This window comes from Drosophila arizonae, chromosome 4 (assembly GCF_054131065.1).
Source record: "Drosophila arizonae isolate 15081-1271.41 chromosome 4, UAZ_ARI_1.0, whole genome shotgun sequence".
NCBI lineage: Eukaryota > Metazoa > Arthropoda > Insecta > Diptera > Drosophilidae > Drosophila > Drosophila arizonae.
In genome coordinates, this window is record NC_142924.1 from 26,458,903 (window position 1) to 26,747,260 (window position 288,358).

At 36.6% G+C, this 288,358-nt stretch overlaps 19 protein-coding genes and 2 long non-coding RNA genes across 57 annotated transcripts; 7 read left to right on the forward strand and 14 right to left on the reverse strand.

Moving 5' to 3' along the window:
- Positions 1 to 10,577: 10,577 nt before the first annotated feature.
- Positions 10,578 to 72,972, reverse strand: TfAP-2 (transcription factor AP-2). Of its 7 annotated transcripts, XM_089468686.1 has the most exons (9): positions 56,456 to 56,998; positions 56,340 to 56,387; positions 17,750 to 17,977; positions 17,508 to 17,690; positions 16,291 to 16,501; positions 15,208 to 15,397; positions 14,876 to 15,140; positions 11,757 to 11,924; positions 10,578 to 10,749 (listed from the first exon to the last, which is right to left on the reverse strand). In XM_089468686.1, exons 2-9 carry the CDS (start codon positions 56,376 to 56,378, stop codon positions 10,639 to 10,641), a joined length of 1,395 nt encoding a protein of 464 aa, XP_089324812.1. In that variant the 5' UTR covers positions 56,379 to 56,387; positions 56,456 to 56,998; the 3' UTR covers positions 10,578 to 10,638. The 7 variants fall into 7 exon arrangements, with proteins under 7 accessions (XP_089324812.1, XP_089324815.1, XP_089324808.1 ...); XM_089468689.1 differs by lacking the exons at positions 56,340 to 56,387; positions 56,456 to 56,998 and adding an exon at positions 71,240 to 72,972; XM_089468682.1 differs by lacking the exons at positions 56,340 to 56,387; positions 56,456 to 56,998 and adding an exon at positions 36,181 to 36,833.
- Positions 72,973 to 73,557: 585 nt separating this feature from the next.
- On the reverse strand, positions 73,558 to 76,302 carry alphaSnap (Alpha-soluble NSF attachment protein). Its single transcript, XM_018005948.2, has 4 exons — positions 76,070 to 76,302; positions 75,229 to 75,544; positions 74,827 to 75,147; positions 73,558 to 74,771 (listed from the first exon to the last, which is right to left on the reverse strand). The coding sequence occupies exons 1-4, from the start codon at positions 76,282 to 76,284 to the stop codon at positions 74,622 to 74,624; spliced, it is 1,002 nt and encodes a 333-aa protein (XP_017861437.2). The 5' UTR covers positions 76,285 to 76,302; the 3' UTR covers positions 73,558 to 74,621.
- Positions 76,303 to 76,541: 239 nt separating this feature from the next.
- On the reverse strand, positions 76,542 to 79,427 carry polo (Serine/threonine-protein kinase polo). The gene is made up of 5 exons (XM_018005935.2): positions 79,037 to 79,427; positions 78,479 to 78,703; positions 77,623 to 78,402; positions 77,129 to 77,557; positions 76,542 to 77,056 (listed from the first exon to the last, which is right to left on the reverse strand). The coding sequence occupies exons 1-5, from the start codon at positions 79,133 to 79,135 to the stop codon at positions 76,862 to 76,864; spliced, it is 1,728 nt and encodes a 575-aa protein (XP_017861424.2). The 5' UTR covers positions 79,136 to 79,427; the 3' UTR covers positions 76,542 to 76,861.
- Positions 79,428 to 80,229: 802 nt separating this feature from the next.
- Positions 80,230 to 88,656, reverse strand: SCCRO4 (DCN1-like protein SCCRO4). 3 transcript variants are annotated; one of them, XM_018005951.2, is made up of 7 exons: positions 88,506 to 88,656; positions 87,797 to 87,863; positions 87,513 to 87,727; positions 81,278 to 81,369; positions 80,963 to 81,216; positions 80,687 to 80,894; positions 80,230 to 80,626 (listed from the first exon to the last, which is right to left on the reverse strand). In XM_018005951.2, exons 3-7 carry the CDS (start codon positions 87,617 to 87,619, stop codon positions 80,547 to 80,549), a joined length of 741 nt encoding a protein of 246 aa, XP_017861440.1. In that variant the 5' UTR covers positions 87,620 to 87,727; positions 87,797 to 87,863; positions 88,506 to 88,656; the 3' UTR covers positions 80,230 to 80,546. The 3 variants fall into 3 exon arrangements, with proteins under 3 accessions (XP_017861440.1, XP_089324822.1, XP_089324823.1); XM_089468696.1 differs by lacking the exon at positions 88,506 to 88,656 and adding an exon at positions 87,981 to 88,324; XM_089468697.1 differs by lacking the exons at positions 87,513 to 87,727; positions 87,797 to 87,863; positions 88,506 to 88,656 and adding an exon at positions 81,443 to 81,765.
- Positions 84,581 to 86,612, forward strand: LOC108612891 (lysosome-associated membrane glycoprotein 5). The gene is made up of 5 exons (XM_018005949.2): positions 84,581 to 84,786; positions 84,932 to 85,014; positions 85,075 to 85,323; positions 85,408 to 85,817; positions 85,963 to 86,612. Exons 1-5 carry the CDS (start codon positions 84,696 to 84,698, stop codon positions 86,003 to 86,005), a joined length of 876 nt encoding a protein of 291 aa, XP_017861438.1. The 5' UTR covers positions 84,581 to 84,695; the 3' UTR covers positions 86,006 to 86,612.
- A 3,750-nt stretch (positions 88,657 to 92,406) lies between the features above and the next one.
- Positions 92,407 to 93,555, reverse strand: Dysb (dystrobrevin binding protein dysbindin). The gene is made up of 2 exons (XM_018005950.2): positions 92,673 to 93,555; positions 92,407 to 92,597 (listed from the first exon to the last, which is right to left on the reverse strand). The coding sequence occupies exons 1-2, from the start codon at positions 93,424 to 93,426 to the stop codon at positions 92,497 to 92,499; spliced, it is 855 nt and encodes a 284-aa protein (XP_017861439.1). The 5' UTR covers positions 93,427 to 93,555; the 3' UTR covers positions 92,407 to 92,496.
- A 696-nt stretch (positions 93,556 to 94,251) lies between these two features.
- Positions 94,252 to 95,753, reverse strand: LOC108612888 (uncharacterized). 6 transcript variants are annotated; one of them, XM_089468693.1, is made up of 2 exons: positions 95,736 to 95,753; positions 94,252 to 95,233 (listed from the first exon to the last, which is right to left on the reverse strand). In XM_089468693.1, exon 2 carries the CDS (start codon positions 95,212 to 95,214, stop codon positions 94,312 to 94,314), a length of 903 nt encoding a protein of 300 aa, XP_089324819.1. In that variant the 5' UTR covers positions 95,215 to 95,233; positions 95,736 to 95,753; the 3' UTR covers positions 94,252 to 94,311. The 6 variants fall into 6 exon arrangements, with proteins under 6 accessions (XP_089324819.1, XP_089324817.1, XP_089324816.1 ...); XM_089468691.1 differs by lacking the exon at positions 95,736 to 95,753 and adding an exon at positions 95,474 to 95,610; XM_089468690.1 differs by lacking the exon at positions 95,736 to 95,753 and adding an exon at positions 95,311 to 95,467.
- Positions 95,754 to 95,763: 10 nt separating this feature from the next.
- Positions 95,764 to 97,578, reverse strand: LOC108612889 (trypsin-7). Of its 4 annotated transcripts, none has more exons than XM_089468694.1 (5): positions 97,155 to 97,357; positions 96,961 to 97,074; positions 96,442 to 96,780; positions 96,083 to 96,378; positions 95,764 to 96,023 (listed from the first exon to the last, which is right to left on the reverse strand). In XM_089468694.1, exons 1-5 carry the CDS (start codon positions 97,183 to 97,185, stop codon positions 95,868 to 95,870), a joined length of 936 nt encoding a protein of 311 aa, XP_089324820.1. In that variant the 5' UTR covers positions 97,186 to 97,357; the 3' UTR covers positions 95,764 to 95,867. The 4 variants fall into 4 exon arrangements, with proteins under 4 accessions (XP_089324820.1, XP_017861434.1, XP_089324821.1 ...); XM_018005945.2 differs by having other exon boundaries at positions 96,961 to 97,100; XM_089468695.1 differs by lacking the exons at positions 96,961 to 97,074; positions 97,155 to 97,357 and adding an exon at positions 97,364 to 97,578.
- Positions 97,579 to 98,421: 843 nt separating this feature from the next.
- On the reverse strand, positions 98,422 to 108,469 carry LOC149269504 (uncharacterized). 4 transcript variants are annotated; one of them, XR_016270050.1, is made up of 4 exons: positions 100,493 to 108,469; positions 99,576 to 100,366; positions 99,374 to 99,497; positions 98,422 to 98,845 (listed from the first exon to the last, which is right to left on the reverse strand). It is a non-coding gene; the product is annotated as an uncharacterized LOC149269504 (long non-coding RNA). The 4 variants fall into 4 exon arrangements; XR_016270049.1 differs by lacking the exon at positions 98,422 to 98,845 and adding an exon at positions 99,136 to 99,287; XR_016270048.1 differs by having other exon boundaries at positions 99,374 to 100,366.
- Positions 108,470 to 115,595: 7,126 nt separating this feature from the next.
- Positions 115,596 to 141,212, forward strand: Indy (tricarboxylate transporter protein I'm not dead yet). Of its 4 annotated transcripts, XM_089468925.1 has the most exons (11): positions 129,893 to 130,049; positions 130,829 to 130,883; positions 137,792 to 137,817; positions 137,885 to 138,011; positions 138,074 to 138,190; positions 138,257 to 138,405; positions 138,469 to 138,583; positions 138,654 to 138,730; positions 138,787 to 139,245; positions 140,105 to 140,480; positions 140,544 to 141,212. In XM_089468925.1, the coding sequence occupies exons 3-11, from the start codon at positions 137,810 to 137,812 to the stop codon at positions 141,045 to 141,047; spliced, it is 1,932 nt and encodes a 643-aa protein (XP_089325051.1). In that variant the 5' UTR covers positions 129,893 to 130,049; positions 130,829 to 130,883; positions 137,792 to 137,809; the 3' UTR covers positions 141,048 to 141,212. The 4 variants fall into 4 exon arrangements, with proteins under 4 accessions (XP_089325052.1, XP_089325049.1, XP_089325050.1 ...); XM_089468926.1 differs by lacking the exons at positions 129,893 to 130,049; positions 130,829 to 130,883 and adding an exon at positions 115,596 to 116,232; XM_089468923.1 differs by lacking the exons at positions 129,893 to 130,049; positions 130,829 to 130,883 and adding an exon at positions 119,087 to 119,365.
- A 1,434-nt stretch (positions 141,213 to 142,646) lies between these two features.
- Cat (Catalase) lies at positions 142,647 to 147,826 on the reverse strand. 2 transcript variants are annotated; one of them, XM_018005936.2, is made up of 2 exons: positions 147,598 to 147,826; positions 142,647 to 144,329 (listed from the first exon to the last, which is right to left on the reverse strand). In XM_018005936.2, exons 1-2 carry the CDS (start codon positions 147,652 to 147,654, stop codon positions 142,866 to 142,868), a joined length of 1,521 nt encoding a protein of 506 aa, XP_017861425.1. In that variant the 5' UTR covers positions 147,655 to 147,826; the 3' UTR covers positions 142,647 to 142,865. The 2 variants fall into 2 exon arrangements, with proteins under 2 accessions (XP_017861425.1, XP_089325054.1); XM_089468928.1 differs by lacking the exon at positions 147,598 to 147,826 and adding an exon at positions 144,654 to 144,698.
- A 360-nt stretch (positions 147,827 to 148,186) lies between these two features.
- Positions 148,187 to 169,366, forward strand: LOC108612869 (uncharacterized). Of its 6 annotated transcripts, none has more exons than XM_089468916.1 (8): positions 148,187 to 148,251; positions 150,021 to 150,211; positions 155,381 to 155,443; positions 160,287 to 160,454; positions 160,531 to 166,056; positions 166,490 to 166,618; positions 166,689 to 167,410; positions 167,479 to 169,366. In XM_089468916.1, exons 5-8 carry the CDS (start codon positions 160,536 to 160,538, stop codon positions 167,689 to 167,691), a joined length of 6,585 nt encoding a protein of 2,194 aa, XP_089325042.1. In that variant the 5' UTR covers positions 148,187 to 148,251; positions 150,021 to 150,211; positions 155,381 to 155,443; positions 160,287 to 160,454; positions 160,531 to 160,535; the 3' UTR covers positions 167,692 to 169,366. The 6 variants fall into 6 exon arrangements, with proteins under 6 accessions (XP_089325042.1, XP_089325038.1, XP_089325039.1 ...); XM_089468912.1 differs by having other exon boundaries at positions 148,190 to 148,646; XM_089468913.1 differs by having other exon boundaries at positions 148,190 to 148,642.
- A 142-nt stretch (positions 169,367 to 169,508) lies between these two features.
- On the forward strand, positions 169,509 to 222,276 carry ftz-f1 (ftz transcription factor 1). 4 transcript variants are annotated; one of them, XM_089468917.1, is made up of 10 exons: positions 169,509 to 170,571; positions 172,562 to 173,876; positions 212,731 to 213,243; positions 218,786 to 219,003; positions 219,066 to 219,418; positions 220,453 to 220,509; positions 220,584 to 220,782; positions 221,522 to 221,780; positions 221,830 to 221,945; positions 222,065 to 222,276. In XM_089468917.1, exons 2-10 carry the CDS (start codon positions 172,676 to 172,678, stop codon positions 222,212 to 222,214), a joined length of 3,066 nt encoding a protein of 1,021 aa, XP_089325043.1. In that variant the 5' UTR covers positions 169,509 to 170,571; positions 172,562 to 172,675; the 3' UTR covers positions 222,215 to 222,276. The 4 variants fall into 4 exon arrangements, with proteins under 4 accessions (XP_089325043.1, XP_017861420.2, XP_089325044.1 ...); XM_018005931.2 differs by having other exon boundaries at positions 221,845 to 221,945; XM_089468918.1 differs by lacking the exon at positions 212,731 to 213,243.
- Positions 222,277 to 224,626: 2,350 nt separating this feature from the next.
- Positions 224,627 to 226,178, reverse strand: Atg3 (Autophagy-related protein 3). Its single transcript, XM_018005942.2, has 4 exons — positions 225,935 to 226,178; positions 225,639 to 225,774; positions 225,387 to 225,577; positions 224,627 to 225,334 (listed from the first exon to the last, which is right to left on the reverse strand). Exons 1-4 carry the CDS (start codon positions 226,004 to 226,006, stop codon positions 224,729 to 224,731), a joined length of 1,005 nt encoding a protein of 334 aa, XP_017861431.1. The 5' UTR covers positions 226,007 to 226,178; the 3' UTR covers positions 224,627 to 224,728.
- A 4,032-nt stretch (positions 226,179 to 230,210) lies between these two features.
- Nufip (nuclear FMR1 interacting protein 1) lies at positions 230,211 to 231,798 on the forward strand. Of its 2 annotated transcripts, none has more exons than XM_089468931.1 (3): positions 230,211 to 230,472; positions 230,547 to 230,818; positions 230,870 to 231,798. In XM_089468931.1, exons 1-3 carry the CDS (start codon positions 230,299 to 230,301, stop codon positions 231,732 to 231,734), a joined length of 1,311 nt encoding a protein of 436 aa, XP_089325057.1. In that variant the 5' UTR covers positions 230,211 to 230,298; the 3' UTR covers positions 231,735 to 231,798. The 2 variants fall into 2 exon arrangements, with proteins under 2 accessions (XP_089325057.1, XP_017872830.1); XM_018017341.2 differs by having other exon boundaries at positions 230,213 to 230,487.
- Positions 231,775 to 232,601, reverse strand: MED11 (mediator complex subunit 11). Its single transcript, XM_018017340.2, has 2 exons — positions 232,387 to 232,601; positions 231,775 to 232,330 (listed from the first exon to the last, which is right to left on the reverse strand). The coding sequence occupies exons 1-2, from the start codon at positions 232,457 to 232,459 to the stop codon at positions 231,855 to 231,857; spliced, it is 549 nt and encodes a 182-aa protein (XP_017872829.1). The 5' UTR covers positions 232,460 to 232,601; the 3' UTR covers positions 231,775 to 231,854.
- Positions 232,602 to 232,745: 144 nt separating this feature from the next.
- LOC108620598 (protein terminus) lies at positions 232,746 to 238,298 on the reverse strand. The gene is given in 2 exon segments (XM_089467104.1): positions 232,746 to 233,015; positions 235,097 to 238,298. Coding segments are annotated over 2 exon segments (1,167 nt in total). The 5' UTR covers positions 235,994 to 238,298.
- A 15,356-nt stretch (positions 238,299 to 253,654) lies between these two features.
- Positions 253,655 to 254,810, reverse strand: Dic4 (Dicarboxylate carrier 4). 2 transcript variants are annotated; one of them, XM_089468932.1, is made up of 5 exons: positions 254,676 to 254,810; positions 254,362 to 254,608; positions 254,155 to 254,287; positions 253,789 to 254,083; positions 253,655 to 253,721 (listed from the first exon to the last, which is right to left on the reverse strand). In XM_089468932.1, the coding sequence occupies exons 1-5, from the start codon at positions 254,737 to 254,739 to the stop codon at positions 253,690 to 253,692; spliced, it is 771 nt and encodes a 256-aa protein (XP_089325058.1). In that variant the 5' UTR covers positions 254,740 to 254,810; the 3' UTR covers positions 253,655 to 253,689. The 2 variants fall into 2 exon arrangements, with proteins under 2 accessions (XP_089325058.1, XP_017861123.1); XM_018005634.2 differs by having other exon boundaries at positions 253,655 to 254,083.
- A 1,134-nt stretch (positions 254,811 to 255,944) lies between these two features.
- On the forward strand, positions 255,945 to 259,288 carry LOC108614594 (mitochondrial dicarboxylate carrier). Its single transcript, XM_018008780.2, has 4 exons — positions 255,945 to 256,086; positions 256,154 to 256,302; positions 256,958 to 257,328; positions 257,380 to 259,288. Exons 1-4 carry the CDS (start codon positions 256,019 to 256,021, stop codon positions 257,689 to 257,691), a joined length of 900 nt encoding a protein of 299 aa, XP_017864269.1. The 5' UTR covers positions 255,945 to 256,018; the 3' UTR covers positions 257,692 to 259,288.
- Positions 259,289 to 261,823: 2,535 nt separating this feature from the next.
- LOC149269505 (uncharacterized) lies at positions 261,824 to 276,016 on the forward strand. Its single transcript, XR_016270090.1, has 4 exons — positions 261,824 to 262,395; positions 262,459 to 274,682; positions 274,769 to 275,298; positions 275,423 to 276,016. It is a non-coding gene; the product is annotated as an uncharacterized LOC149269505 (long non-coding RNA).
- Positions 266,609 to 286,906, reverse strand: ssp2 (short spindle 2). Of its 4 annotated transcripts, XR_016270089.1 has the most exons (8): positions 286,780 to 286,888; positions 286,472 to 286,578; positions 286,283 to 286,389; positions 285,306 to 285,382; positions 271,411 to 273,777; positions 271,171 to 271,335; positions 268,460 to 271,103; positions 266,609 to 268,295 (listed from the first exon to the last, which is right to left on the reverse strand). XR_016270089.1 is itself a non-coding variant. In XM_089468921.1 (7 exons), the coding sequence occupies exons 2-7, from the start codon at positions 286,516 to 286,518 to the stop codon at positions 270,900 to 270,902; spliced, it is 2,967 nt and encodes a 988-aa protein (XP_089325047.1). In that variant the 5' UTR covers positions 286,519 to 286,578; positions 286,817 to 286,906; the 3' UTR covers positions 266,609 to 270,899. The 4 variants fall into 4 exon arrangements, 3 of the variants coding, with proteins under 3 accessions (XP_089325047.1, XP_089325046.1, XP_089325048.1); XM_089468921.1 differs by having other exon boundaries at positions 266,609 to 271,103; positions 286,817 to 286,906; XM_089468920.1 differs by having other exon boundaries at positions 266,609 to 271,103.
- Between the last annotated feature and the right edge of the window lie 1,452 nt (positions 286,907 to 288,358).

The following is a 288,358-nucleotide window of genomic DNA, read 5'->3' on the forward strand; positions in this document are numbered from 1 at the left end:
GCTTTGTCATTGTTTTGAGCGTGATTGTTTAAAGAAAATGAATATTGTAATCATGGAAAGTAAAAGCACAGGTATTTAAAATTAATGTTCAGTGTTAGTTTGTTAAGATTGTGAATGTTTAGCTGTGTATGTGCAATTGTTGTTGGTGTCTTTTTACAGGTGAAATTTAACAAATAGAGCCGTGTTTCGTGGTGTATTACTTGTTTTGAGCGCGCTTGAGCGCGCAACTAAAAACGACATGTTCAAGATTAATGTTTATATATTTGGAATTAATAAGTTTCCTTTGCCCCTTTTTATTCCTTTTTGAATAAATTGACATGTTGCAGCCAAATATGAGTTTCGGCGCTTAACGTTGCTGGAAGTTTGGGACAACAACAAGCGCGATGATGGTGCACTTATCATATGGGTATTGGAAAAAGTAAACAAATCTGATCTCAGTGCTGCTCAGGTGGATATATTTACTGAAAAAATCAGGATTTTTCTGAATCACGTCAAAAAATATTTTCCGCAGTGCAATCGAATGTTGCACAGATTTAAGGCTCGACACGCAAGGTGGCTTCGCAGTCAATTAATTTGACGTTAGATGAAAATGTGACGGATCTGGCATCTTCATCTGCAATGGGTAGACCGAAGCTAAACTATTCAGATGCTGGAGAGCGCCTAAAAAGAAAAGAAAAAAAAAAGTTTGGATGTTTAAATCGCCCCCTTAAAGGATTATTTATATAAAAAGGGGGACAAAGAAGTTGTCATTAAATATGCTACGCAAATGACACTTATTGATGGCAAGGTGCTTAAAACCTTAACTGGAACGATATCCACTCAGTGCTGCCCAATATGTGGTGTAAAACCAACAGAGCTTCTGGAAACCACAGATTTTTATTCAGGAAACTTTGCACCAAGACCTGAAAGTCTTCAATACGGCGCGAGTCCATTGCATGCCTTGATTCGTTTTGTTGAATTCGTCCTAATTGTGTCATATAGGCTCGAAATTCGAAAGTGGCATATTAAGCAGGCTGACAAAATGGAAGTAATGTCTCGAAAAAAGAATATTCAAGACATGATGTGGAAACAAATGGGTCTCCATATAAACATGCCCAAGCAAAACGGTAGTGGCAATTGTAATGACAGAAACACAGCCAGAAGAGCCTTCTCTAATACCCGTTTGTTTTCATCAGTAACAATTTTTGATCAAGCCCTTCTACACAATTTCTTCGTGATTTTGATTAACATTTCGTCTTACTATTCTGCAGATGTTGACAAATTTAAGGAATTTTGTAAGAGCACATTTTCAATGTACTTTAGTATATATCCTTGGTACCCAATGTCTCCGACTGTCCACAAAATATTAGTTCACGGCTGGCAAATTATGAACTCATCCTTAGTTCCGGTTGGATGTTTAGGCGAAAATGCTTGAGAAGCTCGGAACAAATATTACAAAAGTGACAGAAAATCACATGCAAGAAAAAATAGCCGACTAAACACCATGGCTGATGTGTTTTATAGTGCAATGGATTCATCAGATCCGCTTATATAAAGCATATGTCTGAATAAAAGACAAAATCAAATCAAAAAGAAAAATCTTCCACAAGATGTCATATATCTTCTAAAGGCAGTATCTCCGCCGACCCAGAAGTCTATTAATTCCGATCCGGAAAATTCAGATTCGAATTCTGATTTAGATCACGAATCTGACTGTGAAGAGCAATCTAACATTATTTTAGACAACAAGGAAGAATTAAAAAATGTATTAAAAAAAAAAATATTTTAATAAAATTTTTTAATGTGCTAGGGCAGGTGGGTGAAGACATGGGCCGATTAAAAAAAAAAAAAAAACAAAATCCGAAATTCTATAAAAATTTAGCAAAAATATGTACCAAATTTCAAGGCTCTTACTTTAAAATTGGACTTTATGCCAAAAAATCCGACTTTCTGACCATAGTGCATTGCCATGGATTTTCCAACAATATAATGCTCCGATCCGATCCGATGGTGTTGTGAAGTCATTTATTACGAGTGAAAATGTTCAGGTCCCCAGATCTTAACATAATTGAAAATGTTTGGGGATGGCTTTCAAGGAAAGTATTTGAAGTGGGAAAACAATACGAAAACAAAGAAACACTAACCGCTGCAATTAAATTCGCTTGGAGCGAGATTTCACTGAGCTACATAAACTCGTTGTATCACTCTATGAAAGACCGGATCTATGAAGTTATTTCGAACAAAGGAGCCAGCACTCATTATTGAATTTATTTTTGTATACTTACTCAATATTTAAATATTTATAAAAACTGAAATTGATACTTCAAATGAAGTTGTTTTCTTAAAAAAAAATAAAATGAATTTGTTTAAGTGCATCTATTTCAGTGACCAAGTTTTAACAGTTTTCATAAAATGAATAAAAAACTGCTATTTTGTACAATTAAAATTATTTTTTATATACTTGAAGAGTCATCGAATATCGAACATTTTTCTATATCCACTTTTTATACCCTGAACCCATTTTCAATGGGAAATCAGGGTATAATGGGTTTGTTAAATGTATGTAACAGGCAGAAGGAGGCGTGGCAGACCCCATAAAGTATATATATTGTTGATCAGGACGACGAGCTGAGTCAATATAGCCCTGTCCGTCCGTCCGTCTGTCCGTCCGTATGAGCAAAAGGATCTCAGAAGATATAAGAGCTAGAGAGCTGAAATTTGGCAAGCATACTCGTGTATACCATAGGCAGTACGAGTTTGCTTTATTTTTTTGATAACTCATCCGATAAGTTTTTTATCGAGAATAATCGAAAAATCGACTCGGTTTTTTCAGCCTAGTTTGAACACTTTTAAACCTTGAGACTTCAAATTTGCGTTGTATATAAAGTTAATCGATAAAAAGATTTTGTAATTTACAGATTTTGGATGCCACGCCCCCTTCTCCCACAATTTGTAAAAAATTGGTATTTTCCCGATGTCTACGCCCATCAGGGGCGTGGCAAATTAAACCTGATAATATTGTGATTTTTTAAATTCTGCTATATTTTGGATACTATTGATGCTAGAGACCTTAAATGTTGTATAAATACTCGAGCTGACCACCCAGGACCAAGGAGCTAAGGCGGATATATGTCCACCCACAGGGGGCGTGAAATTTGGAACACATACTCGTGTATATCTCCGATTTATAGTACTAAAATTTTCCCGATCCGCCCACTAGGGGCGTGGCAAATCGGAAAATGCATTTTCCGATATACCAGAGCTAGAAAGCTGAAATTTGGTATGTAGGTCCGCGTCGACCACTTAAGATCACGAGCTATGGCGGATATATCTCCGCCCATTGGGGGCGTGGCAAACCGCAAAAGTTTATATCTCCTACAGTTTAAGAGCCAGAAGCTTCAAATTTGGATAGTTTAGTTACTGATAGTCTCCTCTATCGATGCCCCAAAAATATTGTTTACGCCTCTTTAGGGGCGTGGCATAACGAAAAATAACCTGTAATTTTCACATTTTTTGCGCGTAAGAATTCAAATTTTGCATTTAGGTTACCGGTTGTTCGTTCAAAGAACTGGCCAAAAATGAGGAGTCTGCGGCCACTAGGGGCGTGGCAATCGGCATTTACAGTGCCCATATTGCGGCATTTATATGCCTCAGCTATCTATTTATGTATTTGTATACATAAATAGGCTTAATAGGCATTGATAGCACGGAAGGATACATTTTTATAAAATTAATAAAATATAAAATAGCTTAAATAACAAAAAAATTTGCAATTTACGAAAACGAGTTTTCCGCGGGATTTGAACTTGCACCCAAGCCGAATAGCATGTTCATGTCAAAATATCTAAAACAAGTAAGAAAACTCCAGTCGAGAGTGCTCGACCAACAAATAAAAATGCCCATTTTGTATGGCTGAAATTTCAATTTCGATGTATTTAAAAATATAAATAAAATACCAAACTCATTTAATAAAATATAAAAATATTTTGAAACAATTAAAAAAGTTAACATCAGTTGCACCGATCGGGATTCGAACCACAACTTCTCGATCGAGCGTCATGCAGCTAACACACTAGACCACCCCAATCCTACTAGTGGCGCTGGCAAAACTCAAATAGATTCACTGCTGCAGCGCCATCTACCAAAACTAAACGAAACTAACTGCTGATGTGATTCAACGAATGTTTCTAGAAGAAGTTTGAATGTATGTGTGCACACGCACACGATGCTGTTGTAGCTGCTGCACGTGCGTTTGTTAATTGGCCAAATATTTGATTATTTTTTATTAATTTTTGACTGAACGGAATTTAATGAAACTTTCAGCATATGATCTACATATTATATTGAATATTTGAGAAATTAAAAAAAAAAAAAAGAAAAATCATTCACAATTAGCTATAGTGGCATCTGATTTGAACTTGAATGTTTTTACTCGATAAAAACATAACGGGATGATTTATCTAATTTTAAAAGCAAACTCGACGTCCGCGCTGTATATACGGGCATTAAAAAAAAAAAAATTCAAGTCTCTAGCTCTTATATCTTCGGAAATCGACGCGTTCAAACATACGGAAAGACGGACGGACGGACAGACGGACGGACGGACAGACAGACAGACGGACAGGGCCAAATCGACTCAGCTTGTCGCCCTGATCAAGAATATATATACTTTGTGGGGTCTGCCACGCCTCCTTCTGCCTGTTACATACATTTCAACAAAACCATTATACCCTGATTTCCCATTGAAAATGGGTTCAGGGTATAATAAAGTCGCCGGCGCTTTAGCCTACAGCACCACCGCTTCGTTTCGATCAACAGCAATTAAAACAAAATCACATTATTTTTATGACGCCACATAGCAAAGAAAAGCCAGTGTAGCGGCTGGAAATAAAAACAATGCAAAGACAAATCAATCGCAACGGGATTCTTAGAATATCATATAGTACGCATTTATGTGTGCATACATACACACATACAAATGAGCGCGTGTATAAGGCTGGAAAGCTTAATGCTTTGCGTGCAGACTTACATATATACATATGTATGTATTTGCGTATACATATGTATGTAAGTATTTGAGGGCTATTTAAGAAGAAACAAATTTAAACTTATAAAATTATTCGACTAAGGAAAAGAAGAGTATTAAGTGCCATTCATTCAAGCTCGCACCTTCCCAATAAAATATATTTGTATTTTATAAAAATCGAAATACATATGTATAAAAAAAAAAAAAAAATATCACCGGAGAGGTTGAACCTTCTACTCTAACATTACTTGCGTCGACTTTAGCACCAGTGTTGCCGAATCAGCTATTTTGTAGCTAGATCTGGCTACTTTTTAAGGCCGATTGCTACACAAATTTTCAAACAGCTATTAGCTACAAATCTGGCTATTTTCAAACATTACATTTAGCTAAAATACAAGCGAACTTATAACAAAATTGGATTCGATACTTTTTAAATGTAAATGATTTAAATGTACTAAGTTTTGTGTAGAATTAATACTACAACTGAAGAATAGGTAGACTTTCTAATATGTTATGCAAAATTCATTTCTTATCAATTAATCAGAAAATGGGAAATCAGGGTATAATTTTGGATACCACACCCTCTTCGCCGCCATTTTGTAAAAAACGCATTTCAAGTACTAGAGACTTGTGCTTTGGAATGTACACACATTTTAACTATATGATCACGTTTTGAAAGTTTCATTAAGATTGTATGTCTACAAAAGATATGGATTACGCCGACATGGCAAATGTTGCTATGAGTATAGCGCTCCACTCAACTACCTTAAAAAGGCAAATTATAAAAGCGACAATGGTGAAAATTACCAGTTGGTGGTCATAGATGAGATATTATCGGAATTAAATTAATAAAGTTGACTTTTTATGAAAAAAACAGCACTGTTTTCTTATTTGCTACTTTTTCAGCTATTTTAGAAGAAAGTTGGCTACTTCTAGCTACTTTCAGCCCTTGGTTTTGCTACTTTTACTGAAAAAGTTTCGGCAACACTGTTTAGCACCCGCACCACTGCCTTGCTTGATCAGACAGGCTTCTGTCTGTACGCATAGAATAGACGATGAGTGTGTGCACATGTATAGGAAAATCGCGCTGATCTGCTGCTAACTTGAAGCCGGTATCCAATATATAGATATATGTAAATATATATTATTAAAAGTCATAATTGTATAAATTATATATGTATGTAATTTGAATGCAATGATGCAATGATCATAGCAATAGCTATCGATGATTTTCCAATTTTTGGGATCATGCCTTTTTTTTTTGTTGCGCACTAGATTTGCACTATATACTCTGGTTGACAGCGCTTGGGCTGTGAATGAGTTTTCTGCAATCGGTATCGCCCGACTGCAACGTTCTTACTTGTTTTTTTTTTTTTACTTTTATTTTAAATGAAAACAATAAAATTTTTTAAAAATTTGGAACAGCAGAAAATTTTTCGTGTCAATTTGTATACCTAAAAGCTTCAACAGATCAGCTGACTTTAAGGCGTTCCCACAAAGAACGAATTGACCCCCGGTACAAAAACAAATTTTTTTCATCTAATTGGAGTGTTAACAACTAAGGAATAAAAAAAAATTCAACATAAATTTTTAGACTTTATGCCATCTATCACGGAAAATCGTCCATAGTGCAGTTCTTAAAATGAGCTATCGGTAACCTAACTGCAAAATTTGGATGCCTACGCTCCAAAAATGTGAAAATTACAGGGTATTTTTTGATATGCCACTCCCCTAAAAAGGTGTAACACATATTAATGGCTCATCGATAGAAGAGGTTACTAATAACTAAACTATCCGAATTTGAGAATCCAGCTCTTATAGTTTAGGAGATATGAACGTTTGCGGTTTGTCACGCCCCCTGTTGGTGGAAATATGTCCGCCTTTGCTTATTGGTCCTGGGTGGTCAGCACAAGTATATATATCATATTTCAGGTCTCTAGCATCAATACTGCCGAAAGTATAGCAGAATTTGACAAATCATTTCATCTTCAGGTCTGATTTGCCACACCCCTGGTGGGCGTAGACATAGCTCACTCGTTAGCTCACGTGCAATATTTTAACGTTTTAGCTTTAAAACTCTGAGATCGACGCGTTCATACATACGGACGGACGGATGGACAGACAGACGGACAGGGCCAAATCAACTCAGCTCGTCGCCCTGATCAAGAATATATATACTTTGTGGGGTCTGCCACGCCTCCTTCTGCCTGTTACATACATTTCAACAAAACCATTATACCCTGATTTCCCATTGAAAATGGGTTCAGGGTATAAAAACGAATGCCAAAACATTTTTATACCCTGAACCCATTTTCAATGGGAAATCAGGGTATATTGGTTTTGTTGAAAAGTATGTAACAGGCAGAAGGAGCCGTGACAGACCCCACAAAGTATATATATTCTTGATCAGAGTGACGAGCTGAGTCGATTTGACCCTGTCCGTCTGTCTGTCCGTCCGTCCGTCCGTATGTATGAACGCGTCGATCTCAGAAGATATGAGAGAGAGATAGAGACTTTAAATTTTTTTCCTAGGTCCGTGTATATCACGCGCATATCAAGTTTTTCTTTTTATATCGATAACTACTTTCGATATTTTATTATTTTATTATGTCTACAAATTAAATTATTCAACAAATAAATTCTTATAATGCTGCCCACACTATAGTGCAGCCCAAGGGCAGTCGCTGCTTACTGCGCAGTTAGCAGAGCGCGTTCTAATACGTGCGTGTGTATGTATGTGTGTCGAAAAGAAGTGCAGACTGATTAGAATATCAGATTAGAGTTCATCAGGGCTTTGAGCTGAGTTGATTTGGCTCTGTCCGTCTGTCTGTCCGTCCGTCTGTCCGTATGTTTGAACGCGTCGATTTCCGAAGATATAAGAGCTAGAGACTTCAAATTTTTTTTTAATGTTCGTAAATACAGCGCGGATATCGAGTTTATCATTAAAAATCGATAACTCATCCACTTAAACAATTGAGTTCTCATAGTCAGCGCACACTGCCGCCCATGCGTGTGTATGCTTGTGTGTGTATGTGTGTGTAAATGTTTATATGTGTGTGTGTGTGAATGTATGTATGCCTGTGTGTGCGTGCGTGTGTGCGTGTGTGTGTTTTGTGTAAGCAGAAAGACGCGAAAAATGATTGAAACAGCTTTACTCGAAGGGCTCAGGGGATCTCGTAGTCGGACACACTCGACTAGAGCTTTCTTACTTCTTTTTAATTTTAGTAATTTTACATGAATAAAGGTATTAGAAATGATTTTCAATATATTCAATTTATTAATTATAGTAAAATAGAGAAAATTCGAAGTATCATATTTCATTGCATAGTGTCTCAATAATAAGCACAAAATGTGCAATAAAAATGCTCAAAACAGAACTTTTGCACTTATTCGGCTTTGTGTCTCAATATTTCGAGATGTAATATGATAAAATGTATAATTGGTTTATATTAGTTAAATTTGATGGATTATTTATAAAAAATATTTTAGCAGAACATGTTATCATTGACTTTGAATGTTTTGGCTTCGGTTGACCTTTCTGGAGAAATGCTCATATACTTTTCATCAAAAATTGTAGTGCCATTTGGGGTTAGATTGAGCTATACATACATATACAATCGTAAAGGTGAATCTATAGTTGCGTAAAATATAAATAAAATACAAAACTCATTTAATAACATATAAAAATATTTTGAAAAAATTAAAAAAGTTAAAATCAGTTGTACCGATCGGGACTCGAACCGCGACTTCTCGATCGAGCACCATGCAGCTAACACAGTACGCCACCTCACTTCTGCTAGTGGTGCTGGCAAAACTCAAATAGATTCACTGCTGCAGCAAAACTAAACTACCAAAACTAAACGAAACTAACTGCTGATATGATTCTAAGAATCTGCTAGAATAGCCAAACTATTAAAAACGCACATAAAGTATGGTTAAAATTTCAATTTCGGTGTATTTAAAAATATAAATTAAATAGAAACATCATTTATCAAAATATAAAAATATTTCGAAATTAAAAAAACTAACATCAGTTGCACCGATCGGGGATCGGGATTCGAACCGTCTCTAGCTCTTATATCTTCGGAAATCGACGCGTTCAAACATACGGACAGACGGACGGACAGACAGACGGACACGGCCAAATCGACTCAGCTCGTCGCCCTGATCAAGAATATATATACTTTGTGGGGTCTGCCACGCCTCCATCTGCCTGTTCCATACAGTTCAACAAAACCATTATACCCTGATTTCCCATTGAAAATGGGTTCAGGGTATAAAAATATAAATGCGAAAATCTATATTAGTTTAACAAAAGTATGTTAAAAATTTGGAGATTCGATCTTTCAAATTAGACGATGTCCAAGAAATCTGACTCGCCATAGTGCAATCATTATAATCTTCGGAACAGAAGCGTTTACCCTATTAATAAAAAACTTGAAGTTTTAGAATGTAAAATATCTACTCGATTACAATTCTTATATCTTATATCAAAAATATTTTCTGGTTGGTCGCTTCAGACTCAAGTTTATTACTGACTTGTATTATATATGATATAATATTTTTTTTAGTAATTACTTTGAAGATATTTCCAAATTTGCATAGTCTAGGTCAACCCGAATTGAAGTGAACAAGTAAGAGTGATCTTCCCGAGACTGCTCTAGGAGATACTCTAAATCTTCCAAGCTGATATTCTAACCATCACCTATAAGCACGCGCTCTGCTAACTGAGCAGTAAGCGGTGGCTTGGGCTGCGGTGCAAGTTTGTTGAATAATTTCTCATGTATTAGGATTATCTTCATGAAACTTTCTGAACGTAATCATAAGGTTGAAATGTGTGTACATTTCTTTAATACTAAAAATACGTTTAGTTTTTAAACAATTTGGCGGCGAAGGGGGCGTAGGGAGGTATTCAAAATCTCTAACTTATAAAATCTTCGTATACAGTAAATTTGAAGTCTCCAAGTCTAATAGTATTCAAATTATGCTGAAAAATTGCAATTAATTTTTCGATTATTCTCGATAAAAAGAAATCGAATAAGTTATCTAAAAAATATGAGAAACTTGTACGGCTACACGAGTATGCATGCCATTTTCTCTATCTCTTATATCTTCTGAGATATCGGCGTTTATACGGACGGACGGATAGACGGACAGGTCTATATCGACTCAGCTCGTCGTCCTGAATCAGAATCTATATATATATGTACGTTACCCCGAATTCCCAATATTCAATGGGTTCAGGGTACAAAAAAAAAACATTTAGATTGTTTTAAAAACATATTTTTATTTCTTTGTATAGCTTTAAAATATTTAAAAAGTAGATTACTTAAAAGTATAGCCCGAATAATTAAATTGTTGTAAAACCCTTTGTGTCTTTTGACGGAAATACGTTGACTTTCCTTTTCTTTTCATTTCAAATTTTAAAGAAATTATAATACCATAATGCGTGTGTGTGCACATATCCATTTAATACGTACTTTAAAATTACTGTTTTACAAATTTTCAATAATTTACACTAAACTAAATACATTTACAATAATTTAGTACTTATTAAAATAGATATTGTACCTAATTTTGTATTAAAGGTCTTTATTTAAATACGAGTAGCGTTTTTGTTACAGTATAGTCTATCATTTTTTATCGTTGTCAAGTTTACTTTTATCCAGAGATGAAGATACCATTCCGCCTCCGTTTGAAGGATATAGTTTTTCCAAATAATTAAGAGATTCATTAAGAAACGTCTGCAAATAAAATTATTTATTTATTAACTTATTGAATATTTTTACTAAAGGAATATGCCAATAGACTCTAAACTTTCAGATAACTAGTAATTAGATTAAAATTTAAATAAAACAAGAACGTTGCGGTCGGGCGTTACCGACTGCGGAATACTCATTCACATCATATCAGCAATTTAGTTTAGCTACTATTGCAGAAAATTAAGTTTTTCCCGATTTTCCATGCCCCTACTGGGTGTAGACACCTCATTTTTAGCCAGTTCTTAGAACAATCTAACGGTACCCCAGCTGCAAAATTTTAATGCTTACGCGCAAAAAATGTGAAAATTACAGGGTATTTTTCGGTATGCCATGCCCATTAAAAGGTGTAAACATTAGGTCAACGATAGAGGAAGTTACTAGTAACTTAACTATCTAAATTTGAAGAGATACAAACTTTTGCGGTTTGCCTTACCTCCTGTGGGCGGACATATATCCATCCAAGCTTTTTGGTAGTCAGCCCGAGTATATATACAACATTTAAGGTCTCTATCATCAATAGTATCCAAAATATAGCAGAATTTAAAAAATCACAATATTATCAGGTCTAATTTGCCACGCCTCTGATGGGCTTAGACATAAAATTATCTTTTTAGATTCATAACATTAGCTTACGTGCACAATTTCAGCGTTCTAGTTGTAAAACTCTTGGAGATACAATTGTATCCGATTTGCCCCAATGGGCGTAGATACATCCGCCATAGCTGTTAATCTTGGGTGGTTGAGGCGGACCTACATTCCAAATTTCTGCATTCTAGCTATTTAACTAATATGATTTCTGGCGTATCGGAAAATGCAATAGCGCCGAAATAAACTGCGTTCATACCGACAGACGGACGGACAGCAAGACGGACATTGCACAAAACAAATATTTTAATTCATTTTCGTGAAGGAGTATAATTATAACTATTAAATCGGAACGCAAGAACTCGGAATAGCTAGAATCTTTAATATATTGATAGTTAATTTACCTGAAAAGCATGTAGCACAGCAATAATTGCAGGGGAACCGAATCCATGCGTTATTAGGGAAAAGTGTGTTAAATGCCGTTGCATTGAAGGCTCCAACAAATGCTGTGATCTTGTCCCAAAATGAGTGGTTCGATCCTGACTCAATATTTGCATCAATTCTTTTGTAATCTGGAATATTATAAAGATAGCATATTCAATTTGTGTATATTTCGATTAAAATATCATATATAAGTAAGAAAAAGTTCTCTAGGCCCAGCTTGAAAATACTTGTTACAGTAATTTCATTTGTACATACACATGGTATATATATATATATATATATATATATATATATATATAATTTGGTCGTTCAATTCTAACTTTAAGTCTATCTTTTAAATTGCTTTAGTATATTCGACATATCTTTTTATACCCTGAACCCATTTTCAATGGGAAATCAGGGTATAATGGTTTTGTTGAAATGTATGTAACAGGGAGAAGGAGGCGTGGCAGACCCCACAAAGTATATATATTCTTGATCAGGGTGACGAGCTGAGTTGATTTGGCCCTGTCCGTCTGTCTGTCCGTCTGTCCGTATGTCCGTATGTATGAACGCGTCGATTTCAGAAGATATAAGAGCTAGAGACTTCAAATTTTTTTTAGAATGTCCGTAATTACAGCGCGCATATCAAGTTTATCATTAAAAATCGATAACTCATCCCGATCTTTTTTTATCGATAAAAAACCTTATCGAAAACCAGTTATAAAATTATATCTTCTACACCTTTATTGCTAGAGTCTCCAAATTTTTAATGTATGCTTGCATGCAATTTATACAATTTCGGTTTTTGTTAAAATTTACCCCCCACCTCTAAATTCACCCCCTCACCCTCACTTTTGTAAAAAGCGTATTTCAAATACTAGAGACTTGTGCTTTAGCAATCACATGCATATCCATGTTATAATCATAATCTGAAAGTTTCATGAAGATCGTACGTCCATAAAAAAAGTTATTAAACAATTAAGTTCTCATACTAAGCGCACACTGCAGCCCATTCGTGTTTATGCGTGGGTGCTTGTGTGTGTATGTGTTTGTGTGTGTATGTGTGTGTGTATGTGTGTGTGTATGCGTTCGTGTGTGTATGCGTGTGTGTGTGTGTATGTGTGTCTGTATGCGTGTGTGTGTATGTGTGCCTGTGTGTGCGTTTGTGTGTGTATGCATGTGTGAGTGTATGTGTGTCGCAGTTCGCAGTTCGTGTCGTGTTTCCTATGTAAGCTGAAAGACGCGAAAAATTATTGAAATATCTATTGCTCCAAGGGTTCAGGGGATCTCGTAGTCGAGCAGTCTCGACTAGAGCTTTCTTACTTGTTGATGTTCTGTTGCCAATGCAAGTATATATTCAAAATTTCAAGTCCCAATAGCATCTAATTTTTTGGCAATGCTCTATAACTCTATTTACATTTTTATACCCTGAACCCATTGGAAATGGGAAATCAGGGTATATTGGTTTTGTGAAAAAGTATGTAACGGGCAGAAGGAGGCGTGGCAGACCCCACAAAGTATATATATTCTTGATCAGCGCCATGAGCTGAGTCGAAAGTAAATGGAAATGGATACTTCTTCGACACACATACATACACACGCACGTATTAGAACGCGCTCTGCTAACTGAGCAGTAAGCAGCGACTGCGCTTGGGCTGCGCTGCAGTGTGGGCAACATTATAATAATTTATTTGTCGAATAATTTAATTTCTAGACTTACAATCTTAATGAAAATTTCAGGGCGTAATTATATGGTGAAAAGGTATGTACATTCCAAAGCACACGTCTCTAGTATTTGAAATACGCCTTTTACAAAGGTGAGGGTGAGGGGTGGATATAGGGGTGGGGGGTGAATTACAACAAAAATCGAAATTATATTAAATACATATAAGTCTACATTTAAAATTTGGAAGCTCTAGCTCAAAAGGTGTAGGAGATATAATTAAATAACTAGCTTTCGATAAGGTTTTTAATCGATAATAAAATATCGGGAGTAGTTATCGATATATAAAGAAAAACTTGATATGCGCGTGATATACACGGACCTAGGAAAAATAATATTAAGTCTCTAGCTCTTATATCTTCTGAGATCGACGCGTTCATACATACGGACGGACGGACGGACAGACAGACGGACACGGCCAAATCGACTCAGCTCGTCGCCCTGATCAAGAATATATATACTTTGTGGGGTCTGCCACGCCTCCTTCTGCCTGTTACATACATTTAACAAAACCATTATACCCTGATTTCCCATTTTCAAGGGGTTCAGGGTATAAAAACTCAGACATAAACTGTTTTTGTCGCGTCTGGCTTAGCTCGCTCGCGCTCTGAGCGAGACAGTTATTTCTGTTTTCGTATCGGTCAAGTCAAACACTGATCGTTTGCTTGAGTTAAATGAAGCAAACTGTCAGTTGCGTTTGTATGGGTAATCACGCGCAATTGTTGGGTTCTTTTTGTATGTATGTATGCATGTATTTACATGCACACGAAACCAAAGATCATTTCTGTTGAGTTTTTTAGTAAACTGTCTTTTGCTGAGAGTCTTTGTGTGAGCGAAAATCGTATTTGTCTTTACGCGACACTCACTTGAGAGCGTCACAATATGAGTCATTCCAATGTGTCTAACCGAAACAGATTCTAAAGAAAATAAAGTGTCCCTCAGAGCGAGATCGTGTCTGCGCAAGCTTTTCGGTTATGATACAAAGCAGAGCATATACGAAAAAACGATCAATCCTCATTTGCGAGCTCTGTATTAAAGATAAATAGATGTAGTATAATAAAAAAAAAAAAAATTAAAGATGAAGCTCTGATGGTTTAGCTTTCATTCGGCTTTTTGATTGAGTGTAAAGGGGGGCGCTAACCTGATGACGCGCAGTGTATTTCAAAATCCTAATCACTTGGAGTTCATGCAATCGCCCAGTCGGGTACCGCAACTAGAGGTCTTTTCTAATCTCTTGTTATATGTATATATGTACCCTGTTAAAGATTTCTTACATGTTTGTCAAATATGCTATCTACATGCATAGACATTGTAATTTTTTAATTTATAAAACTTAATGAAAAAACTCTTGTTGATTATTTAGTAGTAACATACTTGTTGTGAGTGAAGTATAATTTCTTTTCGCCGATATGAGTCCTGGGGTTCTGTTTGATGCCGTACAATATATTCAGCCAATTGTCTGGCTGGAAACTCAGTTTCGCAAACAAAGTGAAAGTCTTTGGCCAAGTGTGTTGCTTCTCCCTCGACTAAAGATGTTAGCAGTGTGACATTAGCAGCTTTTCGTCGTCCGGCCGGTAAGTTCAGACCGATTTTCTCAAGCTTTTCCCTCAAAAGGCGGCCTCCATTTTTGCTCTTTGCTCTTTATTGAAAATATATTTATCGATTATTAGAAGTTTATAAATTGAACAAGCTTGGAGAAAACGGACCTTCTTAACACCCCGCCAAGTAACGATGCATTTAGGCATTCGGGCGGTGACAATCTGCGTTGGACTTCGGCAATTGTGACCTTATATTTCGATGTACTTGATAGAAGACTAAGTCGACCCGGAACTGCACAAAACACCTCACTAGGCGATCCAGAGCCAAGGTTCCCAGCTTCCTTCCCACTTTTCATACCTGTGTCGAAACGCGTTGGTTTTTCAAATACAAAAACGTTAGTATGAATAGAATGCTGTATAAATGTACATTGCGCATTGTAAAAGAAAAATTATTTATTGTGTTGATGTTTTGCAATCCAAGTGTGAACTCAGCGTGTAGGGATCATTTTACAATAATCCTGCCAATTAGAGGAGCTAGCTTCTATTTCATCATACACTCACATCATATTTATGCAGTTTAGGGGTTGATGTCATAGTTGTTTTGGAATGTTTGTGGCACCGCCCCATTCACTCCGCCTATTTTTTAATCTACAGGATGGCTCGCTCTCTTGTATATGAAATTTAATAACATTCATACATCTACCAAACACCAATCACAATATAAATGCAATATTTGAAAAACTGTACAAATTTTGTTTTTAGCGTTGTATTTAATGGAAATTTTAATGGAACTATTGCGAGGCTAATAACGTTAAATTCAAATTTTGTATTTCCTTTATTCATGGAAAATTGCAAGAAATTGTAAATTTATCTTTTGGTTTTTATAATAACCAGAGTATGCATATCCTTGTTTTTGACTCTGGACTGACTCTCTCTCTCCTTAAGTAAAATTATTCGTATAATTGATAAGCCGCTTTGCCTATTTATAGGGTTCAGTTAAAAGAAAATCGTTAGAAAACTTAAAGTTAAAATTGCACTTGACAATAAGCTGATGCTATTTTTCATCCACTTGTGTGGAACTTCGAAAGCAGACATAATCTGGTCTGGTTATTAGAAGTCCTACTCTAATTAAAAAAGGTGATAATAATAAATGCTTTGCGTTCATATAAAAAACATGTCCATTGCATTACACCAATATACTCTTTTCAAGCACTTGTTTGCAAACCATTTAGTGTCCTTAAATGAAATTACTTTTTATTAGAGGTAAGTCTGACATGAACGCCACATTCTCATCCAGGGCAGGTGCTTGGACATCATCAACAGCATTCTGCAGCGCTTGATGTAAGGCCAAAGATTCATGTTCATGCCCGAGTCTTGTTCCATGCGCTGCTCCGGCTGCTGATATTGCACTGCCGTAATCGCTTCTTCGTTCCGTATATGGAAAGCCGTGAGACAACTGAGTCTATAAAATAATAATAATAATAGAGAGGATTGTCATGTTACAAATATCTCTTTATGGAGGGTATTCTTAAGATTTTCACTTGAATTATTTAGCTTCATTTTTACTTCATATTTTTACTTCATATTTCATTTTTAATCATATTTTTATTGGCTAAGCAAATTAAATACATATTGTTAAGGCTGGAAAGCACTTACAAGCACTTTGTATAGTAAAATAAAATCAATTAAAATCGTTGATCAAAATTTTGGGTAGACCATTCCCTCACCGTGCCTAGGGTTGAAACAGCTTAACTCTGCGCCAATCCCAGTGTTTAGACAGTCGTGTATTTTTGCTTTTTATGCGTATATGCGCACAAGCTACGGGGGAAACGCCTTTTAGTTACAGCGTCAACGTCAACATTAACGTTGCAAATGCTCCGGCCGTGGTTGCAAAAGCCCAGTTCGTTCAGGACACGCAGAAGTGTGCGAGTGTGTGAGTGCACCGTTCATACATATATATATATGTATATATATATATATATATATATATATATTCTTACATAAATTCGTGGGTATGTGTATATGTATTTATGTAAACCCTTTTTCTTTTGGGACAGGAATGTTCGTTGTTATTTTCAAGATGTTTCAGTGAAATCCCAAGGAAATTTTTAAAATACTTCTTAGCTTTTGTTGCGTTCTATTTCATAATGCACTTAACTGGAATTCGAAATGCCATAACTCTGGCAATTCATGTAGATTGAAGAGGTTTTAAGCTGCTTAGCCCTCAGTATATTTACATAGCTATAAACTGAAGTATTTATCAAGCTCGAATAAAAAAGCTGCCTACAAATATACATATGATGAAGCTCGTGGATCCTATAAGAGATGCACAGCTAATAAATAATATGTAACATATTTAAAATAAACTTGAAGCTTTATGTATATGAGAACGAAAAATAATTAGTTGATATGACTGACACTTGATTGGGGCACATTAGCTTATAGTATGTTTTACTCTTAATACTTACAACATGTCCTTGCAAGTCTTCCCTATGAGTCCTATGAATACCTAGTTGATCTTGTGTCGACCTGAGGCCAGCCAACTGGTTGTAGTGATGAAGTGGAGCGTGGTGCAAAGAGGATAGCGGCTGGCCGTAGGGATCCGTGCCTAAATACTCCAACGGTCCGTGATTCTGTAAATAGCCAGATATCTAAACTATTTTGGCAATGATACGTCCAACTGGTACGCCGTCCAATTTGGAGCACTTACCTGTTGCTGAGGAGGGCTCTGAGCAGAGTGATGAAAAGGTGGTGGAAAATACGGGGGCTGAAAATCAGACTGCAATGATTGGTGATGCATGGTTGCTGCCGACCCATGGGTACCACTATGTCCACTGTGTCCGGATGCGGGACCTCGACCCGAATGCCCACCTGAATGAGTTGTATATGCCGGACTGCTGCTGGAAAGGCCCAAGCTGCCATGACCACTAAGGCGCTCCTGTTTTCCAAGTAAAATTTCAATGAAATAAAGTTTAGTACAATTCACAAACAATTTAAACAAATCCAATCCGAAATTTATATAATTATGAAATAGGAACTCAATAAAGGCGTGAGTTTGCATTTTTTTTATTTATTATAGGATTATTATTATTATTTTTTTTTCCTTGGTTTGTGATATTAATGCTTAAGCAATATTAATATTTTATATCTTTACTGAGTAATTACATATATAATATAAAATAAAATTTTTATCCGCTTGCTTTTATTTTTATTCTTGCTGGTTTAAAAATTAAAAATATATTTTAAGAATAAAAATTGTCTTTTGATAGAAAGACTGAGTTCATTACAAAATTTAATAAAATAAGACAAAGAGAGGACATAAAGATGATGATGATCAGAAATATTTGTAGCATTTAATCATTTAAAAATGTATGGAATAAAGCCTTTAAGAATTTTATATTATTGGTTTAATTCAAATGTGACCAGTCAAATATAAGAACGCAAGTATAGATACATCTTTATTTTTAGATAAATATTTCATGTTCAAATTAATTTGTTTTGGTAAATAAACTTATCCCGCGGTTTTTTTTTTTTTTTTTTTTTTTTTTTTTTTTTTTTTTGATTCTTTTAACCACTGGTTTTTTATTTGTATAATTATCATTTCAATTAAAAATTTGAAACATAGCATCATGACCTTTGCTTGAACTAGACTTAAGGATCTGTGTGGAGCTACAAATTTATAATTTAATGGATAACAGATGACATTCTCTTTAGACAGAGTCAATATTAAAAAGAATTTAATTTAGATAATAAATTTATAATAAATTTATAATTAATAGATTTCGGAATGAGGTAAATGTCAAAATATATTACGAAATCAGCCGACATCTTCGAGTAATTGTTGTACATTTTAGATTGATTACACATAACTGTGGCTGGAGCTGTAATTTGCATTTATTTTAAATCATCATTGTATTGCCCGTCTAATTTCGAGTAGATCGCACATTAAGAAATATTACCGCCGGTGTTTCCGCATGGCGCCATTCGAGAGAAGTTCAGGTTCAGCTTTCCTACGTTACTAACCTGAATTTCAATTACGGCGGGCATATCCACATAAGATAGAGTCATGATATCATATTAAAACTTTAATCTATTGAGAACGAGAGCCGGTGAATATGTCTACTTCGATTGGATCACTCAATGAACAACAATACACACAATAAACACTTTATTTTATCAATAGTCCACCATATCATCTTCTCTTAGAATGTTATGTTGCACTTTACTTCTGTGTTATGAAAATCACCAAATACTTATAAGTTAGTTCATCTACGGACTGAAAGTCTAGAAATTAATTCAAACTCGGTCCCGACGGCGACGACGAAGTAACAACGACAACGCAATGACGACGACGGCAGCGACAGCAACAGCAGCAGCAACAGCTACAGCAGTCTGTGAATGCCAAAAGCGAAATGAAAACTGGTCGCGAGTCGCGACTGTGTGCTGAAAGGGCAGCAGCAGCGTAGCCAGAACAGCGCTGAGTCGCGTAGTCGTCGAAGTGCCCGTCATACGGCTCAGAAGTTTTTTGCATTCGCCAGCCAGGGTTAAGCATAAGAAAATAAATATGGAAGCGTGTATGTACATATGTATGTTTATGTGTCTATACATACGTCATATGGTATGGAGTGCATGAATGTGATTCAATTGAATTTAAAGATGAATATTATGGAATACTATGAATTTCATAGTTTAATATCCATTTATTTATACATCAACTAATACTTGCCTCTAATTTTTAGTAACAGATGGGAACAAAGAGAATTATGATATTATATATTCTTGATCACCCATCTATTTTGGTTGTTATTATGTTTATAAGTGAGGTATGTAGAAATTTGAAATTTTATTGCATATACTTATATTTCAAACAATCGTTTCCTATACCCATTTTAATATAATAAATATAAAAAAAGATCAACTTTAAGTTATTAAGTTAAAAATTTTGCATATATATAGTCTATATATTTGATTCAAATTTCGATTTTAGGAAATCACAAAAAAAAAAAAAAAATAAGAAAGCTTTAGTCGAGACTGCTCAACTACGAAATCCCCTGAACCTTCGAGCAACTGATGTTTCAATAATTCTTCGCATAAGCACTTATACACGCACACACACAGATATACGTACGCACGCATAAACACGCATTGGCTACAGTGTGGGCTTACTATGGCAACTTAATTGTTTAATAACTTTTCTTGTGAATGGACTATCTTCATGAAACTTTCAGACTATGAATATAACATAGATATGCATGTATTTTCCAAAGCACAAGTCCCTAGTATTTGTAAGCGATATAAATTTATTACTGGTTATCGATAATGTTTTTAATCGATAACAAAATAACGGGGCAAGTTAACGATATTTAAAGCAAAACTCGATATGCGCGTGCTATACACGTACCTAGGAAAACAAATTTCAAGTCTCTAGCTCTTATATTTCTGAGATCGACGCGTTCAAACATACGGACAGACGGACGGAGCTAAATCGACTCAGCTCGTTGCCCTGATCAAGAATATATATACTTTATGGCGTCTGCCACTCCTCCTTCTGCCTGTTCAGGGTATAAAAATATTGAAATAAATAAATAACAAACAAACAAAAAGTATATACAATATATAATATTTGTTTTTAGTTTTTAGAACCTTAAGTTCGATATTCGAAAGAAGGAAATAAGAAACAAACAACATTTAAACATTTATAACAAACAAACTGATGTATATTATGTATGCATGGCTGCATGTACATATAATATGTGAAAATCACTATTTCGGCCAAAGTGTTCATCGCTCAATACGCATTAGGTTAAATACTTAAACAGTCGAATTAATGTAGATTCATAACAATATGTTATTCGTAACATATGACAGTAGTATTTCAAATATACATACGTACGGTCACTAATACGCGAGCACGCGCATATGTATATACAATATAACATATTGACTTTTGTGTGTCGCAAAAGCCGTGAATGGCCTCTGATATGGCAAGCCATCGTAACATCCGGTTTGCAAAATCCTTAGAAAACGAAGGATGTTGAGAGACTTTAATGATAATGTGTGTGTGTGTTAGCCATAACACCCGGCAACTACAATGAACACTCCTAATGTCTGGTTATTCATAGCGCCTATTGTTGGTTTTTGCAATTTATAAAATTCCATGGCTCCCGTTTGGCCATATGTAAATTATATATACATATTTATGTTAGATTTACGAAAAGAATGATTTTTGCCGATTTTCAAGCTACAGTTCTTTACATTATGAACAGTTATGATTTAATTTGATATATAAATATATTGCTTATTTAAATGAAACTATATTTTTTTTAATATTTTACATATAAATATAAAACTAAATCGAGATGTAAAATTCATTCCATTTTTTCTGAATTTAATTATATGTAAAGCATAGTGCTCTTTTTGGAGGACTGGTAAATAGATCTGTCCACATCCAGGTTGTGTAACCCAGTGCTTACGGGAGCGTGGCTAATCTGAAAATAGCTTCTCCAGAACAGGTCATTCACATTTGGGGCGTGGTAAATTGGAAAGATTGTGAAAATTATATTATAAATTCAAAATAGAAAAAAGTTGTGACGGGAAATTTTTGAAAGTTCAAATATTTTGCTATATACATATATCACCGGTAGAATTATTGGTAATTAAAACAACATTTTACTAACTATTCCACTAGATTCGGATAATCAAGACATAAGTTACCTAATATTTATTAACATGTGTATTTAACAAGTAAGAAAGCTCTAGTCGAGACTGCTCGACTACGAGATCCCCTGAACCCTTCGAGCAATAGCTATTTCAATCCTTTTTCGCACACACACACACACAAACACACACACGCATACACACACATACACATATGCATACACGCATACTAGTACCCACGCCTAAACACGCATTGGCTGCAGTGTTGGCTTACTATGGGAACTTAATTGTTTAATAACTTTTCTTGTGGATGGACTACCTTCATGAAACTTTCAGATTATTAATACAACATAGATATGCATGTATTTGCCGAAGCACAAGTCTCTACTATTTGAAATACGCTTTTTACAAATGTGAGGGTGAGAGGGGGAATTAGCGGTGGGGGGTAAATTTTGACAAAAACCTAAATTGTATAAAGTGCATATAAGTACACATAACAAATTTTGAGACTCTAGCTTTAAAGATCTAGGAGATATAAATTTATTACTGGTTTTCGATAATGTTTTTAATCGATAACAAAATAACGGGGCAATTTATCGATATTTAAAGCAAAACTCGATATGCGCGTGCTATACACGGACCTAGGAAAAAAAATTTCAAGTCTCTAGCTCTTATATCTTCTGAGATCGACGCGTTCAAACATACGGACAGACGGACGGACGGACAGACGGACAGAGCTAAATCGACTCAGCTCGTCGCCCTGATCAAGAATATATATACTTTATGGGGTCTGCCACGCCTCCTTCTGCCTGTTACATACATTTAACAAAACCATTATACCCTGATTTCCCATTGAAAATGGGTTCAGGGTATAAAAATATTAATGAAGACAAACTATAAATTTTAGTTAGAGCTGAAAATTAATGTTTAAAGATTCATCGTTTTTCGTTGTTGTAAATTGAATTAATATGAAATCTGCCTATGAATTATTCGCCATCTAGAACAGATGCTTGCGTACATAACGAATATTTTGATGTTTGTATTTGTATTTAACTGTGTATGTCTGTTCATCGTAGCAGTCTCGATGTAGACGACTAGCGCGAACGTGGCAATTGCGATCTGGACACGAGTTTATTGTGGCTTTATAAATTAAAATAATTTTGATTGATTACTTTGGATTATCTTGTCATTTGCCAGCATCAAATAGAATATTTAACGATACAGATAAACCGGTTTGGGTTTGTTTTGTATGAATTTCGGCTCTTAGGTTTTTTGACTTAACACACATCATGTAGACTCACTGAAAAATGTGCGTAAAGCTTTGATCAAAAGCCAAAGACAGACTTCAGTTTAGACTCTACTTCAATTCGTAATATTTGCTACCAAGCGAAAAAATTTAAACAGCTTTTGCCGCTACGACAGACAAGAAGATAGGTAAAAAAAGTTAAAAAAAATAAAAATAAAAACACAAATTACAGAGCTCTTCCAAATTATGATTGACCAAATGTTTGTAAAAGACCTATTCCCATAATTTCCGATTTGTTAGAAATATAATTTTAGCCACATAAATAGCGTACAGATCATACAAAAGTAAAATACACTATGATTAAATTAAGCTAGTCTACCAATATTGCAGCGGATAATTTTTGAGAGCTTTTGTCATATCCGAATGTATTTAGACAGATATTGGCTTAACTTATTGAAGTTACTTTTTAAATTGAGCAGGATGTATATTTATAATAGTATAAGCTAGAAGTAATGTGCCTAAAACCCCAACTAATCATAATCAATAGTGTTATTAAACAGTAAACTAGTTTATATGTTCAAAATTTAATTGTCCAATTTTGATTGAAAATAGTACTACATTCATATTCAAATACAAAGGCTAAGTTTTTTTTTTCGTTGGTCCATGTATCATGTCTTGAACTGTGCGCTATTGTCTGTAGTGAATATGCTGAAATTGAAAATTTTCACTGGTGGTCAATACTCCCATACCGTAATTCAAACTATAAATAAATAAATTATAAAGGTTGGAATGACTGACTGACTGACTGGCTAGTTGGTTTGCGAGAAGGCACAGGTAGACAAGACAGTTGGAAGCTGTTGAACAGGTCGAAATAGTTTCACCTCCACCTCAAGTGTGTGTGCAGAAACATAAATACTCACAACCACACACACACACACATGTATTTAAAGGCCAACAGAAATGCGCACTACACATTGTATTCTAATGAAATGCTATCCACTCGCCAATGATCAATTGTCATTAAAAGAGCTTTGACTTCAGACTCTTTTTTTCGATTACACAGGTAAACCGCCAAAAATATTCTGCCTCTCATCTCCATACACACACGGTGAACGAAAATCGAAAAATCCCTAATCAGTTTGCATAGTTGAATCAATACGAATTTGAGATGTTTTCGCCCGCTGATTTATTAGCAAATTCAACTAAAACTAAACTAAATAAATAAAACAAGTAAGAAAACTCTAGTCGAGAGTGCTCGACTAGATACTACCCTGAACCCAACAAATAAAAATGCCCATTTAGTATGGCTGAAATTTCAATTTCGATGTATTTAAAAATATAAATAAAATACCAAACTCATTTAATAAAATATAAAAATATTTTGAAGCATTTAAAAAAGTTAACAACATCACCGATCGGGATTCGAACCGCGACTTCTCGATCGAGCGTCATGCAGCTAACACACTAGGCCACCTCACTCCTGCTAGTGGCGCTGGCAAAACTCAAATAGATTCACTGCTGCAGCGCCATCTACCAAAACTAAACGAAACTAACTGCTGATGTGATTCTAAGAATCTGCTAGAATAACCAAACTATTAAAAATGCACATAAGGTATAGTTAAAATTTCAACTTCGGTGTATTTAAAAATATAAATTAAATATAAAACTCATTTATGAAAATATACAAATATTTTGAAACAATTAAAAAAAAAAATTAACATCAGTTGCATCGGTCGGGATTCGAACCGCGACTTCTCGATCGAGCGTCATGCAGCTAACACACTAGGCCACCCCACTCCTGCTAGTGGCGCTGGCAAAACTCAAATAGATTCACTGTTGCTGCGCCATCTACCAAAACTAAACGAAACTAACAGCTGATGTGATTCAACGAATGTTTTTGTTGTAGCTGCTGCACGTGCGTTTGTTAATTGCCAAATATTTGATTATTTTTTATTAATTTTTGACTGAACGGAATTTAATGAAACTTTCAGCATATGATCTACGTATTATATTGAATATTTGAGAAATTTAAAAAAAAGAAAAATCATTCACAATTAGCTATAGTGGCATCTGATTTGAACTTGAATGTTTTTACTCGATAAAAACATAACGGGATGATTTATCTAATTTTAAAAGCAAACTCGACGTCCGCGCTGTATATACGGTCATTTAAAAAAAAAATTCAAGTCTCTAGCTCTTATATCTTCGGAAATCGACGCGTTCAAACATACGGACAGACGGACAGACGGACAGACGGACGGACGGACAGACGGACAGACGGACAGACGGACAGACAGACAGACGGACAGGGCCAAATCGACTCAGCTCGTCGCCCTGATCAGGAATATATATACTTTGTGGGGTCTGCCACGCCTCCTTCTGCCTGTTACATACATTTCAACAAAACCATTATACCCTGATTTCCCATTTTCAATGGGTTCAGGGTATAAAAATAATAAAACGAAAAAATAAGAAGGCTCCAGTCGAGATTGCTCGACTAGGAGATACCCGGAACCCTCTAAGTTGATATTCTAACCATTCTGGTCTTATTTTATGCACATATAAACACGAGCTCTGCTAACTGCGCAGTAAGCAGCGGCTGCGCTTTGGTTGCGCTGTAATGTGGGCAATATTATGAGAATTTGCTTGTTGAATAATTTCTTTTGTAGACGGACTATCTTTATAAAACTTTCAAAGCATGATCATATAATTAAATGTGGGTACTTTCCAAAGCTCAAGTCTCTTTAAATACGTTTTATCCAAAATCGGTAAACCATCGTAGCCATCAACTGTATATACACACTAAATCTGAAGTCTCTAGGTCTAAAAGTGTTCAAATTAGGCTGAAAAAACAATGTAGATTTTTTGATTATTCTCGATAAAAAAAAGTTATCGGATGAGTTATCGAAAAAATAAGTTAAATTTGTACTACGTATGATATACACGAGTATGCATGCAAAATTTCTCTAGCTCTTATAACTTCTGAGATCGGTTTGCTCATACGGACGGACGGACGGATAGACGGACAGGGCTATATCGACTCAACTCGTCGTGCTCAAGTGGCTATTACATACTTTTCACAAAACCATTATACCCTGATTTCCCATTTGTAATGGGTTCAGGGTATAAAAATACGAAAATCAGTATTGAAAGTATTGCTCAGGGAAAGGTACGTCCTATGTCCTCAATTCGATCTGAATGGCTTTACTAACAACATAAGTTTATTTGAATGCACTCGAAATGAAATGAGTTACTTGAGTGGGTGAGCGGCATCTGGTAAAGCCGAAAGTACTCAAATTTCTTTTTTCTCTCTCTATAAGAATTGTTTTTATAAAAGCCATTTAACAATACTAATACGCATTTCACTTAGACAATGACGGAGAATACAAAATAATCAAGTAAGAAAGTTCTAGTTGAGACTGCTTGACTACGAGTTATAGTTATAAACAAAATCGAAATTCTATAAAGTGGCGACTCTAGCTTTTAAGATGTTGGAGGTAAATATATTAATTTCGATAAGGTTTTCAATCGATAAAATATAACGGTAGATTTATCGACATTTTTAGATAAACTCTCTCATATCTTTTGAGATTGACGCGTTCAGTCATAGGGACAGACAGACAGATGGACAGGGCTATATCCACTCAGCTCGTTGCCCTGATCAAGAATATACATATATACTTTCTGGGATCTGCCACGCCTCCTTCTGCTTGTTAAATACATTTCAACATTATACCCTGATTTCCCATTTTCAATGGGTTCAGGGTACAAAAATAACCTGACTTCTTAATTATAGCGACCAATAAATATAGCCCGATATTTGTTAATGTACATCATACCATCGCTAGAAATTAATACTCGAGTCTGGTTTGACTATATTCAAGAAATTTAATTCCGTAAGATATCAGCGCATATTTTTCCATACCCGTACTTGAACGCTTAACATATTATTTTATTAACCGGAAGGAGTTACCATCCATTCTGAAAGCGCCCTCTGTTGATAATAGATTTATTGTATGTAGCTCCCTCTACCTGTTGAAATCTGGACCCTTAAAAAATAAATAGTAAAATGCCGTCTATAAGCAATAGATGGCGCATATTAATGCGAAATGGCCCAATTAAATTTAACTTGTATGATTACTATGCATTATGATAACAGTCAAACATATTTAAAAAAATTTATTCAACTGTGCCCTTTCAAATTTCATAATAAAGAAATTTGGAAAATAGTTTTCCTATGTAACCCTCAAGCATATTGTGTCAATTGTATCAATAGAAAATTCAAAATTAACCAGATAATTTGACGACAATATATTCAAGCAGTGCATGTGAAGCAGTGTAATAATTTGATTTAAGCAGTGAACTGCAGAGAACGCCTTGTTTCTTCTTGCATCAAACATGACAACGAGAATGACATAAGAATGTGTATTTAACTTCACTATTTAAATCAAAGGCTGCAGTATCCATTAATTTTATATAAACTCTAACGTCTAATGAATTAATAAAAATTGTATTATTATTTGTAACTTATATGTATGTATATATATCTTGGGAGGGAGCAATATAGGTACAGGTATCCCTTGAATAACGCGGTGTTATACAACGCGGTTTCGATATAACGCGATTTGGAAAAAATAACAACTGAATCTCCATCCGTTTCAAATCCCGCACTAGATGACGTCACATTATTAAAATTTTGTTTTTTGAATTTTGAAATATGTATGTACATATGTATTATTATTCATATCTTGTGTTTCTAATTGTATAAGAAAGTCTTAACTTTAGTATTGAGTAAATATATATGTGCATCTGTTTTTTTGTATGTATTTTATTTTAAACAAGTAAAAAAGCTCTAGTCGAGACTGCTCGACTACAAGATCCCCTGAGCCCTTCGAGCAATAGCTATTTCAATAATTTTTTGCGTCTTTCTTCTTAAACAAAACACACGCACAACCACACACACACACGCATACACACACACATATTCACATACTCATACATATATACACAAACGATATCAGAGCAAACAGCATTGCACGATGGCAAAGAAGGTGGAACATCTCAACTAAAGGGCGGTGGACACATACTCTTATCACTGAGCTTGAGCCACGGATAACCCGCAAACACGGCGAAGTTAATTTTTATCTTTCACAGATTCTATCGGGACATGGATGCTTGCGGAGCTACTTGAAGCGCTTTGGCCACGATGAAACCGATGAATGTTCTTGGTGCAGACGAGATCTGGTGGAGGACGCCAACCACGTGTTATTCGAATGTGGTCGCTTCCTAGAGGAGAGACGATGTCTGGAAGAAGCAGTGGGCCGCTCCCTTATAGCAGACAACATGTTTAACGTTATGCTGGAATCGGAGAAAGCTTGGAAACTTATAAGCACCTTCGCGGCCACAATTATGATGGAGCTTCGCAGAATCGAGCAAAGACGAGCTGTCCCAGGCTAAAGAAGTGAAAAGTGCTTGCGAAGCAATGCTATACGGCCGTCCCGCAAGCATCGTGCGCTACCCTTAGTCACCTAAACACACCTAAACTTATATTGTAAAAGTTGTTAATAAAAGTATATAAAAATAAAAAAAAGGAAAAAAAATCTAGTCGAGAGTGCTCGACTACACTGAACCCAACAAATAAAAATGCCCATTTAGTATGGCTGAAATTTCAATTTCGATATATTTAAAAATATAAATAAAATACCAAACTCATTTAATAAAATATAAAAATATTTTGAAACTATTAAAAAAGTTAACATCAGTTGCACCGATCGGGATTCGAACCGCGACTTCTCGATTGAGCGTCATGCAGCTAACACACTACGTCACCTAACTTCTGCAAGCGATGCTGGCAAAACTCAAATAGATTCACTGCTGCAGCGCCATCTACCAAAACTAAACGAAACTAACAGCTGATGTGATTCAACGAATGTTTCTAGAAGAAGTTTGAATGTATGTGTGCACATGCATACGATGCTGTTGTAGCTGCTGCACGTGCGTTTGTTAATTGGCAAAATATTTGATTATTTTTTATTCATTTTTAACTGAACGGAATTTAATGAAACTTTCAGCATATGATCTACATATTATATTGAATATTTTAAAAATTAAAAAAAAAAAGGAAAAATCATTCACAATTAGCTATAGTGGCATCTGACTATGTTTTTACTTGATAAAAACATAACGGGATGTTTTATCGAATTTTAAAAGCAAACTCGACGTCCGCGCTGTATATACGGTCATTAAAAATAAAATTGAAGTCTCTAGCTCTTAAATCTTCGGAAATCGACGCGTTCAAACATACGGACAGACGGACAGACAGACAGACGGACAGGGCCAAATCGTCTCAGCTCGTCGCCCTGATCAAGAATATATATACTTTGTGGGGTCTGCCACGCCTCCTTCTGACTGTTACATACAAAACCATTATACCCTTATTTCCCATTTCAATGGGTTCAGGGTATAACAAGTAAGAAGGCTCCAGTCGAGACTGCTCGACTACGAGATCCCCTGAACCCTTGGAGTAATAGCTTGTGCACGCACGCACACATTTACCCACACAAGCATACACACGCATGGGCGGCAGTGTGCCCTTACTATGAGAACTTAATTGTTTAATAACTTTTTTTGCGGACATACGATCTTCATGAAACTTTCATATTATGATTATAACATGAATATGCATGTATTTGCCAAACCACAAGTCTAGTATTTGAAATACGCCTTTTACAAAAATGAGGGTGAGGGGGTGAATATAGGGGTGGAGGGTAAATTTTAACAAAAACCGAAATTGTATAAATTGCATATAAGCATACATTAAACATTTGGAGACTCTAGCAATAAAGGTGTAGAAGATATAACTGGTTCTCGATTAGGTTTTTTATTGATAAAACAAGATCGGGATGAGTTATCGATTTTTAATGATAAACTCGATATCCGCGCTGTAATTACGAACATTTTTTGAAGTCTCTAACTCTTATATCTTCGGAAATCGACGCGTTCAAACACACGGACAGACGGACGGACAGACAGACGGATCAAGAATATATATACTTTGTGGGGTCTGCCAAGCCTCCTTCTGCCTGTTACATACATTTGAACAAAACCATTATACCCTGATTTCCCATTGAAAATGGGTTCAGGGTAAAAAAAAAAAAAACATATATATACACACACATAAACACACACACACACGCATCAGCTGCAGTGTGCGCTTACTATGAGAACTTAATTGTTCAATAACTTTTGTGGATGTACTTTCTTCATGGAACTTTCAGATTATGACTATAACATATATGCATACATTTTCCAAAGCACAAGTTTCTAGTATTTGAAATACGTCTTTTACAAATATGTGGGTGAGGGGGAAAGTTTTAACAAAAACAGAAATGCATATAAGTACACATTTAAAATTTGGAAGCTCTAGCCCTAAAGGTGAAGGAGATATAATAAATACCTAGCTTCCGAATAGCAGAATATACCTTAAAAATTCTGAAAAATTTAGGAACACTTGAAAAATACGTTATTTTTCCTAAAAGTTCTTTCATTTCGGAGCTGTCAAATTTTTGTATCAAATTCAGTAAGTAATGTCGTGTTACGTTTTAGCTGAACTAATTTAGGTTTCGATGAACGTAATACAATAATACAAAACAATATTAATATAGATAATTAATAGTTGTCAGAATTTTCACGAATCATCAAACAATATGCGTAATAATTCATCGAACTAACCTTCTTGGTAGTTTCAAATACAGTAAAAATTGTAGTTTAGACCCCTAATAAGCTACTTCTACTAAATTAAGAGTGACAACTTTTTTTGCGTACCAAAAGCAAACAGAATAAAATGTGTATTAAGTTAAAATGAAAACAATGATATTGATCTTACCATTCCACATTGGGCCAGCGAGCCGATTTTTCGACGAAAATTAAAGTTATACGCACGCGTATTATTTTTCAAACTTTTTTTTATCAAATGTGCTTTTTTTTATGAATAGTCAGGTTCGCCTGAAGCTGTACCGTAGACTGACTGACTACATTTGTTTATTTACTCCTATACTGTTGTATGACATGAGAGCAGGACCGAAAACTGTCACTGTTATCAAGCCTACTGTGTATCATTAAAAATTTGACAACTCCGAAATTAAAGAGAAAAAACCGTGTTTTTCAACTATTCGTCAAATTTTTTCAGTATTTTTAAGATCTATTATCCTACTCATGGCGGAGACAAATCCAACGAATCAAAAGCCATGAATATTGGTCCAGATATCATAGTTATAAGTGTTGGAACACTTTTACACAACTTTATTTTATATATATAGATATAAATGTTAAATATTAGTAAAAATTATGTCTAACGCACAATGATTGAATTAATAGGTAACAAGGGCGGGTCTAATCGCTAAAATAAATTTTCCGAAACTGTGATTTAGTCTACCTTATGTGTATAGTGCATGAGGGAAATATTGTTTATTAACTGCTATATACCTTAAAGACAAAAATTTTAGAGAGGTGCAATTAATTTTAGTGTAAGTGCGGGAGCAGTGATCTTCACTATAATCGCTCATACACACATTCCTCGATGATTACGTAACAATTTGGTGTAGTTAAACAGTAGCTCTGCCCCTAAATTGGCAGCCGTCTGTTTCAGTTATTACCAAAATTACTGCATAAAATCGTTCCACTTAACTTAAAATGTTTGCAAGTCGCAACTCATTCGCTGGCTCGCGAATGCCTTTTGACTTGTTTTTCGACTGTTGCGGTTCAGGCCCATATATATTTCAAAACTGCCAATTAGGTGTGTGCACAGTTCATATACATGGGTATTCTCTAACACTCTTCAGTGTTTACTTGCGATAATTTATTATCTATCACAAGCCAAGTTCAGGCCTTTACAATTTCAGATTTTATGAATTATAAATTATAGATAATTTAAACTCTTCAAAGAATTCGTGTGCAGTGAATCATACGGATTGTAGCTGTAGAGAATGACTATTCTCCAGTCTGATTAATAATTGTTTAAATCGGATTTCCATCGCGAGCATACAAATCAAATTTGAAGTCGATAGCAACATTTCTGGGGTACCGGCTGGGTAGTTGAAACTCGGATGTAATTTAAATATGAAACATATTAGATTGGATATTTGGAGCTCCGTCTTTATGTGTATGTATATTTTTCCATATTTAAATTACATCCGAGATCCAACTCCAAAGCATTCGCATATGTGGACAGAATGTTGCACCGGACATACAGTCGATACTAAGGCACTGGAGTTGGATTTGCCGGATGGACCAAAAGCGTTTTCGACTATAAATTAAATGAATTCAAAAGGAACCGTTCAAACTCATAATATAATATTCTTAACAACAATGAAAAATACATGGAGAGCGATAATCGATTTTTGTTTATTGCGCTCGCGTTTCTCTTCTCGTTCCTTGTTACTCTGTTGCCCTGTGTCCCTGTTGCACTGTTTCCCCGGCTACATTCAAACTCATATAATTCTACCACTGGCGAACATGGTCGCACCGTCCCTTCGCAGGTTTTCACTCCCACTGACATGACGAGGCCGACATCTGCCTTTTAATGAAGTAGTAAAGCTCATTCATAAACGAATTCAAGTGGGATATACGCACAACTTGGATCAAGTGAAAATGTAGGGATGCAGTGCATGGAGTGTGAAGTGAGTATTGTGGATGGAGCTCTAGCAGGTTTATGACGAATAGCAGAGTAAGAAAGCCAGCCAGCCAGCCAGCCAGCCAGCCAGCCAGCCATCCAGGTAGGCCCTACCAGACAGCAGACCCGCTTAAATACTAACCAAGCTCGGAAAAAAAAGAAGAAAAAAAAAAAAAAAAAAAAAAAGGACTACTATCTGCACTTCAACCGCGCCAGTGCAAAGATGCATTCGCTTCTCCTCCCATTCTGCTTCTCCCGATCCTCCTCCTGTTGCTGCTGCTCACAACTGGTGAATTCGCAAACGAGCAGATCTCCGCTTTGCCACGAGCCTAACACACGCCGCAGTTTCGACACTTGCTATCGTTTTCAGTTCGCATCCGCGATGCAGAAATTTACATTTATCTTGCGTTTCAATTTCATTCTGAATGGACTTTTTAATTTCCTTTTTGCAAATGAAATCAATTTTGATGCGACGTAGGAACGGAGCACTTACATATTCATCATAATACCTACTCGTCTTGGCATACCAGGTATATATAAATATACGTCGGTATCTGCATAAACAATTCATTTTTCTGATATCTTCTCTTTCTTAGGCTATTTACATCAACAGTCTCGAGCAATCAAAATAATATGAATGGATATGATTATGAGCAAACTTTTCTTGAATTTGTTGTACGTTTTGAGCCTAAGGCCCATTTATTCTAACATTTAGCATCAAATTTAGCACAATTTTTACTACAATAACTGCAGAAAGTAGCGATATGAATCGGATATTGATTTCCAAAACAATTCTCTCAAAGCAAAAGTCTCAAATTACACACGAGGCTAGCGACATTGAGCTGATATAGAGACTATATATTCTTGATTAACCCAGTGAACTCATGCTTGGATATGTGCTTCTGTTCGTCGGTATAAATATAATCATATATTATTAAATATGCAACTAATGATAAATATATAGGAATATAATTCATCCGATATCAACCAAATATTACATTTAACCTATTTATATTAAAATCTGAAGATTTATACAGATGCTAAAAATATAATTTTATAATTTTGTTGTTTTGATAAAAACAAAGTTTTTACAATTCGAAAATGAGTGAAATGATACATAAAAGATAAAAATAAAAACACTTCGTATGAAATAGAAATTGTTGAAAAGATTAATAAACAACGAAAAAGAGAAAATAATTAATCATAGATGATGCTTTATTCATTGGCACCAAAATGAATTTTTGTTCGCAGTTTTATTTAATTAATATTTTTTAAAAGGAAACCAAACAAGTAAGAAGGCTGTAGTCGTAACTTCATGAAACTTTCAGAACGTAATCATATGATTAATATGTATATAAATTCTAGTCTCTAGTACTTGAAATATGTTTTTTACAAATTGAGGGCGAAGGGGGCGTGGTATTAAAATCCAGGTGTAAAAGTGTTCAAATTAGATTGAAAAAAAAAAAGAACAATATTAATTTTTCGAATATCCTCGATAAAAAGATATCGAATGAGTTATCGAAAAAATATCATAAACTTGTACTGCGTATGGTATACACGAATCTACATGCAAATCAGATCTCTAGCTCTTATAACTTCTGAGATCTAGGCGTTCATACGGAAGGACGTATAGACGGATAGGGCCATATCGACTCAGATCGTCGCCCTGATCAAGAATATATATACTTTATGGGGTTTGCGATGATTCCTTCTGCCTGTTACATACTTTTCCCAAGACCATTATACCCTGATTTCCGATTGTCAAGGGGTTCAGGATATAAAAAGGATTGATATATTATTGAATATCGCAGGAGCTGACGAGCATGGCAAACTGTTATGGGAACCAACTAAGGACAGATATAAGAACTCTAATGATTCTCTTTTTATATTGGTTCAGTATCAATATTTTTCACATATCAAAATCGCACGCAAATTGGGCGCTACGTTATTTTTTCCATGCTTCTGAAAAATAATTTTTGGCAACGCATCACGCGATTTAAGGGCAGTCAGTTTTCAGTCTTCAGACTTCACTCTTCAGTCTTCAGAAAGACTAACTGAGAGACAAATAACGCTAACACATTCGGCATACCCATTTCAACGGCTATGAGAATTCATTTTTGTGGGCGATTACTTTTGCACTGCCTCTTTGTTCTGTTTTTGTTTTGATCTTCGGCCCTTGCCCCATCATTTTATCCTATATTTTTGAGCTGGGATCAAAAAGTTCCTGGAATTCCGATAAACCATATAATTTTACTAATTGAATGGGGGTGGATAAACGTAGCCAATGCAAACTTTAGACGCACGAATAACATTGTTATGCATATAATACTCTCACCAACAGTCCAGCTCGAATCTCGTAATTATCCTGTTTCTAGCACATAGCGAGTTTAGTCTGCAAACGATACTCTTTGTATTTCCAAGTCAACAAACACTTGTTGTAGGATATATTCTATCCTACAGCCCGAGAGGTTGACCATTGTTTTATGTAAAAGCTAAATTAAACCAAAGTCAAGTAAATAAATAAATATACACAAATTCTTGTAAAGAGCTGAACTGATCTTGACCAACAGCATATATGTAATGTATAATTGGGTTTTATTTAAACAAACCATTATTTAAGCAGCTATAGGACAATGTTATCAGAATTGTATTTAAGTTCTTTTTTTTTTTTCAATAAAAAATTGTCACTTGAAATAAATTATAAATATCCTTTTTTTTTACACTTTGCCATTGTAGTAGTATGTACTTGTTTGCATTGCAATGCATTGTTTGCCCGGATGGATACAGTGAAAAACATATATTTTAACTGAATCTAGGTGATGTTAACATATGAACAGCCTAGAGCAAAGCGAAATAATCAAAAACTTAGTTAAATACAAAATTACGAAGCATCAAATGCAGGAGGGAAAGCCATATTAATTTATTCCATCGACCGACTTCAGCAAGAAGAAACATATAAATGTCAATCTGGCAATTATGCGATTATTTCTTAAATAATTATCTATCTACATCAATGTTAATTAGAGTTACTAAATGAGCTCACTAATAATATCTAATAATAATACAAAATATTTGCATATGTAATTTTTGTATGATGAATTTGATCGGGAAATTGAATTGAAGAAAATACAAGTCTACACAAGAATCTGATATTAGGAATTACATTTTAATAGAGGGCGTCTCCTTTTGAAGATGCGAAACTCGGCCCTTAACATAAGTGCACCAATTATTATCATAAATTTGGCTTTGGCTATGGTAATCAATCTGCTTAAATCGCAGACATGGAGTTTACTCTTGACTTGTATGGTAATTGCCCTAAGTGCTTGCGTGCATGAAATTTTAAATGTCAATCACTGATCCCACAGCCCCATTTGGCTTCGATTCAATATAAGATTTGAGTGATAGTGATTCTAGCTGACACGTAATTGATCAGTGAGTGAGTTTCTTCCTCTTCCTCGCAACGCATCGTAAATCGGACAGAGCATGGATATACATACATACATTTACGTATACTTGTGTATGTATGTATGTAGATGTGTACAAAGGACGAATAGTATTTCAAGCTTACCATCATAAATTTTTGATCCTCAAATTGATGGTCATTGGTCCGATGTAAGATATGCATATTATATGTAAGGTTTTCTTTTGTTATTCCTAGTGTTTACATAAAGTATATCATATATGCGTCGGAAAGCAATTATCCAGCAGTTCAGCTTTCAGATTTTCACTGGAACACTTTTTCAGCAATTTTCACGTTTAGACTTTTAGTTTAGAATACAAAACAGGTACGATTCCTAAGTAGATAGATCGATTCGGCACTGAATAAGGCAACTATAAGTCATTCGAGTACATATTTATTATTAGGAAGAAGTTAATTTAATGACACTGATTTGAGTATACATATATGTATATACATATATACACGTATCTATATTTTTTTTTTATATGTACACCATAGAATATACATAAACATATACATATGTATGTGTAACTTATCCGATGTGACGGTCTTGGCAAATATTGAAACACTTAGTAGTAAACTTGGGTGGATGATTGTGATCTAGAAACGTAATTATTATTTGAACAGTTTGGAATTGTAATATATGTCGAAGACACAGCATAATATTATTTTATCCAGTTGGGTTTTTCGAAGAAACCCGCAAATAAACTTCTGCCTTTGCGCAGCCACTGACGGTAGTTCTCGACTGAACTAAATTTTCTGTTTGGACGTAAAAACCTTCAGGGGATGTATTGCGATGCTGACGATGCTGCCGCTTGAATACAACCATACTCACAAACGCACACAGATACACACACACTCTCACACACACACACGCATACAGTCACATTTGCGCTCGGTAGTGTGCATAAACAAGCGACCATACATAACATGTACGTGTATATGTGCGTAAAATGGTATTAAGCCCCAAAGACCGTTCGACGCTCTGTGAACCGCACACACTTTTCGAAATGCATACAGACGCACAAGACACCGCATACATACAAACAGACATGTACACGCACACACACACTCACTAGCACTAACCCTCACCCGGAGCAAATTTTCAAAGGCATTACTACACTCTTAGCTAAGAGATAAAACCAGAGACAAAAATCAAAGAGAGATGTGCATACAGTCAAATCTCTTAAAGCTGATTTATCTTCGAGCTATGTTATATAAATTGTGCTTCATGGTCGATTAATCCCAAAATCAGATCGAGCTAAATACATAATATATGTTTTTTTTTTTAAGAGTATTGAGATAGTTTACAAAAATATAAACTTTAAACTTTACATAATTTGCATCAAGACTTAGTTTGAAACTAAATTCCTAATTAAAAAAAAAAAAAAAAAAAAAAAACACATATTGTTGGTGGTTTATAATGTTGGCCAATTGAAAGAGAATTCACAGCAAGGCCTGATGCAGCGAAGAGTAAGTCTTTATAAGAGAGCACAGGCTGTAAAAATCTTTTCAGTCGGTGGCACCAATACTACTTGGATTATGTATGTATGTATGAGTGGCAAGCGACCGTTGCTGGCATTCGTGTTCAAGTTAAAACGCGCAACAGCATCAACTACAACCACAGCCATTTATATTTTCGGAAACCACGCCCCTCAAGCTGACTACTAGACAATGGGCCGAACCCAGAGGCTGCGTCAGCGGCATTGCCGCTGCGTCGGCAGCGCAGCTTCTGCACATGTGCACACACACTAACACATCGACACACACACATATAGAGAGAGAGAGAGAGACATGCACACACAAACGTATACGAACATAGATACGTATAGAGATATGTATATACATGCACATACATTTGCTTGAAATGGTTATGTGTGTATGTATAAATGCATACGGCTTTTATTATCACTTGGTTGTGTGCGTTTTGTATACTGTACAAGTCCGTGAGTATATAAGCACAGTGGTTGCAAAATGGATACACACACACGCTCATTACACATATAAATATATAAATCTGTACATATGTATATATAACGGTGGAAAGCTGGGGTTGCTAGCACACTTTAGCCTTAGGGGTGTAACTTATGCTACTAGGAAGAACTCGGCATTGGACGCTTGGCAATGCGTTTCGCCAGTGGTGGGTGCCCTACCAATCTAGCCGAGGGCTTTATTTTACACAGCATCACAGCGTGATTATGTCAAAAATAATGGGAGTGAATGAATATTCCCACACACATGACTATAAATATGTAGAGTAGATACATACAAAAATACAACTATTTTATTGATTATTAAATGCTCTAATAATAATAGAAAAATATACATATTTTCTGAACCCAATGATTCCATGTAAATTTTAAATTTGCATACACATACACTATTTAGTTCAAACCAAAACTGATATTCAAACTACACTAAAAAACAAAATCTCACTTCTAACTGATAATAAGGGTATTCCCTTATAGAATTAGTTACCGACAAAAGCTTCAGTTTTTGTGGCTTACGAGATTCATAGATTCACAGGCATGGACGGACGTACACGGTTACATTATATTATTGTATACATAATCTGCCCGTTTCATTACATCATTACAAAATCAAATATTTAATGGGTTCTGGTTATCTACATAAATAATAGTAATATTATAGACATTTAATCAGTTGGATTAGTTGGATTACTCAAATTTGTCGAGTTTCAGGCCAATTATTAATCTAAAACAAGTAAGAAGGCTCGAGACTGCTCCACTAGGAGATGCCCTTAACCCTCTAAACTGATATTCGAATCATTCTGCACTTCTTTTATGCACACAAACACAGCAGCGACTGCGCTTGGGCTGCACTGCGGTGAGGGCAATATTATAAGAATTTAGTTGTTAAATACTTTCTCTTGTAGTGGGACTATCTTTATGTACTTTGAAATGTGTGTACATTCCAAAGCACAAGTCTCTAGTAGTTGAAATGCGTAAAATCTGTAAGTTACAAAATCTTTGCATTCGATTAAAATATTATCGGATGAGTTACCGAAATATGATAAACTTGTACTGCGTATGGTATACACGAGTCTACATGCAAAATTTCAGCTGTCTAGCTCTTATAACTTCTGAGATCTAGGCGTTCATACGGACGGACGGACGCACAGATGGACAGGGCTATATCGACTCAGCTTGTCGCCCTGACCAAGAATATAGATTTACTTTGTGAGGTCTGCGAGGATTCCTTCTAGCTGTTACATACTTTTCATAAAACCATTATACCCTGATTTCCCATTTTCAATGGGTTCAGGGTATAGTTATGAAGACTGCTCCTTTGGAAATATTAGTTTAGCAGATTATACTTATTTATATTTTTTGGAGGTCCTGTCCTTAATCTATTTTTATTTGAATTCAACCAACGAATAATTAGATGAGATATAAGTTCGCGTGTATCATGCATGTGTATGTGTGCATATCTATGAAGGTATTTGCAGTTAGCCGAATTAATGCCCTACTGCAGCCAGATAAAGAATTATTTGCAACCACTACCATGAACGACAGCAGCCACAACGGCAGTCATGAACATCCTGCGGCGCTCACGAGTTGGACCCGAGGCTTTGCATTTTAGCCTCATCCTAAATTGGATGCTCAGTCTCGCTAGATGGAGCAGCCTACTCGCACAGTGGTGCAAATATCAGTTGAATTCGTTAGCTCTAGCTCATTTTGTGGTCATTAGCACCCCCAATAGTTGCAGGCATACATAATGTTTATGTGCTCATGTATAGAGTATATAGATATTGTATTACTGATAAGTGCGCCGAAAATTTCGTATAGTGTTCCAAATTCAATGATTCGCTCATACTCTATTGAATTCTGGTCAAAATTAAGAATTAAACAAGCATGGAAGCTTTTGTCTAGACTGCTCGACTCCGAAATCCCCTGAACCCGTGGAATAATTGATATTACAATATATCACAAGAAACACATAGGGATGCAAGCATAAATACGCATTGGCTGCAGTGTAGGCTTACTATGGAAACTTAATTGCTTAATAACTTTTCCTGTTGATGGACTATGCTCATGAAACATGTGTCAAAGCACAAGTCTCTGGTATTTGAAATACGTCTTTACAAATATATGGGTGAGAGTGTGGATATAACGGTAGGAGGTAAATTACAACAAATATCTAAATTATATAAAATACATTTAAAATTTGCAGACCCTACCTCACAAGGTGTAGGAGATATAATTAATTAACTAGTTTTCGATAAGGTTTTTAATCGATAATAAATTATCTGTATAAGTTATCGAGTTTCAGAGATATGCGCGTGATATGGGACCTAGGAAAAAGAATTTCTAGTCTCTAGCTCTAATATCTTCTGAAACCGACGCGTTCATTCATACGGACGAACGGACGGACAGACAGACGGACAGGGCTAAATCGACTCAGCTCGTCGTCCTGATCAAGAATATATATGTGTATGTATGTGTATCTTCAGATGGATATATGTATACGATGGGTTTGTACATATATATGTTTCCACATACATGTTATATGCAGACTATTTAAGCATTTGCCGACTGTGGACCAGTGTACGATGCATCACGAGTTATGCGCTACGGCAGCAAAGAGTAAAAATCAATATTGTTTCGTTTTTCGAGCTGGGATCTGGTATCGTGAATCCGAATCGTAACAAAAAATGGCGTCTCGATCATCGATCGTTCGCTTGCGCTAAGGCCACAAATGAGCAGCCGCAGTCATAAATCGTGCCGTTGCAATGAAGCCGCCTAAGTGGAGGAGTGTCGAGCACGGCGGCAGCAACGCTGCAATTGGATAATGCACCTGAGCACCCGTTTCGAGCCTCCTCAATTACTGCCGCTTTCTGCAGCTGAGCCAAGTGCAGGGATACGTAAGCTGTACAGCCACTTGTGTCCACATACAAGTGTACTTATATGCATATGCATATGTGCGTGAGCACACTAATACTACAGTACATAGTATGTAATACCCCAATTCATTCGACAGTAGATGCAGGGCAGAGCAGGAAGTAGCTAGCATGTCTGTTGCCGCTCACGACTTTTACGATTGCCGCTTTCAATACCTTTATTAAGTTTTGGGAATACCAATCATATTTTCACTCAAATGAGCAGGCCTGTAATGCCGATTTGTGCCAACTACCACTAAAACCAAACCCTCAGTATAGGCCTGAATTTATTTTTTATACAATCAGAATATACATATATTCGTAATATACGCTTTTCAAAATTCGCTTATCCCGACGATTTTTATACCCTGAACCTGAGGAATCATCGCAGACCCCATAAAGTATATATATTCTTGATCAGGTCGACAAGCTGAGTCGATATAGCCCTGTCCGTCCGTCCGTATGAACGCCTAGATCTCAGAAGTTATAAGAGCTAGAGAATTGAAATTTGGCAAGCATACTCGTGTAAACCATAAGCAGTGTAAGTTTGTCATATTTGTTCGATAACTCATTCGAAATCCTTTTAACGAGGATAATCTAATAATTTATATTTTTTCTCAGCCTAATTTGAATACTTTTACACCTGGAGACTTCAGATTTACTGTATATAAACAATTAATGAATAAAAAGATTTTGTAATTTACACTACAAGAGAAATTATTCAACTAATAAATTCTCATATTATTTCCCACACCGCAGTGCAGCCCTAGTGCTGTGGATGCGTGTGTATGCATGTGTGCATAAAATAAGTGCAGAATGAGTAAAATATCAGCTGAGAGGGTTCAGAGTATATCCTATATAGCAGTCTCGACTGGATCCTTCTTACTTGTTTTTTCATATTTTTCAGTCATTCACCGGCTATTACGACGTGCCGAAAAAAAACAAGTAAGAAGGCTCCAGTCGAGACTGCTCGACTAGGAGATACCCTGAACCCTCCAAGCTGATATTCTAATCAGTCTGGACTTCTTTTATGCACACATACATACACATGCACTTATAAGCACGTGCTCTGCTGACTGCGCAGTTAGCAGCGACTGCGCTTGGGCTGCGCTGCAATGTGGGCAATAATATGAGAATTTATTTGTTGAATAATTTCTTTTGTAGACATACGATCTTAATGAAACTTTCAGAGCGTAATCATATGGTTAAAATATGTGTACATTCCAAAGCACAAGTCTCTAGTACTTGAAAAGTACTAGTACTAGTACTTTTACAAATTGGGGGAGAAGGGGGCGTGGTATCCAAAATCTGCAAATTACAAAATCTTTGTATCCACTAACTTTATATACAACCCAAATATGAAGTCTCCAGGTCTAAAAGTGTTAAAATTATGCTGAAAAAACCAAGTCGATTTTTCGATTATTCTCGATAAAAAAGTTATCGGACGAGTTATCGAAAAAATAAAGCAAACTTGTACTGCCTATGGTATACACGAGTATGCATGCCAAATTTCAGCTCTCTAGCTCTTATATCTTCTGAGATTCTTTTGCTCATACGGACGGACGGACGGACGGACGGACGGACAGACGGACAGGGCTATATCGACTCAGCTCGTCGTGCTGATCAAGAATATATATACTTTATGGGGTCTGCGATGATTCCTTCTGCCTGTTACATACTTTTCACAAAACCATTATACCCTGATTTCCCATTTTCAATGGGTTCAGGGTATAAAAAACAAGTAAGAACGTTGTAGTCGGGCGATACCGATTGCAGAAAACTCATTCACAGCCCAAGCGCTGTCAACCAGAGTATATAGTGCAAGTCTAGTGCGCAACAAAAAACAGGGCATGATCCCAAAAATTGGAAAATCATCGATAGCTATTGCTATGATCATTGCATCATTGCATTCAAATTACATACATATATAATTTATACAATTTTGACTTTTAATAATATATATTTATTGGATACCGGCTTCAAGCTAGCTGCAGATCAGCGCGATTTTCCTATACATGTGCACACACTCATCGTCTATTCTATGCGTACAGACAGAAGCGCGCCTTTTCTCACATTCTTAGAATTTCGATTGATTTCTGGACTTTCTAGCTGTTACTGTAGTTTTGTCTGATGACGCTCTCTTATTAAGCTATTCTATTTTAGCAACTGATTGCTCAAGCAAAGCAGTGGCGCGGGTGCCATAGCATATTCTAAGAATCTCAGTTGCGATTGATTTGTCTTTGCATTGTTTTTTAATTTCCAGCCGCTACACTGGCATTTCATTGCTTATGGCGTTATAACAATAATGTGATTTTGTTTTAACTACTGTTGATCGAAACGACGCGGTGGTGCTGTAGGCTGAAGAGCCAGTGATATTTATTTTAGATAGTTTGACATAAACATGCTATTCGGCTTGGGTGCAAGTTCAAATTCCGCGGAAAACTCATATTTGTAAATTGCAAACTTTGTTGTTATTTTAGCTTTTTTATATTTTACTAATTTTATTAAAATGTTTCCTTCCGTGCTATCAATGCCTATTAAGTCTATATATGTATACAAATACATAAATAGATGGCTGACGAATATAAATGGTGCAATATGGGCACTATAGATGCCGATCGCCACGCCCCTAGTGCAAAATTTGAATTCTTATGCTCAAAAAATGTGAAAATTACAGGGTATTTTTCGATATGCCACGCCCTTATAGAGGCGTAAAAATTATTTTTGGAGCATCGATAGAGGAGGCTGCCAGTAACGCAACTATCCTAATTTGAAGCTTCTAGCTCTTAAACTGTAGGAGATATAAACTTTTGCGGCTTTCCACGCCCCCATTGGGCGGAGAAAAATCCATAGCTTGTTGGACATGGGAGGTAAATTTGCGTATATGTATATACCAAATTACAAATTTAAAATATAGTAGAATTCGAAAAATCACTATATCTTCAGGTCCGATTTGCCACGCCCCTAGTGGGCGGATCGGGAATTTTAGCACTATATAAATCGGAGATATACACGAGTATGTGTTCCAAATTTCAAGTCTCTAGCTTCAATAGCGCCGAAATATATTGCGTTCATATGGACAGACGGACAGACGGTCGGACAGCAAGACGGACATTGCACAAAACCAATATACTCTTTCACTTCGTGAATGAGTCTGAAAACAGCGAATTAATGACAAAACATTTAAGTATAAGTCGCTGTTAGAAATGTATATACGTATGTCTTTATGTATGTATGCTTGTGTGCGTAGCAGCGACACAAATACTGCTAAGACAGAAAAAGAGAGACAAACTGCAATACCGACGTCACACAATTGTTCTAACCACGTTAATAAAATAAATGTATACAACTTTTTTGTTTTGATACAAAAATTAAATTGTTCTATGTCAAAACCTACATATTACGCAAATGGCAACCGTAAAAAACAGAAAAAATATTTTTTTGTTCTTTCTGGTTTAAGCGTACTCCGGGTATAGCGACGTAAAATCGTCGGTCCCTCGAGCGTCGTTATAACCGGACTCCACTGTATTTGTTTATAAAACAATATAACGAAAATTCTATTTACTTATTATTATTATATCTAACTCTTATAAGTTGAGATCAAAAGGTTCACACGAACGAGCTGACTAACAGGACTAAAAATTTTCGGCTGCTATTGTTTCTAAATATTATATACATTGTAACAAAACCATTATAGCTAGAATTCCTATTTTCTATAGGGTAAATATTACTTAACAATAAGTCGTGTAATCCACGACCGACTAAAATTATGGTGTAAGTATTAATCTCTAACCTTTTCCCATATTCAATATTTATATTTATATTTGCAGATGCGAAAATAAAATACGATTTTATACTTAAAGGACTTAAATTATCATTGATATTGACTTTATATTCACCGTAGAAAATTGAAACAAACATAACATGAATGCACATGGGCACCCCCGCACAAGAACTTGCTCAGCTAACTGGGCAGTTGGGACGGACAGAAAGGCGAACATGGCTAAATCGTCACCCTGATCAGGAACATATGTACATATGTTAAGCGGTCTGATACTTCTCCAGCTGCTTGTTACATGCAAATTTCAAGTTTTCAATGGCTTCCGGGTGTAAAAATCGAATAGATCATCGTTATTATAATTTCTTGCTTTGACGCTAAGGAAACTCACATAGCAAGAGTAAATAATATATTTTTAAAATCTAAAATTTGTGTGTTAAAAAAAAGTAAAGAATAATGTAAAAAGCTTTTTTAAAAGTAGAGTTAAGGCGACTAATATTTTTAATTTGCTAATCAGTTACAATTGGACCGCTTAAAACTGTCCCCAATTATAATACAATAGACAGAAGTTTTTATAAATAATATTCTTGTGTTTGACTATTTGAATCTGTAACAATATCGGAACAACTTCTTATACATTCCCCCAACAATATGCATACAATCCATACATACAGTACAGTAAAATTTCCGAACGGCCCCGGGGCGCTTCGTCCATATTCGTTAAGTCCTAAGTTGCAGACAGATTCAAATTTTTGGTAGATGCGTCCGTCGCTTCTTGGCAATAGCAGAAGTCCCTTGAACGCCAGAAATGGCGATGCCGATGGAAACGGCGGCAGAAGCGGCAGAAGCGGCAGCAGCAGCAGCAGCAGCAGCAGCAGCAACGACTACAGCAACGGCCCACTAATCATGACCATGAGCCAAGCAATGCTGCAAAAAGGCTGCTGCAATGTTGCACGACGTCGAATTGCCGCAGGGGAAATGTGCGCGTTTGCTGTAGCCATAGCCAGTGCCAGTGCCAGTGCTGTGGAGATATTGCCCCTTGCGCTGGCCATTGCTGTTTTCGTGGTATATAAGTCTGTATTTTCAGTTGCAGTTGCAGCAGGCGGATGTTTACAGCATATTTCCTACGGCTGTGCTCGTGTGCACCTTTAATCCGCTCTTCTTTATTTTTTTTCCTTTTTCGTTTTTGCAACCCAACTACAACTCGAAAGAGAAGAGCCAACAGGCTAGCACCGGTCCATTTAAATATGAGGCTGAGAGATAAAAAACATCTGCAGCTGTGTTTGCTCGTAGTGGATTACTGCTAATACACATATAGGTTCCAAGCACCAAGTACCAAGTATCAAAAGATCCACTGTTTGCATATATATTGGAGCTGTGATACTGTCCTCAATATTAGAATATATAATAATTTAGAAACTAGATATCTTAGCCCACTATACAATGCATTTCAAAATGTTTTTGTGACAGCAACAGACGTAAATAACAAATACAGAGTTGGCCAATAAGCAAGACACAAGTAACTATTTGCCACTAAGCCGTAGATATATGCGCCGTATAGGTCTGCTTAGATTGGCATCAGGAGGTAGAGAGATACCTTTGAAAAGTTTTCGCTTGATCAGTTAACGTGAATTCTTACACGTTTATATACATATACGAATGCCCGTTGTCCTAATGGCCTTTTTTGTGACGAATGCAAGTTAAGTTTTTCCCTAAGGACTACTAAGTAATTTGAGCAATGCCGCCGGCTAGAATATACATTTGATGTATGATCAGCGCATGCGCTGGGCTGCTGTGTCTACCCAATGGAATAAAAGGTGCCGCACATTAACACCACAATGAAGCTTTCGTACGTGTGAACTTTTAAATAGATTAGGCCATGTGTATGTGACGAGCTGGTTGATCTATTTTAGAATTATCATGCTTATATAATGCGATCTGAAGAATAGGTACTAATCTTCTGAACACCTTCAAGTGTAGAGAAATCCTCGCGATTTCCTCTTTGCGGTCGTTCCACTACGACCCAGATCTCGTTGTAAAACTTGAATGCCGAATTGCGTGCGGCGCCTCTTTTAGTCGATAAAAGAAATGATTTCTATGTGAGAAAATTATCAATGCGTCGGAGTTGGAGTCCAATCAAATTACCATTATTAAAACGAGCTGCATCGTAACTGCTGCAGTCAGCAATCGACAGTCGACAGTCAGGAGTACCGACGCGACGGTCTGTGCGAGTGCGTCGGTTTTTGGTCGCGAATGAGACGAGAGGGCTTCAGATTGGCATTTGATGATCCCGAAAATTAAAAGCTACTCGTACAAATAACAAAACACAAGCATGCCTGAGCGGTCGTTAAGAAATATAAATTGGACAATGAAATGATTAAAGGGCAACTAATTCTTAGCGTTCTTTAAATGATCTACTCGGATTTTAGTATCGAAACTTTTATGACAGCACACGAAAAATCTCTCATACCTTAATACTGATGCAGTCTTCACAGTATACGCATTAACATGAGCTCTCGAAACGTACATCATATGCACCACAATTTAAACTTAACTTAACTTCTAATCTCTATTAATTCCTGATAATTTATATAGCATTTTTATTCCCTTTCGAAATATACAAGTTCGTTTCATAATATATTATAAGATTTTGGAAGGAGAAGAATTATTGGATATATGTATGTATATTCCATTATGCAATTATGAGCAGCTCAAATAAATCATTCACAAGCCACATAGAATCTGAAAACTGCATATCAATCCAGAAGGGACCATTCATCCCACGTCGATCATTTTAATTTCATAAATTATGCACTCAGCAGAGCTTAAAATGATTTATGTATGGATCAATATCATCATTAGAAATTTATGGTGAGGTTTTACACAAAAATAACAGGTTTCTCTGCATGCTGAATATTTTGCAAAGCAGCAACTTGACTAAGTACAGAAACTTAACGTGTTCTTAAAACGAATAAACTCCAGAATTTATATCACTTATCTGAACAGTCATAACCAAAATAAACTTGTATACAATTGGACTTCTGACTTTTTACCAACGGATTGGAAATAAACATATTACATAACTTGCCTGCTTTTATTTCTGTGTAGAATTATATTTATCTCAGCTGCTGCTTATGTTTTGCATTTGTCACTGATGAAAAAAATGTGTCCTTCGAGTCACTGTATCACTGTAATCACAGTATTTACATATAAAGGTGCTTTAACAAGCAGTTCAGCCCGCGTTCCCAGCAGTTAAAGAGCAGCTTGAACGATTCCGATTTTGAACTTATGCAGTAGTACATAAAAAATCCGATTTTACGAAAACAATATACTCTCTAACACTTTTTGCATAGAGTATTACTCCGAATCGCCTGAGGATGCGTTTCTACATCAAGATTGTCGAAGAAGTGCGTAAAAATTGAAATTCAACGGAACCGTAACAGATGCTTAACAGTTGCGTAGTGCTTTTTGCTTGTGTTATGTGTGCACATTTATACCCGTTCACGGGGAAAAAGAGTATATTATATATAATATACCGACAGATAGTAGGTCTAACGGAAACCATTGCGAAGCTAGATCAATGTTTAATAAAGTGTGAGGACCCTTAAGAAACGTTACGTATATCAATACGCCAACTGGAAGTGTCAAATCGGAAACTATGCATATTTGGAAAGTCCCAAGAAAAAATATATATATTATATACCATAAAAAATTAAAATATATTTAGGCTGATATATACATGTTGTTGCACGATACTATACTGCATCAATATATATATATATACATATATATATATTATATATATATATATATAACGGAAATCTGATGCAAGTATTATAAAGCCGGTTACTTCCGACTGCAACATTTTTATCTGTGTGGGAACGCGTTACAATAATTTCATACAATAGACTAGTTTCACCTAAGTAAAGTTTCAGATGCCGATGTTACATTTAATTGCCTGCAGTCGTGCTCCCAGCGAATTGAATATATTGTTTATACGAGAACTTAATGCGATCGCCATGCAGATGAGGTGAGGAGTAATTCAACTCAACTGCGACTCAACTCTTCTAGATGAAGAGCCGGTTGACTAGTAGACTAGGTATTCTAGATTGCAGCTATCCAAAATTCGAACCTAATGGTTTTATTCGATTAAATTAAATTTCGTCTGAAACAATAGCCGTATACTCATTGGAATCTACAAATTGTATGCATGAATTTAATAAATAAAATGATAATAACATGATCAATGCTGATCAATTACTTTTGTCAAGTTGAAGGAAAATCATTGATCTTACAAATCCATCTTTTATATAAGCTGTATGTGTATAAACTAATTGAAATTAAGTTCAAAGCTTCAACTGTCGCTGCTGGATTTGCAGTTTGGCTTGGAATTTAAGTTGGAGTTGGAGTTGAGCGCGTGCCGACCCCCACTGACAAATTTGCTTGGCAGACTAACTCAAACACTGAGTACGCGTGAAACATGATATGCCGCCATTAATATAAATCATTTAATAAGCTCAAGCCGCGACGCCGTTGGTGCGCTGTTGTGCAGTGTATTACGGAGTAAATACTCGGCGTCATAAAATATACACATAAAAGAGAGCGAAGGAATACCTGTTTGGAGATATTTAGGGCTGAGTAAGCCTTATATCATAATTGTTTCGCATTCAACTTCACCACTAGAGAATGTGTAAATACATAAATTAAGCGCTTCGTTAACGTTATTCCTTTCTTCTCTTGAAAACGATTCGTGTGTTTTAGTCATAAGGCCCAAATCTGGTTTATTGTGTGTAAATTTGAATTCGAATTTCAATTTCAGGTACATTCAGCAATCACACAAAAACAAATTTAAACCAAGTAAGCATACATATGTTAGTGTACTAGTATACGATTTTTATCTATCATTAATAAGAATAAGCAAGTTTGATTTATTGTTACAAATTCAAAACAAAGCCAACTTAGATGATTAAAGAAGCATGTATTATTTTTTGAATATTAACAATAATAATAATTTCAAATATATATATATATATATATATATACAATACATATTGATTATAAAGTTTAACGATTCCTGATATTCGATTCGGCCTTTAGAGCATACCATGTTGCATTTGCTGACAAAAGACACTCGCACATGTTTATCCACTTCGAAGAGATGTTTTTTTAGAAATTTAATTAAAATGACTGCTTTTAGGTCACGTGACCAACCTTCGTAATGTATCCGTTATACTCGTATAGAATTTGGCTATACAAGCCGTGGGCAACTCATGGCCCCTTAATAATGGTTGCTGTTGCTGTTGATGTTGTTTTTGCTTTTGCTCTTGCTCTTGCTGTTGATTTTCCGTATCGCCCACTCAGGTGTGTGCGCGCCGACCTGCAACCGTAAAGCAACAAAGAAGGAAAAACATATGCGTGCCGCATAACCGACGCTCGCTGCCATTCGCACTACTTGGCTTTTCACTTTTTAGCATGAAGTGCCCACTAATCACTTCACCCAAAATACGAACCCGTCGCTCACTTATCGCAGGGCCCATGCAAAATGCTGGCAGCAGGACAAATCGTAGGATGCTTAATACTTGCCCGCAATGGGGTTGAAACATTGTGGATAAACTAGGAAAAACATACATTGTTGTATTTTATTCTGTCGAATATTCCATGCAGTGTTGTGCTTTGTAGTGGCCGCAGAGTGTTTCATCACGTCTTCAAGCGCAAAAATAAGGTCACGTGTCGCACGTTGGTACTAAGGGGCATTTTTTTCTTGGTGGAGAAGCTTGATTTTGGTTATATAATACCTACGGCACTCAACTGACAAAGTGCCACATGATCTGCATTCCCTTTTGGCCACTCGCGTGCTTAATATTAACATATCGAATTATTAGCCAACCCGGAAAATAGGATAATGCGGATAAGGATTATGAGCACGAAGCATTAAAGCACAAGCATGACGTATGATATTTCATAATTATCTCTTAAATGTCTTTATGTGTGTAATTGGTATTTAAAGACAATATTCATATCAGTATGGTAATTATATCATTTTCTGCCATGATTCTCTTTACATAGTCATAGACCGTTAATAATACCATCAAGTACAAATGCTACAATCATTTCTTCGTTCTAAAATGTAAAGTATTTGGTCGTACTCTGTGCCCAAGTGTTGCTTGTATAGGATTAAAGAATCCCTCATTTAAGTTTGACATTCACCATTTTTATACCCTGAACCCATTGAAAATGGGAAATCAGAGCAAAAGGAGGCGTAACAGACCCCACAAAGTATATATATTCTTGATCAGCTCGACGAGCTGAGTCGATATAGCCCTGTCCGTCTGTCCGTCTGTCCGTCTGTCCGTCTGTCCGTCCGTCCGTCCGTCCGTCCGTCCGTATGAGCAAAAGGATCTCAGAAGATATAAGAGCTAGAGAGTTGAAACTTGGCATGCATACTCGTGTATACCATAGGCAGTACAAGTCTTTCATATTTTTTCGATAACTCATCCGATAATTTTTTATCGAGAATAATCGAAAAGTCGACATTGTTTTTTCAGCCTAATTTGAACACTTTTAGACCTGGACACTTCAAATTTGCGTTGTATATAAAGTTAATGGATACAAAGATTTTGTAATTTATAGATTTTGGATACCACGCCCCATTCGCCCCCAATTCGTAAGAAACGCATTTCAAGTACTACAGACTTGTGCTTTGGAATGTACACACGTTTTAGCCATATGATTACGCTCTGAAAGTTTTATTAAGATCGTATGTCTACAAAAGAAATTACTCAACAAATAAATTCTCATAATAGCGCAGCCGCTGCGTACTGCACAGTTAGCAGAGCGCGTGCTTATAAGTGCATGTGTATGTATGCGTTTATAAAAGAAGTCCAGAATGATTAGAATATCAGCTTGGAGGGTTCAGGGTATCTCCTAGTCGAGCAGTCTCGACTAAAGCTTTTTTACTTGTTATGATTTGTATAGACTTTAAATGGTCTTATCAATTCCATGATTGTATTTTTATGAACTGCCAGGTCAAAGTAGTATTTTTAAAGCCCTTCGCTTAAATCGTGCTTGTCTTGTATTTTTGATAATTTGCATTTTATCCTTGCTCTTATTTTAAAATATGTATATTCGTGTAACATTAAATTTATACATACGAACAGGCAGAACGACAAACCAAGATCACCACTATTGAATGTGTTAAATACATGAATCATAAGTCATACCTTGGATTTAAAAAATTAAAGCGAGTTTGTAAACGAAAATTTTCAGCAACAATTTTTGTCATAAATATATGCTCTATTACACATTTTTAGCCACTTTTATTTTCAGACTGTTAAGAGATAAACTATTTTCATATTTCCATAATATTTATTATATTTATGAAATAAGTTGATTAAGTACCAAAATTCAACGGCTTGATACGTGTTGGTCGCGATAACAATCTTAATTTTTAGCTTAGAGTAAGCCGTAGATTAAAATTAAGGGCTACGGGTTTAGTCTTAGCAACCGAAAACACCAATTAACTCAAATATTTAGGGAGAGCACTTAAGGGGCACTTAAATATATTACGAGTGTAATTTATTTTTCTGTTTTAAAAAATTTGACGAATTGAAATATGGAAATTACTCAGTTTAAATATCACGTGCTTCACAGCTCTTGTCTCACGCGCAGCCACGGGATACTTTTTCTCAAATGTCACGTTTCTTAATTATTAATTTCAGTCGAAATTAACAAAAAGGGGATTTGAGCATATGACACTCGAATTTAGGTAATAAGGAACGGAGCTGCAAGCAGGACGGATCTGAAGGAATGATTCGGTAAATACATATCGACCTCATCCTATGCCCTTCAGAATCATTTTAAATATTATCTCATATGGTCGTAAATACAATAGTTAAATAAACAAATAAGAGTGCTCTAGTCGAGATTGCTCGACTAGGATATACCCTGACCCCTGCAAGCTAATATTCGATTTCAAATCAAATTAGGATAAAAAACAAAATAAATTCATCGATTGTTCTCGATAAAAAAGAAATCGGATGAGCTATCGAAAAAATATGATACATATATACCGTACTGCGTATGGTATATATGTATATGCATGCCTAAGTCAAGCTCTTATAACTTCTGAGGTCTAGGGGCTCAAACAGACGGACACACGAACAGGCCTATATCCACGCTGCAACGAACTGCTCAAGAATATATATAATTTATGGGTTGTACGATGATTGCTTCAGCCTATTACATACTTTTCACAAAACCATATACCCGGATTTGCCATTTTTAATGGGTTTAATGTTACGCCTCTGTAGGGGCGTGGCATATCGAAAAATACCCTGTAATTTTCACGTAAGCATAAAAATTTTTCTGTTAGGTTATCGTTAGCTCGTTCTAAAATCTGCCCAAAAATTAGGTGTTTACGCCCAGTAGGGGCGTAGCAAATCGGGGAAAAATGCATTTTCTACAGTATTAAAGCTACTATATTGCTTGCGGGATGAATGAGTATTCTGCAGTTGGTAACGCCCGACTTAACGTTCTTACTTGTTTCTAATGCAGCTATACTTTTTGCTTTATTAATCGTACATCCTTATATTGCCTAAAGCTTTTGAATTCAATAATTGAATCACTTGTGATCTCTTAGAGCCTTCTTTCAAAAATTATCTATTATTACGTTTGTACGGCCTTTAGCGATTAAAACATAGACTGTATGCAATGTAATGTATACTCGGGTTGAGAATTTAAGATCACAAAGATGTCTACTTATTATTCCAAAGTTTATATTGAGATCTTAAAAAATAATCATTATATAATATTAATATACAGAAGAATGGCATGTAATAAATAAAATACAATAATATTGAGCGAGTCACCTATTATGCGAGTGGTTAAAATTCCCTTAACAAAAACAATAGATGCATGGATTAGCAAGCGCATATAGAGCTGACCCTTTGCAAAAGAGCCTTGGTAGCTTATGAAAAAATGATTAAGAAATTGTGGCGTAGCCGACGTTGATGACCCTTTGCATGTGAGTCCAAGACTTGATTTGCGTTACTTAAAGTGTAATCAGCCTCACCGCTTCGCAGCGGCTCTGTGGGTTTGTCACCCCCATTAAAGAGTGTTTGATGTATTATGCGCTTCATTTGGTCGACAGGTCTGCGCAAATAAAACTCAGTCCTCGAACCACCGCCAAAGCAAGTAACACACAATGGAATGACTGCTACTGACAGTGCTAGCATCAAAGTCCATTCGCCAACAAATTAAACAAGACAGCCCAGCTTTTGTCCATGTGCCAAAGCTTAATACTTTACTGCCATTACATTTATATAATTTGTTATATACGTTCTGTATATGTATAGATACATATACCATAGAAGGCTTACGTATCTGGAATATAGTTTACGACGGGATACCAAAGCCAATTCACAACATATGCTGTGAAAAGCTGATATTCCAACTGTTCCAATTGGATGATGTATTCAAAATGCTGTGTCTACATTCGAAACTAAACAAGTTTGTAACGAAATTTTAGTTTATTTTAGAATTAGCTCTTACAAGCCCTATTAATTGACATATTAATTTATCAACGATCTATCTAGTATGTTAAAATGTTGCGCTCATACGATAGATGGATCGATCTAGATCGATTCTGTTCATTGTGCTGATTAAGAATATGCCCATTTTCAAATGGTTAAAGGTTTAAAAACCAAGAATATTTATTATATTAATATATATTATATTGTTTACATTTCTACAGTAGCAACTTGGTTTTGTTTTTTTTTTATACCCTGAACACATTTTCGATGGGAAATCTGGGTATAATGGTTTTGTTAAAAGAATCTAACAGGGAGAAAGAGGCGTGGCAGACCCCACAAAGTATATATATTCTTGATCAGGGCACCGAGCTGAGTCGATTTAGCCCTATTCGTCTGTCCGTCCATGAACGTGTTAATCTCATAACATATAAGAGCTAGAGAGTCTTTTCGAGTTATTCTTAAAAGATCGATTACTACTCCCGATATTTTGTTATCCATTAGTAACCTTATCGAAAATAAGTTATTTATATTAAATCTCCTACACCTTTTGAGCTAGAGTTTCCAAATTTCAAATGTAGATTTATATGTATTGTATAGAATTTCGATGTTTGTTATAATTCACCCCACACAATATATTAACCCCTCACCCATACATTTGTAAAAGGCGTATTTAAAATACATTTCATTTACATTTCAATGTTATAATCAGGGATCAGAAAGTTTTATGAAGATGCTCCATCGTTATTTACAAATCAAGTTCCCGTAGTAAGACCACTGCAATGCAGCTCATCCGTGTTTATGCGTGCATATTTATTGTGTAAGCAGAAAAACGCGAAGAATTATTGAAATATCATTTCCTCGAAGGATTTGGGGGATCCCGTAGTCAAGCAGTCTCGACTAGCGCTTTCTTACTTTTTATACCCTGAGCCCATTGAAAATGGCAAATCAGGGTATAATGGTTTTGTGAAAAGTATGTAATAGCCAGAAGGAATCATCGCACACCCCATAAAGTATACATATTCTTCATCAGGATGACGTCCTGAGTGACGCTGAGTCGAATGACGCTGAGTCGATATAGCCCTGTCTGTCTGTCCGTCCGTATGAGTACGTCGATTTCAGAAGATATAAGAGCTAGAGAGCTGAAATTTGGCATGCATACTCGTGTGTACCATACACAGTACAAGTTTATCATATTTTTCGATATCTTATCCGATAACTTTTTTATCGAGAATAATCGAAAATTTTATTTTGTTTTTTCAGCCCAATTCGAACACTTTTAGACCTCCCCAATTTGTAAAAAACGCATTTCAAGTACTAGAGACTTTGCTTTCGAATGTGCACATTTTAATCATATGATTACGCTCTAAAAGTTTCATTAAGATTGTATGTGTACAAAAGAAATTATTTAACAAATAAATTTTCATAATATTGCCCACACTGCAGCGCAGCCCAAGCGCAGTCGCTGCTAGCTGCGCAGTCATCAGAGCGCGTGATTATACGTGCGTATGTAAGCATGTGTGCATAAAAGAAGTGCAGAAGGAGTAGAATATCAGCTTAGAGGGTTCAGGGTATCTCCTAGTCGAGCAGTCTCAACTAGAGCTTTCTTTTTTATTTAATTTACATCACTTTAAATCATAAAATATTCGTTTATCATTTCACTTATTTCACCTCATTTTATGTAAGATTTTCTATTAATAATCGTTTTTACGCATCGTACATTATAGGGGATGATTTTCTCAATTTATTTAACCACTAAACCGAAATAACAATATTACACGGAACTTTATAAGAGAGACGACAGAAAATTGATTTTTTATGGTTAATTTAACCTAGCAAGCATTTGCGCCTGTAATTACATTTTGAGCACATACAAGAAAGCCAACAATATATTATGGGGAAAATGTGAATTTGCACAAAGTAGTTGTTGGAAAATTAGTATGTTCCCGCAGAAAGGGCTAAGGACTACCTATGACTGTGATATTATCGTTACCCACAATCTTAATTTCTTATTGAATAACGAGAAAAAATTATTTTACAGACAATATGCTAATATATTTACCTGCCAGGCGTTGGCATCTAAAGTAGCCAGAAATGACATGTCCAACTCCTATGGAAATTAGAGAAAAGTTGCTAATATAATTTCCCAATTGGCCAACGGTCTGCAGGACGTGTCACCTTCCGTCGAAAATTGCTTGTGAAATCCAGAATGAAATCCTCTGTGAATCTGTGGCCAGCAAATGGTAAATTATGCAAATATCAGTGAATAATAATTCACAAATCTCGTTGCCTTTCCCTTTGCCGTTGTCGTTGAGGTTACCGATGCTGTTACCGTTCAGGTTACCGTTACCGTCGGAACTTTTTAATACACTGTTTCAGACAGTTTAATAAATTGCACCGTATTGTTTTTCTCAATGCCGAACTGAACCGAGATAAACTAGGAAGTTATAGTACTTGGCTTCAGGGTAGTCAATTTCCGTTTCAAATCCCTACACTTCTGTATAATGACTTTAATGCACTACTGAGCGAACTCTGAGGTTCTGGATATGGAAGTAAAGCGACGGCACCAACAACGTGTTTGCCGAACTGAATCAACTTCAACTTCCGTATCTCCTTTGTGGTTTTCGTCCAAAAGATTTGGCCAGCTTACGTGCTTGATGCTTTTCGCTATGCGACTGCTACCAGGAGTCAGCCTTTGGCTATGTACTACCCGGAGGTGTACTGCATGCAGCTTCTGTTGGGCCGTTTCCATTTCGCCCAAGATACCGCGACTCTTCAAACATACCTCTCCGGTACATATGCTTGCTATGCGTGTTTGTGTAAGTGTGTCGGTGTCGGTGGGGGTGTGGGTGCGTGTGGATGTGGGTGTGCTGTACACGTATATGTACATAGGCATGTATATGCACATATATGACCCATCGCGCATTCACTCACACAGAGAGATTTCTGGGTATATACAGGTATATCTGTATGTATGATATTCGGTTTTGGGAATGGTGGATTCAATCTTCTGCATGCCAGCATCACCCGAGGAAATAAAGCATATCCTTGGCCAGCTCTTATAGATGCTCTTGGACAATGTGTATCCATGAATATGCAGATAATATAGATGTATATACATATACCAGCATTCATGCATACATACCATTTGTTCATATCTATGTAGGCATACGTACATATATGTATGTATACCATATATAAATTAATTATGATGACTGTCCTTACTTACATACATGCACATATATTTGTACAGAACAAGTCATGAGACTAGACTAAGTAGTCATAGGTAAATCATGATCGCGGTATGGTAAATCATATCCAATGTTCCATCAGCAAAATCCCCAATGCCGAATTTTGCCTCGGCGTCTTTTTTGCCGGAATACATATTGCTGTTGGGGATGCAAACAGCGTTATATACTTTGCACACTCTATGCTCTATAAAATGTATATTTTCCCACCCTTCCTGCAACCAATCAGTTGTGCTCTCTTTTCACTCTCTTAGCTTGTATTTTTTCTCTTTTTTGGAAAGATTTATTCGATTTATACATATTTGCTTAATTTCTCTTCACCAGTATTTACGGAATATATTGCAGCGAATAAAGTAGAAAAATATTTTTTGTTTGCGCTTTTATTAAATATAATTTTGAATGTTTACAACTTTTCAGAAATAAATACCCCAAAATACCCATGGCAAATCATGTCATTTGATCAAAAAATTAAGAAATTACATAAATATGTGAAACTTTATTTGTGAAACTGATAAGGTTATCATCACGACAGACAGTATAATAGGCAGTTGAGGAGAATCGAGAGACCTCATCCTTATCCATGCTCAAAGCTATAATTGATTTCCTCCATGCAGATTAAGTGCAATGGTTCAAATGGATCCATTCTATACTACTACCTTAATATGAAAACACATATTTTGATGCGTGTATGGAGAGACAGAGTATATATGAAGGCTAAGTAATTATTTATCATGAGAAATGACCTGATTTAAAATTGGGTATGCACTTGCGTCAGGCGAGAGCAACGACAACGGCAATCAACGTCATTAAGGGTATGCTAACCCATACAAAGAAGGAAATTGAGAATAGATTAGTATTTAATGAGTTTTTATATTTCTACAAAATCAAACCTAACGATTCGTTCATATTCAATTGCAGTGGCCTTACGGGTACCACCGGAGGCCTCATCAGTGCCTGAAAATGCGTCAGGTTTGAACGCACGTGCGTTCCTGCTAAGGCTGCGGTATAGTCGGGCTCGAAGCCGAAGAAGCATTTAGGCTATGGTATCTTCTGCTATGGTCTGTGTGGAATTTTAAAATTCATATACATATTTATATTTCCACTAATTCATTTTTAATAATTTGTTTGGCTCTGCGGACCGCTCCTCATCACGCCCCCCGCTCTTGTGTGTTAATTATCTTATGTTCGTGGTTAAGAGACAAGCTGGCGGTCAGTCGCAGAGAGATAAACGACCTGGGCCCCGCATTCAACAGGAGTAGGTCGCCTTATAATGTGCCTCGCCGAGGTATAGATTTGGGGGTGAGATCAGTGGTTCTAAAACAATTTATTATGCCTTTCTTTCTTATTTATGTTATTATATTTTTGGCCTGCTTAAGTAAGGGATAAGTTAAGGTTACAGATAACTCGATTGCGAGCTTTATTTTCTAGTCACATCTAAAGTTATATTTAATATAGACAACTTATCTAACCAACTATTTGTATGAAACACTTAAAAATTGGTTGTTAAAGCTTTGTATTCGCATAATGCAGAATCAAAATTAAGTCTGTTTGGTGTCTCATATTTAAGGCAGGGATGAGCACGAGCTTCTGCTAGAAATATGTGGCACATCTGCAGCATGCTCAACAGAGAGAAGTACTTGCTTTTGCCTCTCCTCTTCTTTACTTCAGAATCGGTTACAGTGTGCTACGACCGTCGTGATCTCAAAAAGGAGGAGTAGTGCACATAGCGCAAGGGTCCAGAATCCGGCAGTGGCCTCCAGCAAAAAGTGGGAGTTGCAATAATTGTTTAATTATAGGATTTTGTTCGTTTGACTTTGCATTTTGCTCGCATAACATTTGCTCTTTATTCTTATGCCTTACACCTACACCATTTCGGGTATTTGAACCATGTAAAGCGTTTTGTCCCTTGCAATGGCCTAACATATGGCATGCAAATAAATTTACGTTCATAGAATCGATCTACTAGCTTAAGAATAAGGGTCGAGCTCTTTAAAGAAGTTCATACAATATTCAATATTAAAAGTAACACGATATAAAATGATGAATCTTGTGCATGTACCAAGAAATAAAGAGTAAACATAGATCACCATTGAAGAATATTAAAATGCTGCCCTGTTCATTTGGGACTTGTTTTGGTTATGTTGCGTTTCGCCGTTCCTCTTACCTTCTTATGACTCTTCGCATTCGCTGTGTTGTCATCGCACTCGAATCTGCAACCAATGCAGCACACGACAGCAGGGAGCGGGACAGCAACAGGCTACAGGCTACAGGCACCAGGCATCAGGCACCAGGCACCAGGCATCAGGCAACAGGCAATAAGCAACATAGCGAACATGCTAAAGCTTCACGAAGGGCCTGGCTGTGCCAGCAAGTCGACATAGGCGATGGAGCTGGAGCAGACTGCTGGTTGGCAATCAGTCGGCAACCGTTACCGAGCTTGACTGCCTAATAAAAATGCGTATTTTATTTTTTGTATATGCTAGGCCGTTGAGGAGCTGTCTATGCGCTATTACTTCCCATTGGTAGCTCTGGTACGTGGCACGTGTTGTTTCAGCTGATAAGCGTGTACTCATTTGTGCACTTGTCCACTTTTGTTCTTGGACTAAGGAAGCCCGAATCAACATTCATAGGTATTCGCCAATCAATTGAATCGAAATGTTTTGGAGAGTAACCTTAGACAATTGCCAACTTTTTTAGATTCTCAAATCCTATCGCTACTGCTTCCTTTCCCATTCCCGATCCTACTCCTGTCTCTCTTTCCATTCCCGCTCCCGTTTCTGCAGAGAACAGTATGTGCATAAGCCCGTGCCAAACCCGATGCTCCTACCTTCACATTCTCATTTAATGCCCGATGCCCCAGGCCGATCAGGTTGATCGCAAAAGAGTGTGCAGCCGTTTGCAAATGGGATCCAACCAGCGGAAGGAGGGTGGGGAGATCGAGGTAGAAGAGAACGATGACCAGGCTGCGTAGTTTCTGCCTGAAAATATCAAAACTTCTACTCCCTCTAATTACTACAAAGCGTAATCTGTCTGCCAAAACACCCACAACGAGCCTCGCATCGCACCGCATCGCATCGCGACGCGTCGCCGTTCTCCGAATGCCCAAAGCAATTTTGTGCAGGTCATTCAGCTCAGTCTAATGTACATACATACATATTCATCTACATACCAAGTATCCGGCAGAGAATACTTCAGCCTGCCGGACAAGATAGAGCACATTGGTAAGCAGTCAAATTGGCGGGCACTTTGAACGATGCTTCATAAGCGTTAGACGTGACGAGAATAATTTGCGTGATAAGGATCTCAAGTGCCTTCTCTCGGATAAGGAGCATGCAAATTTTGAAGATTATGCTATGATTACCAGCAGTTAATATTGTATTCTGCATCGTCTTTAAAAATCTGAAATATCGCTTGGCACACGCATTGATAGTTCCCTATATCAATATATATAAAAGAGAGTTGTGTAAAAGTGCTTTTCCAATTATAACTCGAGATCTGCTGGACCAATTTTCATGATTTTTGATTTGTTGGATGTGTCTCCGCTACGAGTAGGATAGTAGATCTTAAAAATACTGAAAAAATTTTACGAATACTTGAAAAAAGCGCTCAGTAGGCTTGATAACAGTGACACTTTTCGGTCCTGCTCTCATATTATACAATAGTATAGAAGTAAATAAGCAAATGTAGTCAGTCAGTCTACGGCACAGCCTCAGGCGAACCTGACTATTCATTAAAAAAAAAAAAAGCACATTTGATAAAAATAATACGCGTGCGTACAGAAGCTAAGTATCTCGAAAGTTCGGGTATTTGTTTGTCTCAAACATAAATTTGTGTAAATTATTTATATTTATATTTCTCGATTGTTTTATGTGGTTTTGTACGAGGGCATATTCAGTATTACTATTAATAACAAGTAAGAAGACTCTAGTCGAGACTGCTCGACTAGGAGATACCCTGAACCCTTGGAGTAATAGCTATTTCAATAATTTTTCGCGTCTTTCAGCTTACACAAGAAACACGCACACACACACACACAGGCATACATACACACATACACATAAACCTTTACACACACATACACAAACACATACACACACAAGCATAAACACGCATGGGCGCAGTGAGCGCTTACTATGAGAACTCAGATTATGATTATAACATGGATATGCATGAATTTGCCAAAGCACAAGTCTCTAGTATTTGAAATACGCCTTTTGCAAAAGTGAGGGTGAGGGGGTGAATATAGGGGTGGAGGGTAAATTTTAACAAAAACCGAAATTGTATAAATTGCATATGAGCATACATTAAAAATTTGGAGACTCTAGCAATAAAGATGTAGAAGATATAATTTTATAACTGGTTTTCGATAAGGTTTTTATCGATAAACAAAAATCGGGATGAGCTATCGATTTTTAATGATAAACTCGATATCCGCTCTGTGATTACGAACATTTTTTAAAAAAATGAAGTCTCTAGCTCTTATATCTTCGGAAATCGACGCGTTCAAACATACGGACAGACGGACAGGGCCAAATCGACTCAGCTCGTCGCCCTGATGAAGAATATATATACTTTGTGGGGTCTGCCACGCCTCCTTCTGCCTGTTACATACATTTCAACAAAACCATTATACCCTGATTTCCCATTGAAAATTGGTTCAGGGTATAAAAATGCCGCGTCCTAGAAGATCTAATCTTTCCCAGCCTTAATTCGTGATTCTCAAAGGCAGCCCGTGAAACGGCAATAAGAAATGGTTCAAGGATTGATTTGAATCGAGCAGCGTTTCGATATGATTGCATTGACTACAGCTTGAATCGTTTAGTTTGCATTGGTCCAATGGACGTTGTTTGCCAGCATTGTGGCGCATTAAAGTTTGCTGGTGAAACGCCCGGTTTGTGCTGCCTTAGTGGTAAAGTGACATTGCCATTAGTGGTCCCGCCACCAGAGCAATTGCGTTCCCTACTCTATGGCGAAACACTAGAATCACAACATTTTCTAGCGAGCACTCAAAAATACAATGCCTGTTTCCAAATGACTTCATTTGGGGCGGAAATTGGAGACGGATATAATAAGGTAATTTACGTTAAAAATTTTATGTTCTATGATTGTAAAAAAAAAATAATAATTTCAAATAATGTAGTTTGTTAGATTTCTGTAAAAAGTGTTTGTAAATCTAACTATAACTATGGCTTTGAATTTAAAGATTCAAGGCCAGATTTGCCATCGCATTCGATCATTGCAACCTATTGAAGATGCACAGCACAAATTCTTGCAAATATACTTCATTGGCAATATGGAAGAACAACTTGACCGGCGTCAAGAAATCAACACAGCTATTAAAAGAGCAACTCTCCAAGATTTGCAGCAAATGCTTCACGAACATCATGCATTGGTCAAGCTATTCATGACTGCTTTAGAGCGCATGCCAAGAGATGACTATAAAGTAGTAATCAGAGCAGATACAAGACCAGCTGGAACACATGAACCCACATTTAATGCTCCAACAATCGATGAAGTGGCAATCCTGATTTTTGGTGAAAGCTTGGAAGCACGCGACATTGTGCTTACGACGCGGTACTGGGCAACGACAAAGAATATCTGAAACGCACCGTTCAAATGACGCTTTACAATACCCACTGATGTTTTGGCAATATCAAAATGATTAATCCATTGAATGGTAAAATCATTGTTTTCATTTTAACTTTATATACATTTCATTCTGTTTGCTTTTGGTACACAAAAAAAGTTGTCACTCTTAATTTAGTAGAGAGAGTAGCTGTAAGAGTCGTAAACCTATTAGGGGTTCTAAAATACAATTTTTACTGTATTTGTTTCAGGTGAGGAAACTGCCAAGAAGGTTAGTTAGATGAATTATTACGCATATCGTTTGATGATTCTTGAAAATTCTGACAATTATTTGTTGCGATTTCGTCGATTGTTTCAACAATACTGCGTTGACATGTACGTGAAAATCGAAACGGAGCGCCTGAAATTCATCCGTTTGAATCAAGCTAAATTGCGTTCGGAAGAGTATATTCATTTACGCGATGCAATAATCACAGGAGGAGATTCTGAAAATGTTGGTCGATTGACTATTTTACCAGCGACATACACAGGTAGCCCGCGTCATGCATGAATATGCGCAAGATGCAATGAGATATGTCAATCTTTGCTATTTGTGGGCTCAATCTAGAAAATGTGTGTTTTTCTCATGGTCAATTGTACGTGGCATGCTCACGTGTTGACCATCCGCATTGATTGTTCTTGCACCCGACCAACAAACGAAGAATGTCGTTTACCACAAGGTGCTTGAATGAAAATCCGATTAATAAATTAATCAGAGTGTACCCAAACCTGAACAACATAGCTTTCAAAAATTTTTTCCTAGAAATAATGGATAGCTAGTATCAGCTAGTATCAATATAAGGATTAGGCAATCTATCAGAAAAACATGATAACATATTTAATCTGAACACATACGCTTTCGTTACAATATATACATATATTCTTGATAAGGGCGACGATCTGTCTGCCTGTCCATATATTTGTAGGTCCCTGTACATCACGCGCGTCAATATCGATTTTCTTATTGCTTATCGATATTGATTGAAAACCTTACTAACAATCAGTTATAAATTATTAATTAAATATATCTTTAGACCTAGAGTCTCCAAATTAATGTATATTTGATACAATTGCAGACAAAATATGAGGAGAAATGTATTTAAAATACGAGAGGTTCGTGTTTACTAAATTAAATACAATTATCTGAATGTTGTCGCATTCTGAAAGTCTTATTCAAAAAGTTCATCTAATGTACTAAGGGAATCATTCAACAAATAAGTTGCCATGAGCTCATGCGCTATGTCAATTGCGTAATTAGCAGAGAGAGTGTCCATGAGTGCGTGCATATGTTTACAGAAATGATACAAAGAATTATTGGAATATCAATTCTTTGGCGGTTTCGGGAGATCTCCTGTTCAAGCAGTCTCGACAAAAGCACTTATATATTGTATTATATTATTATAGATCCCCACTTGAGATTGACCTAACATCATAATAGTGATATATTAAAAAAATGTTGTTTATATATAGTATAGATACCAACTCCAAACTATTATATTATAAAAACAAGTAAGAAAACTCTAGTCGAGAGTGCTCGACTAGATACTACCCTACAAATAAAAATGCCCATTTAGTATGGCTGAAATTTCAATTTCGATGTATTTAAAAATATAAATATAATACAAAACTTATTTAATAAAATATAAAAATATTTTGAAACAATTAAAAAAGTTAACATCAGTTGCACCAATCGGGATTCGAACCGCGACTTCTCGATCTAGCGTCATGCAGCTAACACACTACGCCAGCTCACTCCTGCTAGTGGCGCTGGCAAAACTCAAATAGATTCACTGCTGCAGCGCCATCTACCAAAACTAAACGAAATTAACAGCTGATGTGATATCAGTTACTCGAACGGTTTAGGGGATCTCGTAGTCGTAGTCTCGACTAGAGCTTTCTTACTTGTTCCACTCTTAATATTTATCTAATACACGCCGTTGGGGTGTGCCAAGCTAGGAGATTCTATAAATGAAATACTACCATTTATAGTGCTAGGGACTTCAAATTTAGATTATATACTCGCAGGTCGAATTTCACTATAAACTATATTGTGCAAAACATTTTGTTTTTGAGCCCTATTGGGGCTAGTAAGTAAAAGGAGCTAGAATAATAAAGGCAACTAACTAGATGAGAACATCATCCCAATGTAAGTTCGTAGACTCTTATTTTTGTCGCTGCAATTTGATTGTATAATCATATTAGATATACATACGTAGTCTATTAATTAGGATTCATTACTAGTTACGTGAAATAATAAATGAGAGAACCGATTCTTGATCCGAGCGTTTAAGAATATCATTTAAGTCGTCTGCCCATACACAAATTTGATGAATTTATATATAAGCAAGTACCCGTAAGTACAGATACATAAATATATACAGATGTGCTGTAAATAAGCACGTCAAGTGAACAGATGGCGCCAATTCGTAGCGCCGTACTAAGCGGTTAAATAAACACGTGAATACACGAGCATTCCAGTTTTATATTCACACAATCACAATTCAATTGAGGACTGACAGGTTCATGAATGGATATTGTTCGAATTGTTTGTATTTGAATTTCATGCCCAGCTACAATTGCTCTTTTAGTGTCCATACAATTGGCATTGCAAATCGCCGATTGCCAACAGAGCTGCAGAGGAGGATTACGCACTTGAGTAAATATTGCTATTTCATGGGAAAGCCAATAGCCGGTAAATAAATGCTCGAGATGTGCGGTTCATTATTATTCGGCTAATCCTAGAGCCAAATTACGTGGCAAGTGGATGGTCGGCTTCAGATAGAACAGCGCCTTGCACTATAGGAACCTAAATACTTTCTTCAAACTTATCCTAATCCTTGATTATAGCCATACATACATAGCCTATCCATATCCAAATGTAATGATATATAACAATACGTGTAGAAGCCGGGTATCCTATACTGCTCGATACCCTGCTACCCTAGATACAATCGTTTATTAAGCGTTTATTAATGAAATATTTAAATATATTTTTCGTATATTTACAATATCTAGTTAGAGATAGAGTCTTAGGTAATCAAGCAAACAATCAATGAACAAGTTACTGTCCAGTTCCTGATTATAGATATATAGATTTGTATTTTAATTTTGTTGACCTGAGTAAATATCAACTATTATATGTATGTATGTATGTATTGATTTGATTGATTTTCTGAAATATTTTAGAAAGTCGTATTCTATTAAAAAATATCTATGTAAAGACAAGACAAACACACATTATTTATATGAATATATATATATAAAATATGTATGTATAAATAATACGATATTAAACTTGCATCATATCAATTCATAGCTTACAATTTTAAATAAAAAGAAAGCTTGGAATATTATTCTCATGATATGTGAGTTGACTATATTTATAGTTTATTTCAGCATGTATTAATTACCTTTATTAAAGACAGCTAATAACATTTTGTAAATAAAATTAAAAATTAAAAAAAAAAAATCAAAATAATCTCTGTAAAAATAGCTTTGATTTCATTTACTAGGAGCATTTAGAATTCCTTTTAAAGAAAATACCAACTCCCACACTGTTTACATTGCAAGGATTCTTTGTATAGATTTCGCATAAATTTCAATGTGAATCCCATTGAATTGCAAATGTGTTTTAAGCACCAAGGAATAGATTGAATTTGAAATAAAGTCGAAGGAATATCATGACATGTAGGCTGACCAATATATCGTAATAAGTACCTAATAGCTGTATCGGAGCTAATTGGGGATATGCACGTTTCACAAGCCTATACCACCCTTCACGAGTGTTCTTTTGATGGCCTAAGGTAACACATTAGCGTTCACAATTACTTAGATATACCACCCTCAGTCTGCTGACTAGTCGGGGGTATTTTTTAATGAGCGCTTTGGTCGAGTCGGTATGCCAACACTTGACAAGTGCACCAGGAAAAAAACGTACAAACAGAATCCTAAGTATCGTATGTATGTACACAATTATCTCCGTCCACCTCGAATATGCCACATTGTTGCTCAAAGGATTAGCCTGTGGGGTAGAGAGGTAGTCTGCAGTGCGCTGGCAGATTGCTTGGAATGACGTGAATTTTGACAGATGGTAATTTTCAATTTTTGTTTTTTGATCTGACAATTTGTGTTTAAATTTAAAAGTGTTTTGTTGTCCTTCACTACGCCCTATTTGACAAATAGCCAATTTTCATTTGCAAGAAATTCATGGAGTAGCTGACAATGGCAGTTTAGAGGATTTAATACTTGAAAGCCGTACTCCTGCTCTTAATGTTAATTCCGCACTCTATGTCACAATATTTTGCATTGATCTGTAAGATTTAGTTATAAATCAGTGAAACGATTAAGATTACGATTTATATGATATATGGGCATTGAAAACGAATAACTTTCAAGAGAGCATCGTCCATTCAAAAAATCTTCATAGAGAAGACATTTTATACTGAAATATTATTTTAGATATGAAAGCTTATCTTTAAGACACTTCAATGTGTTTAGCTTATTTCATTCATCATGAAATGATTGTGTTGAGAACTGAATATGATATATCATAGTGATTTTTTCGATATGTAATGATTACTAAGTTATACGGTTCAGTTTTTCATGAAAACTATCGCACGCCGCATTGGCCATTGAGCAGCGATATAGTTTATGACTGACATGGAATAAAACACCAAATATTGGTCATTAACTTTATCGCAAAACTAGTTAAGGATTTGAAACTTAATAATGGAAATTTTTTAATACTTAACTCTGCATCCAGTTTATTTATGTATTTTACACTCTCTGCTATATATATTCATAAGCTATGCCTTATTATTTAAATACAATCATTCCAAAGAAGGACGTTCGTGGTAAATATATTGATAACTCCCTTAGCGCAAATTATGGGTTACCACATGTTAGTACTATTTTCGGTTTGAAGCTAAGCGACCACTAAGGGCGACTCAATTTGTACACTGTCCGGGGGTGCTAAAAAAGCGATGGGGAGATTCGCGGAACAACAAATTGTCACGTAGCCCTCACTTAGTGACACTGATAGGCAACACCATCGCAAGCGTTTTTTAGCACGCGCATGTTAATAAATGCGAAGACGAGCGCAAGAACGGCAGCGGCGGCGGGGACTGAGGTGGAGGTGGTGGTGTTGGTGGTAGAGGTAAAAGCGGATACCACTGCATTCACCGGGCTGTTGGGAAATTGTAATTACAATTTGATGTTGCAACCACTCGGCAGTTAGCACTTGGCACTTGGTTCTCGGCACTCGGCATAGAGTTTTCCCAATTCTGCTCTGGGGTGGCTAGCCAGTGGTTAAGCGAGCGTGTAATTCACAATTTGCTCTGGTTACCCATGCTCGCAGCCAACAAATGTTTTAATTATGGTTTACCTTACATTTGCAATTTAAGTGAAATTATAAAGAAAGCTCCTAATTGTCTGAATGCCGTTAAGCCAATGGCAAGTTCCAACAATAACAACACACATCTATTGTGCCGAGGTTAGCAATGAATCAATTGGCATTATCATAATACATTTATTATTTATTCAAAATTTACAAAATAGTTTTGTTACTAAAGTGAGAAAAACAAGTAAAGGAAAGCTTTAGTCGAGACTGCTCGACTACGAGATCCCCTGAACCCTTCGAGCAACAGCTATTTCAACCATTTTTCGCGTCTTTCTGCTTGCACAAGAAACACATACTTACACACATGCACACGCACACAGACACACAGGCACCTACGCATAAACAATCATGGGCTGCAGTGTGCGCTCACTATGAGAACTTGATTGCTTAATAACATACGAAGCACAAGCTTTTCATATTTTTTTGATAACTCATCCGATATCTTTTTCATCAGGAATAATCGATAATTGTTTTTTTTTGCCTATTTATTTGTTGAATAAATTCTCTTGTAGAGGAACTATCTTAATTAAACTTTAAGAACGTAATCATAATGTTTAAATGTGTGTACATTCGAAAGGACGAATCTCTAGTACTAATTGAGGGAGAAGGGGGCGTGGTATCCAAAATCTGTGCATATAAAATCTTCGTATTCTTCAGGTCTAAAAGTGTTCAAATTAGGTTGAAAAACGAAATCAATTTTTCGATTATTCCTGATAAAAAAGTTATCGGATGAGTTATCAAAAATTATAAGAAACTTGTACTGCGTATGGTACACACGAGTATGCATGCCAAATTTCTCTAGCTCCTATAACTTATGACATTGACGCATTCATACGGACAGCAGGACAGCTCGTCGTGCTGATCAAGAATATATATACTTTGTGGGGTCTGCGATGATTCCTTCTGCCCGTTACATATTTTTCACAAAACCATTATACCCTGAATTCCCATTTTCAATGGGTTCAGGGTATAACAAGTAAGAAAGCTCTAGTCGAGACTGCTCGACTACGAAATGTCCTGAACCCTTCGAATAATTGATATTTCACAATAATTCTTCAAGTCTTACTTCTTACCAAGAAACACACACACTCATACACAGAAAAACATAGGCATCCAAGCATAAACACTTATTGGCAGCAGTGTGGACTTACTAATAACTTTTCTTTTTATCGGACTATGCTCATGAAACTTATATTAAAGTGCGTGTATATGCTAAAGCAAAAGTCTCTAGTATTTGAAATATAGAGATATAAATAAATAAATTACAATAAAAACCGAAATTATATAAAATACATATAAATCTACATTTAAAATTTGGAAGCTGTAGCTCCAAAGGTGTACGAGATCACTTTAAATACCTAGCTTACGATAAGGTTTTTAATCGATAATAAAATATCGGGAGTGGCTATCGATATTTAGAGAAAAACTCGATATGCGCGTAATATACACGGACCTAGGAAAAAAATTCGAGTCTCTAGTTCTTATATATTGTGAAATCGACGCGTTCATACATACGGACGGACGGACACGCAGACGGACAAGGGTAAATCATCTCAGCTCGTCGCCCTGATCAAGAAGAAGTTTATTGGTAAATATTTTCGCATGCGTTAAAATATATTAGTTAAAGTAGAGTTAGCAAATATGCTAACCAGTGCTACAAGTATAACAGATAGAGGTTTGGTGAATGTATTTGGTGAATATCTCTCAAGCTACACCACAGTCTCAACAAATTGAAAATTCAGTATAACAGCTTAAATCTTTTGTATATCGTATATCTCGATCAAAAAAGTAGAAGTAGGTATTCAGAATATAAATAGAAATTCTGTCTTTTCTAAAGAAGCTTAAATTATATAACATTACAATTGACTTATATTAAACAAATTAATTCACGATATATATATGATGATTATATACCATACAAAGGTGTTCAAAAAATAAAATAGAAACAATATACCGCCGACTCTCGGTATTTAAAAATTCAAGGGACTCTTAAAATACTACGAATTATCGAATATTCGAAATATTAAATGGTTCGAAATTTGTAAGTGAATATAAATAAAACTTCGAACTATCAAGGTTTTTATTAAACTGCTGATATTTTACATATTTGTAATATTTTACATATTTGTATTTGTAATGTGTCCACTCCTTCTACTTTTTCAATTAATTTTTTCTTTTAATATGTATACTAACGAAGCGATTAGTGCGGATGCGAGCATCAAAATGTGCCTATGTTTAATGCAACACGCAACCACGCAGAGTAATTGTAGTTTCAGGGGAGTCCGCAAATTCAAATTCAAAGTTCGTATTAAAACACCAACTTGAAATTTGAATTGTCGAGTGTTTGACATGTATGAGTACGAACTGCCGCGTGTTAGCCAAGATTTTTTAGTTCAAGTTACTGAGTGCAAAAAATGTGTGGACATAATTCCAATATATATAAAGAGAATTTGTAGGGGACTCGTGATTACTTTGAATTAATGAGAGGTTCGATATATCACAGGTTTGAGATAACTAGAGTCAGCTGTACATATATGTACATATATACATATAAAAAAATAAAAATTAAAATTAAAAATAAGAATATTAAGTGCTGGTTAAGATATTTGCTAACTCTACTTTAGATGATACATATATGAGAAAATATGCAAAGATATTCACCAAACTTGGAATTTCAATTAAGATACTCACCATTTCTCCCAGAGGTGATGTATCGGATTATGCAAGAATACATACATGTGAATCTTCAAAATCACTATCATATTTTTTTATTAACAGTAAATGGCGAATATCATATTAATTTCATCTGCCCCCAAGCATCAGATGATTTTACGATATAGCTCTCAATAAATCAAATTGAAACTCATTAATTGTATTTAAATAAAAAAGAAATAAAAAATGTGGAATCAAAATATTGTGCTGCTAATTTTTACCACTTTTTGAAAATGTGAATATGCTATTGTTATACAAATGTATGTATTATATAATTGAATAATGGTATAGAATACAATTTTTGTATTCGTGTTGCACTGCATTGTTGAATGGTACTACCAGCCTGATAAATAAAAATATGGTCACTCGGCTACAACAGCTGATTAAAATAGGCATAAAATTTACAATTTGTTTATTGCGCCATCTAATGTACATTATTTTCATAATGTATAATGGAAAGTAAGGCTAAAATAGTTTTGTGAAAGTGTAAGTAACAGGCAGAAGGAGGCCTGGCAGACCCCATTAAGTATATATGTACACTCTGATGAATATAATAGGTACACCCCTTAAAATTTAAAATCAAGATTTAAATGCACGTTTCTGTATTTGAATTAATATTAGTATTAACGAAAATAAGTATATTTGGAATTTTTTTTTTTAGTTGTGCTTGACTAAAATAATAGGTAAACTTTGCTTTGGTTAGCTGTATTTCATTTTTGAGTTTCAAATCATTCAAAATCTTTTGTTCTTTTAATTTTGGGTTAATATCCTGATTTCCTCCTTTATTTTCAACAATTTTTTGTATCCAGTTGGGCATACTAATAATTAAAGCTTGGCAGGGTTTCTTGGACACAGTCCCAGAATTGGCCTTATTGGCCTTCTGCTTTATCCATTCACTCCACAAGTTATCGATTGGATTCAGATCAGGAGAATGACTGGGTCAAGCGAGAGTGTCCACTTGGTTAACCTCAAACCAAGTTGTTACTATTTATTTTAGACGAGTGTTTTGGGCCGTTATCTTGTTGAAACCTCCAGCTCAGGGGCATGTTTTCCTCAGCATATGGTAGAGAGAAGCAGCCCCACACCATAATTATTCCACCGCCATGCTTCAATGTTTTTTTTTTTTTTTTTTTTTTTTTTTTTTTTTTTTTTTTTTTTTTTGTGTAGTGGGGATAAAATTCTTTACCCTTAGGCCGTCTTAAATAGGATCCTTCCCATGTGATGTGGTCTTTAGCCAAATTTTGCCTTGATGATAACTTATTACTTATTTTTGGCGCGCATCAAACAAACCATATTTTTGGTACGACCTGGTAGTTTAGTCAGTTTTAGTTATCTCCCAATTGAAGAAACATAACATGCGTATTTCCATTTTATTGTACACCTTAAAAGCATGTTGCACAAAATTATGAGATCTTTTCATCAGTTTCGCAAAAATTAGTTATGACAAAATCTCCAAAATTATTTTGGTTTACTTATTATTTTCATCATGAGTGTATGTATAATCTTAACCACTCCGTCTGTCTGCATGCTGGAACGCGCATATTTCGAAATATACGTATAAGAGGCAGTTGAAATTTTAGTATTTTGCTTTAAGAAATCCACTATTCCAGTTTTTATGCTGTCGATTAAAAATCATTTATATATTATAATTATATCTCCTATGTCTTTGGAGCTGGTCTCCAACTTTCTTTTTTTAAATCACCTACACCCCAATTACCCTCCCCCCCCCTCCCTCATCCAACTAAATTTGCAAAAAATTTATTTGAAATGCATAGGTAAAGACACATATTTAATTAATATTATCATATTCTACGGGTTTTATTATATAAGATTAAATGGTCTAGACAAGTTATTTAACAATGATGTTCCTATAATCAGACCACTATTTTATTCTAATACCAGTTATTCTCAATGATAAATCAGTTATGAGCTAATAAAATTTTACGATTTCATAGAGAATGCGTAAACGCCTAGAACACGTCCATTAAATTGAATATAATTTTGATTAATTGAGACGCACGGACATACGTGCATTTTAAACAAGAAATCTGAAAGTTAGACTATTCCTCTGATAAAGATTGACTCTGGAAACATTATTTCTGGCATAACAAAAACTCAAAATATGTAATAAAAAACAATGATCTCTAAATCTGCGTTGGCATGTAAAGAGATCACAACTCTTTCAAGATGTCACTTGAGTGTCAGAGGTACGCATTTCAGACCTCGATATAATAAATAAAATACATAGAAAATACAAAATAGTATGTACATTGGGAAAAGGGTGAAGTAAGCGAATGCAATGTGTTTGATTATTAATTTATTATAAAACAACTAATAAATAAGCCGTTAAAATCTTTGCTTTTCTTAGTAGATCCAATCTGATGGAACAATTTATTATTACATTTATCGTTTTATATCAAACGAATCAATTATCCCGGCAAAAAAGGGCGAAGTATGATTAAACATAGTGCGTTATTTTGAAGCTTTTTACTTTGCAACCATTTTCAATATTTTATATTTTTCTCATTACATTATATTATATGGTAATGGTAAGAAATTTTTATAATTGATTTAGTTTTAAATGTATCAGAAATTTTAAGCATTTAAACCAGCAAAATTTTATTATGCTGTTTAAGCAACAACTACAGATTAAAATTGGATAGTTTTATTTAATGAATCATTTATTTATATTTTATACCTTTCGGATTCACCAAATATTTGAATTTCTTCTGAGATGGATTTAATAACTGCGACCCTCAAGATATTCTAATGAATTAGTTAGATTCTTTAAGTTTTTCATAATTACCAACGATTTTTTTTTATAATTGTAATTGTTTATCGACCAAAATAGCTTTTATATTTATTTAGTTCAGAAACTGCATTTTTTCTTTCCTTTTCTTAACCTTAATAACGCATACTTGACTGATTAGATTTTTTTTAATAGTGAGTGCCAAAACTAGAATATCTTAATTATTGTCAATTGACAATATGTTTAACACAAAAGTGATTATAAAAAAAATAAAAAATCGATCCATCAAATTAATATGTTCAACCAATTTTATATTACTTTGACAAAAAATGTACATTGTACAACTCAACAAAAAGAAATGATCCAAAGTCATGACATTATTTATAAATTTATAAGGTACATTGACAAATAAGCTAAAAATCATTAAGTTTTCACTTTAAAAATGTTGCATATTATAGTGTAGAAGAATGATTTTAGTTGGATTAATTTTAATCTTGTGAATTTCGTTATATGTATATACGTAGATATATATTTTTTGTTAACTCAAAAAGCATTTAAGAAGTTATATGCGTTTATATATTTATATTTATACGCGGTAATATATTGGTATGTTTATCGCAAATCAGGATCCTCGTCTGCGGCCTTTTTAATGCGTAGCAATATTGTTGTATACCATTGATCCAAGCGTGAGATGCTATCGTAATCCTTTACTGCTTCTGTAAAACCCTCGATATTCTGCTCCTCAAGGTGCTCACATAGAACCTACATAGAAACGTATTTTATTGAATGAAAATGTAAGTTGCGAAATCTTAATTACCTTGATAAGTTTAAACTCTCGTGAGTCTTGGAATGCCGGGTATTGCTGCGCATACTTTTCGATTGCGTGTTGTGCATTCAACAAATCAACGCTTAGATGACAAAGAGCGGCACGAAAGAAATACTCCTTGGCGCTGTATTTCAGCAACGAGCTCTCGAGTGATGAGGCAGCCACCTGCTCATATATCGATATTGCTTTTTCATAATCCTCCAGTTGGGCTGCATATTGGGCAACTTTTAGCATACACTTATTCGCCGAGCTAACTGACTCTTCGCCCTTAAAATAATCTGCCGCTTGTTCATAGTGTTGAATGGCTTTGACCTTCACGTCACCAGACAAATTACAAATGTTTAATTACTTTCTAGTCTGTGTTATAAATGCACATATATAATAGTTCCTTACCAGAGTAGTTGGGTCACTTTCATACATTTCAGCAATGCTCTGATGATGCTTGGCTGCCATTGTAAAGCGTCCCATATCGGTGTAAATATCTATGGACTTCATCAAACAGTTAACGGCGCTTTCCACATCGACCTTCTTGTAGCAATTCGAAGCGTCCACGTAGCAAGTGCCTGCATCGTGGCGGCTGCCAGCTCGACCATGGAGAGTGGCTGCCTCACAGAAGCATTCACCGGCTTTACTCCAGTTCTTCGACATTTTAAACATATTGCCAGCTCGCTGATAGCACTCAATAGCATCTTCAATTTTATTGGAACCACTGCAGTGATATATAACAATAGACAAATATAATAATGGATATCACTCGCACTTATGAGCATATATTCACCCATACTTCATCGGGTCTATCACGTAATAATAAGGATCAATATTTGTTTATTATAGTTTTGTAGTTTCCCTAGTGTGTTAATTAATAGTTATGTATAATTTCTGCATAAATATGGAATGCACAATAATTACATGATTAGCTTATAAAAATAAAAATTAAAAATAATAATAATAGTAAAACAAACAAATATCTTAATATCTAAATTTCATACTTTTGAATCATAGTTTAATCCACATTAATATATGTATATTTAAAGTTTAATACACATAAATTTTCCTTTCAGGCATGAATATTTCTGTATGGGCAGATATATCTAAATGTACATGCGTTGTACATATTTTAAGGAATCGCATTCGAATGTTCATAAATGCAATAATTAAAATGAAATACCTACATTATGTCTTCTAGCGCAGGAAATTATAATGAATTCGCTCGATAGTAGTCTACATTACTCACCCAAAAAGCGAGCCTAGAAACCCCTTTTGTTGTGTCAGCTTCTTTTCCGCCTCAGCCATAAGCTGAAGGGCCTTCTGCTCATTGTCTCCCATTATTGTTCTTGTGGAATTTATGTTCACTAAATTGCATTTAGATAACGAATCGGTGGCTTTGAGATATTCTGCACAAATACTACTTGGAACTTTGCTGAAAATAAAATCAATACGAGATGGCATAACAGTGTGACCAAAGCGTTACTTACAAAATACATATTATTTCCCTTATCTTTAAATATACTTAATAAAATACAATCAAGAATGACAGGTCACGCAATGGAAATAAATATTTCTTAGACAACACTTCCAAGTCATTTTATTTTGCACTTACAAAAATATTTTGAACTTTCGTACTCTCTCGATTATCAGTATTAAAAAGCAATGGCAGTATCTAAATACCGATAACAATCGATTTACCTAAAAGAAAACAAAATAAATATGCTGATTTTGATAATTTTATATCATTATTACTTTCTTTATATATTAAAAATTATGAAAACATATATAGCTGCATTTTTGTTTTCTATTGACATTACAAAAGCTAATATCTTAGCGGAAAAAACTGAATATATAACTTAATAAATAAACAAGCGACTAATTTAAACAGCAACGGGAATTTGGAGTATATCGAACATGGAGGAATAGCTTTTTTGCTTTGCGCGCTATATAGAAAATTAAGGTATTCTGTTTAACTAGACATAAACGTAACGAGAATGAATATATGATATCAGCCGGCTGTAGTAATTTCCTTTTTTGTTCAAACAAACATCTTCTCAAGCATTTTCCTGAGTTTCTCATGAGCATAACGTATCTTTTGGTAAAGATCCTTGGAAACTCCGTTTTGTGCGATAGTTGAAAATCGATATGTGCGAAAATTTTTCTCATGATCCATGTAGGTGATGGCACTCATACGGGGGCATAAAATTATTTTCATATGATCTGAAAAGTTAAGCTAAACAAGAAACAAAAATAATACATTTAAAATTTTGTTCTTTAATTTAAGTTGAAATTTTATCGTTAGTACCTGAACAGAGCCATTGGTTAAATGCATAACCACTGCACAAGTCGTCCGAAACCAGGAATGAAGATGAGGCATTCGAGAAATTTGATCATTTTCATCAGGAACATTATTGGCCCCTGCCTTTACCAGATGCTCAGTCATATAACGTTTAAAATACGACAGCAGTTTCATCTTTTTATCCAGTGACTTGCAGTAATCTGTCGTAGTCATGTAAGATTCTTTACCCTCCTTATCAATAAAATGCACGTTCAGTTGATTAGGCAACAAAATGAGTTTTGTGGTGTCATTGAACATAACTCCGATGCCCTCATCACACAGCTGATAGCCAAAACCATATTTATCGCTATAATCGACCCACTTTGATATCCAAAATAACGGCTGGGCAGCAGGATCGGTATTCTCATCGCCAAGATTTCCTTGCAGTAAACGCGGCTTTTAAAATGAAGAGGAAGCATATTGATATTTATATGTTGGATATTTAACCTCATACTGCATACCTTATCATTAATAAGCTTCGTCAGCTGCTGATGCAAACTCTCAATGTCGCTACGATAGTCTTCATTATGACGACAAACCTGAGCCGACGCTGTAATAGCGTCGTGTAAATTATTCTTTAAGAACGTCGACTCTAAACGAGTATCATCTCGCAGACCATTGTATTCCGCCAACGGCTTACGCTGAGTAGGATCCTCTATAGTATCGTTAATGCCGATACGTGGAGCCATTGTTAAGCAAGAGCTGGGCAAAAACACTGGCACTTGTGTAGCCTTAAGAAACTCAAAATTCAAGAGCTGTCCTATTGTAGGACGACTTTCTGGATTAGGTTGCAGCATTGCAATGACCATATCCGCAGCCGGTTTTCTTAAGTAGCTCGGCACGCGGTACTCGCATTTTTTTATTTTTGAGTAAGTGTCTTTTAATGTTTTTGTTTCGAAAGGCGGCTGACCAACCAACAACGTATACATAACGCATCCAATGGACCAGATGTCCACTTCAAACGAATGACCTTTCTTTGTCAGGATCTCTGGTGCAATATAGTTAGGAGTGCCGCAAAGGGTTTTCTTGCGTTCACCCTCGTACTCAATACGGGTTGCTAGTCCAAAGTCTCCAATCTTCACATGCAACATGTCATTTAGAAATAGATTGCCCAACTTTAGATCACGATGAATAATGCGATTGTCGTGAAGATACTTGACACCCTGTATTATCTGGTATATGTAATAGCGGGTTTCAAACTCTGTAATACTCTTACGGCGCTTATGCAACTCCATCATTGACTACAAAGTAATATTTTGAAAAAAAATAAAAAAAAAAATTAATACATGCGCACCTTTATCAATTCAGAATACTTACGCGTTTCTTGCACAACTCCAGCACAATATAGATGTTCTGAACATCTTCAAAATAGCTGTGAAATTTTACAATATTTGGATGGTTTAGACTGCGGTGAATAGTTATTTCCTGAGCCGTCTTCTCCTTCTGGTTGTGCTTTATCATAAGCTTCTTGGACACAATCTTGCCAGCAAACACATCGTCGGTCTCCACATCAATTATTTCATAACATTTAGCAAATCCTCCCTGAAAATTGTATTTTAAAATTATCAGAAATATTTCAAATACATATATTAGCTGAATATATGAACATATGTACATACATACATACATTCATTTATTGTGTAGTCCGCGCCAAAACAGCCAACTGGTTGTTTGCAGTGTTTGACAACACTAATTTCTGTTCGTACCTATATACATATGTGTGTGAATACACAATCTGCACACATACATGCATGCATACATAACTGCATATCGCGAAAACAACAGGAACAAAATGTCCAGGGCAAACGATGCAATCGCCTCATGTTTTCCCTCTATTTTCATACAAAATGTTTGCGAGACAAACTTAGCACTTACCTTACCGAAAAAGCGCATACGCTTATAGGTCTTACGGTGATTAGAGTCAAAAAGACGATCAGGTATATCCGTGCTCTTGTCCTCGGGCTTTGCGGCCATTTTTTCAGTTTTGTCTTTTTGGACTGACTCGTTTATTTTATTTTTCTATATCTGCTCCGCCTGCTTGCTTCTTTAGTTTTCTCAGATTTAAATATTTTTGTGCACGGCACGCAAATATTTACCCCGAAGTATATTAAAAAATATGATAAAAAATTCACACTAACAATTATCTAAAACGAGATACCCAGGCCGACACGAATTACAGGCACAAAGTGTAGAACGCGCCGAAACAGTTTATTCTATTTAAATGCCAGTTTGAGTAGTTCGTCGGCGTCACTAAGTCTCAAACGATAACGTGATTTGAGCAGCACTGCATGACCAGTGCTGGAAAATATTCACATAGAGCAAGCGTAAACGTTAAAATTTAAATTATATGTATAGCCAGCATAAAATGATGGTTTTTAGACTTTATTCAAATCTAAATTTGTGGGAGTTGCATAAAAGCATCAATAGATCTACTTTAATATAGCTAATTATGTAATTTTTTAACTTTTATACTTTAACAATTGAGCGAAAAATACTATGTATTGAAATATCTGGCCTCTCACTGCAGAAACCAATTTATAGATCTGGCAGCACCATCCGAGGTTACAAATTGCAACTAACGAAGAGGGATTTTCGATAAAAATAGCTTATATTTATCGACATTATTCATTTAATGATAGTTGAATAACAAAATTTGAGCCCTAATTGCAACGATAAATTAGGTTGATTTCCCGTGTCGAGAATCCATTAATTACTAGGATCTTTAAATTGCTTCAGTGGATTTAACTTTACTGTCCTCCGTATGAAAAGCCATTCTGGCTGGAGAATAAATAGGGCCTTAACCGAATATATTGAAAATTAGCAAGCTGTAGTTCAATAAGTTTATTGGATATTATGATCTCCAATAAGCTCCTGCTTGCTTATCCACATCGTCAAAAAGCGAGGAGACCCTTAAGTTTTTTAACTACGGATATAAGTTTGACTGTGCCATGCTTGAATCGTATAATACTTTTGATACTTGTATATTGGCATTCGTTCAATTTTAGGTTATTGCGACGCTTTTACGATGGTTTCGAAGTTAGCTTACTGTTCTCTATTACCAGTTTCAATGATGCCTTAAAAGTAACACTTTATGTAGATTGATTTTTAAATGTTGTTTACAATTAAATTATTACATTAATTATATATATATATATATCAATAGTGTTGTTTTATAGTTGGTTTTTCTTCTTTTTTTGAAAGTTTTACGCAGTCTCAAGTGCCTTGTGTCTCTTTCTTGGTGTACGTATGTTTGTGTCAGAGTTAGCGTGTGCAATGGAGGAGGGCTTTGCGTTTTGCATATCGTCGTGTGTGTATCGCCGATCGTCTCATGATAGACACTACAGAATTTTTAAAGTTGAACTAAAATTATCCGATCCAGGCACTCTCAGCTGGATCCCGAACTCCCAACGACTAGCCCCCGTTGCAAACGTAGCCATTCCACAAATTCATCCAGCATGACGGGCCCTAAAATTGGAAATGATAACAAAACATGTATGTTTATCGAGCATATTAACTGTTACGTACATGCTCCATCAATATCATAGTTTGACAAATCAATACAGATTGTGCGCGAAAACTCGAGTATATTACACCATTGATCCTTATTAATAACCTTGTACTTGGATTGCTCTAGGAATTGTGCAAATTGTGGATACAGTGTCCAATGCTTGCCCAGAAGTAATTGTAGCATCGCTTTAGCGGTTAGAATATCCATGCTTCGCTGATCTGAGTCCTGCATAAGAAATTGGTGTGTATATTTATGCTTGCAAGATTATTATTAACAAATTATTATTGATTTACCTTGGCAAAATCATAGGCGTATCGATATATACTCTTGAAGGAGTTGGGATCGTTGAGTATGCTGCGCAGATAGTCCAGTTTCACAACCATTTTTGCTGTCGAATCACATTCGAGATCCGTGAGACCTTTTAACCACTCTTGCTGACTGAAGAATCCCATCTGTGTGGCACCCATTTTGTAGGCGAGCACAAGCATCACAATATTCTCGGGCTCAACCCCAATATCTTCACAGAATTTCTCCATGCCATCTGGTCCTATAAATACGAGTGCTTATGTTGTTTTCCTTTTAAGATCACCAACTTTTGTTTTACTCACCCAGTGTATCAGGCTCATCGGGCGTGGTGTATTCGTGGAACCAGGCGAGGCAGCGTTTCTGGCTAAAGCCGTCTTCTGCTCTGATATGGCGTCTGGTTAAAAACAATGTTATCAATATAATTATCTATGTTATTTGTATTATTAAATGAACTGTTAATAGTATACTTAGCCATAAAACATTTAAGCTCATATATTTAAGCTATTTTATTTATTTTTAACTATAATTTTCTTGAGCAATCGCTCCGCTGTTGACGTATTATTCAATGTTTTAATTTTCTTAGTGTTGCCAACTAAAAATAGCAATAGTAAACTTAATGGTGATGCCAATGCAAACAAACAGAGGCCGAAACAAAGTGAGCATTCGAAGATATTTACATATAGTACATACATACAGTGACGAACTAAATTATTGGCACAGCAAGCTTTTTAACTTTAAAGCAAATTTGTAATTGTTTTTTAACATTTTTTAGGGAAACAAAAAATTTACTAAATAGAATTGGGCATTTATTAAATTATACAGTAAAAATATTGCGAAAAACTTCAACGTACCATTTTTAAAAATTCAATAACCAAAAAAAAAAAAAAAAAAAAATTAAAAAACAAAAATGTTATGAAAAAATTTGATAACTATAATTAACATTGGGTATGTATCCTTTAAACTTTAATAATGGTTTGGCATCAAAAAAATTATTTTTGAGTGACGTCTTCATTAATTTTTTGCTATTCCTCAATAAGAGTTTGTTTTAGGTCGGCTTGTTTTATTATTAACCGTTTTGAGATGCGCTTATCCAATTCTTTCCACAAGCGCTCAATTCTATTTCTGTCTGGGGTCTGGGGTCTGGGGATAGTGGTGGGTGCGGTAACACATGGGCGGTAGCCATATTTTGACGATATGGGCAGAATGCTTGGGGTCATTGTCATGTTGAAATGTGAACGAGCTTGGTAGTAGTAGCTGTTCAGAATTTCATGCAATGATATGCAACCCCAGACCATCACCCCACAACCACCATGCTTAACGCTTGGCGTAATATTGTTTTTGTGAAACGAATTATTCGGCATTCTCTAGCAGTTTAACGCCCATCCGATCGAAATATGTATATTGAATTTCCACTCATCACAGAAGAAGACTTGACCTTCAATAATCAGATGGCTTGCTAAAATTTTCCTTAGCGTAGTCCAAACGCTTCTTTTTATAAGCACCTTTGATGCATGGTTTTCGTCTAGCCACACACACTTTGTATTTGACCTTGTGCAGTACTCTTCGTATCGTAATCGGGTGCATATCCTTCCCATTTCTTTTGTAACTTCAGCAGAAATCTGTGTAGATGTTATTTTGGGATTCACTTGCACCTTTCGAACGATTTTCCTGCATTCATGGCTGTTCAACAACTTAAGGCGACCTGTATGTTTATGAACTTAGCAGATTGCGGGCATCCTTGGAGCGCTGCACGTAGCTTCGAATAGAAAATCGATTTATTTCCATTATCACTCTAGTTTATGCATAAAATTTGCCTTGATCATGCAAATGTAGGATAATTTTTCTCTGAGCTATCGATGTCTCTTTTAGGTTAGGTGCCATTATTAAGAAAAGTAAAAAATATGCTCAATTCTTACAAAATTTTCTATATTAAAATTCAAATCAAACATAACATATAGTAAAATTGCCCAACAACAAATTTTGCCCAATCGATTTAATTTAATTTAGTTCGTCACTGTATATATAAAATGAAGGCCATTATTATGTAAATGCTAAGTTTAAGAAGTTCTCATAGGTGCATTTATCAATGTATTGATCTACTTTTTGTTTGTATATAAGCAGAAAACAATTAATAATCGCAACAAACAAGAATTATCACAAAAATATTAATAGTTTTTATATAATTAAAAAATTCGGAGAAATTTTTAATCAAAACAGATAAACAACAAATCTCATCAATAAGTGCTTTTGAAGATATTCAAATCTGCGAAAAATACAGATTTCCACTCGAAAAGGGTTAGTATTTTTTTTCATTTTTTCGACTTTTTTCTGCTTATATACAAGCAAAAAGTAGATCAATACATTGATAAATGTACTTAAAACTTCTTAAACTTTGCATTTGCAAGTGGAGCTATTTTATTTTTCGCAGCTGTATATATTTCTGCATACTCAGAATATTTTTAAAGTATTTTTTTTTTAAATATTTACCACTTTTTGATCGTAGTTTTTGTTAAATTATGGGCAAACCCGCATGAAATAAGTGATCTTATCAAAATTCAAGTGGTTACGAAGAATAATGTAGATAATTCTTTGGAATACCTCATCAGCTTATATAAAGAACCTCTATAAACATAATAATTCCAAATTAAAAAAAAAAAATAATTGCAAAGAAAAACAAAAACGGTATTATATAAAATACATATGTATAAGTCTAGGAGGTATAATAAAATAACTAGTTTTCGATAATTTTTTAATCGATAAGAAAATATTGGCTGTAGTTATCGATATGCGCCTGATATACACAGACCAAGGAAAAAAATTTCAAGTCTCCAGCTCTTATATCTTCTGAGATCAATGCGTTCATACATATGGACGGACGGATGATCAAGAATATATTGTCTTTGTGGAGTTTGCCACGCCTCCTTCTGCCTGTTACATATTTTTAAGAAAACCATTATACCCTAATTTCCTATTTTCAATGTATTCAGGGTATAAGAAAAATAGCACATGCGCATCTTGATAAAACTTCGAAATCATGAGAGCAACATCGACTGCGTGTATTAGCCAAAATACTTAAAATACGCTTTTTACAAATTTGATGCAAAGGGGGTGAATTTAGTGATGGCGGCTGGATTTGAACAACCAAAACACACGAATTTAAATTTAAACTTTGGAATCTGTATCTCTGAAGGCGTAGAAGATATGATTTAATAACCAACACGATCTGCCACACCTGCTTCTGAGTCGATATAACCATGTCTGGCTGTTCTTGGAAGATATAATAGAGAGACTTTTTCTTTCTCATAACATAGTCCACACTATAGCGCAACCCAAGCGCAGTCGCTGCTATCTGCGCAGTTGGCAGAGCGCATGATTTTGTATGTGTGCATAAAAAAAGTACAGAATTGTTGGAGTATCAGTCCTATGCAGGGTTCGGGGTATCTCCCAGTCGAGCACTCCCTACTAGAGCACTCTTACTTGTTATTAACTGAGTTCCGGCGGCTGCGCGCTGGATTGTGAATTGAGAGCGAGAATTGAATGAAATGCATGTCAATATATAGCAGCTGAGAATTCGTGAAATAGGCGCGGAGCCGAATGCGGCTAAATACGCATTCAAGCCGTAGTTGTGCGGACGACTGCAAGCGAGACACTTCGTTTCTATCGAATTAAGGAATCGTACGTAATAATACCTATAAAAGGTATTTGTTAATAAATAGAAAAATGCTACAATTTCGCAAAAATAACCGTGCTTTAAAGTGTGTCAATGGATATGTATTCAACATTATATGTTGCATACTATTCGCGTTACTTGGTGAGTTGTTAAAACACCCCTTTGCTCAAGGGAATGCATTGGGGTGGGGAAAAATCAATAGAACGGAGGACACATCACACTGCTGACACAATGACTTAGAAGCACAAAAATTGCAAGCTAGAGTTAAACTCATATTTTTTCACAGCGAACAGCGCTCAAGGCCTTCAGCTCAGCGCCTTTACAACGAAAACGCCGAGAGTTTCTAAATATTCTACTAAATCGCCATCGGTAAGGGATGAGCATCCTCACTCATTTCAGGTTGTTTTCAAGTGTCAAATACCTTTGCAGGCCTCTTCGATGAATCATGATGCCACTACTTCGATTTATCGCTTAAATGCTACTAATGGCATCACCTGCATTCTTATGCAAGTAGATGGTTTAATAAGTATCCGATATCGGAATAAGTTGAACGAGGATGTGGAGGCCGACCTATATATGCCGGATAATCCAGTCTTGAGCGGCGAGTGTGACAATACGAATTTGGAAATATTGACCATGGACTTCAAGGGCTTTTCGCTTTCCATGACTTTCAAAAAGGTAAGGGGCTAAGCGTTTGCTATTGCGACCAAAATATCAGAGGTTAACTAAAATTATTTTTCTACTATACACACACATGTATAGTCGTCAGGAGGCGAGGGGTGGTACATCAACGTTTTTGAGCTAACATACTCCTCATCGAATCCATTATTCGAACATCCTGACCGTCCCAATTTGAATGTGAAATTGACCTCTCCAGCACAAACGCCCATGTATTTTCCAACGCCCGTGGGCAAGTCGTACCTTTGTGACAAGGAACAAACTGTGATTTTGTATGCCCCTCACGATTCCGGCGATCAGTCTGGTCACATTGCGCGTCTTTACTTGCGCGACATGCATATGCAAAGCTTTATGTTCAAGGAGAGCGGCAAGTGGGGACCATCCTTCCACTGTAGTGCCACTGGATCCTATCGCGACGAAACGGCACCCTTAGCCGTAGGTACAGCACTGGCCATTGCGGTTCTATTGACTATTTCGGGCTACGGTGGTTGGCGGTGAGTAATCCAAAAATTGACTAAGCTTAATGCAATACGAAAAGTATCAAATAGTTAAGTATTTATAGATAAAATAGCCCTTACTATAAATTTACAAAGTTTAAATTCCGACTTTGTAATAGTTATACTAATTCAATTTTTTCAGGTATTTCAAAGTCAAGAAGGTTCAGTACGGGTCGATGGAGTAAACCAAGCCTCAATGTACTACAATTAACTTGTTTAATTCTTTTTGAATCATACCTTTCTAATGTAATTTGTTGTAGCCAGTATTGAAGTATCCAACTATATTATCATGTTCTTAAATGTAATCGAAATTGTGAGTCATCGGAACCACAAACATAACTGTTACAAAATTATATATATATATAAATTATATATATATATATATATATATATATATATATATATATATATATATATATATATATATATATATATAATGTATATATATATAAATGCAAATGTCTTCCATATAGCTAATATTATGTGAAATGTTAAATATTATATATATTATAATTATAATTACGCTCATGTGCATTTTTTAAATATATGCGAGTAAAACCTATTGCAAACCTATTGATAACTTTCAAATATGTAAAAGCCAAACTCTGTTTATTACACATGCAAAACTTAAAGAAGGCAACTGAAACAGATAGACCTCCTATATATATACCACATCAAAATATAGAAATTTGTGCCAATCTATACTATATGTTTGCACATTATATGTTTGCACATTAAAATGAATGAATAATTGCACCACTAAAATAAAGATATATGATCTTTAGATATAAACATTTAACTTTCTTTTTAATACTCTTAACATTAGTAATTCATAAACACACACTTATATTAATTTATATGTATAGGATAATTAAAATAAATTAAATAAATAAATTCATTTATTAATTAACTTAAATAAATAAACATAAATAGTTTTGATTATATGAAGGTTGTTAAAATGCTTAACAATTCCATAATTAAATTCGATTCTTTTCATCAGATAAGTGAATTCATAATATATAAAATGAAGAGGGACCTGATACCCGTCATCTTAACGAAGATTTATTTATAAATATATATGGTAAAAACAATAAAGACCCAGTGTGTATCTAAGAATTTCAGTATATCTCCCAATCACATTAAAACTGATTTATACGCAATCCGCTTAATTTTCAGTTATCAGATAGTTTTGTTGATCTTACATATATCGTTTATGTTAGTAACAATGGACTTATAGTTTTGTTATCTAATACGACTTCTTCTTATATGGTTATATGCATAATAAAACACTATCTTAAAACAATTCTATTTTATACCCCATTTGGAATTTGCTCTAAAAAATACCAGGGAAGGTAAGAAATGTGGTATAAATACTCGATTTATCAGACATGAAAAGTGAAGATTCTAAATAACAGTTTGCATTAAGAGATTAGTTTAAATTTTGAAAATAATATTGGAAACCCTTCCTTATTAGTTATTAGGCTTAAAATTAAACCTTTATGAATTTGAAAACAAACTATATTTCTGTCTAGAGGTATCACCAGTTAGGAAATTTAATCTTCCAATAACTTCTAGGCATAACAAATCGTTGGTCAAACTACATTTTTCAGCTTAAGCAGTCCTATCATTGAATCATTCCGTCAGTTAAAGCTTTTTTATAATTAATTCTAAATAAATTGTGACGACACTCACCTGCTGGTTTGTTGTGTCGCTATAGTTGTGTAGCTGGTGCGTGCTCTTTTTGATTGGCCATCCATATTGTCACCGATTTCTGGAGCTCTACGTTTACCTCGTGGCATGACTTGTGTGATCAAAGTACCAAAAATTTACCTGTTTTACCAAAGTAAAAACGGCAAAATTTCGATTTGACTTATATATCTATATATAGTTACTACGCGAATTTCTTGCTGTGAATCAAGAATAATTAAACAAAGTTAAAATACAGCAATATTTAATATGTAAGAATGCATACTTACCACTGTCCCTCAGCGCAAGACAATTATTGTAACATTATATTACGGCAACATTGACATACATATGTAGCTAAAATATATAAACTAAAATTAGGAAACAGCAATGATTTGTATATTTTAAAATTTCGTATGTTTAATTTTTCAGAGTCAACTATATCCGGTAAATTTTTATTTATGCCCGCTATACCTAATCAGCAATAAAGGTGTGTCCTGAATAAAAACTTAGCACATATCCGAGTCCCGGGAAAAAAAATTAAGTCTATGGAGAAATTTGCACGGAGTGTATAGGACACAAAATAATTATATATATATATATAAGTAAATAATATGGTTGCATGCTTGAGTTAATTCATGCAATGCAATACATCTAATGTTTATGTTGGTTTATATATCGTCTGCACTAAAAATAATTGCATGTAAAAAACGTTTTCAGCATATCTTGTTCGTATTAAAAACACCGGCAGCACATTGGATGAGAACTTGGTATGAACTTGCTATCGGTATCGTGGTTGTTTTCGCCATCTCAACCACACACTGAAGCAGCTGATACGCCAGTAGCAGACGGCTCCCTGCGCGTGCTTCTCTTTTTACGTCGTCAAATGCAACCAGCTCGACTCTGACGATTTAAACTGTGTTTTTCATTGTTTTTTTATTGTACGTACAATATTTAGCACTCCGTTTAAGATAACTTTACCAAAAATTTAATATTTACCATCTATATGTTAATACAATACGAATTTACAGGACAGGTCTTGGCATCAATGATATCGATATTTTGATACCGATGCGGCGATGTTTTCGGTGTTTTTTGTAGGTATTTCCGCATATCATCGAATCGTAATTTTTATGGCAGCCCTAAAGTATTTGCTGTTGTCGATATATGAAATTATTTTTATTTGAAGTCTAAAAGTGCAATTAAATAATATTTGGATTGAATAATCCGTACATTTTCTCGAATACTTATTTTTATTATTTATTTTTTTAGTCTAACTTATTTAAAAATAACAGTAGTTTTTAAATTCAACAATCGGAAGAATATATGGAAAATTGAAAATTTAAACAGATATGTGTTAGCTATTATTATTTAAAAAACAGTATAGTATAGTACATCATAAAATAATGCAAAAGAACAAAATATACCGCAGTGATTAGGAAAGATGAAGAGACGAAAAACAAAAAATAGTGAATGAGACAAGTGAGAACAATTAGCAGTCAGAAAGGTAAACTTTTGAATTTTTACCATAAACAGGCAAGACTGTCCTTCAGTCGTTAAACAACATCCAAAAACTAGTGTTTACAAAGTCCAACGCTAGAAAACTGTTCTTAAACAAATATAGACTTATAGCTCCTAGTTATGTCGGAACGCTAAAAATAAGAACCTCAACGTTATCCAGAGAGCTGAGTGGATTATATTAAAAAAATCAACGGGGCATCATGGTACGCTCGAGAGTTTTGAACATTCCACAAGCGATAAGGGGCGGGCATTAGCAATACAGTTACAACATTAACGGTTTGTTATGATGTATTATTAAGATTTCAAATACAATTTTTGTTTTCTTAATGTAAGACAAAACATAATAGTATGAGGCATTGCGCTCTATCAATATTCCAAATTTCAAGTCTTTTGCAGTTTATTATACATAGTATCTCTGAGATGCCAAATAAATTATTTATTAGTGTGCGTATCGGGCTCGCACGTGGTCTTTTATATAACAACTATTAAAATGAAATCAAAAGTATTTATTATTTATGAAATTATCGTTGTACGTTTTAATTTCATTGACAGGCTTTAAGTAACACAGTCAAACTTAATATTTAAACACATTTACAACATTAATAAGCGGTCTATCAAGTTAACATATCGCATTACAATATTTCTCTATCGTGGATATTTGATCGCAATCTCTTACACGGTTGCAATATATGATGTATACAATCACTGACCAGTAGAGCTAGAGAACCATCGATAGAGACGGTACTCGATGGTTTTCCCAACGATGGTTCAAACCATCGATACTATCGATAGTTCCATCGAAAATTTTTGCTATATTAAATTCAAATATATTGCAAATTAAATACATATTTACATACACTATGAATGGTAAGGTTCAACAAAACAGGTTTATTCAGTCCAGTTTTCTTAAAAATATACAACAGAGTCTTTTTCACTTGCTTAAGAGAAATTTAAAAAAAAACTTAGAGATCAAATCATTTTCATTAAATAATAATTAATTAATTAAATAATAATCGCTGCGAGGAATAAATTACTTTAAGACGGTTATACTTTTGGTTTTCTCAATATTTTGTTCAAATGGACTTGTCTTAAGTGCTTCATCAAATTGGATATGTTGCCATTTGGCAAACACTTTGTTATTTAAGTGGTAAAAATAGGAGCAAACGGCGTTAGGTGGACTCGAAGTTGTTGAAGGCGAAAGGGAAACAACATTTTTTTCTAAGAAATTACAGAATACATGAAAATCAGACAACAAATAATTTTGCATAAAACAACTTACTCGACGTAGCGACAAATTTGTCCATATTAAATGAGGAACTGTCAGTATAGAGGAAATACAATGGAGGACAAAAGTATTTTGACAACGCATTGCAAAAACTTTAACCGCTTATTTCTGCGTGCTGAGAGAGGTAACGGTACCCATTATATTTTTTATAGAGAGCAAACATACTAGGCCTACTTTAAGTGACCAAAATATTACATTGATGACATGACTCATTATTTTTCTATAATTATTTGCATGGCGGATTATCATTATTTGGGTGGACAAAAGTATTTTGATATTAATATTTATTAAATAAAGTGAGACTAAAACTTAACAATGGTCATAGTAACTAAAATATTAATAAGAATTAAACCCTCCTTTAATATCTGCAAGCGTCTAGGGATCGATCTAACCAGATTTTGTAATGTTTCTATTGAAAAATTCTGCTAAGGTCCTCAAACCTCAGCAATACGTCTCCTTGGGCGTTCTTGATATGTCTAAGCTACGTTTTACTTTTGCGTAAGCCTATACATTCTCTATATTATTGAGATCAGAGCGCTGAGGTAGCCAATCATATGTATTGACTTCAATATTCCCAGAAAATTCAGTTATAATATGGACCTTGTGGCATGGAGCATAGTCCTGCTGCAGTATACATGATTTTCCAATGAGCCGGCAACCGGAATTCGATAAGTGGTCATTCAGGACACGTAAATAATTATCCCTCTTCATTTTTTCATTAATTAATATGAAATTGGAGAGGCTATTGACACATACGAGCCCCCAAAACATTACCATCCATAATATTTTTCCCCAGAAGAATTGCGGCTTGCCTATGAAGGTTTTAGCAAATCGATACCTTTTTAGTTTATTTTATAGTGATATTAAGAGTATTGGAAGTGACTTGTGATAGTTTTTCTGCTTTTTGATAATTTATGATTATTTTTGGGCTTAATCGACATGACTTTTAGGAAAATTCGCACATTTTCTTTAAGATTTGTCAATATGATGCGGCCTTCTACAGATTATTTTGAATGAATTTTCCAATCTGGCCTTCTTGTTTGAGTGAATCAGTTTTTTATTTTTTTGTTAATTTAGTTGTAAATTGCTCATAGAGGTGCATTTTATAAGGCTGTAAGGCTTTCCACGGAAATACCTGCATAATTCTTCGTTCGCGACTAATTTTTTAATGATTTCACTTAATCACGTTGTTTGCCCATAAGTTACCGAAAACTATGATCAAATAATGGCTATTATTAAAGAGGACACCAAAAATAACTTAAAAAGAAAAATATGTATTTTTGAATACAAGCAAATTACCGAAAATGAATTTGAAAGGAAATGTCAAAATACTTTTGTCCACCCATAATGATAATCCGCCATGCAAATAATTATAGAAAAATAATGAGTTATCTCATCAATGCAATATTTTGGTCACTTAAAGTAGGCCTAGTATGTTTGCTCTCTCTAAAAAATATAATGGGTACCGTTACCTCTCTCAGCACGCAGAAATAAGCGGTTAAAGTTTTTGTAATGCGTTGTCAAAATACTTTTGTCCTCCATTGTAGATTGATTCTGTTCGCTACAATGTTGAATTGCAATAGTTATTTTGTAAATCTAAAAACAAATAAAATAAGAATACGAGATTTCTGACTTACGCGTATTAATGCTCCACTCAGATTAAATTGTCGATATATTGACGATCGAGAAATTTCCATCGATGTATCGAAAAACTAAAGTTCCATCGATTATATCGATAGTTCCATTGGTGGCTCTCCAGCTTTACTGACCAGAGATACAAAATTACAATATATATGTAATCGATAGTTGAAACAATTTAATGAATTATCTTTCCGCTAATGGAAATTAAATTCTCATGCTGAACTGTATAAATATTTATGTATGTAAATCTAGAAAGACCTCAACTGTGTGTACAAAAAATATTCCAAAATAATCTATAATTTTGGCACTACAAGCGCAAAATTTCGATGTAAATGGAAATACAATCCATGCACAATTTTACACCTTTGTTAAAGTATTACTCCTAGTATTTCTCAATCGTGATTACCTTAAATGCTAAGCGTAACGTATTTAGTAATAACGTTAAAAGTCGACTAATATCAAATCCAATATATTGTTAAGTGTTAAATTCTCTTTTAGAGTATATAAGAGGCACAAATGACATTGATCGAAGATAGGCGTATGTTAATCATTAAGAAAATGCTCCAAGGCATCTGACGTTGCGAAGTCCTTCTCCTCAAGAACAACGTCTTCTAAACACAATTTCGTTGCTTTCGTTTCCATTTCTAAAAAGGAAATAAAAAATTAACATATGTACACGTTTTTCGTTTTCAAAAAATTGAACTAAAACATATATATACTTGGAAGCTGTCCGCTTTGTTTGTACTCTTCTAGATCCCCACAAAATGCATCATGGAAAACAGCTTGGCGTTCCTTTTGAAGCCGTCTCAAATGTTGTTCATGTGTTTGAATACTTTGCTGATGCTGATCAGCAATCTTCTGTCTATACTGCTCCAGCTCAATCAGTTTCTTTTGCTTGTGTTTGGATAGCTGAAACTGCTGTGCAAGTACGAATTCCTGTAGCTCGCATTCCTCGCATAGATTCTCCAACTTGTCAAGTTCTTGTTCCAGCTCCAGGCCCAATTTCTCCAAAGATCCAATTACTTCTGTACACTCCTCTAATTTGACCACTAATGCAGGTAGAGCCGAGAGACAACTATTTAGTTCATTTATCGTTGCACGTTTCTCGTTAGCACTCCACAACACGGCCGTAATTTGAAAAGCCAAAGTTTCCGCATTTTCAGCATTCCGCTCGTTGGCTGCGTGGATTTTCTGCCAGCTGTCCTCATATTTTGATAGTAAATTGCAACCCGCGGCCATGTTAAGTTTTGTGGGTACGTCTGATAAATATACGCTGCTACCATTGGAGAAATGGCTTCCGTTCAAGCTCAACTGCGACGAATCAAGGCCAGTTGCTTTTAGAGCTGTCGCCTCACTTGTCCGACTGCTGGTGCTGCCCCCGACACGTTGGCGATACTGCTCCTGTAGACTCTCTGAAATAACTATGCCCTCCTGGATTGCATTGCTTATTTTCTTTTTTAAGCTACCCAGCATTATATAAGCCACGTCTTAGTATTTTTTAAAGAAATTCAGCTGTTAATCAGCGCTGTTAGTATACAACTGCGCCGTGGTGTTTTAACACTAAATCAGCTGGTCGAAAAGTGACAAGAGAGAGAAAGCATTCATTTGACAGATCGCTCGTGAGAGCGAAGGCAGATATGTACAATCTGTTCTCTATCCCCCACTTTTTTATTTGTTTTGATCACAACTGCCTTCTTATTTTTTTGTGAAAAGTATGTAACAGGCAAATGGAATCATCGCTGACCTCATAAGGTATATACATACATACATACATCTTGATTAAGGCGACGAGCTGAGTCGATATATGTATGTACATAGCTCTGTCCGTCGTCAGAATGCCTAGATCTCAGAAGTTATAAGAGCTAGAGAGCTGAAATCCAAACCATACGCAATACAAGTGTATCATACATACATATGTATTTTTCAAAAACTCATCAGATAACTTTTTATCGAGAATAATCGAAAAATTGATTTTGTTTAGACACTTCTAGACCTGGAGACTTCAGATTTACGCAGTCGCTTACTGCCCAGTCAGCAGAATGCGCCATTATATGTACGTGCGTGTGGATGCGTCCATATGCATGTGTGCATAAAAGAAGTACAGAATGAGTAGAATATCAGCTTAAAGGGTTCAGGGTGTCTCCTAGTCGAGCATATTGTAATATTGAAAAACCTTATGTGATTAGTGTAAATAATTATACTTTTCATTATAAATAACATTTACTACTCATTAACCACATAACTTTAAATCTCTTTAATTTTTACACATTTCGCTCTAAATAATTTATTAAGCGGGGATTCAGAATATCGTTCTTATTTATTATTTCTACTAATTTTTTATTTATAAATCATTTTTATCTAATCTTCAGTCAAGTCCACTGTAAGAGCAATATCGGCGGTATATCGCAACTCTAACGAGTACGTTAACTCCACAGATGATGGACTGCGCTCTTCTTTTGTCTGTTTCACCTTACTGTCAATTATTTCTATATCACTTTCGCTATCGACGATAGTTAGATTTATGCAGCTGGAATTCTCTGATTCACTTTCGTCATCATAGCGCTCACAGCCGTCTGATTGTTCATCTTGGGAACTCACATCGATTGTAAGAATTGCTGGAGTTTCATCACCTGAAGATGCTCTAGATAGTTCATCCTGTTTGAGCGTTTCATCATCCGACATTAGCTCCTTAACAATGTCAGTTGACAACTCGAATGGAAGTGGCCTATTAGCGGGTGTTTGATATAGCGGTCGACTGTAAGCCATAGCCACTGCTAGAGCCATATTGTTAGAAGGGATATGGTCGGATGCAGGATTTGATAATTTCTCGGGTGATGGGACTGCTAGTTCACTGCTAGGACTTTTCCTATGATGTCTTCGTTTAGATTTCTTCTTGGTTTTCCTGTGTTTCTTTTTGTGACCTCTGCTGCGACAGCGGTATTCTCTAGACGAGCTTCTGCTACTGCGTCTTTGTTTGAGATTGTTACTGGACCGACTTTTACGTTCCCTAGTTCCATTGAGTTCTTCCCTGATGCATCGGTTATAAAAGACATTTTCTTTGCGCCTTTTGTGTCTGGAATCTAATTCCTGAAGTTTTTGTTGACAGTTTTCCCGCGTGCGCGCAGTTGTTCGTTTGTTATGTCGTATCACACTGTTTATTGTTCGTCCTAGAAACTTTTTGTTTGGTTTACCCAGCGGATTTATTTTGCGCTCTTGTGGCACATGACATACGTTGGAATCTTGACGTGGCAATCCCCACATAAGCTCTGCAATTGCTAGACTAAGACAAATTTGGAAAAATATTAAGTGATAGACAATAAAATTATTTTTACTTTGTAAGTGCTGAGTCGTCCATACTTCATATACTATTTCTTTATACACAACAGATTGGTTTTCCTAAATTTTACAATAACGTTATAACAGTCTATGGTCACCCAAATATTTTACATTTGCTCTAATGTTAATAGTAGTTCAATGTTAATATTCCCCGGTAAAGAGGTGAAATTATTGAAATTATTACATCATTTATTTTGAGTACTTTTCCTGACTGTCTGGGTTCGTGCTTATGCGTCCTGCTCAGGTTATGCTTTTTTTTTGAGGTAACAGCCCCGAAGCTGAAAGTGTGACGTCATAACAGAACTGTTAGCTTACATAAAAAAAGAGGCAGCTGTTGTTTGCTACCCGGTCTTAACAGTGCTGCTATTACTTTTCGGTAAAAAATAAACAAATACATATGTATGTATGTATTTATGTAGTTTAAAAAGCACAAGCGCAATCCTTACATTAATTTTAAAAATATTTTCTGAAATGTTAATTTTTATAAACATAAGAGAATTTATTTATTGTTAATTTTTGTAATGACATGATATGTCAATATCACAGTTTTATCACATTCAGTTTTCCATGTTTTATAGCTATTGCCGATTTCCCATTACATTTTTCATCCATTTCACATATTTGCTGACACGCGTATATATGCCTGGAAGGCCTGGACGGGCACAACCAATGCCCGTAGACACAACGCCTAGTAAATAATGCTCCTTCGACATCAGTGGGCCACCAGAGTCAGCCTAAGAAGTGTGCAACATAACATAACATTTTGTGATCCATTCTTAAATTGCATACTCACCCAACATGAGTCAATTTGACCATTCTCAAATCCTGCGCACATCTGAGTGTCGCTAATGCTGTTGGATTTTCCTTGCGCTCGATATGAATGCTCACAGACCTCATTGTTCCATATTTTAACTCTTGCCTTACGCAAGACATCGGCACGCTCGCCATCTGCCTGGTTCTCTTGTGTCCATCCCCAGCCGGATACCGTTCCGTATTCCGGCACCAAGCTACGATCCTCCTCCCCTGAACTAACACAGCTGGGCTGAATATGTGCCGAAAAGCCCATGGGTTGTACGAGCTCAAGCAGAGCTAATTTCGCAAATGTGAATTAATCTTCACTCCTTCTATTGACATAAATAAACGGATATTTACCGATATCATGTTGCACATTTTTGCAATCATATTGTGGATGTGGTACAATGCGCTTAAAGTCTACTCGGAATCCCTGGGACCCGTCACTGACAGCATTTAAATAATCCCGAATACTATGGACACCTACAACGCCTTGAATCTGCGTGGGTTTCATGAAGTTTTGCAGACCATTACAAATACAATGACCAGCGGTGAGTATCCAGCGCTCATGTATAATGGTGCCCCCACAAAAGTGGCCACCACGACGCATTAGACTAACCATAAACGGCATTTCGTTCCGTTCCGCTTCGCTTCCGCCGACGATCTTAGGATTGCGGACTGTGCAAGGTAGTCCTGTAACTATCAATAAGAAATAACAAAATATTATGATTGAGGAGGTTAGCACTATGCTAATATTTTCTAGTATTGTTGACATTATTGTTATTATTGTATTTACTTTGAGGTATTTGAAAACCTGTTCCGTTTCATTGCAGTATTAATTGATGCATAACAATATCAAAGAACAAAAAATGCACTTACAAGCGATTTGAGCCTGCGCATAATTTACAATTTGTATAAGTACAAGGAATTGCGCAAATTTCCACATATCGCCACTATTCAAAAACTGACCGTTACACATATGCTGGTGCAAACCTAGTCAGCGAACTGTCACAAATATTCTGTGCGCAAATAAATTTATATAGGTTGACAGGCCGACTGAGCCAGTGACTTACTTGCTGCTGTTCTATGCGGATTAGTGCTCATTTGACGAGTTTTTTGTTGTTGCTTTTATTTTTGATAACGAACGGAAGTTTCAACACCTGTTGTCGAGCTTCATGTTTGCTGAAACCGACGCAGCGCGAAGCGACGCTGACGTTGACTTCGACTGCAGCTCGGTGTCACACAGCATGTGCAGCACGTATTAGCACTTCATATGTCTTACTTGTCAATCTCTTTCTCCCTCTCTCTCTTTGTTCGTCCCTCCCTTTCGCTTGCACGCACAACATTTTGGGTGCTGCCGAATACAACGAAACACAAAACGTAAACAAAAGACAACATCGAATTTGTTTCTGAGTTCGTGTTGCCTTTGTTATGACCCAGTGAAGTTCATGACATTGAACAGTTCACAAATAGTTGAGGTAAAATGAGTAAGTGTATTTACTTCAGGCCTACTATACATATGTATGTAGATTAATATTTTATTAAAAGGGATATTTCCCATTATCTTCATTTAGTATGATATAATTATAGATCTGATCGATGAGGGGACTTGATCTACCCATGTTCGTCTGTCTGTCCGATCGTCATATTAAAATTCTTATTGCAAATTTGCTATATTAAGTCAGCTTCCATATGGGAGTACCACCTAAGAGGTGCATATTTTGTACTATACAATTTTTGTAATTTTCCACGTAATTAAGGAAGCTATGTTATAGGCTTTGATTGAACTTTCGAGGATGGCAAAAAATGAGCTCTGCCCGACGTAATATGCTCTTTTCAACTAATGAGCAAGTAAAACAAAAAATAATGTTAATAATGTTTCCACAAATAACAAGATATATATAATGTTAACTTCAATTGAAGCTAAGGGCGCAAAATGATATTTCCATGCTACCAGCATGGTGCTGGTAGCTACAAACGACAGTAAATAAGGCAATATCATTGTAAAACTGTAATGTAAATTATGACTTTGACATTAACATTGCCCTTAAGAAAACCAGCGTGTACAATGTCGACGAGGTATTCAGAAATGCAGGTAGCTTTCCTTGGGCATAAAATCAGGAATTGAATTGAAATTAAAAAATAAACGGTAATATTAATTACAAGAACACAACCCGTGAATAAATATTGGTTAGACAACTATGAAATATGTTATTTTTATCCAGAGAATTGGTTAAAATGAAATAGAGTTTAAGACGCAGAAATATTTCGCACATCCAAAACAATAATTCCAGGTTCAATGATCGGGGACACTATTTGTCGTTTTAGTTGTCTCGCTATATGCTAATTCATAAGAATCGGTCTGTTGACAGCCTAAGCAAAATAAATAAATAATACATGACAACCAGATAGAGACCTAGTAGTTCCCTAAAAAACTGGTTAGGTGCATTGACATCCATCGGCCGACAACATTTATATTTATTAACTTACCTCTTAGACGCATTCAATGTGAAGGTCGTTATTCGATTTTTTAAAAATTTATTTATTTTGTTTTTGTTTATTTGTTTTTAGTAAAAAGTTCAATGACTGAGTTTTTCGGTAACTTATTCCAAACAGGGAAGTGCTTAAAAGTATTTTTCTGATGCGGGTAGATTACGGAACATGATAATTAAATTGCAAATCAATTAAGAAATTCCTTCTGGATTAAGTTCATATATTCAGCTTGTTCGCAAGTTCAATATTAATATTGACTTCAACTTAGGAGCTAAAAATAGATTTTGTGGGGGAGTACACGAGTATATATTTAATTATTAAGACGAAATGGATAAACAGATAGACACTGCAATAAACTTATATGGTATTTTCACTTTGTAAGTAGATATACCAAAATAGTGCTTTATATTGTTTGAAGTATTTATATTGTTTTATTTTTTGACAATTATATATCAATTATGAGGTAGTTCTAGTTTTTATAAAACTATGACCGATTAAGACAAAAACTAGATACTAATCGCTCTTTGTCAATCAGTAGTTGTTTATTAAATATATGTATATTTCATGAAGATCGTATGTCCACAAAAAAAGTTATTAAACAATTAAGTTCTCATAGTAAGCGCACACTGCAGCCCATGCGTGTTTATGCGTGGGTGCTTGTTTTTCCTAGTTTTTCCTATCCTAGTTTTTCCTATCCTGTGTGCATAAAATGGCTACAAATGAAGCAAGACCATTTTTGTTCGCTTATTTCAGAAATAAATATATATATATAAACTATATAAAATATATATAAACTAACCTTTTTTAACACATTTTCATAGAATTAATAGGGTTAAACAATTTATTCATACATCTAATGGGCGCACCTCAACTTTATTTAGCGACTGTATGTATAAAAGAAACCGACAATGATTTAACAAGAGCTGTAGGAATTGTTCAGGCACATTTGTAAGTATAATAAGGCTAAATAAAATAATGATTTCTTGTAATATACGTATTACTTTAGTGTGTATCTCCTTACTGACTAGAAGAAACTTAATTGAAATAATAGTTACTTAAGTAAAATTTCAACTATTTTTATGTTATAAATGACGAACAATTTGGGATTCGTAAAAATATTTGTGTTTTATTTCTATGGTATCTGTGATGTGCTTTTAAATAAAACTCTATTTACTTACCTCAATTGGAGTTAATTTTTTTAAATTTTTGATAAATGATGTTTGGATGCCTTATTTGGTTTCGATTATTACTCGAAAGCCATGTTAAGTTAAATTACGGGCTTTCTGAGCAACAATCAAAATTATATAAGGGTCCGTTTGGCTGATTGGTTATTATTTTTATTTTACAATCTTTTGTTTTGTTCTATGAAGAGGAAACACGTCAGCACGGTGTGAGTGCTGCACTGGAACTGCACTTCTGATGCGAATGCTGTAACGTTGTCTGCTGTGGCTCTGGGCCTGTGATCCTTGTAATGCGTCGTGGACAGCAGCACGAGCTATAGCTACTTTACGAATGCCCATTCGTTATGTAAGACGGCAGCAACAGCAACAACAACCCCGTGCGAGTGTTGGCCTGTTTACCATTCAGCTCTTTGCCCGTGCGGCGTATACGTAATCACAGCACTCGGCTGTTGCTGCTGTTGGGGCCGACCAATGAGCGTCAAACCTTGATATGGTATTGCATGCATTTACTTGACGATCTGCGCAGGCGTAAATTATATAGTTGTTGGTTGGGCCTATTCCGTTCCTATTTTCGAATAGACGTATGCAACGCCCCCCATAGTGTGGGATTTCTAAATAAAATTTAAAATGTTTATAGTTGTTTAACTATTTTTGCAAGACTTAATAATGAGTCTTGCAGCTGATGAAATGAAACCAAAGTTTTTGGTTAATGAATGACATATTTTAACTCGACTTACATTATAGATTTTTAAGAGTTTTGAGGGACATTATTAGTTATTTCCAAATTGTTGATATTTGGGGTACCAAAAAGTAAAAGTTTCAGACCGTTTTTGCAAATAGAAATATGATAATGAAATTGAAACGCATACTGAAAAGAAAAAGAAAAAATTTCAGGCATGACCGACAATATTATATACGATTCTGTCAAAAATCGGTTTAATTTTTTTTGCCCTAATATTAGTAGGCGTTCGTTATAGAAAAAATTTAAGGACTGTGTCAATATTTGTCGACTTTTCCATCATTTCATGAATGAATATATAATTGTAAAAACTACAATATTTGTACAATTTGTACTGTGAACAGCCCGAAATCGTTTAATTCCAAATTGCTTTTGCTCATGAATGTCCAATTTAATTAAGCAACATATATATAGTTGTAATCGTGAACCTCTGACAATCAAAATATATTAATAATAATAATCAATATCAAATTTATCTCAATAAGGAGAGCAAAATACTGTAATAAGCCCCAATGCTCTCACACATGCTTTACATTTAACACATTAGAATTCAGCTGTTTGATTGACAGAAACATTTGATTCGGTATATTGTGATTGATAAGCTGTTGACACGCTTTTAGAAGGCTTCCCTGCCTGTGTTGTTGTGTCTAATCCCTTCGTATCGTATGAGTTTTACAATTAAACATTTATATATATATGTATACGAGGAGGAACATTATAAAAACTGAAACCCACACAAATGCCCAAATGCAATGTGAATTGCATTATTGATGACTACAAGTTTAGCGAACGGCCAAAAGGTTTCAATATGCTAATTACTTCTCTTCTTCGAATTACATTTGGAATAGAAATACAATAACAATAATAACAATAACTACAATAGCTGCCACCTCCAGCTAATGATGTAGCTGTAACAGCATTTGGCTGCAATTTCCCCAGCGACTTGAGTGGAAGCTAACAAATGCCAAAATCTATTGAAAGCGACATTTGGAGCAAGACGAAAAGAGATGAGAATGCTTAAACCGTACAATGAGAGCAATGGACTACCGCATACTATATCAGCTTCTTTGCTTGCACGTGTGAGATTTTTTACTACTGATTTGAACAAAAAAAAAAAAAAAAAAAATTCTCCAACACTCAAAAAACTTATCTTAAAACCCAATACATATAACAAATATAGAAAATAGTATAAACAGAATCAACAAACTAAAAATAGACATATAATATAAATATAATGTAAACAATGTATATAAAGTAAATATTGTATATAATAATAAATAAATAAATAAATAAAATAAATTGTTATTTAGAACTAATTCTTGGTAACAAGAAATAAATAAATAACATACATTGATGTTCGATTCTTTCTTGCTGCTCCTCGTACACAGTTACATACATGAGTTACATACGCCAGGACAGAGTGTACATTACCATTTACGAAACGTGTTTTACGTGGTATTTTTTTATTGCTATAACAAACGTGCAAACCTGTAAGAAAGTTGGGAAATGTGTCTAAAATTGGGATATGCTGGCTGCCAGTCGAACTAGATCCCAAAATGGTAAGCAATTGAGCAAAGCCTGGAAAAGGCGTTATCCTTACACTTAACCAGCAAGCAGCTCGACTCTGCATTCTCCATCACTTCTTGTCGGCGTCTGTGCGCGTTGTTTTTGCGTGACAATTGGCCCAATTTATTATTCATTAGGTTAAAAAGTCACAGCACAATACAACTGACAGCCAGTCAGTCAGCCAGCCAGTTACCCCACAGACATTATTAGCAATGTTTCGTCGGGTCCTGCGGTGGGATGAATTTTCAATTCTTGGATTGAGATTGCACGCTGAACATTTTCAACACTAAACGTAAAACTTTGCAACTTTTCTAATTGATTTCCAACGAAAATTTTGTTTTTGTTTTTTTTTTTTGTACCTTTGTTTTTCTATAGTTGGCTGACATGCAGACACTACATGTAACTTATTAATGAAAATGCGTTTTTTCTAATCTCCGGGTAAGCCTATATTAAGTTCATTTAAAGCCCAATTAATTGGCTGACTGTATGCCCATTCAAAAGGGAATTCATAATATGTTATTGTAACAATGAGATATGTAACAGACAGAGGCCCTTTATAGAAATTATTTTCATATTCATCATTCGTTGCTTTAATTTAAACTCTTAATGTATCATCTGTCAATAAGCAGTCGAAATGAAAAGTAGCAATATAATATTTTGTATGGCTCTTTTCCATCGTTAATATCTGCATGTGAAATCCTCTCTCAGTGGCTAATGGGCATAAATGGAAATTCTATTAAGAACGTACGTGCCACCACTCTTCTGACAATCCGCCAAAAGTTCTCTACACGGCTCGTCAATTAAAACGTGAAGACATGCCCGAGTATACAAGTATATACCCTGTAACCGAGTCCTTAAAATTCGGATTCGAATTTTATTTAAATGGCAGGTACTTGGAATTTCGAATATACTCGGCTTGAAAATCGAGAATCAAAAAGGTATATATACGATCATAGGGAGCAAACCGCAAGTTTGTATCTAAGTAACTCTACAGTCTACACTGCTTCCTGTCTCCTCAACTGCTTTTGTACTGCTTTTTTATTTCCAAAATTTTACGAAATACATGTATAGTAAAGGGTATTTAAAAGTGATTCACAGCAGGCAGTAAGCTCATTTGATGGTTTCCGACTCCCTCTGTTGACTTTTAACCTTTCGGCTTTTTGGATTGCTTACGTAACGGTAAATCAGGTGTCACTTTGATGGTTAGAGTGTTTTGGGCCTATGCGGGCGATGGAGAAATGAGGCGATGGAAGGCTGTGTAGAGAGTGGTATGCGGCTGTCCGATGCCAGGCAACTGACAAGAACGATAATGCTTGTTGAAACAAAAATTTTCACAGACATCAACATACACACGCACGCACATGCTGGCCACAGGACAATTTTGTCAACGGTTAGTTATTCGACTATAAATGCATATACAAGAAAACACACACACACAAATACATGTAAATATATATAATTTTTATACCCTGAAACCATTTTCAATGGGAAATCAGGGTATAATGGTTTTGTTGAAATGTATGTAACAGGCAGAAGGAAGCGTGACAGACCCCATAAAGTATATATATTCTTGATCAGGGCGACGAGCTGAGTCGATTTGGCCATGTCCGTCTGTCTGTCTGTCCGTCTGTCCGTATGTTTGAACGCGTCGAGTTCCGAATATATAAGCTAGAGACTTCAAATTTTTTTTTAATGAACGTCGCGGACGTCGAGTTTGCTTTTAAAATTCGATAAAACATCCCGTTATGTTTTTATCGAGTAAAAATATTCATGTGCACATTCAAACTTCTAGAACATTCTTTGAATTACATCAGCTGTTAGTTTCGTTTAGTTTTGGTAGATGGCGCTGCAGCAGTGAATCTATTTGAGTTTTGCCAGCGCAGCTTCCAGAAGTGAGGTGGCGTAGTGTGTTAGCGGTATGACGCTCGATCGAGAAGTCGGGATTCGAATCCCGATGTTAATTTTTTTTAATTGTTTCAAAATATTTTTATATTTTCATAAATGAGTTTTCTATTTAATTTATATTTTTAAATACACCGAAATTGAAATTTTAACCATACTAAATGTGCGTATTTAAAAGTTTGGTTATTCTAGCAGATTCTTAGAATCACATCAGCAGTTAGTTTGGTTTAGTTTTGCTAGATGGCGCTGCAGCAGTGAATCTATTTCAGTTTTGCCAAAACGGCTTCCGAAAGTGAGGTGGCGTACTGAGTAGCTGCGTGACACTCGATCGAGAAGTCGCGGGTTCGAATCCCGAGCGGTGCGAGCTATGTTAATTTTTTCAATTGTTTCAAAATATTTTTAAATTTTATTAAATGAGTTTTGTACTTCACATATATATTTAAATACATCGAAATTGAAATTTTAGCCATACTAAATGGGCATTTTGATTAGTTGGGTTCGGGGTAGTATCTAGTCGAGCACTCTCGACTAGAGTTTTCTTACTTGTTTTTTTTTTTTTTTTTTTTTTTTTTTTGCGTTTTGCCTACTTTTCTGCATATTTAATACGCAATTAAGCAATTTGAATAGCAGCTAACATGGAAAATGCATTTCATGTTCTCACCTGCTGATGATGCTAAGGGGCTTGTCAGGTGGCAGATGGAATCGAAAAGTTCATTTGTGCCCCGCCTCCAAAAGATTGCCCACTCCTTACCCTTCTCAATTCGATATGAAGCATTGCTTTTAATTGGCGTAAAATATTTGACAAGCTCTCCTGTCTTTTTTATACCCTGAACCCATTGAAAATGGGAAATCAGGGTATAATGGTTTTGTGAAAAGTATGTAACAGGCAGAAGGAATCATCGCAGACCCCTTAAAGCATATATATTCTTGATCAGGACGACGAGCTGAGTCGATATAGCCCTGTCCGTCTGTCCGTCCGTCCGTCCGTCCGTATGAGCAAAAGGATCTCAGAAGATATAAGAGCTAGAGAGCTGAAATTTGGCATGCGTACTCGTGTATACCATAGGCAGTACAAGTTTATCATATTTTTTCGATAACTCATCCGATAACTTTTTTATAGAGAATAATCGAAAAATCGACATTGCTTTTCAACCTAATTTGAACACTTTTAGACCTGGAAACTTCAAATTTGCGTTGTATATAAAGTTAATGGATACAAAGATTTTGTATTTTACAGATTTTGGATACAACGCCCCATTCGCCCCCAATTTGTAAAAAACGCATTTCAAGTACTAAAGACTTGTGCTTTGGAATGTACACACATTTTAACAATATGATTACGCTCTGAAAGTTTCATTAAGATCGTATGTCTACAAAAGAAATTATTCGACAAATAAATTGTCATAATATTGCCCACACTGCAGTGCAGCCCAAGCGCAGCCTCTGCTTACTGCGCAATTAGCAGAGCGCGTGCTTATAAGTGCATGTGTATGTATGTGTGCATAAAAGAAGTCCAGAATGATTAGAATATCAACTTGCAGGGTTCAGGGTATCTCCTAGTCGAGCAGTCTCGACTGGAGCCTTCTTACTTGTTTTTTTGTTTTGTTTTACATTTAAGATAGGTAATCTCAGGTTGAGGTCTATATATAATATTTGACATTTTACACAACATTTTTGGAAGTAATAAAAACTCAAATGGTAAATAGTAGCTTTTTCTGACATGAAACAGAATTGTGCGCCTTTAATAGCTTTATCGCTTTTCTTTACTTTCTATAATATATGTAAATACAGTTGTGAAAGCCATTTGGTTAATATTTAGCTTTGATAATCCTTAAGCTGTGAGTGAGTTTAATACAAGTAAAACAATTTGCATCAAAACTTCTGAGGCTGCCAAAATAGTTTTATACTTCCATAAAATCTTTCTGAATATTACTGAAGTACTCAAATAGCTCTAGTTGAAACTGAAATTTTGTATATATACGCGGGTTGACCACCCAAGTCCAACGAGCTATGGTAGATATATGTCCGCCCATAGGGGGGATATCTTTTACAGTTTAACAGTTAGAAGCTTTAAATTTGAATGGCCAAAAATGAGGAGTCTACGGCCACTAGGGGCGTGGCAATCGGCATTTATTGTGCCCGAATCGCGACATTTATATGCGTCAGCCATCTAATTATGTATTTGTACATATAAATAAGCTTGAAAGATATTCATAATACGGAAAGAAACACTTATGAAATATAAAAAATATAAAAGCAGCAAAAGTAACAAAAATTTGCAATTTACAAAGAAGAGTTTTCCGCGGGATTTGAACTCGCACCCTAGCCAAATAGCATGTTTGACAAAATAACTAAAATAAAGGTCGCCGGCACTTCTGCCTACAGCACCACTGCGGCGTTTCAATCAACATTAATTAAAACAAAATCACATTATTGTTATGACGCCATATAGCAAAGAAAAGCTAGTGAAGCGGCTGGAAATTTCAAACTTGCGTTATTTCGAACCTCTCATTAATTCAAAGCTATCACTCAGTAATTCGAACTAAAAATCATTGCTAAGACGCGGTAATTCCTACTCATATGGTTAAACACTCGACAATTCGAAATATTTTAAGAGTCCCTTGAATTTCGAAATAACGAGAGTCGACTATACAATGCAAAGACAAATCAATCGCAACTGAGATTCTTAGAATATGCTAGAGTACGCATTTATGTGTGCATACATACACACATACAAATGAGCGCATGTGTAAGGCTGGAATGCTATATATACATATACATATTTACATATACATATACATATGTATGTATTCGAGGGCTATTTAAGAAGAAACAAATTTAAACTTATAAATTTATTCGACTAAGAAAAAGAAAAGTATTAAGTGTCATTCATTCAAGCTTGCACCTTCCCAATAAAATATCTATTTTATAAAAAACGAAACATGTATGAAAAAAAAAAATAATAATAACATCGAAGAGGTTTCGAACCTCTACTACTCTAACATAACGCATAGAATACACGATGAGTGTATGCACATGTATAGGAAAATCGCGCTAATCTGCTGTTAGCTTGAAGCCGGTATCCAATATATGGATATAAAAATATAATAAAAATCAATATTGTATAAATTATATATGTATGTAATTTGAATCAAATGTTATTATAGCTATCGATGATTTTCCAATTTAAATGGGATCATGCCGTGGTTTTTGTTGCGCACTAGACTTGAAAATTGCACTATATACTCTGGTTGACAGTGTTTGGGCTGTGCATGAGTATTCTGCAATCGGTATCGCCCGACTGCAACGTTCTTACTTGTTATTATTATTATTATAAGGGCGAAGGATTTTTTGAACAAAAATGCGTAGTATACACTCATAACAATTGAAAAACACCAAGTTGGAATTGCTGCAATGCATTGTATGTTATATATTTTAGATTTGCCATTTTGAATTAGACCCTTCGACCATTGGCTATTTCACTGACCAGCTGAATACCCGAGCAGGCCTATAACATTTATGTTCGTTGGCTTCCATCAACCCTTATTTGTGTTCCTACTCGCTGACCGCCTAAAAATGGAAAAAAAAAAATATATATATATATATATATATATATATATATATTGACCGTTCGACCATTTCGGTTTGGTCATTGTAGTGTTAGCTCGTACCCCTTACTGTAAGCGTTAAGGGTTGTTTGATTCCTATATGGTTAGATAGCTGTCTTTGGTACGATCGTATGCGCAAGCGACGTATTCGAATTCGGAAGTATTTCATTTTTAAGGCCATGGGCTTTACATTTGGATCATACAAACACCCTCCATTTACGAAGCATTCGACAAATTTTTATCTCTTCTTCTTTTCTGGCAGGCAAATTCGAAATAAATGTTTTTTTGAATATAAAGTTCCGACCGTTTATAAAGGTAATTACATTTTTTTTAAGGTAAATCGAAGTCCCATGTTATGTATTCTAAATTTGAAACAAAAACTCGCATCTGTTTTCCTAAGCAAATTACTTCAAGCAAGTAAGAAATCTCTAGTCGAGACTGCTCGACTACGAGATCCCCTGAACCCTTCGAGCAACTGATATTTCAATAATTATTCGCAAATGCACACATACACACACACGTACGCACGTATAAACACGCATTGGCTGCAGTGTTAATGATGAAACTTTCAGGTTATAAATATAACATAGATATGCATGTACATATTTGTTAAAGCACAAGTCTCTAGTGTTTGAAATTCGCCTTTGACAAATGTGAGGGCGAGGGGGTGAATTAGTATTAGTGAATTGGTGAAAATATACAAAAAAAAATAAAGATGTAGGAGATATAAATTTATTACTGGTTTTCGATAATGTTATTAATCGATAACAAAATAACGGGACAAGTTATCGATATTTAAAGCAAAACTCGATATGCGCGTGTCGTACACGGACCTTTCAAGTCTCTAACTCATATATCTTCTGAGGTCGACGCGTTCAAGCATACGGACAGACGGACAGACGGACGGACGGACGGACGGACAGAGGGACAGGGCTATATCGACTCAGCTCGTCACCCTGATCAAGAATATATATACTTTATGGGGTCCGCCACGCCTCCTTCTGCCTGTTACATACATTTAACAAAACCATTATACCCTGATTTCTCATTGAAAATGGGTTCAGGGTATAAAAATATCATAATTTCACGGCTTGATCGATTAGTAGCAATTCCAAACTAATACACATAATAATAATAATATACTAATATAATAATATACATATATTCTTCGATTACCCAAGAACGCAATGACTTGAAGATACAATATAGAGGATACAGTGTATAGAGCAAATACGTACTATTGGCACAGGTCTCCATGTCCTTTAGCCAATTTCCAAAAGGTTTGTTTATATATTGTTGTGGGGGACATTTTGTTCTAGTCAAACTTTCCAAAGATATGAAATAATTATAATGAAAATCTCTAACATCTAAAATTTAACATATGAAATGGAAATTTTCCCCTTTCAAATCATAATCTAAATATTACTTTACTACTTACTACTTACTTTACTTTACTACTTACTACTGATACTAACTTACGAGTATGTAGCTGTATAATTTGGTATCCCATTCTTCAAAACTGAGAAAACTAGAGAATATTTTTTTACTAAGAGACAAAAACGTCAAATCCAGCAGCATTAAACCTCTTAAAATTGGCACTGTTTGCCTCGCCCTTTATAAGCGTAGATGCACTCGAGAATATATTCTTAATTTTAAGTCTCTAGAACTTTAAAAATAACCGGCACGCCCCTACTACACTACTTATATATATAAATATATATATATATATATATATATTGTTCTTATTATCTTGTTTTGTGGGATGGATTATAAATTGTGTATAAAATGTTTGTTTTTGAAAATATCGAACAATATTGATATACATATATTATTCAAGTTGCATATCTAATATTAAATTGATATTTTTTCGAAACTTAAAATATCATCGAAACGATATTTTAAAAAAATATTTGACAGCCCTATTAAAAAGGCTCTCCCGTTTACATTTTTTATTTTAAAAGATAAAATTTACCCTTAAATGAAAGTTTTGCTGATTCAGATATAAAATATTTAAGAAATTCAAAGTAATTCAATTATGTAACAAATAATTTAGACTAATTAAATTAATTTCGAGTCATCGAGTCATTACTAATGATATTATATATATTTTACAAAGAAAACTTATTTGCCAAAAATGATATTGAACAATTTAAGCAACAGCTCAAAATGTGCGATTGACCATGTTGCTATCCTACTCGCTCAACCGCGCGGCCATTTTAAAGAATGCACACACACACTAACACACATACACGCACTTGGGCATTAGATATGTTGCGCATTTACGTAAAAATGTCAAATTAGTTAATTTACATCTTATTCCCTTCATTGTGCTTTGCCAATCAATGGAGAATTCGTGAATTTCATTTGCTGAAAATCTTACCAAAAGCCACATGTTTTTAGAATAATTTTGATTGAAATTCGAATTTTGCTGTGTGCTCTTTTAATGGTTTTGTTGGTAAAACTTTTGTGCAGTTAGGTTAAATTTTGATTAGTTTCTTTTTTTTATATAAATAAGTTTAACATTTACAACAGCTAGACACAAAAATGTGCCAAAAATGTTTTGTCTGCTTAGTTCCTCGTGTGTGTGTTTTTATTTTATCGGCGGTTTTTGCTTTTGTCGGCGTTTTTACTCTCCTGTTTGGCGTTCTCTCTCTCTCTCTCTCTGACATTTTACAATTTAAAGTTTCAAATGCGCAAAATCCAATCCAATATAAATATGTGCGCACGCCACGTCCGATTGCTGAGGTGAAAATTTGTTTTATATTTGATTTTATCTCTTCTTATTTTTTCATATTGTTTTTCGCTTAAACATGCCACAATTTCATTCAATTTAAGACATATCTTTCATTTAAGAACTATCGCACTTCAATTTTTGCTTAGCCCGTTGCACATCCATCCACACACTTTCAACGACTAAAATCGGCGACTGCGTTGAAAATTAAAAAAAAATAAATTGGATGCTGCGACGCGCGCGCTAAAAATTGAACTTCGAAGCGATCCTGCCTCCTGGCTGCTGCCTCCTGCCTCTATTTCATTTACACAAAGGGGTGAAACGCAGTTTGCTTTGTAGAACGGGAAAAGGGAACACCATCCCCTTTGGCAACCCTAAAAAACGGGTTGCCAGCAAAACGCAACGTTTCCTCTGCCATGATCCTCTCTCCCTATTATGTTTTAGCTGCGCACACATACAAGTATACAACATTCGTCATGATCATTACGATCTTTTCACAGTGATCATGACGTTGTCCTTGTGCAATAACCTGAGATTTTTTGCGTCGCCGCTTTGTTGACACACCTTTAGCCGCCTCTCCTTACACACAGTAATTCGTAATTCTCGTATATTGGGATTGTGAAAGTATCTCCTCTTAGCTCTCTTCTTCGCCTGCGCATCCTGTACAGTTTTTAGCTTGGCGCGCTTTTTGCACACATTTCTCTCACATTTTTCTTTAAACCTATTGAGACTTTTATATATTTGAAGTAAATTTGTAGAACGTGATCATTTTAAGCCGTTTACTTATAGAACCGTATAGATTCATACATATGCCTTATATTTACTCTTTATATCTGCTGAACCCATTGAAAATGGGAAATCAGGGTTTTAAAGATTTTGTGAAAAGTTTGTAACAGGCAGAGGGAATCATCGCAGACCCCATAAATATATATGCATGTGTGCATAAAAGATGTATAGAATGAGTAAAATATCAGCTTCGAAGCTTCAGGGTATCTCCTAGGTGAGCAGTCTCGCGTGAAGCCTTCTTACTTGTTTTAACTGCATCGATTTCGTGTTTCATAACTTAAAGATTTTATTTTCTGTGTTCCCCTGATAACATGATTGGTCTCCCAATAAATTATGTAGTTTGTTATAGTTTGTTTTTTAATTATTCTAATGTCTAATTTAATTTAATTTATTAAGGAATATGATTATGAATATGATATATTATGAATATAGATACATATATGATTATAAATGCTATATTAGCCTATAGATATTATTCGCATTGGTAGGTAAGATAGACCAGGTATCAATCAAATCAAATCTTGTGAAGCGAATCGTAAAATCTAACAGATCAACTGACACAGCTCGGTCCTACCCTCTTGTCATTCATGGCTTTACAACCCCGAGAAAGAAGTGATTTCATCACTTAAAAGTAACTGAAAAAGTGACTTCGTAAAAATGAGTTATCTAATATGAACATATAAACAATAAAATCTATTATATTTGAGGAAATTATATACTAGCGCATAGCATTTCATTTCTAGTTCAGTTCATCGCATCATATGAGGAAACGCTCACCTCCAAGCCCTTTGCACGCTTAACCCAACCTCTATTTGTAATTATAAAAAAAATGAGGGGTAAGTTCGATAGGCAGCAGTAACAACAAAATCACAGAAAACGTAACGATTTTTTTTTTTTTTTTTTTTTGGGCAAAAACCCAAAATGTTTGCACGCATATCCCAGCAATTATTTACGGGTTTTTGCACATTATTGAAAAGTCGGATATAACTGGTACGGCCATCGATTCTGAAATTCTAAAACCAAATATTGCCACTTATGGAGTTTGACTCGCCCGCAGCAAAACTACTAAAGTACCAATAAACACCTAAGCACAACCAAAGAGTCTTTTTGGAGCATCTTCCAAGATATTCCGTATTGTTCTGATCAACTTACACAAAAACAGACATTGAGAGTGTCGGTACTGGCCGACCACTAGATACCCTGAATCCTCCGAAGAGCTGATATTCCAGCCTCATTTCATACATAAATTATAAACAAACTAAACAATTATTTCTAAACAATCAGAAATTAGATTCTGTTCGCACGAGTTTGTAGGGGATCCAAAATATACAAATTCTCTTTATTTCTCTTTATATTTCAGAGGTCTATATTGTAAATTTAAAGTCTTTAGCTTAAGAAAGTTTAACTTCGATATATCGACATCGATATTTATAATAAAGTAATCGGATGAGTAGGAAAAATCGAAATAAAAAGGAAAAGCTCGTGCTGCGCATAATTAAAGTTATTTGCCAGATTTTGCGGTTGTCGTCCTGATCAAGAATGTATATAATTTCACAAACCACTATACCCGGAATCTCATTTGCCATGGGTTCAGGGTATAAAAAAGTATATTTGAGCTGAACCCAAACAGCTGCATGAAAAGCAAAAACGAGAAATAATTCTGATATTATAGTGATGCATAGACTACGTGACACCCTCGAATATGACGAGACAATATATATACAATTATTATATTATTTGTTGAAGTATTCCAAGGAGTGTAAGAATTTAAAACTATTTATTGTCAGTTCACAGTTAATAATTAATTATTAGTTTTTAATCAAAATTTGTAAGGTTAAGCTAATAACATTTATTGTTATTGTCTTAAATTTTTTCAACTGGATTCAAGCATGCCTGAAATGTGTGAGCACACAGAGTATTACACCACTGCAGGAGGCTGCAAAATCCCTTCATAGAACGAGGTAGCCGAAACAAAAACAAAGCACAGCGCTAAAAAAGGGGAAACCCAATGCCGTGAAAAGGGTAGAAAGGGCGGTAAAGAGGCTGAGATAAACCAACAACAACTGCGAGAGCGGTACCAACACGACGGCAGCGACTGATTGCGAGGCCCGAACAAACAGGATGGGAATCAGAATGTGAGCGGGAATAAAACTAGGATGACCGACTGCTTCTGATGGAAAGTTCGTTATCCTCCACAATCGACGGCGCATTTTTATTTTATTTTGAACAATGTGCCAGTCGGGTAGCTCTCTTTGCTCTTTCATCATCACAATGATCATCATAATCGTTGACAGCAGTGCGCAACTGCAACGGTTTTTTATTATAGCTGTACCCTGTACTTGTTAATAGAAAGGACAAAAAATTAGATTGATGTAGAACTTTTATAAAAACTTGTACTTAATTTATACTACTACTATGCATATATGTATCATGATATCCTTTATTTAAGTTCATTCATTTACTCGTTCTTAATAAAAAATTTGAGGGTGCGATCAGTTTGAAGGATTTCTGAAACTCTAAATAAAAATGCAAATGATGGGTGATGTTCAATTGATGATGATTTTGATAACGACTTGGAAAAATATAAATTTGGATAAATAAATCGGGATACAACCTCCACTTTGCGCATCTGCAAATTAAATAATATATTTTGGATTTTCGTTAGACGTTGAAGAAGTTTAACAATTACGTATGTATAGTATGTAAGATCATAGATCATTCATTTTTTGTAGAAATGAATGCGACAAAGAAAAGTCAGTTACACAGTCAATATCTAAATGCTTAATCGTCACGCATTGATTCAAACGAGTTCATTGATGGATACAACCTACGGAGCATATTTAGAAGGCTAGTCGAAATTCAAGGTATATCCCAGATGAGCACTTCTGGCTTCAGATTTTGCAGTTTCCGTTGAGCATATTAGTCTCGACTGGAAACTGTCTAAGCAATATTTTGGCTTATAGGCTCTTGTTATAATTATTACGATATTACGTAAATTATGATTGTTATTCAATCTCATATATATTTTATGTATAAGTTGATAGGAGAAGGGATTAACAGGTATCGTAGCAACAAAAGTTGTGGTTACTTTGAAATATATGAGTGAACGTCAAGCATATTTATTGACTGTCAAAATAGCCTTGACTTATAGAGGGCGCTAAACAATCTATTACAAAAAAGAACTCAACCTTTTTATTGGTTCATGTATTTGCTACAACACAAATTATAAACCAAGAAATAGTGTTTTTGGTTTGTGGATATAGTTAAGCAATTAACTTAACGAAGCGAACAGCGAAATATCATCTTATTGGAGTAATAGTAGATTCTATACAATATATAGAATTTCTACTACTCATTTATGACTTTTAATGATTATTTTACTGTTATTGCGTTACACTGAATTAAAAAAAGAAACTGAGTTGCGTCAATCGTTCAATTAAAAATTGAAAGGGTATTCTCTACTTTTTCATAAAATTTAAAATTGCAGTTTGAAGGAACAGAAAAATGAAGTCGCACTAACGGTAATCAAATTATGTAGAAAAACAATTAGATAATATCAATTGGATTAGTAACAAGTAAGATAGCTCTACTCATGACTGATCGACTACGTGATGCCCTGAACCCTTCGAGTGACGGATATTTCAATAATACTTCGCTTCATTCATCGTATGCCTGTATGTTTGTGTGTCTCCCTGTCCACCTCACAGCCTGTTTCTCAGTCTGTCCACCTTTAAGAGCAAGGCATAAAGATAACTACATAAGACCATTTAAGTTTACTATATGCACATATACAGCAGTATCCATTTGTATGAATTTACATACATATATGTCTTTAAGTAAAACGATGCTAGAACGCTACATACAAGCAGTAGCAGAAAGTGTTCCCATATATATACGCCCACAGAAGGCGTAGCAAACCGCAAAAAAATTATAATTCCTAAGGTTTACGAGCTTGAAGATTTGGATAATTTACTTATAATAATATAATTTACTTTGTGACATATCGAAAAATACCCTATAATATTATAATTTTCTGCTTAAGCATGCAAATTGTAAAGTTAAGTTACTTCTGAATCGTTCTAAGAACTAGCTAAAACATTATTTTCTACTGTTTTAGAGCCAGAATCTCCAGTCAGAAAATTTGTTGAGAATGAGTATTCTGCAGTCAGTGACAACCGACTGCAACGTTCTTACTTGTTCTATACATACACACTGTAATGGTTGCGAATCTCTAAGATTGCAAATTTCAGCGCATATCGTTTGCGACAACATTGTCGCCTGCGCTGCAATGCAAGAGAGAGAGAGAGAGAGAGAGAGCGGAGCTTTAGCGATCGAGCTTTCGCTAAGCTTACGCTTTGCTCGCTCGTCGGAGACAGTGGGGGAAATCCACTCAATCGCATCCGGCTACCCAAAGCTTCGCTGAGAGCGAAACGCTGAAGCAAAGAATACTGGAATGTGGGCATATAAAAAGCGGCCACATTGCCAGCTCCGTCTTTTTCCGGCCCACATTTCCCATAAAACACCCTCAGCGTGGAGTTCCAACAAAATTAAAATTTTTGTTAATATATATATATATATATATATATATATATATATATATATAGTTAACAAGAAAGCATACACAAAAGATTATTTATTGGCATTCACAAAAGATTAATATTTTCTGAATCTGGCCCACCGTAACCAGCTGAGCTGGTCAGTCAATGACTTTGGTGCGCGCAGCCGCACGCGTTTTTATTCATGGGAAACAACATGTATGCAAGCAGACCACAACAGCCTATAATATAACCCTAACCTCTCGGCCAGCAGAAGGCCACATGCACAGATGCGCTGTGCAGAGGTTAGGGCTATATGAAAAATAGCCACCGAAGAAAAAAATATCCCCCAAAAAAAATGTATAGCAGATCGCAGAACGGCGAGGGATTATCGACGACATAATAGTGGGAAAATAAAATAAACTAAAAATTATTATCTGTGCGGTTTAAAAAGGAAAAAAATAGAGAAAAAAATGAAATTTAAAAGAAAAATAACTAAAATCCCGATCATTCACCACTAATACACAATAATACACACATCCTCCATATAGCAGCAGCAGCAGTCACCAAAAGAAAGGCCTTTCAGCGGTGGACACAAACAAAAAGAACTGTGAGTGCTAAATTAACCCTTGTCTTCCCCTCCCTATCATGTCCCAGAAATCTATAACGAAATGAAACAATAGCAAAAATGAAACAATAGCAAAAGTTGAAAAAAAAAAGAAAAGAAAAAAAAAAATAAGAAAAATTTTTGAATAAAGAATGAAATACAAACCATGAATTAAACACTATGAAATAAAAACTATGAATTAAAACTAAATTTGTAAATTTATACATTAACTAATATTCCCCAAATGCCTAAAATATGATTTAAAATTTTTTTTTATTATATTCCTATACTATTATATTATTATGTTATTACTATATTGTTAACCTTTTTATTCACTTATGGTTTTTTTATATTATGTAGTTTTTTTTTTTTCATTTTTAACACATGCAAACTAAATACCATACACATGCACATACATATATATAAACACAAGTAAACACGTAAAAAAAAAAAAAAAAAAAAAAAAAAAAAAAAAAAAAAAAAACATGAAGCGACAGTAATTAAGAATAAATGAAAATGTAATAGACTATTTAGAGTTAATTTAGAATTTTTTGAGTTTTCTTGATGGATTAATATATAAGCCTAGGAGCATAGCGTTGGCATAGAAGAGAGAGAGAGAGTCGAGGCAATCCTTATTTGGGGATCTTCATAAACAAGTTAAAGCTGAAGATCATGGTTGGGTTTGGGTAAAGACAGCGAGAAGCCAACACCACCTCGGCTTCCGCGTCTTTCTAACTGTCCGTGTTTGTTTCGTTTTTCTTGTTGTCCGAATGTTTGTGTTGCATAGGAATCCTAAAAATTTTAAAGTTTGTGTGTATTGGTGACGGATTGGCAAGACCCACCCCCCCGCTGACAGAGCTAAGGGAACCAGAGGATTCCGCCCGAGTTATCAATATGAGATTGATTTTACAAATATTATGTGTGAAATAAAAGACGTCTTGTTTCGAGTCAAATGAATAATACACTGAACCAGTGGTGTCATAATTTTTCGAGCAAATAGAGCCAGATTGGCAAAAAAAAGAAGCTAAAAGAAGCTAAATTCAGGAAAAAATAAGCCAAAATAAAAGCTGGGTTTAAAAAACACTATTTTCTTAATTAAATTCATTTATGATTATTCATTTGTTTTTAATTGTTTGATTCCTTCAACTATATCTCCACTTTCAAGAGAAATATTCAAATCAGGAACGTCGAAATCATCACTCCACTCTCAACAGAGACGTATTTAATAACGACACCTAAGACCATTAACGTAGAAATTATAGATATATGTATATGCATATACATATATACAAATTATAAAGTATTCAATCTTTTAAAGAGAGGTCAGGTGTTTAATAAATAATTGTTATTTACCAAGCCGCTTTGTCACTTGATTTGTCCAAAACCAAAATAAATTTAACGCTTCCAATCTTATTTCTTCCAGAAAATGAGGAGCCAACGAATGTTTAATTATGTTGTACATTTAGTACGGTGTAGTTTAAATCGCTAAACGCTCATGCAGTCGCATAATTTTGTTTGGCGGAGAGTACCTAGGTTGTTAATGAGAGCAATTAATGTGTGATTTGCCACATGGAGGAAAAGTGCTGTTGGTTGTTGCTGTGGTTTTTGTTGGAGTTTGCCCAAAATCAATTTTTTCTTTCTGTGCCCATCCAATTCGTGCACGTTAGTGTTTTTTTGTTGACACACGAGACCTGTTGCTCATACCACGAAATGATTTCTATAGATTGTATGATATAAAATCATGTATCGATACTTGTATTCATGATTTTTTGTGTTGACAGCGATAAGAACAAAATAAATCAAAATAAGTAAATGAAAATTAAATAAAGCTAAAATAGAGCTAAATTAATTTTTTTAAAGCCAGAATTCCCGCAACCCGCCGTTTTCAAATTTTTCCCGCAATGGGACTTCAAATAAAGCCGGATCTGACGGGAAAAAAGCTAAAATGACACCCCTGCACTGAACTTTATTCCGTTTTCATGCTGACGACAAGCAGCAGCGAGTATGTATGTATAAGTTGCCACTCGGAGGCTCATACGTGAGCACAAGTAAGTGTGCACATGTATGTGTGTCGCTGTGACCGGCGAGTCACTCATGTACGTATGTGTGTGTGTATAGTGACTGGCGGGTAACTCCCGCCATTACCCGATCCACGTCTTGTGTATGTTTGGTTATGTATGTATGTATGTATACATGTATGTAACTAGATATATGTGTATATATGTATATATGTATATATTATATGTAAACATTCAAATGCACGAAGAAGATTCATACCCGAGTATGAACATTTACATAAATTTTATGGCGCCCAACGAGGGGCCTGAAATTCAAAGAGTGAAGTTAACGCCCGCTGCATTTATACACAAGATCGATACATTACAACACATTCTTTCTAACATACTCCAAGGATCTGGACGATATTGTCCCACTGAAGTTGATAAATCAAGAATTTAACACCTTGTCAATACAAACGTCAAACAGTCTAACTAAATCTCTGATAGTTTGTTACGTCACTAACGCTTAGTGTGTTCGCTGGGTTAACGCTGCGTGCATGTGCGGCTCTTACCACCTATTCGACACGAAAGGCGATGGAACAGTGTGTAAAAGGTCACGGCGAGTGGCCAAAGAGAAGGTCAATAGCAACAACAGCAAAATTTCACGCATACATACATATGTACCTTAAGTAAATGTACACACACATACACACATACTTACACGCATGCTCTCACTATTAACACTTTGTTGGTAATCCCTCTCCTCTCTCACTCGCTCTCTCTCGTTTCTGTTTCTTTTATAATCACGGGGCTGCCGTCGCTCCCAAGCGCTTTTGATACTCTCAACGGCAAACACACTTATCGTAGATTTGCTTTCGCCCTCGACAACTCGACACTCTATAAGACGCAGAACATAAAAGAAACTTTGCTACGAGACTCATTCGCATTTTTGTCATCGAGCGTCGCAGAATATTTGACAGAAAGTTGTGTAAACCAACAAGTTGTGTCTTCACGAGCTACACAAATAGAAAGTGAAAATTATGAAATAATTTTTGTGAATATATTCCAAATTATATTTGCGAATCGAAGGGGCATGCATATAACTAAATATAATCATGGCTAAGGAGACAAGCAAAATGGTAAGCTTCCCATTTGTAAAGGAAAATAAATGGATATTTTTATTTCCATAAAATTCAAATCATATAACAACTGCCAGCGACCTTGAAATGTTGTATTGGGTCGTTAAGCAGTGCCGAGCGCTAGTATACGAGTGGAACAATAAATAATTATCAATCAGTCAAGCTATGTATGTACATATGTATTTATGTCTGCTATCGCAAAAGTTTTGTTATTTTTTGTATTCTTTGCCCTAACGCGAAACCGATCTGGAGCTTTATATATTACCGATATCTCCATCTGCTCATAAATTATACGTAACTTTCCAGTGCGTCTTAACTTTCTCTCAGCCGCTTTTAGTTACATATGTACATATTTCTATACATTCATCGAGCTGTTGTTTAACTAAGAGCAGTTTGCTAAGCTTTTAATGTTTCTTTTTTTTTTTTCAATGAAATATATTTTAATGAGAATAATAATTTGTATTTTCATTGTTTTGACTCTTAGTAACGATGATTTTATCACTAAGTATATAAATTTCAATAAAGAGAATCCAATGACTAAATGTTGTATTATCTAATTGGAAATTATTACGAAACTATATTTGATGACGTCGTTGTTCTTAACTCTACTTCGAATAGCTGCGCTATATCGCAGAATTGTGTGAGCAGTTCATTATCTATATACATATATACGTATATGTATATTTTGCCCGAACCACCTGACCACCTGACCGAATGGGGAAAATACTTTCGTAACATATTTTCATAATCCTAAAATGATAAATAATTTGAATTTTATTTAGTTTTGCGAACAAAATTGAATATTTAATATATTAATGCTTCTTGGCTATACAAGAATTGCTTTTACCCTTAAGTGAATATGGAGAAGCATTCTTAAAAATCGCTGACGAAATTCATAGGGTAATATCTGTAAATGTTATAAGTAGATTGTTACTAGTTGATGGGAAAAACTTCCATAGTCACCTGCTTTTTAATAAAAGACTATCTGTGTATTTGCTAAATAATGTGCAAATACTGCTGAGTATTTTTATACCCTGAACCCATTTTCAATGGGAAATCAGGTTTTGTTGAAATGTATGTAACAGGCAGATGGAGGTGTGGATACAAAGATTTTGTAATTTACAGATTTTGGATACCACACCCCCTCACGAGTGCTTTGGAATGTACATACATTTTCACCATATGATTACGCTCTGAAAGTTTCATTAAGATTGTACGTCTAGAAATTAAATTATTCAACAAATAATTTCTTATAATGTTGCCCACACTACAGCGCAGCGCAGTTAGCAGAGCGCGTTCTAATACGTGCGTGTGTATGTATGTGTGTCGAAAAAAAGTGCAGACTGATTAGAATATCAGATTAGAGGGTTCAGGGTATCTCCTAGTCGAGCAGTCTCGACTAGAGTCTTCTTACTTGTTTATTATCACGTCGTAATAACTGCTGATTGACTCAAAAATATGAAAAATATCGTCGGCATAAGCGGATTTTCCTTAAAAGCGGAGACGTACTAAGCGGAGGCTCTTTGATATAAATTTGTATGGGGTTGGACGCTTTAAGCGGAGTCGTTATAACCGGATTCTACTGTATATGTTTATGTATTCTGCCACGCCCCCTTTCGCCGCTATGCAGTTCTCTTTCTTGATTATGTCCAGAGCATGGCTAATTTTTTAATTTCATATATTTATCATCACATTTAGTGGCTAAAATTGTCTGTACTGAAACTCAAGGTAGCAGTGCTATTTATAACTAATCTCCTGCAACAGTTTTCTTCATTAATACATATACGAATTATATAAATATATTATATAAATATTGTTTCCATATGATCGGTTTAATACTTCAACCCCGCTCTTTCACGTGCCGTACGATGACGCACTCATTGTAGAGTCCAAAACAATCGACGAAAAGAATACAGAAAATGCCAAAGTAATAGATCTATAAATATGTTTATATAGTATATAAATTTGCCTTTCAGAGACAATGCTATGTACAGAGGCGTTGTCTTGTTTTCATTCTTGCATTCGGATATCAAATTTAAGTTCCCTGATTTATTTTCCTTTATTGTTATACCCTGAACCCATTTTCAATGGGAAATCAGGGTATAATAGTTTTGTTGAAATGTATGTAACAGGCAGAAGGAGGCGTGGCAGACCCCACAAAGTATATATATTTTTCATCTGGGCGACGAGCTGAGTCGACTTAGCCCTGTCCGTCTGTCTGTCTGTCCATCTGTCCGTATGTTTGAACGCGTCGATTTCCGAAGATATAAGAGCTAGAGACTTGAATTTTTTTAAAATTCGATAAAACATCCCGTTATGTTTTTATCGAATAAAAACATTCAAGTTCAAGTCAGATGCCACTATAACTAATTGTGAATGATTTTTCATTTTTTAAAATTTCTAAAATACACTCACGCACAAACAGAGATACGCACGTACGCATAAACACTCTCTAGTATTTGAAATACGCCTTTTACAAATGTGAGGGGGACGGGGTGAATTAGGGGTGGGGGGGGGGGGTGAATTTTGACAAAAAACAAAATTGTATAAAATGCATATAAGTATACATAACAAATTTGGAGACTCTAGCTTTAAAGATGTAGGAGATATAAATTTATTACTGGTTTTCGATAATGTTTTTAGTCGATAACAAAATAACGGGGAAATTTATCGATATTTAAAGCAAAACTCGATATGCGCGTGCTATACACGGACCTAGGAAAAAAATTTCAAGTCTCTAGCTCTTATATCTTCTGAGATCGACGCGTTCAAGCAAACGGACAGACGGACAGACGGACAGGGCTAAATCAACTCAGCTCGTCGCCCTGATCAAGAATACATATACTTTATGGGGTCTGCCACGCCTCCTTCTGCCTGTTACATACAATTAACAAAACCATTACACCCTGATTTCCCATTGAAAATGGGTTCAGGGTATAAAAATAATCAAATATTTGGCCAATTAACAAACGCACGTGCAGCAGCTACAATAGCATCGTATATGTGTGCACACGTACATTCAAACTTCTGGAACATTCTTTGAATCACATCAGCTGTTAGTTTGGTTCAGTTTTGGTAGATGGCTGCAGCAGTGCATCTATTTGAGTTTTGCCAGCGCCGCTCCCAGAAGTGAGGTGGCGTAGTGTGTTAGCGGCATAACGCTCGATTGAAAGGTCGCGGGTCGAATCCTGATCGGTGCAACTGATGTTTCTATTTTTCTATTCAATTTATATTTTTCAATACACCGAAATTGAAATTTTAACCATACTAAATGTGCGTATTTAAAAGTTTGGTTATACTAGCAGTTTCTTAGAATCACATCAGCAGTTAGTTTGATTTAGTTTTAGTAGATGGCGCTGCAGCAGTGAATCTATTTCAGTTTTGCCAAAACGGCTTCCGAAAGTGAGGTGGCGTAGTGAGTAGCTGCGTGACACTCGATCGAGAAGTCGCGGGTTCGAATCCCGAGCGGTGCAACTTATGTTAATTTTTTTAATTAGTTCAAAATATTTTTATATTTTTTTAAGTGAGTTTGTTATTTCATTTATATTTTTAAATACATCGAAATTGAAATTTTAGCCATACTAAATGGGCATTTTGATTAGTTGGGTTCGGGGTAGTATATAGTCGAGCACTCTCGACTAGAGTTTTCTTACTTATTCATATTTAAATTCATAAAATATGGTTTTTCATTAAATATTAACGGATTTTCTGTCAATAACCTTTTGCTCTTTTTTCATTCTATTTGAGTCTAAACTTCTGGAGTACAATAATCGATATCATATGATGTTACTTAGGTTTGCAGTTACGCACATTTTTATACCCTGAACCCATTTTCAATGGGAAATCAGGATATAATGGTTTTGTTGAAATGTATGTAACAGGCAGATGGAGGCGTGGCAGACCCCACAAAGTGTATATATTCTTGATCTGGGCGACGAGCTGAGTCGATTTGGCCCTGTCCGTCTGTCTGTCTGTCCGTCCGTCCGTCTGTCAGTCTGTCCGTATGTTTGAACACGTCGATTTCCGAAGATATAAGAGATAGAGACTTCAATATTTTTTAAATGACCGTATATACAGCGCGGACGTCGAGTTTGCTTTTAAAATTCGATAAATCATCCCCTTATGTTTTTATCGAGTAAAAACATTCAAGTTCAAGTCAGATGCCACTATAGCTAATTGTGAATGATTTTTCATTTTTTTAAATTTCTCAAATATTCAATATAATATGTAGATCATATGCTGAAAGTTTCATTAAATTCCGTTCAGTCAAAAATTAATAAAAAAATAATCAAATATTTGGCCAATTAACACACACATTCAAACTTCTTCTAGAAACATTCGTTGAATCACATCAGCTGTTAGTTTTGTTTAGTTTTGGTAGATGGCGCTGCAGCAGTGAATCTATTTAAGTTTTGCCAGCGCCACTTGCAGAAGTGAGGTGTCGTAGTGTGTTAGCTGCATGACGCTTGATTGAGAAGTCGCGGTTCGAATTCCGATCGGTGCAGCTGATGTTAATTTTTTTAAATTGTTTCAAAATATTTTTATATTTTCATAAATAAGTTTTCTATTTAATTTATATTTTTAAATACACCGAAATTGAAATTTTAACCATATTTAATGTGCGTTTTTAATAGTTGGGTTATTCTAGCAGATTCTTAGAATCACATCAGCAGTTAGTTTCGTTTAGTTTTGGTAGATGGCGCTGCAGCAGTGAATCTATTTGAGTTTTGCCAGCACCACTCGGCGAAGTGAGGTGGCGTAATGTGTTAGCTGCATGACGATCGATCTAGAAGTCGCGGTTCGAATCCCGATCGGTGCAACTGATGTCAACTTTTTTAATTGTTTCAAAATATTTTTATATTTCATTAAATGAGTTTTGTAATCTATTTATATTTTTAAATACATCGAAATTGAAATTTCAGACATACTAAATGGGCATTTTTATTTGTTGGGTTCAAGGTAGTATCTAGTCGAGCACTCTCGACTAGATTTTTATACCCTGAACCCATTGAAAATGGGAAATCAGGGTATAATGGTTTTGTTGAAATGTATGTAACAGGCAGAAGGAGGCGTGGCAGACCCCACAAAGTATATATATTCTTGATCAGGGCGACGAGCTGAGTCGATTTGGCCCTGTCCGTCTGTCTGTCTGTCCGTCTGTCCGTCTGTCCGTCTGTCCGTATGTTTGAACGCGTCGATTTCCGAAGATATAAGAGCTAGAGACTTGAATTTTTTTTTAAATGACCGTATATACAGCGCGGACGTCGAGTTTGCTTTTAAAATTCGAAAAATCATCCCGTTATGTTTTTATCGACTAAAAACATTCAAGTTCAAATCAGATGCCTCTATAGCTAATTGTGAATGATTTTTCTTTTTTTAAATTTCTCAAATATTCAATATAATATGTAGATCATATGCTGAAAGTTTCATTAAATTCCGTTCAGTCAAAAATTAATAAAAAATAATCAAGCATTTGGCCAATTAACAAACGCACGTGCAGCAGCTACAACAAAAACATCACATCAGCTGTTAGTTTCGTTTAGTTTTGGTAGATGGCGCAGCAGCAGTGAATCTATTTGAGTTTTGCCAGCGCCACCGGCAGGAGTGGGGTGGCCTAGTGTGTTAGCTGGATGACGCTCGATCAAGAAGTCGCGGTTCGAATCCCGATCGGTGCAACACTGATGTTAATTTTTTTTAATTGTTTCAAAATATTTTTATATTTTCATAAATGCGTTTTCTATTTAATTTATATTTTTAAATACACCGAAATTGAAATTTTAACTATACTTTATGTGCGTTTTTAATAGTTTGGTTATTCTAGCAGATTCTTAGAATCACATCAGCAGTTAGTTTCGTTTAGTTTTGGTAGATGGCGCTGCAGCAGTGAATCTATTTGAGTTTTGCCAGCGCCACTAGCAGGAGTGAGGTGGCCTAGTGTGTTAGCAGCGTGACGCTCGATCGAGGAGTCGCGGTTCGAATCCCGATCGATGCAACTGATGTTAATTTTTTTTAATTGTTTCAAAATATTTTTATATTTTATTAAATGAGTTTGGTATTTTATTTATATTTTTAAATACATTGAAATTGAAATTTCAGCCATACTAAATGAGCATTTTTATTTGTTGGGTTCAGGGTAGTATCTAGTCGAGCACTCTCGACTAGAATTTTCTTACTTGTTCTTACTTGTTTTCATTGAAATTGGTATACATCCTTAAGACTGGTATATCATTTACTATTTTGTTTCGTTCATCGATATTTCTACATTCAATTATTAAAATAGCCACCAATGCGAAAGTTGCAAATGCAGTTTGTCCACATTTTTTATATTTTCCAGTAACGTGTTTTCTGCTTCGGGCCGACACGACGGGTCCCGCGGTTGTCAGATCTCTTAGCAACATTTCTCTTTTAGCTTCTGATCTTGTTTTCTTCGATTTGTCTAACTTGTTTACAAACACCCGCTCTCAGGTGTCTCTCCTCGTTGAATCTATAACTGAATTCCATCCCCTTCCATTTTTATACCCTGAACCCGTTAAAAATGGGAAATTAGGGTATAATGGTTTTGTGAAAAAGTATGTAACGGACAGAAGAAATCATCGCAGACCCCATAAAATATATATATTCTTGATCAGCACGACGAGCTGAGTCCGTCTGTCCGTCCGTCCGTCTGTGTGAGCGCGTCGATCTCAGAAGATACAAAAGATAGATCTTTCGATAACTCATCAGATACATTTTTTATCAAGAATAATCGAAAAATTGATTTTGTTTTTTTTTTTCAGCCCAATTTTAGCACTTTTAGACCTAGAGACTTCAGATTTACTGTTTATATACAGTTGATCGATACGGAGATTTTATAATTTACAGATTTTGGATACCACGCCCTCTTCGCCCCCAATTTGTAACAAATTTCAAGTACTATAGACTTGTGCTTCGGAATGTACACACATATTAACCATATGATCACGCTCTGAAATTTTCATAAAGATTGTCAGTCTACAAAAGAAATTGTTCAACTAATAAATTCTGATAATATTGCGCCGTTAGCAGAGCGCGTGCGTGTAAGCCACCGCTGCAGCCAATGCGTGTTTATGCGTGCGTGCGTACGGCTGTGTGTGTGCTCATGTGCGAATAATTTTTGAAATATCAGTTGCTCGAAGGGTTCAGAGGATCTCGTAGTCGGGCAGTCTCGACTACAGCTTTCTTACTTGTAACGTTTGAAATTGCTTATCATGTCTCATATTTATACCCTGAACCCATTGAAAATGGGAAATCAGGGTATAATGGTTTTGTTGAAATGTATGTAACAGGCAGAAGGAGGCGTGGCAGACCCCACAAAGTATATATATTCTTGATCAGGGTGACGAGCTGAGTTGATTTGTCCCTGTCCGTCTGTCTGTCTGTCCGTCTGTCCGTATGTTTGAACGCGTCGATTTCCGAAGATATAAGAGCTAGAGACTTCAAATTTTTTGTAAAATGTTCGTAATTACAGCGCGGATATCGAGTTTATCGTTAAAATTCGATAACTCATCCCGATCTTTTTTATCGATGAAAAACCTTATCGAAAACCAGTTATAAAATTATATCTTCTACACCTTTATTGCTAGAGTCTCCAAATTTTGAATGTATTCTTATATGCAATTTATACAATTTCGGTTTTTGTTAAAATTTACCCCCCACCTCTAAATTCACCCCCCCACCCTCACTTTTGTAAAACGCGTATTTCAAATACTAGAGACTTGTGCTTTGGCAATTACATGCATATTCATGTGATAATCATAATCTGAAAGTTTCATGAAGATCGTACGTCCACAAAAAAAGTTATTAAACAATTAATTTCTCATAGTAAGCGCACACTGCAGCCCATGTGTGTTTATGCGTGGGTGCTTGTGTGTGTATGTGTTTGTGTATGTACGTGCCTGTGTGTGTGTGTGTACGTGTTTCTTGTGTAAGCTGAAAGACGCGAAAAATTATTGAAATATCTATTGCTCCAAGGGTTCAGGGGATCTCGTAGTCGAGCAGTCTCGACTAGAGCTTTCTTACTTGTTTTATTATGTTCTGCTGTGAGTCTTAGTGAGGGGAGCGTGATTCACGTTAGAGAAAAGGTAAAACTGCAATCAATTGTAAACGAATTCTAACTAATTAAAAGTTTTACAACAAACATACTTCGAGAACTGTAAAAGTATTGAATGCAAAATTAAGTTTCATAATTTAAAAACTCAAGTAGCACGGCGATATTCTAATTTGATTTATAATAATAATAGCCAGCTATACATAACCAAATGAATGTATTCAAAGCTTTTGTAACAGTAGCCTAAAATTGATTGTATACTTCGCTTTTATACTTATTCACAAAGTGAATTACTGTATTGTGTTATTCGTTTCCGTTAGGGCTGTTGACAATATATCAAAATATCAATATATCGATATATTTTTATCGGAATATATTTTTAGCCTAAATATAAAATATTTTTGCGATATTTTTGATATATTTGGGTTGCTCGCTCTTGTAATAAGTAATAAGCGCAAATGTCAAAAATTAAATAAGGTGAAAAAGTATTATTCTGACTTTGAAAATGGAACAACCACATGTAATTGGTGTCTTAAAGTAATAAAAATAAGTGCTAACACATCAAATATGGCGTCACATATGAAAAACATGATGCCGAATACTAGAGTTAAACGGTCTTCATTATTTAAATAAAAAATACTTATTCTTTCTTGTTTTATGGAACGGATTCTAAATTCATTGTGGAAAAAAAATCGAAACAAATCGAAAATTATTGATATATCGATATTTTTAAAGTTGCGTATGAATTGAAAATATGATAATTTGATAATTGATCATTTTCAAAATTTAAAATATCTTTGATACGATATTTTTAAAATATTCGACAAATCTAAAGAAGATTTGAATATGTATTTATGCCAGCTTGAGCGAGAAAAATTTGAATAATCTCATACGCTATATTTTTACAGCTGAAACAAAAAATATTTAACGAATAAATTACTAGTGAGCTCCTCCATAAGCTATGCATGTATAAATGTACAAATAGAGGACGTGACTGATCAGTTAATGCAATGCTTTGGAGCTGGCAACGTTTTGATCGTAAATGAGTATTCTGCAGTGATAGCACCCTGAAATTTTTTATACCCTGAACCCATTTTCAATGGGAAATCATATATATATTCATGATCAGGGCAACGAGCTGAATTGATTTGGGCCTGTCGGTCTGTCCGTATGTTTGAACGCGTCGATTTGCGAAAATATAAGAGCTAGAAACTTGATTTTTTTTTTTTTTTCAAATGACCGTATATACAGCGTGGATGTCGAGTTTGCTTTTAAAATTCGATAAATCATCCCGTTATGTTTTTTTTTCGAATAAAAACATTCAAGTTCAAGTCAGATGCCACTATAGATGAATGATTTTTATTTTTTTTTTTAATTTCTAAAATTTTTAAAATAATATGAAGATCATATGCTAAAAGTTTCATTAAATTCCGTTAAATCAAAAATTAATTAAAAATAATCAAATATTTGGCCAATTAACAAACGCACGTGCAGCAGCTACAACAGCATTGTATACGTGTGCACACATACATTCAAACTTCTTCTAGAACATTCTTTGAATCACATCAGCTGCTAGTTTGGTTTAGTTTTGGTAGATGGCGATGCAGCAGTGAATCTATTTGAGATGGGGTAGTGAGTAGCTGCGTGGCGCTCGATCGAGAAGTCGCGGGTTCGAATCCCAAGTGGTGCAACTTATGTTAATTTTTTTAATTGTGTCAAAATATTTTTATATTTTATTAAATGAGTTTTGTATTTTATTTATATTTTTAAGTACATCAAAATTGAAATTTTAGCCATACTAAATGGGCATTTTTATTAGTTTGGTTCGGGGTAGTATCTAGTCGAGCACTCTCGACTAGAATTTTCTTACTTGTTTATTTTTATTTTATTTATTTATTTATTTTTTTGCTTCTAATAATCCACATGCTCTATATTTATAAGGCATCTTTCTCATAAATCTACAAGACTAAGAGCTTGATATAAGATAATTCATTAATATAATATATTTAATTAATTTGATTTAATTAGTAATAATATACTAGTGATAATATAAATATTTTACGTATACTCACGGTGTCATCTCCCAGCATAGATCACGTCTCTCGTTCAAAGTCTCCTATATGCCAATCTTATGCAGTAAATTTCCCGCTCTTTTAACTTTTTGCATTGCACAGTGAACTATTTTTTACATAAATATTATTATACATAAGCTTACACTAGTTTAATAAATATAATATTTGACATGTCGTTAAGGAAAGTAAATAAATTTTAATTGTTACTTATGACCCATAAAGTTTAATAAATGGCAAACAGTAAATCTTCAATTTCAAGTTTTATTCAACTACGTCCACTGTGCAGCAAACTCAGATATATGTAGGCACACGTACACACAGTTACTGTACGCGTGTATTGTGCCGGCCTCAGTCAGAGTCTCTCAAGTCCCTAGAGCCGTTTCCATCGACTGATTGCTCGAGTCAGTTCAGTCGCGTATTGCAACGTTAGCGGGACGGGCGTGTTCTGGTCATCGTATCATATTTGCCGTTCTCCTCGTTGTGTGGTTTCGTCTCTGTTAACAAATATATAAATTTCAACGGTGGAGCACGCGGATTGTTCCAAAAAGTAACATAAGTGTTTATATATATATATAAGAAAAATTTAGAAATAAGCGTTGTAGTTTGAAGAAGAAATAAATATCGTTACAACAACTAAAAGTAATTGTATACATGCATAATGTTTGTTGGTGTGTTCATAAAATATTTTAACGGCGATAAAAATACCGTGCAATGTTTATTTTCAATGTGATGCACATGTTCTAGATTCATGTCTACGTACATATATACAATCTTCTATCGAGTGTGAAAAGGAGAAGAAACTAACTGCATTGTGTATGTACATTATATACATATGTATGTATGTATATTATATACATATGTATGTCACGTGAACAGATCTCACGATTTCTTTGTTTTCGGCGAACCGTTGCAAAGGTTTATTCTTATATTTTTGTCCTAACGTTATCATGCTTTGTCTTTTCCATCAATATTTAGCTGATATTATGTGTGTGCAGCCAGACATGCATATGTTTTCCTTTATTTCCCTTTTATTTTGGTTCTGCCGCCACCAACACATGCGGTGCGAAAAGTAGTACAACACAATAGCCTAACTATTGAGTCAATAGTATACATATATGTATATACAAAAATATGAGTATATATAATGAAGATAAACTACATTTGTTTACTTTTAAAAATTCACGACTTATGCGAATATGTAGATACGTAAATATGTATGTACATATATAGGTACGTGATGTGGTGGTTTTTAATTGTCGCTGTACTTTTGTTAATTTTCCACGATGTGTAAAGCAATTGAAAGAATTATTTTCCCCATATTTGTAGCTTAATTTCAAATGAGTGCCAAGTTAATTTTAGATTCCATAAAATTATAGAGAAGGTGAGTTTGAATTTTTACTGTATGTATATCAATCTCAGTTTCTTATGATCATTGAAAAATATCACTTTTAATCATTTATCATAGAAAAAGCTAAAAATTTCAAGCAATTTAAATAACATACAATTTATTATTGAATTCTTGTTATTCGATCGACACATTTTATTTGATTCATATATTGCATAATAGAAATTCTAATCTTCATACAATTCATTCTAAAAAAAAATTATTTAATTAGGTTATTTCAGCTTATCAATGAATATAAATTCGTCTAAAATTTTTAAGCTATAATCTGTCTCTAAACAACGTGCTTAGCAAACATTAAGAATGTATAATATATCAGGTGATTTTTTTTTTATTTAAACAATTTTTTTTTTTTTTTTCATTTTTTACTCTTATGTACAAACAGCAATAAGCAATTAAAAATTTAATTTGCATCACCTTTCGATTTTTGGCTGTGCCATTGAACTTTGTGACATTATATTGCTCATCAGACTTAACAGCTGTTTAACAGCTGTTCTATGGACTGTATCAAGTATATTTATTTCCTCTATACGATCTATATCTGCATGCATATAGTAGCTGTGATTGAGTGCTTATAAATGGATTTTTCAAAAGATTTTGTGCATTAAGGTTGCTGCAAATATACGAAATAGAGGTAATATAATTTAAAACAAGGAACTATAATTTTGTTGACAACATTCGTTATTTATTACTTAACATCACTTTGGAAATTGTTGATTTATTTTATTCATAATAGTCATTACTCTCACACTCTTGCTGGAAGTTAAATACACAGATATTTAAAAGCACTACAGTTGATTAAATACATATGAAGATAATGTATAACATACGATTTCCCGTATTCCAACAAGCTCACAATTAGCGAAATAATAGTAAAGTATCACTTCTGTTTCAATTAGTATATTAATACATATTTTGTTGGACGTTTTCCGAAAAAATGCCAAATCTAATAATAATTAGCAGGTTTTGCTAACCATTTTATTCACACTCAATGAGCTCGCTAATTAATGTACGCATCAAAAAATATGTTGACGTCATCATAATATGTGATCATTATATATGACTGATATGACCTCCCGTTTGACCGATCAGATGTTGAATACAACCGCCAATATACAGAGTATATATATATTCATATATATTTATTTTATTTACAACATTGAACTCTGTATATTGGCGGTTGTATTCAACATCTGATATATATATATATATATATATATATATATATATATATATATATATATATATATATATATATATATATATATATATATATATCAGATGTTGAATACAAATATATATATATAATTTAATTACTAGGTTTCGTTATTTTTCATCATAATACATCATCTTCCTAGAGGTTTATAGTTGTGTGTTGTTCTTGATTAATTGTTAATAATTTCTTTAAATATATGGTTTGTATGTGTAATTTACAATTTGAATGCCTTACACCTCAGGCACAAAGTAAATTAAAATAATACATAATACATAAAATGATAATTTGCGCTCTTATTTATGCTTTTATACTGTCTATAGTTCCAACAATAGAAACTTAAATTGATCATTATGCGCGTAACACCGCTTATTTTTATTTAGTATGCTGAGCATAATTAACTAAGGAAATGTTCAGTATGGGTTAAGTTATAATTGATATGAGAAAGCAAACAAAACAATGATAGACTGAAGGTTATTTGCTCAATCTACGTTCAGTCAAAATACTGCAAATGATATATTATAAATAGAAATAGAATATAACTTAAATTGATTTCATCAAAGCTACATATATATGTATGTACATAAATGAATAACAACATGTTTTTCTTTGTTTCTTGTTATGTAGAGCATTATTGTTTCATATGGCTTGAATACCAGTCTGTTGTCAACGGCACCATAAGTGAACGACCACAATTTGAATTTCAATATGTAATTTATTCGCCATGTCGACAGTCAATCGATCGAAGGTGGTTGCTCAGTTCAAGCTTGCCGGATTGAGAATGAGGACATAGTCTTAGGGGACTCTGAAGCACACGCGTACAGTTCGAAATTTAAATAATACTTTTGCAAAGAAAATTATTTATTGCCAACAACCAAAAATCTTGTTGCTTAAGTTTGTCTGTACTTTGCTTTTTAAAATCGCCTTGTCACTGATTAAATATGTGTTAAAGGTCTAAAGTGCACAACAGCAGCAGCAGTTTTTTATATAGTCAATTGTACGTGAGCCACTCGAATTCTGTCTAAATATATATTGCTTATCAATAGTTCAGAAGTTACGACGATCACCACATGTACTTTTTATATGCATTATAAAATATTTAAAAAGCATTCCAGATAAATGAAAAGAAACAAGTAAGAAAGCTCTAGCGAGACTGCTCGACTACGAGATCCCTCGAACCCTTCGAGCAACTAATATTTCAATAATTATTCGTTTCTTTTCTGCTTACACACGATACAGCACATTCTCACATGGAGTGAAGAGAAAGAGAAAGAGAGAGATATAGCCGCTACAAATCGTTACTAGCTCTAGCTCTAAAGCCGTAGAAAGTATAACTTTATAACTAATTTTCAATATGTATATACGATATCAAGTCTATCATCAAATATCGATAACTCATCCCGTTATTTTTTATCGATAAAAAACCTTATCGAAAATCAGTTTAAAATGATATCTATATATAAATATAAATTTTTAATATATGCATTTTATAAAATTTCGATTTTAGTTAAAATTTACCCCCTCCCCTATATCTACCCCCTCACCCACATATTCGCAAATGAAGTATTTCAAAAACTAGAGACTTGTGCTTTGGTAATTGCAGGCATATCAATGTTATAATCATAATCTTAAAGTTTCATTAAAAAGTACATCCACAAAAAAAGTTATTAAACAATAAAGTTCCCATAGTAAGCCATCACTGCAACCAACGCGTGTTTATGCGTGGGTACGTATGCCTGTGTGTGTGCGTGTAGGTGTGCATATACGAATAATTATTGAAATATCAGTTGCTCGAAGGTTAAGGGGTTAAGGGTTAAGGGGATCTCGTAATTCGAGCACTCTCCTAGAGCTTTCTTACTTGTTTCATCTGATGTTTGTGCTCTGCTATCTTGCATGCCTCCAGATTTGAGTGTTTGACGATTCAAATTAGCTCCTTGCGTTAGAATTCATGTCTGTTAATCAAACATAAATAAATCAAGTTGAAAAACTGTTTAGTGATAAACAGTGACGAAATTTAGTATTCGATTGCACATTATTTCCATTACCTTTTATACTAATAAAACAAGTATATTTATTAATCACGTTCACATATTAATAAAATTTATCAAAACCATAATGCCTTGATTTCCCATTGAAAATGGGTACAGGGTATAATCATAGTAGATTGGATGACCCAAAGCAACTTAAGAGGACGTTTTTAATACTTGCAACATTTTTTTTTTTTTGAAATTATCTGCATATGACTAAAAGGGTATAAGTGCAGAGAAAGTTAACACTGAAAGTCACCTGTTACAAACTGGAAGGTTTAGTCCTTCCATATGTTTGTTATGTTCTCAAGTTCAAGTTTCCAAAAATAATTGAACTAATATGTATTCATATTCAATATCAATCATCTCAAAAGTATACAAGTAATGTACTTAATTTGTTTTACATTGTATTTAGTTGTATTTATTTGGGGCTGTATCAAAATTTTAAAATATAACATAGCAACATAACATAGTAAATTAACCGCCTTATATGCAATCTTACTAGAATGCTGATATAGTCTGTACTTATATGGAGGTTTTGCTGGGTCTGTCTACCTTGTTCACTAACACTATCAACCGATTGTATTTCATGACCCATTATATCAATTAACTTGTAAACACTTCACTTATCGAACTCAGACAATAAATGCACAGGCAACTTTTCTTTACTATATCTCCCCACATCTTATTTTCAATTTCTTGAGTAGCACACAATATTTTTTCTAGACTACAAATGTTTTCAGCAAGTGGTGACACAATTATTTTGTATACCCTGAGTCCATCTAAAATGTGAATACTGGGTATAATGATTGTGATAAGCTGTACGTAACAAACAGACTAGAACGCCAAACTGGGTCATTTTATTACATCTAGCAGATACTAAGAACCACAATTGCGATTCAATTAGGTTTGAATTATCAGCCGCAGTTTAATTTGGATTTGCAGTGTAGTAGCTTCGGATGTACTCGAATGGCGGTGTTGGTAGACACAATACACGTTTGCTTTGAATTGTGGGTTCGTCAATATTGAGTAGACGAATATACTACTTGCTATTGCAGCTGCTAGTTCGAATGATGCCGATAGTTCATTAAATACAAAAATTCTTATTTGTCTACACTTTTTCAGATTTAATATATATATATATATATAACATCACATATTACAATTCCTAGATCATTCCCAGTCGGGCACCTAAATAGACTTTTCATATTTGTTTAAACGTAAAATGTAATGATATATTTATAAATATGTATATTTAAAAACGACAAAATTTTGAATTAACACGTTATATGGAATTTAATATTTCATTTATGTGCTGAATTCAAAATACGGCCTATATAACATACCAATATATGTAATATATATAACTTCGTATATTTAGTCACATTGCTAAACAAATAGTCGAATGGACAATTTATTGAAAGAGTGTAAGAATGCTCTAATAGCAGTATTATATCTCGAAGATTTTACATCACTCCTACCTTATTTAATAGAAAAGGGAGGAACACTCTCTAGTATTATAACTGACAATTGAAATCCGTGAGATTATAATCAATAAATTGAGCGGTAGTAGCATTACCAGGCTGTGAAGCACATTATTAGAATGTAATTGACGATGCCAACAACAAATCAGATCTTGTGAGAGGAAAAACTCAAAAAATGAGCTAGAAATAAACCTTATTATTGCTAGCACTATTTTAAATATACATATATACATATCTCAATTTATTGATTATAATATATTATATGAATATATATATATATATACATATATACTGATAAGGAAAATACTTCTTGTTTATTGTTTACATGTTCTGAAATCATATACAAATTAATTAAATATATAAATGTGATTACATCTTGAACTCTGAAGAGAAGTAATTAAATCGTTTAACAATCGGACTGGACACTCCGCATTTACTAGCAATCTATTAATTATAGAGATGTATGATATCACCATAAATTATAAAAATAAACTATAAACAATGAAAAAATTTGTTTCATTTTAATTGATACACAAGGTACAATTAAATAGTAGCTCGTACGGTCGACAATTGATATTTTTTTTGTATTGGCCTGTTAACGTAAGTGATTCAAATTTATAGATTCAAATCTATATATGGTTATACATATGGTTGTGTTTGACAGCTTTGCCTACTCGCATTCTGACTTGCAAGGTCTCTTCTCTATCAGCATTTTTATTGAACGAACAATAAACTATTTTAACTAGTTAAGTTAAATAATGAATGTTATAATATTTAGTAAATTTCTTAAATGCAATAAGAAGTCTATTTATATATGTATCATATCTATAAGTATATATTTATAAGATAATTATCTGAAACTTTGAATATACAGTCATGTGCAGCCTGATGAACTGTCAAGATAATTGATATCTGGTATGCCTCAGAAACTCTTTTATTTAAACTGCTATAGAGTTTAAATTAGAAAGGTATACTCGTGTTGATAGCCCAGTAAAAAAGGGGATGTATCTATAATAGTTAATAAAATCTGTGCCTTGAACGCTTCATCGTTAAATTTATAAATTTCAATATATAAATTGATCTCAATATGCCGCCACAGTCATCACATTCGTAGTTTTAGCTCTACACAAATTAAAAAAATATTAAATTTTTTCGTCAATAGTTTGAGTTACTATATTCAAATGCAATATCGGGATTGCTTAACTAGGAAATTCCCTGAATTCTTAAAAGATCGTATATAATAATCATTTAACGCTTTTTTTTATCCACATGCCAATACAGAAGAAACTCTAAATTATAATAGTCAATGTTCATTACGAAAATTTATGTATTTAAAAGAAATTTAAGTTCAGTTCTTTCAACCTCTAAATGTTCCCAGCGCTTTATCGGTATATAACTTGGATGTATGTACGACATAGTTCATTGATCAATAACGTACGTAAAATAGAGGCCAAACAAATGCGAAACGTATCGATATCAATAAAACTAAGAACGTTGAAGTCGGGAGAAACCGCTCGTAGTTTTTATTTATATAATCGATAGTTTCGTAAATGAAAAATATCAAAACGGAGTATACAATTTATTCAAATGCTTCGCTTAATTCTATATACCAATATGGATAATGCATATGGTAAAAAAAGATGATATATTTATATATACTGTTATCTTATCTACTGTCTTTCGATAGCTAAATATATTTCCATGGTAATACCCATTTACATTTGATTCACAACTGTTCAGAGCGTATAATAGTCTAATATACTGCAACATATTCAGTTCTATAATAATAAAATATCAATAGACCAAGATGATAATCAAAATTTTTTAATAAAATAATTATTGTCTGTATGAACTAGAAATGTGGAAATTTACTTATTTAGAAAGTTTAGATTCAAACAAACTTTTTTTTTTTAATTTCAAACGAGTATAATGCAGTATCTATATATCTATATATATCATATGAATCATTCGATATTCTGTTGGTCGAGTCTATTTCTCTTCATATGAGTAACGCACAATAAACAATGATAATTGAACATTATAAAAAAATAAAAAATAAAAATAAAATGGAAAGGAAAAGAACTGAACTGAAATTGATCTATTTTTTTATTAACGTACGAAATACCTATTTTTCACATTTATTTTTATTTATTTTATTTGCAGCTAAATCCAGAATTTAAAATGGAATTGTAAGTAGAAAAATTAGCTAATAAAAGTACAAAAATAGTATTGAAAGTGTTCAAAATTATTTTACAGAGAAGCAGCCGAGCCTGTAGAACCGCATACACGGTGGGGATCTTTTTTTGCTAACCACTGGAAGGGATGTGTTGTATTCCTAATGCCTCTGGTTTGCCTCCCCATTATATTAATGAACAATATTCCGGTAAGAAATCTCCAAATGACTGTGCCTTGTGTGACTTTTAATATGTTTATTTACCGTTTCAGGAGTACAGATGTATGTACATCCTTTTGATAATGGCTGTGTTTTGGGTCACAGAGGCATTGCCCTTATATGTTACATCAATGATACCAATTGTTGCATTTCCCACAATGGGAATAATGGTAAAAATACCGCATTTAAAAATACAGCATTTAAGTAGTATTAATAATAGATTTGATATTTTACAGGGATCGGAAGAGACATGTATGACCTACTTTAAGGATACATTAGTGATGTTCATGGGCGGCATTATGGTTGCCCTGGCAGTGGAATACAGTGGTCTGCACAAGCGTCTAGCACTGAGAGTTATTCAAATGGTGGGCTGCAGTCCCAGAAGGTTCGCATCTCTCTAATTGATGGTTATACAAATTGGACTAATTTCCTTTAACTTATTTTATAGACTACATTTCGGCTTGATTATGGTGACAATGTTCATATCCATGTGGATTTCCAATGCAGCCTGTACGGCTATGATGAGTCCGATTGTGCAGGCGGTGCTTGAGGAGCTCCAAGCGGTCAGTCTGAAAAAAATGGAGGAGGAAAAAAAATAAAACTATTTTATTTATTATCCAATTTGTCCAACAGCAAGGGGTCTGCAAAATTTATCATGAACCAGAATATCAAATGGTTGGTGGAAAGAACAGAAAAAAGAATGAGGACGAGTATGTATAGTAATAGCATAAATCTATTCAATTTTATATACTGTCTAATTTTACAGATTACCCTATCCAACAAAGGTTACCCAATGCTACTACCTAGGTATTGCATATGCATCGTCTCTGGGTGGTTGCGGCACCATAATTGGCACTGCAACAAATCTAACATTCAAGGGAATCTATGACACTGCTTTTCCCAATTCTACCGAGAAACTCGATTTCCCCACGTTTATGTTCTATTCGGTGCCATCAATGTTGGTTTATACAGTGCTTACGTATGTTTTCCTACAATGGCATTTTATGGGTCTGTGGCGGCCTAAGAGCAAGGAGGCACAAGAGGTACAGGTTGGTAAGGATAACGCACATGTGGCAAAGAAAGTCATTGATCAACGCTACAAAGAGCTGGGTCCCATGAGTATACATGAAATCCAAGTGATGATTCTATTCATTATCATGGTCTTCATGTACTTCACACGAAAGCCGGGTATCTTTACCGGATGGGCTGACTTGCTGCCCGACAAGTGAGTATTTCGATTGAGTGCTAAACATACCAGAGTAACTCTTTTCAAATGTTCACAATTTATACTGTCTTATTAACTAATTAGAATGAAAACAAGTAAGAAAGCTCTAGTCAAGATTGCCCGACTGAACCCTTCGAGCAACTGATATTTTAATAATTATTCGCACATGCACACACACACGCACATACACAGGCATGATCAAGAATAAATATACTTTATACCCTGATTTTCCATTTTCAATGCGTTCGGGGTATTAAAAAAGTCTAAATTTTGTATAGTCGATTTTATTCAACTCCCAGTCCTTATTTTTATACCCTGAACCCATTAAAATTTGGGATATACACACATTTTAACCTTTTGATCACATTCTGAAATTTTCATGCAGATAGTGCCACTACAAGAGAACTTATTCAACAAGTAAGTTCTCATAATATTGCCCAAACTGCAGCACAGTCCAAGCGCTGCTTACTGCGCAGTTAGCAGAACGCGTGCTTATGCATGCGCAGAATGCAGAATGATTAAAATATCAGCTTGGAGGGTTCAGGGTATCTCCTAGTCGAGCAGTCTCTTACTTGTTTTCTTTAGGTATGAATGGATTAATTATTGTCTATTTGCTGATATTACAAATTGAAGATAATGCCCTACATAGTTATTATAAGCATGTATAATAATGAGTTTTTATTATTTCGACTTAATTACTTAAAGCTTAAGTTGTTACAGAAAATCCCTTATACATATTAAATTTTAAACAAAATTATTATTTATATATATATATTAGAGAAAACTTATACATTAATATTTAATATTACATTATTAATTAACTTTGTATTGAATAATTTATATTTCTAATTACTGTTAGGGTTATCAAAAACTCGATGCCAACCATTTTTGTTGTGATCATGTGCTTCATGCTACCGGCGAACTATGCATTCCTACGATACTGCACACGTCGCGGGCCTGTGCCGACGTCGCCGACACCTTCACTGATCACCTGGAAGTTTATTCAGTCTAGGGTGCCATGGGGCCTGATCTTTCTGCTAGGTGGAGGCTTCGCCCTGGCAGCTGGCAGCAAGCAAAGCGGCATGGCAACATTGATTGGTAATTCGATGAGTGGCCTAAAGGTGCTCCCTAACGCAGCATTGCTATTGGTCGTCATTCTGGTGGCTGTATTTTTGACCGCCTTCAGCTCAAATGTGGCCGTTGCCAATATTCTCGTACCTGTGCTCAACGAAATGGTGCGTCCAAATGTCTATTAAAAATGTTAAATCAGCTATTATTCATCTTTTTCTATATCACAGTCACTGGCACTGAAGATACATCCTCTGTACCTGGTGCTTCCAGCAGGCCTCGCTTGCAGCATGGCCTTCCATTTGCCGGTGAGCACGCCACCAAATGCTTTGGTTGCTGGCTATGCGCATATTCGCAGCAAGGATATGGCGATAGCAGGTATTGGGCCGACGATCATCACCATCATTGTGCTATTCATTTTCTGTCAAACGTGGGCTATGGTCATCTACCCAAACTTGGATACATTCCCGGAATGGGCACAAATTGCCGCCGAGGAAGCAGCCAACAAGAGTCGCTTGCTAGCCGAGTTATCTGTCAATAAGGCGCACATGTTGGAGCTGGCAGCAAATGCGACGCGCCTATTGACAAACAATACTGAACTCTTAACAGATCTGACCACTGGTAGCTCAAATTTGGTGGGAGACCTGATTGCCAATAGCTCACAGCCATTAGCTCAATTAGCCGTCAATGGCACACGATTGTTAACTGATATTGCCTTAAATCAAACTCTCTAATTGGAGGTAACTAACTATTAGGTTGTCTTATCTAAAAGTGGTCATTAGCCCCACGAATAACTTCGCTGTATAAAATAACACATAAGTGCCTTTTACTAAATATTTGTACGATCTACAACACAATTAAGTAAAAAGTTAATAACAATAAAAACAACTGAAAACAAAGCCTATGAAAACAATTATACTTTGGAACGAATTTACAAAGCCCAAAAATGAAATTTCGAACTCATTAATTATAACTGTTCTTGTGTGACACTATTAGACTAAAACCTCCGGATAACTGAAAATTTTTATATATTATTTATAAAGATCGTGCAAAAGTTAACAGTAATTAGACATAATACGTCCTTTCAGCAACCAAGCGCATTTACTAAAAGCTTTTAAAGGTAAACCGATTTATGAAAAATTACATGTGTTAGTTAATAATTGCATTTAGCGAAAATACAATGTTATATATTTGTATACATATATATTTGTTGAAATAACAGGCATTGAATGTATTTTTATACTATATTTTAGGAACTAGACTGACGTATCGTGGTTTTGCAAATGTAATTTTCATGAAATTTAGTAGGAACACTTGAAATAATACTTTTAATCAATATATTGAATTCATACAGAATGGAATAAGTTTTTAAACTTCATATGTTAAAATTCAAATGATACAATTTGTATATCATTTCAAAATCAAATAAAAATTAAAATGGAAAAAAAAAAAAAACCCATTGCTCAAGTTAGGTTTTTATTTAACATTACGGGTGTTTGTACTACTTCGGTCTAAGGGGAAGAATTGGCAAATAATTAAAAAAATTTTGATAAATTGAATTAAACAAAATGTGTATTTCGTTTAAAAGTAATTGGACTACTTTGATAACCATAAAAATTTTCCATTATTATACCCTGAACCCATTTTCAATGGGAATTCCGGTATAATGAACCCATTTTCAATGGGAAATCAGGGTATAATAGGTTTCTTAAAAGTATGTAACAGGCAGCAGTCGTGACAAACCCCACAAAGTATATATATTGATTTTGATCATAATCTAAAAATCGATAACTACTCCCTATATTTTGTTATCGATTAAAAACCTCGAAAATCAGTTATTAAATTATATCTCTACATCTTTTTAGCTAGAGTCTCCGAATTTTAAATGTAGACTCATACCTATTTTATAGAATTTTGATTTTTGTTAACATTTACCCCACACCCTTATATAGACCCCCTCACCCCTAAATTTGTATTTCAAATAATAGAGACGTCCGGTGTGAGTGCTGTTGTAAATTTAAATTAGGTAAATTTACTGCTAGCTGGTTTACTTGATTATCTACCCTATGGTGGGAGACCGTTCCCCATAAATGAATGCCTTATGTCCAGACGGTCTTCAAGATGGTTTTATACAGTAAGCGTTTAATATTCACACTGAGCTTCAACTTTCGGCCAAGTAGTCAGGTGTTCTCCTCTGTCTTTTAAAGCTTGATTTTATTTAGTATATATAGTAGAGTAGTAGGCAACCGAGAAGGTGGGCATTGTTTTGATCCCTGGTTATTTATTTGCTTCTTGTTCTGTATCTAATAAAGAACATTAAACATAAGACTGTCTTACAACAAAATATTAGTTTTATTACGAATCGTTACAAATATAAATTTTTCTTTATTGCTAATTTTTACCATATAAAAACAAGGCACACGAGTGGGGAGGGGTAAATATTATTCAGAACCAAAAAAAATTTTCCGCAACCAAAGAACTGATAGTTGGATCAGTAGAAAGCTAGATTTAAAAAGCAAAACGCTGACCTATGCGCAAATTAAGTCAAACATCTAGAACTTCGAGGACTTAATTAGATTGAGGGCCTCGGTAAGCATGCGCCCGAAATCGGCGTGCACCAGCGTAAAGTTCTTAACTGCACGCTCTTGCAGGAACTGACTAGCGTTGCTTAAATTGTCGGCTATGTTCTGCACTAGACGTTTTTTAGCACAATTGTCGAGGACATGCACCCAAAAATCGGTGACCTGACCATAATTGTCCTCCGTGTCACCGCTGCTATAGCGATAAACGTCGCCGGTCACCGGGCAACAAGTAGACAAGGCACGAGCTCTTGCGCATTCTTGCGGCCCATTGAACGAATTTGGGAAATAGTTGGGAGCTCCATCCTGATTATCGGTAGCATTCATGAGGCCATCGCGTTGATAATTATTGACCTTAACGCGATATGGACAATTGACTGGTATTTGCAAATAGTTAGGTCCCAAGCGATGACGATGTGTATCGGAGTAAGAGAATAGACGGCCCTGCAACATCTTGTCCGGCGATGGCTCAATCCCAGGCACCAAATGCGCGGGGCTAAACGCAATTTGCTCTACCTCGGCAAAGTAGTTCTTCGGATTGCGATCTAGCACCATTTTTCCCACTGGTATCAATGGGTACTCCTTGTGAGACCAAACCTTGGTCACATCAAACGGATTGTACTTGAACTTCTTGGCCTCCTCGAAGGTCATCACCTGAATATAAAATGTCCAGCTGGGAAATTTGCAGGTCTTGATGCGATTGTACAAATCACGTATGCTATAGTCCGGGTCACTCGACGCTAGATCCGATGCGGTCTTCACATCCAAGTTCTTAATGCCTTGATCTGTCTTGAAGTGGAACTTTGCGTAAACAGGCTCACCCTTGGCATTGACCAACTTAAAGGTGTGGGATCCATAGCCATTCATATGGCAAAATCCGTCAGGTGTTCCGCGGTCACTGAACAGGAACGAAACCTGGTGGGTGGATTCAGGGCGCAGGGTCAGGAAGTCCCAAAACATATCGGCATCCTTCAAGTGCGTCTGCGGGTTCCGCTTCTGGGTATGTATGAAACTGGGAAATAGTATAGGATCGCGTATAAAGAAAATGGGCGTGTTGTTGCCCACTAGATCCCATATACCATCATCCGTATAAAATTTAACAGCAAATCCTCGAGGATCCCGTACCGTATCCGCAGACCCGCTTTCGCCGCCCACCGTTGAGAAACGAACGGCTACAGGGGTACGCTTTTTGACCTTCTCAAACATTTTGGCAGCGCAATACTTAGTGATGTCGTGAGTAACTTCAAAGTAACCAAATGCACCGCCGCCCTTGGCATGAACCACTCGCTCCGGAATGCGTTCGCGATCAAAGTGAGCCATTTCGTCTAGGAAATTGACATCTTGTAACAGAATCGGACCGCGAGGACCAACCGTTTGCGTTGCATCCTTAATGCCAATGGGTGCGCCACTGCCTGTAGTAACTACGCCTGCGGATTCCTACCAACAAAAGAAATATTATTTCTAGATTTTTATTTTAGATAAACATGTAATACAACGTCTTTCTCGACTTGTTTTGGTCCTTAATTTTATCTCGATTACCTAATTTTTACAATTTTATCATTACGATATTTGCTTAGAGAGTGTGCATGTCATTTAATGGACCTCTGAGCTAGCAATGCATCGCATATAGAAAAGCGTACTTTACCCAGGAATATATTAGCAAATGAATATAATATACTTAAACACGCTTCCATCGCAAATAGGTATGACTCTTTGTTCTGAATTAGGGTGCAGCAGTTGCCGTTCCCCGGAATAGTTTACCAGTAATTCCACACGTAGAGGCGCGCACATCGTATGTTTACTAATGGTGTCTTAAAGATTCAACGTTGACTAATAATAAAATGAAAATTACTTAACTGATGAAATTCATATCAAATTAAGTGAAATAAGTGAGGTGTTGTTCAATTATTTATTTTTTAATATATATATAAATACTCCATAGCGAGTGCAACTAACTAGTTAGCTAAAGAATACTATTTAAATTGTTACTATAAATGAATAATGTATCTACAGACTTTGAATCTAGGGCTCTTTAGTATAAATTAATAAATTAAGTGTTTTATCAATTCTAATCGTTCTCAAAGAAACATGAAAATATTACCGATAATTCAAAATTAAATTGACATAGACTATAAGAGAACAAATGAAAATATCGACACAAATATAAAGACATTCGCGGTATATAGAAAACAGGTATCGCCAGTTCACAGACAGTTGCTGAAACTAATAATTCGCATATATTATATATGCCATAGCTCTAAAAAGGTTTTTATTTTTATACCCTCAACCCATGGAAAATGGAAAATCAGGGTATAATGGTTTTGTCAAAAGTATGTAACAGGCAGGAGGCGTGGTAGATTCCACAAAGTATATATATTCTTGATCAGGGAGACGAGCTGAGTCTATTTGGCCCTGTCCGTCTGTCTGTCCGTCCGTCCGTGTGTATGAACGCGTCGATCTTAAAAGATATAAGAGCTAGAGACTTGAGGTCCTACATAGGTCCGTGTATATCACGCACATATCGAGTTTTTCTCTAAATATCGATAACTACTCGTGATATTGTATTATCGATTAAAACCGTATCGAAAGCTAGTTATTTGATTGCATCGCCTACACCTTTAGAGCTAGAGTTTCCAAATTTTAAATGTAGACTTATATGTATTTTATTTAATTTCGATTTTTGTTGTAATTTATCCCCCACCCCTTTATCCACCCTCTCACCCTCACTTTTGTAAAAGGCGTATTTCAAATACTAGAGACTTGTCCTTTGGCATATACACGCCAATGCGTGTTTAAGCTTGCATCCCTATGTTTTTCTGTGAGTGAGTGTGTGTGTTTCTTATGTAAGCAGAACGACTCGAGGAATTATTGTGTAATATCAATTCTTCGAAGGGTTCAGGGGATTTCCTAGTCGAGCAGTCTCGACTAGAGCTTTCTTACTTTTTTTCTTCTTATTCGCGGGCGTTTGCACTTTGAGTCAGAAATAAATTAATGTGGGGCCACTTGGGAGGGCGCTATTTGAAAGATAATAAGTAGCAAACAATAGGAGGTTCGTTATGTGTGCGTGTCTAAAGAGCAAATTGATGATAAGACCATCGATCGATAGTACAAAAATGCAAAGAACTGGAATTTATAATTGACATTTGAATACTTAAAAAAAAGAACGAAAAACAAGTTAATAAAACATTTACAGATTGCGTTGATGATGATGAAGTCTTAAAAGAAATGTACAGACAATATGTTTGCATGTATCAAAAATAATTAAAGCTACTCAAAAGAATTCCAATATATATATTTAAGTACATATATATTTCGGGCATTTCTGCAAACAAAGAAGTCAAAAGTGTTTGTTTCAGTCATCGTACAAATATACAAATAATGCCTGACAAAATGCAGTTTCTCGCTAGTCTCCATGAAAAGTCAGTCAAAAGCAGCAACAACAACACGAACACTTTTGAGGGTCGAAAGCTTTCGAAACATATTCTCACATATGTATGTGGTCGAAGCCGAGTGCCAAATGGATTGCATAACCAAATGCTGCAGCTAAGTGCTTTAATTTTGTTGTCTATTTGATTATTTGCAATCGCTATAAGGCAAACCTCAAACTCCTCTAATTTGTATTGAACTAGTTTGATCGGGTTCAACGCCTTTGTAAATGGTCACTATCTCTGTCTCTCTTTCTCTGCCTGCCACTCTCAAATGATAGCAACCAGTTTTATGCAATATCGAAGTGAAAACCTTGCTGGTTGCAACTCCTCGAAGGCCCCGGCTAAAAAGGTAGTTTAGAAATGCATTAAAAGTATGTATTTCCATGTGAGGTCACGCGCATTCAAGCATAAAACTGAAAATATCGCTGTTTCAAATTAATTAAATGATGAAATTGTTGCTTTGAAGAGATATGTATGTATATACAATGTATATGTATATTCATATCTGCATTGTCGTCTCAAATATAAATTGCGTATTGAAAATAGGACGCTTAGGTAATTGAGGAGCTATTTTATGAAAAAGTAGTTCCTACAAATTATATGCAAATATCTTTCACGATCTATCGATTATAAAATTTATTCTCTTACTTTGAAATATGTAGATATTTATATACATACATATATATATTTATATTATATTCCCGGCTTTTTGATTGGGAACAACTGGAGCTATGCAACTATACAACTATAGAATACATATATTTCTTTATATATACACATATAGCTGCAGATAAGCGTTATCAACGAATAAGCGATAAGATTAATTATAGATTATAAATAATGAAGGTTGTTGTTTTTATAAGTTTAATGCCTTTTTACTCTGAAGATGCAGAGAGCTATTTACACTACTTACAATAAAAGACAATTTACATGAGAAAATAAATATGAAATGAAAGATACAATTAAAGGTATATGCAATATTGCATGAGGTTAACGCAAAAATAAGTTTAATTAAACTGTAAACCCATACCCACCCATTTGTATAAGTAATGTGTGGCTGCTTTAGAAAGAGAGGAGTGAAAGAGTGAGCGAGAAACAGAGACGAGAGCTACGACAAAGGGAGATGAGAGCCTCGCATTGGGCACGAACAAAACAATGCATATATTCGAACTTTGGCTCTGCGAATACAATCTACTGCGAACTTCACAGCACGACAGAAAGTGTAGTACATAAGTTTTCTGTTTATCTTCAGAGACGCTTTATATTTACTAAGTTACCTTTTGGCAGTTCTTATAATCAATCAATTGATTTGAAGCAGCATCGCGTGTAGCCATTTTGATTTCCCTATTTATTTACTTTTAATAACCAAAAATTTTGAGTATACTTTAATCACTTAAAAGTTTCTCGCGTTGATTCTGATGTGCGGCTAATTTTGTTAACTAAAACACGTAGAACTTAGTGCTCATTGCTTTTATAGGCGGTTTGTCATTTACAGTGTTCTGTGTGGCCGTATGACTTTACCATTAAAATCTTAAGTATGTAACTTTTAAAGCGCGCACAAATTCAAAACTACTCCCTGATATCATTATCCTGGAGTATCATTATTACTACCAGTCTATATGATGAAATGGAACCAATTTTATAAAAATTCAGAACAGAGTTTAAAAAAAGGATACGGAACGTAACAGAAATGGTATTTGAGTTCATGCACTGACCAGTGTTGTTTGGTCAGTGGTTCATGTTAATTTTTGTGGTGGGTACCGATACACTATACTATCGATACTTTGACGATTATTTTCTTTGCTGAATTATTGCGTAGGTTGGCAGCTTACATTTAATGAGAAGATTGGCAGCCCTCCATATTTATAGTCACTTTCTCAGTCATTCATTCTTCGTACGTTCGTTAGCCTTCGTCTCTCTCGATTTTTGAAGTAGTGATTTCTTTTTATAAAAATCTTAAATATATACTTAGTATATACAGCATAAGCGATTATTTATGTACCTACACATAATAAATATAGTGAAAAAAAAATTAGCATAAATTATAAGCATTAAATTGCACTGCAGCTGCAATAAAAATTCAATGGCACTTTCGTAAAGTTTCTTTTTACGTAAAAATACTCATAAAAAACGGCGCGTGTGAAAATTTTCAACAACGACGTAGCAGCAAAAGCAGTCTTAATGCGTCTCTCCTCTACGTTTTTGTGCTGCAAAAGGAGAAGCTGAGCAACAACAACACCAACGAAATTCCCCACACACAAAGTAGGCCAACAACAACAAAAACAGCAAAGCAAGCAACAGCACAGCAAAAACAACAACAAAGTGTGTATGTGTATTATAATAAAACTGCGAGCGTGTGTGCGTGTAAAATACAAAAAAGAAGTATCAAAAAAGTAGAAAACTCACCGACCGACAATTTTGTAATTGTGTCAGCCGATTTGTGTTTGTGTGTGTATGAGTGTGTGTGCCGGTGTGCGTGTAAATGATTTAAATCATGTCTTAAAAAAATTTGATTTTTGACATTCAAACGTATTGTGCGTATATGCGAAAACAAAAAATTTGTATATATGTATGTTTACATATATATGTAAATATTGTTTAAATATAAGCATATATGTATATTTAAAAAACATATACACATGTGTGTATTTTGGGTTGCGTTCATATCGACAAGGCAAATTGTAAAATTGTCTTTGTTCTGTTTGCAAGACGTTTGCGGGCTGGCTTTAAGTATAGAAATAAGTTTTTTTGTCGACAAAATATGGTTGTCCGCTGCACAGTATCGCCAGCTTCGACTTCAGTTTATAACGGGATGAACCCATTAGCAATGTCTGCAGATGTTTGTGTCCACTGTCGCATTGTGTAGGTGCATGAGTGACAATGAGCGTTGGTTATCAACAACGAAATGAACTTTTTGAATATTTGCGTCGTTAATTGTAATATAAAAATGCCTTCAGCCGATGAAGATGTGTTTCTGTTGCTGGCTCGCTGATTGCCTGATAAGTGCATGCGAAATATAAATTTAGAAAATAATTGAAGAATTCTCTTACCCAGTTTTATATTATTCTTAATAGCATAGTGATACATAAGTGAAATAAATAAATAAATATAATTGAGGAGGCGAGCGGATATGAAGTTCTGCGACGTCGATCCTGACGCTGTAGGACAGGTTTATCAGGGCAAACATTTCACTTGACGACACTAAGCTACTAATACATATGAATTCACCATATTATTTGCTCAATGAGTGCGACTGTGAAACAACGATGTGTGCAACAATAACAACAAAGGCAAGCATCGCATCACTAGAAAGCAAAGTGAAATTGAATAAAGCAACAACAAAAACACGCAATACCAATTCAAAACCGTTATTCAACAATTTCAAGAAATAAGTGAAAGAAGGTAACAAATACTGGTTTTCAAAAACACGCATTAACATGTGTATGTGTATATGTATATGCATAATTTAATGTTGGAGGAAACAACAAAAAACAGAGAGGTGCTACAACTGAAAAGTTGCTGTGCGAGAGATTTGTATGTGTATTATTATCGTCGTATGTATGTGTGGAACAAGCAAATGAGTGTAGTCTGTGAACTGTGTGAGAAATAAACAAAGTGAAAAGCAATGCTAGAGTAGTAACAACAAAATAATAATAATAAGTGATATAAAGTTGAAGTCTTTTATAAATCTTTAATCTAGTCGAATCACCGAATGCTAATGTCACACACATACACACTATAGCAGCGGGAATAAAAGCAGCGACTATACCAAATAGTGGGCGTGTCAGCAGGACACAAGCAAAGACCCTCGCTGAATTATCAGAGATTTGAAACGAACAAAATTTTTATGGACTTTCACAAATTGGCACGTTGCTTTTCAATTTTCATAAGGTAAGTATGCATGCTTCTCGTTAAATATGTATGGAGGTTTTGCTAATTAATTAATTAATTAATATTCAATAGGCAGTGCCCCAAATGGTTTTTGGTTTATAGAAAAACTGACAATAAACTATAGAAAAGAGTCAGAAATTTTGACATAAACTCTAAAAGTAAAGCTAGGAGATTGAATTTGTGTGCAGTTGAGATAGGCTAAATCAGAATTTCGGAAGATTTATTTTAACGATTGGACCACGCCTTTACCCCGCCTCCTTGTCACCTATAAATTCAATCATGGGTGATTTAGACATAAGTTTTACTAATATTTAACAGGAAGTTTACAGCACATATTTTAAGATAAAAATAATTAAAGTAAGTCGTTATATAATACAAAAGTGTATGATAATACAGTTTATACCCTGCAAAGCTATAAAAAAAAAAAAGGAAAAGTAATTTTTTTACTCTGAACCCATTTTCCATAGGAAATCAGGGCGACGAGCTGAGTCGATATAGCCCTGTCCATCTGGCCGTCTGTATGAACGCTGAGATCTCAGAAGATATAAGAGCTAGAGAGCTGAACTCATCCGATATCTTTTTATCGGGAATAATCGATAAATTGTTAAATTGAATACAAAAATTTTGCAATTGAAAAATACGTAGTTTAAGTAAGAGAGACGTACGCTTTAGAATGTACACATATATTATGATAACGTTCTGAAAGTTTCATGAAGGTAATTTCATCCAATTCGTTATTCAATTTGTCTGGATCATCTTTATCTTCGGCTTCAACTTCAAAATTTTGGGTTTCGCTTGTTCGAGCTTCTGATGCGGTTTCTTCAAAAATACTAGCAGCTATCCATTTATGAATGAATGAAAACTATGTGCACAGTTAGGGACATGGAACTACCAGCTTCTTCGTAATTAGCTTCCTTAGGGCTCTTTTCAGTTTTTATATTTTTATATATAATATTTTGCTCTCAATCCACTGTGAACGAGTTGTTTTGAATCTTTAGAGATTCCGGCTACTTTTTGGTATATATCTTCTAATAAAATCAATAAATTGGACAAATTAAGAAAAAATAATGTTTTCTATATTGTTGCTTGACTATATGTTTATAAGTTTTGAACGCCGAAACTTAAATTTTAGTCCTATTTTTCGACGCTATTTTCCAGAAGAAGGCGTGGCAGACCCCATAAACTATATATATTGATTTCAGGGCGACGAGCTGAGTTGATTTAGCCCTGTCCGTATGTTTGAACGTGTCGATCTCAGAAGATATAAGAGCTAGTGACTTGAAATTTTTTTCCTACGTCCGTGTATACCATGCGCATATCGAGTTTTGCTTTAAATATCGATAACTTTTCCCGTAATGTTTTATCGATTAAAACATTATCGAAAATCAGTTTTGAAATTATATCTCCTTCATCTTTAAAGCTAGAGTCTCCACATTTTATATGTACACTTATATGCATTTCATACAATTTCGGTTTTTGTCAAAACCCCCTCACCCTCAAATTTGTAAAAGGCGTACTATGGACTTGTGCTTTGACAAATACATGCATATCTATGTTATATTCATAACCTAAAAGTTTCATGAAGATAGTCCAACCACAAGAAAAGTTATTAAACAATCAACTTCCCATAGTAAGCCACCACTGCAGCCAATGCGTGTTTAATTATTGTGAATAATTATTGAAATAATTGAATAATTATTGAAATATCAGTTGCTCGAAGGGTTCAGGGGATCTCGTAGTCGGGCAGTCTCGACTAGAGCTTTCTTACTTGTTTTCCCGCGCTATTTTTGCTTACAAATCAGTATGGGTAGTCGATAACATTTTTCAAAAATACTTTTTAGTTTAGTTAACTTGTTAATAATTAGAAAATAAAATATAAAAATCAATACAAAACAACAGTATGGGCTTACTACGGAAACTTAATTATTTAATCATTTTTCTTTGTAGATGGACTATCTTCATGAACGATTTAGATCGTAATTATAACATTGAAAGGCGTGCATTTGCAAAATCATAAGTCTTTAGTATATGAAATATCACTTTTACAAATATATGGGTTTGGATTGTCATAACATAAATCGAAACTCTATAAAGTATACATGAAACTGCATTAAAAATTTCTAAATCTGCTTCAAATATGTAGCAGATATAATTTTATTACTGATTTTCAATAATGTTTTAATCAATCACAAAATAACGGTTTTAAGATAAACTCGATATTCGCGCTGTATATACGGGCATTTAAAAAAAATTTCAGGTCTCTAGCTCTTATATCTTCTGGGATCAACGCGTTCATACATACGGACAGACAGACGAACAGTGCTTAATCAACTGAGCTCGTCGCCGTGATCAAGAATATATATATTAGTGCAATGTAATTAGATCTACAATTCAAATATATATAGACCTGGTTAAAATGTATAAGCTTTAGCTTGTATTAAACTCATCTTTAATTTTATATTTCTTTTCAAACCAAACAAATGGCGAATCATAAAGTAAACGGAAATAAAATTACTGTAAATAAAAATATTGCTATCTAATTTACAATTAATAAAGTTAACGCGGTGTTTATCAAATTGTTTTGAAATTAATTTTCTACATTATGAAACAACATTATGAAATTCCTTTTCGGAATTGAGAACCTAACCAGTAGAACAGATTTAGTTCAGTTTATATTCGGACTAGAGAGAGTTTAGACCTATTGTTTCAAATTATATAAAATATATTATTTCATTGAACACAAAGTTGTTATATATTCAGAAGTACTCCCAATCACTAGTACTCTAGTGTGGGAGCGCTTAACTTATATATATATTTATTCAATGTTCAAATACTCTCCAATTGTGCTACAAAAACAGATTTTCCTGACAAGGTTTGCAGAGCGATTTAAAACTCTAGGTTTAATTGTGTGTTTGTTGTTTGTGTTTTTGTCGTCCACAAAAGTGAGAGCTGAAAACTGACAACTGATAATTCTTTCCAATTTTTCCTGTACGGATGTGTGATATTCGGCGTCGCTGATAAATACCTCAGCTGAAAGTTATGTGCTTACATCTTTCATTTCATCTTTTTCTATTAGAGATGGACTAAAGTCTGAATACTGAAAATAAGTATTTATTTGTTGAATTAAGATTTGTAATGATATGCTTGAAGCCAATATCATAATCGCATCGCGTGTATTATGTAGATTTCAAAGTAAATATCAGTGGAGGAGTACAATTGCATTTATCTAAATTTATAAAGATATAATAAATTTCTGTTCCTGTTAAATTGTTCTTGTGATTGTGCTATTTTATGTTTTATGCGTGACACGATACGTGTGGGGGGTAAATTACAATAAAAATTATTTAAAATACATATAAGCCTACATTTAAAATTTGGAAGCTCTAGCTCTGAAGGTGTAGGAGATATAATTAAATAACTAGCTTTCGGTAAGGTTTTTAATCGATAATAAAATATTTGGCCCTGTCCGTCTGTCTGTCTGTCCGTCTGTCCGTCTGTCCGTATGTTTGAACGCGTCGATTTCCGAAGATATAAATTTTTTGTAACATGTTCGTAATTACAGCGCGCATATCAAGTTTATCATTAAAAATCGATAACTCATCCCGATCTTTTTTTTATCGATAAAAACCGTATCGAAAACCAGCTATAAAATTATATCTTCTACACCTTTATTGCTAGAGTCTCCAAATATGCTTATATGCAATTTATACAATTTCGGTTTTTGTTAAAATTTACCCCCCACCCTTAAATTCACCCCCTCACCATCACTTTTGTGAAAAGCGTATTTCAAATACTAGAGACTTGTGCTTTGGCAATTACATGCATATCCATGTGATAATCATAATCTGAAAGTTTCATGAAGATCGTACGTCCACAAAAAAAGTTATTAAGCAATTAAGTTCTCATAGTAAGGGCTCACTGCCGCCCATGCGTGTTTATGCTTGTGTGTGTATGTATGTGTGTGTGTGTGTGTGTGTGTGTGTGTGTGTGTGTGTGTGTGTGTGTGTGTGTTTCTTGTGTAAGCTGAAAGACGCGAAAAATTATTGAAATAGCTAACACTCCAAGGGTTCAGGGGATCTCGTAGTCTTCTTACTTGTTATTTTTTTTTAGTGCCCTAACCCCATTGAAAATGCGAAGTAATGGGTATAAGGTTTTGTGAAAATGTATGTAACAGACAGAAGGAGGCGTGGTAGAATCCAAAAGTATATACCTTGTTAATCAGGGCGACAAGATGAGTCGATTTAGCCCTGTCGTTTGTTTGTCCGTCCGTCCGTATGTATGAGCGCGTCGATCTCAGAAGAGCTAGATCGAAATTGTACAATTGAAATTGTACTGAGTCCATCTGAAAAATATAGATGACTTGAAACTCGTATTATATTTAAATTAAATTATAGGGTGTCCATCTTTGGAACTAAAATCTGAAATGTGTTAATTTCACTTGTATTCTGATACCATTTTAGATTTTGTTATAATTATAAATTTATGTTATATATTGTTATATTTATGTATATATATATATATATATATATATATATATATATATATATACCTATATGTATGTTCGGAATAATCGCTCAAAATTTCAATCTGTATTGGGTGTCTATTTAATTGAGCATATCGTCGCATTCCCGTGAATCGTGATCGTATGTTGATACTTTGCGAAATTGAGATTTTAATGCAGAACGGTTAGAAAATGTCTATCTCACATACTTGCAAAAAATAACAACTGAATTGGTTTAGTTTAGGAAAAAAAATCAATTTCAATTTAAGCTTATGTATACTATTATACAATAATAAAATTGAAAAACAAATAAGAAAACTATAGTCGAGACTGCTCGACTAGATACTACCCTGAACCAAACTAAGAAAACAACAGATTTAGTACGATTCCAAATTTCTATTAAGAAAAAAAAAATAAATAAGTCAATTCAAATCCAATTCTCATATCTTCTGAAGGGACATACATACAGACTGGACTAAATCGACTCAGCTCGTCGCCCAGATGAAAAATATATATACTCTGTGTGGGCTGCCACGCCTCCTTCTGCCTGTTACATACATGTCAATAAAGCTTCTCCTGTAAAATTACATTTTTCGATCATTTCATGGGAATGCGACGATATTATGTATACTTCAACTGTATTTTATATTAAAATATTCTACTTGCAGATGCTGAATGTCGTCAATATTTTTAGGAAGTGTTCTAAACTCTTTGGACTGTAGGTCACAAAGGTAATTATAATTGTTGATTTTTATATTTTATTTATAATTAACTAAATAATCTGAAGTTTCATTTTCTTTAGTTTCGTATTTCGTAATCGATAGAGTATTTTAAAATGTAGTTGCATTACATTATGTCCGTATGTTTAAATGCGTCGAGCTAGAGACTTGACATATTTCTCCTAGGTCCGTATACCACGCATATTTATATTTGCTACATCTTTAGAGCTGGAGACGCCAATTTTTAATGTAGATTCAGATGTATTTCGATTTTTGTTAAAATGTGCCGGCAACCTCCATATCCTTCACAGTTAAATTTATAAAAGGCGTATTTGAAATACAAAAGACTTTTACTTTGGCAAATGCCCGGGTCGACCACCAAAGTCCAAAGAGCTATGGCCGGATATATCTCCGCCCATAGGGAACGTGGCGAACCGCAAAATTTTATATCTCCTACAGGTTAAGAGCTAGAAGCTTTAAATTTGGATACTTGAGTTACTGGTAACCTCTTCTATATATTAGCCAAAATTAATTCTTACGTATTTTTTTTAACCTGTACATTTCATATAGTTTATTGGTGTGCTTCGTTTTAGTTAAAATTAAAATCAAATAGTGCGTTTGCACTCCGCTCTGTCCATCTGTGCACATGCATATATACCTACATTACTTGCATACTTGCAACAACAACAACAGCGACAACACAAAAAGGCGTCACAATTTATTTACATTTTCGCTAACGGCAGAGTGAGCACAGAGCACTTACAATGTCGCGTGCACATGTGTGCACACATACACTGATAGATACATAAATTTTTCTTATTCAAAGTATATATGTATGTACATATTTTAGGCCTTGACCTCTACAATCGTCAGACAGTTCGCAACTGCCGCAGTTTCTTCAACTACGTTGCCTGCGTTTTTGACGAAGTCAGGGTATAATGGTTTTGTTGAAATTTATGTAACAGGTAGAAGGAGGCGTGGCAGACCCCATAAAGTATATATATTCTTGATCAGGTCTATCTGTCCGTCCATCTGCCAGTATGTTTGAACGCGTTGATTTCAGAAGATATAAGAGCTAGAGACCTCAAAAATGTCCGTGTATACCACGCGGATATCGAGTTTTCTTTAAAAATCGATAAGTTGCCCCGTTATTATACCCTGAGAAATCAGGGTATAATGGTTTTGTGACAAGTATGTAACAGGCAGAAGGAATCATCGCAGACCCCATAAAGTATTCTTGATCAGGACGACGAGCTGAGTCGATATAGCCCTGTCCGTCTGTCCCTCCGTCCGTATGAGCAAAAGGATCTCAGAAGATATAAGAGCTAGAGAGCTGAAATTTGGCATGCATACTCGTGTATACCATAGGCAGTACAAGTTTATCTTATTTTTTCGATAACTCGTCCGATAACTTTTTTATCGAGAATAATCGAAAAATGGACATTGTTTGTCCTAATTTGAACACTTTTAGACCTGGAGACTTCAAATTTGCGTTGTATATAAAGTAAATGGATACAAAGATGTTGTAATTTACAGATTTTAGAAACCACGCCCCCTTTGCCCCCAATTTGTAAAAAACGTATTTCAAGTACTAGAGACTTGTGCTTTGGAATGTGCACACATTTTAACCATATGAACACTCTGAAAGCTTTATAAAGATACTCTTACTACAAGAGAAATTATTCAACTAATAAATTCTCATAATGTTGCCCACATTGCAGCGCAGCCCAAGCGCAGTCGCTGCTTGCTGCGCAGTCAGCAGAGCGCATGATATACGTGCGTGTAGATGCGTGTGCATAACAAAAGTGCAGAATGAGTAGAATATCAGTTTAGAGGGCTCAGGGTATCTCCCAGTCGAGCAGTCTCGACTGGAGCCTTCTTACTTGTTTTATTATCGATTAAAAACATCGAAAACCAGTAATAAATTTATATTTCCTACATCTTTAAAGCTTGCAAATAAATGTAAGTTTATATTAATTATATCTTTAAGGCTAGATTCGCCAAATTTTTATTGTAGATTCATATGTACTTTATAGAATTTCGATTTTTGTCAAAATTTACCCCCCACCTATGTATTCCCCCCTCAACCACATATTTTTAAAAGTCGTATGTCAAATATTGGGTAGTCTAAAAAGTTTTTTCGTATTTTGCCAATAGATGTCGTTGGCGTCATATATCTCCAGTGCTACAAATCACATGATGTGCACATCGATTGGTAGCACATCGATTGGTAGCACTTTAAGCTTCGATTGCCAAAAAAAAAAATGTAATTCAAAGAATTTGAAAAAAGTTACAGCTGTTCAAAAATGAGTGAAAATAATGATGAAATTCGCTATATTTTGAAATTTTTGTATAAAAAAGGGAAGAATGCCACGCAAGCCACTAATGAAATTTATGATGTTTACGGTGACGATGCTCTATCAGTTCGTGTAGCACAACAATGGTTCGCTCGCTTCCGTTCTGAAAATTTTGATGTGAAAGATGCACCTCGCTCTGGTCGACCAATCTTTGAAAAAGTCGATGAAATTATGGAAAGGATTGACCAGGACCGTCACATAAGCAGCCATGACATCGCAAATGAACTAAACAATCGTCATCAAACGGTTCTGAACCATTTAGAAAAAGCTGGCTACAAAAAGAAGCTCGATGTATGGATACCACATGAATTGTCTGTGAAAAATGTATTGGACAGAATTAACATTTGCGATTCTTTGCTGAAACGAAATGAAATCGAACCATTTCTGAAGAGAATGGTAACAGGAGACGAAAAATGGATCAAATACGACAATAATGTGCGAAAAAGATCATGGTGCAAGAGTGGTGAAGCTCAACAAGTGGTCGCAAAGTCAGGATTGACGGCTCGAAAGGTAATGCTGTGTGTTTGGTGGGATTGGAAAGGAATAATCCACTATGAGCTGCTTCAGCCTGGTCAAACGATTGATTCGACACTTTACTGTGAACAACTGGTGAGATTGAAGCAAGCAATCGAAAAAAAAACGGCCAGAACTGATCAAAAGAAAGGGCATCGTATTCCATCAGGACAACGCCTGACCGTACACATCTTTGATGACCCGGCAAAAACTGAGAGAGCTTGGCTGGGCAGTTTTGATGTATCCACCATATAGCCCTGACCTTGCACCTTCGGACTACCATTTATTTCGGTCAATGCAGAACTCCCTTAATGGAGTAAAGTTGGCTTCAAGAGAAGCCTGTGAAAATTACTTGGAGCAGTTTTTCAAAGAGAAACCACGAATGTTTTACACGAATGGAATTATGTCTCTAGTGGAAAAATGGCAAAAGGTGGCCGACCAAAATGGTGCATATTTGATTTAATAAAGTTTATTATAAATATTAAAAAATATGATTTGAAGTTTCACTACAAATACGATAAGACTTTTTAGACTACCCAATACTATTTATCATCTATTAAAAACCTTATCGAAAATAAGTTCTTTAACTATATCTCCTATATTTTTATAGCTAGAATCTCCAAATTTTAAATGTAGACCCATATGAATTTGATTGCATTTCGGTTTTTATTTTCATTTACTCCCACCCCAATATCCACCCCCTCGCCTATATATTTGTAAAAGGCGTATTTCAGATACTAGAGACTTGTGCTTTAGCAAATGCACGCATTTTGATAATATAATCGCAATCATGAAGAAAGTTTATCCACAAAAAATGTTATTAAACAATTAAATTCCCATAGTATGCACACCCTTGTTTACGCTTCGTCAAAAATGGGTCATCCGTAAGAGGGCAGAAACATGCCTTAAAAGACCAGTAAATTTTCCTGCGATCACTATGGTATGGGGACGTATGTCTGCCAGGGGATTAGGAAATCTGCATTTAATTGGAGGGACGGTTGATGCTGAAAAATACATTAATATTTTAGAATATAGTTTGCTGGTTGTTGTTGTTGGCAATAGAGTAAAAATATTTCTTCATCGTTAAGAGAATAAAATTCTCTTGAAGTGAAAATACATTGGTATGCGTTATCCTTAGCAGTATTGGCAATATAATACGTTGAACATTGCGTACTGCAAAAAATAAAAAATAAGAAAGTCGAGAATGCTCGAGTACGAGATCCCCTGAACCCTTCGAGCAACTGATATTTCAGTAATTTTTACACATGCACAAACGCCCTCACACACACAGGCATATGCATTGGTTCCCATGGAAATTTAATTGTTTAATAACTTTTCTTCATGAAACTTTCAGATTATGATTATAACGTGCATATGCATGTATTTGCCAAAGCAAATACGCCTTCTACAAATATGACGGTGAGGGGTGGACATAGGGGTGGGGATAATTTTCCCGAAAATCGAAATTCTATAAAATACATATTAACCTACATTTAAAATTTGGTGACTCTAGCCTTAAAAATATAACTTATATAAATTTACATTTATTTGCTACATTTACATTTTCGACGTCTTTAAGGCTAGAGTCGCCAAATTTTAAATGTAGATTCCTATGTCCTTTATAGAATTTCGATTTTTGTCAAAATTTTAACCCCCACGCCTATATTCATCTCTCACCCTCACCTTAGTAAGAGGGGTATTTCAAATACTAGAGACTTGTGTTTTGGCAAATGCACGCATATCCATGTTATAATCATAATCAGAAAATTTCATGAAGATAGTCCACCTACAATAAAAGTTATTAAACAATTAATTTCCGATGCCAAGCCACCACTGCAGCCAATGCGTGTTTATGCGTGGGTGCGAATAAATATCTATGAAATATCAGTTGTTTCAAGGGTTCAGGGGATCTCGTAGTCGAGCAGTCTCGACTAGAGCTTTCTTACTTGGTTTTTTTTTTTTTTTTTTTTTTTTATAATTTTTAGCTCCAATACCTTTGAAGATATTAACTTTTGAGCGTTATCCGCCAAATTTTTTTTGGCCTGAGATACCGGATAATGCATGTTCCCTGTGGCCGGATCGAGCAAATCTTGACACTTGGTAATTCAAGGGTATACATGAGTATATACGCTCCAAGTTTCAGGTATCTACCGGTAATATCGTCGACAAAATTGCATCCATATAAATAGATGGATAAATTTATAATTAATCTGTTGTTCTTCATTACAGCTACAATGGATCCTCTCAGACATAACGAATATCAAACGCATCAGTCCCACCAGCCACAACAGCATCAACATGTAACTACGTATTCACAACATGTAGTGAACAACTACATAGCCCCGCACCACCATAAGCACCAGCAACAACCACCTGCAGCAACACCACAGCAACAACAACAGGAACCGCCGCAGCAACACTTGCCACCACATCCGCATTACCAATTGGGTGGTAGCAGCTCACCCTACCCCAGCTCAATCAACGATTACCATAACACACAGCCAACGGATGCGGAATGTACCCGATCTACCGTCTATGTAATGAGCGCACGGAGTAGTGGTGGCGGTGGAACCAGTAGTAATCCGGGGGGAACAGGTGCAGCTTCGTCGATAATGCCGTCAACCGGGATTGCTGCTACTGCATCTGGGGACGATCCACATTTACAATACTATACCTCCAACCGAGATTTGACCGCCGGCAAGAGGTCAACGGAAATGACGTCCTATCCTGGTTGGCAATACAAGACGAGCGGGACAACCAGAGTGGCACCTGTGCAACGTCACCACAGTAGCGCCATATACAATGGGCACTACTGGCTGCAGGACGAGCAACATCAGCAGCAACAATTACATTCAGTACAGCAACAATCCCGTTTAAGATATGGAAAATCTCAAACGGCCACACGACCAATTGCAATCAGCTGCAATAGCAGCAATGGAACCGTAAATGGGGGCGAAAGCAGTTTTCGCTACTACGAGGACAACAGTAAATACTCTACTGTTGGATCTTGCGCTAAGGCCGTAAACTATGCACCTACCGCCCCTTATGAGTTACTGGAACAAGTGGTAAATCCGATTAATGCGTTGCTGGGCACAAGCGATCAGCAGCCTAGCCCCAATTATGCGCGCAAGTGTCCACAGCATTACGAGCCCCCAACAGAGCAGCGCAGCGCTAATCACAAAATGATTTCTCCGCAGGCTCCATCTCAACAGCAACAGCAGCATCAACATCAGAGTCTATACATGCCTTCAAATTTTCAAAATACCGTGCATAATGCCATTGAAAAATATGTGCGAGAAACTGCACCTGCTCCCAATTTGGACTATACACGCAAAGGCGCTATATTTACACGATCATCAGCCGGTTACTATGGTCTGTCAGCGGTGAGTGGAGGAAATAGTAGTAGCAAAGACAGCGGCGCATGTGTCAAATTGGAGCCGGATGCACCAGCGCTGGCCCGTTCTTCACTTTACCATAATCCTTACAGTCCGTCTACAGCCCCATCAACAAGTCCTTTCAAAGAGTCAGCGACCGTTGCTGTGGACGTAAGTTCGCGCGACGCATCGCCTTCGTTGGCGTATGTCTATCCCACCAAGTATGACAAACTTTTGCCTCAGCATGAAATGCCAACAACGACAGGGACAGGGACAGCGATCGCTGGTGAGCAGAGGCGAAGTTCATTCAGCTCTATAAACAATTATACCGGTTATTATAATCATGGTACGCCATCTCCAGCAGCTGCTCAAGTGGCTTCACCTTTACCAGCCCAGCAGCTCTATAATAATACCCCGCCTCCGACGGGCGGCACACATACAGTTGCGCCCAATTACTCTACGCTGCAAGTATATCCACATGGGCCTGATATCTGCTGTCAGCCGTCGACGGCTTTAAAATCAGCTCCGTCGCTGGCCTCTGGTCCAAAGAAAGCTCCATCCTCTTCTAAGCCGAACTATCGAGCGCTAATCAATGACATGTTAAAACGAAATACGACTAGTGAAGAGGAGCTCAATCTTCAAATTATAAAGAAGACGCTTAATATGGAAACGTCGGGAAGTCGGTTATCCACAGTACCTACAGTACCCGCCAGAATCCGGCAGTCGCCAGTCACAATTACTGTTCATCCAACGTTGCCTCCAGTTATTCAACAACCACAAGCACAACTAAACCCACAACCACCGCCGCAGCCCACTTTGCCTACCGCCCAGTCACCTTTGGATTTGTCCATGCGAACGATCAAACAAACCGCTGACTCCACAGAATATAAATATCAGCGCATGCCTATCGATTCATTTGACAGAAACACTGTATCAGGCACAGGCACAGGTACAGGCTTGCCACGTTTTGATATAACACCAAACTTTGCACGCACCAACAGGGTAGTGTCGAGCCCATCAGCCGCATTGCCAGCAGCAGTAATACGGCAGGCGCCAGCAAATACAGCGTTGCCAGTTGAAGCAACATCCATGGTCATAAAGGCGGCACAGCAGTTGCGGCCTAGCGTATTGGAAACCAATCCATATGCGAGGCGAACCCAGCTGCCGCCTGAGACAAGTGTTAAAGTAGTGCCAACTCCAGCGCATAGTCCCAGCACAACTAGTACGTGCACAGCCGTGAGCACGATAACGAATAGTGCCCACAACAGCAGCAACCCGAACTACTTGGGTCGCAAGCGTCATCTACAGGAGTACAATCAAGCCACAGCAGCGGCGGCAGCTGCAGTAGAAGCAGCCACAGAAGCAGCAGCCAAACAGTCGCGTTTGGAAACACCTCAGATAGAAAGCATTGTCGACACATCAGTGCCGGTTATAGCCGCCAATAAGCAAGCGCCGCTGGCAAAGCGTGTAGAACAACCTATACTGCCCTCCAGTAGCCGCGTAATTGTTTGTTCCCAGCCTAAGCAGGAACAGTTGGTGGTGCCAAAGACGGAGTCACGTATACGAACTAAGGCAGAGCTTAAAGGATTCACGTTCACGACACCAGATCTAACTTTAGCTAATTCAACAAAAACAACATCAATAACAACAGATATCCCAACTAGTATTGAAAACAATAACAGTGCTACAGTGGATACTACCACATCCACACCTGCACTGCAACCCAATAACGTGAGCATTCAAATAAAATTGGAGCCGGTGCCCACTCCGGAACCCGATGTGAAAGATGTGGACTTTGGCGACTCGCCAAGCTTCAACAGCAGCAGTCTCTGTGACTGGGGTAGTACTTGCAACAATCTCGTAAAGCAGCTGCTCTGTAAATTGCCAGCGAAAACTACATCGGGTAATGAAAGCATTGCCACCACCAGCCGGATCAAGCTCGAGCTGAGCGAGGACGATCTACCCGTGGCGCGGATACTTAAGAGACAGCCACTAACAGCGGATGTCGAATCGGCGGCAACAACTACCACTCAACTGACTAACACAACCACAACGAATGGGAATGCGTTCAGCGCCGCTCAAAAGAAGCTAAGCAAGACGGAGCGTGAAAAGAAGCGGCTGATGCAGGAGCAGCGAATAGCTGCACGATTGGCACCCACGGCTGGTCACAGCAGTAGTTCCGAGAGTGATTCAACCGAGCTACGTAAGCGTAAGACTGCCAGGCAAAAGAAACCTCTTATGCGCAAGAATAAAGCACGTCGGACAGATGATAAGGAGATGCAATTGAAGCATTGCGAGCAGCCAAGCAGTGATGAGGAGCAAAAGTCAAAGCCAGAGCACGAGCAAGAAAAGCGAATCAATAGCATCTGTGAGACAAAGAATTCGGCTAATGCGACGAAAATCTTGACACCCGCTTTTAAGAAAACTAAAGTGCAATACGCGAGTGTTACGTGTAAAAAAATTCAAATCGAAACGCAACGAGGAAAAGTGATAAGACAGAAGCAGAACCCAGAGGGGAATGCTGACGATAAAACTAGCTCGAATGGAAGCGGCAACAGTGATGATGAAGAGCCACGGGAGCAGCAGGGTGACGATGTTGAAGAGGACGGCGACGAAGACGAAAATATGAATGCTGGGGAAGACAGCGCTTGCAATTATAGTAATCGCAAAGCAAAACCCACTTTTAAAAATCGCATAGCACTTAACACCATGACGCGATCCAAACGAAAAAAGGAACTTGAGCTTCAGCTGGCGAACAGCAAAGTGCTGCGAAATGACAAAATCATACGGAACTCGACAACAAAGATTAAGCGAAAATATGTACGTAAACTGGTGCCAGATTCTAAGAAGGAAATTATGATAACACGGCTGCGAAACAAACGCGATGAGCTTATCGACAGGGCCCCTTTGTCGGGACGTAAGCTCAAAAACAATCCCAGTCACAAGTCCGGCCGTCCGACCAATAACAAGACAAATATCAGCCAAACAAATGCAACACCACAGCAGCAGCTGTTTCTGGAGGAATATCGGTATAAGTTGGCACTTAAGATACCACAACGCTTGATCTCCATCAACAAGTTGAATAAATTGCCTCAAGTAGCGGCGTCCTTACCGGATCTAGACCGTGGTCGGTATCTCACTCAGGATATGGCTTCCTTTAAGCCCACTAGAGGGCGAAAGCCACGATCTAAACTACCGCAGCAGCAATCGCAGCAACAGCAGAAGACGACACCTAAATCTATTATCGATGTACTGCATCTCCGTGTTACTAGCAACAACAACAACAACAGCCAACAACAGCATACCAATAGCAATCTGAGCAACTGCGCCACAAGCCTTCATAATTATAGTGAAACCTCACAGACCTCCGCCTCGAATTCATTATATGAACACTTGCAGGAGGCGATGGAGCCCAGTATGGAGGATAATACCCTAGGCAAGCGTCACTTTAGCATATTCGATACAAAGGTACTGCAGAGTAAAACACGCACAGAATCCAAATTGCAGCAGCGACGCGAGATCATACGCGAAATATTTGTGGGCACAGAGCGGCCGGCCTCAGCACCTCCAGAGTGTGCGCAGCACGACCAGGCCGGCGAGGAATGCGCTGCATTGAGCTATCAGCAATATGAGGACTTTCTAGACCAAATGAATCGTATTGTTACCGCCAATAATAACAAGCTTTTCCGGCACAACATTAGCGGTGAAGCAGAGCAAAAGACAGAAACACATTTGCCCAGTCGACCCGTAGCCTATAAGCGTAAGTATTTGCGTCGCAAGGGAAGCTCTGGTTTCGACTATATACGTAAAAAAAAGCGCCCCACACATCACCATCAGAATACCAATACCAGCAATAGTACGAACACCATTAACACTGTATCGGGTGATCGTACGGCAACCAACATCTTTCCCACTCACACTGCATCAGCAACAGTGGTAGAAACGGTAACAGCCGATGATGAACGTCTGGATGATACCGACAGTACCATCGCGGGAAGCACATCCCATTTGCCGATGACGGTCAAGACAGAAATGGACGTGTGCCGGGAAATACAGAAGTGGGTGCTCAACAAAGGCGTTGGTCAGAGCACAATGCACAAGGCAGCACGTCAGGGTCTAATCGATGTGGTTGTCTACTGTCTGGATCGCATGGGCATGAATCCGAATCAGAAAGACAATGCTGGTTATACGCCGCTACACGAGGCATGCACGCAGGGTTGGTTAGAAATAGCCAGAATTCTGTTGCAATTCGGTGCTAATCACTCGGAGGCCGCCCAGTCTGGTATTCGACCTCTGCATGGAGCTATAGAGAATGACCATGAGGAGGTGGTTCGATTATTATTATCCTATGGCGCTGATCCGTTGCTGGCGACATACTCAGGTAAATGACAAAAGAAAGAAAAAATAAAAATTGTTTATTATTTATTATACGTTTCGGAATGATAGTATGAAAAAATCGGTCTAAAAGTTTCATGAAGAAAGTCCATCTACAAGAAAAATTATTAAACAATTAAGTTCCCAAAGTAAGCCCACACTGCGTGCGTACGTATGCCTATGTGTGTGCGTATGTATGTTCATGTGTAATTTCTTGTGTAAGCAGAAAGACGCGAAGAATTATTGAAATATCAATTCCTCGAAGGGTTTAGGTTGTAGTCGAGCAATCTCGCTAGAGCTTTCTTACTTGTTATTAATATTATTTTCAAAATCATCTATTGTCAATTTAAATAAGTTTACAAAACGCTTTCAACCATGCTTTTCATTTTATTTATTTGTAAGAAAATATTTAATCGATCTATATTTCTTTTATCTTAAAGGCCAAACCCCACTCATGTTAGCTTCAAGCAAATTGATGTTTGGCGTATTGAGCAGTCATCTCAGCGATGCACAAAGTGCGGCTGAGGACATAAAACCGATGAGATTTCCGGGACCCTGGGAGATATTTGGTAAACAGTAAACTTATAGATGTTGAACACACTACAGTTAAATAAAAATATAATTTTTACTTGCTTGCAGATGAAAAGGAAAATGGTTTTAATATTTTCGATAATTTACCGAATACAGCATGTGATATGAGCAGAGCTCAAGCAAGAGGCAGAATTAAGCAGAAACGCAGCCATGGCGACAACGACAATCCAGCAGGGCCCAAAACCGACAGTGAAAAAAAAAATATAAATGAATTACTGCGTGAGAGAAAAGATAGCAAGGAAACAATTAATGCAAATGGGGAGATAAATGCAAAGACTGCAACGAAAACAATAATTACATCAACAGCAATAGCTACAGAATCAGCAACAGCCGTTAAAAAAACAGAAACAACAGCAACGCAACGGCAAGTAAAATTAGAGCCTGGTGCGGGTATAGAGGATACAAACAACAACAATAATAGGAAGAATAATATTAACGTTGAGCAAAATGTAACGAGCGTTGTGAATGACAAGAATGAGGTCAAACAGGAACCGCAATATGTTGACAATTTGAATATAAATAGTGATGTGAAAGGTAATGGTATAGTGGATGATCGCAACGATCAAGCTGATGATGAACAGGAATACAATGACGACGACAGAGACGCGTTATCGGATGAATTGAACGGTGATATTTTTAAATTCGAAGAAGCCGATGTGCCCTTGCCACCACTATACTTGCTCAAAGATGAGGGCAGTGATAAATGGGTACTCCTTAATGATTTGTGCAATTTACTTAAGGTTAAGTCGAAGGATACTCTGCTCAATAAGGTAAGTGCACACAACAAACTGTATTATTGACACAAAATTGTATTGATTTTCTTCCTTTTTTTTTAAAGATCTGTCCAAACGGGAACAGCCAAGCCAGCAACCAGAAGCAACTGCTGAGAGAGTTCAAAATTGACGATTTTCTGAAACAGGCGACTTGTCTCCAGCTCCTGTGTGCCGGCGAGAAGTTGAATATGTTTAGCTCCTCAAAGGTTGTGCTCATCAGATACAACGATAGTGTTAAAAACTTGTTGGGCGTTAAAACAATTTTAATGAAATTTTAGGACGAGAATTTCGTAAGCTTTAAGACATTAGATAATACATTGTGCTACTTTAAATATATATATGTATAGGTAAGCCAATGTTAGCGGTCAGTGTAGTTCGTCTTTGGAAGACAGTCTTCTACGAAGCAATTAAAGCTAAGTGCAAAGTGATACAAAGGTGCTATACCCACACATTCAACAAAATATAAAAATGCAAGAGAAACACATAGACAAAGAATGAGCAACGCAAATTGGCAATTGATACCATTCTTTGACAAATGGAGCACCAGATAAATCGATAAATAAGCTACTCGAAATGTAAGAGACCTAATTGTATAATTGAATTAATGGGTTTTAATCAATACAAAGAATTAAATTATATTATATTAATGAGATAGAATGTAATTGCTATAAATAATGCAACAAAGGTGTATTTATGAATCATGTATTTTCAATTGAAATTATTACGTAGAACTAAACAACTATATATGATTAAACACTCCAGTGTGCATAAGCTAATAAACATGTTTAAACTTTCATCTAGATTTATAACTTTTTGATGTAATATTAAACTAATAATAAGAAATATTAAAGTAAAAAATCGTTTTTGCAATTTATATGGAACACGTAAAAGACGTGTATATATATTAATATGAATATATATATTTATATATTAAAATCTATAAATGTATATTAAAATTGGTGTATTATATTGTAAATAAGAAACAGCAAACATGTTTAATGATTATATTTATATGAAGAAGTGTAATTTGTAATAACACATATAAACGGAAATGCAAACTATTTTCTATCAATAAAATCTAAAAACTTTCGTGTTTTGAAGATTGTAAATCGAATCTTTTAAAGATATTGCCAAGTCTTTTTCCTTACCATTTTGCTTCAGAAGCAGAAATCAACAAAATAATTTTGATGTAGACTAAGAGTAATTAAAAAAAAAAACCCTTTAATTTTTGCCCGTTTACTATTTTTAATAATTTGTATTCAACACTTATTCTAAACCAAATTAAAATGATGGATCTAACCTGGTTGCCATTATTTTGTAAATATACTCTTACAAAGATTTTTTATATGTATTACACATATCTTTTAAAACAGCAAACGCCTTTCAATACTGCTTTTTGTTAAATTTTGTTCTAATTAAAATTTAAAAAAACTAAACGACTTGAAAGTTTGCCTATAAAAGCTCTGCAAGGTGGCGCCAGTTAGTTTAATTTTATTCCAATAGAGGCCGTTTTTACCAAAGCTATTGAGCACGAATACAAAGTTGATTTGACGTATAAAAGCTTTAAGCTCAAAGCTTGTGGTGGTGTCTGCCATATGATGCCGTCCTTGTTCTTCAAATGCGCGTTTAAAGGCCAAGAATAATTTTAGCATTGTTGCTGGTGCTTGCTGCCATTTACACGTCCTTGGCCCCGCTCCGCACTCGAACAATCTATCTCTTTGTACTTTTATGCTTGTGTTCGTATGCTGTGTGTTTGTATGCGTGTGTGCTTTCCTCTTCTTCTACCTACGCCAACAACTTCGCTACTCTTATAGTGTTCCCGTTTGTGTTGGCCTACAGACCTAATTCTTGCGTGTGTTGTGTGCTGTGCAAAGTTTTCCCGAAAAAAATCGAAATAAACAATAGATAGAAAGTAAAAGCAACTATATTCTATCAGCATGGCGCGTGTGGACGGTAGGAAAAGTGAAGCTAAAATTGTGCGAGCATTGCAGTTTCGAAAGAAAGAATAGCAACAAAATCAACAAAAATTGAAACGCAAGATGAAAATGTGTATTAATATACATAAATGACTAGTAGCACCAGCTGGAGCTATGTAATTTAAATAACGGTGGTGGAAGTTTTGTAAAGCTATCACATACCTATGTATGTATGTACACATTTATTTGTATATGAACGCTGATATAGTTTTTGTTCGGTCATAGAATTGGAGCAAAGTAGCTAAAAAAACAAAATTAAAGCGCCCCCTGCCAGCAAAACGCAAAACAACAACAGCACGTAAATGTTTGTAATTATATGTGTATAACTGAATACACATGTATGCGTGCGTCGTTCTCATGTGTTCGTTCGTTTGTGTGTATAGGGAATTGCAATTTGTTGTTTTTGTAGGAAGAGCTTTTCGCTTGTTGCGCGTGCTCGCCTTTTCCTTCGTTTCGTTCTCGTTACTGCCGTTGTGCAAGAAGTTTTCGCCGTCTGGCTCGGCATAATTGCAATAAATTTGCTTTTTTTTTTACTTATACACATGCATACATACATAGAAATAAGCAATAAACACCGATGCCATCGTCGCCCCATGCAAAAACAAATTCCATACGCGAAAGACAACAGCAAGAGCGAATAACGAATAGGCAAAATGAAAACGAAAGAATCAACAAAATTGGCGCAGCGCAAATAAGAAGAACATATACAAGCGACGAAAACAACAAGAATAATAAAAGTGAGCGCAACTGTGGTTGTGTGTGCCACAAAAACTAAAAATATGTTGAAAAAGCTCTTGACGACGACTTCGCAGCTGCTGCTGGCGCAGGCGGAAACTGCATCAGTGCTGCTTGTAGCAGAGAGATCGAAGCTACAGGGACAGCATGAATCACGATAGTTCTTCTTAGTGCGAATAACCGTGTGAAGTGTGCAAACAAATAGAGGAGGCGAACGGGCCAACAACAACACCGGCAAGAATAGCACTTTTGCTTTCGGTCCCAACTGGTTTTAAGAACGACAATAAGAAATATCACAATAAACTGTGCTCCCCAAAAGTCGTCAGAGTAGTATCAGCGTTTTTGTTGTGATCTGTTAAGCTGTTGATGTGGCGGCGCATGCGCTGCAGCAACACGTTGCTGCCGACGCCTCAAAAATAAAGCAAATTTATTGAGCATGAATGGAAGGTTTGTGGTTAATATTATTGTACTCTGTTTCTTTACACTGTATGACCCGCCCGCCATAACGAACTCTCAGATCTATAGAATATTTTTATACGTATTCAGTGAAATGAATATATTGTTTTCTTGTCCGTGTTAAGATAAATATATATGAAGACTTGCTTTAGAGCCCCGAGAGTTAAAACTGGAATATGTATAAATATATGGCAACCATGGCAAATTTACTCAATTGAGTATCCTGTACTGTATATTTGTGTCTTTTAAGGATTTGAGCATTAGCAACTAGTCAACTTGTTATCATATATGTCAAAAAAAAAAGGTATTCTATTAGAGTTATATATTCTTACATAGTTTTGAGCTGAGCCGGATTAACAAACAGACAGATAAGGTAGTTGCCTGAGGCCCCCGAAAAATGAAATAAAATTTTCTCACAAGTATATGCCAGGGTGAAAGATAACGAAAACGATGGCAACGGGCCTGTTGAGAGCGAATCCGGCCCTGGGCTTGCGGTTCCTTGATCTCGTGCTCTGCACACACATGCGTAACGGATGCGATAATCACAATTGTGAAGTGTCAATTGTGAAGTCTTTGTGACATGCACCACTGTGTATGGCAATGAGGAGCATAACTTGGCCATCCTGGTGAAGACTTCTAAATTTCCTGACCCCAATTTAAATCTTTCATAGTCCACTAACAGGTGTATATGTACAAAATAGTTAGGACACTGCCTTTTTTTTTAAATTTATTTAATTGTTGAGTCCGTACAATGCAAATATAGTAGCTTAACAATACAGTTAGAAAACATTATAAAGAGCCTAACCTTCTGATATGCACAGGAGGACTTATAAATATTCAAAATATTAGTAAACTAAAATTATCTAATAATTTTAGCAAACCCAATCGTTTGTCGCCTTAGTGGCCTCGCAGGGAGCAATCTTCTCGCTAGTCTGTAACGGTGGCTAGCCAGTATGTCACTACATCTGCTAGTGTGTCACCCAATCTATTCCTTCACTGTATACAGTTTCAGATCTCGATACAGGGTAGAGCCGCGCACATTCCATGGACAGTTTGTGATTTGTCGCAACACCCGATTGTGCAGGACCTGTATGCGTTTATAGTTGGATTTTGCGCATATTCCCCAAATCTGCACACCGTAGAGCCAAATCGCTCTCTTAGCTCTTAGTAACATGGTTCTTCGTCCGTTAACCAGCCACCGCAGTTGTTGCATGCTTTGCCCTCTTAGCCGCAGGTGAGAACCAAATTTTAGGCGCTTGTCAAGGGTGATGCCAAGGTACTTTGCCTGCTAAGGTTGATCCAGTGTTTCTTCACCTAACTGTATAGGCTGGGTGTGACTAATGAAGGTTTTCAGGGTTAAGCATTGGTTGGTGGTCGTCCATGGGTTTATTTTCAAATTCCATCTCGTACACCAAGCTGCTAGTGTATTTAAATAGCTTTCCACTCCATTTGCTGCCTCAGTGTGATAGTTAGATAGTTAGTCAGTGTGATAGTGCTATAGTTTTCTCGATATACAACTATTTATGGATTTTAGTTATTAAAGTACTTATAATCTCTATTGATATTGTAGGTATGTATGTACGTACATATATATATTTTAATGTCTGTGAAGTCCACAATATCGAACAACTTCAAACCTTGGTTTTAACAATTTATACAGACAGGAAAAATATGGTTATATATGGGAACAATATATACATTTTTCAAAAAGGAAGATTTGGGCAAGCGGGTAGTAAGCAACGGAACATTTGAGTTGAATGCTTGGCGCGTATTGATTTGAGGTACTGTTGATCGAGCCTCCAACACAAACTTGAGTGGAGCCTAATGAACGGATTGTATGTGTTGTAGAGGTCTTCGAGATGTGTTGTTTGGTTAGGTCTCTGACTTTAACTTCCAACTCCCTTATAGCGTTTTTCTGCATTTTTTGTATTTAAAAATATTGTACTTTTTATATAATTTATAATACCTTGATTTCTTTTAGTTGGAGTACAACGACTACTATAGTTACCTGTCCAACCGCATCAATTACACATCACTAAAACTTTAAGGAAAACAAAAATAATTAAGAGTACATCCCAGAAAGAAACATTTTACTATGGAAAACTTTAATGTACCTCTTCTGGCCGAAAGCAGTGGCAGTAGTATCGTTAGTTATGCCAGCGGCAATAACGATAGCAACAACCAACATCGTCAACACCTACAACAGCAACCACCGCAGCATCATCAGCAACAATTGCTGCCTCTTCATCATAAGGATCAGATGTTGGCCGCTGGCAGTAGTCCGATATTACCCTTCATTAACTATGCGCAGTTGCAAAAGGACACTCAGTCCAATCCTGAATCTAATCCAGTGGCTGGCAACTTTACCTCATTGCAGGCCATCGACAGCTGTCATTTGGATGTTGCTGTATCTTTGAGTGGACTGTGCGATCGGATATTCGTCAGTCCAAATCCGCATAGCAGCAACAGCACGAACAACAATCCTGCCGATGTCAAGGTATCAGAGCCATCTAGTGGTAACAATGGTCCGCTTATATTAGAATCAGTCACAATGTCATCGTTTGCCAATATACTGTTCAACAGCCGCAACAACACAAGTACCACTACCATTACCAATACCAATACTAATACCAATACCAATACCAATACCAATACCAATACCAATACCAATACCAATACCAATACCAATACCAATACCAATACCAATACCAATACCAATACCAATACCAATACCAATACCAATACCAATACCAATACCAATACCAATACCAATACCAATACCAATACCAATACCAATACCAATACCAATAACCCAACCATGGTTAACATTGAATCGCTCAATAGCATTGATCCACTGCTACTCCAAAAGTCACATCCAGTAGTGTACCACCAGCTAAATCCATTGAAAAATGGATCCGTCTCAACACGTGTTGTGAGCACATCTGGACTTTTAAGCTCCACAACAGCACAGCTGTTGGAGTTTGACGTAGTACCGAGCAGTAACAGCAAGGACGTGGTTGTGGCAGCTAGCAATGGAATGGCCGACACAACAACAACAACACCAGAGGCAGGAGCAGCAGCGGATGTGACATCAGCCCATCGAAGATCGCTGCATAGCATCGATGAGCTGGCGGCCAGTTCGTGTGACGCAACGAAAGTCAACACCACAACTATTACAACACAGGTGCAACAGCACCAACAACATCAAGCAGGAAATCTCAGTGGATCCAATATTAGCTCCGATGATGAGTCTATCTCAGAGGATGAATTTGGTCTAGAGATCGATGACCAAGGGGGTAAGTAGGTCTGATTTCAATGATTAATTCCGGAATTGGTTTAAAACGTTGGCAATATTCTGGATGAAATAATACAAACAAAATAAAAATTCTAACCGGCAAATGCAAATGGATTAATAAAAGCAGCATCCTAAAAAGGCTATTAACAGCGTAAAATATCATCTTACGGAAACGAAATCTACAGAAGTGCAAATACAACTCAATTGAATTATTTTATTCAATGGTACTCAGTACCACTTGCTATAAAACTCTACGAAAAGATATATTGCTGGAAGTTAACTGTTAATACACATACATACAAATAAGCAGATAGTTTAACGAGCGTGATTTTAGGTCAGGGGAAATAACCAGATCCCCAGATCCCAGATACATGTGCATTATTGTTACATCTGCAATTTCTTGTTACATACAAAAAAAAAAAAAAAAAAACGAAATAAAATTATTAATTTTCATTGATAATAAAGGAATATTATAAGTTACTGAAAAATAAATGAAAAGCACGTACCGCAAGTGGTATGAAGAAATGTTCCAAATGTCCTGCCTGTTACATACACTGCGCGTCATCAGGTTAGCGCCCCCCTTTACACTCAACCTCTAAGCTAAATAAAATCTAAACCATCAGAGCTCCATCTTTGAAATTTTTTTACTTTATTCTCCGTTTATTTCTCTTTAAAATACAAAAAGAATGGCTACTGTAACATTAAGGATTATTTTTAAATAATTTTATTTGTAAAATGTACAAAAAACATGTAACTAAAATTTGGTCATCAGATTAGCGCCCCCTGCGCTAAATTCTATTTATTTAAGCTAATGACCAAAAATAACACCTGTATTTTAAGCTATTGTTATTTTTAAGCAATATTAGTAGTGCGTAGTGCCGTTTTTTGTTTGAAATTACTTCAAAAATTCGATTAGGAAACGAATTATAAAGTTGTTCAATATTATTCAAGGACTAAGCGTGTTCAGTATCTTCGATTAACTCTGTCTTTGTACTATAATGCTTTCCGGACTCATATACTTTCCTGACCAACCATCCCCAGACGTTTCCAATGATATTAAGGTCGAGTGAGTATGGTGGCCACTCCATGAGATCAATTTTTTGGCCCTGAATCCAGGACTTCAGGGATTTGGATTTGGATTTGGAGCATTATCATGCTGGGAAATCTAATGCCGGTTTTCAGACAGGTTATAGAAATGCGGAACAGCAGTTTTAAACACCGTGTTATAGTCCTATGCGTTCATGCACGATGTCAAAAATTGAAGCTTACAAGCGCTGTAGTAAGATATTGCATCCTACACCAATGCCACACCACCCCCCCGCCGCAGCGTCTTGGAAACCGTTCCAAATAATGTTCTTCTATGAGTAGGTCAAGGATATAATAATTATATCCATCAGTTCCTTCCAAATTCAATTTTTCTCATCAGAAAAGACAACATGCTGACCACGTCATGTTCGCCCGGCCAAAATTAATGCGTATTTCTTTTCTCAGCATATCGACTGGTGTTTTTTTTTTTTACATTCTGTTTCTTTAGGTAATTAACTTTCCTTATTGCTCTTTGGACCGTTGATAAGCTCGTCTTAACACCGATTTTATCCCTAATCTTGGTGGTCGATTCATGGGAATTCGAAGCTTCCCGAACTAATGCTCTTCTATTTCCTTCTGAAATCGCTTGATTATTGCCGCTTATATAGTTTTTTCCCTATTTGTAAGAAAATTGCCACTTAGTTTTCTGTTTTTTCCTGTTTTTTCAGCAATTTTATGGTTGCATAGAGTAGATTCAAAGTATGCCTCTATCTTTGATTTTCAACCAAAGATAAAACTGTTTCTTTACCCATACTATAAATATATTGAATGCTTTGAGCTTCACAAAAAATTTGGTGTGTGTAATTGCCAAAATAAGCAAGATAATCACAATTGCATTTGGGGGCGCTAATCTGATGACGCAAAATAATTGCACACATTTTTTGCGAAAATAGAGAAGAATAGAAAATAAAACATAACGGGTTTTCACTCGCGCTTTTTTTTGGTATGAGAGACATCTCATATGATGATAATGAAAAAAAAAAAAAAAACCAAGAAGTTGCGTGCAATAGGCAAAGAGAAAAACGTAAAAGAAAATGAGTGTAAGGGGGGGCGCTAACCTGATGACGCGCAGTGTATATGTCATACAAGCCAATAATACGCTGGAATTCTTACTTTCATGTGCCTTGCAAACAATACTTGAATTGCTAAGACAAATTCCAAATTTATTGGTGGAACCCACAAAACTTTAATAATAAAATAGTCAAAGTGTTTTTTCAAAACAGCGAATTCGAATTAAAAGAAATGAGCACAAACACTTATATAGGCTGGAAATTAAGCTACTCATTAGGAATGTATAAAATGCCATTGCGCACAGCAATGCTATAATACATAGCTGATTCGCTATAGTTTAACAATATCTCGTTTACATGATGCAGCTCCGTCAGCAATCGCACGCAATTGCAATTTACAAGTACATTAGTAATTGTAGATGACCTGCTTGTGGCTGACATTGAATAATGTCAGGCGTCTCGTCGCCCACTTAACTGACCTTCACTATATATATATATATATATATATATATATATATATATATATATATATATATATATACATACACACACAGGCGCAGATTTTCTATTGGAAAACTCACCGCAGGGGTGTCGTTGCAGTCCTCAGAATAGTGGTCAACATGGAACAAGGTCGCTATGCTTTAGAATTATGGTCAAGCACAAGCTTATTCAAATACCCTGCACTTTATTCAGTGTGTAAGAGGCTCATTCAAGCTTATATCAAAATAAAAGTCTGAATAAAAAAATAGCGAAGAAGTGTTACATTTCGCTATATTAAGATTTAGATGTATAAAGTATAGGGTATCTCAAGCTGATTCTCGAGTGGCGTACATTTGTCTTTTGTTCTGTTTTGTAAAATAATTTAGAGATTGGGCACAAGGATGCGAACACACACATACACACACTATAAGAACACATGCAGTGAAATTGCATTTCGATTGGCTGCCACATGTTCTGTGTGTGTGTGTGGCTTGTGTTTACTATATACGTTCTCTCTCTTTGTCTTTATTGGTCTATACATACTTTGCGCTCTCTAGTTTTATGTTCTGCCTCAGTTGGTTTTACACCGTTTCGCCGCCCACTGCAACGCCGGCTGACATTGACACAGATTATTGTAATGTTTGCGAAGCCGCCGTCGACAACTGACGACGCTGACTGAGCTGTTCGATAATCGGTCTGCTGCGTCTATTGCTTACCTCAGAGGATTTAAATGGGTCAAAGTCAACCGCTTGTTGCTGTTTTCGCTGCACTTTAGAAATAGCTAACGAGGTCACCGACAACGCAAATTGGGGCATCACATTGTTGTGGGTAGTGCATAGTTGTAGTTGCTGCTGCTGTCGCTGCTGTTTTCCTCGGTGTTATAAATTCATTACAAGGTTCTACGTAGTTGCGTCTGAAGAGGCGCGATAGAGACTGTGTCAAGGTCAAAGCTGTATGTCCTTGCCTGTGTCGGACTCGTTTTTGGGGCAAGGGCAAATAATGGAAATACTATATGCTGCACTTATACCCTTCAAGCTTGCAACATGGTTAAATTTTGGACTAAAATATGCTTAACTATGATTTAAATGAAGGCAGGATCAATATTTCTAAATCAATTGACAAATCGACAAAAAAAATCATATTATATAGAACATATTAAACTATCAGCCCTCAATTTTTTGAGCTTAACTAGAAAAGACACTTCTAAACGGATTCTCCTAATAAAGATATAGATATATCGCTCAAAATTGTTGAAATATATCAAACTTCAAATGTAAACCGCACTCTGTAATTGAAATATAACAAGTAAGAAAGCTCTAGTCGAGACGGCTCGACTACGAGATCCCCTGAATCCTTCGAGCAATAGCTATTTCAATCATTTTTCGTGTCTTTCTACTTACACAAGACACACACACACGCGAATACACACACGCACCCACGTCTAAACACGCATTGGCTGCAGTGTGCGCTTACTATGGGAATTTAATTGTTAAATAACTTTTCTTGTGGATGGACTATCTTGATGAAACTTTTATATTATGAATATAACATAGATATGCATGTACTTGCCAAGGCACAAGTCTGTAGTATTTGAAATACGCCTTTTACAATGCTGAGGGGGTGAATTAGAGGTGGGGGGTAAATTTTGGCAAAACCTGAAGTATACATACAAAATTTGGAGACTAGCTTTAAAGATGAAGGAGATATAAATTTACTACTGGTTTTCGATTATGTTTTTAATCGATAAAAAATAACGGGGCAAGTTATCGATAATTAAAACAAAACTCGATATGCGCGTGTCAAGTCTCTAACTCTTATATCTTCTGAGATCGACGCGTTCAAACATACGGACAGACGGAGAGAGCTAAATCGACTCAGCTCGTCGCCCTGATCAAGAATATATACACTTTGTAGGGTCTGCCACGCCTGCTTCTGCCTGTTACATATAACAAAACCATTATACCCTGATTTCCCATTGAAAATGGGTTCAGGGTATAAAAATTATTCAGAACTAATATATGTACAGTCGACTCTCGTTATTTCGAAATAAAAGGGACTCTTAAAATATTTCGAATTGTCGGGTGTTTAACCATATGAGTACGAATTACCGCGTCTTAGCAATGATTTTTAGTTCGAATTACTGAGTGATAACTTTGAATTAATGAAAGGTTCGAAATAACGCAGGTTTGAAATAACAAGAGTCTGATGTATATGTATATGTACAATCTCAAGGATACGACATTGAAACTGTTGAATACAAATTCAACATTCTATATATTTAATAAAAATTTGTATTTAATTGTATTGTGCAATATTTATTTAGATAATGTTTCAAGGTGAAATGCGACTCAAATCGGTGAATCGGAACCAATATTAACAACTATAAATGCAACTTGAATTTCGTTTTTATACCCTAAACTCATTGAAAATGGGAAATCAGGGTATAATGGTTTTGGTTGAAATGTATGTAACAGGCAGAAGGAGGCGTGGCAGACCCCATAAAGAATATATATTCTTGATCAAGGCGACAAGCTGAGTCGATTTGGCCCTGTCCGTCCGTCTGTCCGTATGTATGAACGCGTCGATTTCAGAAGATATAAGAGCTAGAGACTTCAATTTTCTTTTTAAAATGTCCGTATTTACAGCGCGTATATCGAGTTTATCATTAAAAATCGATAACTCCTCCCGATCGTTTTTGTCGATAAAAATCTTATCAAAAATCAGTTATAAAACAAGTAAGAACGTTGCAGTCGGGCGTTACCGACTGCGGAATACTCATTCACATCCCATCAACAATTTAGTAGTTAAGTTTCGTTCTAATACTGTAGAATATACAGGTTTTTCCGATTTGCCACGCCCCAACTGGGCGTAGACACCTCATTTTTGGTCAGTTTTTAGAAAGAGATAACGTTACCCTAACTGCAAAGTTTGAATGCTTACCCTAAAAAATGTGAAAATTACAGGGTATTTTTCGATATGCCACGCCCCTAAAGAGGCGTAAAAATTATTTTTGGGGAATCGATAGAGGAGGCTACCAGTAACTCAACTATCCAAATTTGAAGCTTCTAGCTATTTTACTTTAGGAGATATAAACTTTTGCGGTTTGCCACGCCCCCTGTGGGCGGACATATATCCGACAAAACTTTTTGGTCTTGGGTGATCAGTCCGAGTATATATACAAAATTTGAGGTCTCTGCCATCAATAGTGTCCAAAATATAGGAGAATTTAAAAAATCACTATATCTTCAGGTCCGATTTGCCACGCCCCCAACGGGCGTAGACTTATAATTTATCTTCAGACTTTATAGAATCATACCATTAGCTGACGGGCAAAATTTCAGCATTCTAGGTTTATAACTTTAGGAGATACAGTTTTATCCGATTTGCCACGCCCCCAATGGGCGTAGATATATCCGCCATAGCTCGTGATCTTGGGTGGTCAACGCGGACCTACATACCAAGTTTCAGCTTTCTAGCTCTTCAACAAACATGATTTCTGGTATATCGGAAAATGCATTTTCCGATTTGCCACGCCCCTAGTGGGCGGATCGGGAAAATTTTAACACTTTATAAATCGGAGATATACACGAGTATGTGTTCCAAATTTCAAGTCTCTAGCTTCAATAGCGCCGAAATAGATTGCGTTCATACGGACAGACGGACAGACGGACAGACGGACAGACGGACGGACAGCAAGACGGACATTGCACAAAACCAATATACTGATTCACTTTCGTGAATGAGTATAATTAGGGTTCATGGTATCTCCTAGTCGAGCAGTCTCGACTAGAGCTTTCTTACTTTTTTTAAATTACTGTTGTTCGAAACGATGCGGTGGTGCTTTAGTCTGAAGCGCTGGCTGTCTTTATTTTAGTTATTTTGACAAACATGCTATTTGGCTTGGGTGCGAGTTCAAATCCCGCGGAAAACTCTTTGTAAATTGCAAATTTTTTTTATTTTAGCTTCTTTTATATTTTTTAAATTTGATAAAAATATTTCTTTCCATATTATGAATATCTATTAAGCTTACTTTTATGTACAAATACATAAATAGATGGCTGACGCATATAAATGCCGCGATTCGGGCACTATAAATGGCACTATAAAGGCCCCAAGTGGCCCTAGACTTGTAACCTGGATGCAAAATTTTAATCCTTACGCTCAAAAAATTTGAAAATTACAGGGTATTTTTCGATACGCCACGCCCCTAAAGAGGCGTAAAAATTATTTTTTGGGCATCATAGAGGACGCTACCAGTAACGTAACTATTCAAATTTGAAGCTTCTAGCTCTTAAACTGTAGGACATATGGGCTCGTTGGACTTGGGTGGTCAACCCGCGTATATATACCAAATTTCAGGTCTCTAGCATTCGAAAAATCACTATATCTTCAGGTTTGATTTGCCACGCTCCATCTTTATAGAATTTAAACATCAGCTAACGTGCAAAATTTCAGCATTCTAGGCTTATAACTTTAGGAAATACAGTTTTATCCGATTTGCCACGCCACCAATGGGCGGAGATATATCCGCCATAGCGTGTGATCTTGGGTGGTCAACGCGGATCAACGTACCAAATTTCAGCTTTCTAGCTCTTCAAAAAACATGATTTCTGGTATATCGGAAAATGCATTTTCCGATTTGCCACGCCCCTTGTGGGCGCATCGGGAAAGTTTTAACACTTTATAAATCGGAGATATACCCGAGTATGTGTTCCAAATTTCAAGTCTCTAGTTTCAATAGCGCCAAAATAGATTGCGGGATGAGTTATCGATTTTTATACCCTGAACCCATTGAAAATGGGAAATCAGGGTATAATGGTTTTGTGAAAAAGTATGTAACGGGCAGAAGGAGGCGTGGCAGACCCCACAAAGTATATATATTCTTGATCAGCGCGACGAGCTGAGTCGATATACATAGCCCTGTCCGTCTGTCCGTCCGTCCGTATGAGTGCGTCGATCTCAGAAGTTATAAGAGCTAGAGAGCTGAAATTTGGCATGCATACTCGTGTGTACCATACGCAGTACGAGTTTGCTTTATTTTTTCGATCATTCATCCGATAACTTTTTTATCGAGAATAATCGAAAAATTGATTTTGTTTTTTTAGCCTAATTTGAACACTTTTAGACCTGGAGTCTTCAAATTTGCGTTGTATATAAAGTTAACCGATACAAAGATTTTGTAATTTACAGATTTTGGATACCACGCCCCCTTTCCCCCCGCATTTCAAGTACTAGAGACTTGTGCTTTGGAATGTACACCCATATTCATCATATGATTACACTCTGAAAGTTTCATTAAGATCTTATGTCTACAAATGAAATTATTCAACAAATAAATTCTCAAAGCATTGCTCACACTGCAGCGCAGCCCAAGCGCAGTCGCTGCTTACTGCACAGTTAGCAGAGCGCAGGCTTATGCGTGCGTGTGGATGCATGTGTATGTATGTGTGCATAAAAAAGCAGAATGATTAGAAAATCAGCTTAGAGGGTTCAAGGTATCTCCTAGTCGAGCAGTCTCGACTAAAGCCTTCTTACTTGTTAATGATAAACTTGATATCCGCGTTGTAAATACGAACATTTTACGAAAAATTTGAAGTCTCTAGCTCTTATAACTTCTGAAATCGACGCGTTCAAACATACGGACAGACAGACAAACGGACAGGGTCAAATCGACTCAACTCATCGCCCTAATCAAGAATATATATACTTTGTGGGGTCTGCCACGCCTCCTTCTGCCTGTTACATACATTTCAACAAAACCATTATACCCTGATTTCCCATTCTCAACGGGTTCAGGGTATACAAATGAGGCTAATTATTTTTATGTACATATATAGCCAACATTTCTTGACTTTATATTAGATGTTATATCATCGGTCTAATCTAGGTAATAAATATTAATTAATGATGATTTGCATCCAGTTTTGTGCTTAGCTATATATATATATATATATATATATATATAGCTAAGCACAAAACTGGATGTATATATATATATATATATATATATATATATATATATATATATATATATATAATATTTACAGCATTATGGAATGCATTTTCTATTCCTTGCAGTGCTTTTTTGAAGGCATGAAACTCTTAGAAATTAATTACATTTAAATTGCAATCAGCTATTCTCCTTCTTCAAACCGCAGCAACAGGCTCTGCTGCTTGCTGTTAGTTTTCCCGGATTTCATTAGCCATTATTTTACCTTCAAAAATTATCATTGAGGGTATGGTTGTATTGTTGCTGTGTAGGTGCTGGGGCGGAAGCACAGAAAGGGACGTTAGCTGACCTTGTGCCAAATTTCAAATAGCAACGTCAGGGGAGACGTTACAGTTGCATATTCCAACAAGTAAGCAAGCTCTAGTCGAGACTGCTCGTTACGAAATCCCCTGAACCCTTCTAGGAATTGAAATTTCAATAATTCTTCGCGTCTTTCTGCTTATACAAGAAACACATACATAGGCATGCACGCATAAACACGTATGGACTGCAGGAATTAATTATTTAATAACTTTTCTTGTCGATGTAGATCGTGATCATAAAAATCAAATGCCTGTATTTGCCAAAACACAAGTCTCTAGTATTTGAAATACGCCTTTTAAAAATATATAAGTGAGGAGTGGATATAAAGGTAGGGATTAAATTACAACAAAAATCGAAATTATATAAAATACATATAAGTCTACATTTAAAGTTTGGAGACTGTAGCTTTAAAGGTGTAGGAAAAATAATTTTAAAAGTTTTCAATAAGGGTTTTCATCATTTTTGAGAAAAACTTGATATGCGCGTGGTGTACACGGACCTAGGAAAAATAACATAACATTTGCTCACGTGCAAAATTTCCGGGCCATAGCGGTTGATTTTGGATGGTCGACGCGGATCTACATTCCAAATTTCAGCTTTCTAGCTCATCAACTAATAAGAATCGGAAAATGCATAAATTGCGTTCATACGAACAAACGGGCGGAGGAGCCGGACATGCACTCATACACTCATTTCACATTCGTCAATGAGTATAATAAATAAAACTGATAAAGCTACATTAATTTTGTAAAATCTATAATTCCCGCATCCTGTAATTTTCCGCTATAGTAATTAAAGCAAGTAAGAAAGTTCTAATCGAACACTTCGAACCCTGAACCCTTCGAAGAACTGATATTTCAATAATTCTTCCTGCCTTTCTGCTTACACAATGATGTAATGGGGTGGATATAAGAGTGGGGGTGAATTATAACAACAATCGAAATTCTATAATGTGTTATATCTATATTTAAAATTTGGCGACTCTAGCTTCAAAGATGTAGCAGGCATAATTAAATTACTGATTTTCGTTAGGTGTTTAATCGATACTAAATAACGGGGTGAGTTAACGATTTTTGAAAATAGCCTCGATATCCCTGCTATAAATACGATCATTAAAAAAGTCTCTAGCTCTTATATCTTCTGAAATCGACGCGTTCAAAAATGCGGACAGACAGACGGACAGGGCCAAATCGAATCAGCTCGTCGTCCTGATCAAGAATATATATACTTTATGGGGTCTGCGATGATTCCTTCTGCCTGTTACATACTTTTCACAAAACCATTATACCCTGATTTCTCATTTTCAATGGGTTTATGATATAACAAGTAAGAAAATTCTAGTCGAGAGTGCTCGACTAGATACTACCCTGAACCCAACAAATAAAAATGCTCATTTAGTATGGCTGAAATTTCAATTTCGATGTATTTAAAAATATAAATAAAAAACCAAACTTATTTAATAAAATATAAAAATATTTTGAAACAATTAAAAAAAATTAACATCAGTTGCATCGATCGGGATTCGAACCGCGACTCCTCGATCGGGCGTCATGCTGCTAACACACTAGGCCACCTCACTCCTGCTAGTGGCGCTGGCAAAACTCAAATAGATTCACTGCTGCAGCGCCATCTACCAAAACTAAACGAAACTAACTGCTGATGTGATTCTAAGAATCTGCTAGAATAACCTAACTATTAAAAGCGCACATAAAGTATAGTTAAAATTTAAATTTCGGTGTATTTAAAAATATAAATTAAATAGAAAACGCATTTATGAAAATATAAAAATATTTTGAAACAATTAAAAAAAATTAACATCAGTGCTGCACCGATCGGGATTCGAACCGCGACTTCTTGATCGAGCGTCATGCAGCTAACACACTAGGCCACCCCACTCCTGCTGGTGGCGCTGGCAAAACTCAAATAGATTCACTGCTGCTGCGCCATCTACCAAAACTAAACGAAACTAACAGCTGATGTTTTTGTTGTAGCTGCTGCACGTGCGTTTGTTAATTGGCCAAATATTTGATTATTTTTTATTAATTTTTGACTGAACGGAATTTAATGAAACTTTCAGCATATGATCTACATATTATATTGAATATTTGAGAAATTTAAAAAAAAGAAAAATCATTCACAATTAGCTATAGAGGCATCTGATTTGAACTTGAATGTTTTTACTCGATAAAAACATAACGGGATGATTTATCGAATTTTAAAAGCAAACTCGACGTCCGCGCTGTATATACGGTCATTTTTAAAAAAAATTCAAGTCTCTAGCTCTTATATCTTCGGAAATCGACGCGTTCAAACATACGGACAGACGGACAGACGGACAGACGGACGGACGGACAGACGGACAGACGGACAGACGGACAGACAGACAGACGGACAGGGCCAAATCGACTCAGCTCGTCGCCCTGATCAAGAATATATATACTTTGTGGGGTCTGCCACGCCTCCTTCTGCCTGTTACATACATTTCAACAAAACCATTATACCCTGATTTCCCATTTTCAATGGGTTCAGGGTATAAAAATATGTATTACATGCGCTGCTGTATGCGCAAAAGATTGAAAGAGATAGATTGAACTTAAGCATATTGACACACGCACAGTGAGTATCTATCGGTCAATGTAGCACATGCTCATTTTGAACGCTTATTTGAGTTCCATTAATGTTGCGGCTAACTGTGAAGAGTCTGAGGAAGAGGACGAACCGGAGTTCAAATTGACCATAACCGAGACTTATGGATACTCGCCAAAGCCTATACATTTAAACGTGAACATAATGTGCTATTGGGAAGGTAAAAAGTTCACATATCCACTTTTGTACCGCCTTGCCAAGGTAGTTCACTCAGTGCCTGCCACCCAGGTTTCGGTGAAAAGGGCATTTTCTGGTCTTAAGCTTGTGTTGACAGATTTAAGATCAAACCTAGTTGCAGACTATAAAAAAATAATGTTCTTAAAACTAAATAAATAGTAAACTCATAGAGTGTTATATCAGGGGAACGTGACAATAATACATTTATAAACATATAAACATTACCTCACATTACCAGCTGAATAGGTACTGTCAAGTGCGAGCGAGAAATTTGGAACACATACTTGTGTATATCTCCGATTTATAGATATTAAATTTTTCCCGATCCGTCCACTAGGGGCGTGGCAAATCGGAAAATGCATTCTCCGATATGCCAGAAATCATGTTAGTTGAAGAGCTAGAAAGCTGAAACTTGGTATGTAGGTCCGCGTCGACCATTCAAGATCACGAGCTATGGCGGATATATCTCCGCTCATTGGTGGCGTGGCAAATCGGATAAAACTGTATCTTCAAGAGTTTTACAGCTAGAGCGCTGAAATTTTGCACGTCAGCTAATGTTATGATTCTATAAAGTCTAAAGACAAAATTATAAGTCTACGCCCATTAGGGGCGTGGCAAATCGGACCTGATTGGCTGCTATATTTTGGACACTATTGATGCCAGAGACCTAAAATTGTCGGATATATGTCCGCCCACAAGGGGCGTGGCAAACGCCCTTCCTCCTCTACCGATAACCCAAAAATAATTTTTACGCCTCTTTAGGGGCGTGGCATTTTGAAAAATAACCTGTAATTTTCACACTTTTTGAGGGTAAGCATTCAAACTTTTTAGTTAGGGTACCGTTATCACGTTTTAAGAACTGACAAAATATGTGGTGCCTAAGCCCAGTAGGGGCGTGGCAAATGGGGAAAAATGTATTTTTTACAGTATTAGAGTGAAACTTAACTACTAAATTGTTGATGGGATGTGAATGAGTATTCCGAAGTCGGTAACGCCCGCCCCCCTCCCACTTCTATATCCACCCCCTCACCCACATATTTGTAAAAAACGTATTTCAAATACTAGACACTTGTGCTTTGGCAAATACATGTATATCCATGTTATGATCATAATCTGAAAGTTTCAGGAAGGCAGCACATCCACAAAAGTTATTAATTAAGTTCTCATAGTAAGCGCACCCTGCAGCCCATGCGTGTTTAGGCGTGGGTGCTTGTGTGCGTGTATATGTGTGTTTATATATATGTGCGTGTATGTCTTTTTTTTTTTTTATTCGTTTATTGACAATCTTATTATATTAAAAGTTGCAAGTTGTGAGGGGGCTAGAATAGCGCGCGATGCTTGATGGAGCGGCCCAGTGCCTCTTCTAGACGCCTCTCCTCCAGGAACCGTCTACATACGAAAGGATGTGGTTGGCGTCTTCCACATGCCCTCGCCCACACCAGGGGCACTCAGTTTCCTCGTGACCAATGCGCTTCAAATAGCTCCGAAAGCATCCATGGCCCGAGAGGATCTGCGAAAGGTAGACGTTAATCTCGCCGTGCTTGCGGTTAACCCATGGTTCGATCTCCGGGATGAGCTTGTGCGTCCACTGCCCTTTAGCTGAGCTATTCCACTTTCTTTGCCATCGTGCAATGCTGTCCGCCCTGATAGCACAGGCGCGTGCGAATTCCGCTCCACGGCTTCGGCGACCAGGTACTCCAGTGGCACCATGCCTGCTATGACAAGCACGACTTCCGTCTTGTGCGCCGTTAGCTCGAGCCCAGCTCCTGTCAACCAGCTTCGTATGCCATTGATACTTTCGCTGCACATATCCTCTGTATCTTTAAGCTCCTTGCCTATGGCGACGACAGCCACATCATCAGCCTTGGGTAGCAATACCAGGTTCTGGGTCTTCCATTTTGCAGGGAACGTCTCTTGTATTAAGCATTCATTGAATAATTCGGCGAACGTACTAGGGTGCAAGGTGAGGGCTAGCTTTAGCGCACGATTTGGGATCCCGTCCGGCCCTGGAGCTGTGTTGGTTCTAAGACCTCTGAGAGCTACTAAGATTTCTTCGTCTGTAACTAAAACAATTTGAGTGCTCGTTGAGCCCTGATTAGCAGACTCGACTCCGGGGCATGAATGGAGCTTAATCTTTCTGGAAAGAGCGTTTCCACAATCGATTTAAGCTCCAGACGATCCGTCGGCTGCACCTGTTTACCTGCGTATAGTCTTTTAACTACTATCTTATATGCCCTGCCCCAAGGGTCATATTCGGCTGAGTCGCACAACTCTAGAAAGCATTCTCTTTTGCTTGCCCGAATGACCTTCTTCAACTGTCTTCTGGCTGCCTGGTAAGCTATCCTGTTACTAGAAAATTTATTTTGATTTTTTGTCGTATGTTCTTGGCCGTCAAATGAAAAAACAATTGCAACATTTTGAGGCCTCCGAAATATATTTCTTCAGCATCCTGTAAAAGAAATCTGCCTGCAATGGTCATCTTATGCTTAGCAGCTGCTGTTGTGAAGATTTATTTTAAACATATTAATTTGATAGAACAGAGCTTGACAGGTGAAATTCATTTGCTGTGCGGTTTGTAGCCATGCTAGGGTTATTGAAGGTCTGGTATTAAGGCTCGAATACCCTTGGATTTTTGAAAACATTTATTACATTTTAAATTTTCTTAACAACCTTAAATACCAATACAAAAATTACTGGGTTGTCAATTGCTCACAAGTGAATAGACAATTGAAAAAAGCTTTCGTCAAAATACGTATGCCACGCAAAAATTCAATGCTTGCATTCTTATCAGCAGAAAAAATATGGAAAAGGTAACCAGAATAAAATTTGGCATGCATAGAGCTATTCGTAGACTCTTTGCTTTGCTCACAATTTTCGCTTTTTGTAACGGTACTAGGTAGGGCCAGCATTAATAATTACAATATAATTTCGACAAAATACTTATGCCGATTATATTTATCTTTGTATACCCTGAACCCAAATGGGAAATCAGGGTATAATGGTTTTGTGAAAAGTATGTAACGGGCAGAAGGAGTCATCGCAGACCCCATAAAGTATATATATTCTTGATCAGGGCGACGAGCTGAGTCGATTTAGCTCTGTCCGTCTGTCCGTATGCTTGAACGCGTCGATCTCAGATATAACAGCTAGAGACTTGCATTTTTTTTCTGTCTTTACCACGCGCGTATCGAGTTTTGCATTCCTAATTCACCCCTCGCCTTCACATTTGTAAAATGCGTATTTCAAATACTAAAGACTTGTGATTTAGCAAATACATTCATATTTATGTTATATTCATAATCCCATGCGTGTTTATGCGTGCGTGCGTATGGCTGTGTGTGTGCAGGGGATCTCGTAGTCGGGCAGTCTCCACTAGAGCTTTCTAACTTGTTTGTTATTTATTGTTGTCCACATTAAAATTTATGAAATATCGATGCATGATTTAAGAGTGAGATGGTATATTTATACTTTACATTACTTTGTACCCAATACAAAAATACAATACAATACAAACGTAGAATTGTTATTTCAATATTAAATTAATGGAAAACATAACTTTTTTATTCATATTTAAAAAAATAACAGTAAGAAAATAACAAAAACTAAAACAACTCATTCATTCAATATCACAGCTTATTTGACCCATTACTTATTTTAAACAGTAATTTCAAAATTATGCCTAGTTTTTTTTAAATTTAATATTTTGTATGACCCCCTTGTTGGTCTAATACAGCCTTAAGTCTTGCAAGCATTGAGGCCACCAATTTTGTTGTTGTTTCGGGCCGGATTTTCCCCCATTCCTCGACTAATGGCGTTTTTAACTCATTTTTGTTGGAAATATTCCGGGACCTGATATTGGTGTCTAAAATGGCCCACAAATTTTCAATTATTAAGATTAAGATCCGGGGACTGTACTGGCGGTTTGAGATTATGCGGGCAGTTCCATACTAGCCAAGACTGAACGACACCCGATGTGTGCTTAGGGTCGTTGTCTTGATCAAATGTAAAATCCTCTTTCAGGGCTAGATATTCAGCACTTTGGATATGATTTTGCTTCAAAATACATATTCTTATCCATGGTTCTTTAAATAAAAGTTAGTTTTCCCACTCCAGAGAGAGACATACAGGCCCAAACCATCACACACCCTCCACCATGCTTTACTGTGGGTGAACGAATACACTTGACTTTGATGGTGTCTAGTTGCGTATTGATCTTTATTCTTCTGAGCCTGGGTTTATATACCCAGACTCATGCATAATTTCAACCCTTAAATCTAGTGCGTCTATTGCTGAGTGTGTAAGGCTCAGGATTGGTCTATTACATATTCTTATCTTATCGCAGAGTTTGTAAGGCGTGGGTCTATTAGCTATTCTTATCTTATTGCTGAGGTTGTAAGGCTTAGCGTTCGTCTCTTACATATCTGACTCTGGGGTTGCAAGGTTTGGTGTCTATTTGTCTATTTATAGAGTCCGTACATGTGACCCTTATCTTTTCCCAGCGCACTATCTGCTAGTCGTTGAGTGCGTCGGAGGCATGTATACGATCTTCGTATATTCATATGTTCATGCCTGAACAGTGGGTTTCAGGTGCTTCTCTTGTAGCTCGGTATTCGCTTGTCGCCAGACGTAGAGCCCCCCATCCGAACCAAATATGTTAAACTTGGACTCATCAGCGAAAATGACTTTGTCCCAGTAGCTGGTGTCCTTGTTTATGTACTCTTTTGCGAATCGGAGCCAGCTTTCTTTATTTTTCTTACTAATGAAAGGCTTCTTGCGAGCAATTCTACCATGTAAATCATGGTCTCGGAGTATACGACGAATCGTTTCTGCACTAGCTGACTTCCCCAGCTGTTGCTCCATGACTAGCCAGTTTTGGAGCGGATAACTTGGGGTTTTCCTTCATTTGGCGTATAATGTATCGCTCATTTGTGCCATTGAAAATTTTGTTTGGGTTCTACCCTTATTAACCACTCTGTTTTCAAAAACAAATCGGGTTATTATGTTTTTTACGGTAGATTCGGGTAGATTCTCTGCAAATTTGCGGCGCGAAATTCCATTTTTAAAGTGGTGTAGCACCAATTCCCGCTGCTGTATTGTTGTGCGGTCTCCCATTTTTGCAAACACGTGTTTTCTTAAGAAAATCTCACTTCGACTGGTAAAAATACTTCAAATTCACATAATTCGCAATAATCAAAACAACTCTGAAAAAGTACCGTTAATTTCCATTTTACGCGACTGTAACTGTCCTTCAAACAGTTTGGGTCATATAAGTTGTTGTTATTTTCTTACTGTTATTTTTTAAATATGAATAAAAAAGTTATATTTTCCATTAATTTAATATGGAAATAACAATTCTACGTTTGAATTTTTCAAAAATTTGTATTGGGTATAAAGTAATGAGCATATTTTTATTTCACGTTGGGTCAAATAAGCTGTGAGCCACTGTACATAAACACATAAAGATTGGCAATCTAGCTTTATTTACTCGAAGAAAGATTACATTACTTGTATGTATATATCATTATGAAATGCTAAATTTTATGAATGGCGGCTGTTCATTTAGTCATGTGTCCTAAAACTCGTTACAATTGCGAAGCATATTCTACATATAAGAATATGTGTTACACAAATACCCATAAGTGGGTTTCACTACTTTGTTGCTGTAAGTTTGATTCCTACTCTTGTCTTTGGTTCTCACTGCGAATACGTAATATACAATATTTATATTTCCCATACGCTGCGTGTTTTATGCGCGCTTAAAATTGATATAATTAAAAATATTATTAAGATTCTATGTTTATTATTTTAATTAAGCATTGGCAGATGTCAAAATGAACAAGTAAGAACGTTGCAGTCGGGCGTTACCGACAAAGCTTTTTGGTCTTGGGTGATCAGCCCGAGTATATATACAAAATTTGAGGTCTCTAGCATCAAAAGTGTCCAAAATATAGCAGAATATAAAAAATCACTATATCTTCAGGTCCGTTTTGCCACGCTTCTAATGGGCGTAGGCTTATAATTTTCTTCAGACTTTATAGAATCATAGCATTAGCTGACGTCCAAATTTCAGCATCCTAGGTTTACAACTTTAGGAGATACAGTTTTATCCGATTTGCCACGCCCCCAATGGGCGGAGATATATCCGCCATAGCTCGTGATCTTGGGTGGTCGATGCGGATCTATATTCAAAATTTCAGCTTTCTAGCTCTTTAACTAACCCTATTTCTGGTATATCAGAAAATGCATTTTCCGATTTGCCACGCCCCTAGTGGGCGGATCGGTAAAATTTTAACACTTTATAATATATTATAGACATACACGAGTATGTGTTCCAAATTTTAAGTCTCTAGCTTCAATAGCGCCGAAGTAGATTGCGTTCATACGGACAGACGGACGGACAGCAAGACGGATATTGCACAAAACCAATATACTGATTCACTTTCGTGAATGAGTATAAAAAGAAAAACTAGTCGGCTGTGCCCGACTTGAAGATTCCGTGAGCCACAGCCACACATTCCAATGTGTAATCAAGTTCAAAATAGTATGGGAAAGCTTTAGACTTCCAACCCAAAAATTAAACTAATAAGAAACTCGAAAACAAGATGTCTTATACTCTTCAAGCAAACAAAAAAAATTGAATTTTTATAAAATACAAATTAATCTATATTTAAATAAATTTAGAAAGTATATAATTGTATAAGTAAAAAAGTTTTAATCAGTAATAAAACACGGGAGTAGTTATTGATTACTGGAAACAATCACGATACCGTGCTGTGCATACGGACTTACCAAAAAATTTCCTAAAATGTTGAACAATTGATTCAGTCATATTGGCAGAGCTTTTCTTTGAGCTTTTGAGAGCGTATATCTGTGTGTGCGAAGCCTCACTGGACGCGTACTTCTCTTAGTATTTACATATGTATATGTTAGTTTGTACGCATTAGCTGCTGTCACAGTAAATAATATAAAAACTGCAACGATCCTCAGACAAAGCACACAACGAAATCAATACATATAGCAATTATGATAAAGATACAGAGAGCTTCAAGACTAAACTACACAGACAAACTCAAGTACATACATACAAAGATAAATAAATACCACATACATAAATACAGTACAAACACGAGAGTGAGCTTTTAGTGCAAAAAGCTCAATATACATCCATAAAAAATAATCCGAGCTATCAAGTGTATACGAAGTCGTCAATTCGAATGTGCATTGGTAAGCAAAGCAATAGTGGGAACAGTGTAGTTGTCACTGTCCCAGAAGGTGTCGAGGTCTAATAATGCCTGTTGTATCTACTAGAATTCACATAAAGTATAAACATGAGTAGTTTACATCCGAATGACTATCTATTTAAATTTAGCCATGTTCGTCTCTCCGCTTGTAGTGAGCGATATTATCATTTAAAATAGCAAAATCTTATATTTTTATACGCTGAACCCATTTTCAATGGGAAATCGGGGTATAATGGTTTTGTTGAAATGTATGTAACAGGGAGAAGGAGGCGTGGCAGACCCCACAAAGTATATATATTCTTGATCAGGGTGACGAGCTGAGTTGATTTGGCCCTGTCCGTCTGTCTGTCCGTCTGTCCGTATGTATGAACGCGTCGATTTCAGAAGATATAAGAGCTAGAGACTTCAAATTTTTTTTAAGTGTCCGTAATTACAGCGCGGATATCAAGCTTATCATTAAAAATCGATAACTCATCCCGATTTTTTATCGATAAAAACCCTTATCGAAAACCAGTTATAAAATTATATCTTCTACACCTTTACTGCTAGAGTCTCAAAATTTTTAATGTATGTTTATATGCAATTTATACAATTTCGGTTTTTGTTAAAATTTACCCCCACCTCTAAATTCACCCCCTCACCCTCACTTTTGTAAAAAGCGTATTTCAAATACTAGAGACTTGTGCTTTGGCAATTACATGTATATTCATGTTATAATCATAATCTGAAAGTTTCATAAAAAAAGTTATTAAACAATTAAGTTCTCATAGTAAGCGCACACTGCAGCCCATGCTTGTTTATGCGTGGGTGCTTGTGTGTGTATGTGTTTGTATATGTGTGTGTATGTGTTTGTGTATGTCCACTTATCGATAAAAGTGAACATTTTATTTTATTTTCGGAGAGTTGTTCAGTAGAGTTTCTTTGATTTGCTTGATGTAAATATAATAAATTAGTTTAATGTTTAATGACAAAAACAATCAAGTAAGAAAGCTCTAGTCGAGACTGCTCGAACCCTTCGAAGAACTGATGTTTCAATAATTCCTCACGCGTTTCTGCTTACACAAGAGACACACACAGACACATATACGCATTCACGCACAAACACGCATAGACTGCAAGGTGGACTATCTTCATGAAACTTTTAGATCGTAATTATATTGCACTTGCCAGAGCTCAAATCTCTAGTATTTGAAATGCTCCTTCTACAAACATAGGATATAAGGAAGGAGGGTGAATTATAAAAAAAAATCTAAATTCTACAGTAAATATGAAAAGTATATATGTACAGTGGCGAGCACGTATGGATACACGTTGGCCAAGTCGACTCTAAAATGCCTGTAAAAACATAAAAAATTCATGAATCTGTCTGAAATTTTGGAATGTGATTCATTTGATATATTTAAATAATATGGTAAAATCATTTGTTTAACTTTTTGATTCTAAATTCAAGTTATTCAGATGAATACATAAAAAGAGCTATGTATCCACTTTTGCTCGTTTTAAACTTTTTTTAAATATTTACTATTTTTAATATTTTGTCCAAAGATCTTTAGCTTTAATCACACTAGCAATGCACTTAGGCATATTCTCCTCCACTTTTCCAAAAGAGGCCTGCAGAATTTCGCTCAACTTTGCCTGGATCCGACACTAAAACCCCTTCATCCCAGTCGGTGGTGTATCTTACATTGAGAGTCTTTTATTAACCAATGTCCTCAATTTTTAATGGGGTTCAGATCTGTACTTTGAGTAGGCCACTCCAATATCAAAAATTTTTTATAATCGAGTTAATTCTTGGCGATTTTCGCTTTGTACTGGGGGTCATTGTCCTGCCGAAACACGACTTCTTCCTCGAGAGATGCACTAATATCCACAAAGTCTGGAAGGTTGGCCTTCATAATATTCAGACAGTCTTCCTTAATCATAAGTCCATTGATCTCAACCACTATGCTTTATTGCATATTACTTATTCAGCTTTCCCTGTTGCCGGTGCTATTAATACTCCTTTCCGTCAGACTGGTAGCGATTTATTTTAGTATCATCTGACCAAATAACCCTCTTCCAATCGTATTCGGTTTGATTTCTATGGTCTTTGTAGAATTTGAGGCGAGCGGATATCTGCAAAAGCATTAGCTCAAAATGACTATGAATAAGTAGTATTTTTTTATACCCTGAGCCCATTTTCAATGGTTTTGTTAAAATGTATGTAACAGGCAGAAGGAGGCTTGGCAGATCCCACAAAGTATATACATATATTCTTGATCAAGGCGACGGGCTAAGTCGATTTAGCCCTGTCCCGATTTCAGAAGATATAAGAGCTAGAGACTTGAATTTTATTTCTTAAATGACCGTATATACAGCGCGGATGTCGAGTTGGCTTTTATAATTCGGTTATGTTTTTATCGAATAAAAACATTCAAGTTCAAGTCAGATGCCATTATAGCTAATTGTGAATGATTTGGCTTTTTATTTTTTTTTAATGTCAAATATTCAATAGAAAATATACATAGATCATGCATTCAAACCTCTTCTAGAACATTCTTAGAATTTGATAGATGGCGCTGCAACAGTAAACCTATTTCAGTTCAGCCAACGGACCTTCGAAAAGTGAGGGGGCGTAGGGAGTAGCGGCATGACGCTCAATCCAGCAGTTGCGGGTTCAAATCCAGCGCGCGCAACTGATGTTAATTATACTCATTCACGAAAGTGAATCAGTATATTGGTTTTGTGCAATGTCCGTCTTGCTGTCCGTCCGTCTGTCCGTCTGTCCGTCCGTCCGTCTGTCCGTATGAACGCAATCTATTTCGGCGCTATTGAAGCTAGAGACTTGAAATTTGGAACACATACTCGTGTATATCTCCGATTTATAAAGTGTTAAAATTTTCCCGATCCGCCCACTAGGGGCGTGGAAAATCGGAAAATGCATTTTCCGATATACCAGAAATCATGTTTGTTGAAGAGCTAGAAAGCTGAAACTTGGTATGTAGGTCAGCGTTGACCACCCAAGATCACGAGCTATGGCGGATATATCTACGCCCATTGGGGGCGTGGCAAATCGAATAAAACTGTATCTCCTAAAGTTGTAAACCTAGAATGCTGAAATTTTGCACGTCAGCCAATGGTATGATTCTATAAAGTCTGAAGATAAATTATAAGTCTACGCCCGTTGGGGGCGTGGCAAATCGGACCTGAAGATATAGTGATTTTTTAAATTCTCCTATATTTTGGACACTATTGATGGCAGAGACCTCAAATTTTGTATATATACTCGGACTGATCACCCAAGACCAAAAAGTTTTGTCGGATATATGTCCACCCACAGGGGGCGTGGCAAACCGCAAAAGTTTATATCTCCTAAAGTATAATAGCTAGAAGCTTCAAATTTGGATAGTTGAGTTACTGGTAGCCTCCTCTATCGATTCCCCAAAAATAATTTTTACGCTTCTTTAGGGGCGTGGCATATCGAAAAATACCCTGTAATTTTCACATTTTTTTAGGGTAAGCATACAAACTTTGCAGTTAGGGTAACGTTATCTCTTTCTAAAAACTGACCAAAAATGAGGTGTCTACGCCCAGTTGGGGCGTGGCAAATCGGAAAAACCTGTATATTCTACAGTATTAGAACGAAACTTAACTACTAAATTGTTGATGGGATGTGAATGAGTATTCCGCAGTCGGTAACGCCCGACTGCAACGTTCTTACTTGTTTTTTTTAAATTGTGTCAAAATATTTATATATTTAATTATATGAGTTTTCTAATTCATTTATAATATTTTTAAATGAACCGAAATTAAAATTTTAGCCATACTAAATGTGCCTTTTTATTAGTTTGGTTATTTTAGCAGATTCTTATAATCACATCAGCAGTTAGTTTGGTTTAGTTTTGCTAGATGGCGCTACAACAGGTGGCGTAGAGAAGTCTCGGGTTCACAAACCGCGCGCGCGCTTGACTGATGTTAATTTTATTTGTTTCAAAATATTTTTATATTTAATTAAATGCGTTTTCTTTTTCATTAATATCTTTAAATACATCGAAATTTAATTTTAGCCATACTAAATGTGCATTTTTATTAATTTGGTTCAGGGTGGTAGTGGAGAACTCTCAACTAGAGTTTTCTTACTTGTTGGTTATAAGTTCGATAGTTTCGAAGTTTCTAGCTCTTATATCTTCTGAAATCGACGTTTATACATACGGACCGACGGACGGGACCAAATCGACTCAGCTCGTCGCCCTGATCAAGAATATATATATTTTGTGGGGTCTGCCACGCCTCCTTCTGCCTGTTACATACATTTCAACAAAACCATTATACCCTGATTTTCCATTTTGAATGGTTTCAGGGTATAACAAACTATCTGCAGGTACGATCGTAACGAGCTGATAATACTAATCGAATATTTGGTGCGATAATATGTAGATGTGGACAGGTACTTGGTATCTTGAAGTCGGGCTCTCACGACTTATTGTTGTTGTCGTTGCTTCTGAACGCAGCGCAGAATATTGAAATACGCGTGCGCTTTTGATAGATGGTGACCTACTTTGCCGTTTGCATGGCCCACTGAACTTGACCAAGTTTTTGTCTCACTCTAGCAGCTGTCAGACTCGAACGAACAGTAAAGCGAGCACTAAAACAAAACAAATAAAAGCCAAAATTTATAATAATTTTAAGACGTTTCATTTTGTTTGCATAGTCGATAAGCGATGTCTAACTCATACTCTGAAATGAATTATTTGCACAAAATGTAATTAGTTTGAAGATTTAGATCATGGTTGCCATTAAACTATTGTAATAAACCTAAGTACAATCACATGAGTTCACACAAACATATACATGTATGTTTCCCGATTTGTCACGCCCCTAGTGGGCTGATCGGGAAATTCTTTATAAATTGATATTATATGTGCTCCAAATTTCAAGTCTCTATCTTCAAAAGCGGCGAAAAAATTGCGTTAATACGGACGAACGAACAGAGGGACGGATAGCGAGATGTCCGTACTGCACAAAACCAATATACTCATTTCGCTGTCGTGAACGAGTATAATTTGAAATGCGAATGTTAATAATGTGGACTTTGCCTTTTCACCTTTTGCAGATTCTCAATAAAGTTTTATTATCATTGCATGGCTCTGCTTGTATAGGTTATAACGACTAAGTAGAAAATATGCATATAAAATGAGGAGTAAGGACATTCAAATGTTCTTATGGGAGACAAATATTGTGTAACCATATCGTCGCATTCCCGCGAAATGATCGTAAGTCGAAAAATGTTCACTTGTTATTTTTTACAAGTATGTGAGGCAGACGTTTTCTAACCGGTCTGAATTAAAATCTCAATATCGCAAAAAATCAACATACGATCATTTCGCGGGAATCCGACGATATATATTAGAATGTTATTATTATTAACTAGCTGGAGTTGCATTTCCCTATCCATTATTTCTAGGTTGGGATACACTCTGATTAATTTATTAATCGGATTTTCATTCAAGCACCTTGTGGTAAACGACATTCTTCGTTTTTTGGTCAGGTGCAAGGACAAATAATGCGAATAGTTTGCCAACACGTGAGCATGCATCTTCAATAGGTTGCAATGATCCAATGCGATGGCAAATCTGGCCTTGAATCTTTAAATTCAAAGCCATAGTTATAGTTAGATTTACAAACACTTTTTACAGAAATCTAACAAACTACATTATTCCAAATTTTTTTTTTTTTTTTTTTTTTTTTTTACAATCATAGAAAATAAAATTTTTAACGTAAATTACCTTAAATGTCAGATTATATCCGTCTCCAATAATTTCCGCCCCAAATGAAGTCATTTGGAAACAGGCATTGTATTTTTGACTGTTCGCTAGAAAATGTCGTGATTCTAGTGTTTCGCCAAAAAGCAGGGACAACTAATGGCAATGTCACCACTAAGGCAGTACAAACCGGGCGTTTCACCAGCAAACTTCGATGCGTTACAATGCTGGCAAACAACGTCCATTGGACCAATGCAAACTAAACGATTCAATCTGTAGTCAATGGTGCAATCATATCGAAACGCTGCTCGATTCAAATCAATCCTTGAACCATTTCTTATTGCCGTTTCACGGGCTGCCTCTCTTTGAGAAGCACGAATTAAGGCCCTTCTTTGCTGGGTACTAACGCGGCGCCTTTCTCGGGCGATTTCTCGTTCTTCGTCAGATAATTGACTCGCGATATTCCGATTGCATTATTGGTCCGCCGGGAAAGATTAGGTCTTCTAGGACGCGGCATTTTTATCAATAGTATCACTGAATATGCCCTCGCACAAAACCACATAAAACAATCGAGAAATATAAATAGAAATAATTTACACAAATTTATGTTTGAGATAAACAAATACCTGAACTTTCGAGATATTTAGCTTCTGTACGCACGCGTATTATTTTTATCAAATGTGTTTTTTTTATGAATGGTCAGGTTCGCCTGTGGCTGTGCCGTAGACTGACTGACTACATTTGTTTATTTACTTCTATACTATTGTATAATATGAGAGCAGGACCGAAAACTGTCACTGTTATCAAGCCTAGTGAGTATTAATGGAAATTTGAATCTTTAGGGAAAAACCGCGTTTTTCGAGTATTCGTCAAATTTTTTCAGTATTTTTAAGATCTACTATCCTGCTTGTGACGGAGACAAATCCAACAAATCAAAAACCATGAAAATTGGTCCAGCACATATTAAGTTATAAGTCTCGGAACACTTTTACACAAATCTCTTTTATATATATAGATTTGTGTATGTAGAACTGAAAATTTTCATTAATTGTCACAACTATTAAAAAATTCTAATTTCAACTAAAGAGACTAGGCTGGCTTTTATTAGTTTGGCTTTTATTAGTTTATTTATTAGTTTAATAAAATATTTTATTAGTTTATTAAAAATAAACATCCGAAAATATTACGCACAATGAGGTGTTCGAGCTAAAGGCATATAGAGTGCGGTAGGTTGGAAGCAAAGCACTGTAAAGCGTCGTAACAATGTGCGAGAGCTTTTGTCAAGATGGTGTACGTAAAAGCATTTTCTGTGTATTTTGTTGGGTTAGGTTCATCAAATTTGTATGAATATCTATTTATATACCCTGAATCCATTAAAAATGGGACTATAGGGTATAGTGGCTTTGTCATATTCAATGTAACAGACAACGAAAATAAAATTATTTTAAATGGGGGGAGTTTTCGAAATATAACATAGTGTACAGGCCGCTTCGTTCATACAAATATACATATTATTATATATATATATTCGCCGTGTTTGGAATCGCTTGCTGTGGTTTGCGTGATTCTCAAGGCAAAGCCACTAAACAACTAGAAAAGATATCTTGGTTATGTCGTAGTTTAAATACCCTTATACTAAATATTTGTTTATAAATATCAGTTCAATTCAGTTGAGATTAATGGAAATGATAGGAATCATATAACTTCTATCATAACAATAGAAGTCATATAACTTATATTATAACAATTATTTAAAGCACTATCCATAATAGAAAATAAATTGTAAGAATTAAAAATATTTCGCATGCTTCCTAAATTTGGATACACTTTGCTTTAAGAGTATCAAAAGCTTTTTTAACTGTACAAACACATATATGTACAGACATACATATGTATATGCATATGCAAGCATATGAAGAGCTCACGAGTGAAAGAGGTAGAGAGACATTTGTAAGTCTGTAGCTTTTTCGTTTTTGTTTTCATTATTTCGTTTTTTTTTTTTTCTGTGTCGATTGCGTTGTTGAATATTTCCACTTTGTTTATATAATAAAAAAAAATATATATATATAAAGTTAAAGAAACCCAGAGAAATATATATATGTATGTATATACATTTGTACATTTATTTGCGTGTATGTGTGTATGTCTGTACGAAAAAAAGCTTTAACGTTTTGAAAAAAGTGGGTTAGTGGGTCACCATATCTAACAACGGGGGAGCAACAACAACTATGCCAACGTCGGCAGCGACGTGAGCGTCAGCGTCAGCGTTGTCGGCGACAAGGCGAAGCAAATTTGTTATTTATTGGTTTATTAGTTTATTTTACTTACATCATATTTGTTATTTATTTTTTCTGGAGATTTTTCTGAGTTGATTTAGCTATATTTTCTTATCTGGAGAATGTATCTTAAGTATGTCTTTGTCTAATATTACACACATAAGACAAAATTATATACTTTATATACTCATTTAAAACATTATAAAGAATATATTGATTCTGATCGTCAGTCTGCTCGTCATTTATGCTTTAATAAAACTCGTGTACCGAGTCAACATTATGTGGGTGCCCTTTACCAATTTTCTCATCTGCGAACTCGGGCCATGTCGGATGCGAAAATTCACGTTTTAATTTTTTACGTATACATGTCAATCATGCTTACCCAATGGGAACATTGATTATTGACATGACATTATAATGAACAATTAAGTTAAACCTGAAATTCAAAGTAATTTAACTGTGTCACTTAACTCCAAATAAGAGGTATCAAATTATTGGGGAGATTCACAGAAATTAATACGTTAAAATTTTTAATTTTTATCTGTAAAACTATAGAAGAACTTTATCTCGATTTGTCACGCCCCCATATATTATGTGCCCATATATAATATTAATTCAATTATAATAGCTTCGTAGTAGTGATTGACAATTGACAAATCCTTAGACATATATTCACATACTTTTAAAACAGTTAATTTCAGTGTGAGTATTTCCATATTTCTATATATGAACTAACAAAGCTCAAAAGCAATATTATTAATTAGCGCATAGTCGCAGTTGGAAGTGACCTCATGTCCATCTAACTAACTTCTATTCTTTCTACGCGATCCCTCAAACCTTCCCGTGGGGTGCTAGCTTGCTTGCTTGACACAAACACACTGGTCCACCCTCGTAGCTACCCATCTACCCAAACCCCTCATTGTAAGTCTCCCCGCGTGCTCTTCTCACTAAAGCGCGCATTGTATTTTAAGCAGCCAGTGTCGCGGCGGCCCCCTGAAGCCGCCTCTTCCTCTCTAGCAATACAGCCACAACGCCAACGCTGCTGCAATTGTTTTTGTGGCCTCGTGACCTAGTTTTCTGCCTCGTCAACTGCAACGATGCCGCGTCACAGCGCAGCTGACGCTGACGTAGCAGCGCTTTTTCTCCGTCCCTGCTAGCAAACGCAACAGACGCTTAAATGGATTGCAGCACAAAAGTTGTGTGAGTGATTCGCAAAGGTAGAGCTAATTTTTGAGAGATTCAGATTAGACTCATGAATATAAAAATACATTGAGCCCTAAACAGGATATAATTGATTGGGATTAAATTGGTAAATATGTCCCACACAACGCCGTATTTAGTGGTTTCCCTTACTCTCAAGGCACGTCCTCAGAACCAAAAAAATTTGTACAATTATAATAGAAATTCGGTTTGGTTCTTATTAGACTCATTCACGAAAGTGAAATGAGTATATTGGTTTTGAGCAATATCCGTCCGCGTGGCAAATCGGAAAATGCATTTTCCGAGTTATCAGAAATCATGTTTGTTTAAGAGCTAGAGCTGAAATTTGGTATGTAGGTCCGCGTCGACCACCCAAGATCACAAGCTATGGCGGATATATCTCCGCCCATTGGGGGCGGGGCTAATTGGATAAAACTGTTACTCCTAAAGTTATAAACCTAGAATGCTGCAATTTTGCACGTGAGCTGATGTTTTAATTCTATAAAGATGGATGAAAAATGATTATATATCTACGCCTACCAGGGGCGTGGCAATCGGCATTTATAGGGCCCGAATCACGGCATTTATATGCGTCAGCCATCTATTTATGTATTTGTACATATAAATAAACTTAATAGATATTCATAATACGGAAAGAAACATTTTTATAAAAGTTAAAAAATATAATAGAAGCTAAAATAACAAAATAATTCGACGCCAATATAAAAATATTCATCTAATAGTGGAATATTCTGAAGACAGGATTCGGGAGGAAATAAAAACTTTAGGGATCTGGCCAGTTTTGCTTTCCTTGCTCTGGTCAAACACGCAAGTGAAAAGAAGAAGAAGCAATAAGTCAGGTAAATACTGTGAAAACCATACCACACAATGCAATGAATATTGATATGCTTAACTAAAGTGGCAAGAAATGACTACAAGCCGCTAAAAATATATTTAAATATGATATGATACGATAAAGATAATAATTTTAAAATCCCTAAAATTCTGAGGGATGTAGAAAATCATAAAACTGATTTTTGAAGAAATAAGTAGGTGCTTTTGGACCTTGAACAAGTCCAGAATGTAGCCGGTTATTTATTCTTAACAGGTTTTGGACAAAGACTCCATGTTACGGCCGTAATCCACTTTATATGTTTAATTCCAATTCATTCCATATCTGTATCTTATATTATAGATTCATAAAATTTTTTAAGTCAATCGAGGAAATAAATTGAGGAAATAATTTTTCTATCACAATTGCTTTGAAACTCGAAAATATGGATATTGGTTTTGTTGTTAATACACATACATATATGACTATTCGAACCAGTTTAAAGATAAGAAGAAATAAAAAGATTTCAAAAAAAAAAATAATAATATACACCTGTTGTTAATATGGCGAAGATTGTGATATCGAACTATCGATATATATATTAATATGCATGTAGATATTTGATTATTAAATAAGTTTTGTCCATTTACGCTTTTCTTATTCTATGGGTGACCCCAATATACAAATATAAATATATTTGTAAATGATGTGTATAGAAATTTAAATATTGTATAATTTATGTCTTAATTAATTTAATTAGCTACAACAAAATAAATTCGCTTGGGCCTTTAGACAAACGAGGAGAGGGAAAGGCCAAATGCACTTTTTACGCATCACTCAGAATTCCACACGCTCACACTCGTACGCAATTACACAAACATACTGGTTAAACTGACCTCCTAGCAAAGGCAACAACAACGAAGGCGACGGCGAATTGCGGTCGAAACCGTCCCTGGGCGAGTATCTCTCGCTGTATACATGTATGCATGTATGTGTGCGCGCGCGAACAAAAGTGTGTCAAGGTTTTTTGAATAATATGTTGTGCAGCGTTAACGTTTACGAACAGAAACGACGCCAACGTCGACAGCGCAAGCAACAGCACAGTTCCCACCTCCCCCCGCCTACAGGCAGTATATATCAAGCTTTTGATTTGTTGCTGTTGTAATCACATAGTGCTGTTTGGTACGCTCTCTTTTGTCCGAAGCTTCAGCGCTCTTTGTGTTTGTGCGTGCCATACAACTCATTTAAAGTCGTGTCATCGCTTAATAGAATAAAATATGCCTTATATATACGAATGTATAAAATACCCTGCAAGAAAGCAGCTGTAAATAATCAATATGCCTCAATCAGACATTTCAAATCGAATTTTATTAATTAAAATGTTTTGGTGTAGCCATCCAATTTTCATTCTACATTACATTTCCAACGCAAGCAGGGTATTGCTTAGTCGTGTGCAGCCGATAACAGTGTTTCTTTTCGCTTATGCTTTGTTTTTTACTTAGACATAAAGAAAATCAAAGCACTCAGCCATAATTTTCTTATTTTTAAAAATAGTCATAAGACTTGATTTTGAATTTAATTTTGTCATTGGTTTAATTATTAAGTGAGTTAGAGTGAGGTAGGTCCGATTCGTATCAAATTATGGTTGTTTAATCCATATATATTTGTAAGATTCATATATCTGGGATAAAAATCATATAGAGACGACCTCCTTAACCTTTCCAAAAAATCTATTTGCAAAAGCAGAGGCAACAGAACACTCAAGCAAAGGGCTTACATAATATTACAGTAACGTTAGCAGGCCTTAACAATAGAGTGGAAATCGATCCTATCCTAATGATTTTTCTGTTGGCCCGCCAGCCAGCTGAGAGTCCAACTTGTATTTACATATATATACATATAGCATAAACCTCTCTTCTGAGCTAAACATAAAAACGTAATAAAACGAAATCGAAATTAATCTCTCTAACATAGACCTGAATAATATCTATATATTTACTTGTACAACAAAAATGTAGGTCAATTGAGATAGCGAGCGCTAGCATGAGGCAGCGATGCCACAAGCTCACTCACATGCATATAAGCACACACTCACGCTCATACACGCACATTCAGACACGCGTATATTTATACTGACGCACACACGCAGCGCTACACTTTCACTTATTACATTATTAAATGCTGCAGAGCAGTAAGAGCCGAGCAACGAATAACTGCAGCAGCGTGAGCGAGAGCGTTTGGCATGTTGTTATGCTGTCTCTTGCCGCGCTCCATTTCCGACAACGGGCGACGCCGAAGCATGTGGGCGAAAACTTGTTCGTGCGCTCTCATTTATTTCGCCACTCCGCTGCCACTGCTGCTGTTCCCGTCCATATCGTCGTCGTCGACGTCTGCGTCGTTGTTGGCGTCGACTGCTCTGTCGATTATTTCATATTGAAAGCAAAAGTGATCAACGTTCAACGTTGAGAGAGCATCCAAACCAACCAACGATTTGGCGGTCTCTGCTATGGCTTGTATTTGTGTTAGTTTGTATTGCTCACGATTGCAATCGTTGTCATTGCATTGTCGCGCCAGTACATACATACATAAATGTATTTATACATACTTATGTACGCGCCCCGCTTCGTTGCTAACCAATGTATGTAAACCGGCACGTCAATTAAGCTTGAGAAGCAGCGCAGCAGCAGCGTCGCCAAGCTAGGAAAAATGTTACAAGGTTTCGTTTCAGGTTAAGACGAGTTTTTGGTTTTTTAATGTTTTTTGGGTTTTTTGTAGTCATTTGTTGCTGGTTGTTGCTGTTTGTTTTGTGGTCGGAGTTTTCAGCTCACATGTACATGTATACGTACGTATACTGTTTCCACATGTATATATGACTCTGTATGCATGAAACAGTTTGTGTTTTCTAAATTTAGCTGCCGCTTGTAATTTTACGTATTGCTGTCGGTGTAGCTGAGTGAGAGCTTGGTTTGTATACCCTCAACCCATTGAACTGGGGTAAATAGGGTGGCATGGATATATTTACAGATACACTGCGCGTCATCAGGTTAGCGCCCCCTTTACACTCAATCTCAAAGCTGTATATTTTTGTATTATACTACATCTATTTCTGTTTAAAATAAAACAAGTAAGAAGACTCTAGTCGAGACTGCTCGACTAGGAGATACCCTGAACCCTCAAATCTGATATTCTAATCAGTCTGCACGTCTTTTCGACACACATATATACACACGCACGTATTAGAACGCGCTCTGCTAACTGCGCAGTAAGCAGCGACTGCACTTGGGCTGCGCTGTAGTGTGGGCAACATTATAAGAATTTGTTTGTTGATTAATTTAATTTCTAGACGTACAATCTTAATGAAACTTTCAGAGCGTATGATGAAAATGTATGTACATTCCAAAGCACACGTCTCTAGTACTTGAAATACGCCTTTTACAAAGGTGATTGTGAGGGGGTAGATATAGGGGTAGGGGTAAATTACAACAAAAATCGAAATTATAAAAATCGAAATTATATAAAATACATATAAGCCTACATTTAAAATTTGCAAACTCTAGCTCTAAAGGTGTGGGAGATATAATTAAATAACTGGCTTTCAATAAGGTTTTTAATCGATAATAAAATATCGGGAGTAGTTATCGATATAAAAAGAAAAACTTGATATGCGCGTGATATACACGGACCTAGGAAAATAATTTCAAGTCTCAAACTCTTATATCTTCTGAGATCGACGCGTTCATACATACGGACTTTCAATGGGAAATCAGGGTATAATGGTTTTGTTGAAATGTATGTAACAGGGAGAAGGAGGCGTGGCAGACCCCACAAAGTATATATATTCTTGATCAGGGCGACGAGCTGAGTTGATTTGGCCCTACCCGTCTGTCTGTCCGTATGTATGAACGCGTCGATTTCAGAAGATATAAGAGCTAGAGACTTCAAATTTTTTTTAAGTGTCCGTAATTACAGCGCGGATATCAAGCTTATCATAAAAAATCGATAACTCATCCCAATCTTTTTTATCGATAAAAAACCTTATCGAAAACCAGTTATAAAATTATATCTTCTACACCTTTATTGCTAGAGTCTCCAAATTGTTAATGTATGCTTACATGCAATTTATACAATTTCGGCTTTTGTTAAAATTAACCCCCCACCTCTAAATTCACCCCCTCACCCTCACTTTTGTAAAAAGCGTATTTCAAATACTAGAGACTTGTGCTTTAGCAATTACATGCATATTCATGTTATAATAATAATCTGAAAGTTTCATGAAGATCATATGTCCATAAAAAAAAGTTATTAAACAATTAAGTTCTCATAGTAAGCGCACACTGCAGCCCATGCGTGTTTATGCGTGGGGGCTTGTGTGTGTATGTGTGTCTATGTGTTTGTGTATGTGTGTGTGTATATGTGTATGCGTTTGTGTTTTTTTTATATTCGTTTATTGACAATCTTAATACAAGTTGCAAGTTGCGTGGTGGCTAGGATAGTGCGCTATGCTTGCGGGACGGCCGTAAAGCATTGCTTCGCAAGCACGTATGCGTTTGTGTGTGTATGCGTGTGTGTGTGTGTATGTGTGTCTGTATGCGTGTGTGTGTATGCATGCCTGTATGTGCGTACGTGTCTGTGTGTGTGTGTGCGTGTTTCTTATGTAAGCTGAAAGACGCGAAAAATTATTGAAATATCTATTGCTCCAAGGGTTCAGGGGATCTCGTAGTCGAGCAGTCTCGACTAGAGCTTTCTTACTTGTTTTGTCTGTAATTGATAATGGAGCTTTAATTATTTTGCCACCTTAATTCTTTTTGATTCGTTATCAATGGCTAGAAATGTGATGACTTTTGGGCGATTGATAAGGTCTTAGGCGTATGGTTCAAAACATATATTTTTTAATATACACTCAAGTCTTGTAAAGAATGTAATGAGAAAATCACAAAACAAACAAGAAATTTCGCTTTGCATTACGAACTGCAAGAGTTTTTGTACGAATAATGTACGAATTGTAGCGAGTAATGGAAAGAGATAGTGGGAACGAACAGAACTAGAAACCTAAAGGGGCTGCAGGCTTCAATTGTGGAAGGGGTAGCCAAAGTTTCATACACCCGAAACTGTAAAACTGGTTTTTGATTTCTTAAAGCTAGCTCTATTGAGCACTTTTGCCTTTGGTATACCCGTTCATGAAGTAGAAGGTAAGGAAGTTTTAGTTAGGAGTGACCAAAAAGCTTAACCTGACTGACCTGTGCGCTTTCAACCATAGTTAGCATCTATGCAAATCACACTATCTGTAGTTCAATTTAAGAACTTTTCTGAAGTTTTCAGCTGGGCCTAATAGTTGATTAATACATACATTCTGTAAAATCCATTGAAATTGGCTACAAACTTCTTGAAACTTTTTAGATTCCGACTGTCCGTCCGTACATTTGCATGATTGCATTGATTTCCGAACCTACAAGAACTATAGGCTTAAGAGACCTAGTATATATATATATTTAGTTGTATATAATTAGTTGTAGGTGGAGCATATTATTCGTGACGTTCAAGCCAAGGTCTGGGTCTCTTGGTCTTTGTCTTCGCCTTGGTCTTCGTCGTCCCTTAGTTTTATTTCGTTGGTTAAGGAATTAATAAAACGAGTGAAAGTTTTTTTAATGTGCCATTCAATATCTGTCCTAAATTATGAAGTTTAAATTTTTGTAAACCCAGTAAAACCAATTTAAATCAAGGGAAAGGAATGCAATGTATATGTTTTATATAAATTGTACATTATAATAAGTGAAGCTATGTATCTGTCCAGTTTATTGAAATCGGCACATGATCTTGAAGTATTTATACTTTGGAGAGAACTTTGTGAATGTGGTCTCGTGGACCGTATGCAGCACAATTTAATCATGTCTATATTTATACCCTGAACCCATTTTCAATGGGAAATCAGGGTATAATGGTTGAAATGTATGTAACAGGCAGAAGGAGGCGTGGCAGACCCCCCCCTGTCCGTCTGTCTGTCCGTCCGTCTGTCCGTATGTATGAACGCGTCGATTTTAGAAGATATAAGAGCTAGAGACTTTTTTAAAAAATGTCCGTAATTACAGCGCGAATATCAAGCTTATCATTAAAAATCGATAACTCGTCCCGATCTTTTTTATCGTTAAAAAACCTTATCGAAAACCAATTATAAAATTATATCTTCTACACCTTTATTGCTAGAGTCTCCAAATTTTTTTTGTATGCTTATATTCAATTTATGCAATTTCGGTTTTTGTTAAAATTTACCCCCCACCCCTATATCCACACCCTCACCCCCATGTTTGTGAGAGACTTTTGCTTTGGCAAATACATGCATATCTATGTTGTAATCATAATCTGAAAGTTTCATGAAGATCGTATGTCCACAAAAACATTATTAAACAATTAAGTTCTCATAGTAAGCGCACATTGCAGCCCATGCGTGTTTATGCGTGGGTGCTTGTGTGTGTATGTGTGCTGCAAAATTTGATTGCTTACGCTCAAAAAATGTGAAAATTTCAACCTTCTAGTTTTAAATTTCTAGGAGATACCGTTTTAGCCGATTTGCACGCCCCAACGGGCGTAGATATATCCGCCATAACTTTTTGACTTGGGTGGTCAGCGATCTACATTCCAAATTTCAGCTTTCTAGCTCATCAACTAATATGATTTCTTGTATATCGGAAAATGTATTTTCCGATTTGCCGCACCCTTAGTGGACGGATCGGGAAAATTTAAACACTTTATAAATCGGAGATTTATGTATGTGTTCCAAATTTCAAGTCTCTAGCTTCAGCAGCGCCGAAATAAACTATTTTCATACGGATAGACGGACGGACAGCAAGACGGACATTGCACAAAACCAATATACTCATTTCATTTTCGTGAATGAGTATAGAAGCAAACCGCACAAATGAAGGGATGAAGTGGCATAAAAAGTGAAATATTCATAATGTTGCAATCGGGCGTTACCGACTGTATATCAATTTACATTTATTATTTAATATTCTAGATCTGAAACTTTAACAGATTTGGATATTTGTTATTGATATTGAATTTCTAACTCAAGCATATGTATTTTCCACATTTCAACTTTCTAGCCCCTTAAGGCTCTTAACCCTATTGGGTTTCTCATATGCCGGAAATACCATTCCCGATTTGCCATATAATTTGAAAACAGTATTAGACAAGGGTACACACGAATACATATTTCAAATTTCATGTCTCTTAAATGACTTCTGATCACATAGAAAGATGTATAGAAGGACATTGCTCAATGCGATTACACTCATTTTGCTCTATGAATGAGCTTAAAAATAAAACAAGTAAGAAGGCTTTAGTTGAGACTACTCGACTAGGAGATACCCTGAACCCTCTAAGCTGATATTCTACTCATTCTGCACTTCTTTTATGCACACATGCATACACACGCATCTACACGCACGCTGACTGCGCAGTTAGCAGTGACTGCGCTGCAGTGTGGGCAATATTGAGAATTTAATTGTTGATAATACTGTCAGTTAGAAAAATTAAGTAAAAAATCGGCAACAATTACAAAAGGTAAGCACCTTTAAGCAAAGCTTTGCGCTTTTATAATATGTGGAGCTTTAGCATTGGTGTATTCAAAGAATGATTCGACGTTGTCCACAGTGGCCTAAAAGCTATGTTAAATAGTTTCACTTTCGCTTTCAGAGCAGTTTGAATTTTAATGCAGTAGTATTAACAACAACATCAATAGCAACAATAGCAGTAACAGCAACAACATTAAAAAACAAAAACAGAAAACGCAAAAAAAAAAAACAGCAAAAAGGGGGGCACTAAGTCAATCCAAGCGAAGCAAAGTAAGAGAGCGAGCACAGAAATGAGAGCGTGAGCGAGCGTATTGAAAGTGAAACTGGCTCCCACATGTTCACATACACATTTATATACACAAGACATACACAAGTGGCGCATACGTAATACCACAATGTGGATGATGAGAGCGAGAGTAAAGCGCTGTCTGCACCAACTACGCTGTCGCTGTTGGCGTCAACTGAGCGACAGCAGTGGCAACAGTGGCAGTAGCAGCAGCAACTCTCTAGTGTATGGCGAGTATCCTCGCCGTATGCTTGGGTTTAGTCAATCGAGATACGTTGTTGATGTTGGTCGTGTTTTTCGCATAGCAAAATAACCTTCATACAAACAAAATAATAATTTACATAGATACACAAATATATATACAATATATGTAATATAGTATAGGTTACATATGCCATACAACAACAAGAAATGTGAAACAAATATGTGTGTGTATTCGCGCCCGTGTGAGTGTGTCGACTGAAACCTAGAAAATTATTGCGCTTCTATTTGACCTAGATGACAGCACAACATTGAATCCAGCAATTTTCAACCTATCAATGTACCAACACAATAATAATAATAATAAATAAATAAATATAACAATTTATAATAAATAAAACGAAACACGAAAATATTGCATACTCTCCTTTACCACTTTCTATGACATTTTACTACACCGACAGTGGGAACAGCCCAAGGATTATGTTCTCTCTGCTCTGGTGTGTTGTGTCTTGTTCGCTAAGAAAGTAAAGTAGTTGTGAGAGCAATGCATAAAATTTTCTTTCTAACAAATGGAATGCAAAAGTGTAGAAAAAAAGTACAGAAATGGGTATGACGGCGTTGCCCAAACAACTTAGTGTTCACTGAAAAGCGGGAAAAATACTGCAAAATACATAAAAAAAAAAAAATAAATAAATAAAATAAAAAAATCAGCACGTCAACAAATTACTATATGAGAAAGCCCTACCTCCAAACTCTGCAAATAAAAATTATATATACATGCAATTTTAAGGATCTGTGCTTAAGTGCATTTATATATATATATGTATATATCTATATATGTATATGCATACTCGCCTCGTGACAGTACCTTTATGTGTTGAAACACGTTAATTACTATTAATTAATAGGAGCCCCACAAAATATACAGACCTCGAGATCTATTAAAAAATTGGAATAATTATCGATTACACCAAAAGAAAATTGATTCAAAATTGCTAAAAATTTAAAAGAATAAAAAAACAAATTTTTTAAGTGAAAATAAAATTTATATTTTACTAAAAGGATACAATAAAAAAAAAAAAATTATTTAAAGTATAAAAATGAATCACGTGTTAAATGCAAGGCCTAGACCACCGAATGTTAGCTGCAACAACAAAAACAATATTATCAATATACAAATTAAATATAAATAATACAAATCCAACTTAATGTCTTATCTGATAATGTGAGAAAAGAGATCGTTAATCCAGAGATCCTAACGTACCAAAATACTTTTGTTTGTTATAGCCGTCCAAACGAACGCAACAAGCTAAGTTTGAGCAACAGCTCGGTTCAAAACTGAGAATTAATGAAATGTTATTAGAAATGGATCCCCAACAGGCGACAGTACAGTTCATATCATCGCTGAATCTGTCCCCGTTTAGCATGCAGCTTGATCAGCAGCCGGCGAGTCCCGTGCAGAGCAACACTAACAACAATAACAGCAGCAGCAGCAGCGGCAACAATAATAATATTAATAATAGAAACAACGATAACGATACAAATCCGTTAAGCAATACCGATAACGATTACAGCGCCTATACGCTGCAGTTGGGCAATCATCAGCAGCAACATCCACAGCAGCAGCAACAGCAGCACCTTAATGCGCATCATCAGCAACAGCAACAACAACATTATCAACAGCAACAACAGAATATTGCCAGCAACAATGCGAATAGTGCAGCGAACCAATTCAATGCCTCCTCTTATTCGTATATATACAATTTCGATTCACAGTATATATTTCCGACAGGCTATCAGGAAACCAATTCGTCCCATTCGCAGCAAAGCGGTAACGGCACCGGCGGGGCCTCTGGCAACTCTGGCCAGCTGTTGAACGGTGGCAGCAACAGCTCTGCCGCCAATGGCTATATGTTGCTGCCACCTGGTGGCACCTCAGCTGTACACATGACCGGCAATGTCGGTGGCAGCGGAGCAGCAGGTGGAGGTGGTAGTGTCGCCTCCACAGGTGGTGTTGGCGGTGGCCATCATGGAGGAACTAGCGCCACCTCTGGCGGAGGAGAAGCCATCGACTTCAAGCACTTATTCGAGGAACTATGCCCTGTCTGCGGCGATAAGGTGAGCGGCTATCACTACGGCCTGCTCACCTGCGAGTCCTGCAAGGGCTTCTTCAAGCGGACCGTGCAAAACAAAAAGGTGTACACCTGCGTCGCGGAACGCTCCTGTCACATCGACAAAACGCAACGCAAGCGCTGTCCATACTGCCGATTCCAAAAGTGTCTCGAAGTGGGCATGAAACTTGAAGGTAAGCGAATACAATACAATTCAATTTTATTACAGAGAATCTGTTATCACACCATCCTAAGTTTAATATTGTAGCCATATAACTCTGGTCTGGTTAGGTTACTTACAAATGTTTCACAATCCGAATCCATGGAGCTATAAAGGCGAATTCGAAACTTTTTGAATTGCAGAATACAGATTGCTTGTACCCTATCCTATCCTTGCACGTACCCTTAAATGATTATCAAATAAATTTCATAATCTACGAAGTCTGATTACAAAACAGGATTGATATAAAGTTTAACAAAGCAGAAATAATTAAGTATTGCAAAGTATTATATCCTTCGAAATAATAAATATTTTATGAAAATAAATTGTAATATTTTTGACAATCCTTACGAAAAAACATTTTCAAAATATCCATCAAAAAGAATCTAAATTTCTGAAATAATTGACTAGTTGTTTTGAAAAACAACAGTTGAATTAATATAATATTTTTGTTTAATTTATTCAGTTGAGCTCATCATAATATGTTGGGCTTAATTTATAATTTTTACATAATTGGAATTACTAATATTATGATGCAACAGTATTGATTTATTATCATAATGAAAGACCTCGAATACCAGGATTTCTAATCTTGTGCCCCATTGTGAAGAAGCCTGCAATACAGTCTTTATATTGTATATCGTTGAATACAAATATTAAACATTTAAGTAATCAATAAAATGGCCAAGCAAATAGCAGTTGGACATACGACAAGTAGAAAAGAATAACAATTGACAGTTGTCAACAAATGTTATATAAAACATAACATAGTATTGTGAGCTTGAAAAAAGGGCATAGGCATAGAGAAGCACTGAATTATTTTAATTAATTTTATTATTTATATCAATCTATTTTTATATCTATCGGTTTATAGTAATTTTATTGTACTGAAGCATTGTGCATTCTTACCTAGTATTGTACAAATGAAGTAAAAACCTCTTTTCATTATAATAGTCAATTAGATTGCGAAGAGAATAATATATAATATATAATATATAATATATAATATATAATATATAATATATAATATATAATATATAATATATAATATATAATATATAATATATAATATATAATATATAATATATAATATATAATATATAATATATAATATATATATTATTTTAGGTATTGTAACAATTTTATATATATAGACTCATTCATTTATTTTATTTTTATTATTATTTTCTTAAGTCAAAAGTTGGTTTTGTTTTCAGATTGCCCTCTCTGCTTGAAATAACAAAGAGCGTCTGAGAGGCAGAGAAAAAGGCGCGCTCGCTCTCACACATACATATAGCTAATAAGTTTATTTGTAAAGTGTATATGTATGTAGTTAGTCGTATCGCCATCTCATTCGCGCGCTGGTGCTTTTGGGTTATAGTGCCATCTCTTGCGCTCATGACCTAGATTCCGGAGCGAGTATGTGTGCGTGCACGTGATATATATAAACTTGTATTTGTGTTTGTGCAATCAATGCAACATGTAGAGAGCGCTGCGCTGCAGTGCGCTGCTCCACATTGTATTTCGCGCTGGTGTCGCTGCCAACGCTGCGCACGTTTGATGTTTTTATATTCATTCAGGATGTGTTGGCTTTGTGCAAAGTCCGTCTTGTTAATTTCGCCGCTATTAAACTAGAGAGTTCAAATTCGAATTATATATAGTCGAGGATATACTTGTAATCTTGTGTTTAGATTCTTACAATACACTTGACATTTAGAAAAAATACTTGTGTTGACAAGCCGAAATCATACGGATGTAGGAAATACATTTAACCTGATTATATATCACAATGTATTGCAGTTATAACGGCTTTTTGATGAGTACTTTGCCGTGGATAGCGCCCGACCACAACGTTCTTATTTGGTTATAATTTTCATATGCATATCAAAAATTGTGCGACGATTCCATAAAGTAGAACTGAATCATGTTGGCTTGTACGGTCCCCTGAACATGTCTAGACGCTGACATCGACGCTGTCTTCGTAATGACGAATCTGTCGTAATCTAGTGACGCTTTCGTCAACAGTTGTAGTGGTATTGAGCGCCTTCGCTTTGCTCTACATCAAGCTCAACGCTTTTATAATTACGGCACTTTTGACCGCATTTAATATCTGATAGCTTGGTTTGATTTTTAGCCTCGACACCAGCAGTGCGTACCTTTTGCCAGAAATCGTCATGATTGTGCTGCTGCTGTAAGTGAATGGGTATGACTCACATGCCCACGTCTTTTACTGTACTTTTGCATTTATTTTTGCTTTAGTTAGAATTACTATTGTGCATATCTTCACAGTCATGTACCTTATACATCTTTTGGTTTTGTTCAATATACGCGAACACTGATAAATGAGAGGCAATAAATGACTTAGTTGCAAAATGAATGAAATGTAATTGCATAAATAGTATACATTATTTAAATATGTATGTGATGTAGTAATATATATTAATGTTCAAATCACTTCTATACACCTAATCGTGTTAGTTACGTATACACTATATTCGTGTTGTCTGTTATAATCTATTGATATTAATCCAGAGCTTATCTAGAGCCGACTTTGCACAGAAATCGCTGTAAGATTAACATCATATCTACTTGGAACATACAATGCTTCCTTTTTATAATTATTTTTGATTGTTTATGTCGCTTGTTAGTAATAATGCTTCATTTGATGATAAGATGAGATTCCTTATTACGAATTACCACGAAGGTATTATCAAGTCAAAAAATGACATATTATATAGCAATTTAATTTTTATGATTAAAATACGCTTAACGGAAACACGTACATATGTACATAGTTTATTATACATAGTAGGTATTAAGACTCTCTAAACGCAAGCACATAAACGAATTGATGTATAGACATATATATTAAGCAAAAAACATTCAGTGCTGGTGTAATCTCAACATGAATTCGCTTGGCCTAAGATGGGTCGGCCTCTGTAAACACGCGTCCACAAATAAAAATACAAGCTCACACACACGCATCCAATATATTCAACGAGCAATGGCAGTGATGGTATAAGTGAGAGCCATAAATAGGAATAGGGAGAAGAGAGAGTAAGAGTTTCAATCGACAACGGCAACAACAACGCGCATGTTGCCCCAGTTTCACAAAACTGTCCTTGACCTACTCCATTCAGCAAAATTGTCTATTGCGGTAGCGGCCTGAGTGCCAGTGGCTATGTCTGTGTATTTATATGTATGTGCGTGTGAAAGACTTGGCGAGTAAATGCCGTAATAGAAAGCTTTTCGAGTTGTCATGTTATGGCGGGCCTTAGCAGCCTATGAAAATATAGTAAGCGAGAGCGCACAAATAAGTACTCTCGAGCTCTCGGTGTTTATGGCCATGTGACGTTGTGCTGCGCTCTGCTCTCTCGTCTGTGACGCCAGCGTTGGCGGCGACGTTGACGTTAAAGAGCGTCGATTTGTTATGCATTCGCTTTTGCCTAAACATACATATATATATATGTATACATTATATATGTATGCATATGTTACGTATACACACACGCGTTGATTATTTGTAAACAATACGCTTGACCTAAATTACAGTTACTTGTTTTGAGGAGAAATAAAAACTGCAATTTTGTTTTGCAGCACTGCATTTGAAATGCATGTGCATATATGTACGTATGCGAGTCCGCGCTTATGCTTATAAGAGGGAATGAATAAAACAAGAACAGGATATTGAAATAAAGAAGATTTCAGCTCAATCGAAAAGTTTTGTAAGACCATTTCTGTTGTTTTTATACCCTGAACCCATTGAAAATGGGAAATATATAAATATATATAAAATATAACGCAAAGGTGAAAATACATAATTATAACGTGCAAAGATCTTTGAAGACAGATAAACAGATTAATTACCATATGAAGTTTGAATAATAACAATAAAGCTTTTAATAAACCTTTAATTTGTTTTAGTTTGTCTTTAATTTTTTTATAATTATTTAAATGTATGTACATATGTATTATTATTCATATCTTGTATTGAGTTGAAATATATGTGCATCTGTTATTTTATTGAAAAAACAAGTAAGAAAACTCTAGTCGAGACTGCTCGACTAGGAGATACCCTGAACCCTTTAATCTGATATTCTAATCACTCTGCACTTCTTTTCGGCACACATACATACACACGCACGTATTAGAACGCGCTAGGAAAAAATTTTTTTTGTATATCTTCTGAGATCGACGCGTTCATACATACGGACGGGCGGACGGACGGACAGACAGACGGGCAGGGCTAAATCGACTTAGCTCGTCACCCTGATCACCCTGTATGAACGCGTCGATTTTAGAAGATACAAGAGCTAGAGACTTTAAATTTGTTTTCCTAGGTCCGTGTATATCACGTGCATATCAAGTTTTTCTCTATATATCGATAAATACTGCCGATATTTTATTATCGATTAAAACCTTATCGAAAGTTAGTTATTTAATTATATCTCTTACACCTTTATACACCCCCTCACCTTTGTAAAAGGCGTATTTCAAATACTAGGGACTTGTGCTTTGGCAATTGCATGCATATCTATGTTATAAACATAATCTGAAAGTTTCATGAAGATAGTCAATCGATAAAAGTTATCAAGCAATTAATTTTCCATAGTAACCACTGCAGCCCATGCGTGATTATGCGTGCATGTCTAATTGTGTCTGTAGTGTGTATGTGCATGTGCGAAGGGTTCAGGGGATCTTGTAGTCGGGCAGTCTCGACTAGAGCTTTCTTACTTATTTATTAACATTTTATTATTTTCAACTATAAATAATGAATAAATACATACGCGTATTAGCGTATCGATGCAGCGACATTCTCAAAATATTATCGATCTGTAAAGCAAACGAAGAATAATCATTCCGTTATATATGAATGTTTTAAATACAGCTGAAGGCAAAACTGTATAAGGAATGGTATATTGATTAAGTATTCTTCCAATATCAAGGATATACTATATTGAATTTTTTTTTTAAAGCACGAATCTGCTTCACTAATTTTTAAACAACTTTACTATTAAAGCTGTTGCATACCGACTTAGAAAAGTATTCCTTCATCCAGACCAACTTGAAAATTAAATATAAAAAATTCAAATATTAAGTAAAAACTCTAGAGACTTAAAATTTTTTTTTTAAATGTCCGTATATACAGCGCGGATATCAAGTTTATCACCAAAAATCAACAACTCATCCCGTTATTTTTTATCGATAAAAAACCTTATCGAAAATCATTTATAAGATTATATCTTCTACATCTTTAAAGCAAGAGTCTCAAAATTATTAAACAATTAAGTTCCCATAATAAGCTAACACTGCAGCTAATGCGTGTTTATGCGTGCGTGCGTATGGCTGTGTGTGTGTGTGCATGTGCGAATAACTCTTGACATATCAATTGCTGGAAGGGTTCAGGGGATCTCGTAGTTGAGCATTCTCGACTGGAGCTTTCTTACTTGTTTCTGTATTACTGTTTAAATTATCAGACATTATTCACCTCATTTGTTGTACTCGAATCTTTGTAGCGGTTCGAGCAGATCGTATGCGTGGAGGCCGTAATAAATTTGGACCCATGTACAAAAGAGATCGCGCGCGCAAGCTTCAGGTGATGCGACAACGGCAACTGGCCCTGCAAGCGTTGCGGAGTTCTATAGGTCCAGATATAAAGCCAACGCCACTCTCCCCTGGCTATCAGCAATCATATCCAAATATGAATATTAAGCAAGAAATTCAAATACCTCAGGTGAGTGCGATTACAGTGTATTTGTCGACAGAATGTAATACGCCCATTGATATATACCCTAGGTATCCTCACTCACGCAATCGCCGGACTCATCACCCAGTCCCATAGCCATTGCCTTAGGACAGGTGAATGCTGGCGCTGGCGGTGTGATAACCACGCCCCTGAATGTTGGCAATTTGAGTGGCAGCGGTTCGCTAGGCAATGGCAACAGCAATACCAACAACAATAGCGCAGGAAGTGCTGGCGGGGGCAGTGGGGGTGGCAACAATGCTGGCAGCGGAAGCGGCTCCAGCAACAGCAACAATATCCCCGATGGCCTGCAACGTAACGGAAACAGTGGCAATAGCAACAGTAACAGCAGCTGCCATGAAGCCGGGAATGGATCTCTGCAGAATACAGCTGAATCGAAATTGTGGTATTTATTTCGCATTAGCAGCCTTTTTTTTAACTTATCAGCCTCCCTTAATTACGTACCCAAACTAGTTAATTCCTTGCAAAACATATGTTAAAACTCATATGAAATTCTCCGAAATATTTTTCAACGAATAATTTTCAACAATATATATATATTTACATATAGATATCACTGAAAACTAATGAAGGTTTATCAAATTTTTCTGAAGATTCACTAAATATCTCTAAAAAAAGGAATTTAATGGTTTAGAGCAAACTGGCTTAGAATCAGTGAACTCTCTGCGACATTTATTTATATTTGTATACCTTTAACGCATTTTTCATGGAAAATCAGGGTATTATGGTTTTGTGAAACATATGTAACAGACAGAAGGAGGCGTGGCAGAGCCCACAGCTGAGTCGATTTGGCCATAACCGTCTGTCTGTCTGTCCGTCCGTCCTTCCGCATGTATGAACACGTCGATCTCAGAAGGTATCGATTAAAACCCATATCGAAAATAAGTTATAAAAACTATATCTCCTACATCTTTACAGCTAGAATCGTCAAATTTTAAATGTCAATTCGTATGTATTTTATATATTTTCGATTTTTGCTGTTATGCACCCCACCCATATATACAACCCCTTACCCGTAAATTTGTAAAAAGCTTATTTCAATTACTAAAGACTTGTGCTTTAGCAAATACGCGCATTTCAATATTATAATCACGATCTGAATTTAATGAAAATACTCGATCGACGAGAGAAGTTATTAACAAATGAAGTACACTGCAGCCCATGCGTATTTATGTGTACGTGCCTGTGTGTGTTTTTTTTTTTTTTTTTGGTTGAAAAGCGCGAAGAATGATTGAAATATCAGTTTTTCGAAGGGTTCAGGGGATATCGTAGTTTATTATTTATTAAACTAAATTTCAAATCCACAAATATTTAAAAAATACTCCAGCTAAGAAATCGAATTAAAAACTTTTTCTAGGAATCTAACAAATATTATAAAAACAATGCAATGCAATAATTCTCTCTATTTATAAATTAAAGCTTTGATTCTGGCACACATCCATCGAGCACGGGGGACGCAATTATTGAACCCCTGAGGTGAGTGGAAACTGAAGCGAAAGCTGATTGATCTGTAACTATCCTGTTGTTCGCATATTCTTCTATTTTTTCAGGGTCTCACCAATGATCCGCGAGTTTGTGCAATCGATCGATGACCGGGAATGGCAGACTCAGCTTTTTGCGCTACTGCAAAAGCAGACATATAACCAAGTTGAAGTTGATCTCTTTGAGTTGATGTGCAAAGTGCTGGATCAAAACCTTTTCTCACAAGTGGATTGGGCAAGAAACACGGTCTTCTTTAAGGACTTAAAGGTACTTCTCGTACAATATTCTGGGTTTTATGTACATTGATTTACTTACAACCAAAAAACTCGCCAGTCTCTCCAGCCATTAATGGTTACAACCAGTTTTTAAACTTGGGGCCAAGTCTTTGGAGTGTTATGTAAAACCAAAAAAACACAAAAACAAATAAACAGACAAAAAAAAAAACTCAACAGCGGCAACAACAGACTTTGAGAAAGAGGGTAGAAGTAGAGGTAGAGGTAGAGGTAGAGGTAGAAGTAGAGGTAGAGGTAGAGGTAGAGGTAGAGGTAGAGGTAGAGGTAGAGGTAGAGGTTGAGGTAGAGGTAGAGGCAGCGGCAGCGGCAGCGGTCCGACTGCAGCTGCGATGTCGTGTACCTAAATCTGCATTGAATTTCGATTTCATTCGGCGTCTGACCTACTTAGCAACCAAAGCTGAACCAGTCAAAAACTCAACGTCGACCATGCAAGTCGGTGACGCAACTAAGCGTCACCACTCTCACACAGCAGCAAAGAGCAGAGAGTAGAGAGCGAGTAAGAGAAGAAGAGAAAGCGAGAGCAAAAGAATTGAGCGCGTTTTGAAATCAAGTTTTGTTTGGTAAAAAAGTCCATATTAGCGGTCCCAGTAGGTATATATATATATATATATATATATATATATATATATATATATATATGTATATAAAAATCAATCAATTGGATTGATTTTACTCATCATATACTTCATTTAAAGTCGCTTAACTTTTTACAGGTGGACGATCAGATGAAGCTGCTCCAGCATTCTTGGTCGGACATGCTTGTACTAGATCATTTGCACCATCGCATACACAACGGTTTGCCGGATGAAACGCAACTTAATAACGGACAAGTGTTTAACTTAATGAGCCTTGGTCTACTGGGAGTGCCGCAGTTGGGCGACTACTTTAATGAGTTGCAAAACAAGTTGCAGGACCTAAAGTTTGACATGGGCGACTATGTGTGTATGAAATTCCTAATACTTTTAAATCCAGGTGATTATTTGTCAGAAACCAGTGTTGCAGGTAAGAAAATTAAATACAGGAATATTATTTGCAGATGTACGTGGAATTGTGAACAAAAAGACCGTTGTGGAGGGACACGAGAATGTTCAGGCAGCTTTGCTAGATTATACACTTACGTGTTACCCTTCAGTAAATGTAAGTAAATTCAAGAGCCTCAGAATAAGGCAAAAGAGGTTTTATTAATATAAATTAGGCATAAGATCTTTGAAGTCTGATTTTTTTAAATGCGTTTTAATTTTGTTTAAACTAAACAGGACAAATTTAGGAGGCTTTTGAATATACTACCGGAAATTCATGCCATGGCCGCCCGCGGCGAAGAACATCTATACTCAAAGCATTGTGCGGGCAGCGCACCCACGCAGACGCTGCTCATGGAGATGCTGCATGCTAAACGAAAAGGGTGAACTCAAAACATGCAAGGGATGCATGAAAAACAAAATAAATAAATGTAAAAAATATACTTAAATATTTTCTGAAAACAAATGTGTATATAACAGAAACTAAGGCAGACAAGCGCAAAGTTGCAAAGATCGGGAAAAAAGGGTTATATTGATTGCTATGCGAAAAAATCATCATCACTACCACCAATTGCAACATACACACTAACTGTTAAATATTATTATTTTTATGACTAGTTTTAACCTTATTTTAGTTAATTAATTAATGTCTTTATTTAAGTTGTGCTTATTTTTAGTCATGTTTACTAAAAACAGAGATATCATCAGCAACATTATGGAAGTGCAAATACACCTTTATTTAAAAGGTAAACGGCGCATTGATGTTATTTTTCACGTATATATACATATACATATATATATATATATGTATATATGTATATGTATATATACGTGAAAAATAACATATATATATAAATACGTCTTTAAATGTTTTTTTTATGTAATTATTCGCGCCAATTGTCTTATAAAGTATTTGCATATATGTTAAACAAAATTCTAATAAATAATGTAATAATGTAATAAAAACAAATAAGTATATTTTTTCATAAGTTTACAGTTTAAGAAACTATGCAAATAACTACCTGCATAGAAAAAAAATCTAAAAAATAATAATAATATATAAAATCCAGAGCATAAAATCTCTTTAAAAAATCAACATTGATTATAAATTATATATAATTAAACCATACTTTAAATAAGTTTATATAAAATTTTTAAATTATAATTTTGTTTTATTGTTAACGTTTAATTCTTCGTATATTTAAATTCATTTGGAAACCTTTTGAATTTTATTATTTTTGTGAAACAAAAAGGGAATGTTTCAAACAAATATTTTGCCTATGCAGCTAAACCGATTGACGATGCTTTTTTACATTTTGTATAAAATTATCCTGAATGCAAATCCGACTAAATTGGAGAATGCACAAAGTTAGCAGCTTAAAATTATTAGTCGCAACTATAATTGAAATGATTCTTTTCTTTCAATGCATTGCAGTCCGTGATAAAATTTTAGAACATTCTCACTCCACGGTGTTTGAAACTCTTGAAAGGATTTAAAAATAATAATAATAAATTATAAAGAAATAAAATTGCAGGTCAATGTAAACTGTAGGCACAGCCAGTATCGGATAATTTCAGAAGGCAGGTAGATACAAATTGCTAGTTGCATAGACTTGTAGCAACTGTAACGAAATAAACGATAAATACATAGTAATATTTTTTGTTGAACCGTATAAAATTGTTTTTTTTTTTTTTTTTTTAAATTTATTTTGGTATATGTATATATATGGAAAGAGGCAAAATTCTGCATCATTAATTTGTTGTTTATCCAACCTACTTTATTTTTATTAAGAGGCCTGCCTTATAACTTGATATAGCGCTTAAACTAAATGTACCTTATAAAATTAACAAAACATACCCTGAAACGAAAACCTAAATTGCAGTATATATACAATTTTATATTTTTAGGGCAGCATGTAATTACAAATTGTTGAAAAACTTATATTCGCAGGAAATGAAGGCAAATGGAAAAAATTATGCAACAAATTGTGGTAGGCCTATATATACTAACCTTTTAAATAAATATTTACATTTTAGATTATGTAAAGTTTCTTTATTTATTGTGAAGTCGATAAATCTAAATGAAAAAAAAGAATGGAAAATAACATATGTAACAGTAATTAAATGGGTAAGGTTTGATTAATAATAATGTTTAGGGACCCTATTGATGGTGTTTAAATCTTATTATACATATTGGCGTTTACTGTAAGTGGCGGCAACAGGCTTTTTAAATTGAAGCATTAATTAATCAAATTAACATCTATGTATATTTCAAGTATGGGGCATACTATGAGTTTCTGCATGAAGTAAAAATGTGTAATGTCTTATTATATAGGCAGTTGCATTAGGCATGTTTATTGTGAATTTAATTACGATGTGAACCTGTTATTGCAAATGAAAAGTGATTTTAATTTGTAAGATATTATAAAATAAAAAAATAGAAATATTTATAAATTAATAAGAGGGTTGGGAGTAATAAAGAAATATGAAAGAAATACCATATATAAATCAATCATTAAAGCTTAACAAGTATATTGCAGCTTTACATACACACACACACAATTGTTGTAAGTTTAATATACGTTGAAACTAATAAACAGCGTAAAGCAAATCATTTAACTAAACCGAAAAAAACAAAAGCTAAAATGAAACTGTATAATAATTATGTTTACAATTATGTTAATATAAAATTGTCATCTCCGAAATATTTCAAAATGAGCAACCAACCAACAAACAAAAATGTAATAAATCTTAAATATAAAAACATTCTGAACTCTCTATTTACAATGAGCCACAATATTTGGGGTAAGCTGTATCCGATTTTATTTGTATATGTGTTTTAATATATAATTAACGCTTAAGTTTTATATTGCTGTCTCATTAAACTTCCAAGCGAACTGTTTAGGACATATTAAAATTTTGCGTAAAGTCATATTCAATAGTTGGTATGACGGTTTGCACAAATTTCAGAAATATAATTAAATATAAATGCACCCCAAGCTGGCCACCGCCTTCCTCTACAGTCTGAATGATCTTCTTCATAATATCTGCGTGCCGGCAAGGATGCACCGATGCCATATTGGGTCCAGGTAAATGAGGATGCGATTCCATTGTAACAGTCTTTTTAGCATGATCCTGTGAAACATCCTCGTACATTTGCTCGACGGTTAACGGCTTACGCTGCTCATCGTAGCCGACCACCCATAGCCTTGGAGTTTGATAGTATTTATCATATGTGATGTGCAGATCGTAGGTACGTGTGCGCAATACCGAATCTCCGCTACTGGCAGTCTCCCTTGCATTCACGACTGAAGCCGAATTACTTGGACTAGTTTCGGTATCCTGTTTGCGAGTGGTAGTGGCAATAGCAGGATCGACAAGTTCAAGCATGCCACTTTCCTCAAATGTATCCATGTCAATGGCCTCATCGTCGTCTTCATTATCATCATCAGTGTCTACCACGGTTAATAGCGATCTCTTACTATTTTCGGGTGTGTACATTTCGTCCTAATGGAAGAATAAATGTATTCAACTTTTACTATCAGCAATATAGTCAAACCTTGCTCTCATCTAGTGTCAGTTCGCATATTTTATCATCGAGTTGATTTGTGCCGTCATCGTTTAATTGATGTGTCTCTACCCAGCCACCGTCACCAGACTCTTCCTCAACCAGTGTCTCCTCTCCTACATATTCCATTTGCTTGCAACGGCGATAGCATGCCACATTGCGTGTAATCAGAAATTGTTTATCTGTATTTCAATTAGCTGTGACTGTTTTAAAATAATCTAATACGCATACTCGTTTACCCACCCTTTGGCAAATATGTCTTTGTTTTGCTTTCATCGCCTGCCGCCCACTGCCAAGTAGGGCAATGGTGAACTAAGTGATCACCTGCTGCAACGAATTCCTCTGGAGTTAATACGCCAGTTTCCCGAAATTTTGACTCCTGATCAGAAATCAATTAATGTATATGTCTCGTTAATGCTAATATATATTATGTATTCGGTATAATGTTCACCAAAATAGTTGTAAGAAATTCACTTATGTTTAAATCAACTCATAGGTGTGTATGTTTCAACTTTAAGGAGCTTGAGTCAGGTACTTGCCTTTAAAATTGGCGTTAAATATTCTGCCACATTTAGCGCTGTTCCCTTTACTGTGTTAAGTACGCTTTGCATTTTTATTTATTAATTTGTCTTTAGAAGATTTTCTTAATATTATTGCGATGTATTTATGAATAATTGCCTAATTGCCACTTTCGTTTTGGTTTTAATGCTTGCACGCTGTGCAACACTGCAATGTAGTGCTGGGCGCAACGTCGACACATCGATGTTTCAAATAAAGCGAGAAATATCGATGTTTTTTGTTCGATGTTCACATAGATGAGAACAAACTTTTTCAACACCGAAAAAATGTGCATCAAGTACTACCACTAACTATACTTGGGTAAAAGCAGCTCATTGAGGTGAACCAGCTCACTCGCTCTTTTTTGTGAAGTGAGACAACTCACTCATATGGCTCACTGGCTCACCTGCTGATTGCTCGTGAGCTGATAGTGATCGCAAGCAACTTGAACAAAAAACTGTCAAAATACGTTACATTTAAACTTAAAAAAAAAAATGACACATTTAAAATTTGTTTCTTAAAGCTAACAGAACAAACTTAAAGTATATATTTTTTAGCTCCCTTCATTGGGAATATAACAAAATTATGAGATAAAATATAACAGAAAATAATAAAAAATACAAAAATAACAAAATTATGAGATAAAATATAACAGAAAATTAAAACAAAAAAATACGCATTCGAGATCCATTCATTGGGAAGTATGAGACATTAAACGCATTCCAGATCCACACATTGGGAAGTATGAGAGATTATATATACTATAAAAAAAGGAATCGATTAAGTATACGGTTTGTGAATTCAAAAAATACTTACTCAAAATTTACATGTTGTTATGCAACAACATCAGGCTTTCGACGTTCTCCGGTTTCAGTAAAGACATTCTTTTTCGCACTGTTTCACCTGCGCTCACAGGGCACAGATGTAGTGACTATGCAGAGCCGTTTTAACATATATGCGTATAGTAATGGGTACTGCGATTTTCGCTGGTTCCACCATATTAAGGGGTCGTCTTTTCAATGAATGTATTCCTCGGCATTTTGACAATTGCCTGTCAATCTGCGAAGATTTGCTCGCCGGAATTTTTGTTGTTTTTTCCAGAACAACTGAGCCTTCCACGATTTTTCGTATACCGGTCTCAAGAGCTGCTGGATGCTTGGTTTTTAAATGTCTATTCAAATTGCCTTGTGACTTGCAGCTTAAAACACTTTTGCAAATCTTGCATTTAGCCTGTTGCGTTCCCATGTCCTCAAAATGAGTCCAAATTCCGCTGTGAATTCTAATTACCGACATTGAAAGTTTGATGAAATACACGATTCGTGGGAAAAAACGTTAACTTTGTGATTGAGAAGAACGCAAAATGAGCGAGTGAGCAAAAATGTCAACCAAAATGAGCTAGTGAGCCAAAATGAGCCATATAGAAGGAACTGGCTCACTGGCTCAGTTCAGTGAGCCATTCATTTTAGCTCACTCACTCATGAGCTACCCAAGTCTACCACTAACCAGAGAGCACATAGATGAGACAACTAGTGTAAAGCGTTTTGCACACTTATTTTCGAGCGTAATCTCCCAGACACTTCGTATTTGCTCGGCTCTTCGCTTTTAGGGTTCAGGCTACGAAAATATGGGAGGTCAAAATCATTCGTCTTCATGCGCTCGACCGAGATGGTCAACTTTTGAACAAAAGGTCCCTCTATGCTCAATGTTTCCCTTGCTCTCTCTCTCTCTCTCTCGATGTTCTCTGCTCTCTCGAATGTGTATATGTATGTATGCATGTGAGCCTCACATTGTGAGCACAAGCAGCAGCTCACGAAAATTGAAATTTCTTCGCTGCGAGAACCCATGCCTTCCCTTCTGTGTGAAGAGTATACCGAACTTTTCAAACCGTTTGCCATGCGTTTTCGTTATTATTTGTGGGAAGAGTATGCAAGCGTTGGTGCGCATAATGAAAATGTTTTCGCGACGAGCATGCACACATACACTGTCCCTTGCTACATGTACTATGAGCATTTGTATGCCTGTGTGCAAAGCCCTTGCTGGCTATAGCAATTTGAAATCCTAGCATTTGCATTTGGTCGATCTTGTGAAGTTCTCACACTTACATAAATATGTTTGATTGTGTGTACGCAGGGGCCACGATGCTCACAAATGATGGGGTAATCATTGTAGAAGCAGTTCAGTGCCTTTATATGTATGTGCGTGTGTGTATGTTTATAAGTGTATGCATGCGACATGAGCATTGACGTGTGCCTGCGACAACTTAGAATTGTGTGAACGATTTTGGGTTTGACCGGAAGGGTTTGACCGTAGTTTAAATCGCTAAACGATCATGCTGTCGCATAATTTTTTTTTTGGCGGAGAGTACCTAGGTTTTTGATGATGATGTGTGATTTGCCACATAGAGGAAATGTACTGTTGGTTGTTGCTATGGTTTTTGTTGGAGTTTTCCCAAAATCAATATTTTCTTTCTGTGCCCATCCAATTCGTGCACGTTAGTGTTTTTTTGTTGACAAAGAAGACCTGTTGCTCATACCACGAAATGATTTCGATAGATTGTATGACATAAAATCATGTATCGATACTTGTATTCATGATTTTTATACCCTGAACCCATTGAAAATGGGAAATCAGGGTATAATGGTTTTGTTGAAATGTATGTAACAGGCAGAAGGAGGCGTGGCAGACCCCACAAAGTATATATATTCTTGATCAGGGCGACGAGCTGAGTCGATTTGGCCCTGTCCGTCTGTCTGTCTGTCCGTCTGTCCGTCTGTCCGTATGTTTGAACGCGTCGATTTCCGCAGATATAAGAGCTAGAGACTTGAATTTTTTTTTAAAATGACCGTTTATACAGCGCGGACGTCGAGTTTGCTTTTAAAATTCGATAAATCATCCCGTTATATTTTTATCGAGTATAAACATTCAAGTTCAAATCAGATGCCACTATAGCTAATTGTGAATGATTTTTCTTTTTTTTAAATTTCTCAAATATTCAATATAATATGTAGATCATATGCTGAAAGTTTCATTAAATTCCGTTCAGTCAAAAATTAATAAAAAATAATCAAATATTTGGCCAATTAACAAACGCACGTGCAGCAGCTACAACAAAAACATTCGTTGAATCACATCAGCTGTTAGTTTCATTTAGTTTTGGTAGATGGCGCAGCAGCAGTGAATCTATTTGAGTTTTGCCAGAGCCACTAGCAGGAGTGGAGTGGCCTAGTGTGTTAGCTGCATGACGCTCGATCGAGGAGTCCGCGGTTCGAATCCGGTCGATGCGACTGATGTTAGTTTTTTTTTAATTGTTTCAAAATATTTTTATATTTTCATAAATGAGTTCTATTTATTTATATTTTTGAATACACCGAAATTGAAATTTTAACTATACTTTATGTGCGTTTTTAATAGTTTGGTTATTCAAGCAGATTCTTAGAATCACATCAGCAGCTAGTTTCGTTTAATTTTGGTAGATGGCGCTGCAGCAGTGAATCTATTTGAGTTTTGCCAGCGCCACTAGCAGGAGTGAGGTGGCCTAGTGTGTTAGCTGCATGACGCTCGATCGAGAAGTCGCGGTTCGAATCCCGTTCGATGCAACTGGTGGTAATTTTTTTAAATTGTTTCAAAATATTTTTATATTTTATTAAATGAGTTTGGTATTTTATTTATATTTTTAAATACATCGAAATTGAAATTTCAGCCATACTAAATGAGCGTTTTTATTTGTTGGGTTCAGGGTAGTATCTAGTCGAGCACTCTCGACTAGAATTTTCTTACTTGTTAGTGTTGAGAAAGATAAAAAGCAAAATAAATCGTGAAAATTTAATAAAGCTAAAATAGAGCTAAATTAATTTTTTTAAAGTCAGAATTCCCACAACCCGCCGTTTTCAAATTTTTCCCGCATTGGGACTTCAAATAAAGCCAGATCTGACGGGAAAAAAGCTAAAATGACACCCCTGCATAGAGGGATCTTTTGTTCAAAAGTTGACCATCTCGGTCGAGCGCATGAAGCGAAATGATTGTGCGTTCGTATTTTTTCGTAGCTCGAACCTAAAAGTAAGGAGCCGAGCGAATTTAAAGCTGTAGTTGTCTAGTCTATGTGTTCTCTGGTTAGTGCCCATACATAATATCGAAATATCGATCTACGTAAATATCGATCTTTTCCCAGCACTAGTTACAATCTTACAATCAAATGTCACAAAGAAATAAATATATCGATGGTGCAAAAAAGCCATCGATCTATCGGGATTTTCAATATCCATCGATAGATCGGTAACAGCCATCGATAGATTTGCAGCCCTAGTATATTTTTTACTGAGCACGTGAATTGCAAATATTAATTGTAATGGAGCAGAAATTCCTGTTGCCTTCCCCAAATTTCAATAAAATGTTTAATAAACCAAACAAGACTAATTTGCATTATCTAACACCATCTGGCATGACGTTACTTTCACGGGAAAAACAGCCACCTCCGATGTATGGAGCGCACGGAAGTACAGTGGCTCCAAAGTATTTCCAAGTAGGGAAGCAACAAGTAATACAAACATGTTAACATGATATAGGAATATAATCATATATTTTAACTTTTTAAAGAATATTTGTGTCACAAAAATCACATCAAATTATTCTCCATCTCGGACTGAATACTGTGGAAACTGTAAGATGGAACTGGCCACATCGCAAGATATGCGTCGTCATTTCAACCAGCATCAAACTTGTCCCGCTGAAGAATGCAGTTTTACAGCTTTATCATTTATTATGGAGCGACATATTGAGGCAAACCATATAACGGGTTTGTACAAAACTGTAAAAAAAGTTTGGACACCTCAGAATATTGCTGCCTGGCGCGCCGAGCGATGCAAGAGGTTTGTAAAGACATTTAAATAAGTTACAATCATTGAGATTTGATTTTACAGATTTCCAACGGCAGCTAGCGTAAAAATAGCCAAACAGGCTAAGGAACAGCGCTTAAAACGAGGCGAACGCCTTGAGGCATCTAAAATGCGCTTTGGCATACTGGATGACAGACGAAACATGCGTTTGCACTCATACACAAAGAAACGGAAATCTGTGAAGGAAATTAAAAAACTTGGATGTATGAATACTTCGGAACGACAATCAGACCGTCAGAAAGGGCCAAAGAAAGTAATGGGAAACACTACTTTACAAGATCCAAGCAATTCATGTTTAATTGATGTGCCTATTTTTCGTGGGACAAGTAAAATGATCGATTACAAGCATATAAGGCTTAATTCCAGAAACGAGGTTGATAATGCATTAAGCAACATGTTCCGAATGTATGATACGGACACTGAGAGCGAAAATGAAGCATCAGATAATAACAATCATGATGTAGGAGATTTGGCTCACTTTACTTTTGTAGAACCCAAGATTACTGTAGATGACTATGATGACAATTCAGATGATACCAAGCTTAAATATTCAGTCACGCCCTTAACAGAAAATATTACCAAATATGAATTCACGATAGGTTCAAGTTCTTCCGATGAAGGACCTGATGACGTACCCATTGAACGAAACAAAGAATCCCTTTCTAGCGCACAACAGGATCGACTACGATCGAAAGTCATCAAAGCCTTTAAATCAAATCCTTTCCCAAAAAAAAAAAGATTTTCTGGTTTGAATTACATGCGTGCGCGTCAATTAAATAATCTGAACACAATGCTCTCTAAGCTGTTAGATAGCGAAATACGACACGAGCGAAATGTTCTTTTGCAGTGTGTGCGCTACGTGTGTGCAAAAAACTTTTTTGACTTGTAAAAAGTTTTTGACACAGAAAAATAAAATGAAAACCACTGAATAAAGAAAACAAACAAAAATAAAATTTTATTTTATTTTACTGCATTTATAAAATATTATTAGCAGAGATTAAATTTGCAATTAGCTTGCGGGCATACTACCGCCGGCATCGGTGGCTATTCCACTAACACTGGAAGTATTGCCAATACCTACACCACTGCCGTCTGTAGATCCGGAACCACCAGCTGCGACTGTCGTCTGCTGCTGTTGCTGAGCTGCGGCTGCTGCCGCCTGTTGTTGTTGCTGTGCAGCTGCGTGTTCTTGTTGACGCTTTTGTTGTTGTTGTCTAGCCGCATGCGAGTGTTTGGCCTTGGTCTCTTCCAGTTCACGTACACGAGAGCGCGCATGTTGAATGCGATGCCAAGCCATTTGCAAGACTTTAGCGGAGGCATATCCCGATCCCTCGTGTGGTTGACCGGTGGAAACTTGTGTGAGATAGTTGATTTGCTCCGAGAGTTTGGACTCAACACTAGACAAACTCTTTAAAAATTGCTGAGACTGTGTCTCGGCACTTTTTTGAGAAGTTTTCTCCTTACCCAGCTCTTGCAACGCCTGACCTACGTGTTTCTTATTATTGTTGACTGCAGTAACAAATGGTCATAAGAATGCTTACCTGCACTCTGCATGCAGAGTATTATATCTTTTTCAATCTCATCTAGTGCATGTATTTTGTCTAGCGGATTCATGCTTTCTTTTTTTTAGGGGACCCTGGCTTAATTTGATATATTTTGTAAGTAGTTTAAGTAACTGCTTTCTTTAGATTTCTTGTTTGTTTATTAGCCATTCACCAAAAAATTGTGCTTGGGTGGCTATCGTCTAATTTATAATAGCTGTCATCGAAGCTATCGATATATTATAACAATGTTATTCTGTTAAAGTTTTTTATATATTTAACAGATAACATAAAATGAAAACTAATTTAAATTTAAACTATTAAAACGATAATGAATAATTAATCAATCGTGAGCTAAATTAATGTCCAATACCAAACCAAGCAAATTTAAAATACTGTCTTGGCAAAAGCAAACAATTTTCATATAATTCCGATGATTCTTGCTCGATATGCCAAACCATAAATCCAGCACCACAGTTTATTTGCTTATGTAATGCGTACTGTGAACGATCTGCAAAATGTTGACACTCAAATATATGGTCTTGTGAGTCAGTTTTGAGAAATCGTTGAATATCTCGTATTTCATGTAAGCCTACAAGCTCTCCTGTAACATTTGTAAGTATGAGAAACTAACTGGCCCGGCAAACGTTGCATTGCCCTCTATATTATTTCTAGGTAAAAAATTGTTGAAAGCTATGTTGTTCAGGTTGGTATACACTCTGATTAATTTATTAATCGGATTTTCATTCAAGCGCCTTGTAAAGGACATTCTTCGTTTTTTGGTCAGGTGCAAGAACAAATAATGCGGATGGTTTGCCAACACGTGAGCTTGCCACGTTCAATTGACCATGAGAAAAACACACATTTTCTAGATTGAGGCCACAAATAGTCAAAGATTGGCCCTGTGACTTGTTGATCGTCATGGCGAAGGCAAGACGAAGCGAGAATTCAAATAAATTCAAAGGGCATATCTTTTGAGATCATCGGAATCCTAGGAATAAGAACTTCATCTTTAAATTTTCCTTTGAGTATCGACGCGTGAATCACATTGCTCATCAGTTTTCTTATCACCAAACGCGTTCCATTGCACAGTTTTGGTTGGTTTAAATTTCTAAGCAGGCAAATCTTGGAGAATTGCTCTTTTCATAGCTGTGTTCATTTCTTGACGCCGGTCAAGTTGTTCTTCCATATTGCCCATGAAGTATATTTGCAAGAATTTTTGCTGTGCATCTTCAATAGGTTGCAATGATCCAATGCGATGGCAAATCTGGCCTTGAATCTTTAAATTCAAAGCCATAGTTATAGTTAGATTTACAAACACTTTTTACATAAATCTAACAAACTACATTATTCCAAAATTTTTTATTTTTATTTTTTTTTTTATTTTGACAGTCATAGAAAATAACATTTTTAACGTAAATTACCTTAAATGTCGGATTATATCCGTTACCAATAATTTCCGCCCCAAATGAAGTCATTTGAAAACAGGCATTGTATTTTTGAGTGCTCGTTAGAAAATGTCGTGATTCTAGTGTTTCGCCGTAAAGCAGGGAACGCAATGCTCTGGTGGCGAGACCACTAATGGCAATGTCACTTTACCACTAAGGCAGCACAAACCGGGCGTTTCACCAGCAAACTTCAATGCGCCACAATGCTGGCAAACAACGTCCATTGGACCAATGCAAACTAAACGATTCAAGCTGTAATCAATGGTGCAATCATATCGAAACGCTGCTCGATTCAAATCAATCCTTGAGCCATTTCTTATTGCCATTTCACGGGCTGCCTTTCTTTGAGAAGCACGAATTAAGGCCCTTCTTTGCTGGGTACTAACGCGGCGCCTTTCTCGGGCGATTTCTCGCTCTTCGTCAGATAATTGACTCGCGCTATTCCGTTGCCTAATTGCATTATGGGTCCGCCGGGAAAGATTAGATCTTCTAGGACGCGGCATTTTTATTAATAGTAATACTGCCCTCACACAAAACCATATAAATCAATCGAGAAATATAAATAATTTACACAAATTTATGTTTGAGACAAACAAATACCTGAACTTTCGAGATATTTAGCTTTTGTAAAAGTCCAAAAATATAAAAAGCCAAAAATACACTTTTTAATAATTAACTTTTTTTTTTTAATTTCGAATATTTAATTTTTTATTTATTTTTGATTAGTCAGGTTTTAATCTTTTGATTTTTTTTTTTAATTTTTTCAGATTTTTGATTTGAAATATTTAGAATGTTTAAAAGTCCAAAAATATAAAAAGCCAAAAATATACTTTTTAATAACTAACTTTTTTTTTTTTTTTTTTTTTTGAATTTCGAATTTTAAATTTTTTATTTATTTTTTGAACAGTCAGGTTTTAATCTTTTGATTTTTTTTTTAATTTTTGCAGATTTTTGATTTGAAATATTTTTCTTTTTGATTTGGGAAAAAATTTTTTTTTGTTGAATAGTCTTTTTTTTTTTTTTTGTTGAATAGTCTGGCCTGCTCGAGGCTGTGCCGTAGACTGACTGACTACATTTGTTTATTTACTTCTATACAGGACCGAAACTGTCACTGTTGTCAAGGCTACTGAGTATAAATGGAAATTTGAATCTTTAGGGAAAAAAACGCGTTTTTCAAGTATTCGTCAAATTTTTTCAGTATTTTAAAGATCTACTGACCTACTCGTGGCGGAGACAAATCCAACAAATCAAAAACCATGAAAATTGGTCCAGCAGATCTCGAGTTTTAAGTGCTTGGACACTTTTACACAACTCTCTTTTATATATATAGATGTTGGCGTATTCTCCACATCCTCGCTTATGAGCAGATAGGGGACCGCCAAAATTTCCTTGGTGCTAGAGCATGTTCGTGTGCAAAATAAGTTACCCTTCAGGGATGTTGGAAAGTTTCCTACACTTTGTTCATAACAGCCAGCAAAACTTTTATGGAGGAGCGTAATGTTTACTTTTGTACCTGTGGTGTGCTTGCTGTGTAATTAATTTGTATTGGCTTTAACACGATATTGTAAAGGTATTTGTGGTTTTCCAAACATTTGACGCATTACCATAACTTTTATACGTTTTATAGCACATGCCTCTAGCGGGACGCGATGATTTACCATTACAAAGCTGGCTATCTTCTCTAGCAATATCGAGAACAGCATATCCACGGTTTCCTTTATATCCAAATGATTGCCTATTATAACAGGGGTGCTCTCGCAATACATACGCTTCCCTAGCACTGTCACATGAAACCCAATCGTTACCTCTAACCGGTTCGCCCCATAGTTCAGGAAACGGAGTAGTTGAGGAACAGCTTCGATACCGGCTTCCAATAAAAATTCATTAGTACGACTCCGTGCGCTTTCATCACACAGAAAAAATGTTTGAATACGTTGTAATTCTATGCGCTTGAGCAACTTCTTCTCTTCCAAGCTTAATTTAATGTGTTGATTATCGGAAACATTTAGCCAGTGATGACTGTAGGGCTCATTTTTTCCGACGATATTGTGACACGTCTGGCATTCAAAAATCTGGTTATTGATGCAACTTTGGTGTCGAAAGGTCCTTGTATTTCCTACAGTTTCAAATAAATAGCGCGAGCTAACATGACGAGACATTATGAATTCTTTAAGTCGACTGTTATAGTAATGCAGGGTGGAATTAGGTTATATAGAAATGTAGTGTAGCGCTACCTGTGTCAGTATAATATTCATCGGCCATGTATTATTTGCAGCTGCATTTTAGAAAAAGGGATTTATTTTATGACTTAAACTATATAAATATAAATGCATTTAGGACGAAAAAAAAAATATAGGATGGCAAAAGCAAATCTATCTAAACATATGTATGTATGTTATTGCGAACTGTTAATTCGAATTTCGAACACCATTTTCTTAGAATTCATGCAGCACTCTAGTACATACATACATACATACATACAGGTATTGCTTGCAGGTATTAAAGGAGGGTTTAATTCTTATTAATATTTTAGTTACTTGTACCATTGTTAAGTTTTAGTCTCACTTTATTTAATAAATATTAATATCAAAATACTTTTGTCCACCCAAATAATGATAATCCGCCATGCAAATAATTATAGAAAAATAATGGGTTATGTTATCCCTGCAATATTTTGGTCACTTATAGCTTTTTATGTTTGCACTCTCTGAAAAATATATTGGGTACCGTTACCTCTCTCAACTCGCAGAAATAAGCGGCTTTGCAATGCGTTGTCAAAATACTTTTGTTCTTCATTGTACATGTATGTATTACAAAAATAAATAACATGACGCGCTCTCACTAGTTGCAATTGGAAAAATTAATAATGTTGAAAAAATTAATAAAATAAACATAAATTGCGCGCTCTGGAGTCGAACCCGAGACTTCTCGATCGAGCGTCGCGCTGCGAGTCGCAGCGCCATTTCCCGTTTCGAAGGTCCGATGGCAAAACTGAAATATATTCACTGCTGCAGCGCCATCTAGCAAATCTAAACCAAACTCACTTCATTCGCAATGTAATTTAAATAAGAATAAGCTTTAATGTATGTGTGCACACGTATAGGAAAGCTGTTTTGGATGCTGCACGTGCGTTTGTTAATTGCCCAAACATTTTGTTAATTTATTAACGTCGATTGACTTTACGGATTTGAATGAAACTTTCAGCATATGATTTATATATTCTATTGAATATTTGACATTAAAAAAAGCCAAATAGTTAATTATCTATACTGCCATCTGACCTTTACTGGATTCTGCTGAATTTGGAGCCGGTATCCAAAATATAACAAAAATCTAAATTGTATAAAAATCATCTGAATATATATTTAAAATTTGGAGACTCTATTGTTGAACAGGGCGACGAGCTGAATCGATTTAGCCCGGTCCGTCTGTCTGTCCGTATGTATGAATGCGTCGATCTAAGAAGATATAAGAGCTAGAGACTTAATTTTTTTAATGTCCATAAAAAAGTCTATCTACAAGAAAAGTTATTAAGCAATTAAAGCTCTAGTCGAGACTGCTCGACTACGAGATCCCCTTTAACCTTCGAGCAATAGCGTCTTTCTGCTACACAAGAAACACGCACACGCACACACATACACACACACACATACACACACACACACACACACACACACACACATACACACACACACACACACACACACACACACAGACACACACACACACACACACGCACACTGGCCATGAGTACACCTTCAGTCGGGCGGGATACGGGTCTGTTATCGACATTACTTTTGTCACTTCATCCCTCTTTCGGGGAGCAACATGGAGCCATTGCGATAGCTATACAGGCAGCGATCATACGGCACTTTTGTTCACAATAGGTGAGCCACCTGCCAGGGCGTCAACATTGTGGAGGGAGTCGTATCGGCTAGATACTTTTGATCCCGCGGTCTTTTCAGAGGCCATTCAGTCTCTAGGTACAATTGGTAATGCTGAGGCCAGAGCATGCCAAATGGTAGCCCAAATACAGTGTGCCTGCAATAGCAGCATGTTACGTGCACACACACACACACACACACACATACACACACACACACACACACACAGACACACACACACACACACACGCACACTGGCCATGAGTACACCTTCAGTCGGGCGGGATACGGGTCTGTTATCGACATTACTTTTGTCACTTCATCCCTCTTTCGGGGAGCAACATGGAGCCATTGCGATAGCTATACAGGCAGCGATCATACGGCACTTTTGTTCACAATAGGTGAGCCACCTGCCAGGGCGTCAACATTGTGGAGGGAGTCGTATCGGCTAGATACTTTTGATCCCGCGGTCTTTTCAGAGGCCATTCAGTCTCTAGGTACAATTGGTAATGCTGAGGCCAGAGCATGCCAAATGGTAGCCCAAATACAGTGTGCCTGCAATAGCAGCATGTTACGTCGCAAGCAGTTCACGCGACAACATGATCCTACGTATTGGTGGAATACGCAAATAGGTGACATTCGTCGCAAATGCATCCAGGCGAGAAGAAGATACCAACGGGCTCGCGGTAGGTCAACGTTTTTTGAGAAACAGTTAGCTTACCAGGCAGCTAGAAGACAGCTGAAGAAGGCCATTCGGGCAAGCAAAAGAGAATGTTTTTTACAGTTGTGCGACTCAGCCGAATATGACCCTTGGGGCAGGGCATATAAGATAGTAGTTAAAAGACTATACGCAGGTAGACAGGTGCAGCCTACGGATCGTCTGGAGCTTAAATCGATTGTGGAAACACTCTTTCCAGAAAGTTTAAGCTCCATTCACGCCCCTGAGTCCGAGTCTGCTGATCAGGGCTCAACGAGCACTGAAATTGTTTTAGTTACAGAGGAAGAAATATCAGTAGTTCTCCGAGGTCTTAGAACCAATACAGCTCCAGGGCCGGACGGGATCCCAAATCGTGCGCTAAAGCTAGCCCTCGCCTTGCACCCAAGTACGTTCGCCGAATTATTTAACGAATGCCTGATCCAAGAGACGTTCCCGGCAAAATGGAAAGCCCAGAATCTGGTATTGCTACCCAAGGCTGGCAAACCACCAGATGAGCCATCTTCGTACAGACCGATCTGTCTCTTAGACACCATGGGAAAGGTGTTTGAGAAACTGATCTGCTCTAGGCTGGAGACTGCGATTGCAAGCGCCGGAGGCCTGTCACCAAACCAATTTGGATTCCGGAAGGCCCGGTCAACAACGGACGCGCTTAACAAAGTTGTTGGTCTGGCCACTTCCGCTATTCAAGGCACCAGATGGAGGCACGGGACGAAGGAATACTGTATCATCGCGACCCTGGATGTAAGGAATGCCTTCAACACAGCTAGTTGGGATATGATACTGAATGCGCTGTCACAATATAATATCCCTAAATATCTAAGAGAGATAATAAAGAGCTACTTCAGAGGAAGAACACTGGTATACAACACGAGTGAGGGTCCCCAAACTCATACAGTGTCAGCTGGAGTACCCCAAGGCTCAGTGCTGGGGCCTCTCCTATGGAACATCATGTACGACGGCGTACTGCGCTTGGAACTACCAGCAGGCGCGCACACCATTGGCTTTGCTGATGATGTAGCTGTCGTAGCCATAGGAAAGGAGCTCAAAGATACAGAGGATATGTGCAGCGAAAGTATCAATCGCATACGAAGCTGGTTGACAGGAGCTGGGCTCGAGCTTGCGGCACACAAGACCGAAGTTGTACTAGTCAGCAGTCGCAAAAGAGTGGAAACTGCCAATATAAAGATCGGCAGCGTCACCATTGCGTCCAAGAGGGCGATAAGATATCTTGGTGTCATGATAGACACAAGATTAACTTTCCGCGAGCACTTAGAATATGTGCATAAAAAGGCAGCTGATTCTTGTAGAGCTCTCTCGAGAATCATGCTTAACACGCGGGGACCTAAACAGCAACGACGTCTCCTCCTAATGAGCGTCATTAGGTCTGTCATCCTCTATGCTGCGCCAATATGGGCAAGAGCGATGGCAACGCCGAGCTACAGCCGAGGCATTTGCGCGATCTACAGGCTGAGCGCAATCAGAGTCAGCTGCGCTTTCAGGACTATCTCCGATGACGCGGCGCTCGTCATAGCCGGTATGGTGCCACTGGAGTATTTGGTCGCCGAAGCCGTGGAGCGGAATTCGCACGGGCCTACGCGACTCAACGCTGTCAGGGCGAACAGCATCGCACGATGTCAAAGAAGGTGGAATAGCTCAGCTAAAGGGCGGTGGACGCACAAGCTCATCCCGGAGCTTGAACCATGGGTTAACCGCAAACATGGCGAGGTTAACTTCTACCTTACGCAGATCCTCTCGGGTCATGGATGCTTTCGGAGCTATTTGAAGCGCTTTGGCCACGAGGAATCTGACGAGTGCCCCTGGTGCGAGCGAGGGCATGTGGAAAACGCCAACCACATTCTTTTCGAATGTGGACGGTTTCTGGAGGAGAGGCGTCGTCTGGAAGAGGCAGTGGGCCGCTCCATCAGAGCGGACAACTTAGTCAACGCCATGCTGGAATCGGAGGAAGCTTGGGAACTAACAAGCACCTTCGCGGCCACGGTGATGATGGAGCTCCGCAGAGTCGAGCGATCGAGAAGACGAGCTGTCCCAGGCTAAGGTAGCGCATAGTGCTTGCGAAGCAATGCTTTACGGCCGTCCCGCAAGCACCGCGCGCTATCCTAGCCACCACGCATCTTGCAATTTGTATAATTTTGTCAATAAATGAATATAAAACAAGTAAGAAAGCTCTAGTCGAGACTGCTCGACTACGAGATCCCCTGAACCCTTGGAGGATTAGATATTTCAATAATTTTTCGCGTCTTTCAGCTTACACAAGAAACACGCACACACACACACACAGGCATACATACACACACACGCATACAGACACAAACGCATACACACACTCACATGCACACACACATACACAAACACATACATACACATACACAAACACATACACTCACAAGCCCCCACGCATAAACGCATGGGCTGCAGTGTGCGCTTACTATGAGAACTTAATTGTTTAATAACTTTTTTTATGGACGTACGATCTTCATGAAACTTTCAGATTATGATTATAACATGAATATGCATGTAATTGCCAAAGCACAAGTCTCTAGTATTTGAAATACGCTTTTTACAAAAGTGAGGGTGAGGGGGTGAATTTAAGGGTGGGGGGTAAATTTTAACAAAAACCGAAATTGTATAAATTGCATATAAGCATACATTAAAAATTTGGAGACTCTAGCAATAAAGGTTTAGAAGATATAATTTTATAACTGGTTTTCGATAAGGTTTTTTATCGATAAAAAAATATCGGGATGAGTTATCGAATTTTAATGATAAACTTGATATGCGCGCTGTAATTACGGACATTTAAAAAAAAATTGAAGTCTCTAGCTCTTATATCTTCTGAAATCGACGCGTTCATACATACGGACAGACGGACAGACGGACAGACGGACAGACAGACGGACAGGGCCAAATCAACTCAGCTCGTCACCCTGATCAAGAATATATATACTTTGTGGGGTCTGCCACGCCTCCTTCTCCCTGTTACATACATTTCAACAAAACCATTATACCCTGATTTCCCATTGAAAATGGGTTCAGGGTATAAAAACAAAACAGAGCTTGGAATAAAAACAAAAAGCAAACCCACAGATTTGCAACTAAGGCATAAAATATCATTCATTGAACATAATGCAAAGAGCTGACGCAGCTTTGATGCGCGAATTTGTGCACTGACAAAACTTTTGACAGCTCCAACGATTGTTGATAAATTGAATAAAGCTCTAAAAAAAACAAGTAAGAAAGCTCTAGTCGAGACTGCTCGACTACGAGATCCCCTGAACCCTTGGAGCAATAGATATTTCAATAATTTTTCGCGTCTTTCAGCTTACACAAGAAACACGCACACACACACACACAGGCATACATACACACACACGCATACAGACACACATACACACAAACGCATACACAAACACATACACATACACACACACATACGCAAACACATACACACACATACACAAACACATACACACACAAGCACTCACGCATAAACACGCATGGGCTGCAGTGTGCGCTTACTATGAGAACTTAATTGTTTAATAACTTTTTTTATGGACGTACGATCTTCATGAAACTTTCAGATTATGATTATAACATGGATATGCATGTAATTGCCAAAGCACAAGTCTCTAGTATTTGAAATACGCTTTTTACAAAAGTGAGGGTGAGGGGGTGAATTTAAGGGTGGGGGGTAAATTTTAACAAAAACCGAAATTGTATAAATTGCATATAAGCATACATTAAAAATTTGGAGACTCTAGCAATAAAGGTGTAGAAGATATAATTTTATAACTGGTTTTCGATAAGGTTTTTTATCGATAAAAAAAGATCGGGATGAGTTATCGAATTTTAATGATAAACTTGATATGCGCGCTGTAATTACGGACATTTTAAAAAAAATTTGAAGTCTCTAGCTCTTATATCTTCTGAAATCGACGCGTTCATACATACGGACAGACGGACAGACGGACAGACGGACAGACAGACGGACAGGGCCAAATCAACTCAGCTCGTCACCCTGATCAAGAATATATATACTTTGTGGGGTCTGCCACGCCTCCTTCTCCCTGTTACATACATTTCAACAAAACCATTATACCCTGATTTCCCATTGAAAATGGGTTCAGGGTATAACAAGTAAGAAAGCTCTAGTCGAGACTGCTCGACTACGAGATCCCCTGAACCCTTGGAGCAATAGATATTTCAATAATTTTTCGCGTCTTTCAGCTTACACAAGAAACACGCACACACACACACACAGGCACGTACGCACACACAGGCACACATACACACACACGCATACAGACACACATACACACACAAACACATACACACACACATACACACACACATACACAAACACATACACACACAAGCACCCACGCATAAACACGCATGGGCTGCAGTGTGCGCTTACTATGAGAACTTAATAGTTTAATAACTTTTTTTATGGACGTACGATCTTCATGAAACTTTCAGATTATGATTATAACATGAATATGCATGTAATTGCCAAAGCACAAGTCTCTAGTATTTGAAATACGCTTTTTACAAAAGTGAGGGTGAGGGGGTGAATTTAGAGGTGGGGGGTTAATTTTAACAAAAACCGAAATTGTATAAATTGCATGTAAGCATACATTAAAAATTTGGAGACTCTAGCAATAAAGGTGTAGAAGATATAATTTTATAACTGGTTTTCGATAAGGTTTTTTATCGATAAAAAAAGATCGGGATGAGTTATCGATTTTTAATGATAAACTTGATATGCGCGCTGTAATTACGGACATTTTAAAAAAAATTTGAAGTCTCTAGCTCTTATATCTTCTGAAATCGACGCGTTCATACATACGGACAGACGGACAGACGGACAGACGGACAGACGGACGGACGGACAGACGGACAGACGGACAGACAGACGGACAGGGCCAAATCAACTCAGCTCGTCGCCCTGATCAAGAATATATATACTTTGTGGGGTCTGCCACGCCTCCTTCTGCCTGTTACATACATTTCAACAAAACCATTATACCCTGATTTCCCATTGAAAATGGGTTCAGGGTATAAAAAAAAAAAAAAAAAAAAAAAAAAAAAAAAACACACACACGCATACAGTGTTCGAGATGCCTTTTCATGGAGTGCGGTCGATGTTATTGTGATCTATCGTTGACTATAGCTTGTTCCGAGTTTTTCCCTGTGAAAGTGGAAATATCTAAAAAAAACATGTATGCTGTGGGCGCAACGTACTGCGCGGCGGTTCGTGGAGTACCCCGGTGGTAGAATCCAGTGGTGCAAGAGAGGGAGGCAAAATAAGAATTTATTGTAAACTGGTCTTACGCCAATTAAATTTACAAACACACCAAAGACAAGCCCACAATAGTGGCCCCATTGATATTAGTGACTTCACAAGTCGCTGCTCGGTCCAGTTAAGTTAAAGTGCAGTGAAAATAATTTTTGCTGACTATTTGCAAAGTAGGGCTTCGCTGCCCGGCTTGCATGTGCAAGCAAAACAGCTGTTTTTGCATCTCCAAGCGACTGATCGCGAAAGCTCGTTAAAGCTTTTGAGCTTTAAGCTCTGCTTACCACAGCTGCCAGAATGGTTCTTGACCAAGTTTTTCGGGATGCACTCTTGAAAGCTGTCAACGAACCTTCAAACCCTGAAATGGAAATAACTTTGCAGCCTACAGTGCAGATACCCAAAAGCGATCCTCCTAGCGCAAATGGAGCAATGCGCTTTCAAAATGTTGAAATTAAGCGCAAAAATTCTAAAATTAAGCGCAAGATAATTTCTACTGCCTCTCCTACTCTTACGAAGAAAAAATCCAACCTTGGCAAGCATAGTGAAAGCTCTAATATTCTACAAGCTGCCTATAGCGGCAGCTCTAATCGATTTGGCTTGCTTGCGCAAACTCCAGCGTATATGGATGCTGAAGACAGCACTGATTTGATGTGCGAGCTCTCCAGCACCAGCAATCAAGCTGCTATTGCGGACCTGAACAAGGTCGAGGCCAGGGCTTCTTTGGGTGGTGTCGTGAGGCTTTACACGGCTGATGCTGCTACCTTCCGCAACATTGTTAACTGGCTGGAGAATGAGCAGTATGAGTTCCACTGCTATCAATTGAAAGAAGACAGGCCGTACAGAGTCTGCGTTAAAGACTTGCACCATAGCACCTTAATTAGCCAGATTAAAGAGGAGCTAGGCAAAATTGGCCACAATGTCATTGATGCCCATACGCCACAACGACGCAGTGAGCCAGGCACTCCTAAAGATAGCCCAGTTAACATGTTCTTCTTGAACATCGCTGCCGCTGCCAATAATAAGGCGATCCTGGCAGTTAAGACACTCTGCCGTACGAGAGTTTTAATTGAACCGCTTCGTAAACGGACTGCCGTAGTGCAATGCCACAGATGCAAGCAGTTCGGCCACACGGCTAAGTATTGTCGCAAGACGCACATATGCGTGAAATGTGCCGGAGAACATCCTTCCAAAGACTGCAGTCGACCACGCAATGAGCTTTGCGACCACTAGCTATTTCTAGAGGCAGACCGGTGGCCACTCCTCGAAGCGGGGTCTCATATGTGGATGTAGCTAAGCAACAGCAGCAGCAGGCCCAACATCAACAGCAGCCGCTTAAGGACAGGAGCCGCAGCCGCCAAAGGACAACAAGGGATCCACATCATCCGATGGCCAGCAGCAACATTGATGCCATATTGCAAGCGCTTAATGAAAGCATTAGCTCTCTCCGCTCAGTCCAAGAGAAGCAGATGGAGCTAATGATGATGATGCTGAAACAGCAACAACAACAGACACAGCAGCAGGGGCAAATACTGAATTTGCTCACTGCTCTTCAAGCGCAGAAGACACTATAATGATGCCGCTGCGCATCCTTGTGTGGAACGCCGATGGTGTTGCCACGAAGCTGCACGAAATAGATTGTTTCGTGCGGCGACACGAGATTGATGTCTTGCTGCTCTGCGAGACACACTGCAAGGAGCTGCAGGCACCAATGCCTGGAATGGACGGAACAGCAAATCACTAGGCGTACTAACCTAGATTGGTTCCATGAGCACCTCGAGTCGACACTTCACCTCAATATGGAGATGAGCTCTGGAAACGATATTGATGATGCTATCGACGCGTTCAATTGCTCTGTTCAGGCAGCAGCTAGAATGGCCTCTGGCACAGCGCCCCGGCGACCTGCAGCCGACAGGATTCCGGTAACCAGAGAAATTCTGCTGCTCATTGCCGAAAAGAGGCGCCTACGCGCTAGATGGATGAGATCTCGTCACCCCTTGGACAAAGCCGAGTGGAATAGAGCAAGGAGTAGGCTCCGCCATGCACTTGCGGAGCACAAATCTGCGTGGTTTGATGAGAGACTTGCCAATACTGGGGTTGCAAGTGACGCAACGCACTCTCTCTGGAAGGCCACGCGCGGTATTAAAAGGCGTTGCGTAAGGAAAGCGCCTCTGGCCGACAGTAACGGGACATGGTGTCGGACGGACTTGGAGCAAGCAGAGGTGTTTGCTGCACATCTTGCCGAGAGCTTCCAGCCATTCAATCTGGCCAGCCTGCAAGAAATCCAGGATACTGACGACCAGCTGACTCAAGCGCTTCAAATGGATCTGCCTATTGAGCCATTCGACCCAAGTGAGGTAGCGGAAGTTATTGCAAGCCTGAACACGAATAGAGCGCCGGGACACGAAGCCATCTGCAATGTCACTCTGAAGGCACTCTGAGGATTATGGAAGTTCGAGGAATTATCCCAGAGCACCAATTTGGATTCCGTGCTGGTCACAGCACAGTGGAGCAGCTGCATAGAGTTGTCGACCAAATACTAATGGCGTACGACAACAAGGAGTATTGCAACACACTCTATTTGGACATCCGGGAGGCGTTCGATCGAGTGTGGCACGCCGGAATGCTGTTGAAAATCAAACGGAGTCTCCCTGCGCCATTTTTTGGACTGCTCAGGTCGTATCTTGAGGGAAGGCGATTTGCGGTACGCTTCCATACGCCGATATCCACTGAGCGCGATGTGGCAGCTGGTGTACCACAGGGTAGTGTCCTTGGCCCTCTGCTTTACTGCCTGTACAGCCACGACATGCCACAGCCTGATAGCAGCCTGTATGGAGCATCAATGCTGGCCACCTTCGCCGATGACGTATGCATCACATACAGGTCCCGATGTAAGTACGATGCAGCGGATGGCATCCAAGATTTTGCGATAAAATTTGCGGACTGGGCAAGGCGATGGAACATTGCCATCAACGGAAGCAAATCCGTCAATGTTTGCTATACGCTGAGGCGGAGAACGCCGCCAGCCGTGCTCTTGGAGGGAAACCCAGTGCCGCAGGCGAATGACGCCAAATATCTTGGAGTGATACTGGATCGCAGGCTCACCTTTTCCAAGCACCTAACGGCGATTACAATGCGCTTACGAGCGGCTGTGAAGAAGCATTTTTGGCTTCTCTGTAGTAAATTGTCACTCACCAATAAGATGACAGTTTATAAATAGATCATTGCGCCAATATGGAAATATGGGTGGCAAATCTGGGGGCTGGCTTGTGATAGCCAAATTCATCGAATCCAGGCCACCCAGAATAAAATCATCATCATCATAAATCAGCCCTCTAGCCGGTACAATGACAGATTGGAGCGGCACAAAAACAGGCTAGCAAAAATGCTCATAACAAACAGAACTCCTAGGAGGCTTAAAAGGAGACAACCAAGGGACCTGATTCTCCGATCGCCCCGGATGACGGTCAACAGGAGTTGACATATAGCTGCCATCATTGTGTTATTATTGTATTGTGTTGTAAATATATGTAATTGTAAATATTTGTAAATTGCGACAGCAACGTAAGTTGCCGGCGCGCCCTAATGGGTTGAATGAACAGATAATAAGCTCAAAACAACTTTGGTGAGTTGCTAAGTCTTACCAAAGACTGCAACCTAACTTCTGGAGTGAAGTCGCAGTTATTAAAAGTAGTGCATACTTTCGGGCTCTTGCCGTAGTTAAGCTGAGTTTAAGATACTGCGGTCTGTAAACTCAAATTATATTAGTAGCCATTGCCCACTACACGTCGTTGTAGTCGGAGCAAAAAATGCATGCCAGGATGGAGGACGAGCTGCAAGCTTTCGCGTGTCGTTCCTCGTTGCAGCGATCTCCGCAGCAACAACAGAGGGCGCTGCCGCAGCCGTCGACCGTTAATCAGTCCCCAGTGGCTGAGTGCCAGGCACCCAACTCACTAAAAGAAGCGTTAGCCCAAATAGGAGTTACGCTAGAGGGCTTGACTGCCTTATTTGGGGGTCAGCAGCGAATTAATGCCCTAATGAGAGAGGAGCTGGCTAGGCTGCTCAATCTCCATAAGACGGCCGAAAAGCTCTGCAACCGACCGGTTAAAAGCTGTGAGGTGCAGACCATGCCGCTCCAGAACGTAGTGGAGAAAGCGAGCACTAGTGCGATCTCAGGTAGCAATACGCCCAAGCGGTCGAGGGAAGTTGCCACCGATCAGAGGAAAACACCCTCAAAAAATCCGAGGACCAATAAAGGCGCAGCGAACCCAAAAGAACCAATGACTCTACGGGCTACAGCTGAAAATTTAAATCAGGCAGGTCGACAGACAAACCCGAACAGCTAGACAGTCTTTAAAGGACGCAAGCCCATGCAAAAACGACCAAGAAGTGACGCAATCGCGATTTCAGGCGTGGGTGGTTGCAGCTGTGCGGACATGCTTCGTGTAGTCAAGACCGACTCAAGGTATTAGGAGACAGCGAAGGGGGACCTTTTGTTGCAACTGAGCAGAAAGCCGGAGCATAGCGCTGAGGCCCTTCACGAAGCTGTAGGCAAGGCCTTGGGTGACCGAGGGCGGAGTTGAAGGATAGCTCACTCCCCATTAAGGCTATCATGTCGCTTCCGGCTTTTGGTGGACAGCAAAGAGCAACAGTTGCTCTTCCAATTGGAAAAGCCAAAACTCTGCTCGAGCTGTCCAAAATCAGAATTGGATGGGTTGTATGCCGTTTCCGCGCCGTGGATCAGCCTAAACGCTGTTTCAAGTGCCTTGATTACGGTCATATGGCAGCAAACTGCGGCAGCGACTGTGACCTAAAGGGCGCCTGCTTCAGGTGTGGAGAGATGGGTCACAGTGCAAAAGCATGCACTAAGCCACCAAAATGTAGCCTCTGCATCCGGAAAGGTGAAAAGCAGACGGACCACTCAGCAGGCAGCTTCAAGTGCCCATCCTACCGCGAGGCTGTTCGTAACAGCTTAACTTAAATCATTGTGTTGCTGCCCAAGATCTTCTAAAGCAGACCATAAGGGAAAAATGTATAGACGTAGCATTTCTCAGTGTGCCTCACTACTGTAGAACCAGCTGACCTAGGACATGGGCAACAGATGCTAAAGGCAATGCGGTGTTGTGGGTATGTGACAACACAACGAATGTTCTTTCGAATGTTAAGTTATTTAATGGGTTCGTACGTGGCCAATATGGTAGCCTATAGCTCTACAGCTGCTATCTGGTCACCAGCATGCAGCTCAGTGATTTCACAACGGCGCTTGACGAGCTTGCCGAGGATGCTAGGGGTCGGAAGGCCATTATAGCAGGAGATTTTAACTCATGGGCGTTAGAATGGGTTAGCTACACAACAAATGTCAGAGGCCGTATCTTACTGGAGATTTTCGCGACACTAGATGTTGCACTGCTCAACACTGGCCACGAGTACACCTTCAGTCGGGCGGAATACGGATCTGTTATCGACATTACTTTTGTCACTTCATCCCTCTTTCGGGGAGCAACAGGGAGCCACTGCGATAGCTATACGGGCAGCGATCATACGGCACTTCTGTTCACAATAGGTGAGCCACCTGCCAGGGCGTCAACCTTGTGGAGGGAATCGTATCGACTGGATACTTTTGATCCCTCGGCTTTTTCAGAGGCCATTCAGTCTCTGTTCACAATTGGTAATGCTGAGGCCAGAGCATGCCAAATGGTGGCCCAAATACAGAGTGCCTGCAATAGCAGCATGTTACGCCGCAAGCAGTTCACGCGACAACAAGAGTCTACGTATTGGTGGAATGCACAAATAAGTGACATTCGACGCAAATGCATCCAGGCGAGAAGAAACTATCAACGGGCTCGGGGTAGGTCTAAGTTTTGCGAAAAACAATTAGCTTACCAGGCAGCTAGAATACAGTTGAAGAAGGCCATTCGGGCAAGCAAAAGAGAATGCTTTCTAGAGTTGTGCTACTCAGCCGAATATAACCCTTGGGGCAGGGCATATAAGATAGTAGTTAAAAGACTATACGCAGGCAAACTGGTGCAGCCGACGGATCGTCTGGAGCCTAAATCGATTGTGGAAACGCTGTTTCCAGAAAGAGTAAGCTCCATTATTATTATTATCATTATTAAGCTCAACGAGCACTCAAATTGTTTTAGTTACAGACGAAGAAATCTTAGTAGCTCTCAGAGGTCTTATAACCAACACCAACCAACCAACACAGCTCTAGGGCCGGACGGGATCCCAAATCGTGCGCTAAAGCTAGCCCTCGCCTTGCACCCTAGTACGTTTGCCGAATTATTCAACGAATGCTTACTACAAGGGACGTTCCCTACAAAATGGAAGACCCAGAACCTGGTATTGCTACCCAAGGCTGGCAAACCACCAGACGAGCCATCCTCATACACACCGATCTGCCTCTTAGACACCATAGGAAAGGTGTTTGAGAAATTGATCTGCTCTAGACTGGAGACTGCTATTGCTAGCGCCGGAGGCCTATCACCAAATCAATTTGGATTCCGGATGGCCTGGTCAACAACAGATGCTCTAGAAAAAGTTGTTGGCCTGGCAACTTCCGCCATCCAAGGCAGATGGAGGCACGGGACGAAGCAATACTGCATCATCGCGACCCTGGACGTTAAGAACGTCTTCAACACAGCTAGTTGGGATATGATACTGAATGCGCTGTTGCAATATAATATCCCTAAATATCAACAAGTAAGAAAGCTCTAGTCGAGACTACTCGACTACGAGATCCCCTGAACCCTTGGAGTAATAGCTATTTCAATCATTTTTCGCGTCTTTCAGCTTACACAAGAAACACGCACACACACACACAGGCATACATACACACACATGCACACACACACACACATACACAAACATTTACATACACATAGACACACAAGCACACAAGCGGCAGTGAGCGCTTACTATGAGAACTTAATTGCTTAATAACTTTTTGTGGACGTGCGATCTTCATGAAACTTTCAGATTATGATTATAACTGGATATGCATGTAATTGCCAAAGCAAAAGTCTCTAGTATTTGAAATACGCTTTTTACAAAAGTGAGGGTGAGGAGGTGAATTTAAGGGTGGGGGGTAAATTTTAACAAAAACCGAAATTTTATAAATTGCATATAAGCATACATTAAAAATTTGGAGACTCTAGCAATAAAGGTGTAGAAGATATAATTTTATAACTGGTTTTCGATAAGGGTTTTTATCGATAAAAAAAGATCGGGATGAGTTATCGATTTTTAATGATAAACTCGATATCCGCGCTGTAGTTACGAACATTTTACAACAAATTTGAAGTCTCTAGCTCTTATATCTTCTGAAATCGACGCGTTCATACATACGGACAGACAGACGGATAGGGCTAAATCAACTCAGCTCGTCGTCCTGATCAAGAATATATATACTTTGTGGGGTCTGCCACGCCTCCTTCTGCCTGTTACATACATTTCAACAAAACCATTATACCCTGATTTCCCATTGAAAATGGGTTCAGGGTATAAAAAGAGATAATAAAGAACTAAGAACACTGGTATACAATACGGGTGAGGGTCCCCGAACTCATACAGTGTCAGCTGGAGTACCCCAAGGCTCAGTGCTGGGGCCTCTCCTATGGAATATCATGTACGACGGCGTACTGCGCTTGGAAGTACCAGCAGGTGAGCACACCATTGGCTTTGCTGATGATGTGACCGTCGTCGCCATGTGCAGCGAAAGTATCAATCGCATACGAAGCTGGTTGACAGGAGCTGGCTTTAGCTAGCGGCGCACAAGACGGAAGTCGTCCTAGTAAGCAGTTGCAAAAAAGTTGAGACTGCCAATATAAGGCAGCGTCACCATCGAGTCAAAGAGGGCGATTAAGTATCTTGGCGTCATGTTAGACACAAGATTAATTTTCCGCGAGCACTTAGAATATGTGCATAAAAAGGCAGCTGATTCTTGTAGAGCTCTCTCAAGAATTATGCTTAACACGCGGCGCTTGTCATAGCCGGCATGGTGCCACTGGAGTACCTGGTCGCCGAAGCCGTGGAGCGGAATTCGCACGCGCCTGTGCGACACAACGCTATCAGGGCGAACAGCATTGCACAATGGCAAAAGAAGTGAAATAGCTCAACTAAAGGGCGGTGGACGCACAAGCTCATCCCGGAGCTCGAACCATGGGTTAACCGCAAACACGGGGGGGTAACTTCTACCTTTCGCAGATCCTCTCGGGCCATGGATGCTTTCGGAGCTATTTGAAGCGCTTTGGTCACGAGGAAACTGACGAGTGCCCCTGGTGCGGGCGAGGGCATGTGGAAGACGCCAACCACATCCTTTTCGTATGTGGACGGTTCCTGGAGGAGAGGCGTCGTCTAGAAGAGGCACTGGGTCACTCCATCAAAGCGGACAACATAGTCAACGCCATGCTGGAATCGGAGGAAGCTTGGGAACTAACAAGCACCTTCGCGGCCACAGTGATGATGGAGCTCCGCAGAGTCGAGCGAATGAGAAGACGAGCTCTCCCAGGCTAAGGTAGCGCACAGTGCTTGCGAAGCAATGCTTTACGGCCGTCCCGCAAGCATCGCGCGCTATCCGAGCCACCACTCAACTTCCAACTTGTCGTATAATAAGATTATCAATAAACGAATATAAAACAAGTAAGAAAGCTTTAGTCGAGACTGCTCGACTACGAGATCCCCTGAACCCTTGGAGTAATAGCTATTTCAATAATTTTTCGCGTCTTTCAGCTTACACAAGAAACACGCACACACACACACACGCACGCACGCACACACACACAGGCATACATACACACACATACACACACACACACATACACACCCAAGCATAAACACGCATGGGCGGCAGTGAGCGCTTACTATGAGAATTTAATTGCTTAATAACTTTTTTTGTGGACGTACGATCTTCATGAAACTTTCAGATTTTGATTATAACATGGATATGCATGTAACTGCCAAAGCACCAGTCTCTAGTATTTGAAATACGCTTTTTACAAAAGTGAGGGTGAGGGGGTGAATTTAAGGGAGGGGGTAAATTTTAACAAAAACCGAAATTGTATAAATTGCATATAAGCATACATAAAAAATTTGGAGACTCTAGCAATAAAGGTGTAGAAGATATAATTTTATAACTGGTTTTCGATAAGAGTTTTTATCGATAAAAAAGATCGGGATGAGTTATCGATTTTTAATGATAAACTCGATATCCGCGCTGTAATTACGAACATTTTACAACAAATTTGAAGTCTCTAGCTCTTATATCTTCGGAAATCGACGCGTTCAAACATACGGACAGACAGACGGACAGGGCCTAATCAACTCAGCTCGTCGCCCTGATCAAGAATATATATACTTTGTCGGGTCTGCCACGCCTCCTTCTGCCTGTTACATACATTTCAACAAAACCATTATACCCTGACTTCAGGGTATAATAATGGTTACGCTTCTTTAGAGGCGTGCGAATTATCGGGAAATACCCTGTAATTTTCACATTTTTTGAGGGCAAGCATACAAACTGTGTAGTTAAGGTACCGTTATCACGTTCTAAGAACTGACCAAAAATGAGGTGTCTACACCCAGTAGGGTCGTGGTAAATCGAAAAAAAATCCCTGTATTTTCTACAGTATTAGAGCTAAACTTAGCTACTAAATTGCTGATGGGATGTGAATGAGTATACTGCAATTGGTAACGCCCGACTGCAACCTTCTTACTTGTTAATTTTAATTTTAGTACACTCAAAATTTTTAAAATAAAATAAATATGTAAAGCTTTCAAATTAACATTAAATATAGAATTAATTTCATAACTTATTTTGATACATTATTACATATTACTTTTCAAAAAAAATTAAATTGAGATTTAGGCCCGTTGTATGTATTTTGATTAACTAACAGTGCGTCAGAAATCTAGGTCTGGAATACCAAATTTATTTGAATTAGGTCAATAGGTGACAAACGTAAGGCTGACAACTTCTGCAAAAATTACAGGGGTAAAATTTACTAAAAATTTGACATTATTTGGAGTCGAGTGGAATATAACCTAAATTAAGGCGCAACTGCTCATAAATTATAAACAATGATATTGTGGCTGGGGCCTTTCGAGCAATTGTGGGCACCAATCCACGGTAGAGCCCCAAATATCCAAAACGCATCATATATTTAATAGCATGGAACACAGTCGGAAACTGTGTGGGTGGTGCATTCATCATTAAAGTCTTCAGCACGTCAAAGGGCTGCGAAATAATTGACTCAATAATTGACGTGATTAATGAACTCTTAAAATGTAAATGCACGTCGTCTTCTAACATGAAGCGATGATGAAGCTCACTTTTAACCTACTCTCCAGATAAAAAAGGATATATGTACACAAATACTATTATATATGAAGTCAAAAATTAATAGTTACTTGGTCATAGACTGCTAGCTGGGCACTGTTTCCAATAGCTGCTTTAAGAACAGCAGCAATCCCGCCACTATATAGGGTCATCCACCCCTCCTCTTTGGGAATCCGGATCAGAGCATCCATAAAGCTCTTATAACTATGATAGTATGATAGTATCGATAAAATTAAAGTGCGCATATGCATTGAAGAATTTGAATGGCATATATGTACTTTCGTCTTAAATTCTCTGCATATTTCATATCGTTTTGCATCCGCACATTTATCACATCCATTGGTAGCCCAACTACTGATCCAACTATGCCTGCAAAGCTTGCAACATACATTTTGTCAAGAATGGAATTCGAGTTTTGCAATATTTCTAGGTGCTTGCCGTTCTCATACAGAGAGAATCGAAGACTTGTGCATGTCAACTGACGAAGCGCAGCCGCTGTAAAACCATCATAAAAACCTAAAAAGCCTACGATAGGATAATTATTGATAAAAACGTCTTAAGGTAAATGCAAATAAAATACGTATTTAATCACCTCTTAATCGTATGATTTTGACAGTTGTTTTTAACATACTCTTCTTTTTTGTCTGTGTTTGCATATGCGTTTTGATTAAATCAAAAGGTGCTAATATACAAGCTACACATGTGGATGCCACTCCTCCAGACCACCATCGTGGTCGCCGCAATTCGCGATCGTCAGCCAGTACCTTGTGATCTGCCTATACCTATGACCCAAATTAAGCATTCCACCAATGCAGAAAGAAGTTAAAAATAACAATGTTCTCTAGCGAAAGTATAAATTTTCAAAATTAACTACCTACTATGGTAAATGCTTATCTAAATTAATATTTCAGTGACAGCCAAACTTTAGACTCTAGAAAGTCGGTCTCAATCATGACACATGACACGGAAGCTTAGCACGTAAAATCGCAATGGTCAAATACTGCCCGATTAGGAGGTACACGATTCTAAATCCACGTTCCCTACAGCGCTTCTGCTATCACAACCTAAAAAAACTAAAGTAGTGGCAAACTATTCAAACGCAATTATATCGTAATTAGATGTTTGAATGCAAAGCAAGAATCAAAATATGTTAGAACATGTAAGAGGTCTTTTGTCGAGACCCCCCAATCCCTTCGAGCAACTGATATTTTAATTTCCTCGCACGTATAAAGACCTTAATGCTGCAGTGTGAGTTTAATATAATTGTCAAATAGCTTTATTAGTAGATAGACTAGCTTCATAATAACATTTAAATCCGTCTATTTGCAGAAGCGCAAGTCTCTAGTATTGGAAATACATCTGTTATAAATTAGGAAGGATCAAGAATATATATGATTTTGCCACGCCTCTTTCTGCCGGTCCCATACATTTCCACAAAACCATTATACTCGTACCCTTGTTTCTCAATTTCCAATGGGTTCAGGGTATACAAAGATTTTAAAAACAGCAAAAGCATTTGCTATAAATGTCATAACTTGTAAAAATAATTATAGCTTTCAAATAAAATTGGCAAACAAAATTTTAGTTCAAAATACTGCTTCCTTTTCAGACCTTTAATAAAATCTTGACTATTCTCATGATATGCTTAAGAGAAGACCCGAATGAAGCATTGTTCGATTCTACAAGACTATGCCAAACCACTTAACTAAATTGTGATTGATCTATCCAGCTTGTGGGACACTACCAAGTTGTTCAATTTAAAATACTACTTTTATATTAATCATTTAGTAGTTTATTTTTATATAATTCGAGTGTCCCCTAATGGCAGGCAGTTGTCAATAATTACACAGAAAATCATTTAGTATCACATAACTTCTAAGCGTCATTCCACTTTGGTCTGAAAATAGGAAAAAAAAAAACGTTACAAACTATATAATGTCACCCCAGAACATAAAATTGGCTAATTTTTTAGCAGCCAATAAGGTCTCGGATGACAACAAGAAGTGAGTGGCACATGTGAAATAATTCATTTCTGTATATCCACGAAAGAATTCGGCGACTATCTTACAGAATGATACCACGCTGGTGGAGCGGTGGAATATCTGGTGCCTGTAGCCAATGTATAGTTGCACCTTTTGATCTACTGGAGACTCAAATGATTTTTCTTAGGAAAGACATGACAATGGTTGACTATGTTAAAATAGCAATAAAAAAACATGGTAAGCACTATTCAAATACCCATACATAATATAATAATATATATAATAACAAAAAGTGAAATATTACTTTTGTGCAATTTCTATCTTACTGTCCGTCCGTTCGCTTGTCGCCGCTGTTGAAACTAGAGGCTTGAAACTCGTAAAATATTCTAGGTTTATAATGTGTCAAGATATTTCTGATGAGCCCACGAGTGGCGTATCGAATTGCAAATTGCATTTTACGATATATCAAAAATATTAGTTGCAGAGCTGTAAACTTGAAACTTGGAATATATACTCGCATCAACAACACAAGTTCAAAAAGTTATAACGGATATATCGATTCACAAATTATAATACTCTTTTCAGCACTATTATATTTAAAGAATTAAAGTTTTGGAATAAATAGTCGGGTTGGCAGTCCAAACCAATTAGGTATTGCGGATGTGGAATCATTTGGGCCGTGAATAAGTATTCTCCAGTCGGTAACTCAAAGTTCTTACTTGTTTATAAATAGATATGGCGGATACATAAGCCCATCCAGTTTCTAGCTCTAAAGCTATAGAAAATATAGGTTTCCCGAGATGCCATGCTGCCAATTGATTAATTTTAATTCATACATATTTGAATGTCATATGATTGGACAAATTGATGTAGTTCATTATTAATATTTCAGGATTTTTATCACTGTATGACGGTCTGAGCGCCCAATTTTTACGACAGCTATCTTATACGACATTACGATTCCATCTGTACCAAGTGGGAAAACGATACGTCGATGAATACAATTTCCTACACAAGGTTTGTGTGGCGAGTATATCTGGCTTAGTGGCTGGGATTGTCGGAATACCTTGTGAACTGGTTAACACTCGCATGCATGTGGATCGGTTGCTAAAAGTGAAATATAGGCGAAATTATAAAAACGTCTTTGACGGTCTGCATAGAATATGGCGGGATGAGGGTTTTAGGGCGCTCTATACGGGAGGCTTATGTTCTTTTACTCGTGCCACAATTATTAATATTGGACAGAATGCGATGTATGATCAGGTCAGAAACTATTTTGATTTTATTACTAGTATCTGTAAATGACATTTGCAGAGCAAAATGATGTATACGCATTACTATGCGTGGAACGAAGATAGTAAAATCCTGCATATAACAAGCTCACTCACTGCAGCCGTTTTGTGTGTTCCCTTGGTTCAGCCCATCGAGATACTTAAAACGATGCAAATGAACAGAACGACCGGTTATTTAACCACAACTTCAGAAAAGATTACGTATATGATGCGTTTCGGCATCAGAGGTCTATTTCGTGGCATTATGCCAAATTTGTTACGCATGATTCCGCAGACAATTATTATGTTTCTTTTGTACGAGCAGTTACGATTTCAATTTGGCTATTATGAATAATATATGCATGTATACAATTTTCTGATGCTAAGTTTTTAGAAAATAAAAAACTCCTTTAAATTTTATTGTATATGTGATTTAGTCGTGCCACTAGTGAGGAAGGCTTTATGTGATATGATAAAGCGATAGGGATGCAAAACTATCGATAGTGATTTTTCCTGATTTTTTCACATCCGATAGTGAAACCCATCGATATTATCGATAGTACTATCGAACATTTAAAATAACTACAATATACTCCATTTTTTCTTAAAGTCTGCATTTATAGAACGGTACTAGACGTGTTCCTCTTGCGTTTGTAGGCTTGTTGTATATTATTTTCATAATTAGAAGATCGGAGCTATTTCATAAAAAGACATAGCGAAATTAACTTAACTGGCAAATTATATAAGCAATAGAGAAGCAAAACAAGTTTGTCAGGCAGAAAACTGCAGCGGTGCATCGCAAATTGTATGTGTTGACCACTGATTTAAATACCTAAATAAAACTAGCGTGCTACTGCATATACTCGCGAACTTCAAAAATGAAATCTCCGTTTTGTAAAGTAATCACTCACCAGTTTTCCCCAGATACTTATCCATTTTTCCATTGATACTAAGTACTTCTGAGGGAAAAATCCAAAATTAAATAACTAAAATTAAAATTTTTACAATTTACTTACGCGTTCGAGCTTTGAATTAGACCTGGGCACTGACCAGAGAACACATAGACTAGACATGTAGAACAAATTTTTCTACAGCAGAAAATGTTAAGTTGGTCGACCACTTTACTTCGTTGAAAAGGAACCCAGCAAGCATTTTTGCGTTTAACAGAGCATAAGTTAGTCTTAAAAGACTCGCGCGATGATTGAAAACAGTCATATGTGCGCTCATTTTCTGATCATAAAAGACTGTTCTGTCGGGAGAAAATGGTACCCTACCCGCGACTCTTCTTGATGAGTCGCTTATGACTCTTGTTTTTAATCATAAAAGAGTCTTCCACGAGTCATCTTTTAATCATAAAAGAGTCTTCCACGAGTCATAATTTAATCATTTTTTGACTCATATTCGATTGAAATTTTCAATAATTTGCAATGAAAAGAATTTTTTTCTTGATATAAATTTCATTTAATATATATATATATATATTTTTTTAAAAATAACAGCAAAAAAAAAGTAAATTGATACAAAACAAAATATAGAAATTCAAAACAAAAAATAACAAAAATAGTAACAGAAATAGAAAGTATGTTTTATATTATTCTAAGCGCCTACGCTTTGCCAGCCTGTCATTGGCATGGACAAAATGCTTTTTTAGCACCGTATTAAAATCCTTATCCATGCATGTAAATTTTTCATTAGCAATATCTAAAAGGGAAAATATTAATTAATAAAAAATATTATAAATATTTTCCAAAAAAATACATACTTTTCCTTTTCCTTTTCAGGAAATAATAGTTTATAAGCTTCTCTTTTGGCCACTCGACGTAATTGTTTGACTGACATAATCACCTTTTTAATTGTATTTGATATAATTGATATAATTTATTTGTATGCACTTCGCACTTGCACTTCACTTGCACTTTCACGCTCGAATGACAAAATTTGCACATTTCGGCTTGTGCTTAAGAAAAAGTACCGTTTAACTTAGATATAAGCTTAGATAAGAATCGCTTTTCGATCAACCAAGCGAGCAGAATATGATTGCATAGGAACAAAGCAAAACCAAGCAATGATCATATTTTAATCACCTGCATGCTCATTTGGCGATTGCTTTGCATTTCGTTTTTGTATTTTAAAGTAATCATACTTTGAGCATATGGAAGGGTCATTTATGAGTCTTCTTTCGATAGCCCGGGAGATTAGTCGTTTTTTAATCGTCAAGGGGACTCAAAGAAGACTCATCAAGACGATTTCTGTTAAAACAGTCTTCCAAATGCTTGCTGGGAAAGAGCTGGGATCGTCGCCAACAAATTTCAATTTTTGTGCGCTGCGGAGTTCGGTGATTTGAGCGACCATAGAGAGAGACAGAGAGAGAGAGAGAGAGAGAGAGTAGGACAAAAGCGCATAGATGTGCTTCGTATAAGAATGGGACCATTTCGTTTGAGCACTTGCAGCGCACTGACGTGCAATATTTTCACTGCTCGAACCTCCAGCGACCGAGCCGAGCAAATACGAAGTAAAATGGTCGACCAACTTAACATTTTCTGCTGTAGAAAAATTTGTTCTACATGTCTAGTCTATGTGTTCTCTGGTCACTGTTAAAAGACACAGTAGGTTGCGCCACTAACCAGAGAACACATAGACCGGACACGTAGTGTAAAGCGTTTTGCACACTTATTTTCGAGCGTTAACACCCCAGACAACTTCGTATCCGCTCGGCTCCTCACTTTTAGGTTCGGGTTACTAAAATATACGAAAGCACAATCATTTCGCTTCATGCGCTCGACCGAGATGGTCAAATGTTGAACAAAAGATCCCTCTATGCTCAATGTTTTCCTTGCTCTCTCTCTCTCTCTCGATGCTCTCTGCTCTCTCAAATGTGTATATGTATGTATGCATGTGAGGCTCACATTGTGAGCACAAGCAGCAGCTCACGAAAATTGAAATTTCTTCGCAGCAAGAACCCATGCCTTCCCTTCTGTGTGAAGGGTATTCCGAACTCTTTAAGCCGTTTGCCATGCGTTTTCGTTATTATTTGTCGGAAGAGTATGAAAGCGTTGGTGCGCATAATGAAAATGTTTTCGCGACGAGCATGCACACAAACACTTACAGTATGCTACATGTACTATGAGCATTTGTATGCCTGTGTGCAAAGCCCTTGCTGACTGTAGCAATTTGAAATCCTAGCATTTGAATTTGGTCGATCTTGTGAAGTGCTCACACTTACAGAAATATGTTTGATTGTGTGTACGCAGGGGCCGCGATGCTCACAAATGATGGGGTAATCATTGTAGAAGCATTTTAGTGCCTTTATATGTATGTGCGTGAGTGTATGTTTATATGTGTATGCATGCGACATGAGCATTGACGTGTGCCTACGACAATTTAGAATTGTGTGAACGATTTTGGGTTTGACCGGAAGAGGCGCTTTTATTTAAGTAGCTGACTAACTAAAATTGCATGATTTTTATGACATCTAACAGATGCACCCTTTAAAATGGGTCCATTTAGCCAGTATATGTATGTATGTACATACACATGCTTCTTATTAAAAAGGTAAATTTCACCTGTGCAGGTACAAGGGATCGAAAATCGCATTCCAATTTGGGCACAGGGATTGATCAGGTACTACATTTTTAGCAAATATCATTCTGATAGGCAAACCCACGACCATTGAAACGAAATTATCTACTTAAATGTAAGCGCGCCTCTTCTTGCGTGTTTCTTGTGTAAGCTGAAAGACGCGAAAAATTATTGAAATAGCCATTACTCCAAGGGTTCAGGGGATCTCGTAGTCGAGCACTCTCGACTAGAGCTTTCTTACTTACTCTTCTTTTATAAGATCTGATGATAAGAGATTTGCCAAATGCCTAAGCTGCGCCAAAGAGTATAAGACCACTGGCTCCACATCAAACCTGCATGATCACTTTAAACGGTTTTACCCAAATTTAGACAGAAATGCTCCTGACGTCAATGTCCACGCTATAAGCTTTCCAGCCGGATTCATTTGAAAACGTCCTGATTTGTTTAAGAAAACGACGGAAAAATTGTCAACAATTTTGGAGCAGGTTTCTAACATTGCCATCTCTTGTGATTTGTGCGCTAACGTGAACTTTTTAACGGTTACACGGTTACTACAAATCACGCGTCGCAAAATATTGTAGATACTTTAAAAGATATATTAACATCTTGGCATATCTTTGAAAAAAGTGTTTGCATTATAACTGACAAGGCCAGTTCAATACTAAAAGCTTGCGAGTTTTCAAAAATCCTGAATCTGTCATGCTTTGCCCATACAGTTAACTTGGTAATCCAAGATGGCAGGAATCTCGATCACAACGATGTCACACAAGCTTTTTTAGCAAAATGTAAAAAAATTTTTTTTAATTTCTTAAGTTCTATTGCGAACGAAAAATTTAATCAAGCTCAAGAAATTTTGCATATATGTACCTTGTTGCAAGAAACACCAACTTCCACGATATGATTGAAAGAGTTTTATTAACTCATGAAGCCATTGCCAGTGTTCCTTTATCGACAACAAATGCACTATTACCATTGACTGCGGAGGAAATCAACGTATTGAAAGATATTGACAAAATATTAGCATTACTTAAGGTGTCCGAAAAAGCTTCTGGTGGCAAATACGTTACTATGTCATTGATAATACCATTGGCCATATGACTCTATCGGCAAATTCAAAATGTTTCAGTTGGCAACTGAGGTAGGCGAATTTATGAAAGATGCTATGTTGGAGTCGATTAAAAACGAGCTTGGCTACGATTTTGGATCCACGCTTTAAAAAAGACGGGTTTCAGTCAAATGAAAATACTGTGCAAGCAGCAAGTTTGCTGGAAAATGATTTGGTCAATTTGGTTCATGCTGAAGACCCAGCCAACTTGAGTGTGGAAGCAAGCCCGACCACTAAGAAAACACTCTTTGATTTTGTAAACCAGCGCTGCGCTACTAAAAGAGGAATCTCCGATCTGATGCAAACATTATTAAGTGGCAGTATCTGGAGAGAAATATTGCCCCACAAGAAATGGACCCTCTAGTATTGATGAAGGTAAAATTAATAAATCAATCTTCGATACATAAAACTAGGTTTTGATAATAAATTTGATTGCAGGTCAACCAGGCAAATGTATGTAACATGGCAGAAGGAGGCATGACAGACCCCACAAAGTATATATATTCTTGCTCAGGGCGACGAGCTGAGTTGATTTAGCCCTGTCCGTCTGTCTGTCTGTACGTCCGTCCGTCTGTTTGTTTATCCATGTTATAATTATAATCTGAAAGTTTTATGAAGATTGTATGTCCACAAAAAAAAAATTATTAAACAGTTAAGTTCTCATAGTAAGCGCACACTGCAGCCCATGCGTGTTTATGCGTGGGTGTTTGTGTGTGTATGTGTCTGTGTATGAGGCTTCCGTCGCAACACAGCGGAGTCCGCTGCTACATGGTCGTATAATCCGCGAGTTCTGATGCTGCCGGGCCGGATGGCTGCGCGTCCGCGGTCGGTCCAAGCTGGACGGATCCTCTCCTCTCCTCTATATCGTACTTCGTCGGCGTTCCGTCGATCTCTCCGTCCTCTGAATGGAAAGATTGGCCACCCTTCTTTTCCGTTCGCCCGCTCGGGAGAGCCGGACTACGTTCGGCGAGAGGAAGTAGATGACCTTGTAGGGACCGTCGAATTTGGGCGGTAGTTTTGCCGCAAAGCTAGACAACTGGTGCTGCCGCAGCAGGACCATTGACCCCAGCGCAGGCCTCCATTCGCGTCGGTGCAAATTGTAATACCTTGGACTGTTGAAGGTTTTTCTTAAATGAAACACGGTATATGTAGGCGCAACGCAAAAAGTTTATTTAACACAATATTCAGTAATAAGTACACTTCTTCACGTACCGCGACGATTTGAACTTAACTAACCGAGCCGACACACTGACATTGATCTTACACAATGAACTTACTGAATGAACTTTGGCTCGACTTACAGCACGCTTATATACCTACTTCTACTGCATATCGAATGTTCTGGATGTCTCCTTATGCTTCTATGTTTGCGTCTATTTCATAATCCAGAACATTCGGTTTCTTATTCTAGAGACAAATGTGCGATCAGCCGATGACTGTGTTTACCGTTAGCTCAAATGCTCACTTGATGATGAGTTTTTCTAGATCAATCCTCAACACCCTCCCTAAAACTCAACATCTCTATAACAAATTTGTCCCTTATTCCTCATTCCCAATTTCTCTCTTAGATACAAAAATCTGGGCTTTGGCAAAGCTTTAGTAAAAATGTCAGCGATCTGCTCTTCACTCTTTACATACCTTACATCTATCTCACCTTTCTCAAATAAATCGCGTACAAAATGATATTTAACATCTATATGTTTGCTTCGTTGATGAAATTCAGGATTTTTGATTAGCTTAATCGCACTTATATTATCTATAAACAAGATGTAGTTACTTAAATTAATGTTACAATCAAAAAACAATTTCTTTAGCCATATCATTTCCTTACTTGCTAGAGCTGCACTTACATATTCGGCTTCTGTTGTTGATAAAGATATACATTGTTGTTTTTTACTTTGCCACGTTATTGCAGCATTCGCATATTTACACAAAATTCCAGATGTAGATTTCCGAGTTTTCTTATCACCTGCATAATCAGCATCACTATATGTCTCAAAAATATTATTATTTTTACTGTATAAAATTCCCAAATCCATCGTTCCTTTCAAATAACGAAATATTCTCTTAACTAACGTCCAGTGATGCTGCTTCGGGTTTTCTAGCTCTCGGGAAACTACATTAACAGAAAAACTTATATCTGGCCTTGAAACAACTTGTAAAAGCATTAAATTTCCTATTGCTTCGCGGTAAGGTGCATTACAATTATTTTGTTCAGATACATTTTCAATTTTATTATTTTCGTATTCACTTTCATTAGTCTCACTTTCAGAATTGTCAACTAAAATTTCAGGTTTTTTAAACTGAGCTGTAAAGTTTTCTGGTTTAAAACATACATCTCTACTTATAATTACATCTCTCATATTTGGAACATATACACGATATCCTTTGCAATTTTCAACGTATCCTACTATAAATCCTTTAATAGACTTTTTATCTAATTTTCTCCTTTTTTCTTTTGGTACATGTACAAAACATTCAGTCCCGAAAATTTTAAGATTTCCGATATCTGGCTCTTTCTTGAACCACAACTCATATGGAGTTTTATTCCCATGTTTTGTTGGACCTGTGCGGTTAATTGCATAAACTGCAGTGTTTACTGCTTCTGCCCATAGAAATAATGGTAACTCAGAATTAGAATGCAACATTGATCGTGCAGCTTCAATAATAGTTCTATTCTCACGTTCCGCAACTCCATTCTATAAGGAGCATTAACAATATGTTTTATTCCCTTCTTATTAAAGAACAGTTTAACTTCTTTCTCTACCCCCATCGCTGTGAATTTCTTTAATGTTTTCATGAAATTGATTCTGAATTGCCTGAATAAAAATTTGGAGTTTTTCAAATACTTCCGACTTATGACGTATAAAATAAACTTCCCGATAACTTGAATAATCATCTTTAAAGCTAACAAAATACAACTTTTTACCAATAGACTCTACCTCTATCGGACCGCAAACATCAGTATGAATTATCTCTCGTGTCTTTGTTGCACGGTCAATATTTTTGTGAAATGTTAGCCGATGCTGCTTCCCATAAGCACATCCTTCACAAAAGAAATCATTTTCTAGAAAATCAATATTCTTATTTTTCAAATAATCGCGAACATGTCGAACGTTTTGATGACAAAACCTCTCGTGCCATACTTGTAAAGAAGCACTTTCTTTCGATTCTATTTTTCTTGTTAAATTACACAATTTTGGCATCAAAACATTCGCATCTAATTTTAATAAGTTTCCGAACCTAGAACCCGTTGCAATTATTTTATTATCACGTCTCAACAAACACTGTGTTCCTTTATTTTTAATAAGACAATCAACACCCCTTTTTGCAGCTGACATAATAGAAAATAAATTGTAAACTATTTCCGGAACATACAAAACATCAAACATTGTCGTCGCCCTTTTATTATTATTGACATAAGTTTCAATATCAATATTACCTTTTCCGTGCGCCGTGATATATTTACCGTTACCTACGCCTATCCTCAGGGGCTCCAAAAATTCTTCATAAGTAGAATACCAATCTCGACGCCTTGACATGTGATCAGAAGCTCCTAAGTCGATCACCCACACGTCATCTTCTCTGCCGTCCCTGCTCGCAATCAATCCTTTCCTCGATGATTCACCCGATTCTCCTTGATTATTTTCCGCTTGACTTCCTGCATTTCTCCTTTGGTGACAGGTGTTGCTCTTGTGGCCTTTCTTCTTGCATATATAACACCTGTAGCAGTCCTTCTTCAGATGTCCCATCAAGCCGCAGTTATAGCACTTCATAATTTTCTTCTTATTTTCATGTTCTCTTTTATTTTTTTCGTTGTCGGCAACTAACGCTGTTGACTCTTCAGGTACCACTTCTTGTTCTTTTGACCGCATTTCTTCTGTCATTAAACGAGTCGTCAAATTGTTCAATATTCTTTTGCTGTCTTCGACCGAATCCCACGCACTATGAAAATAGTTAAACTTTTGAGGCAAAGATGACAGGATTCGCGACATTAACATTGTTTCAGGCACAGCACTTCCAAGATTTTTCATCTTGCTCCACAAAACTTCCAACTTTGAAATATTGTAGTCCACACTCTCACTTTCAATCCATTTGAAATCAAAAAATTGTTTCTGAATAGCCGATAAATTTTCTTCTGATTTCATATCATACACAGAGTTCAATTTTATCCACATTTCTCTTGCTGTTTTGCAGCTCACAATCAATTCCATCGGTCTTCTCTCGATAGAATGAATAATTATTTTCCTTGCAGTCTTATCAGCTTTCAAGAACCTTTTCGAGTCTCTCTCGTATGTTGCAGACTCCTGTGTCGGACACGTCAAACTACCTTCACAAACGGCAAGAACATCGTCGTCTTCTTCCAATAGCGTACGAATCATAAAACACCACAAATGCCAATTGTCTTTGTCGCGTAATCGTTCAATTCTCATATTTAATGGCTCCATTTTCATTGTCTTTATTTAGTTACAAATTTGCCACTAATTCACTTTTGTACTTGCACTCGATTTCACACTACATTACACGTTTAGCACTGTCTGGGCCCATAACCTGTTGAAGGTTTTTCTTAAATGAAACACGGTATATGTAGGCGCAACGCAAAAAGTTTATTTAACACAATATTCAGTAACAAGTACACTTCTTCACGTACCGCGACGATTTGAACTTAACTAACCGAGCCGACACACTGACATTGATCTTACACAATGAACTTACTGAATGAACTTTGGCTCGACTTACAGCACGCTTATATACCTACTTCTACTGCATATCGAATGTTCTGGATGTCTCCTTATGCTTCTATGTTTGCGTCTATTTCATAATCCAGAACATTCGGTTTCTTATTCTAGAGACAAATGTGCGATCAGCCGACGACTGTGTTTACCGTTAGCTCAAATGCTCACTTGATGATGAGTTTTTCTAGATCAATCCTCAACATGGACCTTTGACGCCATCTGCAGATTGCTGCTCCCGATCCCGATTTCCCTCGTCGGTGAACCGGGCGTGACCTCGTCGTAGAGTGCGGACGGGAGGCGAGGTTCTCTGCCCATCATCAGAAACGCAGGCGTGAGTCCGGTGGGGTCCGCAACACTAGAGTTTATTGCCAGCGATATCTCGCTGTCCCAGAAGCTTTGGTGTCCTTCGATGTACTGGGCCATCATAGTCTTCACGGTGCGGTTCGTCCTCTCGGTGGGATTTATCTGGGGGGAGTACGGGGCTGTGAACTGCAACTTCACCCTCCCCCACGGATTCCATGAACGACTTAAGCCCTCTGCTCGCAAATTGCGCGCCATTATCGCAGACGAGCATCTTGGACACCCCGAACCGACTCAAGATGCGATCTCTGAACGCCACCTGCAGCAGCGCGGTGGGGGCCCTTCTCAGCGGCACCAGTTCCACCCATTTGGCGAAAGCATCGTGCAACACCAGCAACACTGTGTTCCCACGCTTCGAGCTAGGTAGCTCGCGCATCCCGCGCCGTTGGACTACTCAGAATTTCTTCCGCCATCTCCGATTCTCTCATGTTCGCTTCTGGCGGGCCCTTTTGTTCGCCCCGCACCTCCATTAATCATCTTGCGTCGTCGAGGAAAGAACCCTTTCCTCCTTTCCACTTCTTGCACTTTCCGTACCGCTGGGCTGCTCCGAAATCAACCCGACATTTCCGACTCTGTCGCATCTGCTTCTGTCGAGTGGCCCTTTTGCTCGCCCCGCACTTCCATCGAACATCTCGCGTCGTCGGGGAAATAATCCACTTTCCTCCGTTCTTCTTTGTCCAATAACCTCCGCGGCGACGAGGCACTCCAAAATTCTCCATTATCATCCGCCTCCAGTATTTCTCGCGCCTTTCGCGCTGCCGAGTTATTCCGAGATTCGCCCACCATCTCTAGTTCCATTGCCTTGACTGAGAGTGCCCTCCGGTAGTGCGTATGAAGGATCCGGGGGAGGGACGCTGCTCAGGGACGCTCCTCTGGTACTCTTTGAGTTCTCGTCCACGAGCCTCCGGTCGAGCGACCGAGATCGGACCTCCAGACCGATCGCTCTCTATCGACACACATCGCCAGTGTCCATGGCACACAGGAAATCCATCCCCAGGATAAGGTGGTCCAACATCGTCGGCATGAATAGCACCGTCATCTTTACCACCTTTCCTACGAGACTCTTCCATCCTCTTCTTAACTTCCAACGCAGATCCTATTCATATCAGACAGACCGAAAGGGCCAAATCGACTTAGCTCGTCGCCCTGTTACATACATTTCAACAAAACCATTATATCCTGATTTCCCATTGAAAATGGGTTCAGGGTATAAAAAGCAAGGAGAATATTAAAAATGAAATGTAGGATGTATGGAAATATTAAAAAAAATCAAGCGACAAAAATTTTGCAAAGTGTTTGACGTCTGGAAAGGAGTATGATCAAAAGCCCAATAATCACAATACCTTTTTTTTTATCATTTTCTATTCTAAAATGTTTACTTTATTGAATTTAGTAAAATACTGATTTTTTGTTATTTTATATAAATTGAATTTTAAAGAGTTTTAATCATTATGAACATGGAATAGGCAAAGTTTTTAAATACATAATTATAGTTGTTTCATTTTGGGAGCTATCGACAGCTATCGATGGTTCCGAATTTACAATCGCCCACTACCGATGGTGCTTACTATCGATAGTATGGCACCTCTAGTTCATATAAGCTCAAATTTTGAAGGCTAAGAATCAGTTTTCTATCGCGACTATCGGCTACTATCGATTGTTTGGAAATTACTATCGTTCTCAATCGATGGGGCCCACAATCGATAGTTTGGCACCTCTACTGGATGTAGCAGAGGATATATGCAGCGCAAGTATCAATCGCATAAGAAATCGGTTAACAGGAGCTGGGCTTGCGCTAGCGGCACACAAAACCGAAATCGTCCTAGTAAGCAGTCGCAAAAAAGTGGCAACTGCCAATATAAAGATAGGCAACGTCACCATCGCGTCAAAGAGGGCGATAAAGTATCTTGGCGTCATGTTAGACACAAAATTAACTTTCCGCGAGCACCTAGAATATATGCATAAAAAGGCAGCTGACTCTTGTAGAGCTCTCTCAAGAATTGTGCATAACACGCGGAGACCAAAACAGCAACGACGTCTCTTTCTAATGAGCGGCATTATGTCAGTCATCCTCTATGCTGCGCCAATATGGGCAAGAGCGATGGCCACGCCGAGCTACAGCCGGGGCATTTGCGCCACCTACAGACTGTGCGCAATCAGAGTCTGCTGCGCGTTCAGAATAGTCCGTGGAACGGAATGTACACGAGCCTCTACGACGCAACAATATCAGAGCAAACAGCATTGCACGATGGCAAAGAAAGTGGAGTAGCTCAACTAAAGGGCGGTGGACACATACTATCATCCCGGAGCTTGAGCCATGGGTAAACCGCAAACACGGCGAGGTTAATTTTTATCTTTCACAGATTCTTTCGGGGCATGGGTGCTTTCGGAGCTATTTGAAGCGCTATGATCACGACGAAACTGATGAATGCCCCTGGTGCGGACGAGAGCATGTGGAAGACGCCAAACACATTTTATTCGAATGTGGACGGTGCCTGGAGGAGAGGCGTCATCTAAAAGAAGCAGTGGGCCGCTCCATCAGAGCGGACAACATAGTCAATGCCATGTTGAAATCGGCATTGAAATCAGCTTGGAAACTTATAAGCACCTTCGCGACCACAATTATGATGAAGCTTCGCAGTATCCAGCGAGGGCGAGCTGTCCCAGGCCAAGGGAGCGCAAAGTGCCTGCGAAACAATGCTAAACACATATTGTATTATAAACGTAAATTGTTAAATATATTGTTAAATAATTGTTAAATATAAAAAAAACAACACGCATACACACACACACATATACACGCACACAAGCAGCCACGTTTAAACACGATAACTTAATTGAAATTAATTGTTTAATAACTTTTCTTGTGGATGTACTTTCTTCATGAAACTTTCAGATTATTATAGTAATAGTAGTATGGATATGCATGCATTTGCCAAAGCACAAGATTCTAGTATTTTACAAATAGGGGTGGGGGTTAAATTTTAACAAAAGCCGAAATCGTATAACATGCATATAAATTACACAGAATTAGGAAAAATTTGAGCTCTCTAGCTCTTGTATCTTCCGAAATCGACGCGCTCAAACATATTGACAGACGGACGGACAGGGCTAAATCCACTCAGCTCGTCGCCCTGATCAAGAATATATATACTTTATGGGGTCTGCCACGCCTCCTTCTGCCTGTTATATAAATTTCTACAAAACAAAAAAAAAAACAAAAAAAAAAAAAAACAAAAAAAAAACAAAAAACGGATGGTGGCCTATAAACTTAAGGCCATGAAAAATAGATGTTGGCCGATTCTCAGACATACCCGACCTGCACACAAAATTTCGTGAGTATCGGTCGAAGCGAGAATTGACACGAGAATTTTATATATAAGATATATATTCGATTTCATTATTTTCAGCTTTAAATGACAACAAATAATATATATGTATATCTAAACTGTTTGAATCTTTTACAAAAATATAAATTTTTTTTCGTTTCAGTACTATAATTCATATGGAGCTTACTCCGTTTCTAGTTTAAGGCATAGTGTGTTTACAATTTCGGTGCTCGTTTTTTTTTTATAATTTAAACTAAATGGAAAATATAATTAATTAATTTTATAATTTAAACTAAATGGAAATCTAATTAATGAATGCAAAATTTAGAAAGCAATTATCAGTACGACAGGAGAAACCAAGCTGGTGAATAATAAGAATTTCTTCATATAAACAAAGTTCTATACTATATTTCTTTTTGTTCGAGGTTTCTTGGAATCTAGGATTCCGTTTGGGTCAACGCCTTAAAATATTAGAAGGCCGGGGTAATCCACTGCGTTTTATTTGTGTAGGTTGCCGAAGAGCTGATGGCTTCGGAATGCCTCTTGTACCAGATGTCACTTGCCCCAGCCTTGCGCTTAGTGCCACTGCTTCAAACGCATCAGTTTGTTTTACATCCTTATCATACAGACTACCGCGCGAAGATGCAGAAGAGAGACTCTGCGACGTAATATAAGTAATATATAATATAAGTTACATTAAATTGAAGTTTCAAGATTGGATTCACCTCAGGTGTTTCAGAATCACCAACTCCTCTCATAGTCAAACTATAATAGCCGGAAGAGGGTCGAGCCAGTCCATTTCCCACAACTCGCTTGCTTGGGCCTCCGGAATTATTCGGCGCACGCAAGGTGCCAACAAACTTGGGCACTTTAAATACGGAAGTTTCGTCCTAATGAATACATTTTATTGTTACTTCTCATCTCATAATAAATAATTTTTGTATTTAATTTTTTGCACTACATACCTCATTCTGTTGTTCTGCTCGAAAGACACTTGACAACTTGCTAATTTGGTTGCTAGGTATTTTCAGCGCGTCACCTAAGCTCTGTCGAGGTGGCATTACCTCACCACCAGCACCCATAGAGCTGCAAATGTTCGAGGACAAGTTATGAAATGACTTTGACTTAATGCCCATCGGACTTTTTACTCCATCCCCAGGTTTTGGAGCTATTTCTCTCGATGTTGCCCTAGAAATTGCAGATGATACAGCATTCAGACCACCGCCAGCAGATGTTGCTTTGCTCACAGTACCTAGCTTTTGTAAGCTACTAATGTAACGTGGTCGAGATAGCGAACGTGGTTGAGATCGCGCATTTTGTCCACATGCGAGCGTCGGGGGTTGCGCTTGAGGCTGTTTTTGCATCAACAAACTTTTGTCTCTTGGCTTCTTGTAGGTCAAGTAATTTTTGCCGACAACGGCATTGTTTTCTGATCCATTAATGTTTCCAAGACATTTTTTATCAAGCCGCGAAAGTCGACTTTTTGGCGATTGTGGACGATCTTCTATTTTAGCTGAATTTAATGGCTGATACTGGGGATCTTCATCGTCAATACAGGGTACAACAATGTATCCCAGCTTCTCGTCAGTAGCGCGCATTTCGCTAGTTATTTTAATAGTTTTAAAACGTTCTCGATCTCTAGTGCGGCGCTCAGCCATCTTATAGTTCAGTGATTCAGAGTCTATGGTCGTCTGGTTTTGTTCAGTTTCTATGTCCACCCCGTGCTTTTCAGTCTCAAATAGTGGTATGCATGTCCCCGATGTATTTGATGGCTCATCTTCCCTTCGATGAACTACAAAAGATGTTGAATTGCAACTGGCGGTACTGGCTACACTGTCGTGCATTGCAACCAACTTAAAATCGTCATAGAGTCGACTACGTCGGTTAAGTAAACGTTCACTACTATTAGATGATTGGCTGTTACTTTGATTTAGACTATTTATTAAATGCGACTTCGACGAAGGCGGCGTGTCATGCGCCAAATCCACCTGTGGCTGCTGCTCAGCTCGAGAAGGATGCTCATCTTTCTGAAAGCGACGCTTAATACTTTCCAATGACTTTTGCATTTTTATCTGCTCCGCATTGAGTGTGTTTACTCTGCCAAGCTCAGCGAGCATATGCTCAAACTGCTCTTCATCACCCTGATGAGCAAGCAGCTCTACTTCTGCCTCGGCTAAACCTAAGACGCACTGCATCTGTAAATTTTCATCAGACTTGTCGTATGTTGCATCTGTGGCTGGTTGTTCAATTTGTTCAAGCAAGTGCATTGTATCATGCACAACCTTTTGGCCATCAAACCACTCAGGCGCCCCTCTAATTTGAAGATTCTTTAATGATTCCGTTGGTGGTTCATAGGTATGATTTAACTCTTGTCGGCAGCTGTAGCTTTTGTGGGGCGTTATACTACTCACAATCGGAGATATGTTTACTATTTCTTCGTGACTTGTCTCTGTCGGCGTGTAGATAGGCACCTTATTGTTGTTATTATTATAATTATTTTTATTGTTGTTGTTATAGTTGTATGGACAACGGCTGTTTAAAGTCGTTAGTGGCGTAGATTGCATCTGAATTAAGGACAATTTCGTCTCAATATTTTCAGGTGTATCGCAACGAGCTGCTTCGGGAGTATGGCACCCTTCGGTAAAAGTACTGTTGACCTGTCGCCCCGCAAGCAGCTGTGTTTCGTTTAGCACCGCGATTGGCCGTTTAAACAAGACGTTTGCATCCCCTTCACTTTGAGATTCTGTTGTAGTACGTGAAGTCAAACTATCCACCAGATTAAATGTAGTATCACCAATCAACTCCTCACTCAACACCATCGTTGCACACAACTGAGCTTGAGCGTGCCCCTGCATTTCATTGGGGGTGGAGACACTGTCAGTGCTATTATCCATGGTGCTGCAACCGGATGCTGTTTTGCTTAGTGGCATTAATGAAATATCATCAATTTGGCCAATATGTGAATCCTTAATTAGTGTGCCATCACCGGACATGCTAAGTGAGTCGAGAACTTTGCGGTCCCTAACCATGTCGCTCAGATTGTAGCCTACGTGATTCATTAGCGTTGTCATTGTCGACATGTGATCTCTTGTTGAAGTCGTATTATTTGTTTCCAAACTATGGATCGATTGTAAAAAGTTGAGATTCGTAAAGTCAGCTGAGCTGATAAGCGAACTATTCATACAGCCGTTGTTTATTGATGTACATATCGACGATGGTGGCGACGTGTCCTGCAGTAAAGATTTGTGCAAATTCGTCACAAGTCCTCCAATTTCCAAACTTAGCATCGGCGATACTGAATTTGTTGCTGATGTAACATTTGTAGTTTGTGTCTGCATAAAGAATTTTAACTAATTAGTTAATGTGAAATTTATAGTCTATCATTAAAAAATACAATTATTTTAAAATATAATTTAGTTAAATAAATATCTTTAAATTAACGTCTTTAAGAGTTGAAAAAGGATAGAATGGATAGTTGAATTAAAATTAAAGCTAGTTTGAAGTAAGCAAAGTAGCACGGACGACTTATGTCATTGGCTTTATCTATATATATAAAAGAAAGTTGTGTAAAAGTGAAGACTGCTTATAACTTGATTTGGGCTGAACCAATTTTCATGGTTTTTGATTTGTTGGATTTGTCTCCGCAACGAGTTTAGTATAGGGTCTTAAAAATACTGAAAAAATTTGCCGAATACTTGAAAAACGCGGTTTTTTCCCCAAATGTTCAAATTTTTTGTATACCCAGTAGGCTTGGTAACAGTGACAGTTTTGACAATAGTGTAGAAGTAAATAAACAAATGTAGTCAGTCAGTCTACGGTCTCCTGACCTCGAGCAGACCTGACTATTCAAAAAAAAAAAAAAAAAAAAAAAAAAAAAAAAAAATTTTCAAATCAAAAGGAAAAATATTTCAAATCAAAAATCTGCAAAAAATCAAAAGATTAAAACCTGACTGTTCAAAAAATAAATAAAAAATTAAAAATTCGAAATTAAAAAAAAAAAAAGGTAATTATTAAAAAGTGTATTTTTGGCTTTTTATATTTTCGGACTTTTAAACTTTATAAATATTTCAAATCAAAAATCTGCAAAAATTAAAAAAAAAATCAAAAGATTAAAACCTAACAATCAAAAATAAATAAAAAATTCAAAATTCAAAATTCGAAATTAAAAAAAAAAAAGTTAATTATTAAAAATTGTATTTTTGGACTTTTACAAAAGCTAAATATCTCGAAAGTTCAGGTATTTGTTTGTCTCAAACATAAATTTGTGTAAATTATTTATATTTATATTTCTCGATTGTTTTATATGGTTTTGTGCGAGGGCAGTATTACTATTAATAAAAATGCCGCGTCCTAGAAGATCTAATCTTTACCGGCGGACCCATAATGCAATTAGGCAACGGAATAGCGCGAGTCAATTATCTGACGAAGATCGAGAAATCGCCCGAGAAAGGCTCCGCGTTAGTACCCAGGGAAGAAGGGCCTTAATTCGTGCTTCTCAAAGAGAGGCAGCCCGTGAAATGGCAATAAGAAATGGTTCAAGGATTGATTTGAATCGAGCAGCGTTTCGATATGATTGCACCATTGATTACAGCTTGAATCGTTTAGTTTGCATTGGTCCAATGGACGTTGTTTGCTAGCATTGTGGCGCATTGAAGTTTGCTGGTGAAACGCCCGGTTTGTGCTGCCTTAGTGGTAAAGTGACATTGCCATTAGCGGTCACCATAGCCATTGCGTTCCCTGCTTTATGGCGAAACACTAGAATCACGACATTTTCTAGCGAACACTCAAAAATACAATGCCTGTTTCCAAATGACATAATTTGGGGCGGAAAATATTGGAGACGGATATTTAAGGTAATTTACGTTAAAAATTTTATTTTCTATGTCTGCCAAAAAAAAATTTTGAATAATGTAGTTTGTTAGATTTCTGTAAATAGTGTTTGTAAATATAACTATAACTATGGCTTTGAATTTAAAGATTCAAGGCCAGATTTGCCATCGCATTGGATCATTGCAACCTATTGAAGATGCACAGCAAAAATTCTTGCAAATATACTTCATGGGCAATATGGAAGAACAACTTGACCGGCGTCAAGAAATGAACACAGCTATGAAAAGAGCAATTCTCCATGATTTGCATGCTTAGAAATTTAAACCAACCAAAACTGTGCAATGGAACGCGTTTGGTGATAAGAAAACTGATGAGCAATGTGATTCACGCGTTGATACTCAAAGGAAAATTTAAAGATGAGGAAGTTCTTATTCCTAGGATTCCGATGAGCTCAACAGATATGCCCTTTGAATTTAAACGAATTCAATTCCCGCTTCGTCTTGCCTTCGCCATGACGATCAACAAGTCACAGGGCCAATCTTTGACTATTTGTGGCCTCAATCTAGAAAATGCGTGTTTTTCTCATGGTCAATTGTACGTGGCATGCTCACGTGTTGGCAAACGATCCGCATTATTTGTTCTTGCACCCGACCAAAAAACGAAGAATGTCGTTTACAACAAGGTGCTTGAATGAAAATCCGATTAATAAATTTATCAGTGTATCCCAGCCTGAACAACATAGCTTTCAACAATTTTTTACCTAGAAATAATATAGAGGGCAATGCAACGTTTGCCGGGCCAGCTAGTTTATTATAATTCACTATCAAACAAGTAAGAAAACTCTAGTTGAAACTGCTCGACTACCCTGAACCCATCGGAGAGTTCATATTTCACAATAATTTTTCGAGTCTTTCTGCTTATACAAGAAACACACACACACAGAACAAGTAGTCGAGACTGCTCGACTAGGATACCCTGAACCCTTCAAGCTGATATTTTAATCATTCTGCACACATGCACATGGGCTGCGCTGCAGTGTGGGCAATATTACGAGAAATTATTAATTGAATAATTCAAATATCGACTCAGCTCGTCTCCCTGATCAAAAATATATATACTTTGCGGGGCCTGCCACGCCTCCTTCTGACTGTTACATACATTTTCTTCTTCTGTCTGTTACATACATTTCAACAAATCCATTATACCCTGAAAATTGATTTATTGAAAATGGGTTCAGGGTATAAAAATGCCAAATCATTCACAATTAGCTATTCTGGCATCTGAACTTCACTAAGGAGTCTGGTGAATTTGAAGCCGGTCTCCTCCAAGATATTACGAAAATCAAAATTGTATAAAAATGAGATGAAAATATATTTAAAATTTTGACACTCTAGTCTTAAAGATGTAGGAGATATACTTTTGCAACTGATTTTCGATAAGGTTTTTAATCGATAAAAAAATTAATGCAATGATTTTTGGAGGTAAACTCGATATGCGCGCTATATATACGGACATTTAAAAAGAAAATTGAAGTCTCTAGTCCTTATATCTTCTAAGATCGACGCGTTCACACTTACGGACAGACGAACAGTGCTAAATCGACTAAGCTCGTCGCCCTGATCAAGAATATATATATACTTTGTGGGGCCTGCCACGCCCCCTTATGCCTGTTACAATACAATACAATTCAGCAAAACCATTATACCCTGATTTCCTATTCCCAATGGGTTCAGGCTATAGTAAGTAAGAAACCTGTAGTCGAGACTGCTCGACTACGAGATCCCCTGAACCCTTCGATCACCTGATATTTCAATAATTCTTTGCGTCTTTCTGCTTACACAAGAAATTCACACACGCATACACACTTTCACAGACACATATAGGCATGCACTCATAAACACGGATGGGCTGTAGTGTCGGCTTACTATAGGAACTTAATTGTTTGATAACTTTTCTTGTGGATGTACTTTCTTCATGAAACGGATTATAACATTAAAGCGTGATTCTATAAATTTCCAGAAGAAATTTGACTGTATGTGTGCACAAGTATACGAAACGGTTGTAGCTGCTGCACGTGCTTTTGTTAATTGGCCAAACATTTTATTATGTTTTAACGTCGATTGACTTAGCGGAATTTAATGAAACTTTCAGCATATGATCTACATATTATATTGAATATTTGAGAAATTTAAAAAAATTAAAAATCATACACAATTAGCTATACTGGCATCTGACTTGAACTTAAATGTTCTTATTCGATTAAAACATAACGGGAATTTAAAAGCAAACTCTGTAAATACGGTCATTTTAAAACAAGTAAGAAAGCTCTAGTCGAGACTGCTCGACTACGAGATCCCCTGAACCCTTGGAGCAATAGATATTTCAATAATTTTTCGCGTCTTTCAGCATACACAAGAAACACGCACAAACACACACACGCTCACTCACATACACACACACACGCACGCACGCGCGCACGTACTGACAGGCATACATACACACACACACATACACAAACACACATACACAAACATTTACACCCACATACACAAACACGTACGCATGCAAGCATAAACACGCATGGGCGCAGTGTGCGCTTACTATGAGAACTTAATTGTTTAATAACTTTGTGGTCTTACAATCTTCATGAAACTTTCAGATTATGATTATAACATGGATATGCATGTATTTGCCAAAGCACAAGTCTCTAGTATTTGAAATACGCTTTTTACAAAAGTGAGGGTGAGGGGGTGAATTTAAGGGTGGGGGGTAAATTTGAACAAAATACAATTATTATCATTAAAAAATACAATTATTTTAAAATATAATTTAGTTAAATAAATATCTTTAAATTAACGTCTTTAAGAGTTGAAAAAGGATAGAATGGATAGTTGAATTAAAATTAAAGCTAGTTTGAAGTAAGCAAAGTAGCACGGACGACTTATGTCATTGGCTTTATTTATTATAATTCACTATCAAACAAGTAAGAAAACTCTAGTTGAAACTGCTCGACTACCCTGAACCCATCGGAGAGTTCATATTTCACAATAATTTTTCGAGTCTTTCTGCTTATACAAGAAACACACACACACAGAACAAGTAGTCGAGACTGCTCGACTAGGATACCCTGAACCCTTCAAGCTGATATTTTAATCATTCTGCACACATGCACATGGGCTGCGCTGCAGTGTGGGCAATATTACGAGAAATTATTAATTGAATAATTCAAATATCGACTCAGCTCGTCTCCCTGATCAAAAATATATATACTTTGCGGGGCCTGCCACGCCTCCTTCTGACTGTTACATACATTTTCTTCTTCTGTCTGTTACATACATTTCAACAAATCCATTATACCCTGAAAATTGATTTATTGAAAATGGGTTCAGGGTATAAAAATGCCAAATCATTCACAATTAGCTATTCTGGCATCTGAACTTCACTAAGGAGTCTGGTGAATTTGAAGCCGGTCTCCTCCAAGATATTACGAAAATCAAAATTGTATAAAAACAAGTAAGAACGTTGCAGTCGGGCGTTACCGACTGCGGAATACTCATTCACATCCCATCAACAATTTAGTAGTTAAGTTTCGTTCTAATACTGTAGAATATACAGGTTTTTCCGATTTGCCACGCCCCAACTGGGCGTAGACACCTCATTTTTGGTCAGTTTTTAGAAAGAGATAACGTTACCCTAACTGCAAAGTTTGAATGCTTACCCTAAAAAAATGTGAAAATTACAGGGTATTTTTCGTTATGCCACGCCCCTAAAGAGGCGTAAAAATTATTTTTGGGGAATCGATAGAGGAGGCTACCAGTAACTCAACTATCCAAATTTGAAGCTTCTAGCTATTATACTTTAGGAGATATAAACTTTTGCGGTTTGCCACGCCCCCTGTGGGCGGACATATATCCGACAAAACTTTTTGGTCTTGGGTGATCAGTCCGAGTATATATACAAAATTTGAGGTCTCTGCCATCAATAGTGTCCAAAATATAGGATAATTTAAAAAATCACTATATCTTCAGGTCCGATTTGCCACGCCCCCAACGGGCGTAGACTTATAATTTATCTTCAGACTTTATAGAATCATACCATTAGCTGACGTGCAAAATTTCAGCATTCTAGGTTTACAACTTTAGGAGATACAGTTTTATCCGATTTGCCACGCCCCCAATGGGCGTAGATATATCCGCCATAGCTTGTGATCTTGGGTGGTCAACGCGGACCTACATACCAAGTTTCAGCTTTCTAGCTCTTCAACAAACATGATTTCTGGTATATCGGAAAATGCATTTTCCGATTTGCCACGCCCCTAGTGGGCGGATCGGGAAAATTTTAACACTTTATAAATCGGAGATATACACGAGTATCTGTTCCAAATTTCAAGTCTCTAGCTTCAATAGCGCCGAAATAGATTGCGTTCATACGGACAGACGGACAGACGGACAGACGGACGGACGGACAGACGGACAGACGGACAGACGGACGGACAGCAAGACGGACATTGCACAAAACCAATATACTGATTCACTTTCGTGAATGAGTATAATGAGATGAAAATATATTTAAAATTTTGACACTCTAGTCTTAAAGATGTAGGAGATATACTTTTGCAACTGATTTTTGATAAGGTTTTTAATCGATAAAAAAATTAATGCAATGATTTTTGGAGGTAAACTCGATATGCGCGCTATATATACGGACATTTAAAAAGAAAATTGAAGTCTCTAGTCCTTATATCTTCTAAGATCGACGCGTTCACACTTACGGACAGACGAACAGTGCTAAATCGACTAAACTCGTCGCCCTGATCAAGAATATATATATACTTTGTGGGGCCTGCCACGCCCCCTTATGCCTGTTACAATACAATACAATTCAGCAAAACCATTATACCCTGATTTCCTATTCCCAATGGGTTCAGGCTATAGTAAGTAAGAAACCTGTAGTCGAGACTGCTCGACTACGAGATCCCCTGAACCCTTCGATCACCTGATATTTCAATAATTCTTTGCGTCTTTCTGCTTACACAAGAAATTCACACACGCATACACACTTTCACAGACACATATAGGCATGCACTCATAAACACGGATGGGCTGTAGTGTCGGCTTACTATAGGAACTTAATTGTTTGATAACTTTTCTTGTGGATGTACTTTCTTCATGAAACGGATTATAACATTAAAGCGTGATTCTATAAATTTCCAGAAGAAATTTGACTGTATGTGTGCACAAGTATACGAAACGGTTGTAGCTGCTGCACGTGCTTTTGTTAATTGGCCAAACATTTTATTATGTTTTAACGTCGATTGACTTAGCGGAATTTAATGAAACTTTCAGCATATGATCTACATATTATATTGAATATTTGAGAAATTTAAAAAAATTAAAAATCATACACAATTAGCTATACTGGCATCTGACTTGAACTTAAATGTTCTTATTCGATTAAAACATAACGGGAATTTAAAAGCAAACTCTGTAAATACGGTCATTTTAAAACAAGTAAGAAAGCTCTAGTCGAGACTGCTCGACTACGAGATCCCCTGAACCCTTGGAGCAATAGATATTTCAATAATTTTTCGCGTCTTTCAGCATACACAAGAAACACGCACAAACACACACACGCTCACTCACATACACACACACACGCACGCACGCGCGCACGTACTGACAGGCATACATACACACACACACATACACAAACACACATACACAAACATTTACACCCACATACACAAACACGTACGCATGCAAGCATAAACACGCATGGGCGCAGTGTGCGCTTACTATGAGAACTTAATTGTTTAATAACTTTGTGGTCTTACAATCTTCATGAAACTTTCAGATTATGATTATAACATGGATATGCATGTATTTGCCAAAGCACAAGTCTCTAGTATTTGAAATACGCTTTTTACAAAAGTGAGGGTGAGGGGGTGAATTTAAGGGTGGGGGGTAAATTTGAACAAAAACCGAAATTGTATAAATTGCATATAAGCATACATTAAAAATTTGGAGACTCTAGCAATAAAGGTGTAGAAGATATAATTTTATAACTGGTTTTCGATAAGGTTTTTTATCGATAAAAAAGATCGGGATGAGTTATCGATTTTTAATGATAAACTTGATATGCGCGCTGTAATTACGGACATTTTTAAAAAAATTTGAAGTCTCTAGCTCTTATATCTTCTGAAATCGACGCGTTCATACATACGGACAGACAGACGGACAGGGCCAAATCGACTCAGCTCGTCGCCCTGATCAAGAATATATATACTTTGTGTGGTCTGCCACGCCTCCTTCTCCCTGTTACATACATTTCAACAAAACCATTATACCCTGATTTCCCATTGAAAATGGGTTCAGGGTATAATAATCTTAATATTTTTCACCTAATTCGATATTCAAATTGTCTAGATCATGTTTATCTTCGTCTTTCAAGAATACTAGCAGCTATCCATCAACTGGTATCCATGGATCAAAACTTTATTCACAGTTGGGACATGGGATACGAAGCGTAGTTATTCATGTATATTTCAATATTTGAGCACTTAACGCCCTAAATTTTTCCCTATTTATATAAGGCTAAGAAAAGATAGCAAATAGTGTGTTCCTCTTGTCTTGCAAGATCAGAAGCAAATTTTATCTGCACTTGAGTGCCAACTTCTTCATAATTAGCTTCCTTATGGAGAATTTCATTTCGCGAGGACCTCGGCTCTTTTAAGTTTCTCAATATTCTTCCCATGAATGACCTTTTTTGAATTTTTTTTATAGATTCCGGCTAGTTTTTAGCAAAAATTTTTAATAAAATCAATAAATTTGACAACTTGAGCAGAAATAATGTTTTCCATACTTTCGTTTATATTGTTATTCATTTTCTCAACGATACAAAATTTTGTTTAGCTCTACTTGGCGATTTTTGCTTGACCATACGTCTACAAATTCGTAGCTTTGAAACTCATATTTTCCTAGAAAATTGTTATTTTTTCGAAATGGAGCAAAAAGGAGAAAAAACGGTTAATAGCCTCTAATAATAGAGGGTTCACACAATACGTGTACAATTAAACTTCATCACTACTTTTCTCTTTTTGTAACTTATACTCCACGAAACACGAACAATTTTTTTTTATTAGACTCATTCACGAAAGTGAAATGAGTATATTGGTTTTGTGCAATGTCCGTCTTGCTGTCCGTCCGTCTGTCCGTATGAACGCAATCTATTTTGGCGCTATTGAAGCTAGAGACTTGAAATTTGGAGCACATACTCGTGTATATCTCCGATTTATAAAGTGTTAAAATTGTCTGGATCCGCCCACTAGGGGCGTGGCAAATCGGAAAATGCATTTTCCGATATACCAGAAATCATGTTTGTTGAAGAGCTAGAAAGCTGAAATTTGGTATGTAGGTCCGCGCCGACCGCCCAAGATCACAAGCTATGGCGGATATATCTCCGCCCATTAGGGGCGTGGCAAATCCGGTAAAACTGTATCTCCTAGTTATAAACCTAGAATGCTGAAATTTTGAACGTAAGCTGATGTTTTGATTCTATGATGAAAAATTATATATCTACGCCTACAAGGGGCGTGGTAAATTGGACCTGAAGATATAGTAATTTTTCGAATTCTGCTATATTTTAGGCACTATTGATGCTAGAGATCTGAAATTTTGTATATATACGCAGGTTGATCACCCAAGTCCAACGAGCTATGGTAGATATATGTCCTATAGTTTAAGAGCTAGAAGCTTCAAATTTGGATAGTTAAGTTACTGGTAGCCTTCTCTATCGATGCCCCAAAAATAATTTTTAAGCCTCTTTAGGGGCGTGGTATATTGAAAAATACTCCGTAATTTTTACATTTTTTGAGCGTAAGAATTCAAATTTTGTATTTAGGTTACCGGTTGCTCGTTCTAAGAACTGGCGAAAAATGAGGAGTCTACGGCCACTAGGGGCGAGGCATTTATATGCGTCAGCCATCTATTTATGTATTTGTTCACATAAATAGGCTGAATAGGCACTGATAGCACGGAAGGAAACATTTTTATAAAATTAATAAAATATAAAAAAGCTAAAATAACAAAAAAAATTACAATTGGCAAAAACGAGTTTTTCGCGGGATTTGAACTCGCTCCCAAGCCGAAAAGTATGTTCATGTAAATATCTAAAATAAAGATCGCCGGCGCTTCAGCCTACAGCACCACCGCAACGTTTCGATCAACAGTAGTTAAAACGAAATCACACTATTGTTATGACGCCACATAGCAAAGAAAAGCCAATGTAGCGTTTGGGCTGTGAATGAGTCTTCTGCAATCGATATCGCTCGACTGCAACGTTCTTACTTGTTGTACCCTGAACCCATTTTCAATGGGAAATCAGGGTATAATGGTTTTGTTAAAAGTATGTAACAGACAGAAGGAGGCGTGGCAGACCCCACAAAGTATATATATTCTTGATCAGGGCGACGAGCTGAGTCGATTTGGCTCTGTCCGTCTGTCTGTCCGTCCGTGCGTCCGTCCGTCCGTCCGTCCCTCCGTCCATATGAACGCGTCGATCTCAGAAGATATAAGAGTTAGAGACTTGAAATTTTTTTCCTAGGTCCGTGTATATCACGCGCATATCAAATTTTTCTTTTTACATCGATAACTACTCCCGATATTTTACTATCGATCAAAAACCTTATCGAAAGCTAGTTATTTAATTATATCTTCTATATCTTTAGAGCTAGAGTCTCTAAATTTTTAATGTATGCTTATATGCAATTTATACAATTTCGATTTTTGCTAAAATTTACCCCCCACCCTTAAATTCACCCCCTCAGCCTCACCTTTGTAAAAGGCGTATTTCAAGTACTAGAGAAGTGTGCTTTGGAATGTGCATACATTTTCGCCATATTACGCTCTGAAAGTTTTATTAAGATTGTACGTCTAGAAATTAAATTATTCAACAAATAAATTGTTATAATGTTGCCCACACTACAGCGCAGCCCAAGCGCAGTCGCTGCTTACTGCGCAGTTAGCAGAGTGCGTTCTAAGACGTGCGTTTGTATGTATGTGTGTCGAAAAGAAGTGCAGACTGATTAGAATATCAGATTAGAGGGTTCAGGGTATCTCCAAGTCGAGCAGTCTCGACTAGAGTCTTCTTACTTGTTTTTTAATGATTTCACTTAATCACGTTGTTTGCCCATAATTTACCGAAAACTATGATGAAATAATGGCTATTATTAAAGAGGACACCAAAAATAACTTAGAAAATAAAATTATGTATTTTTTAATCCAAGCAAATTACCGAAAATGAATTTGAAAAGGAATGTCAAAATACTTTTGTCCACACAAATAATGACTATCTACCATGCAAAAAATTAGAGAAAAATAATGAGTTATGTTATCACTGCAATATTTTGGTCATTTATAGCTTTTTATGTTTGCTCTCTCTGAAAAATATAATGGGTACCGTTACCTCTCTCAGCACGCAGAAATAAGCGGTTAGAGTTTTTGCAATGCGTTGTCAAAATACTTTTGTCCTCCATTGTAGAACGTTAAAATTTTGTACGTGAGCTAATGTTATATTCTATAAAGATTAATGTCTACGCCCACTGGGGGCATGGAAAATCAGACATAAAAATATAGCGGGTTTTAAAATTCTAAGCACTATTGATGCGAGAGACCTGAAATTTGGTATATATACTCGGGCTCACCACCCAAGTCCAATGAGCTATGGCGGATATATCTCCGCCCACAGGGGGCATGTCAAACGGCAAAAGTATTTAAATAAATATATAAATATAAGATTATAAGCGCAGATCGGTCGGGGTTCGGTGTTTTCTATTCAGCTACCTTCGACTATTGCTATCTTATTTTTTCCCCTCTTCATGGAAACTATGGATTAATATGATATAATATAATACATTTTAACAGTTACAGATTTTTCGATTTTCGCATCAAGAAACAAACAGTGTGATGATAACTAGTCTCATCTTTGATGACATCAATACAAAATTAAATTGAAAAAATAAATGTTCACTTACAAATTGTGCCTCCATTTTTTCTGCTGCCTGTGATTTGCGTTTGGGCCTCGTGAATGTTTTTGAATTATGCTTGTATGCTTTATATAAAATATATATATAAATACATAAATTAGTTTTAATTGATACATCAACAAAAATAAAAATTAGGTTAGTGTGTCTGTGTCTGTGGGAGAAACTTCTGAGTTTACCCAATTGGTCAATCAGGCTAAGAGATGTGCATGTCATACCAAATGATTCTGTGTTGAGAGCTAGAGCAGTGAACTCTTAGAATTAATATGCAACATATGAGGCGCTGATATTTCGCCAAAGCCACACATTTAGGGTGACCATCTGGGCCGGAGCCCATTCTTGGACTGTCAACAACTACCAAACCCAACAACTACCAACCTAACATTTCTTTCATCAATATTTAATGTTTTTATGTCCACAAAATTCAATTGAACTATATGGATGTTTTTAATATTCTCCACCAGTAACTTATTTCTTTCGTCTGACCACTTTGTATTTAGTAAGACAAAAGCCCTTTCGAAATTTGCGCTATTTTTAATACTTCCAAGTAGCATCGGCCGGAACACCAGGACATTACCTCCAAAAGCCGGACATGTCCCGGAATTCCAGGACGGATGATCACCCTACGCACATTGGTGTTCAACTGTGGACACTTTTCCGATATCATTACTGGCATATTGAGAATATTTGTAAATTTGAAATCATTTGCAGATTGATTTAATTAATGAATTCCTCCAAATGGGAGCAATATTATGTAAATAAGAAAAATACAATTACACCTACTAGTTAAAAAGCTGCTCGCCTACACTTATTAATAACGTAATCGCACCATTTCAACGAATTCTATAATTCAAATGATATTGTTTTTTATGTTAACATGATGTTTAATATGCATTCTAATATACACAAATATGTATGTGTATTTATGTACATACATATGTATATGTATTTATGATAGACGTACGCACCTTCTTCATTACTCGGCTGTAAATATTGTTGCAAGTGTTGTTGATTGTTAGTTTTCCATTGGTGAAGAATATTTGATATATCATCGTGTGTTTTATCGGCCAGAAAACTAAAATTTTAAAGAAAAACAAACGCATGTATTCTTATCAGTTGAACTAACCGCAGATGCAAATACAAATGTTGCTACATACATGTATGAATCATCTTTTAATACTTCATCGATATCCAATATATCCATATTTCTTGGAAGCCGAAGATATTTTCGTATGGAATATACAATATAACTTTATTGAATGACCTGGAATCAAGAGAAACGTTTATTTTCTCATCGCCTTTAGTAAATTGCGTTAGTCTGTCATAAACGCAACGACAAAACTAAAAAAATTGTCTCCAACAAATTTACATAATATACATTTATATACTGTATATTGTACTTATTTAATAAACCTATTTTTCAATATGTCTATATACTATATTCTATTGAATTCTTGGTTCTTACAAAAAAAATATATATATATATATATATACAACTGTACAGAGCTATGCGTAGACAATCTTTAACAACAGACATAGTAGAGCTGGGAAACCCATCGAGGACTCTATCGATAGTATCGATAGAACTCGTGAAGTGCGATAGATCGATGGCAATTTTTTTATTTCGAAGTAGTTGCAAGCGTAGTAACGTGTAATTTACAACAACAATAAATTGCAATCTTTTTTTTTATTAATTGTAATTTTTTAGCTTTCAACAGATTAAAATAGTCATATACAATAGCAATGAACAAGTTCTTAAAGTCCTCTCGTAAGTATTTTACACGGATATACACTTGCCAGAAAAACTATGCGTACAGGCCTAACGTGCGACTTTGATATAGAATAAATAGGACAAATAATAGTATTATTATCAATATTATATTTTTTAGTGAGCACAAATGCTCACACATGTTTCCAGAGACTGCAAGTGTGTGTGTGATTGCCCGTCGCGAATTCATATTCTTTATGTGTATCAACGCTTTCATACCCTTCCCACGAATATCCATCGAAACGCTACATTTTGTTTGCATGAGCCTGACAAACGCTTTTATGATTTAGGTATACCCTTTGTTCAAAAGGAAAGAGCTGGGATCGTCGCCAACAAATTTCAATTTTTGTGCGCTGCTGAGGTCGGTGATTTGAGCGACCATAGGGAGAGATAGAGAGAGAGAGAGAGAGTCGGACAAAAGCGCATAGCTGTGCTTCATATAAGAATGGGACCATTTCGTTTGAGCGCTTGCAGCGCACTGACTTTGTCGTGCAATATTTTCACTGCTCGAACCTCCAGCGACCGAGCCGAGCAAATACGAAGTAAAGTGGTCGACCAACTTAACATTTTCTGCTGTAGAAAAATTTGTTCTACATGTCTAGTCTATGTGTTCTCTGGTCAGTGCCAAGACCCAATTGTCTGGCGCTTTGGTGTAAATTGTGTTTTAAGATGTTGAGGTAATCCATATGGTTCATTGTGGACTCAATAAAAGCCAAATTGCCCACTCCACTTGCTGCCATACACCCCCACACCATTACGCCACCACCACCGTGCTTAACGGTTGGAGTTAGATTTTGTACGTCGAAGGCAGTGCCTCTCTTTCGCCACACAAGCTTTCTCCCCTTGATTAAATGCTTTGCAATATATTGGCTAGTGGACTATAAAAACATCAAGTTGAAATGAAATACACATGTTGAAATGATGAGGAAGGGAATTTGAGCGCATAACCGTGCTTCATTTGATAATGTGTGCATTTCGTGGCAGCAGTCGCAGCGCACTGATTTTGTCGTGCCTTACTTTCACTGCTTGAGCCTTAAACGACTGAGCCAACCAAATACGAAGTTGTTCTGTCGCTTCAGCGCATTTTTTCAGTGTTAAAAAAGTTTGTTCTACATGTCTAGTCTATGTGTTCTCTGGTTAGTGTTTTGGCTCACTAGCTCGTTTTGGCTCACTAGCTCGTTTTCGCTCACTCGCTCATTTTGGTTCATTTTGCTTGCGATCACTATCGGCTCATGAGCTATCAGCAAGTGAGCCAGTGAGCCAAATGAGTGAGTTG

Coding starts and splice junctions, on each gene's coding strand:
- TfAP-2 (XM_089468682.1), bottom strand. CDS start 36,237: ATGCATATCTTACATCGGACCAATGACCATCAATTTGAGGATCAAAAA. Junction 16,502..17,507: donor AAGACTTGCAAGGACATGTT/GTAAGTATTAAG, acceptor ATTATTTTATAG/ACTCAGTTGTCTCACGGCTT. Junction 10,750..11,756: donor CTGTGCTACATGCTTTTCAG/GTAAATTAACTA, acceptor TTTTATTTGCAG/ACGTTTCTTAATGAATCTCT.
- alphaSnap (XM_018005948.2), bottom strand. CDS start 76,284: ATGCCATCTCGTATTGATTTTATTTTCAGCAAAGTTCCAAGTAGTATT. Junction 75,545..76,069: donor TTTCTAGGCTCGCTTTTTGG/GTGAGTAATGTA, acceptor ATATCACTGCAG/TGGTTCCAATAAAATTGAAG. Junction 74,772..74,826: donor GAGAGTTTAAACTTATCAAG/GTAATTAAGATT, acceptor GTTTCTATGTAG/GTTCTATGTGAGCACCTTGA.
- polo (XM_018005935.2), bottom strand. CDS start 79,135: ATGGCCGCAAAGCCCGAGGACAAGAGCACGGATATACCTGATCGTCTT. Junction 78,403..78,478: donor TGGAGTTGTGCAAGAAACGC/GTAAGTATTCTG, acceptor ATTACTTTGTAG/TCAATGATGGAGTTGCATAA. Junction 77,057..77,128: donor TAACCAATGGCTCTGTTCAG/GTACTAACGATA, acceptor TTTCTTGTTTAG/CTTAACTTTTCAGATCATAT.
- LOC108612891 (XM_018005949.2), top strand. CDS start 84,696: ATGCTACAATTTCGCAAAAATAACCGTGCTTTAAAGTGTGTCAATGGA. Junction 85,015..85,074: donor ATTCTACTAAATCGCCATCG/GTAAGGGATGAG, acceptor ATACCTTTGCAG/GCCTCTTCGATGAATCATGA. Junction 85,324..85,407: donor TTTCCATGACTTTCAAAAAG/GTAAGGGGCTAA, acceptor ACACATGTATAG/TCGTCAGGAGGCGAGGGGTG.
- SCCRO4 (XM_018005951.2), bottom strand. CDS start 87,619: ATGCCACGAGGTAAACGTAGAGCTCCAGAAATCGGTGACAATATGGAT. Junction 81,370..87,512: donor GCGACACAACAAACCAGCAG/GTGAGTGTCGTC, acceptor GTTTTTAACCAG/ACGCCATATCAGAGCAGAAG. Junction 80,627..80,686: donor CTATGATATTGATGGAGCAT/GTACGTAACAGT, acceptor TTCCAATTTTAG/GGCCCGTCATGCTGGATGAA.
- Dysb (XM_018005950.2), bottom strand. CDS start 93,426: ATGCTGGGTAGCTTAAAAAAGAAAATAAGCAATGCAATCCAGGAGGGC. Junction 92,598..92,672: donor ACAAAGCGGACAGCTTCCAA/GTATATATATGT, acceptor TTTCCTTTTTAG/AAATGGAAACGAAAGCAACG.
- LOC108612888 (XM_018005943.2), bottom strand. CDS start 95,308: ATGGACGACTCAGCACTTACAAA. Junction 95,234..95,285: donor GACGACTCAGCACTTACAAA/GTAAAAATAATT, acceptor AATTTGTCTTAG/TCTAGCAATTGCAGAGCTTA.
- LOC108612889 (XM_089468694.1), bottom strand. CDS start 97,185: ATGAGCACTAATCCGCATAGAACAGCAGCAA. Junction 97,075..97,154: donor TCCGCATAGAACAGCAGCAA/GTAAGTCACTGG, acceptor TTCGCTGACTAG/GTTTGCACCAGCATATGTGT. Junction 96,781..96,960: donor TGCGCAGGCTCAAATCGCTT/GTAAGTGCATTT, acceptor TCTTATTGATAG/TTACAGGACTACCTTGCACA.
- Indy (XM_089468923.1), top strand. CDS start 119,342: ATGGCTAAGGAGACAAGCAAAATG. Junction 119,366..137,791: donor CTAAGGAGACAAGCAAAATG/GTAAGCTTCCCA, acceptor TTTTATTTGCAG/CTAAATCCAGAATTTAAAAT. Junction 138,406..138,468: donor GTGGGCTGCAGTCCCAGAAG/GTTCGCATCTCT, acceptor CTTATTTTATAG/ACTACATTTCGGCTTGATTA.
- Cat (XM_018005936.2), bottom strand. CDS start 147,654: ATGGCTACACGCGATGCTGCTTCAAATCAATTGATTGATTATAAGAAC. Junction 144,330..147,597: donor ATTATAAGAACTGCCAAAAG/GTAACTTAGTAA, acceptor TTTTGTTGGTAG/GAATCCGCAGGCGTAGTTAC.
- LOC108612869 (XM_089468916.1), top strand. CDS start 160,536: ATGGATCCTCTCAGACATAACGAATATCAAACGCATCAGTCCCACCAG. Junction 166,057..166,489: donor GTTGCTGGCGACATACTCAG/GTAAATGACAAA, acceptor TTTATCTTAAAG/GCCAAACCCCACTCATGTTA. Junction 166,619..166,688: donor GGGACCCTGGGAGATATTTG/GTAAACAGTAAA, acceptor ACTTGCTTGCAG/ATGAAAAGGAAAATGGTTTT.
- ftz-f1 (XM_089468917.1), top strand. CDS start 172,676: ATGGAAAACTTTAATGTACCTCTTCTGGCCGAAAGCAGTGGCAGTAGT. Junction 220,783..221,521: donor TCTTCTTTAAGGACTTAAAG/GTACTTCTCGTA, acceptor AACTTTTTACAG/GTGGACGATCAGATGAAGCT. Junction 221,781..221,829: donor CCTAATACTTTTAAATCCAG/GTGATTATTTGT, acceptor AATTAAATACAG/GAATATTATTTGCAGATGTA.
- Atg3 (XM_018005942.2), bottom strand. CDS start 226,006: ATGCAAAGCGTACTTAACACAGTAAAGGGAACAGCGCTAAATGTGGCA. Junction 225,578..225,638: donor AAAGACATATTTGCCAAAGG/GTGGGTAAACGA, acceptor ATTGAAATACAG/ATAAACAATTTCTGATTACA. Junction 225,335..225,386: donor TGACACTAGATGAGAGCAAG/GTTTGACTATAT, acceptor TTCTTCCATTAG/GACGAAATGTACACACCCGA.
- Nufip (XM_018017341.2), top strand. CDS start 230,299: ATGGAGCAGAAATTCCTGTTGCCTTCCCCAAATTTCAATAAAATGTTT. Junction 230,488..230,546: donor TCCAAGTAGGGAAGCAACAA/GTAATACAAACA, acceptor AACTTTTTAAAG/AATATTTGTGTCACAAAAAT. Junction 230,819..230,869: donor CGCGCCGAGCGATGCAAGAG/GTTTGTAAAGAC, acceptor TTGATTTTACAG/ATTTCCAACGGCAGCTAGCG.
- MED11 (XM_018017340.2), bottom strand. CDS start 232,459: ATGAATCCGCTAGACAAAATACATGCACTAGATGAGATTGAAAAAGAT. Junction 232,331..232,386: donor ACTCTGCATGCAGAGTGCAG/GTAAGCATTCTT, acceptor AGAAACACGTAG/GTCAGGCGTTGCAAGAGCTG.
- Dic4 (XM_089468932.1), bottom strand. CDS start 254,739: ATGCAAACACAGACAAAAAAGAAGAGTATGTTAAAAACAACTGTCAAA. Junction 254,288..254,361: donor GCAGAGAATTTAAGACGAAA/GTACATATATGC, acceptor ATACTATCATAG/TTATAAGAGCTTTATGGATG. Junction 253,722..253,788: donor GCAGTTGCGCCTTAATTTAG/GTTATATTCCAC, acceptor TAATTTTTGCAG/AAGTTGTCAGCCTTACGTTT.
- LOC108614594 (XM_018008780.2), top strand. CDS start 256,019: ATGTCACCCCAGAACATAAAATTGGCTAATTTTTTAGCAGCCAATAAG. Junction 256,303..256,957: donor AATAGCAATAAAAAAACATG/GTAAGCACTATT, acceptor TTAATATTTCAG/GATTTTTATCACTGTATGAC. Junction 257,329..257,379: donor AGAATGCGATGTATGATCAG/GTCAGAAACTAT, acceptor TGACATTTGCAG/AGCAAAATGATGTATACGCA.
- ssp2 (XM_089468921.1), bottom strand. CDS start 286,518: ATGGATATATTGGATATCGATGAAGTATTAAAAGATGATTCATACAT. Junction 273,778..285,305: donor AAAAAATGGAGGCACAATTT/GTAAGTGAACAT, acceptor TTCTTTATGCAG/ACACAAACTACAAATGTTAC. Junction 271,104..271,170: donor GTGATTCTGAAACACCTGAG/GTGAATCCAATC, acceptor ATTACGTCGCAG/AGTCTCTCTTCTGCATCTTC.